Source organism: Notolepis coatsorum, assembly GCF_963971535.1.
Source record: "Notolepis coatsorum genome assembly, chromosome: 4".
Lineage (NCBI taxonomy): Eukaryota > Metazoa > Chordata > Actinopteri > Aulopiformes > Paralepididae > Notolepis > Notolepis coatsorum.
In genome coordinates this window covers 178,921,219-179,167,815 of record NC_140168.1, presented here as the reverse complement: position 1 = coordinate 179,167,815, position 246,597 = coordinate 178,921,219, and the positions used below count along the sequence as shown (strand labels likewise).

At 45.1% G+C, this 246,597-nt stretch overlaps 4 protein-coding genes across 6 annotated transcripts; 2 read left to right on the top strand and 2 right to left on the bottom strand.

Moving 5' to 3' along the window:
- Positions 1-7,924: 7,924 nt before the first annotated feature.
- On the bottom strand, positions 7,925-13,689 carry nicol1 (NELL2 interacting cell ontogeny regulator 1). Of its 2 annotated transcripts, none has more exons than XM_084312978.1 (4): positions 13,635-13,689; positions 13,275-13,420; positions 11,277-11,365; positions 7,925-9,316 (listed from the first exon to the last, which is right to left on the bottom strand). In XM_084312978.1, the coding sequence occupies exons 2-4, from the start codon at positions 13,387-13,389 to the stop codon at positions 9,245-9,247; spliced, it is 276 nt and encodes a 91-aa protein (XP_084169104.1). In that variant the 5' UTR covers positions 13,390-13,420; positions 13,635-13,689; the 3' UTR covers positions 7,925-9,244. The 2 variants fall into 2 exon arrangements, with proteins under 2 accessions (XP_084169104.1, XP_084169105.1); XM_084312979.1 differs by having other exon boundaries at positions 13,275-13,409; positions 13,635-13,666.
- Positions 13,690-15,329: 1,640 nt separating this feature from the next.
- Positions 15,330-67,722, top strand: nelfa (negative elongation factor complex member A; the record flags this gene model as incomplete). The annotated part of the gene is made up of 11 exons (XM_084312420.1): positions 15,330-15,539; positions 16,614-16,785; positions 28,666-28,827; positions 32,469-32,558; positions 37,449-37,576; positions 37,683-37,752; positions 40,262-40,353; positions 55,394-55,505; positions 57,632-57,966; positions 58,981-59,080; positions 67,376-67,722. The coding sequence occupies 11 exons, from the start codon at positions 15,330-15,332 to the stop codon at positions 67,558-67,560; spliced, it is 1,656 nt and encodes a 551-aa protein (XP_084168546.1). The 3' UTR covers positions 67,561-67,722.
- Positions 67,723-71,881: 4,159 nt separating this feature from the next.
- On the bottom strand, positions 71,882-174,478 carry faah2b (fatty acid amide hydrolase 2b). Its single transcript, XM_084312234.1, has 11 exons — positions 174,173-174,478; positions 144,722-144,804; positions 143,781-143,917; positions 133,405-133,614; positions 129,471-129,590; positions 128,654-128,789; positions 123,514-123,631; positions 122,824-122,943; positions 110,751-110,862; positions 83,267-83,455; positions 71,882-73,362 (listed from the first exon to the last, which is right to left on the bottom strand). The coding sequence occupies exons 1-11, from the start codon at positions 174,356-174,358 to the stop codon at positions 73,187-73,189; spliced, it is 1,587 nt and encodes a 528-aa protein (XP_084168360.1). The 5' UTR covers positions 174,359-174,478; the 3' UTR covers positions 71,882-73,186.
- LOC311226824 (E3 SUMO-protein ligase ZBED1-like) lies at positions 75,635-77,616 on the top strand. 2 transcript variants are annotated; one of them, XR_014619550.1, is made up of 4 exons: positions 75,635-75,702; positions 75,852-75,991; positions 76,169-77,233; positions 77,341-77,616. XR_014619550.1 is itself a non-coding variant. In XM_084312235.1 (3 exons), exons 1-3 carry the CDS (start codon positions 75,645-75,647, stop codon positions 76,826-76,828), a joined length of 858 nt encoding a protein of 285 aa, XP_084168361.1. In that variant the 5' UTR covers positions 75,635-75,644; the 3' UTR covers positions 76,829-77,348. The 2 variants fall into 2 exon arrangements, 1 of the variants encoding a protein (XP_084168361.1); XM_084312235.1 differs by having other exon boundaries at positions 76,169-77,348.
- Positions 174,479-246,597: the final 72,119 nt, after the last annotated feature.

The window sequence follows — 246,597 nt, the reverse complement described above, 5'->3', positions numbered from 1 at the left end:
ATACATGTTCAACTTAAAACTAGTGCTGTCAGGCGATTAAAAAAATTAATCTAATTAATTACAGGATTTGTAATTAATTAATCTAATTAATCGCATTTTAATCGCATAACCATTTTATGCCTGATATTCTATATTCTATAATCATATTTAAAATTGCATGTGTCCGGATGGCAGAATTCAGTACTGTATCTACAAAATTATCTTCCATCTATTAATTTGCTTAGATTTTTCAGGTCTGGTCAATTTGAGCATGGTGTTATTCACAGTCAAAGATAAAAAAAAAATGTATTGATATTCTCATTTGGTCAAAATAAAATTTTCATTCAATCAATCACCGCGCAGATTGATTGATTGAATGAAAATGTTATTAACAGATTGCAGAATGGGTACAATACAGTACGGCACACAATTGTTAAGGGGATGCAGACCAGAGAAAGACTTTCGTCTTGTTTACATCAGGCCGGGTCCCCCATTTTTTATTCATAATGAATTGTAAGTAAGGGTGCCACTTGCTCCGTGCAATCCATTCTTTGTGGATCTAGCCCACAGTATTTCTGACACTGGGAATACATTCCCTGAGATTCATAGATGTCACTAGAATCAGATACCAAGAACATGCAAATGGACCATATTAAAAAAAAAAAAAACGTCTGTAAATGTGTATTCTACATTCTTATGGAATGAATGATACAAAAAAAAATTAAAAAAAAAAAAAAAAAAAAATTGTAATTAATTTTGAGTTAATTTTCATAACGCGATAATTTGCTGTGTAATTAATTAATCTAATTAACGCGATAAATTGACAGCCCTACTTAAAACACTTCACAACAATCTCAGAAACCTTGCCTGTCAGGGGACTGGCCATGTGCTCTGTGCAGTACAGGGGGGGGCGGGGGACAGGGGGGGCTTACTGCCAGCCAGGGCGGCTGAATGATACTGGAAATAGAATAGAATAGTTTATCCCGAGGGCACTACAGATCGCTCACAGTAAACATTTAGTCAAAAATCTAAAATCATGAATAAGAATAAAGTCAGGGATACATTATAAAATATATAGGCAAAATATACAGTAATATACAGTAAAGTGTACAGTAATAAGTGTAAGATTGTAAAGTGTCGATATAAAAAGTAAAAGTCCAGGAAGATTTGCCAGAGTTGTAAATAGAGGCGGTGGCTTGAGGACCGGATTCCCTGCCAACCCTCTGCAGGCAGCTGGGAAGTCAGCAGGCAGGGGAGCCAGTGTGGATCCATGGCTCTGCATCTACAGTGTCTGTCTATATATCTGCTGCCTCTGCAGAGAACCTGTTTTTACTGCCGTGAGAGAGCGGAGACTGCTGCATCGATGCGACATGGCCAGCGCCCAGCCTTGGCTAAGGGCTCCTCCCACTGGTGTAGACTGGAAGTGCACTTGTCCCCCCCCCTTCTGTATGCTGTAAGTAAGTGGTAAAGAAAAGGGTGTGGGGAGGAAGGGGTGGGGTCACCTCAGAACAGCAAGGCCTGACTACACCACTTCTCTGACTGAGAAGAAACACACACACGCACTCACGCAAGCACACATGCACGCAAACACACATGCACGCAAACACACACACACACACACACAACATCCCCTCCAAATTCCTCAGAGACTCAGCAGCCGCCATCACCCCAGTCATCACACACATAATAAACCTCTCTATAAAACAGGGACACGTCCCCAAGGACTTCAAAATTGCGAGAGTGACCCCTCTGCACAAAAAGGGCAGCAAATTAGACCCAGGCAACTACCGCCCTGTTTCTATTCTTACCTCCATCTCGAAAGTCATGGAAAAAATAGTCTACGAACAGGTCGAAAAGTACCTGGCGGAAAAAAATCTAATCTACGAATTCCAATTTGGCTTCAGAACGTCCCACTCCACTGACACATGCCTCCTCTATTTGAACGACCACATCAAACAAGAGGTGGACGCGGGCAAATACTGCGGCATGGTCATGCTGGACCTACAAAAGGCCTTCGACACTGTCAATCACTCCATTCTGATTGACAAGCTAAAAGCAATTGGTTTTGATAGTTTATCAGTGAGCTGGATGCAATCCTACCTGGAGGGGAGAGAACAGATGGTAGAGGTAAACGGTACTCTATCCCCCCCCCTCACAGTGAGCTGTGGTGTTCCACAAGGAAGCATACTAGGACCGCTACTCTTCCTAATTTATGCAAATGACATGTCGTCAGCCTGTGACTGCAACTTGTTCCTGTTTGCGGACGACTCAGCCCTGCTGGTCTCTGACAAAAACAAGTTGCAGGTTGAAAAAACCCTCAGCTCGGAACTAGGCAAAATCTGCATATGGCTCGCTGATAACAAACTATCATTACACATGGGCAAAACAGAGTCCATTCTCTTCGGTTCAAATAACAAACTCAGCAAGACCGACGGCTTCTCAGTTACAGTGGGTGACAATATTGTCACAAGGAAAGACGAAATTACCTACCTGGGTTCCATCCTAGAGGCAAATCTTTCCTGTGACAAAATGGCATCCAATGTAATAAAAAAAGTCAACCAACAAACTAGATTCTTGTACCGGATCTCCTCTCTGGTAAACAAGAATACCCTGAAGACTCTGGCAGGAGCACTCATTCAAGGGTACTACGACTACAGTATGCGTGCACCTCATGGTACCAAAGCACCTCAAAGGCGCTAAAAACAAGATTACAAACATCACAAAACAAACTGGTCAGACTACTACTTGACCTTACCCCCAGAACCCACCTCACCCCTGCCCACTTTGACAACCTAGGATGGCTTAGAGTAGACGACAGAGTACAGCAACTTGCAATGGGCCTGGTCTACAAGATACACTATACGACTAAGGTACCCATGTACATGTCAAAATACTTCCCAAAGGTCAGTGAATACCACAACCACTACACCAGAGGAAGCTCAACAAATCATGTTAAACCCAGATTCGGCTCAAACAAGGGACTAAACACGTTTCGCAATTATGCCACATCAATGTGGAACGCCCTACCCAAAGCTGTAAAGGAATGTGAATCCCTACCCACATTCAAAACCAGTCTTAAAGAGCACCTACGGGAGGCTGCAATTCGAAACTGGCCACCGTAAATGCCCCAAACCCCCACCACCTCCTAATAGACAGTCTCCTCCCCACCGCATGTATATATTCCCTCCCCGCCGTATGTATATTTCTCTCCCACCCACCCTAATTTACAGTCCCCTCCCCATCAAATGTATATACTCTGTCAGGATCTAGGGGTAACAGTACTGTATATTTGAATACCGTTTATGTCACAAATGTATCAGTACTAAATACCTATATGTCCCTATGCCATAAATGTCATGTATGTTGTGTATGTCATAAATGTCTATATGAATTGAAAATGGGGGACCCTGATGTAAACAAGACAAACGTCTTTCTCAGGTCTGCATCCCCTTAACAATTGTGTGTATTGAGCCGTACTGTATTGTACCCATTCTGCAATCTGTTCATCATTCATTCATTCATTCATTCATTCATACATATACATGCACGCAAACACACACGTCACAGACACGCATGCGCACATACACGCAAACACACACGTGCACAAAAACTCATCTGATTAACTTGCGGTTCTGGCTTGCAGGTGAGACTTCCAGTGCTTCTGACAAATGAGCAGAGAAGGTGTTATAGTGATCATTGAAGTAGTTTGATTTTGGCAACAATCCGGGTTGAAACAGCAAACAGAGGTGGAAACAAGGTGCCAGATAAGGACCAGTTGGCTTGATAAGTCTTTTCTTTTTTCATAATATTTTTTTTTGTAATCCAATCCTAAACATAGTCTCTTGTTGTCGTCTATGTTTTGTGACCATCGAGGAAGAGAAGTTGGTGACAGTGAATGAGTGAACGGGGCTCGTCCAGAGAACTGGTGACAGTGAATGAGTGAACGGGGCTCGTCCAGAGAACTGGTGACAGTGAATGAGTGAATGGGGCTCGTCCAGAGAACTGGTGACAGTGAATGAGTGAACGGGGCTCGTCCAGAGAACTGCTGACAGTGAATGAGTGAACGGGGCTTGTCCAGAGAACTGCTGACAGTGAATGAGTGAACGGGGCTCGTCCAGAGAACTGCTGACAGTGAATGAGTGAACGGGGCTCGTCCAGAGAACTGCTGACAGTGAATGAGTGAATGGGGCTCGTCCAGAGAACTGGTGACAGTGAATGAGTGAACGGGGCTCGTCCAGAGAACTGGTGACAGTGAATGAGTGAACGGGGCTCGTCCAGAGAACTGGTGACAGTGAATGAGTGAACGGGGCTCGTCCAGAGAACTGGTGACAGTGAATGAATGAACGGGGCTCGTCCAGAGAACTGCTTCTGACAAATGAGCAGAGAAGGTGTTATAGTGATCATTGAAGTAGTTTGATTTTGGCAACAATCCGGGTTGAAACAGCAAACAGAGGTGGAAACAAGGTGCCAGATAAGGACCAGTTGGCTTGATAAGTCTTTTCTTTTTTCATAATATTTTTTTTTGTAATCCAATCCTAAACATAGTCTCTTGTTGTCGTCTATGTTTTGTGACCATCGAGGAAGAGAAGTTGGTGACAGTGAATGAGTGAACGGGGCTCGTCCAGAGAACTGGTGACAGTGAATGAGTGAACGGGGCTCGTCCAGAGAACTGGTGACAGTGAATGAGTGAATGGGGCTCGTCCAGAGAACTGGTGACAGTGAATGAGTGAACGGGGCTCGTCCAGAGAACTGCTGACAGTGAATGAGTGAACGGGGCTCGTCCAGAGAACTGCTGACAGTGAATGAGTGAACGGGGCTCGTCCAGAGAACTGCTGACAGTGAATGAGTGAACGGGGCTCGTCCAGAGAACTGCTGACAGTGAATGAGTGAATGGGGCTCGTCCAGAGAACTGGTGACAGTGAATGAGTGAACGGGGCTCGTCCAGAGAACTGGTGACAGTGAATGAGTGAACGGGGCTCGTCCAGAGAACTGGTGACAGTGAATGAGTGAACGGGGCTCGTCCAGAGAACTGGTGACAGTGAATGAATGAACGGGGCTCGTCCAGAGAACTGCTGACAGTGAATGAGTGAACGGGGCTCGTCCAGAGAACTGGTGACAGTGAATGAGTGAACGGGGCTCGTCCAGAGAACTGGTGACAGTGAATGAATGAACGTCTCGTCCAGAGAACTGGTGACAGTGAATGAGTGAACGGGGCTCGTCCAGAGAACTGCTGACGTGACCAACGCACCTCTGCCATCAGAACTGATAGATGGGACTTGACGCCGACCACAATGAGTATCTCACACAGACATGCATGTACGCTTACCAGTGGTGGAAAGTAACTAGGTACTTTTACTCAAGTACTTAAGTACAATTTCGAGCTACTTGTACTTTACATGAGTATTTTCATTTTAATAATAATAACTTTATTTGTATAGCACCTTTCATACAGGGGATTGCAATTCAAAGTGCTTTACATCAGTAAGAAATAAGACATACAATCAGTGTAAAACAAGCAGCAAGAGCAAAGCATAAAGTGGTATACAATCATTTTAAGGAACTTTATACTTTTACTCCACTACAATTCAAAGGAAATATTGTACTTTTTACTCCACTACATTTATCTGAACCCACCAGTTACTAGTTACTTTGAAGAAAGATTTTGCATAGAAAATATGGCAGAAATGTATGAAGATTATGTACTTGCATGTACATTTCAAGAACTGGACCACATACCACTTTAACATAACCTTTAATCAGATCAGCATAACTTATAACCTTTAATCAGAGCAGCATAACTGGACCACATACCACTTTAACATAACCTTTAATCAGAGCAGCATAACTGGGCCACATACCACTTTAACATAACCTTTAATCAGAGCAGCATAACTGGACCACATACCACTTTAACATAACCTTTAATCAGAGCAGCATAACTGGACCACATACCACTTTAACATAACCTTTAATCAGAGCAGCATAACTGGACCACATACCACTTTAACATAACCTTTAATCAGAGCAGCATAACTGGACCACACACCATAACATTTAGAGGTCAATGGATCGAGGATTGAATGCTCCCAAGCACTGAAATAGAAAAACGTCATGTAGAATGCTGTGATTTACCTTACCTTGCTACCTCTCTATCTTTTTCATGCTCGCTTATGCCTGTATTTTTTTTACTGTTGTGAAGCACTTTGAACTGCAACTTCTGTATGAAAAGTGCTATACAAATAAAGTTATTATTATAATGCATACTTTTACTTTAGATACTAATGTACATTCAATAGAAAATACTTCTATACTTTTACTTAAGTAAAATTTGATTGGAGGACTTTTACCAGAGTACTCATTTATCTGGGTATTTCTACTTTTACTTAAGTAAAGGAACTGTGTACTTCTTCCACCACTGATGCTTACACACTCAATACACATGAAGCCAGTGTATGCATGCACACACACACACACACACACACACACAAATATTGGTGTTCAGAGTGCTTTCCCCTCTGTCTCGTCTCGTGTAATTATCTCTTGTTCTATAATCCGGGTGACATAAATACAATGACAAAAATGGATATAATAATTAAATATCCCAGAAAAATGTGTGTGTGTGTAGAGCATTCGTCTAGTAATCCAGCGGTTCCCGGTTTGATTCCCGCTCCTCCCGGGCAGCGTGTCAAATAGGGGTGGGAATCACCAGTTTCATCATGATACGATACGATATCGATTCTTTGGACAACGATACGATATTTGCCGATATCACAAAGTCTCTCACGATACAATACGATACGATTAGATTCAGGTGCCTGCGATCGATATGAGATGATATCATATGCCCATTTAACACAATCAGTAACATTTAGATCAACAAAAAAAAGTAATGAAAATATCATTTGACATTTGTATTTTTGAGCTCTTCCAGACATTTAAAGGAAAATCAATCTATTGTTTTTAATACAAATAGACCTCCTGTTCACTGTAAAGTGCCACGTTTTTATATATTGAGCTTTAAACTTTAAGCTACATTTTTTGGAACTCAAAACTCACAACCTCCCTCTCCCAAACCGTTCCTACAACAATTTGTTGATGTTGCATGATCATGTATAGGCCTACATTTATTATGTATTATATTGTTTATGTTTAAATAACATTTAAACATCAAACTCCTCTGACCTCATCTGGTCTTTCCAAAGACGCGCGCACACACACACACACAGAAAGGGAGAATGCTATGCTGTAACATCTACACACACGGAGCTACTGCTGTTGTTCTTGGGCGGATATGAGACTCGCCACAGGATTTTCAAAATAAGAGTATCGATATGAATCGATCTTATTACATCGCATCGATCCGATTCGATTGTTGATAATTACATCGATGTATCGATCTGGATCGATGTATCGTCCCACCCCTAGTGTCAAAGTGTCCTTGAGCGAGACACTTAACCCTTAATTGCTCCCGATAAGCAGGTCGGCACCTTGCATGGTCGCCTCCGCCGTCAGGGTGTGAATGTGTGAGTGAATGGGTAAAATGTGAGGAACCAATTGTAAAGCACTTTGGATAAAAGAGTTATTAAATACAGCCATTATATATATATAATTAAATATCCCAGAAAACTGGGGGGGGGGGGCGTTAATCTTGATGCTATTCTAGTGCATTAACATACAGGGACAATGGTACACAATGCATGAGAGGATCCTCCCTAACCCTGGCATAGACACATGAAGCCACTTTATGTGCATGCACACGCGCACGCACACACACACACTCATAATTCACATCAGTTACAGTAACAACAGAGATCATGATGTGATTCTCAGACGATAAATTCATCCCTCTGGCGTGAAGAAAACACACATACGCTCCTGGGTGCAATAAATCACGACCCCAAAACAATAAAGTGAGAGGAAACGACATCGCAGATGGAAGTTACAATGTATTTTAATAGCCGATAAAACATACAGGAAGTTCCTAAAGGCAGTTCTTGTGACATTATTTGTACAAAGGACGCTGTTCAAGCAACAACAGTAAAGCGAACAACATGTCTATATCCTCAGGCTATGCCTTCCTCTCCACCTCTCACTTCACCATCCTCCCTTCATCCTCTAAAACCCTTATAGTGCTAAATATGATCTCTCCATAATGTATTTCTAATCTTTAATACAGTTCTGTCAGACGGTAAAGACATAAGAGACGTAACTTTACATGGTCATATGTTACATACAGAATATAATTATTATGCATATAGCCTGTATTAAAGAGTAATAAAGTAATAAGTAAAAAAAGTGCTCTAAAGTCATGCTACATGGGCGTGCTAGATAGAGTCCAACAAGTACACGTATTCTAAGACACCACCCTCTCCATGCTGGCATAAAACATTGTTTTCATGGAAATTCTGGTCACACTTGAAATAATCTTACAATATAAGGCTGTAATGACAACAATTACATTTATTTTTTTTTTTTAATTTGGAGGGAGGGGGCTTTTTGTCCACACAATTGAGGGATTAGCTTGACATAGACTGGGGACTGTATTTAACTACATAAATGTACTCTAACCATTTCACAATTTAGGCCTATACTTGCAAATCGATCGATTAAGAGTGCTATTGCAAACAGATGCAATGTACTGGTGGCGCCAGGTGTACCATAATGACAGCAGTCACACAGGGAGCTTCACCTGCGTCGCCTGCCTATGCAGCAGCGATGGATCGCAGGGTTTTCTAAGCGTGATGCTACCGTCAGACGTGTGAAAGGGTCTTGAACATTCATCTCTTTAAACACATTCAAGAAAGAAAGTTGTTTGTGTATGAAATCTATCTATATCTGGGTGTTCTACACTAAAACATATGAGACAGATGAGAATGAATACCCCCCACCCCCACAAAAAAATATATATTAAATAAAAATAAATAAATAAATAAAAACAAGCAACCCAATAGAATTTACAGACAGGTGTTTCAGATCATAAAATACAGTGTTGTTTTAATATTCGCCCATGTCTAATAACGCAGGACGACAAAACGAAGCCCACGTCGACGGCGATACGTGAGCGAAAGAAAACTAAAGTGCCTGGTGTGTAAATAAAATTGACAAATAAATATTCTATACACGGAGCTAGATTTTTGGAAAAGGCTAGTTAACCGGGGGGGGGGGGGGGGGGAGACAATACGGTAGGTGAAGGTGTCCGTCAACGTACGACAGTGGTGGCTGTGTGTAAAATAGGAGGAGCGTGGGTGACGTACGCAGGGGGGACTCAGCGCAGGGAGCTGGGGGGCATGCAGTCACACAGAGCCCTCCTCTCTGCCCGCAGGACCAGGGTCTCCGTCTGGAAGAGGGGCAAACACCATAAGAATATATAAATAATATCATTATTATTATTATATATATACAGGTGCATCTCTGTTAACAGAATTCGGCTATAGGGCGACAATAATGTGGTCAAGAGGCATGGTTTCTATCTTGAGCCTTAACTGGCGTGGTTTATTTATTCACATGAAGAGCAGCAGTAACATACAGGTCTCCTCTCTCTGAGAGGCTTTGGGGGAGAGAAAGAAGTGGGAGGAGACATATCTATTTATACTCGCCACCTGGTAGTACTCCTGAGTGTCTCCGCCTAGAGCGCCCTCTAGTGGAAACAGCTATATATGCAGATAGACAGTTACTAGTGTAAACAGTTATATATATGCAGTTAGACAGTTACTAACAATCCTACACAGAACCTCTGCCTTCAACTATCTCAATCAATTATAATATCGAGGAAAAGTTCATTTATTTCAGTAAGTCAATTCAAAAAGTGAAAATCATATTATTATATACAGATTCATTACACACAGAGTGAAATATTTCAAGCCTTTATTTCTTTAAATTCTGATGATTATGGCTTACAGCTAATGAAAACCCAAAATTCTGTATCTGAGAACATTTGAATATTACATAAGACCAATAAAAAAAAGATATATATATTACATAAATGTCAGGGCTCATTTTGCATGAATCAATGCGGCGTGGCATGGAGGCAGCCAATATATTTCCTCAATATTCTAATTTATTGAGAGATGCACCTGTATTGGATAAAGCACCTCAAAGGCGCTAAAAACAAAATTACAAACATCTCAAAACAAACTGGTCAGACTACTGCTTGACCTTACTCCTAGAACCCACCTCACCCCTGCCCACTTTGACAACCTAGGATGGCTTAGAGTAGACGACAGAGTACAGCAACTTGCAATGGGCCTGGTCTACAAGATACACTACACGACCAAGGTACCCATGTACATGTCAAAATACTTCCCAAAGGTCAGTGAATACCACGATCACAACACCAGAGGGAGCTCCACAAATCATGTTAAACCCAGATTCGGCTCAAACAAGGGACTAAACACGTTTCGCAATTAGGCCACATCAATGTGGAACGCCCTACCCAAAGCTGTAAAGGAATGTGAATCACTACTGACTTTAAAAAACACTCTCAAAGAACACCTACGGGAGACTGCAATTCGAAACTGGCCCCTGTAAATGTCCTAACACAACCCCCTCCAATGTACAGTAAATTACCAAGTATGGTTTTGTCAATATTCCAATGTACAGTTTTGCTTGTACAGTTGTACAGTGTCCCCCACCCACCCACCCCTCCTACCCAACCCTCCACCCCCCCCCCCCACCCAACCACCTCCAATGTACAGTCCCCCCCACCCCCCAACCCCACCCCACCTACCCAACCTCCTCCAATGTACAGTTTCTACGTCAAATGTATATACTCTCTTTTCTGGACTCTTTTCGTATCACAAACAGTACTGTATTTGCAAATCTGGTATGTAATAAATGTATAGATGTAGCAGTACTGCATCTGTATGTCATGTATGTCATATATGTTATGATGAATTGAAAATGGGGGACCCTGATGTAAACAAGACGAAAGTATTTCTCTGGTCTGCATCCCCTTAACACCCTAACAATTGTATGTTTTGAGCTGTACTGTACTGCACCCATTCTGCAATCTGTTAATAAGTTTTCATCATCAATCAATCAATCAAGCGCTATATAAATGCAGTCCATTTCCCCCCCTGAATTTCCCCAAGGGGATCAATAAGGAATATTATTATCTTATCTTATTGTGAAAATAGAACATGTATTCTGAAGTTTGTTGAGAGTTTGCATCCCGACCGAGCATAATTAAGTTTTCCCCTATATGTCTCGTGCAATTAATCTTGGTGCTATTCTAGCACATTAAACATACAGGTACAGGGACAATGGTACACAATGCACAACGAGAGATCCTCGCTTACCCTGGCATCGAGGTTGAAAGCGGTCTTCTTTAGAGTCTGGAGTGCCCTCTGCATAAACTCAAATGCATGACAATCCACACATGGACGACCTGGGGGGGGGGGGGAATAAACAAGATAATTGAGCTCATCCAAATAGACTACATATAGCAAGAAGCAACTCAGGCGTGAATGAATGAATGAATGAAAACTTTATTTAACAGATTGCAGAATGGGTACAATACAGTACGGCTCAATACACACAATTGTTTTTTTTTATCCACTTTTTCTCCCATTTTTCTATTTTTTCTCCCATCCCAATTTCGTATCATCCAATTCAACCCTCCCCTGTCACGGACGCTGTTTCTTGCCTCCCACAAGCCGGCTGCAATGTGGACTAAGTCATACATAGCACAAGTCCCCTCCGGTACTTGAGGTAACAGCAGTCGCATCTTTTCACCTGCGCAGCTCGATCTCTCAGTGGCGAGGAGTAACGCGTGGGAGGCTCACGCTGCCCCCGACACTTCCTGATTCTACTGCGCAGGCGCACCAACCGACCTGTAGGAGTCGCTGTCCACAACGCCCGATCCCCACCCTTCAGTTTCCCTCCCCGTAATACGGCCAATGTGTATTACTGTGGACGACCAGCTAAACTGAAAGCAAATGTGGAGCGCTGGGCTCGAACTGACGAGCCCAGCGTCTCCAGCATTTCGTGGCGAGTGCCTTGCCCACTACGCCACGTAGCCACCCTAATACACACAATTGTTAAGGGGATGCAGACCTGAGAAAGACGTTTGTCTTGTTTACATCAGGGTCCCCCATTTTCAATTCATATAGACATTTATGACATACACAACATACATGACATTTATGGCATAGGGACATATAGGTATTTAGTACTGATACATTTGTGACATAAACGGTATTCAAATATACAGTACTGTTACCCCTAGATCCTGACAGAGTATATACATTATATACTGTACATTAATTTAGGAGGGGGTGGGTGGGTGGGAGAGAAATATACATACGGCGGGGAGGGAATATATACATGCGGTGGGGAGGAGACTGTCTATTAGCAGGTGGTGGGTTTTTTTGGGTATTTACGGTGGCCAGTTTCGAATTGCAGCCTCCCGTAGGTGCTCTTTAAGAGCGGTTTTGAATGTGGGTAGGGATTCACATTCCTTTACAGCTTTGGGTAGGGCGTTCCACATTGATGTGGCATAATTGCGAAATGTGTTTAGTCCCTTGTTTGAGTCGAATCTGGGTTTAACATGATTTGTTGAGCTTCCTCTGGTGTAGTGGTTGTGGTATTCACTGACCTTTGGGAAGTATTTTGACATGTACATGGGTACCTTAGTCGTGTAGTGTATCTTGTAGACCAGGCCCATTGCAAGTTGCTGTACTCTGTCGTCTACTCTAAGCCATCCTAGGTTGTCAAAGTGGGCAGGGGTGAGGTGGGTTCTGGGGGTAAGGTCAAGTAGTAGTCTGACCAGTTTGTTTTGTGATGTTTGTAATCTTGTTTTAAGCGCCTTTGAGGTGCTTTGGTACCATGAGGTGCACGCATAGTACCCTTGAATGAGTGCTCCTGCCAGAGTCTTCAGGGTATTCTTGTTTACCAGAGAGGAGATCCGGTACAAGAATCTAGTTCGTTGGTTGACATTTTTTTTATTACATTGGTCCATGCCATTTTGTCACAGGAAAGATTTGCCTCTAGGATGGAACCCAGGTAGGTAATTTCGTCTTTCCTTGTGACAATATTGTCACCCACTGTAACTGAGAAGCCGTCGGTCTTGCTGAGTTTGTTATTTGACCCGAAGAGAATGGACTCTGTTTTGCCCATGTGTAATGATAGTTTGTTATCAGCGAGCCATATGCAGATTTTGCCTAGTTCCGAGCTGAGGGTTTTTTCAACCTGCAACTTGTTCTTGTCAGAGACCAGAATTCACAATTAAGTGAGCACAAATACAAATGTAGGCCCACAGATAATACAATCCACATTCCATGTTTAAATCCACCTACTTTCGGCAGGGATGACGGTCCCCGTCTCCTGCTCAGCATCAGCTGCTCTGAGACAGAGAAGCTGGACCGCTAGAAGAAGCGCCACGGCTTGTAGCAGATATCCATTCGGTGCCATAGCGACGCAAATGCCGAGTGCTATAAATCACCTGGAATAAACATAGGCTATTAAACATTATCGTGGCCTACACGGTAAACAAGGAATGAAATGCGATCGTCAGCCACTGAAACAACAAAGCCTGATAAGGCCTAGCATTTTGCACAATGCACTGCAATATTACAAGTCTCACTCTCAATACAAGAGATGATCGTTTAAAAAACAAACGCTGCGCTGACAGTAGAATAAAATCTAAATATACTCACAGTCTCTAATGTTAAAGAAAATCGGTGTGAGATGCCCACCTCTGGAGATTTTTTTATTATGGAGGAGCGCAGAGTGCGCATGCGCGTTAGGTTGAAGCCCAATTATGTCGGAGACGGTGGCAAAAACATAATATTGCCCCATATATGCAGCTAATTTAATGTCCCTTTTGTTATACGAAATTCATTATATAGAAAGTCCCTTTCGAAAATTGTATTCAGGTAAAAAAATTAAGCATTTCTGTGAATGTTCTCTGAATGATTTGTAAAACAATGACCAAGCCAAAAAAGGTTGTTTTTCTTTGCTGTCTAATTCTAGCGAGAATCTAACATTTAGGGATGTTGTTCAAGCTTGTCAACCTCTTTGTCAGGATAATACTGTATGCTACTGGGATAATACAATTTTAATTTGACATGTCTTAGCCTAATTTGCCTACAGCCAAGCTCGAGAATGAATGAATGAAAACTGTATTTTAACAGATTGCAGAATGGGTACAATACAGTATGGCTCAATACACACAATTGTTAACAGACCAGATGCAGACCAGAGAAAGACTTTCGTCTTGTTTACATCAGTGTCCCCCATTTTCAATTCATCAGGACATATATGACATACATGACATACAGATAGACAGTACTGCTACATCTATACATTTATGACATACCAGATTTGCAAATACAGTACTGTTTGTGATACAAAGAGTCCAGAAAAGAGAGTATATACATTTGACGTAAAAACTGTACATTGGGGGAGGTTGGGGAGGTGGGGGGGGGGGCTGTACATTGGAGGTGGTTGGGTGGGTGGGGGGTTGGGTAGGATGGGTGGGGGGGGGGACACTACAACTGTACAAGCAAAACTGTACATTGGAATATTGACAAAACCATACTTGGTCATTTACTGTACATTGGAGGGGGTTGGGTTAGGGCATTTACAAGGGCCAGTTTCTAATTGCAGTCCCCCGTATATAGCTGTTCTTTGAGAGTGGTTTTGAAAGTGGGTAGTGATTCACATTCCTTTACAGCTTTGGGTAGGGCGTTCCACATTGACGTGGCATAATTGCGAAACGTGTTTAGTCCCTTGTTTGAGCTGAATCTGGGTTTAACATGATTTGTGGAGCTCCCTCTGGTGTTTGTCTTGTTTACATCAGGGTCCCCCATTTTCAATTCATAGTGACATTTATGACATACACAACATACATGACATCATGACATTTATTATGACATAGGGACATACATGCCATGATACATTTGTGACATATACGATATGCAAATATACAGAACAAATATACAGAACAAATGCATAGCATCTAAAGTAATACATAAATACATAAATAAAAAAGTTAAAAAAATTTGCCAAATGTTGTTCAGGCTTAATTTGTCAACCTCTTTGTCAGGATAATACTGTATGCTACTGGGATAATACACTTTTAATATCACATTTCATAGCCTAACTTGCATACAGCTAAGCTCGAGAACAAATGCATAGCATCTAAAGTAATACATAAACAATAAATAAATAAATAAATAAATAAAAAGGTAAAAAATGTTGCCCAAAATGGCTCTACGGACAGGTGTGATTGACAGGTGATATTGTCCCGCCCCCCCTCCCCCGACATGTGTGGGTGGGGTCCTGACTGAGGGTTTTCTTTTAGGTAGCCTTGTTAAAATGCCCGAACTCAAAACACTTCTTTTCCCAAGATGGCGTCGATGAAGGATAGCGACACCGGCCTGTGGCTTCATAATAAACTAGGATCCACGGACGAACTCTGGGCACCTTCTAGCATCGCTTCTCTCCTGACCGTGTCGGTGATCGACAACATACGGCTGTGTTTCTCGAGTTTGTCGCCTCCGGTGAAGCTCAAACTGCTGCTCGGGATGCTGCACCTCCCGAGGCGGACTGTTGATGAGGTGGGTCGCTATGACCGGCGCTGCTGCTGCTGCCTGAGCGCAACGTTACCACCGTGCTAATCCTGTTAGCTTAGCGTTAGCTAGTTGGCCGAACCTGTATCTCATGCATCTCGTCTCTAAAAACCTGCACGGGAATCGCTGTTAACGTTAACTGGGCTCCCGGAGAAGAAGGGTCTCTCAACTCGCCGACCATCACCTTAGTAAACAGGCTAGCTGGCGGGTTTAAATGCTAGTCCCGAGGAAGTGTAATGTTGGCGGTGGGTAATAACTTGTTAGCAGCAGGCTTGTTGTATTATGATGGTTTCCGCGATTGATTCTAGTCGCCTGCCTGCAAGTGGCTCAAATAGTATTTTTGCCGCCAGCCACATGTTTGCCATTACAGTTATCGTATGCAAGTAGACGTTAATCAGCTATTGTAAACACTAACAGCGTATATTATCCACTCATATGGAGTTACAATGGATAACATTAGCTAGCAGTTGGCTGCTAGTGCAATATGACTGGTACTGCTGGGCTTGTCAACCCCACCACCATGCTGAAATAGAGGGCGTTACCAGCTCTCTCACAGACTGTAACTGAGCTAACTAGTGGTGTACACTGTAGATGCCCCCATAGTTTTGTTTGTTTATTTCTCCATATCTGTACCAGGACCCTTGTTATGATCCCAGCTAACCTCACACTAAAGGCTTATTATTACCAATATTGTCATTCTCGATTAATTGAAAATGGAGGACCCTTATGTAAACAGGAGGACCCTTTATGTAAACAAGACGAAAGTCCATCCTATTTAACAGTTGTTAGTATTGAGCTGTACTACTGTATTGTACCCATTCTGCAATCTGTTAATAAAGTTTCCAATCAGTCAATCAGAGTAGCCTTTTGTCCACCACCAGTGAGGTTCACCAGAGCAACAAAGCTTAGTCCCCATCTGTATATAGGATCTGGTATTTGATCTGACATTTGATGCCAACAGCAACACTGATGTTTCGAGTAGTCTCTCTTGTAGTTTTCTATAAACCATCAGTGGGTTAAGCCAAACATTTACCTACCCCCCCCCCCCCCCCCCCCCCCCAGATGAAGGAGGCCCTCTCTGAGATCATCAGGCTGGCCACGGTGGACTCTGAGCCCTGGGTGCTGATGGTGGCCGACATCCTCAAGTCGTTCCCAGAGACGGGCTCCCTCAACCTGGACCTGGAGGAGCAGAATCCCAACGTACAGGACATCCTGGGGGAACTGCGGGAGAAAGGTATGCAATGGATCGGAATAGTTTTAGAATTGACGTGGTACACTTTGACCTTTTGGGCCACATTGCCCGCATCCAACCGCACTGATCTGATCAGAACTGCTGCAATGACTTTTGTGTACATGCCCCCTTTCTCTGTTTCTTGTCTGTCGTGTTTAAACAGGTCAGTATCTCATATTACTAAGTACAACAAGTCTTGCTACAGAGGCGTAATCTATAATGGCAAAAACAAGAAATAGGATGAATATGCCAATACATTAACACTGATAATTGGTCTTCTAAAGTGGGGATAATTTTTATTGCCGCTACCGGTGCTACAAGCACTTTAAAATGGGAAGATTTGTGGGCAGTATGGATGTCCGGTTTTGGATATGCATGTCTTTTCTTAACCCATTCCCCGCCAAAATCGCTGTTCAGCGTTATTGCCCGCCATGTGTTGTCTGCCAATATCGCTGTACAGCGTGTTTCAAGTTCATATTTCATATTTTCGTCATGGAATTCATATTTCACCCACGGAGCCTTGTCATATGCTGCGGGAGCCATCACAACTCTGCAACGCTTCAATACCGCCACCTGGTGGCTGATCGGTGAGTTGCAACCGGAAGTCGATCTCTTGGGTTCCCGGTGCGTCTCACTATTCCGTCCGGGGACTCGTTTATCGTCCCTGGACTCAAGACACACACCGTGGATATCGATCCGTTGCCATAACTCAATAATCCACATGATTTGGGCGTATATTAGTATTATACAAACCGGAACTGGATCGCATCGATCCACATCACATAACTGGGATCTGTTGGCTCCACTCTCATCGCCCATCGCTACGAGGAAGCTGCCGTGAGTTTCAGCGTTTTTCTTTATCATTTTCGATACAAACTGCTCTGATCTATATATCACCCATACTACATAAATCATTTAACGTCGGTCACGGAATTATAAACGACCCCCCTCCGTTCACCCGCGGATGATCAGTCATAACTAGGGATGCACCGAAAATTCGGCTATTGAAAATTATCGGCCGAAAATGGTTAAAAAGGCTCTTTCGGCTTTCGGCCGAAAGGGTTTTAGCACCGAAAATATATGACCGAAAGTCAAATAACGTGTTGTTGTTGTGATGACGTCATCAAAACGCGACTACAGACATACCGGTAGCATGCGCAACATGTAACGTGAGCAGCTTGGCAGCTCTTCCTGCATTCTACAGCCTGTGATAACTAACTCCTCTTGGGAGTAGGGATTCCCCCTGTAACTGAGGGGTACAATTCCCTGACTGTATTGATAAGTATGGTATCATTAAACCACTACTGAGTTATGTACTTTACTACTGGCCATACAGTACACAGGTATATGTGATGAACACCCACACAATAACACGGCTTAACAAAGAAAGTCCTGTTTGTAATATTTATTAGAAGAGCATCAATATTATATTACAGTATTGAGAATTAGAGTCGCGCTTGTAAGGCGAAGAATGTGCATGAATAGGTCAAGAGCGTAAGTCCATGAGCATATTACGATGGGGATAATTAATACCACCTGTAGCATAAGAATTATATAAGGTACACTCGTAGGTCAGCTGGAGATACTAGGGGGGGGTTCCCTCCGGTTGTAAGCCAGCAGGGGAGAAGAATTGTCGGGAGCAAAGGTCTGGATCAACGAGGAATAAAGAGACTCCAGGTACAGGAGACGGTGCAATAATCCCTTGATCCTTAGACAAAGCAACAGCTATACTCCGGTATGCACTGCAGCATGGATGAAAGCTAGCCAGCCTCTGAGTCCTAGAGGCGGGCTCGACGGGGCTCCTCACAGGGTAAATCCCACACGGTAGTGGGGGTAGACGGTTCTCTGCTCCAGCAGCCACAGGACCAAAGCAATATAATCTAGCCGAAAAGGGCTCTGCATTCGTCGGTGTAGGTTATCCAGTGTACATATCCACACGGTTCTCGTCTAGGGCTCCTCGGATGGCGGCACAAGGTTAGGCCGCCCAGCCTGGATAAGCACACTAACTCGGTACGATGAAACGTTGGTAATGCTGGTCACTGTAGAACGGTAGCCGCACGATACACTATACATAATAGACTATTACTTAATAATAGAATAGGTCTAACTCGACGATACAGCGTTAAACTCTGACACTTTAGCTATCAATTCGCACGCGGTCTCAAGGCTCTATTTCGGGGCAAAACGGGCCCACTTCACAGCACGTTGTATCGTGGTGAAAGCTTCAACTTGTTGGGGTAACTGCATCTGTATCCACCTGCGCCGTATTTATACGTAAGGTGAATAATCTAGTGCCAGCCTTATTTCTGTCTCGTATTACTGCGCAAACCTGGGCATGTTGAGACATGTCTTAGCGGTGACTTTGAACTAGACATTGGGGGTATGGCCGTGGCGCCTAGGGGGTCGCTGTCCAATAGGAGAACGAATATTATGGTCTGGCCTGTACTAGGTAAAGGGATATTCCGTGTATATGTACAAAGAATATACAAGGGATATCAGACGATATACAAATACTATACAATATATCTCAAGTAATAAATATATATATTCGGTTTAATCTGACCCTTTGTAACACCCCCCGAAACCCGGTTCTAAACTAAATTAGAAAAAACCGGAGTATTGATCAGCTCCGACGTTAACGGTACTGCTATCAGTAGTCTAGGAGCGGATTAGCTACGGAGCTAACAGTGTACCATCCATCTGCGACGCAACGGTGGCAGCAACAGTGGACACTGAGTAATGTTAACGTTATGACGAGTTCATACTACACTACACGTATGAACTCGACATAACGTTAACGTTACTCCGTTTAAATGAAGTGTTTAACTCTTTAAATGCCATGCCTGGTTTTCCATTTTACCGCTTGAATGCCACCATCCGCGCCAATGTTAACGTTAATATCGCCTAATCTATGTTTTAAATTATGGCTATGTGTCTAATCTGCCCATCGCATTATCAAAGACTATGTTCCAGACAGTGCTGTGAAGGCAGATTGTTTTTTTATCGCGTCGTTGCCGTTTCAGAGCAGTTAGAAAAGCCCCCGTTTTGATATAAAAAACAACTCATTCTGGAGCATTCTATGAAAATCGTCTTTTAGTGGAATATTCCACAACGTTGATATTCGTCGGCCTTTTTATGAATCGTTTTCAAATAAACGCTAGATGATCAATATTATACGTGCACGCACGCACATTACGGCCGCGCGCGGACAATCGCCTTGTTGATTTCCTCTCGGACTTTTACAGTGAAAACGAAAGAAGAGATTTCACAAAACAGCTTATAACTTCATCAAAATTACTCTGATTATCCTACCACTGATAACATAGAGTCCTTACCTGACATCAGATGGTATCCAACTGGTATATTCCAATTCCTGATCACCATTCGAAAAAATCGATACGTGTATGGATCCAACGCGACACAGTGGTTCTCCATGATCCGCGGAGATCTGAGGCTCCAGAATGAACTCTAGTAACCCCGGCTGGATCAGTGAACTGGAAAATGTGGAGTACCGGATTTTTTTGAGCTAACGTTAGCTACCAGACCCTGTTAGCTCAGAGCTCCTCTTTCAATCTTAACCCTTTATCTGCCAGGGATTATTCTGATTTTATACCCCTCTCTGCCACTACTGTAAGTCTATGGAGATGTTCCCCTTCTTTGCAGGGCTATAACTTTTTAAATTGTATTGCTAAATTGACATTACTATGGCCCATTCAACGTCAAGTATCTATCGTTTAGGATGTAGCAACGTTCTACTTTTCATTCACATATTCATACTAAAATACGGTCTAAAGTATAAATATGTTTTTATCATTTTCTGCAGCATTCTGCAGAATGTGATTTATAGCCCTAAATACATATATTAGTCATCAAATGTAGTTTGATACCGTTTGGCGTCGGATAAAAAATTTCAATTGTACAAGGTCCTAAGCGTCATGCATCATCTGCTGGTGACCGGAGGGGGGGGGGGGGGGGGGGGGTTATAAGTCCGTGGCCGACGTTAAATCAGTCATGTAGTATGGGCGATACATAGATCACAGCAGTTTATATGGATCATAATATTCAAACACGCTGAAACTTACCGCATCTTCCTCTGACCGTTGGGTGGTCAGCGTGTAGCAGAAAGTTTGCGATTATGGGATGTTGATATATGCGATCCATTTCCAGGTTGTATAATAATTAGTGCTGTCAGGCGATTAAAAAAATTAATCTAATTAATTACAGGATTTGTAATTAATTAATCGAATTAATCGCATTTTAATCTCATAACCATTTTAAGCCTGATATTCTATATTCTATAATCATATTTCAAATTGCATGTGTCCAGATGGCAGAATTCAGTACTGTATCTACAAAACCTTCTGTTTAATCATCTTCCATCTATTAATTTGCTTAGATTTTTCAGGTCTGGTCAATTTGAGCATGGTGTTATTCACAGTCAAAGATAAAAAAAAATGTATTGATATTCTCATTTGGTTCATTACAATTGACTCAAAATAAGATTTTCATTCAATCAATCACCACACAGATTGATTGATTGAATGAAAATGTTATTAACAGATTGCAGAATGGGTACAATACAGTAGGGCTAAATACACACATAAGGGCATGCAGACCAGAGAAAGACTTTCGTCTTGTTTACATCAGGGTCCCCCATTTTCAATTCATAATGAATTGTAAGTAAGGGTGCAACTTGCACCGTGCAATCCATTCTTTGTGGATCTAGCCCACAGTATTTCTGACACTGGGAATACATTCCCTGAGATTCATAGATGTCCCTAGAATCAGATACCAAGAACATGCAAATGGACCATTTAAAAAAAAAGTCTGTAAATGTGTATTCTACATTCTCATGGAATGAATGAGATACAAAAAAAAATTATAAAAAAAAAATTATATATAATAAAAAAAAAACGTTTTTTTGTAATTAATTTTGAGTTAATTTTCATAACGCGATAATTTGCTGTGTAATTAATTAATCTAATTAACGCGATAAACTGACAGCCCTAATAATAATATATACGTCCAAATCATGTTGTTTATCGAGTTATTGGCAACGGATCGCTATCCATTGTGTCGAGCTCGAGTCCCGCGAGCGGCCGGACCGAATATGGATGAGCACCACTTCCTGCCGCTCATTTCCTGTTTGGGCGATCCGCCGATCGGCCACCAGATGGCGCTTTTGAACCGTTGGAGAGTTGAGAGGAGATCAACAGGAGATCTCCAGTCTCCGTGGGTGAAATATGATTGCCATCACAGATTTTTGAAATATTGATCTCAAAGACGCCTTACGGCATCATTGGCAGATTACGCATGGCGAGCAATGACGTGGTAACACGTTCTTGTCGAGAAAAGGGTTAACAAGCATTAAACAAAATGGCCCAGTCATCTATTCACCTTTGTTTAATACATGAGGCGTTGTCTAATGTTATCTAGCTACTGATAGCTCCTGATATCATCAGTTTGGTGCTGGCTGGCTAACGAGCTAACGTTAGCTGCTAGCCACAATGCTATACTGTTATATAACGCGGTCTCAAGGCTCTATTTCGGGGCAAAACGGGCCCACTTCACAGCACGTTGTATCGTGGTGAAAGCTTCAACTTGTTGGGGTAACTGCATCTGTATCCACCTGCGCCGTATTTATACGTAAGGTGAATAATCTAGTGCCAGCCTTATTTCTGTCTCGTATTACTGCGCAAACCTGGGCATGTTGAGACATGTCTTAGCGGTTTTGTTTATTGCACTTTTATTGCACTTTCTTTGCTGAAAAATAAATGCTACATTGGCTAAATGGCTAACGCGAGGCATTTAAAGATGGTGGTTTGTTGATTTTTTTAGCAGGAAGTGTATTGGCACATCCAACTTCTGATTGGTTGAAAATTGCCTTCATGTTCGCCACCTACTGCCACCTACTGCTTTGGCATTGTACTACATCACTGTGCTCAGGAGGCAAAACCAATGTCTAACATGCCTGCCATTACGTTGCCTTGAAAATGAAACGAAAATACCCCTGTGTCTAACCGCAGGCAGCCTTAGTCTCTAAAAATGTAATCTACCTACCACAGTCATGAGAAAAAAATAAATAAATTCAAACTTCAAATAACTACACTTTCGACCGTTTTCGGCTTGCCATTGCCCCGACTGCTTTGTTGTTGAATCAAGTCAAATCCTAGGTAAGCGTATTGTAGAGGAGCCAAAGCTATTTAGGTTATTGTATTATATGTTTATTTTTATAACCTTACATTGAAACGGCATTAGGAATATTGATTGGATTTAGATAGTCATTGAACCGTATTATTTGTCATAATAGAACCTTCTAGAACATTTGTTGAGAGTCCTCTTAGGTGTTATAGGTGCCAGGAGTTTGGCCATATAGCTATTACGTGTAGGAAGGGGCAGAGGTGTGCTAGGTGTGGCGGGGAACATGAATATGGGAAGTGTGGTGAGGGAGTGCAGCTGAGGTGTTGTAGTTGTGGTCATGTGGTGGGGAGCATAGTGTAGCATTTAGGGGGTGTGAGGTGATGAAGAGGGAGGTCGCGGTTCAGAGAGTGAGAAGGGAGGGTAAGTTATCGTATGCTGAGGCGGCTAGCAGGGTAGGACAGGGAAGTCAAGATAGGGTGCAGGGGGTTGGAGAAGGGCTCTTGGCAGAGAGGGTAGAGCAGGAGGATAGAGAGAGGGTAAGGGAGGAGAAATTTGGTATTGTGGCCTTCGTGGCAGGGGTAGTTAATGGTATGGCAGAGGCTAAGGGTAGAACAGATGGGGTAAAGATGATTGTTAGGATAGCGTTCAACATTTGGGAATGGAAGGTCTGAAATGGGAGGAGGTGGTCAGGGAATTGGATGAGGGGGTTGAGAGGGACCAAGCAGTCCAGAATAAGATCGCAGGGGGCAAGGCGTGTCTCGCAGAGGGGGGCTCAGACAGGAAGTAGCAGCATTAGCTGCACTCCAATGGACAATGTAGGGGATGACGGATTCCAGTAGACTGCGGGAAAAGAAGAAGAGCTCATCAAAAGAACTGCGGAGGGTAGTAATACGCCACGATACACTGCCGGAAATTCAAAAGAAGAAGAAGAAGAGCTCATTGCCCTTCAGAGAGAATTGTTGAATATATTGTATGGGTCTAGGAGTGATAGGGTGAAGATGTGTAGATTGAGGCTGGGACACTGTGAGTTGAACAGTACCTTGTGCATTGTGGGAAAACATCCAGATGGGTGGTGTGAATGTGGAGAGACTGAAACTGTCTGGCATGTTTTCCTAGAATGTGAAAGGTATAGGAAAGAGAGGGAAATCTTTTATAAAAGTCTGATAGAGTTGGGAGTCTCTTCCTTCTCTCTTAAATCTTTCTTTGGCATGGATAATGAGAACCACCAGCTGATCACAGAGTCAGTGCTGACATTTCTGCACGTGTCAGAGTTGTATCAGAGGATATAGCGTTATTGTATTTATTAGTATTGGACAGGCAAGAGGAGCAGAGAAGAAGGAGATAGAGTCGATAGTAAGAAGAAGAGGGTAAACAATCAAAAGTTGATTTACCAGAGGCCTAACTATGGAAACCATACCACTAGCGTAGTGTAAGAACTGAGGAGGGCAGTAATACGCCTGCGGGAAATTCAAAAGAAGAAAGAAGAAGAGCTCATCAAAAGAACTGCGGAGGGCAGTAATACGTAGGGGTGGGACGATACATCGATCCAGATCGATACATCGATGTAATTATCAACAATCGAATCGGATCGATGCGATGTAATAAGATCGATTCATATCGATACTCTTATTTTGAAAATCCTGTGGCGAGTCTCATATCCGCCCAAGAACAACAGCAGTAGCTCCGTGTGTGTAGATGTTACAGCATAGCATTCTCCCTTTCTGTGTGTGTGTGTGTGCGCGCGTCTTTGGAAAGACCAGATGAGGTCAGAGGAGTTTGATGTTTAAATGTTATTTAAACATAAACAATATAATACATAATAAATGTAGGCCTATACATGATCATGCAACATCAACAAATTGTTGTAGGAACGGTTTGGGAGAGGGAGGTTGTGAGTTTTGAGTTCCAAAAATGTTTGCTTAAAGTTTAAAGCTCAATATATAAAAACGTGGCACTTTACAGTGAACAGGAGGTCTTACTCTATTTGTATTAAAAACAATAGATTGATTTTCCTTTAAATGTCTGGAAGACCTCAAAAATACAAATGTCAAATGATATTTTCATTACCTTTTTTTTGTTGATCTAAATGTTACTGATTGTGTTAAATGGGCATATGATATCATCTCATATCGATCGCAGGCACCTGAATCTAATTGTATCGTATTGTATCGTGAGAGACTTTGTGATATCGGCAAATATCGTATCGTTGTCCAAAGAATCGATATCGTATCGTATCATGATGAAACTGGTGATTCCCACCCTAATACGTCACGATGCGTCTACACTGCCGGAAATTCTAAAGAAGAAGAAGAAGAAGAAGAAGAGCTCATTGTGCATCTTGAAACAGTGCTGAGCAGTACTGAACAGATAGACTAAACAACATAGATTGAAGCCTGCATTTCTAGACCAGGGTGCCTTGCCTACCGTTTTGCTGTTTATTTTTACGGCTTTCAGGTGAGGAGGAATTTTCATGTGTCGAGTCGGCGGTGATTTTGGAGACTGGGAAAATACAGTTTTCTTACCTTGTAGTAGTGACGTGAATATTTAGGAAAATAGCTTTAGGATCACTTCTGTAAAGAAAGACTTCGCTGTGGAAGAGAAATAAACCATTTGGATATCTTTGTTTTACACCGGAGCGGCTGTGGACCTTATTTTTCTTTATCAACGAACGTACTACTCACGAGTATGCAACTTTAACCAGTAGAGTGGAACGTCGGCCCTGATATGTATAGAAAAGGTTAAAAAAATATATATATATTTACGGTATCTCACGTGAATCGATACTCCGTAGTACCGACGTGTTTCGGTAAGTACCTTTTAAAAGTACCGAATTCGGTACCCATCCCTAAACTATACGTTTTTCTCTCTTGTTAGAAGAGGGATAACTTCTTCAGTTAGATTTGATTTGATCTTTATTTATCTCGAACATTTTCAACCATAAACACACATTTGTAATAATAATAATAAAAAAAAAAACGAAATAAAATACAAATACATTTAAATATATCTTCCTATGGAGGGAATAATCAACATAGCTCAAGACAAATGGTTTTGTTCGAGAAGGGACAGAAAGAAGCAAAGCTTATCTGGTCCTGCCCCTTACAATATCATTAATATGTAATAAGTTATCTATCAATACATAGTTAACTAACGGAATAGATAGTTAACTAATCAAAGTATCAGAATGTTTATAGAAATTCCTGCGGCCTGTGGGCCATCTCCTCAGTCACGACTCGCGAGAGCACTCGCAAATTATGCTGCATGCATGCATATCATTGTCAAACGGTGCGCGTCTCGAGTCGTGCCACTGTCGGTCGCTTGGTTGACAGTGGCACGCACGAGACCACTGCACAAGACCTGCGAAAATATCAGAATGTTTCATAAAAATTCCCGCGGTGGCCATACTCTCAGTGCACGTCTCATGACTGCTGTCGGTGGCTATACCGGTCATCAACACCGTAATGACCAAACGACCAGGATGTTCTTCATAGCATTAACACATTTATTGACCCAGAAAATGTGTAGTTTGACACCCAAATTGATCTTCTATGTTCAACATTCTAACAACAAACCCTAACCCAATGTTCGACACATTTGTACCACATGCACAAACCTGCTTGATTATTGCCCCAAATAGCATGCAAGTTGGACAAAGTGGGTATGTCTGGAAAGAAGATGCGTGTGGTACTGGGTACCTATAAAACCAATGTGCACTCTGATATATTCATGTGAACAGCCAAGGGACCTTTTGGAAGATGAGCATGGCAGTTTTCTCTAGGTCGAAAATTTTACATAATTTTGAATCATTGCCTATTAAAACCCCCTTCCCAACAGTTGGGCTTAATGAAAATGGTACCATCTTGAAATCCATCATGATGACGTGGCCCCTACACCAAAATGAAAGCTATGGTGATGGGGAACATGTGGACAAAATTTGGTGCTTTTGTCCGGCGCGTCCAATTTTTTTTGCTAAGCCACCGTACTATTAGGACCATGTACAGTTAACATTTTTAATATAACGTTGATCGGTATCAAACAGCATTTGATAATCTAATATATGCATTTATGTCTATATCACGTTCTAGGAAATACTGCAGAAAACGATAAAAACATTTATACTCTAGACGGTATTTTCGTATGAATGTGTGAATGAAAAAGTAAAACGTTCCTACATCCTGAACGATAGCTAATCGATGTTGAATGGGCCATAGTAATGTCAATTTAGCAATACAATTTAAAAAGTTATAGCCCTGCAAAGAAGGTGAACATCTCCATAGACTTATAGTACTGGCAGAGAATGGTTTAGGATGATCAAAGTGGTGGCAGAGAATGGTGGTTCTCAAACTTTTTACACCAAGTACCACCTGAGAACGTAGCTGGCTCTCCAAGTACCACCATATGGCTGGCGTTAAAATACAGTCTATTCAGCTATGCACAGTTCACGCAGGAGGCAAATGTATTCCTAATACCATTATTTATTGTTAACTTTTGTCAGACACAGCCACAATGTACAAAGGGATAGCACTAGAACTAGCAAACGCTTCCACACAACTCATACAATGCAAGGGGTATTGAGAACATAATAACTAACATTCTCACATAGCAAGTGAGAAAATTAAGAACTGTATTTCAGCAAATGTACTTAATTCTCTCTCTATCTCTCTCTCTCTCACACAGCAAGCAATTGTCCATCATTCTCTCTCACACACACACACACACACACACACACACACACACACACACACACACACACACACACACACACACACACACACACACACACACACACACAATTATTTTGTTACAAAAACTTAATTTCCTGCATTCTGGTGCAGGACTTTTTGAATTTTTACCCTTTAAATGCCAGTGTTTGTGATGGGCATCACAAATTATTGTAAAAAAGAAAAGAAAACGCATATTCAATACATTTTTGAATTTTTACCCTTTAAATGCCAGTTTGTGTGATGGCATCACAAATTATTGTTAAAAAAAACACACAGTAAAATATTTTCAATATATCAAATGCAAAGTAAATTTTTCTGGGGGGATTATTACAGGCTAGGCTAGGCATGTGTCAATGAGTAGCAGCAACACAGATTTTGATGGATTTTTTGTAATGTCAGATTTATCACTAACTCTTTTCAGAAAAGTGGGAGTATTTCATTTTTTATCTGACATTACAAAAAAAAAGTTATGATCAGGGCTGAAGTTGAATTAAAGATTTATGACTGTTTAGACTGAATTACTCTCTGTCACAGTGATCTCCTGGTTGTTCCCCACTTAGGTTATCTAACTATCGCGCCGCCGCAACCAGAAACACTGGCCTGGCCTGCTTCTAAGTTCAGTGGCCTGACTGAAGAAAAAAAAAGTGTGCTTTTTTGTAAATGTTTTCAAGTACCACCAGCAGTACCACCAAGTACCACTAGTGTAAATTATTGAAAATAATTTCAATGGGTGGCGTTTGATTTTGAGACTACATCACCTCAGACTTGCTTGAAGCGATTCAGACAGAATATAGCTACATCATGCTATCAATGATGAATCTGATGGTCTTGAGTTCATACAGATGACTTGAGCACCTGTGTCCTGGAGTTTATCTCTACTATCTCTCCTATGAAATGGGACTGTATGCGTCTTATGTCATTTAGCTGAGATAGGAACTCCTTGTGTATTTGACCTACTGGATATCCTCAAACACCTGTCTCTTAGTAACCCCCTCCTCCGTCTCCTCCCCCTCACCAGTGAGCGAGTGCGAGGCGTCCGTCATGCTGCCGCTGGAGTGTCAGTACCTCAACAAGAGTGCTCTGACCACCTTGGTGGGACCGCTCACACCCCCCGTCAAGCACTTCCAGCTGAAGAGGAAGCCAAAGAGCGCCACCCTCAGGGCGGAGCTGCTACAGAAATGTAAGTTTCCAATATGATAAAGAAAATCTGGTACCAACACGGTCTCATTTGAAAACATAGATAAAGTACTAATCGACCACAGGAAAATGTATGTTATGTTATAGCCATAAGTAATATATTTACGTCTTGTATAAGTAATAATTATTACGTTTTGCCTCTGGGAAAAGTCCAAATCATTGTGTGAGTTCTACGATGATGGTTTGTTTTAAAGGGGACATGAATTGCTATTCCTTGCACTATTTGGGCAACTTTACACAATTCCTGTGAGTCTATGGGAGACATCTGTAAGGTTTTTTTCAAATACATTTATTGTTTCATATTTCTAATCAAGTACTCAAAAGCATCATTTTTCAGCCTCAGGATTTCAGGCTGTTATTGGATGGGCTCCGCCCATAAGCGCTTTGAGTGACAGTCACCCACACAGCGTGATACATACGAGAGAGAGAGAGAGAGAGAGACGCAGTCAAGTTTGTGTGTAAATGCGCTGACGAGGGAGAGGGATGGCGCAAACAAATTTTTATACACACTTCTGCACGTGGTCCCGCCGGTCTCTCTCGCTCGTTCTCTGCTTCTCTATCAAAACCCGTTTGAGGAAGTGTCGGGTTACACTACTATGCGCTACAACCATAGAGGGGGCGTTACTGCAAATCGGTGCTATATTCACGTCAGCAAAACTGTCAAATCAGAACAGCTTAGTTGAGTGAGGGAAGATCTCGTGAACTCGAGACTAGACTGATGAGTCAATATGATAATTAACGACACAGACAGGGGGCGAAATTAAAGCCCGCCGCCCGCCAGGGGCGCTCAGTTTTTACCTCTGGCGCTTGCCAATGAGAGCCCTGCCCGCCGTGTGGCGTGTGGACGTGTAGTTCATAACGATACTCTTATTTTGAAAATCTGTGCGGGTCTCATTTCCGGCCCAAGCGCAGCTAGAGTCATAATATCGATGGCTCCGGCAGTTAGCAGCATTCGGTTCGTATGATATTCTTATTTTGAAAAAAAACGTGGCAACGAGTCATATCCGCCCAGCCGGGCCAGCCCTGCAGCGGGATACTATTGGCTTCTGCTCGTATCAACACGAGCGGCCCGCAGCTCTAGTGCCACTGCTAACGTTAAGCTCTCAGAATGATAGCAGCTCGCCCACACCTCTAGTGCTAACATTAAGCTCTCAGAATGATAGCAGCTCGCCCGCAGCTCTAGTGCTAACGTTAAGCTCTCAGAATGATAGCAGCTCGCCCGCAGCTCTAGTGCTAACGTTAAGCTCTCAGAATGATAGCAGCTCGCCCGCAGCTCTAGTGCTAACGTTAAGCTCTCAGAATGATAGCAGCTCGCCCGCAGCTCTAGTGCCACTGCTAACGTTAAGCTCTCAGAATGGTAGCAGCTCGCCCGCAGCTCTAGTGCTAACGTTAAGCTCTCAGAATGGTAGCAGTCTGCTCTAGTCTAGATCGGACCTCCATGAGCTGCATAATACCTCCGTTCCCTCGTTAGCTAGCTCGCGTTAGCTAGCTCACGTTAGATCGATCTGTCCCAGTAAACTAAATTGTCTTAACGTTATCTACCGGGCTAGCAGTAGCTACAGATAGCTCCTGATATCAATGTCTTATAACATTGATTGAATGCGTATTCTAGCTGAGGGCATGTTGAATGTGAGTTGACAAAATAACCGTAATGTTATAAATAGGGTCCAGCTGCATCGCCGGAGAATCCTTGCATGCTGAATGTAGGGTCTAGCTGAATATAGGGTCTAGCTGCAGGGCCGGAGAATCCTTGCTGGAGCTGGAGGCTACTCAAGTATACACACAGACAGTGGAGCTGTTTGCAGATAGCAAGCATTTTGACTTATTGCGTGGTGGCGATGTCTCGCAGATAATACAACTACAAGTATGATTATATAATATATATTTTATTTAAAAACATTTTTTTTATATAAAATATATATATATTTTTTTTTAATCAAAAAAAGGCAGGTAAGAAATATGCTTGGCGGGTAGACTCTTCCCATCTACCCGCCACTGGCCGGTGAGTCAAAAAGTTAATTTCGCTCCCTGGACACAGACCACATTGATATAATCCCCAATTGCTAGGAAACAATGCTAAACACTGGAAAAGGCCATTTATAATGCATGGGACCTTTAATGTTATTGTTAAGATTTAGGGTTTGACGGTTATGGTTAGTTTAAGGTAACAGTGCGGTTATGGTTAGGGTTTGGGCAAGGCTGTGTCTCGGTAGTCTTGAGGTAAATGCACTTGCCTCCCATGTGAGTGCCCCGGGTTCGTTCCCAGCAGAGGAAAAAAAGTTTTCTGAAAAAAATGTAATATGTACTTATTTGTAATAACCTATTTGTACATTTTTGTAAATACTTCAATTTATTACTTGTGGCTATAACATAACGTACAATATGTACCTTTTTCTGTGGTTGATTAGTACTTTATTTACACCCCTGCCAGGCGGCAGCTTGGCAAGAATAGACAAAGCTAGAATCTTTTCTCGTTTTTGCTGACAGGATATCAGACTTTTGTATCTGACGGTAACCGTTAGGCCTGCCACGATAACACATTTTGCTGGGCGATTAATTGCCCCCGAAAATATCGCGATAAGAGATATTATTGCGACCGGTTAGAGAATTTTTTTTTGAGACATTTATTTCCCAAAACTTTTATTTTGAAGCCCACCGCTCCGTCTTTTCCGGTGTTTTAGACTTTTATTTTGAAGCCCACCGACCGGACCGGAAGTATTGTTGTGATTATCCTAGCAGAACCTATGAGCCGACAACTTGTCTCGTCCGGTTCTGTGTTTTTGAGCTAATGATAAAACAAATATTGAGATTGTTGGTGAACAACTAACTTTAGGTTAGTTTTAACGTTAGCTACTAACGTTAGATGCAGCTACTACAGGAAATCAACGATGAGGAGGAAGCGTCAAAGCAGTATATAATAGAATAGCTGTGGTGCGTAGGCACTGCAGCACGACTCGAAACTACCTACTACGTTATAATAAATGAATTCATGTTTAACTTGTCCCCGTGTCCAGTCCTTTGACTAGCCCCACCCGTTCATTGTAAACAATGATGCATGTAATTGTATTAACGTTATTCTGTGTTGTAGCTATGCTATACGTTGTATTTCGTTTGTTAGCTATTTAGCTAATGTTAGCATTGAATGAGAATCAACACTCGATCTTTCATCTTTATTTAGCAGTCCAGTTTCTACTTGGGTCTAAAAATAGCTAACGTTACACTATAAATAACGCTACTTGGTTAAAAGGAGCAACACTTGAGAAATGTAGTTAAGCTATGTGGCGTTGCCCCACGGAGCTCCTGTGCTGTGCTCTGTAGTAAAGCCAGCGGCCCGCCTCCCAACACGGACAGTGACTGACAAGGGGCACTGGTTCCGCCTCATTAAAACAAACGCGCAAATAGCAATTAATCGCGCCCGTCAAAATCATTGCATTAATTTTAATTATCGCGGCAATTAATCGATTTATTGCTTATCGCGGCAGGCCTAGTAACCGTCCACGTGTCTATGGAGTATGTTGCACGGGCCGCACACAGGGGAACCAAGGGCTTCGTTTACCACGTGTAGAAATGTAAATGACTACCCGTCTTCTCTGCTTGACTTCTTGTGCTCTTGTCCGTTTTCAGCCACAGAAACGGCTCAGCAGCTGAAAAAGACAGCCGGAGTGCCTTTCCACGCCAAAGGGAGAGGCCTGGTAAAAAAGATCGACACCACCAGTGAGTTTAACCCTGACACACACGCACACACACACACACGCATTAGGGCTGAGCTCGAACGTTCGGACCTTCGTTGGTTACGTTGGCATTCAAATCTTAATTAATGGGTTCGAACCTCCGCTTTTTAATAATTTTTTATTTAAAATCTTTGTTTTATTTTTTAAATTTTTTTTTACACGAAAAATATATATCAGAATTTGATATATCAGAATATCACAGTACTATGTTGTGTTTACAATAATTGGAAAGTCATGCGTGAACACAGGACAACACAGTCTAGTCGAGATGAGGAGGGGTCACGTCATACATTATCAGGAAATTAATCAATCATGCAAAAAAGAGAGTTGAGTGACTCACACTCACCCATCTTATTTCATAATAGAAGGTTTCCGAATGGACGTTTAAACCAAGTGTAATGCAGTGATGCTGAACTTTCCCAGCGGAACACAAGTTACTTAACGTTACACAGGTATGTTATGCACTAGGGGTGGGGGAAATATATGGAATATGACTGTAATACAAACAGTTCAGTTTGTCAGGTACATGCAACACAGATTACAGTGTTTACATCTGTCTGCTTGAGAAAATACCATGTTCTGCAATAAAAATGATTGAAGTGAGATGAACAGACTGAACTTTATTTTATTAGATAAAACATGTTGACAAAGTTTTACTTTGCAGTTGAAAAAAAGGTAATAAATTAAATGTGAAAAAAGAAAAAAAAATACTCGGCGTATCGCGATATATTTAGTATCGCGATACTATCGTATCGTGACGCAAGTATCACGATACTATCGTATCGTGAGGTCTCTGGCGATTCCCACCCCTATTATGCACGTTAATCAAGTCAGACTAACACGTTTAGCTTGCTAACGCTAAGGCCATGGTTACACTGGGGAATACAGCAACGTTTTTGTTGCTGAATGATTACGTTTGCTGTCCAAGTTAAAAAGAAACGCCGTTTTGGCAGGAAAACGCGTTGTCCTACTGGCAACGCTGAAAAGGTGTTTTCGTTTTGGATACTCGCCAAAACTCACCGACAATGGTGCCATGTAATCTGCGTGAGCCGAATACGGAGCCGTTGTTGCTCAACGCCCATGCGCAGTAGAGACCTGCACGGTTATTTCCAGTGTTTACAGCAGAGCTGTCCCAAGTAGCTGCGGCTACCATGTGTCGTCAAGTTATTGTTATAAGGAGCCCAGTCCAAGCTACAACAGTCTGCATTCCCTTAACAATTGTTTGTATTGAGCCATATTGTATTGTACCCATTCTGCAATCTGTTAAATAAAGTTTACATCCACATTCGGCTAGCATTAATGTTACCAAGCTGCTAGCCACAATGCTATACTGTTATAATGGCATATTCCAATCGCGTTAGCATGTAAGCTAACAAACTTTGCTTCTAGCCACAATGCTATACTGTTATACTGGCATATCCCAATCATGTTAGCACGTAAGCTAACAAAATCGCAGACGATCTTTTTGTGAGACTAAACTCCGTTCTTGGTGGTCAATTGTGTTGATGTTAGTTTTGTTTCATCAACAAATGAGAGGCAGAACACACAGTGAATGTATCCGTTTTGTTTATTGCACTTTTATTGCACTTTCTTTGCTGAAAAATAAATGCTACGTTGGCTAAATGGCTCACACGAGGCATTTAAAGATGGTGGATTGTTGATTTTTAGCAGGAAGTGTATTGGCACATTCAACTTTTCTGATTGGTTGAAAATGGCCTTCATGTTTGAACTACATCGCCACCTACTGCTTTGGCATTGTACTACATGTATATACATCACTGTGCTCAGGAGGCAAAAACAATGTCTAACTTGCCTGCCATTACGTAGCGTTCTGAAAAGCAAAACTGAAACTGAAAACTGAAACGAAAACCGGGCCTAGTGTAACCGCAGCCTAAGATAGCAGGAGCTGTCGGCCAACAAAGATGTTGTTTCAACAAATGGATTCACAAAATGGATTACCATCCAAACGTTATTGAAGCCTCCCGTGACCAGTAAGTAGGTACTACTACTATTAATAACCGCAGTAATATGCGCTACGTTATATGCATAAATGTGCGCTATGTGCCTAAAGTCAAGACTCGACAGTACTGATTTTAACCAGACATTTTTTTAGAAGCACATTTTTTGCATGATTAAAAACTATGGTTCGAATGTCCGTTCGAAAAACCCTGGCTAAGATCGAAACCCAAAAAACTCGGGGACAGCTCTAACATGCATACATTTCTCAAGGCTACAGCTCTCATTATCTCGATTTTGAATCGAGCAAAGATTAGACTAGTGCCTTGATTTCTGTACACGCCCATTCTTTATGTAAGTCGTTGATATATGTCAACTCTGTGTAGATGGTGTTCTATGTGTTCTGTGTGTCTTTTTAAATATGTTGATGATTACGGGAGTAATCAATGTCCCTGAATAATGGTATGTCAGACACCTTTGCCATCACAACAGGGGTGCAGCAGGGTTGTCTTCTTTCTCCTTTGATTTTCCTCATTGCCATTGACTGGATCATGAGAAGAACTGAAAATCAACGGACAGGAATCCAGTGGACCTTGTTTACCCAGCTCGAGGACCTGGATTTCGCAGACGACCATGCGCTAGTCTCTGAAAACCACACACACATGCAACAGAAGACAGATAGGTTACAGACTAACAGTGACCAGCTTGGACTCAAGATAAACACTGGAAAAACCAAGACCATGAGGTTAAATCCAAAGGGAGAGGCCATAGAGGACGTGGAGCACTTCACCTACCTAGGGAGTAACATCAGCAGGGATGGAGGAGCAGACAGGGACATAGAGACACGCATCAGCAAAGCACAGGTAGCATTCAGGATACTCGGGCCAATCTCGTTGTCCAAGCAACTCTCCAACAACACCAAGCTACGGATCTTCAATACCAATGTGAAGACTGTCCTGCTATACGGCTCTGAGATGTGGAAGACTACCTCAAGTCAAGAGTTTTATTTGTCACGGCATACAAGTATACAATGAAATGCGGGTGGTCTTGCCCGCAACGATGTGCAATACAGTGGTACAACATATACCGTAATTCCTCTAATAGTAACCGGGTCTCAAATACAAGCCGGGTCTCTATTAATGGCCGGGTGCGCTCTTGAGCTAAGCAATTATAAGCCGGCCTCCTAATACAAGCCGGGTTACTAATATACTGAGCTGCATACTGAGCTAGTTACTTGATTTCACTTTGAAAACGTTGAAATTACCAGTGACCACCTGTAATTGCACTGTTTACTATTTCATACAGTACTTGGTTTCAATAAATGAACCCAGTACATTTTACTGGGTTCAAACTGACACAAAATGTTGATTTATTCATTATGATCCGTTTGAAAATTTGAAATATAGGCCTCCCTCTTATACAGGCCTCCTCCTAATACAAGCCTGGTACCCACTACAGTTGAAACAAATACAAGCCGGGGTTACTATTAGAGGAATTACGGTAATAGAATCCAATAAAAACAACATTGTGCAATTAACAGGTAACATGGTGTGACATCTCGGTATCTGTACATAAAAAATATTTACAGAGCATATAGGACACAAGCAAGATCCAGGTGTTTGTCAACAAATGCCTGCGCTACATCCTCAAGCTGTGGTGGCCCATCAAAACCACAAATGAAGAGCTGTGGAGGATAACCAACCAGGACAGCATAGCTACCACCATCAAAAGGAGAAAGTGGAACTGAATAGGGCATACCCTTAGGAAGGACTCAAACAACATCACTAGACAGGCCTTGGACTACAACCCGCAGGGGAAGAGGAAAGCCGGTAGGCCGAGAAACACCTGGAGACGTTCCACACTCCAAGACCTAAAGAACGTTGGAGTGAGCTGGCAAGAAGCAAAGGCCCTGGCCCAGAAGAGAGTGAGATGGAGAGCTCTGGTGGACGCCCTATGCCCCCCAACGGGGTAAAGAGGATTAAGTCAAGTCTGAATAATAGTGCGGTCAACTAGGGCCCTATGGAATCCGCGATCGCGGAATCGCAGATGATTTAACGGAATTGAGATATTAACACGGAATTCTGAATGATTGTGGAATGGCGTGGGATTTGCTTAAATGATAAATATAAATCCATCTTCACTGTGACTTTAAAACGGTGACGCGGCATGGTCTACAGAGACATGCAGAAATGACAGCTACCATCCCGAGACGCACCCAGTAGCCTACTCTGTTGGCGGTGTGAAAATATGCAGAGAAACATTAATATATTTCGAACCGTTTGTGTTAAATTGTATCTGAATCTCTCCATCGCATAAAGGCCTGGCTGGCAGTGCGTGCTCCGCAAGTCAGACTGAGTCGCGCATAACGAGAGTCTCTCTCAAGTAGCCAAACGTTACACTATAAAAACTAACTGAATAGTTGATTTAACTTAATTAGCTGAAGTATCCTAAAATCATTAAGTCTGCCATTCTCCCTTTGTGTGTGTGTGTGTGTGCGTGCGCCCGTCCCATCTCTGGTCTTTGGAAAGACCAGATGATGCCAGTCTGACGTCAGAGGAGTTTGATAGTATTTACTTTACTGAGGATGGCCAGATAATGTTGATATTTAAACAAAAAATAATAATTATACAGAGACAAGCTTCAGCAAGTACAAAACGCTTCTGACTGACTGAGGAAAACACAAAGCGACTAACCATCATGTACCGTATATATTATATATTTCTGAAAGTACAAATTTATTCATGCTAATATATCTAAACATACTTGCTATCCATGCTGACATATCTATAATGACATGTCATTCATACTGATATTTCTGAAAGTACTTGTTACTCATGCTGATATTTCTGAAAGTACTTGTTACTCATGCTGATATTTCTGAAAGTACTTGTTACTCATGCTAGCATCTCTGTCGCAGCACCTCTCAAGGGGATTCCCAAGGCCCCCTTCCGCAGCCCCACCACCCCCAGTATGTTCAGTCCACCTAGTAACCGCACACCCATTCCCCCTGCACGGGCGCCCCAACGGAAGGAGAGAGGGGTCAAGGTAATGATATTATAAATAATGGCACGACTAAACCTATTGGACTACCGTTTGATTGACGTATGGAATCAAACACTTGTGTTTACTTAACAATTTGTTGTCATTTCAGTTGTTAGACATTAAAGAGCTGGGAATGGTCGGAGCCGGTCGAGAGGCGAAGAGGAGAAGAAAGACGTTGGGTAGATATTTGTTTTTGTGTCTTTTCTAGAGGGGATTGTCGGGAAAGAGATGGCTGTTTGAGGAAGCTCCCATTTATTAACATTTTTGTTTAAACAGGAACGATAGCCAGTTCGCAGCTCCGGGTACAGTAGGTAACAACGTTAGCTCTCATAACGTTAGCCAGTTAGCAGCTCCGGGTACAGTAGGTAGCAATGTTAGCTCTCATAAGGCCAAGCTGTGAGGAGCACCTGTCCCCTAGACCCCTACAGTAGGTAGCAACGTTAGCTCTCATAACGTTAGCCGGTTAGCAGCTCCCAGTTTGCAGCTCCGGGTACTGTAGGTAGCAACGTTAGCTCTCATAACGTTAGCCGGTTAGCAGCTCCCAGTTTGCAGCTCCGGGTACAGTAGGTAGCAACATTAGCTCTCATAACGTTAGCCAGTTAGCAGCGCCGGGTACAGTAGGTAGCAACGTTAGCTCTCATAACGTTAGCCAGTTAGCAGCGCCGGGTACAGTAGGTAGCAACGTTAGCTCTCATAACGTTAGCCAGTTAGCAGCGCCGGGTACAGTAGGTAGCAACGTTAGCTCTCATAACGTTAGCCAGTTAGCAGCGCCGGGTACAGTAGGTAGCAACGTTAGCTCTCATAACGTTAGCCGGTTAGCAGCTCCCAGTTTGCAGCTCCGGGTACAGTAGGTAGCAACGTTAGCTCTCATAACGTTAGCCAGTTAGCAGCGCCGGGTACAGTAGGTAGCAACGTTAGCTCTCATAACGTTAGCCGGTTAGCAGCTCCCAGTTTGCAGCTCCGGGTACAGTAGGTAGCAACGTTAGCTCTCATAACGTTAGCCAGTTAGCAGCGCCGGGTACAGTAGGTAGCAACGTTAGCTCTCATAACATTAGCCAGTTAGCAGCGCCGGGTACAGTAGGTAGCAACGTTAGCTCTCATAACGTTAGCCAGTTAGCAGCGCCGGGTACAGTAGGTAGCAACGTTAGCTCTCATAACGTTAGCCAGTTAGCAGCACCGGGTACAGTAGGTAGCAACGTTAGCTCTCATAACGTTAGCCAGTTAGCAGCGCCGGGTACAGTAGGTAGGCAGCATGTTGAAAGAGGAGCCATGAGCTGCTCATACACTAGACTCCTGCCTTAATGGTTTGTTGATGTGAGGGGGAGGAGGAGGGGCAAGGCGTGCACTGCTGCACCAGATTTAAGAGTCTGATCTGACGGTCACAGAGCTGAGGGAGTGCGCCCAGTTGGCTGTAAAAATCCATAGATTAGCCGCACCGTTATATAAGCCGCAGGGTCGAAAAATTGGGGGAAAAGCCGCGGCTTATAGTCCGAAAAGTACGGTACTTGTTATTCATGCTAATATATCTAAATGTACTTGTTATTAATGCTAATATAATAATAATAATAATAATAATAACTTTATTTGTATAGCACTTTTCATACAGAGGTTGCAGTTCAAAGTGCTTCACAGCAGTAAAAAATACAGGCATAAGCGGGCATAAAAAAGATACAGGTAGCAAGGTATGGCAAATCAGTGTTTCACATTAGGATCTAGCATCCCAATAGGCTCTCCGCTTACAGTTTTCAGTAATACAAATAATAAAAATAGTTTAAAATGATTCAGTTTAAAAAGTCTAAAAATTATAAAATAGAACGGACATAAAAAATACAGGCATGAGCGAGCATAGCAAGGTATGGTAAATCAGTGTTTCACATTAGGATCTAGCATCCTAATAGGCTCTCTCTATTCAGTAATACAAATAATCAGTGTTTCACATTTGGATCTAGCAAATAATAAAAATAGTTTAAAATGATTGAGTTTAAAAATAGTCATCAGTAAGAAGTAAAAAGTGCGATAACCGACACATGAATTTGATAGGTAGTGTATAAGAGTAGGCAGGGTAAGAATAGTGCAGGTAAGTACAAGTTGTCAGGATATCCCTGATGTTTCCTCTTGCCACTAGGTGGTAGCAGATATCTATCAGTGAAATGCCTGAGCAAAGAGAGTTTTAAGCTGTCTTTTAAAGATGTCTAGCGAGTTGGCTTCTCTCATGTTTTGGGGTAGTTTGTTCCATAGTTTTGGGGCATAGTTGATAAAGGCTGCATTACCGATCCTCTTTTGACTGCTTCTGGGAGCCTCTAGTAGTCCAGCAGCTGATGATCGCAGTGTTCTTGCTGGTGTGTAATTTATTAGTGTTGGCAATGTAGCTAGGTCCCTGTCCATTTAGAGCTTTGTATGTAAGGAGAAGGACCTTAAAGTCAATTCTAAATGTTACAGGAAGCCAGTGTAAAGCAGCTAAGACTGGACTAATGTGCTCTCTCCTTTTGGTTCTAGTTAGCAGTCGGGCTGCAGAGTTTTGGATTAGCTGAAGCCTCTCTGTGGTTTTCTTAGGGAGAATATATCTAAACATACTTGTTATTAATGGTAATATATCTAAAAGTACTTGTTATTCATGCTAATATTTCTGAATGTTTGTTTGTCCTAACAGTGTTGTCCTAATAAAGTTCATGTGTCCGTCTACCACAGAAACGGAGGCTGGAGAGAAGGCGGCTAAGGAAGAGGCTGCCGTGGTGGAGAACACCACCCCAGACTATGCTGCTGGCCTGGTCTCTACACAGGTACCTGCTGTCTCTCTGTCCTCACTTACATTCACCCAGACTATGCTGCTGGCCTGGTCTCTACACAGGTACCTGCTGTCCCTCTGTCCTCACTTAAGGTGCTCCCATAGTCGAGCAGACTGTACACAGAGCAGACTCCGCGGAGCTTTGATCTCAGCGGACAGCAGACCCACAGGTGCGAAGCTCCTATTTCCTGACGCGCGGACATCCGCGCCGCTGACTTGGTGTCACACAAAACACTGCTCGGCGTTTTGGTTGACATCGAACTGCATTAAATGTGACACTGCGCGAGCGATTGGTGGCGCGAGGAGAGAGATGAGCCCGTGAAGCGCGCGCTCTCTCTCTCTCTCCCTCTCCCTCTCTCTCTCTCCCTCTCTCTCTCTCCCGCTGATGTTCCCTCTGATCTGCCAGTACAGTAGAACAGACAGAATTGTGGGAAATGTAGTAAAACTGGTGCGAGAAATGTAGGAAATAGACCGCGGACGTCCGGTGAGATCTGCTCGACTATGAAAGCTCAAAGAGCCGCGCGGACCTCCGCGGAGTCTGCTCTGTGTACAGTCTGCTCGACTATGGGAGCGCCTTTACATTCACAATGAACTACACAAGTTCTACGGTCTTTTCCCAGTAGACTGTTTAGGATAGCCCGGCTCCAGTGTGGAGGAGTGTCTGCCGTACCTGGCGTGAACCTCGTGGCTACACACGCTCCTCGTGAACCTCGTGCCTGCACAGTACACGCTCCTCTACATCGTGAACCTCGTGGCTGCACATGCTCCTCGTGAACCTTGTGGCTGCACACGCTCCTCTACATCGTGAACCTCGTGCCTGCACAGTACACGCTGCTCTACATCGTGAACCTCATGGCTGCACATGCTCCTCGTGAACCTTGTGGCTGCACACGCTCCTCTACATCGTGAACCTCGTGGCTACACACGCTCCTCTACATCGTGAACCTCGTGGCTGCACACGCTCCTCTACATCGTGAACCTCGTGGCTGCACGCGCTCCTCTACATCGTGAACCTCGTGGCTACACACGCTCCTCTACATCGTGAACCTCGTGGCTGCACGCGCTCCTCTACATCGTGAACCTCGTGGCTGCACACGCCCCTCTACATCGTGAACCTCGTGGCTACACACGCTCCTCTACATCGTGAACCTCGTGGCTGCACGCTCCTCTACATCGTGAACCTCATGGCTGCACGCGCTCCTCTACATCGTGAACCTCGTGGCTGCACACGCTCCTCTACATCGTGAACCTCGTGGCTGCACACGCTCCTCTACATCGTGAACCTCGTGGCTGCACGCGCTCCTCTACATTGTGAACCTCGTGGCTGCACACGCCCCTCTACATCGTGAACCTCGTGGCTGCACACGCTCCTCTACATCGTGAACCTCGTGGCTGCACACGCTCCTCTACATCGTGAACCTCGTGGCTGCACACGCTCCTCTACATCGTGAACCTCGTGGCTGCACACGCTCCTCTACATCGTGAACCTCGTGGCTGCACACGCTCCTCTACATCGTGAACCTCGTGGCTGCACACGCTCCTCTACATCGTGAACCTCGTGGCTGCACACGCCCCTCTACATCGTGAACCTCGTGGCTGCACATGCTCCTCGTGAACCTCGTGGCTGCACACGCTCCTCTACATCGTGAACCTCGTGGCTGCACACGCTCCTCTACATCGTGAACCTCGTGGCTGCACACGCTCCTCTACATCGTGAACCTCGTGGCTGCACACGCTCCTCTACATCGTGAACCTCGTGGCTGCACACGCTCCTCTACATCGTGAACCTCGTGGCTGCTTTAAGTTTGTTCACCCCACTCCAATAATTTGTATTGCAGTAAAATGGGACTGTCGAGTCCAAAAAATATATATATATATTTTAATAAATATCGATACTTGGCGACACTGTATTGATATGAGGTGAAATTCCTGATTCACCTCATTAAATGTCCAAATCCGAGCCACATGAAGTCAAGTTTACATTTAATAATCAGAATCTTTGGCCTTAAAAAGTCTTTAAAAAGGTTTTTAATATGATTTTGATAAGTCATAAAAATTAATTTTTTTATCAAATATTAAAAAATCTATTGTATTAGAAAGTTACTTGTATGTTGCGATAACTCTATCTCATTTAAATGTGTTTGGTGGAAATGTTCGGGCTGCAAAGTAAGCAGTGTGGTGATAGTATCAGCCCAACAATTCTTATGGAATTAATTCTTTCATAGTCATTTTCCTTCATACTTTCTTGCCAGTATGGCCGTGAAATGGATATTCAAAGTCTTAAAAATGTATATTTAAAGGGTTTACATTTTAATTGTTGAAACCGGCAGGAACCCCGATAGCATAGCTCGACCTGACTCTGTTAACCTTATGCGTTATGTTAAGTGTAACAAGTTTGTTGTTCCACTGGGAAAGACTGCATACAACTTGGTTAATGCAAAAGTCAGTTCGGAAACTTTGTATTGAAAATAACTCGGCATTGGTCTTCACTCATCAAAACCAGAATAGTCGGGCAAATGTGGTCTTATGAGAATTAGTCTACTAATCATTGCACGTCATAACATCGCGCATTCATGTGAAACCATTACTATGGAATTACCGGCGTGAAGGTTGAAATTCACTAATGTTGGCCAACTAAAAATACACATTTGAATGGCAATTTTCAGTATTTATTTTTATTTTTGTATTCGAATGGTGAATTTCATTCCAACAGCCCTACTTTGTTGCAACCTAGTGAATCGTACAGTATCAAAATATTTACCACGCACACTGTAGCAAGATACACACATTACAGTGATGCAATAAATGAATGCTGTAATAATTACTAATAGTACAGGTTTGTTTTAGGGCTGGGCGATATGACGATATTATATAAATATCGGGTACAGTTCATTAACGATACACTTTTTAAACGTATCGTGGATATCGTGATGTTTTGACCAAGAGGCTTGTGTCGCGTCAATCTGGTCCACACGTTGACACTTTTGAACAGCGCCGCCCCACACACACACTACTGCATCAAAAGTTACTACTTATGATAACAAAGGCATTCGTTTTGTGTCATTAACGTTATATAGTTACACTTTCAATAACATCAGCGTATTTACATAGCAACGACCGAGGTCGACCTAGATATAGCAAGCGTTAGTCGTTCATATCTCAGCCCGTGCTGACTCAGTTGTGCCCATTCTGCGGTCTGTTAATAAAGTTTTCAATCAGACAGATGTATGTAAAGGCTTTTATTATAACATCCGTTGCAGTAAAATCATTATGCCTCCAGTCGTTTAGTCCTTCTGCGGAGCTAAAAGCTAAACGTCGGCCGCGGCGAGCTACCGCTGCCATTGTTATTGTTGTCATTGAGCTCTCCAATGGCGGAAGTAAAAAATGAATACGCGCTTGCCGATTGGTGCTAAGAACAGCAGGGCGGGTGCAAGCGATGTGACGTAATTGGCAGACGCGACTGTCAATCAAAATGATTCTGTTTGCCGACTGAATGAATGAGAACGTTATTAACAGATTGCAGCATGGGTACTGTAACTGAGGGGTACAATTCCCTGACTGTATTACTAGATATGATACTTACTACCACTACCTTTGTACTTAATATTCAGCCACCCAGTACACGGCATAAATATATTATGATGAACACTGTCACGTAGATGAAACGGATCCAACACAAATGTACGAATTAGAAATAGGTCTTTATTTCTACACAGCGATGGTGTGTAGAGCAAGCACTTAATCAAATCAATCACATTTATGAATGGGAATTAGTATGCACTTTTATGGCAAGAGTATTCGTCGGTATATCAATAGAGAATGTCCAATCTCTGAAGGCGCAGGTGGTACATATACGACCTGGAATAGTTAAGGAATAACAGCAATGATACTTTGGATTATAGACTGGATACACTAGGGGGGGTTAATCCGGTCGCTTGTAAGCCGACAGGAGTAGGAAGGGGGGGGGGGGTAGAATCCGGCTGCCTCATCCGGCCAAGGGTATCCCAGGTGAACCCACTGTAGTGCCGTTCAATGCGCCGGCGATCCTTGGACCACAGATGAAAGCAGGTGGACTCTTTGTGGGCCGGCGTCCTCCGGTCCACGGAGGAGAGACGTGAAGCGACCTCGTCTTGCAGAGCGTCTCCTCACCTTGCGTCCTCTCCAGGGGGGGGGGTTCCAACACACGGCAGTGTCGGGGGTCTTTATCCATGGAATAATCAACGTATACAAAGCATAATCCGTGCCTGGGAAGGCGGGCTGTCGTCGGTAGAATAATCCGGTATACAGGTCCACTCGCTCGTCGGCTCTGGGGCTCCTCGGGTGCAGCTTCACGTGGGGTCAACCACCCTGGATAAGCAGCCAGTTCTCTGCCCGAAACGATGGGGTACTGACTACGGTAGTATTCTCACCGCACGAAGCACTATATATTAACAGACTATTATTAGCTTAATAGACTACGTCCAACTCGACGATATAGTGCCAAATCTGACTATTCAAATATTAATATACACGATGTCTCAATACCGATGGTAGGCGAACTTGGCCTTACTCCCACACGTGGCGTCGCGGGGAGGCTTTACGTCTGTGACTCTATTGGAGGGTAAGAAACTGGACTGAAAAGGAAGTCCTACTTTAGTAGCGCAGTATATATACGCACTATGAACAAATAGTCCCATTAGTGGTGCGGTAGCCAGATTCCTACGCGGAACTAGGACTTGTTCGTACATGTTGAGCGGTACGTTTGAACTGGGTCTGAGGGGTATGGCAGCCTGGCACCAAGGTCTCGACCAATAGTAGAATGGAGACTATTATGGGATGTTCAGTAGGCTAGAATGGATATTCAATGTATATTGTACAAGGAATATACAAGGGATATCAGGGAATATTAGAGAATATACAAATACAATTAAATATATATATATAAATAAATATATATATTCGGTTTAATCTGGCCCTTCACAACAGCCACCCCCTGATTGGTCCCAGACCTAATCAGTTAAACAGAGACAGATTAATCGCGTTGTCTATTTACACATAAGGGTTTGCTGTAGGGGTCAGTCAACTTCACAAAGTCATAGGGTTATAGGGTCATGGTCATCATCGATTGTGTCTGGGAGTCGGGGCAGTTCTATGAGCCTCGCCACGGGACGGGTGTAAGTGCGACCCTGGACGAGCACTTCAGCTGCTCGGACCTTGCCGTCGGCACCGGTGATCACTTTGCTTACGCGGCCGGCCGGCCACATAGCTCTGGGCAGTGATTGATCAATAATCATGACGACTGTTCCTTCTGTCAAATTGTCTCTCTCCTTTACCCACTTCTGGCGGGTCTGTAGAGACGGTAGGTAGTGCAGTAGGAAACTGCTCCAAAACTTGTCGGCTAATACTTGGCTGTACCTCCACATTCGTCGGCCGTTCGCTTCTTCAGGCCGGTACATTGTCTGGGGTAATGCAGGATCTAGCCGCCCCATCAGGAGTGTGTTGGGGGTAACTGGGTCGATATCCGCCACATCACTGGAGACATATCCGAGGGGCTTCGAGTTAAGTACTCCCTCAATCTCCGTGAGGACTGTCATTAGGACTTCTTCCGCCACAGTCTGGGCCCCAAGTACTGCGTACAGGGCTGTCTTTATGGAGCGCACTTCTCGTTCCCAAGTGCCACCGAAGTGGGGTGCGTTTGGGGGGTTGAATTGGAAATCAACCTGTGCTGGAGCGAGGTGGGTCTTAAGTTCTGGGCCCATAGCTTGGAAGCTCTCTCTCAGCTCTCTTTCGCCGCCTTTGAAGTTTGTCCCATGATCGGACAATAGGGTAGACGGTCTTCCCTTCCGTGATGTGAATCTACGGAAGGCCATAAGGAATGAGTCTGTGCTCATGGTCGGGAGAAGCTCGATGTGTATCGCTCTGGTGGTCATGCATTTGAATACAATACCCCACCGCTTCTCGGTTCCTCTTCCTTTCTTTATGTGCAGCGGGCCAAAGCAGTCCATACCCGTTGAGTGGAATGGCTTGTTACCGATTCGGAGGCGACATGGAGGAAGGTCAGCTATCCTTGGTATGCTGGGCTGCGCGCGCCACTTGCGGCAGTCTAGACATGTTCGCTGGAAGCGTCGTACCGCCTCTCTTCCTTGTAGGATCCAGTAACGACGTCTGATTTCCGCGAAGACTCTTTCTGCTCCTGCGTGATGTACATCCTCATCGTATTTCTTTATAATCAGCTCTGTGACCTCGTGTCGGCTGTTCAATACGATCGGGTATTTAATGTCATCCGGTAGATTGGGGGCTCTGCGTAGGCGACCACCCACTCTGATGAGGGTATGAGCGTCGCTCTCGGGGGCCAGATGAATTAATCTGCTGTCGGATGGGACGGGCTTTCCTCCCTGTAGACAGGCCAATTCATCGGGGAACGAGTCTCTCTGGGCTCGCTGCAGTAGAAGCAATTCTGCTTCCTCGTAGTTAGCTGCTGACATATCAGCGGGGGACTTGCACTCCGGGTGGTACCGCAGGAATGTTCTTTGTTGTGCACTCTCTATGGACGTGCAATCGTCTATGTTAGGGTCGGTGGAGATAACGGTGCTCAATCCACAGAACACAGGCTTCTTATTCTCAGCCTCCTCCTGACTGGCTTCCCTCGGGATAGGCGTGGGCCACTCTCCTTCCGGGAGCTTTAGGAATGCTGGGCCGTCACTGTAGACATTGCGACGGGTGAGGTCATCCAGGGGCATCCCCCGGGTGATGACGTCAGCTGGGTTCTGTTTTGTATCAACGTAGCGCCACTCTGTTTCTCCGGTTAACTCTTCGGTTAAGTCTTGAATCTCGGTGACTCTGACTCCCACGAAGACTTTGTACTTGCATGAGTCCGATTTGATCCAGGCGAGTACTGTCGTGGAATCTGACCACAGGATTGTTCTAGACACCGGTATGGTGAGCTCACGTTGGATGAGCGTGGCTAGGTGCGCTCCGGCTAGGGCTGCGCAGAGCTCTAGACGTGGGATAGATTGTTGCTTGCGTGGGGCTATTCTCGAGCGGGCGAGGACAAATGCTGTGTAGATCTCTCCCCCCTTTTCTTGGGCCCGCAAGTAGGCTACTGATCCGTATGCGACCTCTGAGGCGTCACTGAAGACGTGTAAGTCCATTTTACATGTCTCTGGCCTCACCGTGGGTGGGAAGTAGCTTCGGCGCATATTAACGCCTGGGAGTGAGTGGAGCTCCATCTCCCACTCTCTCCAGGTGGATGCAAGATGTGCGGGAATGGGGTCGTCCCAGCCCTGGTCCTTGTCCCACAATGCTCGTACAATCATTTTTGCCCTGGTGGTGTACGGTAGAATACATCCTAGCGGGTCATATTGTCGGGCGAGTGTTGTGTACACACTCCGTCTGGTGGTCGGCGCCGCCGCCGGCCTTCCCTGCTCCGTAGTCAGGGGCTTGTGTCTGTAGTGAAGCGAATCTGTTTTGAATCGCCACACCAATCCCAGGGTCATCTCCTGGGCTTCTCCCGGGATTGTAGCCATCCAGGTCTCGCTGCTGGCTGCCTTGTCCTCGGAGGAGAGGCTGCGCAGTACTTGCGGATCGCTGCTGGCCCACTGCCTGAGATCAAAGCCGCCTTTGATCAATGAGGCGCGGAGTTTAATCAGGAGAGCCTCGGCTTCTTCCTGGGTTGAAAGGCTTTGTAGACAGTTGTCTACGTAGAAGCTGTTCTTTACGCTGTGTCGGACCTCTTCGTCCGCTGCTGGGTCCTCTGCTACATGTTTCTGTAGTGCAAATGTAGCACAGCAGGGGCTGCACGTCGTTCCGAAGGGGAGGACTTCCCATTGGTAGATGGCTGGGTGCTCATCTCCTGGCTTCTCTCTCCATAGGAACCGCAACAGGGGCTTGTCCTCCTCTACTAATCTCACCTGCAGGAACATTCCTTTAATGTCCCCGCTGATGGCCACCTTTTCCTGGCGGAAGCGGAGTAGAACGCCGAGTAGGGAGGGGCCGAGTGTGGGACCGGGCAGTAACTCTTTATTCAGATTTTGGGATCCGATCTGGTAGCTGCAGTTAAATACTATGCGGTCTTTACCGTTGTGATGGACCTTGTGGTGAGGCACGTACCACGATTCAGTGGTCTGGTCAGCCTCTTTAATGTCCATCTTTGTGACGTGTCCCGCTGTGATGAGCTTCTCAATCTCAGCGCGGTATACACTCTCTTGGGCGGGGTTCTTGGCTAAGCGCCGCTCCGTGTTCAGCAGGTACCGTTCTGTGGCGTCTGTCTTGGCGTGGAAAGTAGGCATTCCTTCTCGCCGCAGGAGTGGCGTGGCGTATCTCAACACGCCGTTGACCGGGACTCTCTTGGTCCCTGTCTCGAGGAGGTGAATGGCGTAAATGTCATCTTTAGAGCGAATGTCTTTCTTTCCGTTCTTAAAGGGCATTTGTTCCAAGGTCCATAGCCGCTCTACGTGTTGCAGGAGTGCGGTTTCTCCCTCTGTGACTCGGGAGTGGAGACATCTAGTGGCTGTACTTCGGTTGAGAGATTTGGCGAGCGGGCCTTGGAGAGTCCATCCCAAACGGGTCTCGACTGCTGCAGGACAGCCTCGGGGTCCGGTATGAACCCGGTCTATCGGGACAATGAGGTCTGCATGGTCGGAGCCTATCAACAGGGTCGGCATGGCATTGTCTATGAGCGGGATCGGTAACTTGCGCAGATGTGCATATTTCTCCATCAGCTTGGCGACGGGGTATGTGTACCGCGACAGTCCTATTTCTTGGCTGGTGAAAGCGTCTGTAATCTGGTACCGTCGCTCAGGCTGGCCGCTTGCTGCGATAGAGAATGAGACATTCTCGCCCTTTATCGTCTTCAAATCTCGTCTTATTGTCCGAATTGTCATTTGGGTTTCGCTTCCCCGCAGCCCTAGCTGGGCCGCAGCGGAGGCGAGCAGAAGGGTCTTCTCTGACCCGTCATCGAGGACGGCGTAAGTGTCCAGGACTTTATTCTGGTAGCTTAGTGTCACACTCACTACTTTTAGGAGTACTCGGGCTCCACTGCTGCTGGCGGGATCGATGTACATGACGCTCGCTTTGCTGCTGGATGGTGCGGGTGAAGGGCGCCGTCTGTTACTGTCGTGAAGTATGTCCAGATGGGCTCCATCGCACTTGGTGCACCTTTTCTTTAAGCGGCATTCGGCTGCCATGTGTGAGCGCGCACAGCGAAAACAGCGCTTGTTGGACTTTATCCATTGACTTGCTTCCTCCGCGTTCAGCTTGGGGAAGGAGTCACATTGCGCTAGCCAGTGTTCTTTCTCACAGTAGGGGCACACTATCTTCCACTTCTCCGTTCTGGAGGGGGTACTGTGGCTCCTGCTGCTCGGTACTGACTCCGATTGGTGCATCACAGTCACCGATCTTCTTCCATCATTTAGTCGTCTGGTTCCTTCTCTGGAGCCAGGGGTGCTCCGTCCGAATGTATCTAGCCGTAGGCTGCTGACTTCTCTCGCCAGGAAGTCTGCTAGATCGAGGAGGTTCGGTTCGGGGCCATTCGGGTCTCGGTGGTCCCTCTGTCGCCTAAAACGCTCCTGTCGAGCGGGCGGCAGCTTCTCCAAGATCCTTTCCACATTTGAGTTGGCGTAAAGTTCATGCCTCCCCTTCTCTCTCTGCGCTCCCAACATCCCTACCAGGGACTGCACTCTGATGGACAGGTCGTCCAGTGCTCGATTGTCTATTGCTGGGGGTAAGCGGTCGATGTGTCGGATCTCCTGGATCACGTAATCCCATATGCGCCCATACCTCTGGTCCAATGCTACCAGCGCTGCTGTGTATGGGGTGGTGGAAGTCGCGTAGGCGAGCGCTATATTATGTGCGCGGGGTACCTTTAAGTGCTTCAGTAGGATGGCGTATTTATGGCGTTCATCCAATACATCCACCAACATGGTCTCCAGACACATGCGGAGTTCTGTATACTGGGCCCGGTTCTCTTGGGTGAAGTCGGGTACCATAGGCGTGCCAATGTATGACGCTGACTGTGGATACATCGGCGAGCGTTGGGGGAGAGGCCTCCTAGGCGAGTCTCCTCCCGCTCCTTGGTATGGGCTGGTACCGGCAGTGTACCATGGCCCGCTTGTCCAGGTGCTGTTCCTCGGTGCGGGTCGTGCGTCGTGCTCACCCGTGTATAGAGTCGGGGGTCTGTAGCGCAGCTCCGCGGGAGTATAGCCTGGGCTGTACCGGACCTCCTGGTCCGGTAGAGTACTGTGCTGTCGTCGGGCGTGGTTCTCCTCCTCTTCCTCTTCGTCTTCAGTTAGGTCATCCAGTGCTTGTAGTCTCTGGTTTAGCCTCTCCACAGGATATGCTGCTCCTTCCCGGTTGCTAGGTCTCGCTTGGACCGGTGGGGGGAGGTGGTCTGTGGGGGGTATAGACCTCGTCTGTTGGTCAAGTTCAGGGTTGTTTACTCGGCTAGGGGATGCCGCCCTGGAGGTGTGTCTAGACGAGTTCCTGGAGCCTCTGGCGGAGGGAGAGGGTGTTGTCCGTCTGATCAGCTGTTCTATTAGTTGCGCTTGCTGTCTGTCGCGCTCTGCGTCCCGTAGAGCACCAGCAGCTGCTCGCTGGCTGTCTGCTCGGTCTCGGGCCACATTCTCTTCCCTCTGAATGCGTCTTATTTCTAGACGTATATGCTCTTCTTCGCTCCGCTGCTGGATCTGCAGTCGGTCGCGTTCAGCAGCGGCGTTCAGGCTGATGAGGAAGGCCTGCTGTAGGGTCCTCTCTGCCTCGCTGGGGGAAGGCGGTTGTATAGGGGAGCCTTCCCTCGGGGTACTCCTTGCGGAGCCTTGGAGCTCTATCTCCACGGTGCTCTCCCCGTCTTCTTCCGTGCCGAGTTCTCTCTCGGTAGCGTTGTATTCCTCCCGGGACTCATCGGGGACTACTTCTTCAGTACTGGCGGGGTGTGAAGTCATGTCTGGTTCCCACTGGTCCCCACCGTGAACTTGGTCAGTTACATTAGAACCCGTAGGGGCCTCTATGGTCGGGGTAGTCTGGGCGTTGGGGTTAGACATACTTTTACTTTCTAGTTTTACCGCGTTTACTGTTAGTAGAAGACTAGGTTGTTGACTGACAGCGTAAGCCTCTAAGTACTGAGGGAGCCGTCGTTCGCGCTGCGGGCGTTGGTTAGGAGGATCGTTTCGTGGAGTGTTCATCATAGGCCATTTCAATATTAATAACACTATTAATATTACACTAATTACCCTCCGGCTCGAAGGACCAAATTGTAACTGAGGGTTACAATTCCCTGACTGTATTACTAGATATGATACTTACTACCACTACCTTTGTACTTAATATTCGGCCACCCAGTACACGGCATAAATATATTATGATGAACACTGTCACGTAGATGAAACGGATCCAACACAAATGTACGAATTAGAAATAGGTCTTTATTTCTACACAGCGATGGTGTGTAGAGCAAGCACTTAATCAAATCAATCACATTTATGAATGGGAATTAGTATGCACTTTTATGGCAAGAGTATTCGTCGGTATATCAATACAGAATGTCCAATCTCTGAAGGCGCAGGTGGTACATATACGACCTGGAATAGTTAAGGAATAACAGCAATGATACTTTGGATTATAGACTGGATACACTAGGGGGGGTTAATCCGGTCGCTTGTAAGCCGACAGGAGTAGGAAGGGGGGGGGGGTAGAATCCGGCTGCCTCATCCGGCCAAGGGTATCCCAGGTGAACCCACTGTAGTGCCGTTCAATGCGCCGGCGATCCTTGGACCACAGATGAAAGCAGGTGGACTCTTTGTGGGCCGGCGTCCTCCGGTCCATGGAGGAGAGACGTGAAGCGACCTCGTCTTGCAGAGCGTCTCCTCACCTTGCGTCCTCTCCAGGGGGGGGGGTTCCAACACACGGCAGTGTCGGGGGTCTTTATCCATGGAATAATCAACGTATACAAAGCATAATCCGTGCCTGGGAAGGCGGGCTGTCGTCGGTAGAATAATCCGGTATACAGGTCCACTCGCTCGTCGGCTCTGGGGCTCCTCGGGTGCAGCTTCACGTGGGGTCAACCACCCTGGATAAGCAGCCAGTTCTCTGCCCGAAACGATGGGGTACTGACTACGGTAGTATTCTCACCGCACGAAGCACTATATATTAACAGACTATTATTAGCTTAATAGACTACGTCCAACTCGACGATATAGTGCCAAATCTGACTATTCAAATATTAATATACACGATGTCTCAATACCGATGGTAGGCGAACTTGGCCTTACTCCCACACGTGGCGTCGCGGGGAGGCTTTACGTCTGTGACTCTATTGGAGGGTAAGAAACTGGACTGAAAAGGAAGTCCTACTTTAGTAGCGCAGTATATATACGCACTATGAACAAATAGTCCCATTAGTGGTGCGGTAGCCAGATTCCTACGCGGAACTAGGACTTGTTCGTACATGTTGAGCGGTACGTTTGAACTGGGTCTGAGGGGTATGGCAGCCTGGCACCAAGGTCTCGACCAATAGTAGAATGGAGACTATTATGGGATGTTCAGTAGGCTAGAATGGATATTCAATGTATATTGTACAAGGAATATACAAGGGATATCAGGGAATATTAGAGAATATACAAATACAATTAAATATATATATATAAATAAATATATATATTCGGTTTAATCTGGCCCTTCACAACAGGTACAATACAGTACAGCTCAATACAACAACAGTTGGTGTAGACAGTGGCGCTGCTGGCTCTCCGGCTAGTGACGTCACTGGCGCGCCGGCTGTTGTGGAGGGGCAACCGCGAGGGGGGGGGGACGCTCTCTCGTTGTCGGAACACAGTGTGAGAAGAGCATTTATGCAGGTGAACACCAGGAAGGCTGCTGGCCCAGATGGCATAACAGGACGTATACTCAAGACCTGTGCCAACCAGCTGGCCCCTGTGTTCACCGTCATATTTAATCAATCACTGGCGGAGTCAGTGGTCCCTGCCTGCTTCAAGAGGTCTACCATCATCCCTGTGCCGAAGAAACCCTCCCCAGCATGTCCAAATGACTACAGACCGGTGGCACTCACCTCTGTGGTCATGAAATGTTTCGAGAGGCTGGTCAAGGACCACATTTGTGCCTCCCTCCCCAGTGATATGGACCCTATGCAATTTGCATACAGGACAAACAGGTCCACCGACGACGCGGTCTCCCAGGTACTGCACAGCACCCTCTCGCACCTTGACCGTCAGAAGGGGGGCTATGTGAGACTGTTGTTCATTGACTACAGCTCAGCGTTCAACACCATAGTCCCCACCAGACTGGTGGACAAGCTGATCGAGCTAGGTCTGAGCTCCGCCCTGAGCGCCTGGGTACTGGACTTTCTGAGCGAAAGACCCCAGGCGGTCAGGGTGGGGGGTCAGACCTCCAACACCATCACCCTGAGCATCGGGTCCCCCCAGGGCTGTGTTCTGAGCCCCCTGCTGTACTCACTCTACACACACGACTGTGTGGCCAAGTTCAGCTCCAACTCCATAGTGAAGTTCGCAGATGACACGGTGGTGGTGGGGCTGATCTCGGACAACGACGAGAAGGCCTACCGGGAGGAGGTGGAGGTACTGGAACGCTGGTGCCAGGACAACAGCCTGCTCCTGAACATTGGCAAAACCAAGGAACTGATCGTGGATTATAGGAGAGGACAGCAGGAGACACACACACCACTGATGATAAACGGGGCTACCGTGGACAGGGTGAGCAGCTTCAAGTACCTGGGGGTCCACATCTCAGAGGACCTGACATGGTCAACACACATAGGCACAGTAGTAAAGAAGGCGAAACAGCGTCTCTACCACCTGAGACAGTTAAGGAAGTTCAGAGTATCGGGGAAGATACTCCAGTCCTTCTACTCAGGAGCTGTAGAGAGCATCCTGACCGGAAACATCACTGCCTGGTATGGAAACAGCACGGCACAGGACAAGAAGGCCCTACAGAAAGTGGTGCGCTCAGCCGAGCGTACCACGGGTATTGCACTACCCCCCCTGCAGGTTCTATACAACAAGAGGTGCAAATCCAGAGCCTGCAGGATAATGAAAGACCCTCACCACCCCAATAACAGCCTGTTTCAGCTGCTGAGGTCAGGCAGACGCCTGCAAATCCCAGCTACTAGGACAGAGCGGCTTAGGCTCAGCTTCTTCCCCCAGGCCATCAGAGCCATGAACAATGTACATTGAGTGCTCAGAACATTGAACTGTCCACACACAAGCACACATGAACACACACACGACACGCACACTGTGCACGCTCACACACGAGCAGCCACTTAACACTTTAACATGAGCGGGCACACACTCATGTCGCACACACGCACACTTATGGCCAAAGGAAAGGACACTTTAAATTAGAATAACAGGAACAGTGTATTGCACTACCAAAGCTAACTAGCATGTCACACATGCGCTGTAAATAACTATGTACAGATACCGAGATGTCACTCCATGTTACCTGCTATCTGTTACTGCACAATGTTGTTTCTTCTTTTGATTCTATTATATGTACCACTGTATTGCACATCGTTGCGGGCAAGACCACCCGCATTTCATTGTATACCTGTATGCCGTGACAATTAAAACTCTTGACTTGACTTGACAGTCAACAGTGGACTGGAGGATGCAGACCAGAGAAAGACTTTCGTCTTGTTTACATCAGGGTCCCCCATTTTCAATTCATCATATTTCATATCTAAATCATATAATATCTCATTGCTAAATATATGCAATATATAATCTAATAATCCAATCTAAATCTAATATATAATATAAAAATGCTAAATGCATGGGTATTTTATTTTGTCTTTAATGTTAGCTTGCAAACTCAAATACTGTCTTGGTAAGCCTCATAATGAATTGTTTGGGGAAAAAAAGAAAAACATTGTGATGCGTATCGTGTATCGCCGAAAGGTCAGAAAATATCGTGATATCATATTTAGGCCATATCGCCCAGCCCTAGTTTGTTTTCTTTTTCTCAACTATCTCTCTCACTTGCATACTGGCTCATAAACGTGCTTACCAGTGCATTTTGTTCTTCAGAAACTGGGGGCGTTGAACAATGAGAGTGCCCTCCCGTCGACCAGCTACGTGCCGGCCACGCCCAGCATGGTGCCCTCCTCCTCCTACATTCCCAGCTCAGAGGCCCAGCCAGGTGAGACCAACACCAGATGCATTGAATGATTGATTGATTGATTTTTATTTATCTCGAACCAACACTTTTTATTTATCTCGAATAATTTCTTTTGAACTAAATATCGAAAAAACCAAGGAGTTGGTCATCAACTTCAGTAGCAAGAAGGTGAATGTTTCTCCTGTCATCATTAGGCGGCAGGAGGTTGAAATAGTCCAGTCCTATAAATATCTTGGCGTTCACCTGGACAGTAAGCTGGAAAAAACATATAAATAAAATCATTAAAAAAGCTGGCTCAGTAGGGCGGTTAGGTGGTCGAGCGGAGATTGCGTTCGTCACCAGCCCCGGAGCTGTGAGCTTGGTTCGCCTGTTCGAATCCAGCTCACAGCTCCGGGGCTGTCACCAGCTTGGCTGGCCGTCTGCACTGATACAATTGGCTGTATCAGAGGGTGGGAGAAGCTGGCGGGGTGGGTCCGGGTCGTTGTAAACAGCGACTCCTACAGTTCGGTCGGGGCGCCTGCTAAGCGCGGATTGGACGTGAGGGGGATAGTGTGGTCCTCCCACACGCTACGCCCTCTCAATGAGAATCCGCGCTGCCAGGTGAAAAGAAGCGGTGATTGGCTGGACGTGTGTCGGAGGAAGCACGTGGTAGCCTCCACTCTCCCAAAATGATCTGACTGTGGGGTTAAAGCGCAGCGACCAGGAAGGGACTGGGAATTGGCATACGACTAACATTGGGATGGGAGAAAATCGGAGGAAAATGGAGGGGGAAAAAGACCAATAAAAAAAAAAAAAAAAAAAAGCTGGCTCAGTGATCGGCCTCCCTCCTGATTCCTTTGAGATTCTTATTGCCAAGCGAACTAGAACTAAACTGAACACTATTTTATCTTTTGAAGGCCACTCACTGTTCAATATTTTTGATGCTCTGCTAAGCTCATTCAGTGATAGGTTGTTGATGCCTCGATGCTTGATGCCTGAGCGATTGAGAAGGTCCTTTGTTCCTGCTGCGGAATGTTTTCACGAACACCGTTAGCTCTGAGTTGAGATGCTCTCCTCTTCTTACTGTGTTGTGTATCTTGTATTGTATCATGTAATTGTTTCTTTCATGTTTATATATTTGTATTCGCTCTGGTGGCAACCCATGTTTCCCCTCAGGGATTAAGAAATAAACCATACCATACCAACACACATAATTATCACACCAAATTGATAAAAGCAAAAACAATATACATACATATATCTACATACACACACATACACACATACATACAAACACATATACGTATACACACATACACACAAACGCATTCACACACATACAAATAAAAATAAACCAAAACATAGAATTTGGTTCGAGAAGGGGCAGAAAGAAGCGGTGCTTATCTAGTCCTGCCCCTTCCTTGCATCACACAATTTACAGATTCTTGCTCTCTATCTATAATAAATTATACATTTATTTTTTTAAACTCCGAGAAGAAAATAAAGCAGTATTTGCAAGGAATAGAATGTCATAATCATAAGAAAACTCTAGATTTTCCTCTTTCATGTATTCACAGTTTAGTAATTTTAGCTGAACGCTTTTATCCAAAGCCACTCACAAGTCTGCAGGAAGGGTACAACTCTGGCAGCTAAGGGTAAATAAATAAATAAATAAATATAATAACTACAGTATTGGCCTGAAAATCTTGTTGCAATATAATTAGTGCATGGTGCAACACTAAGGGCAAGGTGCAATATGAAGCTTTTGAAATTTGTTTTCTTACTTATCAATTATGGTTGTATGTCTCTATGCATTATCATATTTGTCTGATGTCCTTTCTACTAACTATGAATGGTTGTATATATATTTTTTTTCTTTTAGCTTACACTGTTATCGCAGACCGACACTCTGGGACAATAAAATGTATTCTTATTCTTATATACCGTACGCAATTTACACCTGGAAAAAAAGAAGAGGTCATCTTATATTCTGGGTTTTCATTTGATAGCTCAACACACATGCAGCCAGATACCTTTTTAATAATGTTATTAATCTGACGACATTACTAATGATATAATATGCTAACATAATATGCTAATACTATGCTACTATTATGGAGAAAAATGAGTTGGTGTTGAGTGTTCCGTCACTTCCTCCCTCCCTCCAGCGAACGCCGGCGGTACAGGGCGGGATGCGCTGCAGGTGGCCCGCCAGCCGGAGGAGTCGGCCACCACCACGGCGGGCGGAGCGGCCGCCGCCACCGTGTTACCGGGCCAGTACAAGCAGAGGACGCCCATGTACAACGCCAGCACCACGGCAAGCCCCGCGGCTCCCGCCTCCCCCAGCACGCCGGCCTCCACCCCGGCCAGCAACGGCCCCCCCGCCGCCGCCACCGCCAGCCAGCCGGAGACGCCTGCGCAGCCCCCCGCCACGTCGCAGACCCCCGCCCCGACACCGACCCCCACGCCGCCACAGCCCGCCAAGAAGAACCTCTCGCTCACGGTGAGCTTTTCTCACAGAGACGGCGGTGTTCTCCTGCTATATAGCGCTTTGTGTCTGTCTGCTGCAATGGCCGTCTGTTTGTTTGATCGTTTTGATTGGTTTTATTGGGTAAAAGTACAGACATTAGTACATCCCAGAGGGTAACGCGTAAAAGCTACTCAAACACTTGTTTACAACATGCTCCGTGTTGGTGGACAAAACAAGAAATACTATTTGATTTTGTTTCTTGTGTGTTTAACACTGTACCTTATATGCAGGTAAAATTGCTTTGGTAATATACCGTAATTCCTCTAATAGTAACCGGGTCTCAAATACAAGCCGGGTCTCTATTAATGGCCGGGTGCGCTCTTGAGCTAAGCAATTATAAGCCGGCCTCCTAATACAAGCCGGGTTACTAATATACTGAGCTGCATACTGAGCTAGTTACTTGATTTCACTTTGAAAACGTTGAAATGACCAGTGACCACCTGTAATTGCACTGTTTACTATTTCATACAGTACTTGGTTTCAATAAATGAACCCAGTACATTTTACTGGGTTCAAACTGACACAAAATGTTGATTTATTCATTATGATCCGTTTGAAAATTTGAAATATAGGCCTCCCTCTTATACAGGCCTCCTCCTAATACAAGCCTGGTACCCGCTACAGTTGAAACAAATACAAGCCGGGGTTACTATTAGAGGAATTACGGTATGCTTGAAAAATAATAATATACCGGTATACCGGTATATATATGTGGATGCAGTGCTTATTAGTATGTAGTATTATATGGAAGTATTAGTAAGACTGAACCACAGTATCTATCCATATTATAAGATCATCAACGGTGGATTTGTACCTCGAACCCTTTAAAAGTAGTTTGTCTGACTTTGCTTTTTCACGCTACACTGACTCTGTATTGCGGACTGGAGTCAGATCTGCTACAGTGCCATCTGGTAACTGTGTTGAAGCGTGAAGCCTGTACCCTTCAGCCTGCTAAATGCTCTGCCATATGGCCTGTCCCCTCCCCAGAGAGACCAGATGTACGCCGCCCAGGAGATGTTCAAGACCGCCAACAAGGTCACCAGACCAGAGAAGGCCCTCATCCTGGGCTTCATGGCCGGATCTCGAGGTACAGCGCTCGTCCCACCAGCTGCCTGATCAGACCCATCTGATTTATGACTCCGCTGAGCTCTGTTGCTATGTAGCGCTAATAACGCTAAAAGATGTATCTTTTATAATGCATCTTACTATACGTTTTATAATACATCTTACTATAGGTTTTATATACATCTTTTATAATGCATCTTACTAGACGTTTTATATACATCTTTTATAATACATCTTACTATATGTTTTATATACATCTTTTATAATACATCTTACTATAGGTTTTATAATACATTTTACTATAGGTTTTATATACATCTTTTATAATACATCTTACTATAGGTTTTATATACATTTTACTATAGGTTTTATATACATATTTTATAATACATCTTATTATAGGTTTTATATACATCTTTTCTTTTTATCCACTTTTTCTCCCCATTTTCTATTTTTCTTCCATCCCAATTTCGTATTTCCAATAGACCTGTCTCAAACCCTGCCCCTTCTCTTGATCCTCCAATCACAGCTGTCGCTTACCTCTGACTTCCTCATACAAACAAAGTTTGTCAGAGGTAAGCGACAGCTGTGATTGGAGGATCAAGAAAAGAGGGCAGGGTTTTGAGACGGGTCCATTCTTCCCTCCCCTGTCTTGAACGTTGCTAGACTATGCCTCCCACTGGTCGGCTGTAGTGAGGATAGAAGCCTTGCATCACGTGTCCCCTCCGGTTGCAGCCTGTTGCATCTTTTCACCGCAACAGCTCGAACTCTCAGTGGCGAGGAGTAACGCGTGGGAGGCTCACGCTGCCCCCGCACCGGCGTCACCCAACCGACCTGTAGGAGTCGCTGTCCACAACGTCCAATCCCCACCCACCGGCTTTCCCACCCTCTAACACTGCTAATTGTGTTAGTATGACGGCCGGCCAAGCCGGTAGCAACACAGAGAGCTCGGCTCGATACCAGCATCTCCTGCGTTAGTGGCGAGCGCCTTGCCCACTGCGCCACTCAGCCGCCTTTATAATACATCTTACTATAGGTTTTATATACATCTTTTATAATACATCTCCCTACAGGTGTATATATATATATATTCCGCTGAGCTGTGTTACTATGCAGTGCGTCGTTATTTCACTGTCGATGCAGACGTCGTGGAATGTGTTTCTAGCGGTCACCGAGTTGGTCGCTCGCCAACACAAATATGGTTGCGTGTCCATTCAACATAGGAGAGATGGTATCCCTCCCGTCAACTCATGTGAATACTTCTCCCTAGGTTTTATATACATATTTTATAATATATCTCCCTAATAGGTTTTATATAGCTGCCCGACTCACTCTTCACTGGAATAGTGTGGAGGGAATGCATGCTAGACTGTCGTGGATGAGAGACTAGCATGCAGTTTAATTCGATTTTTAAAGAACATTTGTACATCGGAATAGGATCACATTACATATCATACGGACGGAAAACAAGGACTGTTTCAAAAAGAAACTTAAAGGAGCCAAACTTCTTCCGTTTACTTTTTCTTTTCTTTAAAGGTATGGTGAAATGGATTCACCTATGACCTTTTTGTTTCATTTTCTATTGATTATGTATGTGATATGACTGATTTATACTGAATGTTTCATATTTGTATGTGTATATCTATGAGGACCCCAGGAAGAATAGTCGTTGATGATGACTAATGGGGATCCTAATAAACATATACATCCTTTATAATATATCTCCCTAGGTTTTATATACATCTTTTATAATATATCTCCCTAGTTTTTATATACATATTTTATAATCTATTAGGGCTGACCTTCGAAGCTTTTTTTGGCAATCGAAGCTTCGGGGTCGAGCTTCGATTTGAATTCGAAGCTTCGAGATTTTTTATTTTTTTTTATATTATTATTATTTTTTTATCTTATGTTGTGGGACTTGTACAACACTTTGGTAAACTTTGTTGTTTTTAAATGTGCTCTATAAATAAAGTGGATTGGATTAATTAATTAAGTCGCCCCTTTCGTGACTGACGCAGCCAACAAGGTTTCACTCGGCTGCGCTGCCTGGGTGCAGTGGGCTCTCACAGCCAACGACATGACATTACATAATTATGTTGCAACCTTCGTCTATCAAGCAAACAATTATATAAATATTTATATGTAGTTGATAGAGACAAAGGCAGAATTCGACTTAATTAAGCACGTTTTATTAAGACATATTTTTATATGGGTCGGGACACTTTAAAAAAGCAGCACAATGAACACAAATCTGTCCGACATAGTCTTAAATAACAAACAGCATTGCTTCGCTTCTTCGTCGACATGTCTGCTGCACATGTCCTTGTTGTTGTCAACACAGATAATCTCCACGTGCTTGTTGTAGAGAGGTGGCGTCGAGGCGCCGCTTACTTTCGTTTCATTGGCATGGAGGCGGGAAGGCGCCGCTTACTTTCGTTTCATTGGAATGGAGGCGCAAGATTTTGGAGGCAAAAAAAATATAAAAAATAAATTTAACTTCGATATTTTTTTTTATGTTCGAAGCTTGTGCCATCGATCGAAGCTTCGAAGTATTTAAGACAGCCCTATAATATATCCCCCTATAGTTTTTATATACATCTTTTATAATATCTCTATAGGTTTTATAATACATATTTTACAAAACATCTTGCTATAGGTTTTATATACATATTTTATAATATATCTTACTATATGTTTTATAATACATCTCCCTATAGGTTTTATATACATATTTTGTAATATAACTCCCTATAGGTTTTATATACATATTTTATAATGCATCTTTCTATAGGTTTTATAATGCATCTTTTATAATCTTACTATAGGTTTTATAATGCATCTTACTATAGGTTTTATATACATCTTTTATAATACATCTCCCTACAAGTTTTATAAAAGCATTACACCACTTGCAGTCGTGATTTGTGAAAAATAAACCATGCCTAGGGGGGTCTAACGACCACCCCTAGGCATGGTTTATTTTTCACAAACCACTCCTGCGCGTGATGTAATGCTTAAATATATATATATACAACTGCCACATTCATCCAACCTTATTGCTATACAATAAACACACATTAATCGAAGATTTATTGAAAAAAAGAAAACGCCACAAAAAGTAGTTCCCACAACAACAAACAAGAGAAATTGCCTCCATGTGGAAGCAGCTCGGAAGTGCATCCAACCAACTAACACATCCAACTGTCTTTCAACTAAGACATCCAACCAACTAACACATCCTACTGTCTTGCAACTAAGACACCCAACCAACTAACACATCCAACTGTCTTTCAACTAAGACATCCAACCAACTAACACATCCAACTTTTCTTTAGTTTTTAATTATGAAGTTAGCGGTTGTTATTGGAATGATTGATTGATTGATTGATTGAAAATTGTATTACCAGATGCAGAATGGGTACAATACGGTACGGCTCAATAAACACAATTGTTAAGGGGATGCAGACCTACTTTCTATAGAACTTCATTCTTAGATGCTTCTATAGAAAGTAGGTAAAACAAATTACCGTAAAAAGTTTTCTTTGCCCTATAGGAAAAAAAAAAAGTTTTCGCCCTATTTTTTTATTTATTTTTTTAAACCTACTTTTTTTTTTAATTGCAAATAATCAATCCTCAATCCGCGATTTTTCTTTTGTTCCACAATGACTCATGACCCATAGATTACACAATCCAACATTGTGTAAGAGACTAAGACATTCGCCGTGACAGAATCGGTTTATATTTAGTCGTTATGACGCTATCAACATATCCATTTGTAAAGATTATTGTCCGCCATCTTGTTTTTCTTTTAAACTCGCACGCGGAGTGATGTAATTCGGTTGTGGGCGGGTCCTGGGACCAGGAGCGTGGAATTGTGAAGGATACATACGTGTAAATGGACTGTTTCAGCCAATCAGAATCGACAAATTTGCATGCCGTTGTATAATTTATAATACATCTTACTATATGTTTTTAGACTAAATGTGAGTAAAGTCCTTAAAAAAAAGAATCCCCTCTGGATGCACACACACCGCTCTGTAAACCTCAATAATGCCTAGGGACGGGTATCATGGAAATCATGAGGATCCATATGTACTCTACTGCAGTGGTTCTCAACTGGTCTAGCCTCGGGACCCAACATTTTCCTTAGTCATTAAGCCGCGACCCAAAATTTTGAACCACTATGATTTATGTAAAAAAAAAAAATTTGCAGTAATACGCAATATTTCAAAACATGAAATAAACACAAAAAAGTGCAACAAAAGTGCAACTATTGCTAAAAACCCAATGAAATAAAAGAATAATAAATAATATATGCTTCTTAGCAGATTTCTTAGCTTAACATAACAGACCTAAATTTGGGGGAACTAATGGGATAACTGAGTTTGCAACACAAGTGCAACTAGGGCTAAAACCCAATGAAATAAAATAATAATAAATAATATGCTTAGCAGATTTCTTAGCTTAACATAACAAACCTAAATTTGGGGGAACTAATGGGATAACTGGGGTTGCAACAAAAGTGCAACTAGGGCTAAAAACCCAATGAAATTAAATAATAATAATAAATAATTATGCTTCTTAGCAGACTTCTTAGCTTAACATAACAGACCTAAGTTTGGGGGAACTAATGGGATAACTGGGGTTGCAACAAAAGTGCAACTAAGGGCTAAAAACACAATGAAATAAAATAATAATAATAATAAATAATATATCCTTCTTAGCAGAATTCTTAGCTTAACATGCAGGGGACTAATGGGATAACTGGGGATGATGTTTGCTCCTGACAAGAGTCTCAAAGTCTGGGGTGATTGTAGACAAAGCAACTCTGAGGTCATGCTCAATGTCCAATCTGTTCCTCCGCTTTGTCTTCAGCTGGACCAGAGCTGAGAAGCCACTTTCACAAAGATAGGTAGTGAAAAAAAAAAAAAAAAAAAAATTTTTTTACACACACATCCGCGACCCACTCAAAATGGCCCCCGACCCACTTTTGGGTCGCGACCCACCAGTTGAGAAACACTGCTCTACTGTAACCAGCCTGATGCAGCCTTACGTTTGATCTGAGGTGATCCATGTACTCTACTGTATTGTTTTGTTTAATTGTGGATCCCCAGTCTACACCAAGGTGAGACTACTCTTCCTGGGGTCCAAACATTTAAAATACAAACGCCCAAAAAAATAAAATATATATATATATAAAACCACATTGAAGTACTCTCAAGAAAACATCACAACAAAAACAAACAAAACAAGTGAATCAAAGCTCACTCTATATTCATAAGTCAACAATTCTCCAACCATAGAATACATATTCCATAATCGGTCCATAAGAACAAAACAGATAAAATAGTTTATATGATTTTTACTTATAATATAGCATCAATTGTCTCCAGTTACCTATCACCTTTATATTTCCATACCAATTTCCATAAGTCAATGACCAAAATGTATCTCGTTATTCCTGAGCGCAATCTTTAACTTTTCTTTAAACATAAATTTGTTCCTTACCATAGTTATATTTCTCTGTATACTATTCCAATAAGCAACTGCTCTATTATATTACCGTCTTTTTCAGAACATTTGTTTTTCGGTAGAGGTAAAGTAAAGCATGAATCTAATGCTTGCCTTGTGGTATATCCATGTCTCATATTTGTTGGGTACAGTTGTGAGTGCAAACCCAGTATTCCAGATATTAAAAAAAAAAGTTACCAGGCTACATGCCATCCTCTGTTCCACTGTCATCCAGGTCAGCGCAGCATGCATCCCTCCAACACTACTCCTCACAGACGGTGATGGGCAAGCTACTTGGAAAATGTAGCAAGCTACACTACAAGTTACTCTCGATTAAATATAGCTCAACTACAATGGAAGCTATCCCCAGATAAATGTAGCAAGCTACACTACAAGAACATGGCAAAAATAGCTAGCTACATCGGCACTACTTTTTTTTTTTTTTTTTACTTCATGATCAAGTTTCCACCAAACAAATAGACAGGCAAAATAAATGCTCAGTTTGATTGTTTATTATAAAACTGAAACAAGCCCTCGGTCTGGCTTTTTGTGTCATCCTTTTAACATGAACTTGTATTATGTACAAAATCCAGGAAGGCAAGTTTAGCTGGGTGCAACCTCTACAAAAGAAAAGAAAGAGACCATTTGGTTTGATCAGTTTTTATAGTATAGTTTGTTGATTACTTTTGATGCAGTAATGGTCTTTTTCTTTTCTATTCTATCTTTATGTATTATTTATCCCTAAACTCTGCATCTTCTGGCTGCCTGATACCCTCTCCTAGCTGAAACCTGCCCACTTTATCAACCAAAAACACACTTCAATATCTGAATTTTAACTAATAACTGTCTTACTGCATTTTACTATTATGCTACCATGTCTATACTACCACCAACTATGCTAATATGTCTATACTAGTACAGTATGTACTCAAGAGTATAACACTCAAGCTCGACACTGCTAGACAAACAATACTACTTATCCTTGGCTGCTAGATATGTACCACTCCTGCTGACTTGTTGTACACAATTTGTAAGTTGCTTTGAATGAAAGCGTCAACTAAATGACCAAATGTATTTAAATATGTAACTCACAAAACATTCCATGGCCCCAAAATCATGTGGGGACCCCCCCTGGGGGTCCTGACCCACAGGTTGAGAACCACTGCTCTAGGTGATATTTTCCCTCTTAGTGTATGTACTATTTATGGTAGTTTGTTTTTTCTTTTCTCCACCCCCATAATATTGTTCATTTTCTGCCTACAGTGAAACATGTTAGTTAAATCTGTTTGACAAAAAGTGCACTGACTTGTGTGCTGTTTGGGAACAGTTGACAATGTTTATGTAAAGCTTTTCATCAGCTTACCTGAATATATGTGTTCTCAAGTTAGTTTCTTTTTCTGTTTCTCCGGATATGTAGCGTTTTGCTGACGCTACGTCACTACTTGATTCGAAAACTAGCTGCGCTACAGAGATCGCTACTTGATTCAAAAGTAGCGACGCTACCATTACGCTACTGAAAAATGTAGTTAAGCTATGTAGCGTCGCTACTTATAGCTAGCTACTGCCCATCACTGCTCACAGAGCAGAGCAGCGCAGAGCGAGGCGTGCCGCCCTGTTCTGAGCGAGCTGGAGTTTGTTCAGGTCAAGCCTAGAGGCGTTAGACCATATCGTAGGACAGTAGTCCAGCCGGGATAAGACCAAAGATTGTAGTACAAGCTTCTCTGTATATTATTATTAGTCAACAGATTTCTACACCTTCTGATCATTGAAGTACCACAGCTAACAACCATATTGTTAATGTGTTTCGACCAAGAAAGTGTTTAATCTATTACAACACCCAGCAATTTTGCCTCTCTGACCCATTCGATATCAGCACAGTTCAGAACGAGATTTAATTTAGGATTTGATCTAGATGCATATCTTGAGGCTATCATTATACTCTTGGTAACTTATTTTCACTTACCCAGTTGGAAACAAGCACTATCTCATCTTGCGATAACCTATTAACAGACTCAGATTTTTCTGCTGCTACGTACAACATGGTAGTGTCATCTGCAAAGCTCTCCATTGATGCATTATTAAGTACCAATGGTAAATCATTAATGAAGATCGCATACAATAATGGACCCAGGCAACTCCCTTGGGGGCACTCCAGCAGTGTGTAAGCAGTGTGATGCCGCCTTACGTTTGATCTGAGGTGATCCATGTACTCTACTGTAAGCAGCCTTATGTTTGTGAGATGCTGCTTTTCAGAGGCAGGTCAGAGGGAACAGCGAGAGCTACAGCTCTCTGATAGAACTTGAGATGCATTTCAAGTAGGGATGTCCGATATTATTGGCCTACCGATATTAGATTTTTCTTTTTCTTTTTACATTTCTATAACCTTTATTTACCCAGGCAAGCAAGTAAGAACAAATTCTGATTTTATTTATTGTCAAAAGTATGCATAATGTTGTGTTAATTCCACAACAAGAGATATGTAATGTTAATTACCTGAAATTATTACGTTTTCTGGGGGGGAAACCCTGCATATATCGGTATCGGTTGATTAAGAGTTGGACAATATCGGTATATCTGTATCGGTAAAAAAGCCAATATCGAGCATCCCTAATTTCAAGTGTAAATTGGTGATTCGGTGTATGCATTATTACTATTATTATTTTTAAAGAAGTATCAAGTTCGGCACAGTTTAGGAACCGGCATCGTTTTAGTATTAGTGGGGGTGGTTTTGGCACCACAATTGAAAATGATACTCGACCCTAATAGTGACCCCCTTATGCCCCCCCCCCCCCCCCCCCCACAGAGAACCCGTGTCCGGAGCAGGGCGACATCATCCAGATCAAGCTGAGCGAGCACACGGAGGTGCTGCCCAAGGCCGACGGCACCGGCAGCACCACCATGCTGGTGGACACGGTCTTCGAAATGAACTACTCCACAGGGCAGTGGACCCGCCTCAAGAAGTACAAACCCATCACCAACACCTCCTGAGGAGGAGGCGCAGGAGGCGGAGGCGGTCGGGGGGGGGACTGAGGACACCATGCCCACACACACTTTCACGCAACACATGTACATAGAAACGAAACCGACGTTTACATGCGCACACACACACATATATATACACACACACAGCATTTTACATACATGGGCCAAATGAAGCACTTTGAGGAGTGGCTTCTAGCGAAGCAGGGGGGTTCAGATTGGGGGGGGGGGGGCTGGGGGTGTCGAGGAGGAGTGGCGAGGTTCCTTCCCTCAAAGTTCCTGCATCGCCAAAAAAAACGCAGGACTGTTCAAGACTTTTTCTGTTGTTTTTCGTGTTGTTGATTTGTTTGTTTCCTCCCTTTTTATTATCGTTTGTCTTGTTTTTAAAAAGAAAGAAAAAGAGAAAAAAAGTCCTCAGATTCCTGAATGTGTCTTTGTGGCCAAGGTGAGGTAGGAGGGTTGTGTGAATGTCTTTTTGGGAGGAGAGAGAGAGAGGGGGGTATCTCTCCATACGACCGGCACCTTTCCAGAGATTTGCTCGTGCTCTCCGGGGTGTAGGCCTCGCGCTCTCCGGGGTGTAGGCCTCATGCTCTCCGGGGTGTAGGCCTCGTGCTCTCCGGGGTGTAGGCCTCATGCTCTCCGGGGTGTAGGCCTCATGCTCTCCGGGGTGTAGGCCTCGCGCTCTCCGGGGTGTAGGCCTCATGCTCTCCGGGGTGTAGGCCTCATGCTCTCCGGGGTGTAGGCCTCGCGCTCTCCGGGGTGTAGGCCTCATGCTCTCCGGGGTGTAGGCCTCATGCTCTCCGGGGTGTAGGCCTCGTGCTCTCCGGGGTGTAGGCCTCTTGCTCTCCGGGGTGTAGGCCTCGTGCTCTCCGGGGTGTAGGCCTCGTGCTCTCCGGGGTGTAGGCCCCGTGCTCTCCGGGGTGTAGGCCTCGTGCTCTCCGGGGTGTAGGCCTCATGCTCTCCGGGGTGTAGGCCTCGTGCTCTCCGGGGTGTAGACCTCGTGCTCTCCGGGGTGTAGGCCCCGTGCTCTCCGGGGTGTAGGCCTCGTGCTCTCCGGGGTGTAGGCCTCGTGCTCTCCGGGGTGTAGGCCTCGTGCTCTCCGAGGTGTAGGCCTCGTGCTCTCCGGGGTGTAGGCCTCGTGCTCTCCGGGGTGTAGGCCTCGTGCTCTCCGGGGTGTAGGCCTCGTGCTCTCCGGGGTGTAGGCCTCGTGCTCTCCGGGGTGTAGGCCTCGTGCTCTCCGGGGTGTAGGCCTCGTGCTCTCCGGGGTGTAGGCCTCGTGCTCTCCGGGGTGTAGGCCTCGTGCTCTCCGGGGTGTAGGCCTCGTGCTCTCCGGGGTGTAGGCCTCGTGCTCTCCGGGGTGTAGGCCTCTCGCTCTCCGGGGTGTAGGCCGCGCCACATGTCTACGCGAACGAAACAAACAAACGGAAGACTTAGCTGTTCCATGTTTTCTCTGTACGAATGTGACATTCACAGCTTCCGAACGTGTCTCTGAAAATAATGGTTTGTGACAAATATGATATACGCACATCACATAAAATGTGACAAAAAAAAAAGGATGATCAGTTTCACTGCATAGTTCTTGATTATGTTCTGGAACGTTTGTGGAAGATGTTACGTTTTTTTTCCCTCATCCTTTTTTAGAAAGAAGGGACGAAAATAAAGCGAGAACAGACTCCAGGGTGATGATTCACACTATTCTTTTATTTTTTCAAAAGGAAACAATTTTACTTAATTTTTTTCCTTTTTTCTTTTCTTATTGAGATTGTAAGAAGGCGGAGAGGGAGAGAAGGTTCTGGCGGGATTGAATCCCAGGTCAGCAGTGTGTATATGGTTCCAGAGGCAGGGGTCTGAAGTTGAACCACTACTACACCTTCTCTGAGCATTCGTATCTGTTCCCAAGTGCCTCTCTCTCTGCCGGCGCCTGTGGTATAGAAACTGAAAAACCCAAATATAATGAATTCCTTTGTGTTGTTTTTCTTCTACTGATGTTTTTAAGAGTTTTCACCCTTGCAGGGAGAGGTGTTTGCTTTAACCACAGATGTTAGTTATGCACCATTCCACCAGCGAATAGTGGAAGGTCTCTCTAGGGCAGGGGTTCTCAAACTTGTTCATACCATGACCCCATTTTATTTAGGATTCTGTTTGGAATTAAGGAATATCAAAATAAAAGCACACGTTGAACTTGATCATGCATATTTATTAGAACATTTTATTACAGCACTGTTATCAATGCACATTTATAAAACAAGGCATATTTAGCCAAAATATGTTGCCAGAACATTAAAAAAAATATTGATTATTTTCTTTTGCCAATGCAAGTCAAATGCGACCCCACTTTGGGTTGCGAGTACCCGTAGTTTGAGAACCGCTGCTCTAGGGTGATGATTTATAACGACTGAGGGATTTCCTTTATTTCTTTTCTACATGTAGAAGCGGGTAGAAGGATCCCACACACTGCCGGTGAGGAAAGGCATGTTGAAGACACGGCAACAGAAATATCTATTTTCAGGATGCTCGTTAAAAGTGCACATTGTTGTACAGCGCAAAGGCCTCATTTCACAGTGTTTGTTTAACGAGCGTCCTGGAAATGAATAATTTCTTAGTCTTCAGTGGGATTTTCTCCTTAGATCGATTTGCAGGGTCTTTCTTCTCGCTTCTTCGTGCACCATTTTATTTTTACTATATATTTATGCAGGTAGTGTTGTTGAGATGGAGAGACCTGTGTACAATAGACTATATGACCATACAGCAGTTCAACATCACACAAACATGGAGATCAAAGAAAACGTCTAAAATATCACAGGTAAATACTTTAACCCTTTCACTACCATTACAAAGTTAACTGTCTAGTGCGGTAGTGAAAGGTTAACCTTCTGTAGTGTGTTAGTGAAAGGCTTAAACTTTTTTTATCCACTTTTTCTCCTTATTTTTCTATTTTTTTCTCTCATCCCAATGTCGCCTCGCCAATTCTCCCCTCCCGTCTCGAACGTTGCTAGACTATGCCTCCCACTGGTCGGCTGCAGTGAGGACGAAGCCTTGCATCACGTGTCCCCTCCGGTACACGAGGAGGCAGCCGTTGCATCTTTTCACCAGACAGCTCAAACTCTCAGTGGCGAGGAGTAACGCGTGGGAGGCTCACGCTGCCCCCGTTACTTCCTGATTCTGCTGTACAGGCGCACCAACCGACCTGTAGGAGTCGCTGTCCACAACGTCCGATCCCCACCCACCAGCTTTCCCACCCCCTAACACTGCCAATTGTGTTAGTATGAACGACCAGCCAAGCTGGTAGCAATGCCGAGAGCTGGGCTCGAACCCAGCGTATCCTGCGTTAGTGGCGAGCGCCTTGCCCACTGCGCCACTTAGCCGCCCAAGGCTTAACCTTCTATAGTGTGGTAGTGAAAGGTTAACCTGTAGTGTGGTAGTGAAAGGTTAACCTTCTGTAGTGTAGTAGTGAAAGGTTAACGGTCTGTAGTGTTGTAGTGAAAGGGTTAACTGTCTGTTGTGTGGTAGTGAAATGTTCACCTGTAAGGGTTCACATTCTGTAGTGTGGTAGTGAAAGGGTTAAACTTATGTAGTGTAGTGAAAGGGTCAACCGTCTAGTGTGGTAGTGAAAGGTGATTCTGTAGTGGTGAAGGGGTTAACATGTAGTGAAATGTTCACCTGTAGTGTGGTAGTGAAGGGTTAACCTTCTGTAGTGGTAGTGAAAGGTTAACCTTCTGTAGTGTGGTAGTGAAAGGAAGGGTTCACCTGTAGTGTGGCAGTGAAAGGGTTAACCTGTAGTGTGGCAGTGAAGGGTTCACCTTCTGTAGTGTGGCAGTGAAGGGTTAAGCTTCTGTAGTGTGGCAGTGAAAGGGTTAACCTGTAGTTAAAGGGTTAACCGTCTGTAGTGGCAATGAAAGGGTTAACCGTATGTAGTGGTAGTGCAAGGGCTAACTTGTAGTGAAAGGGTTCACCTTCTGTAGTGAAAGGGTTAAAATGCCTTATATGGACTAAACCTGGGTCCAACAGGTCATTGTGCCTTTTTATACGAAACCATAACCCATCCTATGCAATAACTCTTAAGGAACATTATGGGAAATGCACTCACCATCTTCTCCAGAGTCGGACAAGAAGATGGATATCAAATTTCCTCTCTGTGCGTTCTGTAGAAAGCTATGCAGTCGGATAGCTTTCTAATGAACACGCACAGAGGGTAAACTGGTAATCTTCTCGTCGGACTCTGGAGAAGACGGTACGCGAATTTCCCATAATGAGGGTGCATGGCTTGAGAGAAGAAGCCGTTTTGGACCCGTAGTGCAGAGCAGAATATAGAACACGACACTCGACAGTATAGAGAAAAGGCTTTTAATAATTGAAGCAGAGAAACACCAGCATAAGACAGGCACCACAGTGGCTTTGCTATAGTTAAGGATAGACACAGTACCCCTCCCCCTCCCAGTGAAAGACAAAGCTTGTGCTTGTGGAGTATTCAGAACCCCCGTCACTTGACATGGGGGGGTAAATGATAAAACGAAGACAAAAAAACATTTATCTGCATCTGTTGGAATGGTTCTCTAGTCATTGACCATATTCACACGTGACGGAGGCCATTATGTCACGCTCGGGTTGGGATTCCTTTCCAACCCATCAACTGTACTAAACCTCCACCCCTTCCATGACACATTCGTTGTGTTGCTTTTAGTGCACTTATCACAAGGCAGAGAAACGGCAATCGGAATGAAACTAAACTTAAACGGGTGGGCCGGGGGAGTATTAAAAGCAGGGTTCCTCTGCACCTGCTGGAAAGTTCAGACAAGTACGGGATTTTTTTGTGTATGTATTATTTCAAAGTACTCCATTACAAGTATGGAAGAAGGGGAAAAAACATGTTCAGTCCTCCTAATACACTGACCTACCGGTAATTGTCGTTTGGTTTTATGAAGGATATTAAGAGCGCAGTCATGTGGTTCCTGCCACTATCAGCATTTGTCCTACTCTGACCACCATCTTAATAAACCCGGTCAAAAGTATGGAAATGGAGTATTTGAAAACGGGAAACTCATCAGTACCCCATTACTGACCGTTAAAGCATCATGAATGTGGGCAGGGCGGCTCTCGGACCTCCCCGCACAGGAAGAGGCTTCGTCCCAATCAGACCACTGAAACACTCTCCCCTCCCTTCACTTTTTGTGTGACTTTCAAATTAGATGGCTTGTTTCGCTATTGCAATGCCAGCTGGGACGGTGGAGCACAACCTTGAAGCCAATGCCCTGAGTGCCTTCATTTCAAGGGAGCGAAACAGCCACTCTGGAGTGAGCCAGATCGATGGAGGCACTATTTGAGTGCCTTCATTACAAGGGAGCGAAGCAGCCACTCTGGAGGGAGCCAGATCGATCGAGGCACTTTGAGTGCCTTAATTGGCTGTTTCGCTCCCTTGAAATTAAGGCACTCAAAGTGCCTTGATTGATCTGGCTCACTCCAGACTTGGGACGTGCTTAAATAGCGGCTTGTGCAAAATGCGCAACATTGAGTGAGAACGCTGAGTCTTTTAGCTGGTCTAATTGGGACGGAGCTTACAGTCCCGAGAGCTTCCCTGCCTATGTGTACGTCTGTGTGTGTGTATCAGCGTCTAATATATCTATCTAGTCTTGTGGTCTCAGTTGGCCCCTGGGTCCCTCCAGCCTCCGAAAGCCTTCTCCAGGTAGAGAGCCGTGGCCAGGGGCAGCCGGTCCTGGAGCTTCCCAGCCACCACCTGCAGCCCCAGGGGCAGACCCTCCTCGCTCAGCCCCAGCGGGCACTGGGTCACCGGCAGCCCCAGGATGTTGATGATACCTGGGGAAGACGAAGCAGGTTTTTAGTGCATCGTAAAACCATGACATCATGAGAGTTTTCTCGTATTTTTGCACGGTAAAAATAGTTTGTGCCGTGACTATAGATCTGTTCGCTGTATACGTCAGACTCAGTGTGCGTGCGCATCAAGGGGGATAAAAGGAACGTAATCCTGGTCAGAACAACAGGGAAGATTACAATATATTTGCATTTGTTAGCCATGCTAGCGATCTAAACAATCAATCCATGCCAAAGCTAGATATGTAAAAGGTGAAAGACTCACTCACAGCCGTGCTGATTTTGGCTAAATGACATTCAGCTGTTTTCGTTTGAAACTACTTTTAGTCAGGAGAGTGTCATGGTTTCTCCATAGAGCCCCGTCGTATTTCTTTTGCACAGCAGCTTGCACAGGTCCGGGGCAACTTGTCAAGTGACTCAGTTGGTATTGCTGATTGGCTCGAACGCGGTATGTTTGTATACAGGGAATGGATTGATTGTTTAGATCGCTAGCATGGCTAACAAATGCAAATATATCGTAGTCTGCCCTGTTGTTCTGATTGATTGAAAACTTTATTAACAGATTGCAGAATGGGTACAATACAGTACAGCTCAATACACACAATTGTTAACACTTTCAGTGCCACGAGGTGGCGCCAGAGTTGGCGCTTGAATGCCACCATCCACTTTAATGTTATCGTTAATTATGGCTATGTGTCTAATCTGCCCGTCGCTTATCAAAGAATCCTTTTCCAGTCAGTGCTGTCAAGGCAGATTGGTTTTTTATCGCTTCATTTCCGTTTGAGAGCATTTTGAAAAGCACCCGTTTTGAGGTAAATATTCTGGGCCATTCTATGATAGTCTTTTACTGGAATATTCCAGAACGTTGATATTTGTCGGCCTATTTATGAATAGTTTTCAAATAAACGCTAGATGATCAATATTATACGTGCGCGCAAGCACATTCGAGCCGCGCACGGATAATCGCCGTGTTCATTTCCTCTTGGATTTTTACAGTGAAACCGATAGAGGACATTTCACAAAACAGCTTATATCTTCATCAAAATGAGTCTGATTATCCTAACACTGATAACATAGATTCCTTACCTGACATCAGATGGTATCCAACTGGTATATTCCAATTCCTGATCACCATTCGAAAAAATCGATAAGTGTATAGATCCAACGTGATACAGTAGAACACATGATTCCGCGGGGCTCAGAGGCTCCAGAATGAACTCTGATAACTAGTGATGGCCCTATGAAACCAATGCTCCGATACAAGCGTCAAACTCGAAACTACATTTCCCCTAAAGCCTGCTTTGCTACGGCAAAAGTCACGTGACCTATGACGTCCGAACCAGTAAGTGTATCGTTCGCTCAGTGAATCATGTGACTGGTTTCGACACAGCGAGAATGTTTCGTAACGCGAGACTGTTTGCGCGGCATTCTACTCTACATAAACGCCCCAAACATTTCACTCCATCTGCGTTTTTGTTTTTGTAGTGTAGGAGTGGTAGTTGTTTTTGAGAGTTGTTTTTGAGAGTTGCTATTGAGAGTTGTTTTTTGATAATCATGGAGCCAGCTAAGAAGAGAAGCCGTTCTCAAATGTGGGAACACTTTGATCTGATCAGTCCTAGTAAGGTATGTGCATTGTACGTAAGGGATAATGTATAGCTACGAGGTCATTGTCGCAAAATAATTGACCGACACGGAGTTTAAAATACCGAGCCGCCTCGGCGAGTCAGGTGTTTTAAACGTCAGTGAAGGTCAATTATTTTGCGATGATGACAGAGTATAGCTATACATTATCCCGCTTATTACATGGCTAACTTACTAACAATATACCCAATTCATTTGACAAATCGCAGTTCTGTGGCTCTGTCAGCCCAAATAAAGTGATTATCGCGGGCAGCCCGGCAGGTGTCTGATTGGCTGCACTGAAACAGTGTGTGTCAGTGGGGCTTGATTGCTCCAGCTGCGAAAAACAATAATCACCGGTGGTTATCGAAAAATAATTCACCGGTCGGGGGCTATTGACCAATCACAAGCAAGCATTTCGGCGAATGTGAAAACGCCATGTAATAATCCTTAATAATGTGTAATTCTGAGAGTGTACAAATAAGAGTAGCATTCGATTTCTATATGATTAGATATGTGTTGTGTAGCCTATTTATTATGCTTTGTAGAGACCATCAAATAATTAGTTTGGATGCAATTTGATTTGTCTACAGGTCAAGTGCTTGCTGTGTCATCACGAATTGGCCTATAACAACAATACGTCCTCAATGTTGAGGCACTTCAGAGCCAAGCATGAGAAGGAGAACCAGCAGGACTCAGATCAAGGTAGGTTTTATTGACTGTACATACAAACATTACACACATTAACTCATTATCATTCATTAAACACACTATACAAATGCAATATGATATAATAGTATCGTTCATCATGCCTTGCCTTATTTAAAAAATTCTCATTCGTTTGTCTGTCTTAGTGGACCGGAAGCAAGTGCTGGATGAGGCCCTTGTCAACATGGTGGTGAAAGACTCCCAGCCTTTTTCCATCGTGGATGATAAGGGCTTCAAAGAGTTTGTGGGAAAGCTTGATCCCACATACATTCTGCCTTCTAGACAGGTAGCTTACACTGTATTGCACTATCGCAGGACCTTAGATTTAGTAAACTTTATGTACATTATACCTGTTATGTCTTATTCTTATTACTTGTATTATTGCACAATCGCTGCGGGCATGACTACCTGCATTTCACTGTATGATTGTATCCTGTGACAAATAAAACTCTTGACTTCACAGGTTCTGAAGAAAATGGTGGTGGATAAGTATGAGGAGGAGAAAACCAAGGCCAAGGCTCAACTGCAGGACATAGAGGGTGCGAGCCTGACTGCAGATATGTGGACCTCCATTAATATGGATGCTTATCTCGCAGTAACATGCCATTATGTCCACGAAGGTGACGCTGCAAAGATGGCCACTGTACTTTTGGGAGTGCTGCCATTCCCTCAAGTGCATACAGCTGAAAACCTTGCAGCTACTCTGAGGTCTCTCATGCAGGAGTGGGGCATTGCAACCAAGGTTGGATGCCTTGTGACGGATGCTGCATCAAACATGATTGCCACTGCCAGAAATCTGGAGGTTAGCCATGTTGTGTGCATTGCATATGCACTAAATCTAGTGGTAAAAAAATCCCTAGAGCAAACGCCTGGCCTAGAGGATCTACGCACAAGGGCACGGAAAATTGTGACGCTTTTCCGATCCAGCACTACTGCTAAAGAGAGGCTGACCAGTGTGCAGGTCCAAATGAGTCGTCCAGTGCTGAAGGTGATCCAAGAGGTGGACACTCGTTGGAACAGCACCTTCCTGATGCTGCAACGCCTGTATGATGAGAGGCAAGCAGTGGGGGCAGCACTTGCATCACTGAGAACGGATGTTAATCCTCTCTCTTCCGATGACTGACACAATAGCAGCATGCTTACAAGTGCTCTACCCATTTTACATGGCAACGGTGGAAATGTCCCAGGAGAAGAGTGTCAGGGTCGATGGTGATTCCACTGATAAAAATGCTAACATATTCAACACATGAAATTCTGGGGAAAACCACCAACGTGACAGCAATACAGCTGGGACAAAACATGCTTGGAACCCTCATACACAAGTTTGACACACATGAGACCTCAAAAAGTTTGACCCTGGCAACACTGCTTGACCCAAGGTTCAAAACCATCGGCTTCCACAGCAAAACCCAAGCGCATGTAGCAGTAACAAGACTGACAGGTGAATGTGCAGCACTGATGAAGCACACAGACACATCAGCTCAACCACAACACACTGCACCAAATGTAGAAAATCCACCCTCCACAGGTAATATTATAACTAGATTAGTATTGATGTACTGTACAGGACTAAATAAGTAAAAAATAATTGAAACCTTTAAGTACTAAATAAATACTGTTGTGTTTCTCTTTCAGCCTTTAACCTGTGGAAAACTATGGACCAAGATGCTGCGAGAAGGTCACGAAATGCCACAGCAGATGCCACTGTAGAGGTCCAGAGATACAACACTGATCCTCCCCTGGAAAGATCTGAAGATCCACTTTTGTACTGGCGCAACCACAAGCATGTGTACCCTCATTTGTTCAGACTGGCAAAACGCTATCTTTGTATTCCAGCCTCATCTGTTCCATGTGAACGGGTTTTCTCAAAAGCTGGAGAAGTGGTCAGCAAGAAAAGAAACCGTCTCAATCCAAAAATTGTTGAAAAAATTCTATTCCTCAATAAAAATCTTTGAATAACAAGTTTATCAACAGAAGTTTAATAAAAGATTGCAGAATGGGTACAGTACAGCTCAATACATACAATTGTGAAGGGGATGCAGACCAGAGAGACTTTCGTCTTGTTTACATCAGGGTCCCCCAGAGTCCCATAATCACACCCTGCCCTAGTTACACAAGCACAGCCATCATCATTATCCTGCACATCCCGTTTTCCAAGCACACCCTCTCTGTCCCAACTACATATATTTACACTATCAATCATACAATTAATCTCCATCCCCAGAAGGAAATAATTCAAAGTAAAAACCTGTGTAGGGAAGAGAAAGGTGTGTTGCATGCCAGCCTCTTTATACTCTGTTCCATTGGGAACACCTGTTATTGTTATGATCAGATCAATTAAGTGTGAGTGCGTAACAATATATAAATTATATTACAAAACAATCAATTCTAAACATTGCTTTTTTCAGTGCCATCTGCTGGCGAAATAGGAGACTGCAAAGCAAACCTGTTTTGCAGTCTCCTATTTCGCCGGCAGATGGCACTGAAACGAACATTTGAATGAATGAACCCATGTTCAATACATTTGGTGAAGTGGTTCAATACTGGTTCAGTGCTTCATTTGGCCATCACTACTGATAACCCCGGCTGCATCAGTGGACTGGAAAATGTGGAGTACAGGATTTTTTCCCCCATCAATTTTCATTGAGTCCATTCCAAAATCCCTTGTCATCTGGGAGACGATAGGGGGCGCTTTTTTCCACATCTGATCGCCGGCGGCACTCGGGTAGACTAGGGTAGGCTCGCGTGATGCAATATGATTTCAGATCGCTAAAAAAAAAAAAAATCCGAGAAATCTCGTGAGTGGCTTTCAACGAGATATTAATAATTCCGAGAAAACTCGAGTGGCATAGAAAGTGTTAAGGGGATGCAGACCAGAGAAAGACTTTCGTCTTGTTTACATCAGGGTCCCCCATTTTCAATTCATCAGGACATATGACATACATGACATACAGATAGACAGTACTGCTACATCTATACATTTATGACATACCAGATTTGCAAATACAGTACTGTTTGTGATACAAAAAGAGTCTAGAAAAGGGAGTGTTGTGAAGGGCCAGATTAAACCGAATATATATATTTATTTATATATATATATTTAATTGTATTTGTATATTCTCTAATATTCCCTGATATCCCTTGTATATTCCTTGTACAATATGCATTGAATATCCATTCTAGCCTACTGAACATCCCATAATAGTCTCCATTCTACTATTGGTCGAGACCTTGGTGCCAGGCTGCCATACCCCTCAGACCCAGTTCAAACGTACCGCTCCACATGTACGAACAAGTCCTAGTTCCGCGTAGGAATCTGGCTACCGCACCACTAATGGGACTATTTGTTCATAGTGCGTATATATACTGCGCTACTAAAGTAGGACTTTCTTTTCAGTCCAGTTTCTTACCCTCCAATAGAGTCACAGACGTAAAGCCTCCCCGCGACGCCACGTGTGGGAGTAAGGCCAAGTTCGCCTACCATCGGTATTGAGACATCGTGTATATTAATATTTGAATAGTCATATTTGGCACTATATCGTCGAGTTGGACGTAGTCTATTAAGCTAATAATAGTCTGTTAATATATAGTGCTTCGTGCGGTGAGAATACTACCGTAGTCAGTACCCCATCGTTTCGGGCAGAGAACTGGCTGCTTACCCAGGGTGGTTGACCCCATGTGAAGCTGCACCCGAGGAGCCCCAGAGCCGACGAGCGAGTGGACCTGTATACCGGATTATTCTACCGACGACAGCCCGCCTTCCCAGGCACGGATTATGCTTTGTATACTTTGATTATTCCATGGATAAAGACCCCCGACACTGCCGTGTGTTGGAACCCCCCCCCCTGGAGAGGACGCAAGGTGAGGAGACGCTCTGCAAGACGAGGTCGCTTCACGTCTCTCCCCCGTGGACCGGAGAGAGCCGGCCCACAAAGAGTCCACCTGCTTTCATCTGTGGTCCAAGGATCGCCGGCGCATTGAACGGCACTACAGTGGGTTCACCTGGGATACCCTTGGCCGGACGAGGCAGCCGGATTCTACCCCCCCCCCCTCCTACTCCTGTCGGCTTACAAGCGACCGGATTAACCCCCCCCTTAGTGTATCTAGTATATAATCATTAAAGTATCATTGCTGTTATTCCTTAACTATTCCAGGTCGTATATTTACCACCTGCGCCATCAGAGATTGGACATTCTCTATTGATATACCGACGAATACTCTTTGCCATAAAAGTGCATACTATTTCAATTCATAAATGTAATTAAGTGATTAAGTGCTTGCTCTACACACCATTGCTGTGTAGTAATAAACGCATACTTCGACTTCGTACATTTGTGTTGGATCCGTTTCATCTACGTGAGAGTGTTTATGATAATATATTTATGCCGTGTACTGGGTGGCCGAATATTAAGTACAAAGGTAGTGGTAGTAAGTATCATATCTAGTAATACAGTCAGGGAATTGTACCCCTCGGTTACAGGGAGTATATACATTTGATGTAAAAACTGTACATTGGGGGAGCTCCAGTAGCTCACCACGTACCGCGAGCGCTATTTCAGCGCCGTGGACAACCGTGCTCGTCACGGATCTGGGGCTTAGCGAGTTCGAATCCCGACTGCAGCCGTGCCTTTCCCAGAGTGTCTTCCCCCCCATCTGAACCCTTTCAGCCTGTTTCTGTCGGTCATCCTTGACCAGTATAAATGTGATAAACACATAAAAAAGAGCCAGGGGAATGGCCAAAGTAAAAAAAAAAAAAAACTGTACATTGGAGGAGGTTGGGTAGGGAGGGGTTGGGGGGGAAACACTACAACTGTACAAGCAAAACTGTACATTGGGATATTGACAACCATACTAGGTAATTTACATTGGAGGGCGTTGGGGGGGGGGGGGGACCACTGTACGAACAAGCAAAACTGTACATTGGAATATTGACATTACCATACTAGGTAAATTACTGTACATTGGAGGGGGTTGGGTTAGGACATTTAATGGGGCCAGTTTCGAATTGCAGTCTCCCGTAGGTGTTCCTTGAGAGTTGTTTTGAAAGTGGGTAGTGATTCAGATTCCTTTACAGCTTTGGGTAGGGCGTTCCACATTGATGTGGCATAATTGCGAAACGTGTTTAGTCCCTTGTTTGAGCCGAATCTGGGTTTAACATGATTTGTGGAGCTCCCTCTGGTGTTGTGATCGTGGTATTCACTGACCTTTGGGAAGTATTTTGACATGTACATGGGTACCTTGGTCATGTAGTGCAGTGGTTCTCAAACTTTTTACACCAAGTACCACCTGAGAACGTAGCTGGCTCTCCAAGTACCACCATATGACCGGTGTTAAAATACAGTCTATTCAGCTATGCACAGTTCATGCAGGAGGCAAATGTATTCCTGATACCATTATTTATTGTTAACTTTTGTCAGACACAGCCACAATGTACAAAGAGATAGCACTAGAACTACGCTTCCACACAACTCATCCAATGCAAGGGGCATTGAGAACATAATAACTAACATTCTCACATAGCAAGTGAGAAAATTAAGAACAACTGTATTTCAGCAAATGTACTTAATTCTCTCTCTCTCTCTCTCACTCTCTCTCTCTCACACAGCAAGCAATTGTCCGTCATTCTCTCTCTCACACACACACACACACACTTATTTTGTTACAAAAACTTAATTTCCTGCATTCTGGTGCAGGCATTTTTACCCTTTAAATGCCAGTGTTTGTGATGGGCATCACAAATTATTGTAAAAAAGAAGAAAACACATATTCAATACATTTTTGAATGTTTACCCTTTAAATGCCAGTTTGTGTGATGGCATCACAAATTATTGTTAAAAAAAAACACACAAAAAGTTAAATATTTTCAATATATCAAATGCAAAGTACATTTTTCTGGGGGAGATTATTACAGGCTAGGCATGTGTCAATGATTAGCAGCAACACATATTTTGATGGATTTTTTGTAATGTCAGATTTAACACCAACTCTTTTCAGAAAAGTGGGAGTATTTCATTTTTTATCTGACATTACAAGAAATCTAAAAATAAATTGTTATGATCAGGGCTGAAGTTTAATTAAAGATTTATGACTGTTTAGACTGCATTACTCTCTGTCACAGTGATCTCCTGGTTGTTCCCCACTTAGATTATCTAACTATCGCGCCGCCGCAACCAGAAACACTGGCCTGGCCTGCTTCTAAGTTCAGTGGCCTGACTGCACAAAAAAAATTTTTTTTTAGCTTTTTTGGAAATGTTTTCAAGTACCACCAGCAGTACCACCAAGTACCACTAGTGGTACGCGTACCACAGTTTGAGAACCACTGATGTAGTGTATCTTGTAGACCAGGCCCATTGCAAGTTGCTGTACTCTGTTGTCTACTCTAAGCCATCCTAGATTGTCAAAGTGGGCAGGGGTGAGGTGGGTTCTAGGAGTAAGGTCAAGCAGTGTAGTCTGATCAGTTTGTTTTGAGATGTTTGTAATTTTGTTTTTAGCGCCTTTGAGGTGCTTTAGTACCATGAGGTGCAAGCATAGTCGTAGTAACCAGGATTACGTCCCTTTTGCCCCACTGATGCATGCGCACACTGAGTCTGACGTATACAGCGAACAGGTTCTATAGCTCAGGGGTTCCCAAAGCCGCCGCGGGGGGGGGGGGGGTCGCCAGATGATAAATATATATATATATATTTTGTTATGCAGTCAGGCCACTGAACTTAGAAGCAGGCCAGGCCAGTGTTTCTACTTGCAGCAGTGCAATAGTTAGATAACCTAGGTGGGGAACAACCAGGAGATCACTGCAACTCACACAAGTTGGAGAACTATCTCTCTCTCTCTCTCTCTCTCTCACACACACACACAAAGGGAGCCGCATGTGATTGGTGGAGGCGGGACCCTTACAAAAAACTGCTAATCATTGACACATGCTAGCCTGTAATAATCCCCCCCAGAAAAATCTACTTTGCATTTGATATAATATATTTCATATATATGCCATATGATCACACACTGGCATTTAAAGGGTTAGAATTATAAAATGAATATGGTGTTATGATCAGGGCTGAAGTTGAATAAAAGATTCAGATTTCAATCTGACATTACAAAAAAACAGAAAATCCATCAAAATCAGTGTTGTTGCTAATCATACATATGCTAGCCTTTCTTTTAACAATAATTTGTGATGCCATCACAAACACTGGCATTTAAAGGGTACAAATAAAAAAAATCCTGCACCAGAATGCAGGAAATGAAGTCTTTGTAACAACATTTCCTGGTGGGGGACGCCCAGACCCCCTGCTTAAAAAGTGGCCTGACTGGGGCTATATTTAGCACTATATTTCCTGGCCCGACTAATTTCCCCAGTACGGCCCTGGTTAAAAGCCTCCAATGCTTATTAGTGTGTGTGCGTTTGAACGTTTGCATGTTTCAACCATACATTTCCATTTATAAAAAAAATAATATTTTAATTTTTTATTTTACCTCCTATAATAGTGGGGGTCGCGGCTCTCTGACACCGTTATTTGGGGGTCACGGCCTGAAAAGTTTGGGAACCCCGGCTATAGCTCACCCGTGTAGGCAAAGTCAAAGGGTCTGAAGAGCGGGTGGTGGTGCTTGGGCGCCAAGTTGGGGTGCGAGGGGTAGAGTAGCACTCCGTCCGTCCCCAGCAGCTCGTCCAGCTCCTTCTGCAGCTGCTCCTTCTGTTGCACCAGGAATGGAGACTGCTTGGACGAGTGGACCATCTCCACCAGGGCCAGCCCTGAGGACCACCAAGGTACACACATTTTTTATTTGATTTGATTTGTAATCTTTGTCGAACATGTCAATACAAACAATAAAACAAAAACAAATAATTAATTTCTAGCAAAAAAAACAAAAAAAAAACTCAATTTACATGTTCGAAAAGGAGTAGGAAGAAGTATACACTTATTTAATCTTTCCCCTTTTCCACTACTCAAAATGAATGTAATTCCTTAATCTAAAACCTTACAAAAAATGTCAAAGCTTTTCAAATGCTTTATTTACATCCACATACTGTAAATACAAAGTACATTAACACCCTTTCTCCGCCGATGACGTGTTTACACGTCATTCCTCGCCATGCGTAATCTGCCAATGACTGGTTACGGCGTCTTTGAGATCAATATTTCATATTTTCCTCATGGTATTCACATTGCACCCACGGAGTCTTTGCTGGTGTTGTAGGACTCCGCTCAACTCTGCAACGCTTCAATACCGCCACCTGGTGGCAGATCGGCGAGTTGCCAAAACCGGAAGTGGCCGGAAGTGCTTAGTCCGTCCCCTATTCCGTCCGGCCACTCGCTATCGCTCGCGGGACTCTATCCAGACACCGTGCATATCGATCCGTTGCCATAACTCAATAAACAACATGATTGGACGTATATTAGTATTATACAAACCGGAACTGGATCACCTAGATCAACATCCCATAATAGCGATCTTTTTGCTCCACGCTCATCACCCAACGGTAAGAGGAGACTGGGGTGAGTTTCAGCGTTTTTCTTTACCATTTTCGATACAAACTGCTCTGATCTATATATCACCCATACTACATAAATGATTTAACGTCGGCCACGGAATTAAAACGACCCCCCCCCCCCCCCCCCCCCCCCCTCCGGTCAACCGCAGATGATCAGTCAACACGTCTAGGATCATGTACAGTTGAAATTTTTAATCTGGCGTCGATCGGTATCAAACTGCATTTGATGATCTAATATATGCATTTATGGCTATATCTCACGTTCTATGAAATACTGCAGAAAACGATAAAAACATATTTATACTCTAGACCGTATTATTGTATGAATGTGTGAATGAAAAAGTAAAACGTTCCTACATCCTGAACGATAGATAATTGATGTTGAATGGGCCATAGTAATGTCAATTTAAAAAGTTATAGCCCTGCAAAGAAGGTGAACATCTCCATAGACAAATAGAGCTGGCAGAGAGGCTACAAGGATGGATATAAGCTCCGGCAGAGAATGGGTTAAGGACATAAACACTAACAGTGCAATCAGCTCATTGGGAGTCATTCAGTTATGTTTGTGACCATCGTCGTACACATACAGTACAATATTAAACAGGATGTTTCAAATGTGGGTTAACAGATACAATAGCATTACCGTAAAACTATACTACTCTATGGGTATAAAGAGCAACGCTGTCTCCAAATAGAGCGGCTACCAATAATGGCAGATGTAGAGCAATACCTTGCTGTTTAGCCTCTTGGAGATGTGGGCCATCTGAAGGCCCCTAACCACTAGCTTGTGAACATGACCCAGGCTGCCAAAATGAAAACTAAAAGTTGACACTTGTAGCCTAGTTGTGAGATGTTCAAACACACATCACAGTGGTACCCATTAACACAGCTAGGATAAAGAGGTTGAATTAAAGCCTTAAATACCTGATCTGATTTTGTCTATCAGTTAGGCCTTTCACACCAGCCGGGCTGTGCCGAGCGTAATCTCGAACCGGCCGGCGCGTTCACATCAGGAATAATGGGTTCGGAACATGACTGAGGCTTTAGTTCGGCCCTCTAAGAAAACACCGAGCACCGATTTTTCATGTTCCGAACCAATTATTCCCAGTGTGAACGCGCCGGCCGGTTCGAGATTACGTTCGGGAACCGGCTCCGGCCGGTGTGAAAGGCCTAAATGTGGGGTATATTCTAGGGCTGGGCGATAAAACGATAACGATAACTATCGCGATAAATTATTTCCTCGAAATAAACATGAAACGTGGTCGCAAAGTTTCGATATATCGATTTTCCAAGCTTGGTTTATGAGCACACGCACTAACAACCAATCAGTGAAGGAGATGGCCGACAGCGGAAGGCGACCCGGAAGGAGACGCGGAGGTAGGACTCAGTAAACAAGGCTGGCTAGGGCTAATTAGCTTGCACGGCGCTATTTTACAGGTTACCTGCCGAGTTGGTGTGTGTTTTGAATTCTGAGGATAACTGTTATAGTAGTGTGGGGTATACGTTGGACGTCGTTGCAATGTATTGGGGCGGAACAGAGTATGTTATGGTCATATTTAGTACATTGTCATGGAATACACCGCTCGGAAACGAGGCTGGCTAGGGCTAATTAGCTTGCACGGCGCTATTTTACAGGTTACCTGCCGAGTTGGTGTGTGTTTTGAATTCTGAGGGTAACTGTTATAGTAGTGTGGGGTATACGGTGGACGTCGTTGCAATGTATTGGGGCGGAACAGAGTATTTTAGGGTCATATTTAGTACATTGTCATGAGATACTCCGCTTGCTTTGGCTAACTGCTAACGTGCGCGGACTGATGACGACATCAACTCGACTCTCGAGACATTCGTAGCAGCAAAACAAGTCTATTAATAGCCCGTCCATCGGCGCCGGGCATAATAAGTTAATTAAACTTGACAGACATTATATCGACGATAATTATCGATATCGAGTTATATGAAAATAATTTTATCGCAATAACGTTTTTGGCCATATCGCCCAGCCCTAGTATATTCACATACATTCATGAAGGGTTTGAGCTGTAGATTTTCTTTTATAAATTTTTTATAAAACTATTTGGAACTATTATAACTACCGTTATAAATCGGAATATCTGTTTTACTCCAGTGTTAAGCAACATTACTGTAGATGGATTCATAATCAGATCTTATTGTCACATCTTCCATTACAACATAAAGGAGTGAAAGTATTTTGTTCTTACAGCATCAACACAATGTAGGACAAAAAAGAAAGCAATACGAATTGTGTAAAAAAAAGAAACCAGCATAAGCAATAATAAAAATAGCAGTAATTGACAATAAAATTATCACAGTGTGGTAGCGTGTGCAAAGCGGCAGTAGAACCGATGATAAAATAGCTCTAGACATGACTTCTGTTGCCAGGGGAACAGCTTTGGCCCCCGTTTATTTCCCGTCAGCAACTGTTAACAAACATTGCAACAGGAAACACAAAGGTGCCTATTTAGAATGTTTATGTTGTCGAGTTAGAAAAGCTCTATAAGGCCATATAAGCTTCCACCTTATATTTGCAACAATGCTAGATTGGGACTTTGGACCCGATCTAACCCGCTCAAACGACTGGCTTAGGTTTAAAGGCACAATGAGTAGCATTTGACTAAAAAACAATGTATAGATAGACTCATACAAAAAGAATCCCTCTCAATCATCACTTATGAGCCACTAGAAGTGTGTGGTGGTGTCTTTATGCGCCACTAGAAGTGTGGTGGTGTCTTTATGAGCCACTAGAAGTGTGGGCTTGTGTCTTTATGACCCACTAGAAGTGTGGTGGTGTCTTTATGAGCCACTAGAAGTGTGGGCTTGTGTCTTTATGACCCACTAGAAGTGTGATGCTGTCTTTATGAGCCACTAGAAGTGTGGTGGTGTCTTTATGAGCCACTAGAAGTGTGTAGTGGTGTCTTTATGACCACTAGAAGTGTGTGGTGTCTTTATGACCACTAGAAGTGTGGTGGTGTCTTTATGAGCCACTAGAAGTGTGGTGGTGTCTTTATGAGCCACTAGAAGTGTGTGGTGGTGTCTTTATGAGCAACTAGAAGTGTGTGGTGGTGTCTTTATGAGCAACTAGAAGTGTGTGGTGGTGTCTTTATGAGCCACTAGAAGTGTGTGGTGGTCTTTATGAGCAACTAGAAGTGTGTGGTGGTGTCTTTATGACCACTAGAAATGTGTGGTGGTGTCTTTATGACCACTAGAAGTGTGGTGGTGTCTTTATGAGCCACTGGAAGTGTGGTGATGTCTTTATGACCACTAGAAGTGTGTGGTGGTGTCTTTATGACCCACTAGAAGTGTGTGGTGGTGTCTTTATGACCACTAGAAGTGTGGTGGTGTCTTTATGAGCCACTGGAAGTGTGGTGATGTCTTTATGAGCCACTAGAAGTGTGGTGGTGTCTTTATGAGCCACTAGAAGTGTGTGGTGGTCTTTATGAGCAACTAGAAGTGTGTGGTGGTGTCTTTATGAGCCACTAGAAGTGTGTGGTGTCTTTATGAGCCACTAGAAGTGTGTGGTGGTGTCTTTATGAGCCACTAGAAGTGTGTGGTGGTGTCTTTATGGCCACTAGAAGTGTGTGGTGGTGTCTTTATGACCACTAGAAGTGTGGTGGTGTCTTTATGAGCCACTGGAAGTGTGGTGATGTCTTTATGAGCCACTAGAAGTGTGGTGGTGTCTTTATGACCCACTAGAAGTGTGTGGTGGTGTCTTTATGAGCCACTATAAGTGTGTGGTGGTGTCTTTATGAGCCACTAGAAGTGTGTAGTGGTGTCTTTATGAGCAACTAGAAGTGTGTGGTGGTGTCTTTATGACCACTAGAAGTGTGTGGTGGTGTCTTTATGACCCACTAGAAGTGTGTGGTGGTGTCTTTATGAGCCACTAGAAGTGTGTGGTGGTGTCTTTATGGCCACTAGAAGTGTGTGGTGGTGTCTTTATGACCACTAGAAGTGTGGTGGTGTCTTTATGAGCCACTGGAAGTGTGGTGATGTCTTTATGACCACTAGAAGTGTGTGGTGATGTCTTTATGAGCCACTAGAAGTGTGTAGTGGTGTCTTTATGAGCAACTAGAAGTGTGTGGTGGTGTCTTTATGAGCCAGTAGAAGTGTGTGGTGGTGTCTTTATGAGCCAGTAGAAGTGTGTGGTGGTGTCTTTATGAGCCAGTAGAAGTGTGTGGTGGTGTCTTTATGAGCCACTAGAAGTGTGTGGTGGTGTCTTTATGACCCACTAGAAGTGTGTGGTGGTGTCTTTATGAGCCACTATAAGTGTGTGGTGGTGTCTTTATGAGCCACTATAAGTGTGTGGTGGTGTCTTTATGAGCCACTAGAAGTGTGTAGTGGTGTCTTTATGACCACTAGAAGTGTGGTGGTGTCTTTATGAGCCACTGGAAGTGTGGTGATGTCTTTATGAGCCACTAGAAGTGTGGTGGTGTCTTTATGAGCCACTAGAAGTGTGTGGTGGTCTTTATGACCACTAGAAGTGTGTGGTGGTGTCTTTATGAGCCACTAGAAGTGTGTGGTGGTGTCTTTATGACCACTAGAAGTGTGTGGTGGTGTCTTTATGACCACTAGAAGTGTGGTGGTGTCTTTATGAGCCACTGGAAGTGTGGTGATGTCTTTATGACCACTAGAAGTGTGTGGTGGTGTCTTTATGACCCACTAGAAGTGTGTGGTGGTGTCTTTATGAGCCACTATAAGTGTGTGGTGGTGTCTTTATGAGCCACTAGAAGTGTGTAGTGGTGTCTTTATGACCACTAGAAGTGTGGTGGTGTCTTTATGAGCCACTAGAAGTGTGTGGTGGTGTCTTTATGACCACTAGAAGTGTGGTGGTGTCTTTATGAGCCACTAGAAATGTGTGGTGGTGTCTTTATGACCACTAGAAGTGTGGTGGTGTCTTTATGACCACTGGAAGTGTGGTGATGTCTTTATGACCACTAGAAGTGTGTGGTGGTGTCTTTATGACCCACTAGAAGTGTGTGGTGGTGTCTTTATGAGCCACTAGAAGTGTGTGGTGGTGTCTTTATGAGCCACTAGAAGTGTGTGGTGGTGTCTTTATGAGCCACTAGAAGTGTGTAGTGGTGTCTTTATGAGCAACTAGAAGTGTGTGGTGGTGTCTTTATGACAGCTAGAAGTGTGTGGTGGTGTCTTTATGAGCCAGTAGAAGTGTGTGGTGGTGTCTTTATGAGCCAGTAGAAGTGTGTGGTGGTGTCTTTATGAGCCACTAGAAGTGTGTGGTGGTGTCTTTATGAGCCACTATAAGTGTGTGGTGGTGTCTTTATGAGCCACTATAAGTGTGTGGTGGTGTCTTTATGAGCCACTAGAAGTGTGTAGTGGTGTCTTTATGAGCAACTAGAAGTGTGTGGTGGTGTCTTTATGACAGCTAGAAGTGTGTGGTGGTGTCTTTATGAGCAACTAGAAGTGTGTGGTGGTGTCTTTATGAGCCACTAGAAGTGTGTGGTGGTGTCTTTATGAGCCACTATAAGTGTGTGGTGGTGTCTTTATGAGCCACTATAAGTGTGTGGTGGTGTCTTTATGAGCCACTAGAAGTGTGTAGTGGTGTCTTTATGAGCAACTAGAAGTGTGTGGTGGTGTCTTTATGACAGCTAGAAGTGTGTGGTGGTGTCTTTATGAGCAACTAGAAGTGTGTGGTGGTGTCTTTATGACAGCTAGAAGTGTGTGGTGGTGTCTTTATGAGCCAGTAGAAGTGTGTGGTGGTGTCTTTATGAGCCAGTAGAAGTGTGTGGTGGTGTCTTTATGAGCCACTAGAAGTGTGTGGTGGTGTCTTTATCGATTCTCTTATTTTGTTATTTTGCTCTGGACGTTTCTGCGCATCAACCTTTGGGCAGCAGGTGCGCGTTATAAGTAATATATTTTTACGTATTGTATTGTACAATGTGTACAAAAGGCTGTCAAAGTTAACGCGGTATTAACGCGTTATCGCCGATTCTATTAACGCCACTATTTCTTTTTAACTCACGATTAACTTTGAAGATTTTAATTTTTTTTTTTTTACTAGACTTCACTCGGGTGTATTATGTTTGTTTCTGAAGTGTGTGTGTGTGTGTGTGCGTGTGTGTGTGTGTGTGTGTGAGAGATATATATAGAGAGAGAGGGGGGTGAGAGAGATGAGGAAGGGGCAAGAGAGAAGGAGAGCTGGGAGAGTGTGTGTGAGAGAGAGAGGGGGGGTGTGTGATTACTCAGCCCTTGTGTGGGTGAATGTAACAAGTTCCTAACGTTTTCTTTCCCCTATTATTTCATGCACACTTTATTCATTGTTTTAAATTATTATTTTCTTTTAAGTTATTTTGTGTATCACTCTGTTTTGAATTTGATGCAAATTTGCAATGCATGAGGGTCATCTGTTTGTGTTAAATGGCTGCATAAAGCAAGCATTTGTTGACTCATATAGATAAGAGTATTAAAACTTGGAACTTGAAAAAGATCTGTTTAAGGTATGTACTATTATATTATGGTACTATATTGTATTGTATATATCATGTACTATATATCTCACATCACATTATATATGTGCTGTATACACTATGTACTATATACTATTATATATACTATTATATACTGCAGGTATACTATACTGTAATGTGTACTGTAATGTGTACTATATGTCAGTGGCGAATCCTTATGGAAGCCAACGGAAGCCATGCCTCCCTATTAAAATATGAATTAATATCAAATACGAAATATGAAAAAAAAAATATATATATATATATAATTTTTTTTTAATAGTTTACATTCTTTTTCATCTGTGCATCTGTTTTTTTTTTTTTTTTTAATGTCTCCCTCTTCTCCTCACTCCCTCTAACACACTGTCAGACTCACTGTGCTCACTGCAGCTATAGAGGAGAGGAGGCAGGGGGTAGGTCTCTTTCTCCAGCCTCAACCATGCGATTCATGTATCTAGAGTCCAAATCCGATCCTAGCCAATCAGATTCGAGCTGACTGCCACACCCTAAAAGTTTAAAACGGGGCTGTGAGAAGAATCCTGAGTGTGGCCTCCCCTCTGCACACCTCCCCTCTGCACTCTGAACATTGTATTAACCCGTGACTGCTCCCACGGGCCGAATATTGCCCCGATCCTCGCGAGATTAAATCCACGGGTACCTCTCGGCGTTCCGAAGCTTTTCCTAAATCACTTCCATCATCGAAAACGAGGGGAAAAGGTTGCGTGATTTTAAAAACGCTGTATTAAGTGAGCCTATTATGGGATCCACGCGAGCTTTCTATCGTGGAAACATCTGGGCGTCCCGCAACTTTTACTCATTCACATGTAGCCCCGAAAATGCTTAGAAAAGGAAAACCGAAAGCGTGGAATAAACTCGCCGAAACGGAAAAGTGTCCCACGGGCGCGCCGTGATTCCGATCCGCGTGAAAATATTCACGGCCATAGAGGAGACCGTGGGACACCTTTTTGCAACCGAATATGTGTCTCGACTCCCACGCGGCGCGCAAAATCGTGCAAGGAAAGATCGGACCAAAAATGACCCTGATGTAAACAAGACAAACGTCTTTCTCTGGTCTGCATCCCCTTATACAATTGTGTGTATTGAGCCGTACTGTATTGTACCCATTCTGCAATCTGTTAAATAAATAAAAAGAAAGTTTGACTGGCCGCCGAGCCATACTGTAGTGTACATGGTGACTGCTTGACTTAAAAAATAATAATAATAATAATAATAAAAATATTTAATAATTTTTTTTTGGCTTCCCCTGTTATTTTACCCACGCGACGCCACTGCTATATGTATGTAAATGAAAAAAAGAAAAAAAAAATGAAACGTAAGTCTTCAGGGGTAGGGCCCGACAAGCCTAGTGCTTCTCCCTAGCCCTTTTCTGACAATTGGACAATGCTGCAATAGCAGCTGGTAAAACTTGTGATTTATGAAATTACCGTTATGTGAACTGAACTGAAGGTAGATAAAAAAAAAAAAAAAAAAAAAAAAAAAAGCTATTAATTTGCGATGAATCGCAAGTTAGCTATGGACAATCATGCGATTAATCACGATTAAATATTTTAATCGATTGACAGCACTAGCAAACGTTTACTTATCAACTTTCTCTTTTTCTACTGTGGTGGCATGTAGCCGAAGCTGAATAACTTAGTCAGTCAGTGGCGAATCTTCCTGGAAGCCAAGGGAAGCCATGCTTCCCAGAAAAATATGAACAGTAAAAAATTTAAATTAAAAATATATTTTTTTATATAGTTTACAATAATAATAAAAAATCATTATTTTTCATCTGTTATTTATTTTTTTGAATTTTCTCCCTCTTCTCCTTCTCACTCTCTCTAAGGTCACTTTCACACAGGGGCTGTTTGGTCCGGACTATCGAATTCTACTATCGGACCAGAATTCGATAGTCCGGTTTTTCGGGTTTGTGTGAATACTCGGTCCGCGGACCAAACACACAAACTCTGGTCCGACCAAAAACATAGGTCTCGGTTCGCTTCATCGGACCAAACGCGAACCAAATATAGGAAGTGCTTATTATTACCACTGCTCGCAGCATTCACTGCAAAACAAGCACACTGCATCTATCTCTCTATCTATATATCTAACTGTGCATCTTGGGAAGAAGGAAGAAAAAACGCGGCTTATTATATTATTACCGAGGCGCTCGGCATTCACTGCAAAACAAGCACACTGTACACATATGGGCAGAAGACCAAATAAAACAGCTACTTGTGGGCACTCATAAAAACAACGTGGTGTACAAGTTGTTTAGCGAGAGGATGGTGGTAATGGGCTTCAATAGAACAATGGATCAATGCCACGTCAAAACTCGCCTCCGCTGATCTGGAGGGCTCGCAGTCCACACACAGACCCACACACACATTTCCACTGTCCAATAGACGAGCGCCCTTTTCGACCGCGTGACATTGTTCAGAAAGTTCGGTGCGCCTGACAGATTGCTATGTGAACGCAGGCGAACCAAATGAAGAATGCAACAATGTTGCAACTTCACCACCAGAACCGCACCGAGTCCACCAAAACTATATGTGAAAGCGACCGACTGTCAGACTCACTGAGGCAGGCTGGCAGTCACTCTGTGCTCAGTGCTCAGGGGTGGGCGATATATCGAGTATACTCGATGTATCGCGGATTGTTCTACCCGAGATGTAGTACTGTACTATATCGCGAACATCGAGTATTAGTTTATATGGCGCCGCCCGCGGTGCTTTCCTCGAGAAGCGCTGCAGAGTGCAGACTGCTGCTTTCCTCTCACACACCCGCGGCCCGCCCTCTCTGTCACACACACACACACACACAGAGGCGGTGCCAAGTCAGCGGCCACATGTTGTTTGGAGGAGAGGGAATGAGGAAAGTTGAGAGCGTGAAAGAAGAGTTTAGCGAGTTATTTATTTTATTTATTCCGAAATTGCAATGGAAGATGGAGGTGCCACTAGTGCCGAGGCGGATGAACTGGTTCCAAAAAAGAACAGTACTGGATCCGTCGTCTGGCGGTGGTTTGGTTACCGCAAGGAAGATGTTGAACAAACAACGGTTACCTGCAAAATATGCAGAAAACCCGTTGCCACAAAAAGGTAGCAGTACCACCAATTTGTTCCACCATTTAAAAATACACCCACTACAAAATGAAGTGCGTGAAACTCCGCATGTCCACATCTGCTGGCCCCACACTAAAGTCAAAGCAACCAGCCCAGATGCAAATGACTCTGGCTTCTTCATTTTCAAAAGCGATCCCGTATGACAAAAAAGTAAACAATGGAGAGAAATCACGGCCGCAGTAACACACTACATCGCCAAAGACATGGCCCCAGTGAGTGTGGTAGAAAAACCCGGATTTCAAAGACTTATAAAAGACACTTGACGCACAGTATAACCTGCCTGGATTATAGATTTGTGGTCCAGCAGAACCTGTGAGCCATATCTCAGTTTAACGGTACATTACATTCACAACTGGGAGTTGAAGAGTGCATGCCTCCAAACGTGCTTTTTCCCGGAAGACCACACAGGCGAGATCATCGCGCAAGGTTTACAAGAGGCTCTCTTGTCATGGAATTTACGAGAAGCTCGTCAAGTGTGTATCACCACTGATAATGGCAGTAACATCATCAAAGCTGCAGGCCTCAATAAGTGGAAAAGAGTGCAATGTTTTGGCCATCGGCTGCACCTCGCGATTGGTGAGTTTGTCTCCTTTTTAAAATGATTTATCAGCAACGTTATAACGACCTGGTAAACATAACACTAAGAGAATACTTCATAATGTTTCATGCAATTAAAAAGTTTAACAAATATATTAATTGAATACACATGATGCACACACACTTTTACAGTGTTATGTTTACCAGTAGGATGTTATAACAAATTATTACATGGCGTTTTCACATTCGCCGAAATGCTTGCTTGTGATTGGTCAATAGCCCCCCGACTGCGGTCATTATTTTTCAATAATGACCGCAGATTTTTCAATAATGACCGCAGAGCGCAGCTGTTCGCAATCAAGCCCACTGACACACTGTTTCAGTGCAATTAGACACTGCCGTGCCGGCGATGACAGGGGGCGGAGCGACGAGCGGAGACCAGAACACAGCGGAGCCAGAACACAGAGGCTGCCCGCGATAATAATAATCACTTTATTTGGGCTGACAGAGCCACAGAACAACTGCGATTTGTCAAATGAATTAGGTATATTGTTAGTAAGTTAGCCATGTAATAAGCGGGATAATGTATAGCGCTGCACTGACAGCGGAGCCAGAGGCTGCCCGCGATAATAATAATCAATTTATTTGGGCTGACAGAGCCACAGAACAACTGCGATTTGTCAAATGAATTAGGTATATTGTTAGTAAGTTAGCCATGTAATAAGCGGGATAATGTATAGCCTACTCGGTCATTGTCGCAAAATAATTGACCTTCACTACTGTAACTGAGCACTGTACCCACGGTTCTCTCACGGGCCTCTCGCTTAATGTCAATAGCCTCTGCTGTATGGGGGAGAGGCCGGTGTCTTCTTCTGTGTGTAGGCAGCTAGTGGCTGCTGTTCGGTTGAGAGATTTAGCGAGGGGGCCTTGCAATGTCCATCCTAGGCGGGTCTCGACTGCTGCAGGACAGCCTCGGGTTCCGGTATGGACCCGGTCTATCGGGACGATGAGGTCTGCATGGTCGGAGCCTATCAGCAGGGTCGGGGTAGCGCCGTCTATGAGCGGGATAGGTAATTGGCGCAGGTGCACATATTTATCCATCAACTTGGTGACAGGGTAGGTGTACTGCGAGAGTCCTATTTCTTGGCTGGTGAAAGCATTTGTGATCTTGTACCGTCGCTCTGGGTGCCCGCTTGCTGCGATAGTGAAGGAGACATTCTCGCCCTTTATCGTCTTTAAATCTCTTCTTATTGTCCGAATCGTCATTTGGTTCTCGCTCCCCCGCAGTCCCAGCTGGGCCGCAGCGGACGCGAGCAGAAGGGTCTTCTCTGACCCGTCATCAAGGACGGCGTAAGTGTCCATGACTTTGTCCCCGTGGCTCAGGAGCACTCTGACCACTTTGAGGAGCACTCGGGGGGTCTCGCTGTGCTGGTCAATGTGGAGCACTCCTGCTGGTTGGTTGTCTTGGACCTTCTGGTGGGCTCCGCACCGTGCTGCGCGGTAAGCGGCGCCCGCCTGGGCCGCCTGGCGCCACTGGTTCACTTGGACGGGGTTCAGTGTCTTATATTCGGCGCACTGTGCCAGCCAGTGTCCGCCATCACAGTAGGTACAGTAGGGAGCGGTCTGGGGGCTCTTCGGTGCTGGTGCCACCGCCTCGGCATGGTACAGTACCGCGACGGGCCCACTCTGTTGTCCTGGGTGACGCTTGTTGATGTCGTGCAGGACCTCCAGGTGGGTGCCACCGCACCTGCTGCACTTTTTCTTCAGGTGGCACTCAGCTGCTAGGTGGCTGCGCGCGCAGCGGAAGCAGCGCCGGTGGTCCTTGACCCACTGGCTCACATCATCCGTGGTCAGCTTCTTGAAATCCTCGCACTGATGGAGCCGATGTTCTCCCTCACAGTACTGGCACTCGATCTTCCACTGGTCCTCTTTCGTCGAGGGGGTGTTGTGGTTGGAGTGCTGCGGTACTGACTCTGATTGGTGCATGACAGTCACCGATCTTCTTCCATCATTTATTCTCCTGGTTCCTTCTCTGGAGCCAGGGGTGCTCCGTCCGAATGTATCTAGCCGTAAGCTGCTGACTTCTCTCGCCAGGAAGTCGGCTAGATCGAGGAGGTTCGGTTCGGGGCCATTAGGGTCTCGGTGGTCTCTCTGCCGCCTAAAGCGCTCCTGTCGGGCGGGCGGTAGCTTCTCCAAGATCCTCTCTACATTTGAGTTGGCGTATAGTTCATGCCTACCCTTTTCCCTCTGCGCTCCCAGCATCCCTACCAGGGACTGCACTCTGATGGACAGGTCGTCCAGTGCTCGATTGTCTGTGGCTGGGGGTAGGCGGTCAATATGCCTTATCTCTTCTATCACGTAATCCCATATACGTCCATATCTCTGGTCCAGCGCTGCAAGGGCCGCTGTGTATGGTGTCGAAGAGGAGGCGTAGGCCAGCGCTATATTGTGCGCTCGCGGTACTTTCAGGTGCTTCAGTAATATTGCATACTTGTGGCGTTCATCAGCGACATCCACCATCATTGTCTCTAGGCACATCCGGAGCTCCGTGTACTGTGCTCGATTCTCATAGACGAAGTCTGGGATTGACGGCGTGGCAATGTATGACGCTGTGGGTGACTGATACATCGGTGAGCGTTGGGGGAGAGGCCTCCTAGGCGAGTCTCCTCTGGCGTGTCGTCTTGGGCTGGTACTTGGTGGGTACCGAAGGTCGGGTACCCAGGTGCTGTTCCTCGGGGCTGACGGTGCGTCAAACTCACCCGTGAGTTGAGTCGGGGGTTCGTAGCGCAGGGCCTCGGGGCTGACTTCTGGGCTGTACTGGACCTCCTGGTCCTGAGTACGTCGCTGCGGGTCGGGGCTGTACTGGGCCTCCTGGGCCAGAGCACGTTGCTGCTGGTCGGCTTGACGCTCCTCCTCCTCATCCTCCTTCCTCTGCTAGGACCTGGAGTCGTCTGTTCAGTCTCTCTGCGTGGTCCGGTTCCGTTACCCGGTTGCTAGGTCTCGTATGGACCGGCTGGGGAGGGGGTTCAGAGACGTGGGCAGGCTCCTCCTGTTGGCGGGGTCCCGGGTCGCTTCGTCGGGTAGGGGAATGTGTCCTAGACCCGTGTCTTGACGACCTCTGAGAGCTCCGTGCGGAGTGAGGGGGTGTCGCCATGGCAACCAGTTTGTCCATCAGCTCCGCCTGCAGCCGGTCGCGCTCTTCCTCGCGCCGGGCATGGGCTGCGTCGCGCGCTGCTTCGCGCTGGGCATTGGCGGCGTCGCGCTGCGCATTGGCGCTGGCCTGGGCAGCGTCGCGCTGTGCGTTGGCGACGTCGCGCTGGGCATTGGCGCTGGCATGGGCGGCGTGGAGCTGTGCATTTGCGACGTCGGCGCGGCTTCTCTCGATGTTCTCTTCTGTCTGGAGGCGTCTGGTCTCCAGCCTTATTCGGTCGTCCTCGCTCCTTTGTTGCGCCTGGAAGCGCTCTCGCTCACCTGCGTAATGTTCGCGCTCGCACGTCTGTTGCGCTTGAAGTCGATCGCGTTCGGTGGAGGCTGCCAGGGTGGCGATGAGTGCTTGCGCCAGCATCTTGTCCGCCTCGCTGGGGGAAGACGCCGTTCGGGGCGATCGGCTCCCGGCAGTACTGGTTGGAGATCCATTCTCCTGTTGCGTACCGAGGAGATCCGTCTCCTGGGTGCGCGTCTCTTTAGGGTTGTCTTCCTCCCGGGGGTGATGGGGGACTATTTCTTCGGTATTGTCTGGGGGTAAGGTCGTGTCAGTTCCCTCCTGGTCCCCACCGTGAGCTTGGTCAGTTACATTAGCACCCACTAGGGCCTCTGTGGTCGGGGTAACCTGGTTGTTAGGGTCAGACATAATTTTACTTTCTACTTTTTCCGCGTTTAACTTCCCTTTAAAGCTAGGTATTGGACTGACAGAGTATGCCTCTAGGTAGGGAGGTGGCTGTCGTCTGCGCTGCGGGCGATCTAGCTTAGGAGAACCGTTTGTGGAGTGTTCGTCATCGGCCATGCCAATATTAATATTATATTAATATTACGCTAATTATTATCTCGGCTATCGAAGGACCAATTGTAACTGAGGGGTACAATTCCCTGACTGTATTAATCAAGTACTGATATCATTGAATCACTACCGACTTGTACATTACTGGCCAACACCGTACAAAGGTATTCTAGATGACGACACTCGCACAATAACAGGTTTTCCACACAAAATACTCGGTTAGAATATTTATTACATAAAAGGGAGATATTAGATTACATCACTTTGGTCAATTGCGCTTATAAGGCAAATAGAATGTGCATAGGTAATCAATAGTAAATATTAAGGATGATCTCTAGTACTCTGGGATAGGGTGTACTACCGGTTGTAAGCCAGCAGAGGGAGGCAAAGCTCTATGCAAGTCAATTAGTCCACTGGTCCTCAGCGAGGCACCTGCAGGGGGAGCGGTCTTTACTAACGGGGAAAGCAGCTGCTGGTCCCAGGGTGCGCGCTACGCAGGTAACGCCGTGGGGTCTCTGCTCCGGCAGAGACGGACTCGAGTGGAGGTCCTCACGGTAGATGTGTAGTTTCCACAGCAGCAGCGGGCAGACGGCTCTGCTCCAGCCGCCACAGTCAAAGCACTGAAGAATAATCCTTGCCGGAAAGTGGCTCTGCTGGCGGGGTAAATCCTCCGTGTTGCGCGGTAGTGCGCGGTGGTTCAGAGTTGAACTTGACGTTGGTCTCTCCTATTTGCACGCGGCTATAAGTGCTCTGTATAGACGCACAATTACTCCCTTCACGTGGTCTTTGACTCGTAATGAAGGCTTTTACTAGTAAATAGCGAACGGTACCTTGAACAAAGGTATTAGGATAACACGATTCTATCTTGGGCGATACGAGCCCTGCTGTACCACACGTTGCGTAGTGGGTAAGGCTTTACTCGGTAACTGAACCAGACTGAACTGAAGGCGAACTGAAGCGGAACTGCAAGGCGGGTTCTGTATTCTTGCGCCTTATTTATATCCACGGCGGACAAATAGTGCCTATCTCATTTCTGTCGCCTCTCGGTCTCGTAGCCGTGGGCGAAAGCGGGCATGTTTGGGCGAGTCCCGGCGGCAGCTTTCAAGTCAGCTCGAGGGGGTAAGGCTTTACTCGGTACCTGGCGCCAGGGGATCGCTTCCATGGAGGGGAACGAAATATTATGGTCTGTCCTGTAGACTAAAGGGATATTCCGTGCATATTGTACAAAGAATATACAAGGGATATCAAACGATATGCAGATATTATACATGGGATCTCAGGCAATAAATATATATATTCGGTTTAATCTGACCCTTTGTAACAACTACGTTTAAAACACCTCGGCGCGGCGCCTCGGTATTTTAAACTCTGTGTCGGTCAATTATTTTGCGACAATGACCTCGTAGGCATACATTATCCCTTACTTATTATTATTTTCTCACAGTAGTGTGTATATGTGTGTGTGTATTTTTGGCTAAAGTGGATTTAAAATCGGACATATTTGAGACTGATTTGTAGAAAACACAGTACTGTACAAAAGTCTTACACCCAAGAGGTTTTATATAAATTGTCTTAAATGTTCATTCATCTTTTTCTGTATGTCAGTGAGTAGACTACTCTTAAGTACATCTTTTTGATTTTTAATTAATTTAATATTCTTTGAAAGCATCTTCATTCACTTAACTTTTTTTTCTTTTCTTTTACAATTACTGACTTTTGCACAGTGCTGCTGTATTTAAAAAAAAAATGCCAAAATGATTTTGTGTTAAGCTGAATTATTGGATTTCTTGTTTGTTTTTATATTCTCAGAGAGAAGCATGAGACCCCCGCATTGATCGTGCTGTTGGTGTTTGTAAGAAGGTTGTGAGCAGCTTCTCATTCAGTTGGAAGAAGAGGAGAGACCTGGCCACAGCGCAGCAAGAGCTGAACATACCTGCACACCAGCTGATCAGTGAGTCTCCTACCAGGTGGGGTTCCCGAGCCAAAATGATTGAGCGGGTGCTGGAGCAGCAGCAAGCTATTTCGCAAGTCTTGGCCTCAGACAAGAAAACAAGGCATCTTGTTCTGACCTGGCAAGACCTGGAAGTCCTGGAGTCAGTGCACAAGGCCCTAAACCCCCTCCTGGAATTCACTGATGCATTATCGGGTGAGGACTACGTCACAGTGTCCTGTGTGAAGCCGGTCCTTCATCTCTTCCACTCCAGCATCTTGGCAATTGAGGAGGATGACACTGCACTGACCCAGTCCATCAAAGTCTCCATCCTGGAGTACCTGAGTGACAAATATGATGACCCTGCCACCAACTACCTGCTGGACATGGCTGGCTTAGTGGATCCCAGGTTCAAAATGAGGTACGTAGCAGAAGCCAAGGTAGAGGAAATAAAGTGCAGAGCAGGGTTCGAAATTAACGGGGGCTGGGGGCATAATGCCCTTGAAAATGGACAAAATGCCCTCGAAAATCAGTTAAGGGGGGCACTTAATGCCCCCGACAGTTTACTAATTATATATATATATTTATCCGGTAATGGAGCGTCTGTGGGAGTACGGTTCAGATGACGCGCAAATAAAAAAAAAAATCATTTGGCGGAGCCGGTGTTCTGCACTGGCTGCAGGCAGCAGCAGCCAGCTGCCAGGTGCTAGTCAGTTTGTGTAAAAATGGCACGCACAATATAAATCAATCTTCATTACGACTTTAAAAACATAGCCATTAACATTACATATGCCTACACACATCTTGCCATAGCGTTAGGAGTTTGTAAACACAACGCATGTTTTAAGTATGGTAGCCCGACGCAGCCCGCAAGCTAATACTGTAGTCAATGAAATGTCACCGTAGCTACTAGCTACTGTAGCAGAGGAGGAAATGGGAGTCTGAGAGGCGGGGTGTTTAAAGACAATGATAGGCGTTTATTCAACATCCAAGAAGGCTAACATACAACTGTGTTTTACTAACTCCAACCGGGACTATTGCCGCTTTTCCACTGCATGTTGATGTTAGAACGTCTCCTCCTAACGTTACCGGAGCTGATAACATTGTCTGAGCTGGTGGTCCGTGACGCTAAAATGTCCGTGGGGACCCGGCGCCAACCCATAGATAGTTCCAACTCACCGAATTACGTAATCCACCACAGTTGCACTCAATATTTAAATAATGTTAGTCTAAATAAATGTAGACAGAAACATAATAATTTCAAGCAGAAAACGAATCTTTCCATTAAGAACTGACAATCAGGGAATTTAAACATGGTTGACATTGTTTTTGTGTGTTTATATTAAAGAAAGGAAAGTCTAGTGCTGGCTGAGCATATTGTTTGTTTGCACTAAGTTAATACTTTGACAAATGTAGCCTATATTTTTCAGTCAGTTCGGTCTTTGTGTGCCAAACATTATTTAAGGCTGTAAACACTGTAAACCTTTTATTTTATTTTTAATAAATGAGAAGCATGTTTAGATTTGAGTGTTAAATTTTTTTTTAATAAAAATTAACATATATCGAACTGAAAACCGTGACCCCAAAATCGTGATACGAACCAAACCATCCCATTTTGTGAACCGTCCCACCCCTACCGTTTATCATAAAAATGCAGTGCCCCCGAAATACAAAAAAAAGCCCCCGAAAATCAATTAAGGGGGGCAAAAAAAGCCCTTGAAAAAAAATGTTAATTTCTAACCCTGGTGCAGAGCCATATCAGAGATGGAGGCGATGCTGTCTGACCAGGCCACATCCGAGCCGTCTGCTTCACAAGCACCAACAGAGCCACCAAAGAAGAAAACCCTTGGAAGCTTCTTCAAAAGGGCAACGGCGCCCTCTGCTGCCAGTGCCACATCACAGAGAGAGCGGGTTGAAACAGAGTTGTCTGCCTACTTGCAGTCTGTCGATGCTGACAGTGAATCAGATCCCCTACAGTGGTGGAAGACCCATGAGGAAATGTTCCCATCCCTGAAGAATGTGGCAGAAAAATATCTGTGTATGCCCGCCACCAGTTCCCCATCGGAACGATTATTCAGTACCTGTGGGAACATAGTTGCATGCCACCGGGCAGCCCTCAAGCCAGATGCCGTTGATAGGCTTGTGTTTTTGGCACAAAACCTTTAGATACCTGTTTAGGTTTACTTTATTTGTTCAAGGGGGACAGTGTACATTAATAAAATGTACCATTAATAGATACCTATTGGTACTGACTGGTTGTCACAAACACACAGGACACAACCATGCACAAAATGCCCATGTATTCATTCCATTCTAAACATAACGTTAGTTTACAAAACATGACCTGTCTATATAACGTTGAGGAACAAATTATAAGTGTGTGGGTGTGTGTTTTGGTGAACATTGGACTGCAAACAGAAAATGCATCACAGTTACAGACAGTAGCTACTGTTAGCTGCACTCAGGCTGGCTGCACTCAGGCGGCGCGATCAGCCTGTTGGACAGGGAATGAAGATCTCCAGCGAACACTTCATTGCCTCGGATTATGTTGTTGGGGGTGGAAGGTTTGTCCAGAAGACCACTAATCAGCTGAAGCCTGATGCGGTTCCCTCGGTCTTCGACAGACAGACCGGCGCAGGCTCCCGGGAGCGATGGCTAGCTAGTTAGCACCAGCCGAGGACCGGCGTTAGCTTCCGGGAGCGATGGCTAGCTAGTTAGCACCAGCCAGGGACTTGGAGCGATGGCTAGCTAGTTAGCACCAGTCGGGGACCGGCGTTAGCTGCCGGGAGCGATGGCTAGCTAGTTAGCACCAGCCGGGGACCGGCGTGAGCTCCCGGGAGCGATGGCTAGCTAGTTAGCACCAGTCGGTTGGTCCCCGGCATCGTTTCACATATTTGATTTTCGAAACATGCAGTACCGGCCAGACCCGCTTAGGGGCGCCATCGCTCTACTGCAGTATCATGTGAATAAAAAATAAATAAAAAGTACAGTTCTGTGGGCGGATCATAGTTCCTTGATCCCAGCCGAACATCCTCCATCTTGGATCAGCTTGGCGAGCGTTTTTTTCAGCGTGGAATAATGGGATTTATGATTAGCCAATGTGCATATCGATCTACCAGAATCCGATGACTGGTGAGGAAATGCTGCCGGCGATCACATGGCCTGACGGTAGGATAATATTACCTCAAATTACAGCTGGATTGGACATTGTTTTATAACGTAACGTGATCGGTCAATGAAAATGCTATATTGAACGCACTGTATTGGTAATCAATAATAGTAATCGGCGTTCCCCGCCGCCCCCATTTCATCCATAGATGCTCTGTAATAGTCCGGATGCTACGCAGTTTGTTTTATTTCATTCGTATATATACAGCAGAAATGGCGTTTGATATAACGGCGCCAACGTTTAGCCTTTTATCTAGCTCCCGGGAAAAAAGACGAGACGAAAAGTGCGATAAACCTTATATTCACGATGCTATAAAATGACAACCAACCGATGGATTTTTATTTTCTTTAAGCCATTATGAAGGCACGGTTTATGCACTCAAGTGACAATGAGAATGGACAGATAGCAATACTATAAAGTATATATAAAGCTCTTAGAAGTACATCGGTTTGTTTACTTTCTGCTGTCCTCTGAGGCCTAAATCGCCGGGCCCCGCCGGTCGTCATAGTGTTAATGTCTAAACAAACAGCATTGTTTGAAATTCGGATTCCTCTCTCGGATTAATTCATTGAGGAGACCTGAAATTCGCTCAGCTGCAGAAAAGTTTAGGAGAATACCCACAGGACTTGGAGAACTTTGTGGACGTTGCTTTAATTTGGACCAAGGCGCGTCAGCTGCTACAATGGTGAGTACCTAATAACTTTTCATAAGTGATGCCTGTGTGTGTGTGGGGAGCCATACTGTATATTCTGCCGTGTCATATCATACTGTGTTATTGTGTTGATGGGGCGGCGCCGACTCGCCGAGTCATACATTGATGGGCCGAGCCACAGGCTACTGTATACATGTATGTTCTGCCATGTCAGCAATATCTTGCAAGACGCTGAGAAATGCTCCGACGGCGACATCAGGCCATCTCTCTCCCTCTCTCTGTGTGCGTGCGTGTGTATGGTGGAGCGTGTTGAGTGAGGTGCTGAGAGTTTGCGGTACGCGTGAGTTTTCTAACTTTTCTATTTATATGTTGTTTGTCAAATTGTTAATTAGACTGTGGTTTATTTGACTCGTTGTGTGTTGGTGGTGGGCTGGTAGCGTTGTCAGTGTTCGCTTAGACAGCTGTCTGCTGTCACAGTGACATGGATTTCGCAAAGCTGACCAGGAAGCATGGTTTTAAGGTCTCGCTGGCATTTCCCTGCTCAGTGGAAGACTGTAGTCTGGCTGCGAGGGTGGTGGGCGCTCCAAGCGTTAAATCTGCGGCAAGGATGAACGGCGGTGTCGTATTCTTTGTGGATGATTTGATTAAAGTAAATAAACTGATAACAGACGGGTTGGTCATAAATGAAACATTCGTATCGGTGATGCCGCTCACAACACCTGCGAAAAAGGTGACGTTGGCAAATGTTCCCCCGTTGATAGGCGATGAGCTTATATTGAGGGAACTTGCCAGATATGGGAAGATTGTATCTCCATTAAAGAAGATGTCTTCAGGGTGTAAAGCACCTGAATTACAGCATGTAGTTTCTCACAGAAGGCAGACGTTCATTATTATGAACAAACGTGAGGACGAGTTGGATCTTAATTTTAAAGTAATAATAGACGGGTTTGAGTATATTATTTTTGCGACAACACAGAATATGCTGTGTTTTGGATGTGGAAGGGAGGGGCATCTAAGAAAAGTGTGCCCTGGGGAGGGGCCAAGCAGGGGGGCAAATGATGGGAAGAGCGCAACGAAGAAAGGAAGAACAGCTTGGGGTGTGAATCAAGGTGTTGAGGGGGGGGGGGGGGGGACAGGGGTGGTGGGGAGACTTCTGAGAAGGTTATTGTACCAGATAGAAGTGATAAAAACATGGAAGGCGTAGGAAAGGCAGGAGACGCAGTACAAGGAAAAAATGGTGGGGATGAAAATGTGGGGGGGGGGGGTGTTAGAAGGGGCTTGTGTCAGCAAGGACACGATAAATAGCCAGGAGAAGAGTGGACCTGTTGATGGCATAGAGGCAAAGGCCACAGGTGGTGAGGTCGGAGTGGAGGAAGGAGTGGTAGAGGATATTGACATGGGGGGGGGGTGGTAGAAAAGAATAAAAAGGATGGAGGTGAAGATGGGGTGGAGGGTGAGGATGGAGTTGATTTGCAAGGACAGGGTGGAGGAGGGGCTGGTGTCTGCAAGGACACGATAAGTAGCCAGGAGAAAAGTTGACCCGTTGATGGCACAGAGGCAAAGGCCACAGGTGGTGAGGTCGGAGTGGAGGAAGGAGTGGTAGAGGATATTGACATGGGGGAGGAGGAAGACAAGCTGAAGGTGGTCAGGCAGAAGAGGAAGTCAGGAGTGGACGGGTTAAGCTCTCAGGCTAAGAAAGCGGGTGTGGGCACAGTGATCAGTAGTACGCAGGAAGATATAGGGGAGGACTCGGATGGAGGTGATGGGAATGAGTCTGATGATTGGGAGAGTGTGGCATCTGTAGATGCAAAAGCAGAACTTCCCTATAGTTTGTCCGAAATGAAATTGTTTTTAAGGGCAACAAAAAATAGGAAGGGTGTAAAAATAGGACAGTTTTTTCCGGATAAGGAGCAGTTCATTGTTTCCGCCAGAAGCAACATGAAGTGTAAAGGAGATGGTCGTTTTACTGATCAAGAAGAGTATAGGTTGAGGAAGTTGGTACAGAGGGTTAGGAAGGACCTCAACAAAGAAGATGATGATGGGGGGGAATCAGTGTAGTTTTGTTGTTTTGGTAGAGTGGACTTTTTTTTGTTTATTGTATGGGGCAAGGGACATGACGTTTTTTTTGCTCCCTGACCTCACTGACTTTCCTACCTCAGGTCCCAGGTTTAGGTATGTCTATTTATCGTGTCAGTGAGGCGCTGTCGGGCATCACCCAGGAAGCAGAATATGATTTTTTACAAATTGACGGGACTGGTGTGTTGTCACTTAGGTCTGAACATTACAAGGTGTCCCGCTACCGGGGCCAGGAGGCTGAAACTTTTTTGATCTTCAAGTATACTCATATACATTTGTGGAACTTTGTGAAGACTGGGCTTATGGAAGATTTTCGTTTTCTGGAGGGCGGGTCGGGACACAAGGTTGAGGTCCAGTTTCTGTGGGATGAAACCATGTCCAGCAGAGACAGGAGCGGAGCGTATCGGTTCATGCCCGATGGGAAGGCCACGCCATACTCCTTCAGCAAACCTCTCATCAGAGTCACCAGGGAGGATGTTTTCTCTGACATCAGTTTATGTTACCAGCACCTTTACCTTGTTCAAGGGTTGGAAGGTATGACTGTGGGGCTCAACACGTTCTACACGGTTTCCAGATCCAGCCTCGGAGGATGATGGCCAAGCTGCCTTTGCTGGCTGTTTTCTGCCCTATGTTCGGAATGGGTTACATCAGGGACTTGAGCTCTCGAATCAGTCTGCTTGATGGGAAGTCACTGGGGGCTGCCAGTCTCCGCACAGGGGAGCTGGAGGTGATATTGGAGCGGCGTCTGAACCAGGAAGACAAAGGAGGCCTCGGACAGGGTGGCACGGGTAACAGACTGTCTAATAAGGATGTCAGTCCAGAGAGCATCTCAGTCCCCCTGCTCTCTTTTCAGCCCCCGACATCATCGATGCCCTGTGATATACAACTGGTGACCTTTAGGAGCACACATGATAAGGCTGAAGGAGGAGGGTCATCTGATGAGGCGGGCCCTGTTTATCCACAGGAAAAGATTTGACTGGGGCCTGTCAAACACACACAAAGACCTGTTGTGTTGTACCACACAGGGAAAGGTGAAGCTAGGGACGCTCTTCTCAGAACTACAGTTTCTACAGTGCCTCTCCGGTGTCTCTCTCTCTGATGCACCCAGAACCTTAGATCACTTAAGAGTTTTTTTTCCATGGGGGAAAATTCAAATGACAATTTAGTTCGGTTTCAGCATCGTTGTCCCTAATTGATTTTTTTTTATTTTTATTTTTTTTAGTTGTAAAGTATTTATTTTGAATGGTTTGTTGCTTCATTTGTAGTTTTAGTAAAAAATAAAGTTTTTTATAAAATCAATCTCTCTCTCTCTCTCTCTCTCTCTCTCTCTCTCTCTCTCTCTCTCATAATCAAACCAGACCTCCTGCAGGCAACCACTGTGTGTATATATATATTTGTGTTGTGTGTGTAATATTCAGAAAGAGAGCGAGGGAGGGAGACATATATTATTTGGCTTAAATGTGAAAAAAAAGTATTAAAAATGTTTTAATAAAAAATTTGGCATCCTCTGTTATTTTACTCATGCGCCGCCACTGTAGTCAGTGGAGATCCGGTTAATACAATTTATTAACTCAGATTGAAAGTATCAATACAAAAATACTCAGAAAATGCCTGGATGACTCTCACATTAGGTGACTAGCCAAGAAACCCGGAAATGAGAGACATCCCCCCCCTCACTGAGGGACACTTTTATACAGACTGGAGGGGGTGGGGGTCAAGAAAGGACTGGACATCTGGGGAGGTGAAGGACTGGGGGTTGGGTAAGATGAAAGAGAGGAAGAAATGGGGGAAGGGTGAAGGAAAGATGTGAGAAATTAACACATCCACCGCCAAAAACGGCTTATGACGGGTTTCACGGTCATGCGAATTCCGCCATTCCACGGCGTACGACGTTATTGAGATCATATTTCATTTTTTAGCCATGGTATTCATAATTCCCTCACCCAGCCTCGGCTGAGACAGTGGGACTCGGCACAACCGTGCAACGCTTCAATACCGCCGCCTGGTGGATGATCGGGCGAGTTACAACCGGAAATGGATCTCTGGCGATCTCCGTGCATCTGGGAAATGCGTCCGGCAGGCACATATTGTTACATAAGTGGGATATTTTTCCTCCAGTCTCATCGACGAACGGTAAGAGGACAGTAACGTTACTTTCAGCGTGATTGTTTATTATTATTAATGCAAACTGCTCTGATCAATATATCACCCATACTACATAAAGCATTTACTGACGATCACGGAATTATAAACAACCCCCCCCCCCCCCCCCCCGTTTGAGTCTATATTAAAGGCAGCCCAAGAGTGCATCTGCGTTTCTCTGATTGGCCACGACGCCCATGTGACCGCGGCGCGCGGCAGAGCGGAAATAGGCTGCTGCTCCGGCGAAAGAAAGACAGGCATTCTATTGCCATGCTCTGCGACAAACTCTAACCTTAACCAACTCCGAAAGAATGCCTAAACTTAACCCTAACCTTAACCAACTCCAAAAGAATGCCTAAACTTAACCGGCGAAAGAAAGACAGGCATTCTATTGCCATGCTCTAAGACAAACTCTAACCTTAACCAACTCCGAAAGAATGCCTAAACTTAACCGGCGAAAGAACGTTTATATAGAGAGATGATAAATTAATTAAACGTTAATAATAATAAAAAAAAAAAAAAAAAAAATTGAAGTGATTTGAACTTGTCACAAACTGACCACAGGCTCGACAGCAAGCTGAGGAACGAGTTGAGCTAACCGTCGATGGCAAAACAGGGGGGATTACGAATGCATAATGCCGCGGCAACCTATGCGCCGCTACCGCTCTGCCGCGGGGCGTGTCACGTGGGCGTCATGGCCAATCAGAGAAACGCGGAAGCACTCTTGGGCTGCCTTTAAAGAAGAGGCCCCCCGTTCATCCGCGCATGATGAGTCATAATGTTTAGGATCGTATTCAGTTGGATTTTTTAATATAGCGTGTATCACGAATAAACTGCAATCGATAATCTATATTATGCGTTTAGGCCTATAACTAGCGTTCTAGGAATTACTACAGAAAACGATAAAAACATATTTATATTCTAGACGGTATTTTCGTATGAATCTATGAATGAAAAAGTATAACGTTCCTACATCCTGAACGATAGATAATCGATGTTGAATGGGCCATAGTAATGGCAATTTAGCAATACAATTTAAAAAGTTATAGCCCTGCAAAGAAGGTGAACATCTCCATAGGCAGAGTGGTGGCAGAGAGTGGTATGAGAGGGGCAGAAATAACAATCTCATAGGCGGTTAGGTGGTCGAGCGGAGATTGCGTTCGTCACCAGCCCCGGAGCTGTGAGCTTGGTTCGCCTGTTCGAATCCAGCTCACAGCTCCGGGGTTGTCACCAGCTTGGCTGGCCGTCTGCACTGATACAATTGGCTGTATCAGAGGGTGGGAGAAGCTGGCGGGGTGGGTCCGGGTCGTTGTAAACAGCGACTCCTACAGTTCGGTCGGGGCGCCTGCTAAGCGCGGATTGGACGTGAGGGGGATAGTGTGGTCCTCCCACACGCTACGCCCTCTCAATGAGAATCCGCGCTGCCAGGTGAAAAGAAGCGGTGATTGGCTGGACGTGTGTCGGAGGAAGCACGTGGTAGCCTCCACTCTCCCAAAATGATCTGACTGTGGGGGGTAAAGCGCAGCGACCAGGAAGGGACTGGGAATTGGCATACGACTAACATTGGGATGGGAGAAAATCGGAGGAAAATGGAGGGGGAAAAAGACAAAAAAAAAAATAAAAAAAAATAACAATCTCATAGTAATCCAGGAAATAACAATAACTAGATACTATAACCTAAAGGTTTAAACTTTAAACCTAGTTTTTAAATGGTATGTTTGATATGATATTGCTGGATCTTGAGTCATATTTGATCTGCAATGCTTAGACAGCTTGATCTGAACTACCCGTTTCATTTGTTTCAAGATATATATTTTTTCTTTTACAGACCTCACATTTTATATATAAAAAATTAATAAAAGTTAAAACACTTATTGATTAATGTGATCTGGCAGAGGTTAACCTTATGCCGTCTTAGATTGCTTGTAATTGAGATAAAGTTAACATGAATGAAAAAGTTTATGAACGTTTATTCTCCACCTTCCTCCAAACAAATCACAATATCATATCATATCATCAGCTATCATACTTTACTGTTTTAATAATGTTGTGGGTCGACCAGACCTGTGAACACTGGGTGAAAAACAGGAAGCCGGGACGCTTGTATGCTTTCTACAACGGAGTTCGGCGATTTCATTTCTGGTCATGTGACATGTACGCCCAATCGTGGGACCGCAAGTGTCTACACTGGTTAAGCGTAGGCGCTCCTTCGAAGTTGGAAGGTTAGAGTTTGTCTTAGAGCATGGCGATAGAACGCCAGGTGCTTTGCAGGCTGTTCGACGCGGAAATGGGCAAGTGGCCAATCAGATTCGCAAATCGCCGAACTCCGTTGTAGAAAGCATGGACGCAGCCGGGACACCACACCAGAGTTAACTGCTGCCTTACCTATGGCAGCCATGAACACTGGGTGAGGAACAGGAAGCCGGGATACCACACCAGAGTTAGCTGCTTACCTACGGCAGCCATGGTATGATCTGATCTGCCCATCATCCATTTCAGAAGCTCCCACAGGGGCCACACCGGACGGCCCGGTTCCCCCAGCAACTCTGCAAAGGCTTGAGGAGGCTGACACACACACACACACACACACACACACACACACACACACACACACACACACACACACACACACGAATGATTGACGGTTGCCTATACTCATACCTACCTACTGCTTTCACCGTCTACAACTGCCCTGTAATCATAGTAATCACAATAATCATAACTAACAACCTCATACTATAGTCTACCCATATAACTTTGTATGATAGCATGTACAACAGTGCTCTATATACAGCATATATACATTTATTTATTTATATTTATGTATATATATATATATATATATATATATATATTGTTTTATCCGTCTGAATATACCTGCATATAATCCCTCTATATACCTACGTATATGCCTGCATATAGCCCATGTAACTTTGTATGATAGCATGTACAATAATGCTGTATAATATACCATATACATTTAGTCATTTAGCTGATGCTTTTATCCAAAGCGACTTACATGTTCTGTACGACAAGTCAGCAGAAAGGGTATAACACTTTCAACTCTGTTAAGAATGATACATTTATATATGTATTTATAAATATATATTTTCTGAATATACCTGCATATAATCCCTCTATATACCTACTTATATGCCTGCATATAAACCATATAACTGTATGATAACATGTACAATAATTAAGCAATAATACACAAGAACCAGTGGAATATCAGGAATATTGCCACGGCTGTGATGCGCCCGCAGCCAGCGGGGTGGGGGGGTAACGAAAGGTTATCCTATAACCTAGTTATATGAATACTGGCAGAGCGTCTCGCTCCTTGCCATTATGAAATATCTCTTATCTCCTAGCACCTACTGTGCTCACGAACAAACAATTGCACTCACATGCACGTGACCAGGCCACGCCCCCGGGTCCTACTATATGACACCGGACATGGTCACACTACACATTGAAAACCCAACCAAGGGACCTCAGGGCGCTAAGAGCGAGACGCTCTGCCAGTATTCATATAACTAGGTTATAGGATAACCTTTCGTTATATTATCATTCTGGTCATCGCGTCTCGCTCTTTGCCATTATGAGATATAGGAAAGAGCAGACGTGTGACCCGACAACTGTACCCCCTGAGGGCCCGTAAGCCCCACTACCAGGGAGGAGGGGAGTCCCGTCCACCCGCCCATCCTAACGAAGGGGGGGAGGCAGTCAACTCCACCAAAGTGCGAAAAAGGGGGAACCAGAGACCCCTGAAAAATGCACAGCACAGGCGAGACCACGTGTGACACATCACCCCGTGGCACACACCTACACGCCCCTGCTAGCCCACCAAAGGCGGGACGCAGGAGAGGTCCCAGACCTCAGAACCGCCTGGGAGACAAAACCCCCAGTCATGTCCACGAGGGAAAACTTAACGAAGGGACCCGGGGAGGACCAGGAGGCCGCAGCACAGATGTCCTCCACCGAGGCCCCCCCTAACAGGGCAGCAGCCCGAGGGGGGACCTGTCCAGCCAACGTGCAGCAAAAGGCAACGCCCCCGCACAACCAATGTGACAGGTGCTGCTTGAACAGCGCCTCACCCGCGCAAGGGCCACTGTAACAAACGAACAGTTGAACGGAAGCCCTGAGAGCCAGAGTCCTGAGGTAAACCCCCAGTGCACGGACAGGACACGACAGGTGAAGGCCCGCCTCCAACTCACTAGCGTGAGGAGGCGGACGAACGCCTGAACCACAATATCCCTGGAGCAAAGAGCTCCGGATATTCTTTGGCACGAAGACTGGATTAGGCCTCAGAGTCGCACCGCTATCGGCCGAATAGACAGGCACTCAGGTTGCACCGAGAGAGCACACAGCTCACCCATGTGTTTAGCGGAGGTGATGGCCAAAAAGAACGCAGTCTTCAAGACAGCAGATCCAATGGCGCCTGCTCAAGAGGCTCAAACGGGGGGCGGTTAGGTGGTCGAGCGGAGATTGCGTTCGTCACCAGCCCCGGAGCTGTGAGCTTGGTTCGCCTGTTCGAATCCAGCTCACAGCTCCGGGGTTGTCACCAGCTTGGCTGGCCGTCTGCACTGATACAATTGGCTGTATCAGAGGGTGGGAGAAGCTGGCGGGGTGGGTCCGGGTCGTTGTAAACAGCGACTCCTACAGTTCGGTCGGGGCGCCTGCTAAGCGCGGATTGGACGTGAGGGGGATAGTGTGGTCCTCCCACACGCTACGCCCTCTCAATGAGAATCCGCGCTGCCAGGTGAAAAGAAGCGGTGATTGGCTGGACGTGTGTCGGAGGAAGCACGTGGTAGCCTCCACTCTCCCAAATGATCTGACTGTGGGGGGTAAAGCGCAGCGACCAGGAAGGGACTGGGAATTGGCATACGACTAACATTGGGATGGGAGAAAATCGGAGGAAAAATGGAGGGAAAAAAAAAAAAAAAAAAAAAAAAAAAAAAAAGAGGCTCAAACGGGGCCTCCGACAACCGGCACAAGACCAGTTGGAGGTCCCACTCGGAGACAGAGAACGTTCCACAGGCTTGAGACGCAGAGCGCCAAGCAGGAATGTTCCACGAGAGGGTGGCTGAACAATGTTTCCACCCCCACCCCCGACCATACGCCACTCCCCAGCGTAAGCCGCGGTAGAGGACGGCGCGTGCGTACCGGATAGCGTCAACCACAGAATAGTCAAGACGCATCCCCACCAGATTCACACTGTCAGCAGCCAAGCCAAGAGGCTGCCCCAGAACAGGAGGCAGAACAGAGTTCTGCATGCCTGAGAGAGGGCCCGCGGTGACCACGGAACAGGCCACGGCAGGGCCACCAAGAGCTGAATCAGGGCCGGGGACCACACCGCTGAGCCCCGGCGTGACCAGTACCAAGTCCCGCGCTCCAGACGCGTACAGAATCCCGGACGGCCACGGAATCGGTCCCAGACCTGCCCGACTATGTCTGGACGTAATCCCCACTCGTCAGGGTGAGGACCGCCCCGCGACATCACACCTGCACCTACATTCACCCTGCCGGGATGTGGAGAGCCCTCAGGCAGAGCAGATGGAGAACGCCCATAGCCAGACCGCCGCTCGGTGCAGACGGGGGGAGCACACTCCACCCTGTCTGACAATATACGACGCTGACGTCGTGTTGTCCGTCCTGACCAAAACATGCTTGCCCACCACAAGGTGGTCGAGCCGTTTGAGGACCAGAAGGACTGCCTTCAATTCCAACACATTGAATGTAGCGCAGACCGGGGCAGCATGGCAGCTGCCCCCTACTGCGTTGGCCCGACACGCCCCCCCCCCCCCCCCCCCCATCCCATGAGGGAGGCGTCGGTGAAGACCGTGACGTGACAGCCTGCTGCCCACGGGGACCCCGCAAGTGAGGGCACCAGACATGGGAACCTTCAGCCGCTTCCATATGTCTCACACCGGGTCCATTTCCATACTGGAAAAAACCACCTCTGCATCCTCCTCATGAAGAGGAGGCCAAGAGGGACCCCAGCAGCAGGCGCATCACGGACAGCGACGTAACCCAAGCGCGCCGAGAACCCAAAACACTCGCCGCCGCTCCGAGAGGGATGCCCATATAGACCTTGAGCTTAGAAAAAGCCCAAGTACTCCACCCGTTCCAGTCTACAGCAAAACCTAGGCTGGTGAGACACCACCTGCCTGGCATGAGACCTGGCGATCTACCCTGACCCCTGGCGATCTACCCTGACCGGCCAAGGACCAGAATGTCATCCAGGGCAGAATACAATTCGTAACCCCAGACGACGCAGAGGCCCCAGCGCGGTCTCCACGCACTTGGTGAAGATGCAGGGAGCCAGAGAGTAGGCGAATGGCAGCCTCTGGTACCCGTACTCTAAGCCCTGCAAAGGAAGCGTAGGTAAGCCCTAGGATGGAAGATCGGGATGCGAATACGCATCCTACAGGTCTATGGAGGTGAACCAGGCCCCCACCTGACAGCGTCTAATAGGTGGGAGACGGTCAACATTCTGAACCTTCCATGAGACAGGTCCAGTATGGGTACCAGAGAATACCGGGAGGAAACGCCACGCATCGCGTCCTCCTTTGGGCCCACGACGATGGCTTGCTTCGCCAACAGAGATTGTATCTCGTCAGCCAGAGCGGTCACTGCTGTTGACCCCGACAATAGGGTCTGTACCAAACCTGAAAACGGAGGGTGGGGTTGTGCAAACTGCAACACAAGTCCCCGCCTCAGCGTTCTCTCCATCCACCTCGACATATGGCACTGCTGTAGCCATATGTGATGATAATCCCAAGCGCACTCGCCGCCACTTGGCGCTGGTCCGCCAGGAACCGTAGATAGGCGGCCCGGTCCCACCCGCTGTGCGTTGCCAACCCTGGACTCGCCAACCGCGCGAGCAGGGCATCTCGTGGAGCTGAGATATCGCACCCTGACACTACCAACGAGGCAATCGCACCCAAGGGGGGACCCCGACAAAGGGCCGGCTTGATACGGGGGAAGCTGACATCACACTGGGTGACAAAAGCTCCCCCACTGAACACCTCCCCGGCATGGATTGCTGAGGAACTGTTCTACAGCTGGACATGCAAGGCGTGAGGTCCCCACACTGCCCGATAGGGTGGGTTCCTACACACCGTAGCCCTGCAGTGATATTACTACCACCCAAATCACGCGCGCCTGACTGACCACCGCCGGTCTTCCGGCCGTGGGAGGCACTAACGTGATACCCGGCCTGGCGAGGGCGGGGCTGGGGGAACTCGTGCTGCGACCCCCTGGGCCTCGAGTTCCCCCGCTGACAACCTTCGTCGTTGACAGACAACACCAGGCTCACCAAACACAGACGCAGAACGTGTGGCGTGGCAGCCGCTTGACAGCACAGCATTCTCACGGACAGACCCAGGCCTAGCCAGCAACTGGTTGTCAGCCCCTGTCCCCATGAGAAGCGAAACGTGGGGCCGCTCGTGCTTCACTGAAGGCACGCGGCCCGCAGCCAAAGGGAGCAAATCAGAGCCCGTATCCCGCTGGTGTTGGGGGGGGGAGTGACCGGAGAGCGAGCTAGACACAGCTAGACGGCAACGGTTTTTTAGGGCGTGCTCATCTAATGTAGCCGATCCCTCGGCCGCCAAGGCTGTCGGCCTTGTGATCACCTGTTGTCTTTGTGTCCAGGGTACCTCAGGTGGGGGAAACACGGCCGCTGGTTGGGGGCCTCGCCACAGCCGCTGGCGAGGCCGGGCCCTCACCTCTGGCTGCGCGGTGTGAGGCCTAGGTCAAATACCGCACGCGCTCCTGCGGAAATACCAAAGTCCCTCTGCAGAGAGGGGAGCCCTGAGGAGGGAAAAAACATCTCTCCTCCTCAAGGGGAGACTGATCCAAGCAAAGATGTCTGTAAACAAGCGTTGACAGCATCCTAGCCCTCCCTGCGGTTATAGCTTGCGGCTAGGTCAAAAGCTAATAACCTCAAAACCTTGCGCGATGTTTCGACGTCGGCTGGCCCTAAGGCCCCACCACCATTTGACAGAAAAAAAACAGAAATTCTAACAATGTTGCTAGTCGCTGCTAATTCTATACCGCGGCGGTATAGGCTTTAACAGCCCACCAGCCACCTGCCGGGCCGACTCGCCTCATGGCGTCGGCCGGGCGGGACACCGTTCCACCATGTCGGAGGCAAAGGACTGATGCCACCTGCTTCACAAGCACGGAGCACCAGTGGTGGCTGCAGACACTAGTAGGAATGCAGCAACCTCCACTGTGGTGTGCACCCATGAAGGGGTAAATGAATAAATGAACGAAAACTCCACTAACACACTGCAGAATGGGCTAGCCCATACACACAATTGTTAAGTGGATGCAGACCAGAGAAAAACACCAGTCCCGCACACAATTCATAGATTCACAAAAAGCCCATGAAAATGGTAAACAAGCCCCCGCTAAACCCCCAACATTCAAGTCAAGTCAAGAGTTTTATTTGTCACGGCATACAAGTATACAATGAAATGCGGGTGGTCTTGCCCGCAACGATGTGCAATACAGTAGTACAACATATAATAGAATCCAATAAAACAACATTGTGCAATAAACGGGTAACATAGTGGGGCATCTCGGGGTTAGACACCGATTGACCGTCAGCATGAATGGTTAAGAGGAGGGAAGACCTTTTAGTAAAGACGGCCCTCGGCGGGGAACAAAGAACGGAGACCCAGCATTGTAGCATTAACATTAGCCGCGCGCACTAGGATAGTTGGGAAAACACCCAAAACAGAGGCATGACGACCATGTTTTCCCAAATATCCTGCCCCTCGCGCCAATACATCACACGGCTGTCTCACGGGACAACGAGCAGTATTACTCATGCTAGTAACAATGCCTGACAACGCAGGCCTACCTGTGCGCGATGTAGCTCGACTGCTAACCGTCGCGCGATGTCCCTCAGTCCGCTGTTACGAGATGAGGAACCCCAGGACAGGCCCAATGCGCTGGTAGGATGTGCCGAGAAGATTCCAGGGGCTGGTGAACCTCCGGAGAAAACCCAACATTGTGTAATTTCTTCCTGCGTTTCATAACAACTAGTTAACAAAAAGATGAAGGTAGAGTGTGACCATGTCCGGTGTCATATAGTAGGACCCGGGGGCGTGGCCTGGTCACGTGCATGTGAGTGCAATTGTTTGTTCGTGAGCACAGTAGGTGCTAGCTAGGAGATAAGAGATATCTCATAATGGCAAAGAGCGAGACGCGATGACCAGTATGATAATATAACTGTACATTGGATTATCAACGAAACCTTACTTGGTCCCAAGAAGAGGGTCTCGTGTATTATTGGGTTAGGACATTTACTGTACATTGGAGGGGGTTGGGTTAGGACATTTACAGGGGCCAGTTTCGAATTGCAGTCTCCCGTAGGTGCTCTTTGAGAGTGGTTTTGAAAGTGGGTAGTGATTTACATTCCTTTACAGCTGTGGGTAGGGCGTTCCACATTGATGTGGCATAATTACGAAACGTGTTTAGTCCCTTGTTTGACAGAATCTTGTAGACCAGGCCCATTGCAAGTTGCTGTACTCTGTCGTCTACTCTAAGCCATCCTAGGTTGTCAAAGTGGGCAGGGGTGAGGTGGGTTTTAGGAGTAAGGTCAAGCAGTAGTCTGACCAGTTTGTTTTGTGATGTTTGTAATCTTGTTTTTAGTGCCTTTGAGGTGCTTTGGTACCATGAGGTGCACGCATAGTCGTAGTACCCTTGAATGAGTGCTCCTGTTAGAGTCTTCAAGGTATTCTTGTTTACCAGAGAGGAGATCCGGTACAGGAATCTAGTTCGTTGGTTGACTTAGTTTTATTACATTGGATCCCATTTTGTCACAGGAAAGATTTGCCTCTATAGGATGGAACCCAGGTAGGTAATTTCATCTTTCCTTATAAGATAAGATATTCCTTTATTGATCCCCTTGGGGAAATTCAGGCATCATAGCAGCATGGGGGGGGGGGTACAGGTAGTGAAAACAACACAAGCAGTGTAAACAAATAGGTCAATATAATTTACTATCTAACTAACTGAAATATATTTTCACAGTGTCACATAAGGTGCAGTATGCATAAGGTAGTGTTATAATTTACTATCTAACTAACTGAAATATACATTATTCATTATTCACAGTATCACAGTATCCACATAAGGTACAGTATGCATAAGGTAGTGTTATTGTCCTACTTGGGTTCCTATTAGTTCTAGGTCGATGTCTGGCAGCAGTCCCTGCCCACTGTTGTGGAGCCTGATGGCCACTGGTATGAAGGACTGTCCGAGGCGGTTAGTTGAGTGTCGGGGGGTATGAGTCTGTGGCTTCCTTGTCACCTTCACCTAATATGTTTTGATCTGGTCAGGTGCACTGTCACCTAATATGTTTTGATCTGATCAGGTGCGCTGTCACCTAATATGTTTTGATCTGGTCAGGTGCGCTGTCACCTAATATGATTTCATCTGGTCAGGTGCGCTGTCACCTAATATGATTTCATCTGGTCAGGTGCGCTGTCACCTAATATGTTTTCATCTGGTCAGGTCCGCTGTCACCTAATGTTAATATGTTTTCATCTGTGTCCACTGACCACTGACACACAGTGGGGGATGTTTTAAAAATATAATTTAATATATAATATAATATAATATAATATAATATAATATAATATAATATAATAATTTGGCTGAATTGCCAATGGCTGAATTGGAGTATTGCACTGTGCAATACTCCAATTCAGCCATTGGCAATTCAGCCGTTGGGTGGGGGGGCGCTGTTGAGCGGGCCTGTGACCAGACCTGAAAGCGCCCCTGGCTCTGCGGCTCTGCAGCTGCATGCTATTCGCAAATCCACTGCTGCAGCCGTCCTCCCGCTGCAGCCGTCGTTATCATAACACTACACACATATCATAATGTTTACAGCAAACTGTAGTTGATCACCAGGTATGTTTTATTAACGTTGAATAATTCATATAAGAAAAACGATAGGGAAATCTCTTACCTTTCTCCACTGGTTAAAAATGCCAGGAACTGAAATTGAAACTTGCTGTGCGCCGCAGTGATATGTGTTTATTATGAAATGACAATTGCGTGTTGACACGCCCACTGCGCGAAGCCTCCTAAATAACTTTTTCCAGTTTGCACATATCTATTATCTATGACTAATTTTATCTATTTTTAGGGGCAAATGCGATTGAAATAGTTGCGCTGTGGTTACATGACATCATTGCTATTTTAGAGCTGCTCTACCGGTTACACGGTATAGTCAAAATCCATACCGTAGAGCAAATTCATACCGTTTATACCGTATACCGTTTATACCGTCCACCCCTACGTGAGTGTATCATGAATATACTCATTGCTTAGAACCCTCTTGACCAATCATAATGCGTGATATGTATATATATTTATTATTACCGGGAGCTTGGTATGTCTGGCGAGAGCTTGTATGGATTGTGAAAGAATAAAAAAATTGTGCTTAAGTGCAGCTGCCAGTTCAGTGTCACTGTGTTTTTATTTTACCTAGCCTAGTTGTGAAATTGGTATTAAATGTAGCTCTAAGTGGTATTAAAAAGGTCTTAAGTTTAACAGTCAAGTCAATGAATGCATTTGGCTGCTGCCACCCGGGGGTTAATAATACAGTAGACATCACTGCACAATGCTCATGACCACACGTGGTGCTTCTAAACCGGCTTTGCAAACCATTGTTTCAACAGCCCTAATGCACCGGACCCATTTATGTGTGTTCTATTTAAGGCATTAAAGCGACAATCTGTGATTATCTACCACATCAATGTGGGGTTTATTCTCACACATGACGAGTCTGATCTACAGATGTTCAACAGGCTTTTTAGAACGTTCTTAACCAGAATATTCTGCAGACTCGTCTCACTCCAGCGTTAACAACATAAGTGAAGCACTTTGAGCTGCAGTCCATGTGTGAAAGGTGCTATATAGATATGAATTAATATTATTAGTATATTGTAAAAAAAGTTATGCATTGAAATGTCCAAGTCTCAACGACATTGAAAATGAGGGTGACCTCAATTATCCTTTTCGAGAATAAATAAAGGTTTGAATAAACAAACCTTTATTACAGCCAAATACAATAACAAACTCACACTGTATGCACCTAGTCTGGTGTTAGTCCTTGTATCGAGAGCTCAGTCGATCAACTAGAAGAATCTTGTTTCTTATTTCTGGTGGTGGGGCCACACATTATGTTTACAGTTGGATCGTTAACACATGTATTGGCCACTTCAACTCGGATCAAGAAATGGAATACGTTTGATTTATACTTTAGCACAAAATAATTATAATGGAACACTAAGCATCTCTCACATAGTCTTAACAGTAATGATATGTTCAAATGTGGCTACGGTGAGCTGTCATGCCTGCGTCTGTAGAACAATAGCTTTATGGACTTTGTGATCCACACATCTACTAGCAAGATCTAAACGAGGCTTTCCTGGTTGTTGAGTGGATTAGGGCACGATTTCATGCACTCAGTCGATGTGCTGTAACTTTGTAACTTGTAACTAGTTTAGCACAAATGAATAGAAGCACATAGTGACCGCTAGCCTAGCCGTGGGCCAAGAACACCTCTCCCGGGGTTTTAAGCTAGGTCAGTGGTCCGTATCCTCTTCCATTAATTTGTGCTACGATAGGCTATGGGCACAGAGAGGAAACTGGTATCCATCTTCTTGTCCAACTCTGGAGAAGAAGCGCATTTCCCATAATGTTGGAATAAACTACAGTCGACTCCCCTTGGCATTGTGTTAGCTAGTGTCATCTTAAAAAAGAAAGCTCCCATCTTTGGCTTCTGTCAAACGGGTCTCAGCCTCGCCTCTAATGGGACTCCAGAATAACAATGGCTCGACATATATATTTCAACCGGTTAATCAGGATGAGTACAAGTTATTTTGAAAATACTGTAAATGCGGGTTCCAACGTCATTCTTGCCTTGATACAAAAATCGAGGCGTGCTTCTTTGCCATAATCTTTTACAGTTACTGAGAAATTGTAGTTATTTTTTGCCGATTCATCACTGCCATAGGCTGCCATTGTATCTGAAAATGTATCTTAACACTATGCCGTCCATCCACGTATATACACGTGTTTTGAAAAAGCGCGATGTGGACCAGAGCCACGAGTATATACGTGACGAGTTGTTATTGTTTTATTCCATATTTATAACGGATCTTAGGTACCCGATCCACTACCAGCAACTTTTCACATATTTGATTTTCGAAACATGCAGTACCGGCCATACCCGCTTAGGGGCGCCATCGCTCCACTGCAGTATCAATGTGAATTTAAAAAAAATTAAAAAGTACAATTCTGTGGGCGGATCATAGTTCCTTGATCCCAGCCGAACATCCTCCATCTTGGATCAGTTTGGCGAGCGTTTTTTTCAGCGTGGAATAATGGGATTTATGATTAGCCAATGTGCATATCGATCTACCAGAATCCGATGACTGGTGAGGAAATGCTGCCGGCGATCACATGGCCTGACGGTAGGATAATATTACCCCAAATTACAGCTGGATTGGACATTGTTTTATAACGTAACGTGATCGGTCAATGAAAATGCTATATTGAACGCACACTGTATTGGTAATCAATAATAGTAATCGGCGTTCCCCGCAGCCCCCATTTCATCCATAGATGCTCTGTAATAGTCCGGATGCTACGCAGTTTGTTTTATTTCATTCGTATATATACAGCAGAAATGGCGTTTGATATAACGGCGCCAACGTTTAGCCTATTATCTAGCTCCCGGGAAAAAAGACGAGACGAAAAGTGGGATAAACCTTATATTCACGACGCTATAAAATGACAACCAACCGATGGATTTTTATTTTCTTTAAGCCATTATGAAGGCACGGTTTATGCACACAAGTGACAATGAGAATGGACAGATAGCAATACTATAAATGATATATAAAGCTCTTGGAAAGTACATTGGTTTGTTTACAATCCGCTGTCCTCTGAGGCCTAAATCCATAGGCCGCGCCGGTCGTCATAGTGTTAAACACCACATAAACCCACAAAAGTCACCACATCCTTAGTGCACCTACCCTGCCCTCCTACCCCGCCCTCCTACCCCGCCCTCCTACCCTGCCCTCCTACCCTGCCCACCTACCCTGCCCTCCTACCCTGCCCACCTACCCTGCCCACCTACCCTGCCCTCCTACCCTGCCCTCCTACCCTGCCCTCCTTAGTGCATCTACCCTGCCCACCTACCCTGCCCTCCTACCCTGCCCTCCTTAGTGCACCTACCCTGCCCTCCTTAGTGCACCTACCCTGCCCTCCTACCCTGTCCTCCTACCCTGCCCTCCTACCCTGCCCTCCTTAGTGCATCTACCCTGCCCTCCTACCCTGTCCTCCTACCCTACCCTCCTTAGTGCACCTACCCTGTCCTCCTACCCTGTCCTCCTACCCTGCCCTCCTACCCTGTCCTCCTACCCTACCCTCCTTAGTGCACCTACCCTGCCCTCCTACCCTGTCCTCCTACCCTGCCCTCCTTAGTGCACCTACCTTTCCCTCCTTGTCAGGGAGACCCATGTAGTAGTCCCAGATCTGGAAGCCATATTTAAGCCCAGGGAGAGACACCTGCTGGACCGTCACACCCAGGTCTGCCTCCAGACTCTCCACCACCTGGGAAACATTGATTGATTGATTGATTGAAAATGTAATTAACATATTGCAGAATGGGTACAGTACAGTACAACTCAATACACACAATTGTTAAGGGGATGCAGACCAGAGAAAGACTTCCGTCTTGTTTACATCAGGGTCCCCCATTTTCAATTCATAATGACATAAACATATGGGTATTCAGATATAAAGTTCTAATCATCTAATCTAATCATGGCATTTATGACATGCATGACATACAGATATACAGTACCGTTACATTTGTGACATACAAGATATGCAAATATACAGTACTGTTAAACAGAGATCCTAACAGTAAATATATACATAGGGGGGAGGGAAATGTACATGTACATCGCATCAGTACATCCTTCAACATGCGTGTGTGTGTGTGTGTGTGAATTCTATTTTGAGACGCATGTGTACATGCGAATACTTTTGTACAGAATGTGTGCGTTCTTGTTTTGTATGGGTGTGTGCGTGCCTGCATGTGTTTATTCAGACTGTGTCAGTATGTGTGTGTGTGTGTGTGTGCATATGTGCGTATGTATGTGTTTATCAACCACTCGCCTTCCTCTGGATCTGGATCAGCTGTGTGTTGACGGGGGAGGTCAGTGGGGAACCTCCATCATGAGAGATGGTGAAGAACCGCACCTTCTTGAGATCCACCTCCATGGATAAGGACAACCTGCGCACACACACAGTATCCGCTATTTATATTCTCATCCATATGTACAGTATTTGCATTTTAATTATGGCCCTATTAAACTCTGAATTATAACCCATATAACTGATGGCATGTACAATAATGCTGTATATATATTTATTCTCACCATATATACGTATATCTATCCACATCTGTCTGTACATGCCTGCATATAATTCTTTTTACATATCTGTAGATACTATATATCTATAGTCTATCTATCTATCTATCTATCTATCTATATATCTACACTCAGTAGTACCAATTTATATATTTGATATACAGTTTAATCACATGTAAATTGTATATTACTATTGCACTTTACTGTTACATTTGCACTCTAGTTGGATGCCAAACCTCTTTCCATTGTACTGTATTTGTGCTGTATGATGACAATAGATTTAAAATCTACTAATCTACTCTAACCTCATCTAATTTGTATGTGTAATGGAACATTAGCCTGATGGTGTTATGAATATTGAGTGGTGCACGTTAATAACCACCAGGCGGTAAGATGATAGTTATGGCCAGGTGCGTGTGTGCATGCGCTGAGGCTACTGCACAGGGTTGCTGAGCTAGAACTATATAAAACTCAAAGATAGCCTCCGGGCAATCAACTGCCACTGGGGACCCCAAGTCTGTGTGCGGATTAGGGATGCACAGATCCGATATTGATATCGGCCCCGATATGAATAAAATAGCTAGATCGGGTATCTGTGACAATAAATTTTTATATATATATATATATATTATTTTTTTTTGTTTTGTTTAATTTGAATAATAAATAACAATTCAGTACATTTATATCGGTGTTAATTTGTAAAATTTTGTTTCACTAAGTTAGGAAAGTAATGTTTTAAGTCATGCCTGATGTTGCCTTGCACAAAATAATGATCCCAGTCTCTTCCACACAGTCAGGCATACAGTTTATTAATTGAACAATGGGTATCGGATCGGTACTCGGTATTGGCCGATACACAAAGCCCAGGTATCGGGACTGAAAAAGTCAGATCGGACAAAAGGAAGGAGGAAGTGCAGTATTAGTTAGCCTAGATGCAGAAAAAGCCTTCGATAGTGCAAGCTGGTTATTTCTATATAAAGTATTAGAGAGATTTGGATTAGACAAAAACGCTATGAAAACAATTAGGGCATTATATCAAGAACCGACGGCTAGGATTAAGGTGAATGGTAGTCTGACGGACCGGATTAAACTAGAGAGAGCTACCAGACAGGGTTGTTGTCTTTCGCCGACGCTCTTCGATGTATTCATCGAACCACTGGCCCAACTAATTAGACAGACCAAAGACATCAAAGGGGTGGATAAGGGGGACGGAACATAAATTGGGATTATTCGCAGATGACGTGATAGTATATATGAGACAACCAGACACAAGCTTCCCGACACTGATGGATCTGCTGACAGAATATGGATATTACTCAGGGTATAGACTTAATGTGACGAAGACACAGACATTAGCACTGAACTACACACCAACGATAGAGATCAAAGAAAAATACAAAATCAAATGGGACATGGACAGGATCAAGTACCTAGGGGTGAACATCACAAGAGGGGGGGAGGGGCTATACGATGCAAACTATACACAGATAAATCAGAAAATCAAGAGAGATCTAGAAAGATGGACGGTGATGCCCCTAGATTTCAGTTCAAGGATCGAAATCATTAAGATGAACATATTACCAAGGTTACTATACCTATTTCAATCCCTACCTATATTAATACCACAAAAACAATTTAGGGGATGGGATAGACAGATATCAAGATTCATTTGGGGGGGGGGGAAAGGCCAAGGATCAGATATGTGACTCTACAATTACCAAAGGAGAAAGGAGGGATGGCAGTACCCAGTTTAGAAAGCTATTACTATGCAGCACAGCTTAGAACAGTAGCATGCTGGTGCAATGTGAACTATGAGGCCAAATGGAAAGATATAGAAACCAAAAGAGAGGGATTCAAAGTGCAGGCACTGATAGGAGATAGGGAGCTGTTCAGAAGACAGGAACAACTACTAGATCCAATTACCAGATTCACTATAAACATATGGAACACAATAGTAAAGAAATACAAGCTAGAAAAAGAATCTAAGATACTGAGATGGATAGCACACGACAACAAATTCAGACCAGGGATAGAAGATCATGGGTTCAAGAGGTGGGAACGGGGGGGTATAACAGCAATGTGCACGATGACAGAAGGAGGGGAGATGCAGACTCTACAAAAATTGAAAGAAAGATACGGACTAGAGAATAGAGACCACTTTAGATATTTACAGATTAGGGACTACTATAACAAGGAAATAAAGCAAGATAGAGACAAAGAACAGAATGGGGTAATTAAGATAATGGTAAAGTCATACGAAGGACGGAAGGGGAGGGTGATATCAGCACTATATCAGGCAATAATGGACAGTAAGGGAAATACAACATTGTATGTGAAAGAAAAGTGGGAAAGAGAGTTGGAAATAGAGATAACAGAGGAGGAATGGTATGACACATGTAAGACACAACAAACAACCACAGGATCAAGGATATGGAGGGAGTTTGGGTGGAAAAATATAATTAGATACTTTATAACACCAGAAATACAGGGCAATTACAGGGCAATATTTTATATATCATTGTAACGGTGTAGTGTAGCAATTACAAGAATGACGAGACTAACTTCTCACGTTGGGCATACAGGTAGCATGACACATTTATTTCACACTCTGCATACACAGACAACACACACACTCAATTCAATGGGCATGAGAAAACATGAGTTTACATTGCCAAAGCAAAAGTGGAACAATACAATCAAAACAAAAATTATATGTACAATTAAAAGGGAATAGGAATGATGTGTAAACAGAGCTGTCACATTGCAACTGACAACACACTAGTGTTGTCACGATACTGGAATTTCGAACTTCGATACGATACCTTGAAAAGTATCGATATTCAATACCATTTTCGATACCACAGGGAAAAATGTTAAATCTTAAAATGTAAAAAAAATTAAAAATAAAGATAAATATATATATATATTTAACTAAATTTTGCTTTTGTTGCTGGTCGATTCTCCTCAGCTTCTCTCTGGTACTATAAGAGAAGATAAATATAACACTTTTAAAACCCTTTGTTTATCTTTAGATCAGACATTTAAAAATAACTAAATGATCTAATCTTAGAAATTAAGTAAAGTTAATAGTACTGCATGTTAAGCATAACAGATTGATTGAACATTTTATTAACAGATTGCAGAATGGTACAATACAGTACGGCTCAATACACACAATTGTTAAGGGGAGGCAGACCAGAGAAAGACTTTCGTCTTGTTTACATCAGGGTCCCCCATTTTCAATTCATCATAACATTTGACATACAGATAAACAGTACTGTTACATCCAGCCATTTATGACATACAAGATATACAGTACTGTTTAAGAGACAGAGTTTCTAAAAGAGAGTATATACAGTTAATTTACTTCTGACCATTATAGGCAAAGTATTTTCCTATGAACTGAAACTCATAAGACCACATAAGGCTAGCATCATTCAGTTACAGCTATATTGGCCAACATTAGCCAGCTATCTAGCCAGCTACTGCACCACAAACTGCCAGCCAGCCAGCTGGCTACCTTAACCCACAATACAACAGCTATCCAGCCAGCTACTGCACTACGAACTGCCAGCTTGATTGATTGAAAAACTAGCCAGCTGGCCACCCCCAATCCAGCCAACCGTACAAATTACGGTCTCAGCCAATCACATCAATTTGTACAGTTAGTTAGCTAGCCATTCCATTGCGAATGAAAAGGTAGGCCAGTATTAGCTAGCTAGTAGCTAACGTTACCCAACTGAAAACGATAGCTAGCTAACCAACAGCTGCAAGCCTGCAAACAACAACGCTGTTGATGTAATGAGCTATCCGTAGTAGGGCTGACCAAATTTTTGGGGGGAATTCGAAGCTTTGGGGCAGAGATTCGATTTTAATTCGAAGCTTCGAGATACATTTTTTTTATTTAATTTTTTTTATAATATTTTTTTTTAATGTTGTGGGACTTGTACAGCACTTTGTTCAACTTTGTCAGTGCTGTAAAGTTTAAACCTTTTAAATCTTAGACAAACAAAACACTTTGCTTTCATGAAATATTGTAAGCCGTCATTTGAGGCTTTATAAAAGCAGCATAATGAACACAAATCTGTCAGTGCCGAGTCCGACCTCATCTTAAATAACAAACAGCATTGCTTGTTGTAGTTAACAAAGAGAGGCAGAGTTGATTTTGCAACAAAAAAAAGTTTTTTTAATTAAATTTTTTCATAATCTCATTTTATTAATCTACTTCAAATCAGCCCGCGATCTACCTTGGGCACCACTGGCCTAGGCAGTAATGAGTGGGTAGCCTAGGCATTGTCCAACTAACACCTCTCCCGAAGGCTACCCAGTCATGTCCGCTTCCATTCATTGTGCTAAGATAGGCTAACATGCAGTCAGAGAGCTTTTTACTCAACGCACAGAGAGGAGACTGGTATCTATCTTCTTGTCTCTCTCTGGAGAAGACGGTAAGCTAATTTCCCAAAATGTTGGAGTTTTCCTTTAACTACTACTAGCTACTTTATTACTTACAATTGTATGTACATCGGCCGATAATTGGATATCGGCTTTCCCCCTGCTCTACTATCGTTATATAAAAAATTTAAACTATCGTTATTATATCTGCCTTTAAAAATCCACCATCAGTCGACCTCTAGTTCAGCTCCATACAGTACTGCCTACCACCATAATAGCCAGTGTACTCTGGTCGCAGTGCACAATAGCACTGAAATAGAATGCAGAAACAAAAATTGAATCCTTCCATCTTTTCACGTCTCATCACTTTCCGGTTGTGTCGGCGCTAACAGAAAGCATAATTATCGCTATCGGTACATCCCTCCTCGACATGGCTTCGAGTGGATAAAGAGAACATTCACACACTGACTCGAAAAGGCAAACGATCTTACTTGTCAGCGTTGGGCCCCGCCATGATCCTCACCATGGGCAGCAGGTCCTCGGCGTAGCGACACATGGGCCCCGTGCTCAGGTAGTCCTCCTGGAGCCCCGAGGCGGGGGGGTACTGGTTGTCATTGGAGATCACACCTGGAACAGCACAGCGCAGACCACTTATAGGGAGCAGACTAGCCTTGCCTGGCAAGTATAGTAGAGTAGTCTCTGTCCAAGAGGGTGTTTCAAGATTAAAGAGTTATATTTGTCACCTAAAGACATGTGTAGTGAGATGTAGGTAAGTGGCCATGCCCGCCTAGATTGTGCAAAAAATACAAATAATAAAACAACAAATAAGACATGATAAAAAGAATAAGAATAATAAAATACAATGCTAAACATAAGAAGTAAAAATACAGTGGGTTCGGAATTTCAACACATGGTTGATTGGGATTTGTCTCGGTGCAATGCTCATTACATCATAAAACACTGGAAAAAACACAGTATAAAAACATACAATATACTAGCTTAGCACAATGAATGTTAGCGAACATGGCCGGTTAGCCTTCGGGAGATGTGTTAGTTGGACAATGCCTAGGCTAACCGGCCATGTCCGCTTCCATTCATTGTGCTAAGCTAGGCTAACGTGCAGCCAGATAGCTTTCTACTGAACGCATAGAGAGGAAACTGGTATCTATCTTCTTGTCTCTCTCTGGAGAAGACTGTAAGCTAATTTCCCAAAATGTTGGCGTGTTCCTTTAAGGCTTAGGCACCTGAATCTGTGGTTGTACACCGACTGCTGTGAGGGGAAATACTTTTACTGTACACAAACCTTACCTGGAGTGGTTTTATGGCCAAATATCCCATTGAAGAAACATGGCATCCGGATGCTGCCGCCGATGTCTGAACCCACTCCGATAACTGAGCCTGCTCCCGCCAGTATACTGCCCTCCCCACCTGGGCAAAGGGCATCGAGAGAGAGAGAGGGATGGAGAGAGGGATTGAGAGAGAGAGAGGGACGGAGAGATTAAGGAATGGAGAAAGTAATTTCAATGGTGTACTTTCATGAATCATGTGGGGAGTCGTCACAATGTAACACGCACAGATTCAGCTTTATTGTTGCATCTTCCTCATTGTCATATTCCTCATACAAAAAAGAGCTAAATTCTTGAGTCTTGCCCCCTCGACCTACAGCATGGCAATAAAATACACAATAGAACAATACAATACACAAAAACACAATAAAAACCAGCATAATAGTGATGTATGAAAAAGTGAGAGTGCTGAGAGTGGTTAATATAAAAAGTGCAATAGTAGAATAAAATCAACATAAAGTACTTAAAAATCCTTAAAATACTAAATACATAAATACACATTAAATCAGAATTATTAGATTAGTGTTCATGAGTCTGATGGCTTGATGGTAGTACGAGTCCTTGAGCCTGCTGGAGCTGGCTCTGAGCACAGTGCTCTCTTCCTTCATATCCAGAGAGTTCTAAAAAGGGCAGCGCGCTGTAATGTAAATGCCGTCGTGGCCAGCAGACTCAAGGACTCGTACTACCATCAAGCCCTCAGACTCATGAACACTAATCTAATAATTCAGATTTTATAGTATGGAATGTCTTTAGAGACATGGTGGCTGGAAATATTGCCCTTCCAGTGTCATCATTCCAAAGGCTTTGCTGTTGGTTCTCTTTTTTCATTTGTACACTCCTGCCAAATATCAGAGATATCAGAGTTCTCCACTCCCCCATGTGAACTATGAGTGGTTCTCGCACTGCAGGTATGGTGTGTTAAATTAGGGCCCTAAAGCAGAGGGATGTTTTTTTTTAAGATTATACGTTTGCATGTAATAGTCAGCTCAATATCATCATAAACAATCAAAACAAATATGTGTAAAATGTGGCATTTCTATATGTTTTATACAGTTAAAACAGCCTGGGGTCAAATTGACCCCAAGGAACACCGATGTGTACAAAGCGTGTACAGGACAATCAAAACACATCATCATGTTCATTTTATGTTTACCCATTTGTCCTCATTAAATTAGGAAAAGTAATAAGAGAACACAGCGCTCTCTTCCTTCATGTCCAGAGAGTTCTAAAAAGGGCAGCACGCTGTAATGTAAATGCCGCCGTGGCCGTTACCCTCCCGTCCGGGTAACACCATGCCGTTGCCCTGGCGTCTCAGGAGTTTGAGCGCGGAACACACGTATTTCGGCAAGAAGCAGAGGGAAACATACCAAGCTAGTTGCACTAACGTTAGCCGGTTACCGGGTGCCTTATTGACGTCCGTGTTTCATCAAAGACAGGAGGGGAATGGCTAGAGGCAGTGTTGTAGTCGAGTCACTAAATCTCAAGTCCAAGTCGAGTCTCGAGTCCCCAGTGTTCGAGTCAGAGTCCAAGTCACCAAAGAAGAGCCAGAGTCTGAGTCGAGTCCCTGTTACCCTAGTCAGAGTCGTCAAGGTTTAGTCCACTCCACTCTGGCAGTCAAAGAGCTGACATACAAATAAAAAAAGGTCTACATTAAACCTAAATGAGACAGAAATATAGAAAAAGATTTTGCATCATTTGAACAACTGTCCCGAGAAGTTCTCTCTTTCGAGGTCACATTTCTTTAGATACTTGCAAGTCCGCAGTTTTGTACGTAATATCAATCCACAGTTCCCCAATCTTCCAGAAGCCACTCATGTTGACACTTTATTAAAGCCTACACCTGTCACAAAGGGTATTATATCCGTTTTGTATGGTTTGATTTCCTCACTGCGCCCTACCTCATTAGAAAATATCAGGAGGAGATGGGAGGAGGACCTGGGTGAGGAAATTACAGAGGACCTGTGGGAGGATATTTTACACCGGGTCCACTCAATTTGTGCCAGGCATGGGCTGATCCAATGTAAATTTGTTCATCGTTCACATTTGACCAAAGTCAGGCTAGCCTAGATATATGGCAACATTGATCCCACCTGTGATAGATGCCATTGTACCCCTGCTACACATAGTCACATGTTTTGGTCCTGCCCTAGTGCCCTTCCCTATATAATTTTTGGTCTGAAATATTTTAAATTATTTAAAATAGTATTGAGATCCCAATCAGTCAGACTGCCATAACCGCTTGTTTTGGTGTTCCTCCTACTACATTGTCTCTGCTCTGCCACGATATAATGTTGACCTGGTGGCGTTTGTTACTCTCCTTTGTTACACTCCTGGCTAGACGTCTCATTTTACTACAATGGAAGTCACCCACTCCTCCATCTCACTCTATGTGGCTCAGGGATATTTTGCACATTCTTTTTTTGTATTTTATTTTTTTATTATTTTTTAAACAAACACATAAACAAACACGACAACACACGATAAGATATACAAGATAAAAATAAGATTGAGAAAATAAGGTGTGTCATAAGGGGTTCGACAGCTAGATTTTATAAAACATGGGGTAGTTTCTTTTTTTTTCAATTGACTGACACCCCATAAGCAATACTCACTTTTAACCTAGTATTATCTGGCTGGTTAATCTGTCTACATGTGGTCAGGTGTAACCCGATGTTTACCTTCTCATTTAAAAAACATTTTTATTCCTGTCTTTCTTCTGTACAATCCTTGTCTTGAGTCAATATCTGTCCAATTGGCTATATGTCCAAACTAATGATATATACAGTATATATATTTTTTGTGTGGTGTATTCGCTGTAGTTTATGTTCAATAGACTTATATTTTGACTACTTATATGTAGATATGTGCAATATGTCTAGCATATTATGTGTACAGTTTGACCTACTGCTCATTTTGTATTGCCAATAAACAAAGTTTAAAAAGAAAAAAGAAAAAAATTAAACGAACAAGCGAGCTAACTAACTAACTTGACTAGTCGCCCACGCTTAGGTCCAGCTCCTTCAGTCAGTCCTGTTTTGTAGTCAGAGCCACTCAGTTCTGGAACACCCTACCAACTGAAATAAGACACTGTGCTACCTACCACACCAGACCTTTACAAAAAAAACTCAATACCTGGTTATTAACCAATCAAACATGTAATCACTTGTAATCATTTCATTGTGTATTTTATTATTGCTTTTATTATTATGTTGGATTATGTTGTAAATACTGTGTTGTACCTTTTTATTTTATTTTTTGTATCCACTTTTTCTCCCATTTTCTATATATTTTCTCCCATCCCAATTTCGTATCATCCAATTCAACCCTCCCCTGTCACGAACGCTGTTTCTTGCCTCCCACAAGCCAGCTGCAATGTGGACTAAGTCATACATAGCACAAGTCCCCTCCGGTACTTGAGGTAACAGCAGTCGCATCTTTTCACCTGCGCAGCTCGATCTCTCAGTGGCGAGGAGTAACGCGTGGGAGGCTCACGCTGCCCCCGACACTTCCTGATTCTACTGCGCAGGCGCACCAACCGACCTGTAGGAGTCGCTGTCCACAACGCCCGATCCCCACCCATCAGTTTCCCACCCCCTAATACTGCCAATGTGTATTAGTACGGACGACCAGCTAAACTGAAAGCAATGTGGAGCGCTGGGATCGAACAGGCGATCCCAGCGTCTCCGCATTCGTGGCGAGCGCCTTGCCCACTACGCCACGTAGCCACCCTACTGTGTTGTACTTTTAATGTTTCTGTTCTAGGTGTATTGTCGGTCTCATAACATCTTGCCAAAAGGACTACAGTTGCGAATTAGCCAGCTGGCTAAAACTGACACATTTACAGAAATGTTTATCAATGTGTACTGTCCTCTTTTATTTTTTAAATAAACTGAAACCTGAGCTGCCTCCCGGTATCCTCTCCAGGTCGTATGCGTTGTTGGTGATTCCGTACAGGTGGTTGTGGGATTCCGACCACATGCAGAGCTCGCTGGAGTTGGTCACGCCCAGCGGGATGGCCCCCGCTCTCTTCAGCAGGGCCACTGGAGGGGCGTCCACGGTGGCCAACACCCCCCGCCTCGACACCAGGCCTGCCGTGTGGGGCATGCCTAGCAAGGATGGACAGCCATACAGAGGAAAGGCATCATTAGCTATTCTACTGACGACCGCCGTCAACTAAAAACACTAAAATATTCAAACAATTAAAATAAATTAAAAAAAAACGAACCTTCTTACTTAGGTACCTTACTACTATGCTACTATACTTATTATATCATGCTAATATGGCTACACTACTATGCACTCAGAGTGTAACACAAAATGTCAACACTATTTGACGAACAATGTACCCCTCCTGCCGACTTGTTGTACACAATTCGGCTCGATCAGCCAAACACACAATTAGAGGTGGGCTTCCCACTCTCCAGGACATTTACACCAGGTGTTGAAGGGCCAAGGCTACGAGAATAGCCAAAGACTCTAGTCACCCAAACAACTGCCTCTTTGCACTGCTGCGGTCAGGCAAGTGCTACCGGAGTCTCGTGGCCTACAGAGAGACTCAACAGGAGCTTCTATCCCCAGAACCATCAGGATGCTCAATGACTCTATGCAACACGTTAACATCCATTCTACACTCATTGCACACACATCCACATGCACACACTCACTTTAAACATTCACTTTAGACACTTTAAACTCTTTAACAGTACACCATATTTTATATATTTATTACTAAAGGATTTGCACTACCTCTCTACCCAATTGTTGCATTGTTTGCATTTATACTTTAGTTTTGTATATTGTATATTTTGTATAGTGTTTGGTCTTTATTCTTTTTACTGTATGAAGCACAATCTCTGGAGGGTCATACCGAAACAAGCATTTCACTGTAATGTACATGTACCTTATATGTGACAAATAAAACACAACTTGAAACCTGAACACTGGTGTGCTGTTCATGGGGTGTCCGGTTTCTGTAACCCTGTGATCTTTTGTCTCGTCTCATTATCTATAATTATTACAAAGACTCTTCTGGTCTTTGTGGCGCTTTTCCATTCCATCGGTAGCAGCTCAACTCACTTCCGATACCAGACCTGCACTTTCCACTGCAAATAGGGAGGTGTAGTGGTTACGTCATTGTTGTTTCCCGCTCGAAATCTCAATGTATTTCCAATGGACACATTTCTAAATCATCTCGTTTAAAACAAATAAAGCATGAACATTGGCATGGTGTACCTTTCTGTGTGTATTCATCCACAATCTATAGCTCAACATGAAGAAATTCGCAATTAACTCAATGGGTGCCAATAACGAGTAAACTCGTTTTTGGATCCATTGATCTTTTTCCTTTGATCCCCATTCTGAACATCCGGCCGGAGCCCCCTGGCACAACATTGGAATTGCAATTACGATCGAAATCCGCCAGGTGGCAGTATCGCCTACCTTATGAACATGGGCCAGCTATTACAGCCCCCAAAACAACTAGGTACTCTTTGCGAGCAGCAGTGAGCAGGACACGTTCGATCACCTAGAGCGAACTATTGGATATTATGAAAAAGACTAAATGGATTATATGGATGATGATTATGGATGATAAGGTGCGTTTGTTGGACTAAGCACTACTGGTAAAACGTAAAACAACTATAATCAAACCGACCGATGAGGAAACCTATTCGGCTCTGTGGTATAGTCTGGCCCGAGCACACAATAGTAACCTGGCTTCAATGCAATGGCGAGCGAACTATTGGATATTATGAAAAAAACTAAATTGATTATATGGATGATGATTATGGACGATAAGGTGTGTTTGTTGGACTAAGTGTAACCCAGGTTTCAGATTCATAACTATTTAGTTATAGGAACATAAATAGTTAATGCCATTGAATAAGAACATAAATAGTTAATGCTATTGTGTAAGAACATAAATAGTTAATGTTATTGGGTCATATGCATATTCATATGAGATTAGCAACGTTTTGACCAAATCTTTTGAATTGCCTCACTGCCCTTTAAATTACCTCATGACGCGAGACAGGTGTCACGACAGCCATGTCTTGCCTTACGGCAGGTGAGCCTTGCCATACGGCAGATGAGATTACAGATTGGCGGAGACTGACGCAGCTGAATGCTGCTGGATACTGAAATGAACTAGCACCACGAAATAGTTATCAAACAGTCATAAAAGATTCCCCCAGTTACAAAACCGAAGAAGTTGTTGCAGTTAAAGAGCATACCATTTCCGGAAGCGGTTTTGGCCAGGTTTTTCTAGCACCCCGTTCCACCCCCGGGAGCAGTTCCCAGGAGTCCCGACCGACCACCACTCATCACGTGTGCCCACGCAGGACGAGGCAGTGTGCCGGACCGACACAAGATGGCGAGCCAACCCACAACCTCAGATCTAGATCAAGCCTATGCCCGGCCTGATCGGATTACCCCCGTTGCCTCAACAGCGTGGTAGGATTGTGAAATTGCCTTCCTCATTCCCAGTGAGGAGGTGGATCAGGAATTAACGAACTAATTGAACTTGAGCCACAAGAACTTCCAAGGACCATCATATCCTTTTCTATGACACGAACTGATTGAACGAGAACACAAGGACTTCCAAGGGCTTCGACCCTGTTTCACCTTTTGTATTTTGATATTGTATTTTGTATTTGATTGCTGCACATTGTATATATGGGTACTGATATTTCTCCTATAAGAAGGGAGAGTTAAAGGGTAAATGCACCCAGTAAGATACTTGAACCACTGATGTTCTCCTGTAAAGAGGACGAGTTAAAGGGTCAATGTATCCAGTAAGATACTTGAATCTCACTGATAACATATTGATTATAGTTGAATCACTGCTGGTTCTCCTGTAAAGAAAGATGGTTTAAAGCAGTGGTGCCCAACCAGTCGATCGCGATCGACCGGTAGATCGCTCGCTGGTTTCAAGTAGACCGCGAGATTATTTTGGAAAATCATTTAATTTGATTTGATTTGGAGGAGAGGACAAAAAACGTTCGAGCAGTCCTGTGTATAAGGCAGTCAGGCAGCCTGAGCCAATCGATACCGTCTACATTCCGTACATTCCGGACAGCGAGCTTCACCCATAGGGATGCAAATTGGTGCCTTTGTTTTCATGGAGTGGCATGAGTGGGGGTCGGGCCCATCACCTGGCAGGTACAGTATAAACGTCACTCGAAACTGCAAGATGAATGGAACACCACCAGCAAAAAAGAGGTTCATTCAGAGAATCAGAGGATGCTACTTTTCAACAACGCCAGCAAGACCTCACTGCCGCCAGCCAGGACCCTCCGACGAGCTGCCGCCGCCGCCGCCGCCAGGGAGCAGCTCCAACGCCGCCTCCGACGAGCTGCCACCGCCGCCAGGGAGCAGCTCCAACGCTGCCTCCGACGAGATACCGGATAGCACCAGCGTCAGCGCCGCAAGCAGAACCGGAGCAGCCAAAAGACCAAAAACATATAATTTCCATGAAGAGTGGGAGGAGGCTTACTTTTTTGTTTATTTCAACGCAAAATCAGTTTGTCTGATTTGCAAACAAACCGTGGCTGTGCCGAAAAAGAGTAATTTGGAGCGGCATTATACAACGATGCACAAGAAACACTGCACGGATTTTCCTCCAAAAACAGTCGTACGAAGAACAGAACTCCAGCAGATGAAGTCTTCACTAGTGGGACAACAGTCCACTTTTAAGAAGCCCAACACCAAGGCAAAAGCTGCAACAATTGCATCTTATCGTGTCAGTCACATTCTCGCTAAAAAGAAAAAATCCTTCAAAGACGGCGACTGTGTAAAAGAGGCATTGACTGTGGCTGCCGCTTTCTCTCATATGAAGATCATCAAGTCCAAGTACAGAACCACATTGACAGATGACCATGTTGTGGACTGCCTGAGGCTTGCAACCAGCTCCTACAACCCAGACTTTGAAAAACTAGCTTCCTCTTCCCAGTGCCAGCGTTCTCACTAAGGTAGAGACATTTAATAAATACAAAAAAAAAACAGATAAAGGAGAACTATCAGTGACTGTTGACAGACCTTTTTGTGGAATTGTTTTTTGATTGTATTCCATTTTGCAATGTGACAGCTCTGTTTACACATCATTCCTATTCCCTTTTAATTGTACATATATTTTGTTTTGATTGTATTGTTCCACTTTTGCTTTGGCAATGTAAACATATGTTTTCTCATGCCCATTGAACTGAGTGTGTGTGTTGCCAGTGTGTATGCAGAGTGTGAAATAAACGTGAGAAGTTACAGTTACAGTCTTGTCATTCTTGTAATTCCTACACTACACTGTTACAATGATATATAAAATAGCATATTATATTATATACCCATTCAATATGCACATGACAGAAAATATTATATGCCATATAATATTTTCTGTCATGTGCATATTGAATGGGTAATAATATTACTACTGATTGATTGATTGAACACTTTATTAACAGATTGCAGAATGGGTACAGTACAGTACAGCTCAATACATACAATTGTTAAGGGGATGCAGACCAGAGAAAGACTTTCATCTTGTTTACATCAGGGTCCCCCATTTTCAATTCATCATATATACTAATACTAGCCGAGAGACACATTTGGGCTGATAGCTCTCGGCTAGGTGGCAAATAAAAAAGTAGATCTTGGTTCAAAAAAGGTTGGGCACCCCTGGTTTAAAGGGTCATTTCACCTGATAAGGTATTTGCATTCCTATAACCTTGAATATTTCTATTGGTACTTTGTGCGTATTACACCTGCAAATGAAGAGTTTAAAGGGTCATTTCTCCTAATAAGGTACTTGCATTCCCTGCACAATTAAAGGTTTAAATTAATATGTTTAACCACTTACCTATTGAAATGATAAACTGATATAGTTTACTGAACGATGAACTGATAGAGTTTACTGATCTGCAATTGCAGAAGAAAGATAATGAGTTACTCACGAAAAAGGGATACATCTAATGTCCAACTTTAAACCTAGCTTTTAGCTAGTGATAACCTCAGAGACGTCTGAACCGAACCAAATGTGTTGATCCAATCAACCTAGAACCTGATATCGAACTAACTCACTGTATGTATTGTAATTGTCTAGCTAGCGCGCTTGTTGTGAATAAACTACCGGTCACTGTTATAACCTTGTCTTTGGTCTACTACTCCTTTAACTGTGTATATTACTCCTCTCCTCATTCGAACCTAGAACTGGTCCGTGGCGAACAGCTGTTACTGTTAGTGACACAAGTGCTACATAAGCACTACTGGTAAAACGTAAAACAACTATAATCAAACCGACCGATGATGAAACCTATTCGGCTCCGTCTATAGTCTGGCCCGAGCAGATGAAGAAGACGGGCTACCTAACTCCTAGAAATGGAGTACCTAGTCTAAACCAAAGGTAACGTCTGTTTTACGTGTACTTTACCGAAACTCCATCATAAAACATGCGTTTGTGTGCACGCAGCATTGGATAAACGACCCCCTCCCTCCCCGGCTTTGTGAAAAAACAAGGTCATGCGTTTACCTTTGACCTGGCAATAATATAGGTTTCAAGCGAGCAGCCGCGAGATTTGCACATATGCTGCACAAAACACACTTCTCATGATCTAGGAAACCAGCCTGGATTTTAGTGAAACGGGGCAATGTTTAGCTTGGAATTGTGAACGAACGAAGGTATGTAGAAACAAACTATTTTTTACATGTTGGACTAGAAATAGTGTCTGTCAAATGAGCCATACTATTGTCTCCATAGCTATAATATAGAATATACAATAGCTCCGTAAAGATCGTGAAAATGGTCAAGAAAAGCTGGCTTCAGCCAGTGCAGATGGGGAAAGGGCGTGGCACTCAATGAGTTAATCGTAAAGGTAGCAAAATAACAACGTTTATGTTTTCGTTCACTGAGGAACTCAAGTTCAAATTTCTTTATTAGTTGTCGTATACAAATACAGGATACTTTTATATGAAATGCTTCTTTCCGTATTGCTCCCGAGTGTGCTATATAAAAGGATAAGTATAAAAAGTATAATATAAGTAAAGAATAGAAAGTCAAGTACGTACACAAGTGTAAACAAAACAAAAAATTTCAATATACATATATACAACAATATACAATATACAGTGCAGAGTATAGAAGGTAGCTGAGTTCCCATACAGTACAATACAGTACAATGTGATGAGGTACAACTTAGCTTAGCTTGTGTGAACTACACTTCTCTCTGGCAATGGCCGTGACATGTATTAGGAAACAGCACTGAACGACAGGCGTTCTACTGGGCCCTATTCCCCGTACCTGGTTCAACTAAGTCGATCAAAAGTCCCATTATCCAGATTCAATTAACCCGATGTTTGAATCCAGGCTTTCCCTGTTCCTCGAACACTGATTCAGTCTCGTTCATTCGAACCAGACTTGATACTCAGGATAATTGCGCGGCCGCCTCACCTGAAAAGACAGCAGGTGTCGATCGCAGAAATCCTGATTTTCTAACGGCATTGATTGATTGATTGAAAACTTTATTAACAGATTGCAGAATGGGTACAATACAGCAAGGCGCAATAGCCTTGCCGACAAGTTAAATACATAATCTATAGGCAAATTTTAAATCCCTCATTACCCCAATCAATCAGATTATATTTCTTTAAATGTGCCTGCTGGCAGTAGGCTTAATGGAATGAATAATCGAATGAGATCTTACTAGCGAAAATAATTAGTTCAACTCTTTCAGAATAAGTAGATAAAAACAAGCCCAAAGAGTATCCAATTTATACGAATTATATTATGAGGATATCTGTACTGTATGCGCTCGGCTTAGGTATCATGTACTATATAAATACATGGTTCCCAAAGTTTTCAAGGCGCGACCCCCGAAATAACATCAAATCCGTCAAACAGCGCGTCTCCTCATATATTTTAAACCCAGTTACAATATTACATCACAATAACGTGTGAGTGACAGTGATACAATTCAACAATCCACAGATTCAGATTCCTCGTAATTCATATCCACAATCCACGCACGCTTAAAGGAAAACTCCAACATTTTGGGAAATTAGCTTATTTAACATCTTCCCTGGAGTTAGACAAGAAGATACATACCTTTTTTGTCTCTGTGCGTGCATTTAGCTTTGGGAACAGTCGCTCCTTTAGCGTAGCTTAGCTTCATCACTGGAAGTGGGGGAGGACATGAGCCCGATGTTCCCTTACAGTGTATACAGTCACCAAATACAACTCCAAAACGTTCATGTAAACATGTTGTGACCTGTGTATTCACCACGTGGAGAAATAAAAAATAATTGAATTACGTTTTATAAGCAAATATACTCTGAACTATTTTTTGCCTAACCACTCGTCTCCACTCGTCTCAGTGATTTCAACGTGAAGCCGTGTTTGTTGATATTCTCATTCCTTCAAAGGATCCGAACCGATTGAAGTTTATGGATACCATGACTTAAAATCCTCTTACCTTGACGATTAAAAGCCTCCCCAATTTAGAAAACAGTAATCCAATGGCTGGTATTGATAATATAATACTAACTACTGCACGCTCGGAGCTAACCGGAGCTAACACAGAACAGGATGGTAAAGCAAATATAATGACTTCCTTTCTGGGGTTTTCAAAATAAAAGTGCGACGTTTATAGCAGCGGAAAACGTTTATTTTGTACATTATCTAACGTTAACACGAACCTAAACTAACTTTAGGTTAGTTGTAACGTTAGTTTAGGTTCGTGTTAACGTTAGATAATGTACAAAATAAACGTTTTCCGCTGCTATAAACGTCCCCCAATTTTGAAAACCCCAGAAAGGAAGTCATTATATTTGCTTTACCATCCTGTTCTGTGTTAGCTCCAGTTGGCTCCAAGCGAGCAGTAGTTAGTATTATATCATCAATACCAGCCATTGGATTACTGTTTTCTAAATTGGGGAGGCTTTTAATCGTCAAGGTAAGAGGATTTTAAGTCATGTCATGGTATCCATAAACTTCAATCGGTTCGGATCCTTTGAAGGAATGAGAATATCAACAAACACGGCTTCACGTTGAAATCACTGAGACGAGTGGAGACGAGTGGTTAGGCAAAAAATAGTTCAGAGTATATTTGCTTATAAAACGTAATTGTCTAATTCAATTCTTTTTTATTTCTCCATGTGGTGAATACACAGGTCACAACATGTTTACATGAACGTTTTGGAGTTGTATTTGGAGTGTATTTGGTGACTGTATACACTGTAAGGGAATGTCAGGCTCCTGTCCTCCCCCACTTCCAGTGATGAAGCTAAGCTATATATACTGTATATACTCCCTTTTCCTGACTCCTTCTGTATCACAAACAGTACTGTATTTGCAAATCTGGTATGTCATAAATGTATAGATGTAGCAGTACTGACTATCTGTATGTCATGTATGTCATATATGTCCTGATGAATTGAAAATGGGGGACCCTGATGTAAACAAGATGAAAGTCTTTCTCTGGTCTGCATCCCCTTAACAATTGTGTGTGTTGAGCTGTACTGTATTGTACCCATTCTGCAATCTGTTAATAAAGTTTTCAATCAATCAATCAATCAATTCAATCAATCAATCAATCTACGCTAACGGAGCGACTGTTCCCAAAGCTAAATGCATGCACAGAGACAAAAAAGGTATGTATCTTCTTGTCTAACTCCAGGGAAGATGTTAAATAAGCTAATTTCCCAAAATGTTGGAGTTTTCCTTTAAATTTATGCTTGAATGAAACACAATCCGGGCGCTCCGTTAAACAAATCCACAGCGAAGAATATGAAACGAATCAGAGCCAAACGCCCGATAGGTTTCATTCATTAAAAATATCCCTGCGGGATTCACATTTGCAATGCTCCTCGTTATTAAAATAACCACATAGTGTGTGTCGCGAGCGCGAGCGCCGTATAACTATGACGTGCATTATTTAGTACAAAGTAAATCCATAGGCTGAATATGATTTATTGTCAGAATTTTAGGTCTATTATTTTACATTTCAAAAGCCCCCTCTAGAAAAACGAAGCACAAAAACATAATTCAGAATGGTATAATTGATCTAGAGTGTGAGGATTATTTCAGGAAGAGATGGCATTTCTTTGCGAGGGCCTGGCCATGCAGGTTATCCAGCTCAGGGGTTCCCAAACTTTTCAGGCCGGGACCCAGAAAATAAGGCGTCAGAGAGCCGCGGCCCAATGCACATCGTCAGGCTTTTTTTTCTTCTTTTTTTTTGCCAGGCGACCGATTTATTAAGCCAAATATCACTTCAATCCTATTAAGTTAGTTCAAGTTAGTTATTCATTTATATGTGCTATTTATGAGAGGGCTAACTTGTTGCAAAATAATGATGATAATCATAATAGCCTCATTAAAATACTATTGTTGCTTCGGTTGTTTTCAGCGTTTTATGTGCATACTCTGTTATTTAGTTTGAAATGTTCGTTGAAATAAGTAGATTTTTCGTTTTTGTATATTTATTAAGTTAATATAAAACCATATAGTCACATTTTAGAATACAATAGAATATAATTTTAGAATACAACTAGAAACACTGTCCTGGCCTGCTTCTAAGTTCAGTGGCCTGACAATTTTTTTTAATTTTAAATTTTTTTAATCATCTCGCGGCCCTCCAGTGGCTGCTCGCGGCCCACCTTTGGGTCGCGACCCCGACTTTTGGAACCACTGATCCAGCTAACTGAACTTAACCCTGCGCTGGAGCAGGTTCAAACTTTTTGATCTGTTGCCATAGTGATTTAGACAATCGCGCTTCGAGGAACCGACAGGTCAGGCTTAAGTCAAGTTATCCTGAACTTGGCTAAGGTACGAGGAACAGGGCCCAGGTAAGTGTAGTTATTTTAACAACAAATTAAAACAACCTTATAACTAACTTTATTTAAACAAAAAATGCTTAAACAATAATGTTAGTGATAGAAGGGAACTCATTTTGTGCAAAAATGGAAAGCTTGCCAATGTTCATGAGGCAGAATTATTACAATAGCCGATAATACATTTTCCCAATGATAAATCCCTATACGGGTGGACCGCGCAGGAAACTAAAGTGACTACACCTCCCTATAGTACCGCCCTCACCAGGGGGGGGCGGGGTTTGCAGGTATAACCGTCACTGATTGGTCTAACACACACAGCGAAGCCGCTTTATTCGTTAAAAAAAAAACGAGGCGTGGCAATGAACATGGCGAGGAATATAGAAAGAGGTACGTAAGGACTCCAAAGAATAAAGATCCAACTAAAATAAATGATAGGAAATAAAGGAAGTCCAGTAGATACCCTGTAGGGAAAAGGCCTCCTTCACGGAGAGGGGGACTCCAAGTAAAGGGAGCCGGTCCTCGAGAACCTCCTCTCCTCCAGTCTCCTCCTCGATCAGCTTATCCACCTGAGACGCCTCCTGGAGAGCCGCAGCAAACCTGGAGCGAGGAGAGGAGGAGGAATGGAGGTGTGTGTGTGGTGAGGGGAGGGCAGGAGGGAGGGTAATAAAAGAGGGGGACAGCGGAGAGGAGGGGGAGGAGAGAGGAGAGGAAAGAAAGGAGGCGTGAAGGGAAAGGAAGAAAGAGAGGAAAAGAGATAGAAAAATACAAGGAGGTGAAAGGGGAGGGCAGGAGAGAGGGTAATAAAAGAGAGGAGGAGGAATGGAGGTGTGTGTGCGTGTGTGTTGAGGAGAGGGCAGGAGAGGGGGTAACAAAAGAGAGGAGGAGGAGGAATGGTGTGTGTGTGCGTGTGTGGTGAGGAGAAGGCAGGAGAGAGGGTAATAAAAGAGAGGAGAGGAGGAGGAGGTGGTGTGTGTGGTGAGGGGAGAGGAGAGGAGGTGGAGGTGTGTGTTGTGAGGGAAGGGGGGGGCAGAAGAGAGGGTAATAAAAGAGGAGAGGAGGAGGAATGGAGGTGTGTGTGGTGAGGGGGGGCAGGAGGGAGGGTAATAAAAGAGGAGGGGGACAGTGGAGAGGAGGGGGAGGAGAGAGAGGAGAGGAAAGAAAGGAGGCATGAAGGGAAAGGAAGAAAGATTGGAAAAGAGATAGAAAAATACAAAGAGGTGAAAGGAGAGCACATTGTAACCAGGAACGACGAGGAGTAAGGTGCAGGTAAAGAGTGTAGACGATAGGATGTATTCAGACATAATATCCAGCTCCGATAGCTACTTTGAGATTCAGGCAGCATGTGTGTGTGTGTGTGTGATGTATTCAGACATAATATCCAGCTCTGATAGGGTTACTTGCCTGTCTTTCACCATGGCATTGAGTAAAGGGTTGACCTCCTGAATTCGGTCAATATAGGCCTGCACTATCTCCACACTGGACACCTGGGGGGGGGGGGGGGGGAGATCAATACGAGAGTAAGTGTTTGACCCAGCCGACAACATCGTTAGGGTTAGATAATCACTCCATAGGTAATGTGAGGACAGCAATCCTAGTAAACGGTGACTCATTAACTATGGGGTCCCGGCCCTTTCTCAAGGGGCGGCTGAAGCTTCACAAAGGCCGAAACGCATTGGTTATACCGTAACCGTATAGTACATCAACAGACCATTTCTCTTTGCACATGAGAAACATTTTACTCCTAATTACCTAAATATCAAACAATAATCAATTCTGGAAAATGAATGCTAAATCCTTCCCATAAAATAAGGATTTCATGGCATTAGCCCAAAGATGACGATGCAAAATGTCCGATCAGACATTTTCACGAGTCAATTCCAAAGCCGGCACGTTTTACATTCATGTCTGCCGTTTGGAGGTTCCCATCCCATATCTCCACTAATGGCCAAAACTGAAGTATGTTTAGACTCCCAAAAAGGATTGAATAGCTATGTGATACACAGTGTTGCAGAAGCATAGTCAGACACAGGGCACACACATGCATCATAGAGTTGTGTATAAGTATAGAATCCTAGATTACCACATTGTTTACATTTGTTCAGTACAGATGCCAGTACAGATCCGTATCTTCATTGGGGAAAGGCTTGGAGTGTTGCATATTTGGATTTGATGGTGGTTTTTGTTTTTGATATTTTGTGATGTTTCTTGTACAGCCATGGGGGCTATTCCATGTGATCCCGGGCTATACAAATACATTTGATTTGAGTCGATTTGGTCCCAGTGCAGATCCCAGTACAGATCCCAGTGCAGATCCCAGTGCAGATCCCAGTACTCTACCCACTGACTGAGCTAGAACACTGACAGCTTCTTTACAGGCCATGTGCTCGTCCGACAACATGTGCGTCTATCCAGTGCAATAGCTTGTGCAATACTGAAATGTTGTGCAACAGGACAATGTACAATCTACAACTAACGTGCAATCTATTCCAGCACTTTACAATTTCAAGTGCAATGAAATGAGCACATTAGCATTCTGGCACAGGGACCAGTCACTTTAACAGTCTGTACCTAAAGCAAAACGTATAGTCTTCATATTTCCCCCTTTGTCTCGCCACATCGCACCTATTAATGCATTGTCATTGTCTGTTTTATTTATTGTCTGTTTTTTATGGTTATGACGTTTGTGTAGTTTAGTAAGTTGTACATGTACTGTCATCTGTTCTCGTGGTTATGAAGTTTGTGTAGTTTAGTAAGTTGTACAAAGTTTGTGTAGTTTAGTAAGTTGTACATGTACTGTCATCTGTTCTCGTGGTTATGAAGTTTGTGTAGTTTAGTAAGTTGTACAAAGTTTGTGTAGATTAGTAAGTTGTACATGTACTGTTATCTGTTCTTGTGGTTATGAAGTTTGTGTACATTTGTAATTTGTCTGTTCCATTGAAAGGGACTACAGATGGAAATTTGCCTCTGGCTATAATGTGACATTTACATGAAAATTACCATTAATATGTATTGTCCCCATTTAAAAAATAAATAAATTAAAGAATACAAAAAATGATTCATGAGATAGGAAGGAGGTGGGGCTTAAGCATGGGGACATGGCCAATGAAAGTAGTAGTCTGGGGCGGCTGGGTGGCGCAGCGGACTAAGCGCTCGTCACCAACGCAAGAGACACTGGTATCAAATCCGGCTGTCAGCGTTGCCTCCGGCTTGGCCGGCCATCATACTGGCTCGATTGGCAGAGTCAGCGGGAGGGAAGCCGGTGGGTGGGTCCGGGTCGTTGTAAAAAAAACAGCGACTCCTACAGTTCGGTTGGGGCGCCTGCACAGCGAGGGAAGCAGGGCACGAAATTAACTTTTTGACTCACTGGCCAGTGGCGGGTAGATGGGAAGAATCTACCCGCCAAGCATATTTCTTACCTGCCACATTCTTTTTTTTATTTTATATATATATTTTTTTTTTATAAAATATATATATTATTTAATCATATTTGTAGTTGTATTATCTGCGAGACATCGCCACCACGCAACAAGTCAAAATGCTCGCTATCTGCAAACAGCTCCACTGTCTGTGTGTATACCCGAGTAGTGGGTAGAGTGCGCAGCGACCAGGAAGGGGATTGGGAATTGGCATAACGACTAACATTGGGAGGGGAGAAAAATGGAAAAAGGGGAAAAAGATAATAAAAAAAAATATAAAAAAATAGAGTAGTAGTGTGGACGTTTGTGCCGAATTTGAAGAAATTATCTCAAGGCAGTCGTGAGATATTGTGTTCACGAGAGTGTAACAGAGTTATTAATGTCATAATGTATAATTAGTAATTACATAGAATCCGTTATTATGTCCGCAGTCGGCGGAGTCTATCCAAGGACATTATGCATTTAGGAGCATGTGTGTGTGTGTGTCTGTGTCTGTGTCTGTGCATGTAATATCTCACTATAGGGCCAATCAAAGCCTGTCTTTTGGTGCAGAAGGTTACAGAGGCACAAGGATTAGCAAGTAGGAATATGTTTCATATCCTGTGATGGGTGGGGTACTTACTTGAGTGTAACAATATGATTTCATGTTATAATTTCTTGTGAAATGTTGATGAAATAAAGAAATTACTATTTGATGGAATGCATCTATTGTACCCTTTTTAATAATACCAACAAAAAATATATAAGGCAACTCGAAGTATTTTGGGTGAATTCCTTTCCAGCATTCTCCATTGACTTTCATTTCACATTTGTGTAGTTATGGTACAACTTTTTACCGGCAGAGGGCAACAACAACAACGGCTTTAAATGCTGCCACCGAGACGAGAAGCATGCAGCTGCAGGACCGCAGAGCAATGCGACTCGAAGTATTTTGGGTGAATTCCTTTCCAGCATTCTCCATTGACTTTCATTTCACATTTGTGTAGTTATGGTACAACTTTTTACCGGCAGAGGGCAACAACAACAACGGCTTTAAATGCTGCCACCGAGACGAGAAGCATGCAGCTGCAGGACCGCAGAGCAATGCGACTCGAAGTATTTTGGGTGAATTCCTTTCCAGCATTCTCCATTGACTTTCATTTCACATTTGTGTAGTTATGGTACAACTTTTTACCGGCAGAGGGCAACAACAACAACGGCTTTAAATGCTGCCACCGAGACGAGAAGCATGCAGCTGCAGGACCGCAGAGCAATGCAACTCGAAGTATTTTGGGTGAATTCCTTTCCAGCATTCTCCATTGACTTTCATTTCACATTTGTGTAGTTATGGTACAACTTTTTACCGGCAGAGGGCAGCAACAACAACAACGGCTTTAAATGCTGCCACCGAGACGAGAAGCATGCAGCTGCAGGACCGCAGAGCAATGTGACTCGAAGTATTTTGGGTGAATTCCTTTCCAGCATTCTCCATTGACTTTCATTTCACATTTGTGTAGTTATGGTACAACTTTTTACCGGCAGAGGGCAACAACAACAACGGCTTTAAATGCTGCCACCGAGACGAGAAGCATGCAGCTGCAGGACCGCAGAGCAATGCGAGCGGCGCTCTCAGGGCCGGCGCTATCAGGACCGGCGCTCTGACGGCCCTGCTGTGAGGAGTGATCTTTTTCCGTAGCCCGCGTACAGCGAAGACCTAACCCTAACCATAACTCGAAGCATAACCCACTTCGAAAGAGGGCCAAAGCATAACCACTTCGAAGCAGAGAATATATATGTACAAGGCAGACAATTCTATCCCAGAGTATAGTTTCAAGTTTCTTTAATAGTTGTCATACAGAAGTACAGAATACTTTCATACAAAATGCTTCTTACTGTTACGCTCCAGAGACTGTGCTAGACAAGATAGTATCAAATAACATAGTATAGCATGTAATTTAGAAGTAGAAAATGAGGTCACAGTGTTCAGTATAGACATATGTACAATGTTCGATGCAGAATAGACGTAACTGAGTTACCATATAATATACAATACTATGCAGTGTACTAATGTACAGTACTATATAGTGCAAAGCAGAAATGGGATGAGGTACAATTTAGGTACAATTTACAGTAAGGTGTACGAGTTGTAGTGCAATCCTTCATCAATAAATATAAAGTGTGGGGAGTGGGTGCTACAGTGTGTTTGTTTAAAGTGGGTGTGTGCTATAAAGTGTGTGGAGTGGGTGCTACAGTGTGTTTGTTTAAAGTGAGTGTGTGCGTGTGGATGTGTGTGCTATGTGCGTTTGATGGTTGTTGTTGTGTAGTGTTCATTGTTCGTTTAGCAGCCTGATGGCCTGGGGATAGAAGCTTCTTCTGAGTCTTTCTGTGCTCGCCTTGAGACTCCGGTATCGCTTGCCTGACCGCAGCAGTTCAAAGAGGCAGTATTGTCTTTACTGTTATCGACTACATGCAACAGCCTCCTAAGATTATCTGCAGCCAGGCGCCCCGGGATAAAACCAGTCTGATCGCAGTGTACCAATACCGTCATAAATCTCTGCAGGCGGCGGGCCAGCACCTTGGCAAACACTTTTAGATCGGCCCCGAGAAGACTCAAGGGCCTATAGCTACCACAATCATTGGGATCTTTATCCTTTTTGAGAAGTAAAGAAATCAACGCCATGTTGACATCTCTTGAGAACTCCCCTTGTTCGATAGCGTAATTGATCATATCGAGCATCAATGGACCCAGTTGGTCCCAGAAAGCTAAATATACAGGTAAAACATCCATCTTAACTATTGATACTCGGGCCTGTACTGAGTTTTTAAGTTTTGACCACCTGTCAAAGTCATTTGTGATCCTATCTTGGACTCTTGTATAATTATACTTCACCGTTTGGCATATAGTAGGGAATATTTCAACTCCAAGACATCTAAAGTGTTCTACCATTGGTATATTTTCTGGAAGGAAGGTAGCCTTCGCAGAGACATTAAGTGGAAGGAAGGCCGACTTTGGCCAGTTTATCCTAAATCCCGATAGATTGATGATCAATCAGCTTGAGAAGATGAGGCAGTGAGGTGGTAGGGTTTTGCATGAACAATATTACGTCGTCCACATATAAACTAATATGATGCTGTGTGCCCTTAATTGAGATTGGCTCTATGGATTGGGATTGTCTTATATACTGTGCTAAAGGCTCTAAGGATAGAGCAAATAGTCCGGGACTAAGAGGACAACCCTGTCTGGACGGGCGCGACACAGGAAAGAGTGTGGAGGTGAATTTACCTGTTATAATCATGGCCGATGGGTCTTTGTATAGTACTTTTATCATATTAATGAATCCGTTTCCTATCCCCATCCTTCCGAGTACTGCCCATAAATAAGACCATTCCAACCAGCCATGTGAGCGGATCGGAGCGTGAGCGGCGCGGGGAGCGGGCGGTTTTGACGTGAGCGAGGAGTGGGTTTTAAAATGGGTCGGCGCGACGTCCGGAGCGAGAGTTCTCCTCCGCTCCAATCCACTCCAGGTCGCTCACAGTGGTTTAACACTGTTGATGTAATATACATGCAGTACAATGCCAAAGCAACAGATGGCGATGTACAAACATGAAGGCCATTTTCAACCAATGAGAAGGGTGAACCTGTGATATCCTGTTCAGGCTTTGTCACTGTAGAGACGCCCACACTCACTCCTGTTAGAAAAAGTATCGACGCCATTGTTGTTGACGTTAGCTTACATGCTAACATTAATGGCAGCGACCATAGCATTGTGGCTCGGCTAGCCTATCATCGCTTAATAGAGCTAGTGAATGGATAAACAACGTTATTTAACATTGCAGAATGGGTACAATTACAATGCGGCTCAATACAAACAATTGTTAAGGGGCCCAGGGGGTGTAGACTGTTGTAGTTTGAGCTAATTTACACCATGCTCCAAAAAAAATAAAAAATCTGCCGAGCGATCTGGCGCGGGGAGCGGGGAGCGCTCGATTCAAGGTGAGCGGGGAGCGAGCGGAGAGCGACTTGGGGGCGGGGTCAACATGATCGATTAGCGGAGCGGACCAAGCTTTAAAGAGCGAAGAGCGGATTTCACGGCCGCGCCGATCCGCTCACGTGGCCTGAACCTATCAAAGGCCTTCATCGCATCCAAGGATAATACAGCTGTAGGTGGCACAGCATCCTTGCTGGCGTCTAACACATGTACTAACCGTCTAATATTATCCGTGATCAGGCGGCCTTTTATGAAGCCAGTCTGATCAGGATGAACTAAAGATGTCATATGCTTTTGAAGTCCGATGGCTAGTATCTTAGCATACAGCTTGATATCGGTTCCGAGGAGGCTTAAGGGTCTATAACTACCACAATCGGTAGGGTCTTTGTCTTTTTTTTAAGGACAGATATGAGTGCAATATTGTCGTTCCTATGGAAATTCCCCTCTTCGATTGAGTATAAAATCATATCAAGTAATAGGGGTCCAATTACATCCCAACATGAGAGGTACAGTTCTGGAGGGATACCATCCCAACCAGGAGCCTTACCACTTTGCATTTCAGATATAGCCTCCCTAAGTTCCTCTAGTGTAATAGGTGTATCTAACTGTTTAGCGTCTTCCTCTGAAAGTTTAGGTAGGTTAATTTGATTTAGAAATGTATCCAGCTTATTATGATCGAAAACCACTTCTGATTTATACAAGTTGGAGTAAAACTCTCTGAAAGTCTCGTTAATTTGGGTCTGTAACAATTGGTCCTTAATAGTAGGGATATCTGCAAATTGTGCGTTGGATCGTATCTTCATAGCTAGTAGGTGACTTGGTTTAGAACCATGAAAGTAATAATGTTGTCTTGTGCTGCGTATTTGAAATTCAGATTGTTGTCTTAAAATAGAGTTAATCTCTTTTTTTAACACATTAATTTGAGACTCCAATCGAACCGAGTAGTTTCGATTCGAGAATAACGACGAGTAAAGCGTTTCCAGCTCTACCAATTTGGAACAACGATTCTTGCGAAGGTTGGAGGCAAAGACCGTAGTGTAATCCTTGATAAAACCCTTTACCGACATCCATAACATTCTGGGGTCCTGTACCGAACCCGCATTACTCCGCAGGAATTTAATGAGTTCAACTTTGAATTGTATAATGTATTCATTGTTTTTCAGCAGTGTCGAGTTAAATCGCCATCTTGGGGCTCGGGATGTCAGTCTACCAAATGAGCCCTTCAGGAGTAAATAGCTGTGATCTGATAAGTGCATTGGGTACCAATTCCACGTCATAGCTATCAAATAGTCTAGGGCAGGGGTCGGCAATTAGGTTTGGCCACGGGCCAGATTTCCCCTAAGCCATTGCTTGGCGGGCCAGGATAAAAAACAATGGCTAATTTAATATAGTGAAAAAAGACAAACGTTTTTCTCTGGTCTGCATCCCCTTAACAATTGTGTGTATTGCGCCGTACTGTATTGTACCCATTCTGCAATCTGTTAAATAAAGTTTTCATTCATTCATTCATTCAGCTGTTGCAGATCACCGCGGCGCGTGATGAACAGATCAGAAGACAGAATGCATGAAAACACGACTCACCATACCTTGTTTGTTGTTAAGTCCTCCAAAATCCCTGCTAATGTTTGAAACATGTCACATATCCACTCGCCGCCCTCCAATTCCAGATTGCCGTTGAATGCTTTATCTGAACTTTATATGCCAACTTGCCTCGCTGCTGTTGTTGTCGCCGCCACATATTATGCAGAGAGGACGTCGGCTCGGCACGCAAGAATCACCGACCTGTTGCGATAAACCCGTATTTTAAGTATGGCTCCCGTTTATTAAAAGAAGCGTTATATTTCCCCGTTGCAAAAGAAGTTTGTTTTGTTTTTTTAACACATTTTGTTACTCGCTCCATCTCGAACGCGGAAGTGAAAGTGCGTTAGGAAAATATACATGCGACCCGGTGGGACTATTCCATTGGTTCTCCCAGTCCACGTGACCATTTCTAGCATTTCATTTGGCTATAGTGACAGACATGCTTTTGATGACTGCCGGTAGATAGATACAGCTTCACAATAAAAGACACCCTGGCGTCCCGAGTGAATATTTCGTGCGCGTAAAATAAATATCATATTCTCAAAATAATCCGACGGGCCAGAAATTATTGCTGGCGGGCCAATGTCGGCCCGCGGGCCGCCTATTGCCGATCCCTGGTCTAGGGGATGCAAAAACATAATCTATTCTGGAAAATATCCTGTGTCTTGCAGAGCGAAAAGAGTACTCTCGGGCCGTTGGGTTGAGTAATCGCCATAGGTCATTTACACCTGTATTCTTGGCCCAATCCTTTAGTGCAAGGGTCGGCAATTAGGTTTGGCCACGGGCCAGATTTTCCCCAAGCCGTTGCTTGGCGGGCCAGGATCAAAAACAATGGCTAATTTAATATACCGATATTGAAAAAAGACAAACGTTTTTCTCTGGTCTGCATCCCCTTAACAATTGTGTGTATTGCGCCGTACTGTACCCATTCTGCAATCTGTTAAATAAAGTTTTCATTCATTCATTCATTCATGAACAGCAGATCAGCTGTTGCAGATCACCGCGGCGGGTGATGAACAGATCAGAATGCATGAAAACACGACTCACCATACCTTGTTTGTTGTTAAGTCCTCCAAAATCCCTGCTAATGTTTGAAACATGTCATATCCACTCGCCGCCCTCCAATTCCAGATTGGCGTTGAATGCAGCTACTTTATCTGCCAACTTGAACACAGTTGTCATCATTGCCTCGTTGTTGTTGTTGTTGCCACATATTATGCAGAGAGGACGTCGGCTCGGCACGCAAGAATCACTGACCTGTTGCGATAAACCCGTATTTTAAGTATGGCTCCTGTTTATTAAAAGCAGCGTTATATTTTCCTGTTGCTATCCAAAGATGTTTGTTTTGTTTTCTTCAACTCGCTCGCATCTCGAATGTGGAAGTGAAAGTGCGTTAGGGAAATATACACGGGGCCCGTGGGACTATTCCATTGGTTCTCCCAGTCCACGTGACCATTTCTAGCATTTCAATTGGCTATAGTGACAGACATGCTTTTGATGACTATAATTGTTGTGAAGGGCCAGATTAAACCGAATATATATATTTATTTATTTATATATATATATTTAATTGTATTTGTATATTCTCTAATATTCCCTGATATCCCTTGTATATTCCTTGTACAATATGCATTGAATATCCATTCTAGCCTACTGAACATCCCATAATAGTCTCCATTCTACTATTGGTCGAGACCTTGGTGCCAGGCTGCCATACCCCTCAGACCCAGTTCAAACGTACCGCTCGACATGTACGAACAAGTCCTAGTTCCGCGTAGGAATTTGGCTACCGCACCACTAATGGGACTATTTGTTCATAGTGCGTATATATACTGCGCTACTAAAGTAGGACTTTCTTTTCAGTCCAGTTTCTTACCCTCCAATAGAGTCACAAACGTAAAGCCTCTCCGCGACGCCACGTGTGGGAGTAAGGCCAAGTTCGCCTACCATCGGTATTGAGACATCGTGTATATTAATATTTGAATAGTCATATTTGGCACTATATCGTCGAGTTGGACGTAGTCTATTAAGCTAATAATAGTCTGTTAATATATAGTGCTTCGTGCGGTGAGAATACTACCGTAGTCAGTACCCCATCGTTTCGGGCAGAGAACTGGCTGCTTACCCAGGGTGGTTGACCCTATGTGAAGCTGCACCCGAGGAGCCCCAGAGCCGACGAGCGAGTGGACCTGTATACCGGATTATTCTACCGACAACAGCCCGCCTTCCCAGGCACGGATTATGCTTTGGATACTTTGATTATTCTATGGATAAAGACCCCCGACACTGCCGTGTGTTGGAACCCCCCCCCCTGGAGAGGACGCAAGGTGAGGAGACGCTCTGCAAGACGAGGTCGCTTCACGTCTCTCCCCCGTGGACCGGAGAGAGCCGGCCCACAAAGAGTCCACCTGCTTTCATCTGTGGTCCAAGGATCGCCAGCGCATTGAACGGCACTACAGTGGGTTCACCTGGGATACCCTTGGCCGGACGAGGCAGCCGGATTCTACCCCCCCCCCCCCTCCTACTCCTGTCGGCTTACAAGCGACCGGATTAACCCCCTCTAGTGTATCCAGCCTATAATCATTAAAGTATCATTGCTGTTATTCCTTAACTATTCCAGGTCGTATATTTACCACCTGCGCCTTCAGAGATTGGACATTTTCTATTGATATACCGACGAATACTCCTTGCCATAAAAGTGCATACTATTTCAATTCATAAATGTAATTAAGTGATTAAGTGCTTATTCTACACACCATCGCTGTGTAGGAAATAAAGACCTGTTTCTAATTCGTACATTTGTGTTGGATCCGTTTCATCTACGTGAGAGTGTTCATGATAATATATTTATGCCGTGTACTGGGTGGCCGAATATTAAGTACAAAGGTAGTGGTAGTAAGTATCATATCTAGTAATACAGTCAGGGAATTGTACCCCTCAGTTACAATTGGTCCTTCGAGCCGGAGGGTAATTAGTGTAATATTAATATAGTGTTATTAATATTGAAATGGCCTATTATGAACACTCCACGAAACGATCCTCCTAACCAACGCCCGCAGCGCGAACGACGGCTCCCTCAGTACTTAGAGGCTTACGCTGTCAGTCAACAACCTAGTCTTCTACTAACAGTAAACGCGGTAAAACTAGAAAGTAAAAGTATGTCTAACCCCAACGCCCAGACTACCCCGACCATAGAGGCCCCTACGGGCTCTAATGTAACTGACCAAGTTCACGGTGGGGACCAGTGGGAACCAGACATGACTTCACACCCCGCCAGTACTGAAGAAGTAGTCCCCGATGAGTCCCGGGAGGAATACAACGCTACCGAGAGAGAACTCGGCACGGAAGAAGACGGGGAGAGCACCGTGGAGATAGAGCTCCAAAGCTCCGCAAGGAGTACCCCGAGGGAAGGCTCCCCTATACAACCGCCTTCTCCCAGCGAGGCAGAGAGGACCCTACAGCAGGCATTCCTCGTCAGCCTGAAAGCCTCTACTGAACGCGATAGACTCCAGGGTGAACGCGATCGATTGCAGCTACAGCAACGGAGCGAAGAAGAGCACATACGCCTGGAAATAAGACGCATTCAGATGGAAGAGAATGTGGCCCGAGACCGAGCAGACAGCCAGCGAGCAGCTGCTGGTGCTCTACGGGACGCAGAGCGCGACAGACAGCAAGCGCAACTAATAGAACAGCTGATCAGACGGACAACACCCTCTCCCTCCGCCAGAGGCTCCAGGAACTCGTCTAGACACACCTCCAGGGCGGCATCCCCTAGCCGAGTAAACAACCCTGAACTTGACCAACAGACGAGGTCTATACCCCCCACAGACCACCTCCCCCCACCGGTCCAAGCGAGACCTAGCAACCGGGAAGGAGCAGCATATCCTGTGGAGAGGCTAAACCAGAGACTACAAGCACTGGATGACCTAACTGAAGACGAAGAGGAAGAGGAGGAGAACCACGCCCGAAGACAGCACAGTACTCTACCGGACCAGGAGGTCCGGTACAGCCCAGGCTATACTCCCGCGGAGCTGCGCTACAGACCCCCGACTCTATACACGGGTGAGCACGACGCACGACCCGCACCGAGGAACAGCACCTGGACAAGCGGGCCATGGTACACTGCCGGTACCAGCCCATACCAAGGAGCGGGAGGAGACTCGCCTAGGAGGCCTCTCCCCCAACGCTCGCCGATGTATCCACAGTCAGCGTCATACATTGGCACGCCTATGGTACCCGACTTCACCCAAGAGAACCGGGCCCAGTATACAGAACTCCGCATGTGTCTGGAGACCATGTTGGTGGATGTATTGGATGAACGCCACAAATACGCCATCCTACTGCAGCACTTAAAGGTGCCCCGCGCACATAATATAGCGCTCGCCTACGCGACTTCCACCACCCCATACACAGCAGCGCTGGTAGCATTGGACCAGAGGTATGGGCGCATATGGGATTACGTGATCCAGGAGATCCGACACATCGACCGCTTACCCCCAGCAATAGACAATCGAGCACTGGACGACCTGTCCATCAGAGTGCAGTCCCTGGTAGGGATGTTGGGAGCGCAAAGAGAGAAGGGGAAGTATGAACTTTACGCCAACTCAAATGTGGAAAGGATTCTGGAGAAGCTGCCGCCCGCTCGTCAGGAGCGCTTTAGGCGGCAGAGGGACCACAGAGACCCGAATGGCCCCGAACCGAACCTCCTCGATCTAGCAGACTTCCTGGCGAGAGAAGTCAGCAGCCTACGGCTAGATACATTCGGACGGAGCACCCCTGGCTCCAGAGAAGGAACCAGACGACTAAATGATGGAAGAAGATCGGTGACTGTGATGCACCAATCGGAGTCAGTACCGAGCAGCAGGAGCCACAGTACCCCCTCCAGAACGGAGAAGTGGAAGATAGTGTGCCCCTACTGTGAGAAAGAACACTGGCTAGCGCAATGTGACTCCTTCCCCAAGCTGAACGCGGAGGAAGCAGGTCAATGGATAAAGTCCAACAAGCGCTGTTTTCGCTGTGCGCGCTCACACATGGCAGCCGAATGCCGCTTAAAGAAAAGGTGCACCAAGTGCGATGGAGCCCATCTGGACATACTTCACGACAGTAACAGACGGCGCCCTTCACCTGCACCATCCAGCCGCAAAGCGAGCGTCATGTACATCGATCCCGCCAGCAGCAGTGGAGCCCGAGTACTCCTAAAAGTAGTGCGTGTGACACTAAGCTACCAGAATAAAGTCCTGGACACTTACGCCGTCCTCGATGACGGGTCAGAGAAGACCCTGCTGCTCGCCTCCGCTGCGGCCCAGCTAGGGCTGCGGGGAAGCGAAACCCAAATGACAATTCGGACAATAAGACGAGATTTGAAGACGATAAAGGGCGAGAATGTCTCATTCTCTATCGCAGCAAGCGGCCAGCCTGAGCGACGGTACCAGATTGCAGACGCTTTCACCAGCCAAGAAATAGGACTGTCGCGGTACACATACCCCGTCGCCAAGCTGATGGAGAAATATGCACATCTGCGCAAGCTACCGATCCCGCTCATAGACAATGCTATGCCGACCCTGTTGATAGGCTCCGACCATGCAGACCTCATTGTCCCGATAGACCGGGTTCATACCGGACCCCGAGGCTGTCCTGCAGCAGTCGAGACCCGTTTGGGATGGACTCTCCAAGGCCCGCTCGCCAAATCTCTCAACCGAAGTACAGCCACTAGATGTCTCCACTCCCGAGTCACAGAGGGAGAAACCGCACTCCTGCAACACGTAGAGCGGCTATGGACCCTGGAACAAATGCCCTTTAAGAACGGAAAGAAAGACATTCGCTCTAAAGATGACATTTACGCCATTCACCTCCTCGAGACAGGGACCAAGAGAGTCCCGGTCAACGGCGTGTTGAGATACGCCACGCCACTCCTGCGGCGAGAAGGAATGCCTACTTTCCACGCCAAGACAGACGCCACAGAACGGTACCTGCTGAACACGGAGCGGCGCTTAGCCAAGAACCCCGCCCAAGAGAGTGTATACCGCGCTGAGATTGAGAAGCTCATCACAGCGGGACACGTCACAAAGATGGACATTAAAGAGGCTGACCAGACCACTGAATCGTGGTACGTGCCCCACCACAAGGTCCATCACAACGGTAAAGACCGCATAGTATTTAACTGCAGCTACCAGATCGGATCCCAAAATCTGAATAAAGAGTTACTGCCCGGTCCCACACTCGGCCCCTCCCTACTCGGCGTTCTACTCCGCTTCCGCCAGGAAAAGGTGGCCATCAGCGGGGACATTAAAGGAATGTTCCTGCAGGTGAGATTAGTAGAGGCGGACAAGCCCCTGTTACGGTTCCTATGGAGAGAGAAGCCAGGAGATGAGCACCCAGCCATCTACCAATGGGAAGTCCTCCCCTTCGGAACGACGTGCAGCCCCTGCTGTGCGACATTTGCACTACAGAAACATGTAGCAGAGGACCCAGCAGCGGACGAAGAGGTCCGACACAGCGTAAAGAACAGCTTCTACGTAGACAACTGTCTACAAAGCCTTTCAACCCAGGAAGAAGCCGAGGCTCTCCTGATTAAACTCCGCGCCTCATTGATCAAAGGCGGCTTTGATCTCAGGCAGTGGGCCAGCAGCGATCCGCAAGTACTGCGCAGCCTCTCCTCCGAGGACAAGGCAGCCAGCAGCGAGACCTGGATGGCTACAATCCCGGGAGAAGCCCAGGAGATGACCCTGGGATTGGTGTGGCGATTCAAAACAGATTCGCTTCACTACAGACACAAGCCCCTGACTACGGAGCAGGGAAGGCCGGCGGCGGCGCCGACCACCAGACGGAGTGTGTACACAACACTCGCCCGACAATATGACCCGCTAGGATGTATTCTACCGTACACCACCAGGGCAAAAATGATTGTACGAGCATTGTGGGACAAGGACCAGGGCTGGGACGACCCCATTCCCGCACACCTTGCATCCACCTGGAGAGAGTGGGAGATGGAGCTCCACTCACTCCCAGGCGTTAATATGCGCCGAAGCTACTTCCCACCCACGGTGAGGCCAGAGACATGTAAAATGGACTTACACGTCTTCAGTGACGCCTCAGAGGTCGCATACGGATCAGTAGCCTACTTGCGGGCCCAAGACCAGGGGGGAGAGATCTACACAGCATTTGTCCTCGCCCGCTCGAGAATAGCCCCACGCAAGCAACAATCTATCCCACGTCTAGAGCTCTGCGCAGCCCTAGCCGGAGCGCACCTAGCCACGCTCATCCAACGTGAGCTCACCATACCGGTGTCTAGAACAATCCTGTGGTCAGATTCCACGACGGTACTCGCCTGGATCAAATCGGACTCATGCAAGTACAAAGTCTTCGTGGGAGTCAGAGTCACCGAGATTCAAGACTTAACCGAAGAGTTAACCGGAGAAACAGAGTGGCGCTACGTTGATACAAAACAGAACCCAGCTGACGTCATCACCCGGGGGATGCCCCTGGATGACCTCACCCGTCGCAATGTCTACAGTGACGGCCCCGCATTCCTAAGACTCCCGGAAGGACAGTGGCCCATGCCTATCCCGAGGGAAGCAAGTCCAGAGGAGGTGGAAATTAAGAAGTCTGTGTTCTGTGGATTGAGCACCGTAGCCTCCACCGACCCTAACATAGACGATTGCACGTCCATAGAGAGTGCACAACAAAGAACATTCCTGCGGTACCACCCGGAGTGCAAGTCCCCCGCTGATATGTCAGCAGCTAACTACGAGGAAGCAGAATTGCTTCTACTGCAGCGAGCCCAGAGAGACTCGTTCCCCGATGAATTGGCCTGTCTACAGGGAGGAAAGCCCGTCCCATCCGACAGCAGATTAATTCACCTGGCCCCCGAGAGCGACGCTCATACCCTCATCAGAGTGGGTGGTCGCCTACGCAGAGCCCCCAATCTACCGGATATCGACCCAGTTACCCCCAACACACTCCTGATGGGGCGGCTAGATCCTGCATTACCACAGACAATGTACCGGCCGGAAGAAGCGAACGGCCGACGAATGTGGAGGTACAGCCAAGTATTAGCCGACAAGTTTTGGAACAGTTTCCTACTGCACTACCTACCGTCTCTACAGACCCGCCAGAAGTGGGTAAAGGAGAGAGACAATTTGACAGAAGGAACAGTCGTCATGATTATTGATCAATCACTGCCCAGAGCTATGTGGCCGGCCGGCCGCGTAAGCAAAGTGATCACCGGTGCCGACGGCAAGGTCCGAGCAGCTGAAGTGCTCGTCCAGGGTCGCACTTACACCCGTCCCGTGGCAAGGCTCATAGAACTGCCTCGACTCCCAGACACAATCGATGATGACCATGACCCTACAACCCTATGACTTTGTGAAGTTGACTGACCCCTACAGCAAACCCTTATGTGTAAATAGACAACGCGATTAATCTGTCTCTGTTTAACTGATTAGGTCTGGGACCTATTCAGGGGGTGGCTGTTGTGAAGGGCCAGATTAAACCGAATATATATATTTATTTATATATATTTAATTGTATTTGTATATTCTCTAATATTCCCTGATATCCCTTGTATATTCCTTGTACAATATGCATTGAATATCCATTCTAGCCTACTGAACATCCCATAATAGTCTCCATTCTACTATTGGTCGAGACCTTGGTGCCAGGCTGCCATACCCCTCAGACCCAGTTCAAACGTACCGCTCGACATGTACGAACAAGTCCTAGTTCCGCGTAGGAATTTGGCTACCGCACCACTAATGGGACTATTTGTTCATAGTGCGTATATATACTGCGCTACTAAAGTAGGACTTTCTTTTCAGTCCAGTTTCTTACCCTCCAATAGAGTCACAGACGTAAAGCCTCTCCGCGACGCCACGTGTGGGAGTAAGGCCAAGTTCGCCTACCATCGGTATTGAGACATCGTGTATATTAATATTTGAATAGTCATATTTGGCACTATATCGTCGAGTTGGACGTAGTCTATTAAGCTAATAATAGTCTGTTAATATATAGTGCTTCGTGCGGTGAGAATACTACCGTAGTCAGTACCCCATCGTTTCGGGCAGAGAACTGGCTGCTTACCCAGGGTGGTTGACCCTATGTGAAGCTGCACCCGAGGAGCCCCAGAGCCGACGAGCGAGTGGACCTGTATACCGGATTATTCTACCGACGACAGCCCGCCTTCCCAGGCACGGATTATGCTTTGGATACTTTGATTATTCTATGGATAAAGACCCCCGACACTGCCGTGTGTTGGAACCCCCCCCCCTGGAGAGGACGCAAGGTGAGGAGACGCTCTGCAAGACGAGGTCGCTTCACGTCTCTCCCCCGTGGACCGGAGAGAGCCGGCCCACAAAGAGTCCACCTGCTTTCATCTGTGGTCCAAGGATCGCCAGCGCATTGAACGGCACTACAGTGGGTTCACCTGGGATACCCTTGGCCGGACGAGGCAGCCGGATTCTACCCCCCCCCCCCCTCCTACTCCTGTCGGCTTACAAGCGACCGGATTAACCCCCTCTAGTGTATCCAGCCTATAATCATTAAAGTATCATTGCTGTTATTCCTTAACTATTCCAGGTCGTATATTTACCACCTGCGCCTTCAGAGATTGGACATTTTCTATTGATATACCGACGAATACTCCTTGCCATAAAAGTGCATACTATTTCAATTCATAAATGTAATTAAGTGATTAAGTGCTTATTCTACACACCATCGCTGTGTAGGAAATAAAGACCTGTTTCTAATTCGTACATTTGTGTTGGATCCGTTTCATCTACGTGAGAGTGTTCATGATAATATATTTATGCCGTGTACTGGGTACAAAGGTAGTGGTAGTAAGTATCATATCTAGTAATACAGTCAGGGAATTGTACCCCTCAGTTACAATAATAATATAACTAAAATAATCTGACGGGCCAGAAATTATTGCTGGCGGGCCAATGTTGGCCCGCGGGCCGCCTATTGCCGATCCCTGCTTTAGTGCATTAGATGCATGTTTCTGATCATTGGAAATGGTGGGATTAGATTTATCAATCAAGGGATCCCAAATGGCATTAAAATCTGCGCCAATTATAAAAGAATATTCAGGAAGGTCCAACATTGCTCTAGTGAGTGTAGCGTAGAAGTTAGCGTCGTAAAGATTTGGGGCATAAGCCGCTACCAACGCGATTTTCCTGTTACTGTATTCTATTTTAGCAATGGTTACTCGACCATCTGCATCAGACCATACGTCCAACAATTTAATATTCAACTTCCGTTTCGCGACTATAGCTACCCCACGGGATCTCGTTCCAAAAGATGAGTAGCTAATGTTATGATATATTTTGTCCGCCAGCTTTACATTGTCAGCCACTAAAAAGTGCGTTTCGCTTAAAAGAGCCACATCAACCCGTTTGTTTTTCATCAGTGTAAGCACGCTTTTGCGTTTATGTTGTTTGTTTAGTCCCCCAGTATTCCAAATCATTATATTCAAACTAGCCATAATCTAAACATGTTGCTGTATTCTTGTGTGCTATTCATCTGGAGTACCAATTCACAATAGATATATATCCAATTATTGAGGTCCTGTTGATAGCCGAGCATGAGAATGATAATAAACATATAAAAAACCCATACATATAATCCCCTATTCCCCTTTCCCTCCCTCCCTTACACGACCAGTCAGCCCAGAATGAGCCATTTATCCTTAACTTTCCTATGCAAATTGCCATAGGATCTAAAACTCTTAATTCTACCTTAATAGACCGTCAACCGTGGCTTAGCCACTCTCCCGTTAAAATTAAAAAAGGAGATATGTAAAAAACATAAAAATATGCCTCAAATATCATAGTATATTCACTTAAACCTTATACGAACATGTATAAGTTAAAACACACCAAAGAATAAAATAGATGTATTGAACTAAATTAGAGAAACCTCAAAGAGTAGAGAACATTTGCTTAAATCTTAAAATAACTTTGCCAAGCTTAAACACCTAGATGAAAAGGAAGGTTTTAAATACGTGTATGCAGTTCGTCCCCCAATCAGGGGTGGGCAGTATTCCGCTGTAAAGGCTGTTGTTCTTCCGGATGTGATCCTTGTGTATGGTCACAAATTGTTGTTTATGTTCCAGGGCATTCTGTATGCCACAGAGCGTTATTATTCCAGAATATTCCAATATGACACAGAGCGTTGAAAAAGTCCAGAATATTCCAATATGTCAACAACATAGCTCCTCACATGACTTGCATAAAACCCATAAATGTAGCGGGCCCAAACAGCGAACCTTTACAAAAATACCATAACTAGCGTCACATATTAACCTATTTCTACATCAAGGTTATCAAAATTTATTTGACGCAGTTTTTGGAAGAATAAGACTTAGCCTCCTCCGTGTAGTGGGTTCATCATGTAATCCTCTGCGTCTTCAGGCGAGGAGAGCTGGACCCTCTTTCCATTTGTATCCATGATGGAAAGTTTCGCAGGGTAGCGTAGTGTGGGTTTGAATTTTTTCTCAAAAAGATGAGACATCACTGATTTGTAACGGGCTCCTCGCGGCAGTAATCCTCGTAGAAAAACACTGGTTTCTCGTTGTGTTGCAGAATACCCCTCTTCTTTCGTGCAGCCCGGATAATCGTATCTCTTATTCCAACTCGACGTAGGCTAGCAATAATCACCCTCGGTTTTTTGTTGTTGTCGTCTCGGGTGCCAATTCTGTAGCGCTGATCCACTATAGGTGGTGTAGAGAGGATATCTGGTCCTAGAATTTGAGCTAACACTGTCGCGAACGAGTCGTGTGTGCAGTTAACGGATTCATCCAGTCCCACTATACAGATATTAAATCTACGGGAATGATGTTCGATTTCGAATATCTTAGCCGTTAGCTTCTCGTTGTTGTCATCTATTTTATCCGCTAGCTTCTCGTTGACATCTTCAATCTTCTCCGTTAGATTCACGATGCAGTCATGTAAAGCCCCATCACCCCTAACGAATCTCAGTGTGTGTTCGACCAAGGTGGCTTCCACTACAATAGTGTGTTCGATATGCTCTGCAGCCGCTACCCTTAAATTTTAGATTTTGGATTCGATAGATTCTTTGATAGCGTCAACCTTAGCGTCAACCTGATCGACCTTATCGGTTAAGGTCTTTATTAGCTTAGCAAGAGAATCTATGGAGCGGGCAAGAGAATCAATATCGGTTGAGGTGGCGGGGACGGTGGAAGAGGTGGCAATCTCAGCTGTTTTTATCTCGATTTCTCTTGCTTTATCGCGTACAGAGCTCGTATCCACAGGCGGATCTTCTGTAGTTAGTTTGGCTCCGCGTTTTCTTTCCGTTTCTCTTCTTGTTGTTGCCATCTTGATTCTTTCTGTCGATATAGTTAGTTGAAGATCTTAGTTGATATATACGTCGAGGTTTAAACACATTGGTGGTGTAAAAAGTGGTTTTTGAAGCAAAAATAAAAATAACGGGAGAGGAGCTCTGACCAATGCGACCGCTACATGCTGATGCTAAACCGGATGTCGTCTCTTTCCATGTCATGGTGTGTTTAAACCCAGTTAGTTATTTTGTGTTTTAACCACGAGTCTGAGCGCTATTTGAAACCAGAAGATTTGACCACTTCTGGTTGGACAGTCAGAGTATCGGTTTGGAACACTGTTCGAAAAAATCGCCTATATTTTCTCAGTATCCATCCAAACAACTGAGCAATAAACGTATTTGACCATTGAAATCTGAGCTAATTGTACATCAGAAGCTTCTATCCCCAGGCCATCAGGATGCTCAACGAACAATAACGCAATGTAACAACCATCAAATGCACTCACAGCTAGAGCTGCCGCGATTACCGCATTACCGCGGTATCGCTGTTACATCACGCCCACCGCAGAGTTAGGCTGAATACCGCATCACCGCTGTTTTTTATAATAATAATAAAGTACCCTGCTCTCGTTGGGCTTGCGGCTCTGCAGATATACCCTACTCCTCTGTCGAGGTTCCAAGCGACCCTATTGGGTACCAGAACAGTCACGTGAAACACTGCAGACCACTGATTGGTCAGAAGAGAGACGCGTCACACGTTGGAGCGTCCTGCAGTGTGTTACCACCAATCGGCAAGCACGTATTCGTTTTTTACGTCCTGAATGTCAGCCATTGATCAGAGCTCACAACACGGCTAATAACGTTAGCTCCCCGCCGGAGTGGATTACCATCGCTCCTCAGGAGTACTAAACGAGGCATAATGATTTTACTGCAACGAATATTATAATAAAAGCCCTTCGTTCTATACACTTGTCTGATTGAAAACTTTATTAACAGACCGCAGAATGGGCACAACTCAGCACGCCCTGAGCAAAGAAAGGAACTGAGATATGAATTGAGTAATGCTTGCCTTGCTATGGTCCGGTAAATACGCTGATGTTATTGAACGTGTAACTATATAACGTTAATGCCACAAAACAAATGCCTTTGTTAATCATAAGTAGTAACTTTATAATAATAAGAAGAAGAAAGGGTCGGGGGGGGTAACCGCCGGGCACTACCACCCCTGCCCGTGACACCGAGTGAACGGCGCACGACCAGAGGGGAGACTTCGAATCCGTGTTTCACTTTCAATAACGAATGCGTGCTTGCCGAATCCCAAACAATATTCATGCTGCATAGTCATCCTCTAAAGATAGACATTTAGACTAGAGGCAGGCTATATGCTATAAAGAGTAGACTACTAAAAATAAAAAAAAATTATTCAAATTTTTTTTTTTTTGGGTAATAACCGCGGCGGTAGGAAATATTTCGCAAATTTGTGCGGTAAGGAAAACATCAATACCGCGGCAGCTCTACTCACAGCACACACATCCACACGCACACACTCACTTTAAACAAACAACTCACTGCAGCACCCACTTTAGAACACCTAAACACACTTTATATTTATTGGTAAAGAATATTAGAACACTACAACCCATACCTCATTACACCTTGCTGTAAATTGTACCTCATCCCATTTCTGCTTTGTACTGTATAGTATATTGTATTGTAACTCAGTTACTTCTACTCTGCATTGTACATTGTATATACTGAACACTTTTGTCTACGTACTTGACTTCTATTTTATACTCATCTATTTTTGTCTATTTTATACTAATCTATTTTTGTCTAGCACAGTCCCTGGAGCGTAACAGAAAGAAACATTTTGTATAAAAGTATTCTGTACGACAACTAATAAAGAAACTTGAACTTGAAACATCATGACCAGCTAGTGTTTCAGTCACTCAGTTGTGTTTTGAGAAATCATGCTTGAGACCTTTTATCCTTTATTTACCAGGATAATAAAAAAATTATTTCCATCTCTTTTTCAAGTGGGAACTGGCCAAGAAGGAAAATGTTCACATATTGAACAACATTAAAACAAACACAAATAAAAACAAGATAGTGAGAGCACACAAATACAAAAAAAATAACATTTATTTTTATTAGAAAATGTCTTCACAATTCAATGAAAAGACAATATTAAACACATGAGCAAACCATGGCAAGAAAGTGTTTAATTCTTTCTTTAAAATGATCAATTCCAATGAGGGACTCTGCTTCAAATCAAAAGACCATAAAAGATGACATAAACATGTGTACATGCCATATGTCCTTCATTCATTGGGGGGAACTATATGACCTATGACACTATACAGTAGCATGCCATGGATATATGTGCTCCAATGAGCACCCATTCTAGTTACATATGTATTACCTGACTAGTTAGTTCGATCCCCGGGACCGGCAGGAAAAATCTGCCGCTGAAGTGCTCTTGAGCAAGGCACTTAACCCCCAACTGCTCCAGTGGAGTTGCTCAGTGGCCAATGGTGTCAGACTGTGGTTGTACTAGTCTGGGCAGCTCCCAGGTATGAATGGAACTGTGTGAATGTGAAGCAGGGCGTAGCTGAAAAAGAGCATCCGTGCTCAGCGAACCTACCCTGGGTAAATAAAGGTTAGAGTTATAGTATAGCCTCCACTGATAACCCCATTGTAATGTGTGTTGTAAGAGCTCCACCTCCTATAGTCGCTCCTTCTTGTAGTCCATATAAACATTCTCTCCCTCTTGACCTCTAACCCTCCTTCCCCTAGCCCCCATAAACCCCCTAACCCTCATTCCCCTAGCCCCCATAAACCCCCTAACCCTCATTCCCCTAGCCCCCATAAACCCCCTAACCCTCCTTCTCCTACCCCCCCCCATAAACTTCCTCTCCCTCTTGACCTGTAACCTGTCGTGGAAAATATTATCATGTCATTATAGATCTGTGTTGAGCTTTGTACAGCTTGCTAGTATAATGAGCTCAGACACTGGCAGACACTATACTGTCCCTTTAATGTGGGGAGAGGATGCCTTTTGACTTAATCTTTTCCTCTCCTAGCAAGGTTGTTTAACATTCCAGTTAAGAACATCGTGAACATCACCGCCTAGCCAAGGTTGATTCTCCTAACTGGGAACCATTTTTATTATTTATTTATATCTGATGTATAATGTTACGTCTTGCAAGTGTGTATTAAACTATGTTCTGCCCAGACCTCTGGGTCACTTTATGGCCAGACGCTAGTGTGTGAACATGATGTATCGGTCTGTAAACTGTCCTTTCATTGTGGCCACGGTGAAATAAACTGTTTTCTATTATTAATAATGATTTATAAACCGGCTCATCGTTTTGTCCTTTAATATTTCCCATTACAAACCCTAACCCTCCTTCTCCTACCCCCCCATAAACCCCCGGCCTAACCCTCCTTCTCCTACCCCCCCATAAACGTCCTCTCCCTCTCTTGACCTGTAACCCCAACCCTCCTTCTCCTACCCCCCCATAAACCCCCTAACCCTCTTGACCCTCCTTCTCCTAGGCCCCCATAAACCCCCTAACCCTCCTTCTCCTAGCCCCCCATAAACCCCCTAACCCTCTTGACCCTCCTTGTCCTAGGCCCCCATAAACCCCCTAACCCTCCTTCTCCTAGCCCCACATAAACCTCCTCTCCCTCTTGACCTTTAACCCTAACCCCCCTTCTCCTAGCCCCCCATAAACATCCTCTCCCTCTTGACCCTCCTTCTCCTAGGCCCCCATAAACCCCCTAACCCTCTTTCTCCTAGCCCCACATAAACCTCCTCTCCCTCTTGACCTTTAACCCTAACCCCCCTTCTCCTAGCCCCCCATAAACATCCTCTCCCTCTTGACCCTCCTTCTCCTAGGCCCCCATAAACCCCCTAACCCTCCTTCTCCTAGCCCCACATAAACCTCCTCTCCCTCTTGATCTTTAACCCTATCCCCCCTTCTCCTAGCCCCACATAAACCTCCTCTCCCTCTTGATCTTTAACCCTATCCCCCCTTCTCCTAGCCCCCCATAAACCTCCTCTCCCTCTTGACCTTTAATCCTAACCCCCCTTCTCCTAGCCCCCCATAAACCTCCTCTCCCTCTTGGCCTTTAACCCTTACCCTCCTTCTCATAACCCCCCCCCCCATAAACCTCCTCTCACTCTTGGCCTCTTCCCTTTTGATACAATCTCATTGGTGTCATTTTCCTAGAGCCATATGAAATCCACCAATAAATGACCAATAAAAATGGAATAAACTGTAAAACGTGGAATATTGCAGCATTTGCCCTAATCTGCACTGAAATTCCGCTTTCGGGGGAAGATGGAACGGTTTGGTGCTAAGCAAACATGACCGGGGACGCTACAGCGTGTTACAACGCGTACGTCACTTCCACACTGCTTCACAACACACAGCAATGTCCAAGCGTCTGGCTGCTTCGGCGTTAACGTCGTCAAAAAAGCTAAGAAATTCCGCACTAAGCCCTAAATTCAGAGCAGAGCAGTATCCTAATGGCTTTTATGCCTTGGGCGATAAGGTGTTTTGCTAATAGACCCGTCGCTAAACCATGCCCCAAAATAGAATGTTTCCAATCATATCACAGCAAAATCCTCGCTGCACAAACCTCGGTCAACTAGGTTTGTAGGCTGTATCAAACCAGACGGCTTTGATCGAAACCACTGTCAAGAGTTCAGTTTTATGTTATTATCTACATAATATCCGATGGTGAAACGCTGTGCGTGGGGTACCTGTAATTCGGACACCAGGTACCCTGAAAGACTGGATGGAGGAGTATATTTCATACCTTTTCCGAAGCCCAAACGAAAACTAGAGAGTGCAAGCGGTGGATTCTACTGTGTCGTCGACCACATACACAAATTAATGTGAAGACCATTACCAAGGACACTTATGTTTGCTCAGAGGTGTGGGGCGGCGTGGCTCAGGGGTAGAGCGGGGCGTCCAATGATCGAAGGGTTGGTGGTTCGAATCCCGCTCAAGCCCATGTCCATCCCATTGCCGTTGTGTCCTTGGGCAAGACACTTAACCTACTTGCCTCGTATGAATGTGTATGCATGTGAATGAATGTTGGTGGTGGTCGGAGGGGCCGTAGACGTTGATTATTCGCCACGCTTCCGTGAGTCTGCCTCAGGGCAGCTCTGGCTGCAATTGTAGCTTACCACCACCGGTATGACTGTGTATGAACGAATAATGGACTCTGTGAAGCGCTCTGAGTCAGAGCAACAGTCAGTCAGAGAAGAGCGCTATATAAATCCAATCCATTATTATTATTATTATTAAGGTCAATTCATAAAGACATAATATTTGATGGCATGTATTAGAAACGTAGACCAAACTATTCGTTTGCTAACGTTTGACTTTGACTGCGAACTAGCTATTGTATATCCAGCCTAGTTAGCTAAAGTTAGCAGCTACCATTACCAAGGACACGTATACGTTTGCTCAAAGGTAAGGTCAATTCATAAAGACATAATATTTGACGGCATGTATTAGAAACGTAGACCAAACTATTAGTTTGCTAACGTTTGACTTTGACTGCGAACTAGCTATCGTATATCCAGCCCAGTTAGCTAACGTTAGCAGCTAGCTAACGTTAGCTGCCAACATGTAACGATACCGCAGATATTTCTGCATCATAAGGTTAGCTAGTTCTGCATCATAACGTTAGCTTATACTCTGGACTGGATTGATAGCAGGGCTAGTACTAGTAGAGCCAGCTAGTGGTAAATAAAGGTTATAAACAGAACCTAACCTGGTAAATAAAGGTTATACACAGAACCTACCCTGGTAAATAAAGGTTATATACAGAACCATAACCTAGCCCCAACCATAACCATAAGCTAACCCTGACCATACTCTAACGCTGACTGTAGCCACTAGGTTTATTCCAAAAGGCCACAGATGAGTGTGAGTGTATCAACCGGTTTGTAGGAATCAATAAAATCCACTTTGAGCTGCATTTTATGTATGAAAGATGCTCCATAAATGAACTATTATTATTATCTGTCTATGCTTAGCTAATACTCAAGCTTTTTGTGTTTTTTTCACAGAATGAGGTGTGCTGGAGATGTTACTGCCTCTCCCCCTGATCCCTCTCCCCTTATCCTGTGGAGCAGGTGGAAGGTGGACATTACTAGAAGGCTAAAGAATGCTTAAAATTTTATAGGAATGTTAGAGGTTCTAGAAGGTTCTACTATGACATCATCACCAACGTTCCAGAATGTTCGGGCGGCACTAATTTTCTAGAATGTTCCTAACAATAGGTCCGTGGGTGAATTATGTACCATTACAATCACTACAGTACTGTATTAAGTTTCAAAAGTAAAAGTACAGTACATATTCTATAGGCATCTACTACTTAATCTTCATCAACAGTTGCTGATATTGCAAATGTCAACAGACCAGGCTATTAATCCATAATGGAGGTACTAGAAGAAAAGGGTAACCAAAATCATGTTTCTCATTCCAAGGGTCATAATAATCACAGCAAATGTTGTGACTATGACTAACGGGTCAGGAGATTGACAATGTGCATCCAGCGATAACATTTTAATTCGATTTGTGAACTATGGGTCTGGGGTTGGGACAAAATAAATGTTAAGCCTCGTCACAGCAATCATTTGGCTACAAGAATATAATGGTAAATTACCATAGATGTATCACAACACATGATATTGTTCGCTATTCCAGTTTATATCGTACATCCATTTGTGTAACTGTAAATCCATGTATATTTATTGTATATATTAAAAATAGTGGCTATTTATGTACACTTTAGTTGTGGGTTTTCTTTTCTAATCAGAGTGATCTATCTTGAGAATGTGTTGTATATGCATTTATTTATATTTATATTAAATATAACGTATACTTAGTGTTATAAGAAAAGTTATAAGAAAAAGAAAATGTCCTGTACCCATATACTGTGATTTACAGGTATTTTGGTAAATGGTTGTATTTATATAGCGCTTTTATCCAAAGCGTTTTACAATTTGTTTCTCACATCTTACCCATTCACTCACACATTCACACACCGACGGTGGAGGCAACCATGCAAGGTGCCAACCTGCTCATCAGTGTCTTGCTCAAGGACACTTCGACACGCTGCCCGGGAGGAGCGAGAATCAAACCGGGAACCTCCGGATTACCAAACGACTGCTCTACTCCCAAGCCACTGTCGCCCCCTATTATTAGGTCTATTTTATTATTAGGTATTTTTACTTTGGTCTCTATCACTATACATTTATAGTTAGTGTAATCAATCATTTGACCTGATGTACACTAGAATGTGCAGCATACCATTCTCTGACGTCTCACCCCTTTATGGATGAGGATTGTTGGCAAGTGACAGCTCTCACTTTTTTCCTCATTCTAGTGACTAGTAGTGACACAACTGTCGGGTCTAGCTCGTATACTGCGTTGGCCCACTAGCCTTAAACTAAATGTATCAGCAATAGTAATAATCATGGATTATCGTCATAGTTCTTGTAATCTTCAATCAAGTCAACTGTAAGTAATGCGACGTTATCTATAGCTAATGGTTGCATCACCATGGAGGTCTAAGGTAAATGTGTATCTCATGAACGTACTTTTCCACTGCATATTGTAACCCTCTCTGTCTGCTTCTAGATGAAATATTTGTGTTATCTTTAAAAAACAGGTCTATTACCTGCTGTGATAAATCTCCCGCGGCATAGCCCCTTTCGTGACTGTGAAGCAAGGCTTGCATCACAGTCAGGAAAGGGGCTGCCTGCAGCCATCGTCAACGAGAGTCATCCACGGTCGGCTTAGCTTGACCGAGTTTTCAAAGGGGGCGTGGTTTAGCGACAGGTCTATTCTGTCAAGTGGAGTGTTTTGTTTACAGTTATTTCTCTTTTTTACTTGAAGCAGAGTGAAACGTTTGCTTAATAAAATGTGTTAAAAACTCAGAAGGGAATGTTTTGTTTATAGTTTGCAGCACTTAAAAACATTAAATGGACTGTTATATCTTATTAAATTGTGGACATGTATTCATTCCCACTTATTAGACACTATTTCTGATGGTAAAATTTGCGTAAAAAGCTAAATACAGAATTCTGAAATATTAAAACAGAAAAAACAGAATTTGGGAAAAGGTTTAATGGAATTTGGAAAGGAAATTAAGCTCTACATTTCCCCCGTATTTCACATCATAATCCATCTTGTAGTTAGTTGTCTTTTATCAAGTTGCAAAACACATGGGTCTGTACAGTATATATTGTCACGCATTGTCCCTTTAGAGAATGTTAACTTTACCATGTAAATTAAACTAGCAAGCTAATATCCCCCCTTTCCCTCTCTATTCATGTACTTGTACAGGAGCTGGTGTGTTGGGTATTTAAAGAATGTTAACTTTACCATGTAAATTAAGCTAGCGAGTAGCAAGCTAATATCCCCCCCCTTCCCTCTCGATCATGTACTTGTACAGGAGCTGGTGTGGTACGTTTGATATGGAGGATTGATTTGTTCTTTCTGACAGATATGTTTCTCTTTTATTTGGGTTTTCTAAAGGTTTCTGTAACACGGTCGTCATATTTTGTTAGCATGTGTTAACACTATAGCCTACAAAGTCATGCATGACAGCTGTATGTATAAAGCTAGTTTTGACACCCTTTTGATATAATCCCCCACCCGTTTGATTGGTTCCTTCTGTCAGAATGTAATAAATTGACCTCCTGCATCATCCCTGGGTTTGTCGTCTCTAGGCAACACAACGCAGTTCTGTCCGCTACAAGAGCATGGGACAGTGAGGCCACGGCGACCTTGACCTTTGAGTTTTGACCACCAAAATCAAATCAGTTCATCCTTGAGTCCGAGTGGATGTTTGTCCCACATTTGATGCAATTCCCTGGAGGTGTTCTTGAGATATCGCGTTCACGAGAGGATGGGATGGACATGAGGTCAGTGACCTTGATCTTTCACAACCTCTTGGTCTGAAACAGCAGCATCTAGCATCTGATTATCATTAAGATGACAACACTGGTTGATGAACGGTGGCATTGATTGTGCCTTATTGGTTGGTAAGACATGGCTTAGCATTATTGCAAATTATTACCATCATTTCTATAGGATTTTTCCCTGTGGGTCTGTATTGTACTGTACTGTATTTCCCATTCTGCAATCTGTTAAATAAAGTTCTCATTCATTCGCCCCCCAAAGGAACCCCATTTTCATATCAGGATACCCCTATTGTCCTGACCCCAAGGTTTGGAGCCTGCAGTGCAGAGACAGGTGCTCTGACCGAACGGGCGCAAACTGAGCGCAACACACCTAGTAAAGCCACGATGACCTGGTGAAAAGATGGATTGTTATTTTGCGTGTATCGACATGATGGGAGTCCACCACAGTGAATATCGCCTATAATAATCTGTTCAATAATTAATATGCAGGGGACTTCTGCAACCTGAACTATTGACGTTAGAATGACTGAGATGTTTTTGCTTTGAGAAAGTGAAGGATTATTATTAGGTACACACGCGCGCGCGCACAAACACACACACAGAGAGAAGGAACCAGAAAGGGAGCCTAAATAAATACCTCTCTCCGTCGAATCTTCTGGGCGAGCTGCGTCGCTGAAATAGAAAGCAGAGGGTTGCTGACAGGTGGGAGCTGCTTTCTGGATCCACTGGATCTCGGGGAGAGGATCCGAAACAGCGCAAAGAGGAACCCCATCAGCGCCTTGAGGAGCCACGCCTGGGCCCATTCTAGGCGACTCAGCGCCATGATGTCAGTCACTTCAGACGCCGGTGAAAGTCACTACTATCGCACTCTTAACCGGGATCACTCCCGTTGTGTGTTGACAACAAGGCGCACTCCTCTTCGTTGCGGAAGTGGTACACGCCTCCGGTGTCTGGTCACACCTAGCGGGCAGCGCATAGATATATATAGAACACTAGATAGCTTGCCCGCGCTGCCGGCCAATGGAGAGCGACGTCACTGAACCGCCGCCATCTTGCTCCAGTTAGCCTTGAGTGAGAGTGAGTGAGCTGCACAGACAAAAATACTCATAACTCGCTGAAATATTGACGGATTTACAAACGGTTTGGTTTATTACAAGCATTATTAACGTGGCTATGATTCAAGCGGTTTGTAAAAAAAAAACATCTTTAAATATTTTTTTTATAAGTATGCAGTATCATCTACATATTTGATGTTTATACAGATACAGCGCTCAAAACTCAAACCTCTACTGCTCCTCTACCACTCCTCCACCACTCCAATCCAAACTGATTGTGTGACTCCTATTGTTCTGGACCGGGCCAGATTTCACACCTCCACTTCCTCCCACAGCTTGGGGAGATTTTCATCTTAAATTTTTATTCGTCCCAAATGTCCCAGCCCCATCGGATTTCTTAGGTGTTTTCACTGTTTACTTATCATGCATTGCAACACTAATATATGGGCAGTAACCCCAAGTCAGACTGCCCATATACATTATCTTGGGGGTCTGAGGGCAGTAGCCCCCGACCCCCTCCCTGGGGAAGCACTTAAGTTAAGTACGCTCCCTTTGTTCACACAGCCACCAGACCCACCTGAGTGCTAGACTTAAGTGGCACACAAGCAGCAACAAGCAGCAGACAAGCAGCAGAATTGGTTAGATTTTTGAGCGCTGCGTCTGTAGCAAACCAACCCGTTTGTAAATCCGTCAATATTTCAGCGAGTTATGAGTATTTTTGTCTGTGCAGCTCACTCACTCTCACTCAAGGCTAACTGGAGCAAGATGGCGGCGGTTCAGTGACGCTGGTGACTCCGCCTTAAGCTATCTAGTGTTCTATAGATATCTATGGGGCAGCGCGCCAGATATTATATGAGAGCGACTCCCAGCATGCAACGGGTTGCACATCGGTGGTTCGCAAATATGAGAGCTCTGTCATTGAAGTGGGTGGTGGCAGCATTACTTACAGTAGCGATTTTTATTGTTTTGTCATGACCAAACATAATCCCAACATAGATAGGAGGTGTACTGTATGTCAAATGTCGGTCATGTGGTGGAAGAGTTTAGTACAGTCACGCCTCTGTGCAATAGGGGGTATCTGCAGAGCCGCAGAGCCAGGCTGGACGGGTTGGAGGCGGTCTGGACAAGTATTAGTGGTCTGGACAAGTATTTGCACTACTGCGCACCATTTTCAACTTCACTTTCGTCTCGTTTACATAGGTACATAGACAGTAATGTTACATCTAGACATTTATGACATGTAATAATAGAGTAAACTTGTAAATAGACAGTAATTGTTACAAAGGATCAGATTAAACCGAATATATATATTTATTTATGGATATATTGAATAGTATTTGTGTGTCGTTTGATATCCCTTGTATATTCTTTGTACATATACACTGAATATCCCTTTATTCTACTACAGCCCATAATAGTTAATTCTCTCATTGGACAAGAACCTGGCGCCAGCAGACAAGCCCCTTGAGTCAAGTTCAATAGTGCCGACGAACATGTCCCAACTAGCCCCGGTTCCGCGTAGGAATACGGCTACCGAAATACGAATGGTACTATTTGTTCACCGTGCATATAAATAGGGCGCAAGAAATGTAGAATTCCTCTTAGTCCCTTGTCCCGTTCAGTCTCGTTCAGTTCCAGTTATCCAAGCGACGTCTCTCACCCACTACGCAACGTGGGCAGAGTAGGGCTCGCATTGCCCCAAGATAGAGTCTCGTGTTATCCTAATACGTTTGTTTAACGTATCGTTCGCTATTTATTAGTAAAGGCCTTCATTACGAGTCAAAGACCACGTGAAGTGAGTAATTGTGCGTCTACATAGAGCACTTATTGCCGCGTGCTAATAGAGTAGTAACGTCAAGTTCAACCGTGGACTACCGTGCACCACGGAGGATACCTACACCGGTGATTGCAGAGCCACCTTCCGGCAGGATTATTGCTTTTGACTGTGGCTGCTGGAGCAGAGAACCGCCTACCCCGCTGCTGCTGTGAGATCTACACATGCCCGTGAGGACATCACTCGAGCCCGTCTCTGTCGGAGCAGAGACTCCACGGCTTCATCTGCGGCGCGCACCCTAGGATTACAGCTGCTGCTTTCCCCGCTGACACAGGGGTGATATCGCCTCCGTGGACCCTTGACTTTGTATAGAGCATTGCCTCCCCCTGCTGGCTTACAACCGGTAGTACCCCCCTTTCAGTATTTCCAGTATCTTCCCTGAGTACCAGAGATAATTACTAATATTCACTATTGATTTGCCTATGCACATTCGATTTGCCTTATAAGCGCATTCAAGTAATGTAATATCCCACCTTTGATGTAATAAATATTCTAAACGAGTATTTGTGTGGAAACCGTGTTATTGTGGAGAAGTTCTCATCATATACCTGTGTACGGTATTGGCCAGTAATGTACATAAGACGGTAGTAGTTTAATGATACTAATACTTGATTAATACAGTCAGGGAATTGTACCCCTCAGTTACAATTGGTCCTTCGAGCCGGAGATAATAATTAGCGTAATATTAATATAATATTAATATTGACATGGCCGATGACGAACACTCCACAAACGGTTCTCCTAAGCTAGATCGCCCGCAGCGCAGACGGCAGCCACATCCCTATCTAGAGGCATACGCTGTCAGTCCAATACCTAGCTTTAAAGGGAAATTAGATACGGATAAAATAACTAAAGCGGATAGTAAAATTATGTCCGACCCTACCAACCAGGCTACCCCGACCACAGAGGCCCTAGTGGGTTCTAATGTAACTGACCAAGCTCACGGTGGGGACCAGGAGGGAACTGACACGACTTTATCCCCAGACAACGCCGACGAGGTAGTCCCCGGAGCGCTCCAGGATAAAGAAAGCCCTCCCGGGATGGAACCCGACCCACCACAAGAAGAGACGCGCACCCAGGAGATGGATCTCCTCGGTACGCAACAGGAGAACGGATCTCCAACAAGTACTGCCGGGAGCCGATCGCCCCGAACGGCGTCTTCCCCCAGCGCGGCGGACAAGATGCTGGCGCAAGCACTCATCGCCACCCTGGCAGCCTCCACCGAACGCGATCGACTTCAAGCGCAACAGACGCGCGAGCGCGAACAGTTTGCAGGCGAGCGAGAGCGCTTCCAGGCGCAACAAAGGAGTGAAGACGACCGCATAAGACTGGAGACCAGACGCCTCCAGACAGAAGAGAACATTGAGAGAAGCCGCGCCGATGCACAGCACGCCGCCGCCAATGCACAGCGCGACGTCGCAAATGCACAGCTCCACGCCGCCCATGCCAGCGCCAATGCCCAGCGCGACGCCGCCAACGCACAGCGCGACGCCGCCCAGGCCACCGCCAATGTGCAGCGCGACGCCGCCAATGCCCAGCGCGAAGCAGCGCGCGACGCAGCCCATGCCCAGCGCGAGGCAGAGCGCGACCGGCTGCAGGCGGAGCTAATGGACAAACTGGTTGCCATGGCGACACCCCCTCACTCCGCACGGAGCTCTCAGAGATCGTCAAGACATGGGTCTAGGACACATTCCCCTACCCGACGAAGCGACCCGGGACTCCGCCAACAGGAGGATCCTGTCCACGTCTCCGAACCCCCTTCCCGGCCGGTCCATACGAGACCCAGCAACCGGGAAGAATCGGACCACGCCGAGAGACTGAACAGAAGACTCCAGGTCCTAGCAGAGGAAGAGGAGGAGGAAGAGGAGGAATGTCAAGCCGACCAGCAGCAACGTACTCTGGCCCAGGAGGCCCAGTACAGCCCCGACCAGCAGCAACGTACTCTGGACCAGGAGGTCCAGTACAGCCCAGAAGTCAGCCCCGAGGCCCTGCGCTACAAACCCCCGACTCAACTCACGGGTGAGTTTGACGCACCGCCAGCCCCGAGGGACAGCACCTGGGTACCCGACCTTCGGTACCCACCAAGTACCAGCCCAAGACGACACGCACGGGGAGACTCGCCTAGGAGGCCTCTTCCCCAGCGCTCACCGATGTGCCAGTCATCCATGGCATCGTACCTTGGCACACCGACGTTTCCAGACTTCACCCATGAGAACCGAGCACAGTACACGGAACTACGGATGTGCTTAGAGACCATGATGGTTGATGTAGCTGATGAACGCCACAAGTATGCTACCCTATTGAAGCACCTCAAGGTGCCCCGAGCACACAATATAGCGCTGGCCTATGCCAACTCTACTACCCCATACACAGCGGCTCTAGCAGCACTCGACCAACGGTATGGACGCGTATGGGACTACGTGATACAGGAGATAAGAGACATTGACCGTCTCCCCCCAGCCAGAGACAACAGAGCATTAGATGACCTGTCTATCAAGGTACAGTCCCTGGTAGGGATGCTGGGGTCCCAAAAGGAAAAGGGTATCTACGAACTGTACGCTAACTCTAACGTAGAGAGGATATTAGAGAAGCTCCCTCCCGCCCGACAAGAGCGCTTCAGGCGGCAGAGAGACTACCGCGACCCCAACGGTCCAGAGGCATCCCTCCTAGACCTATCTGAGTTCCTCGCCAGGGAGGTCAGTAGCCTACGACTCGACACGTTCGTATGGAGTGGACCAAGCCCAAGACTCGGACCTCGGGGACAAACGGATAACCGCCGGTTGGTGACCGTTATGCACCAAGCCGAATCAGTACCACACAAGAACCACAACACCCCCTCGACGAAAGAGGACCAGTGGAAGATTGAGTGCCAGTACTGTGAGGGAGAACATCGGCTGTATCAGTGCGAAGATTTCAAGAAGCTGACCACGGATGATGTGAGTCAGTGGGTCAAGGACCACCGCCGCTGCTTCCGCTGCGCGCGCAGCCACCTAGCAGCTGAGTGCCGCTTGAAGAAGAAGTGCAGCAGGTGCGGTGGCACCCACTTGGAGGTCCTGCATGACATCAACAGGCGTCAGTCAGGACAACAGAGTGGGCCCGTCGCGGTGATGTACCATGCCGAGGCGGTGGCACCAGTACCGAAGAGCCACCAGACCGCTCCCTACTGTACCTACTGCGACGGCGGACACTGGCTGGCACAGTGCGCCGAATATAAGACACTGAACCCCGTCCAAGTGGACCAGTGGCGTGAGGCGGCCCAGGCGGGCGCCGCTTACCACGCAGGGGCGGCCCAGGCGGGCGCCGCTTACCGCGCAGCACGGTGCGGAGCCCACCAGAAGGTCCAAGGCAACCAACCAACAGGAGTGCTCCACATTGACCAGCATAGCGGGACCCCCCGTGTGCTCCTCAAAGTGGTCAGGGTGCTCCTGAGCTACGAGGACAAGGTCCTGGACACTTACGCCGTCCTGGACGATGGGTCTGAAAAGACTCTCCTCCTCGCGTCCGCAGCAGCCCAGTTGGGCCTGCGAGGTGTCAAAGATACAATGACCATACGCACCATCAGAAGGGACCAGAAGACCATAAAGGGTGAAAAGGTCTCCTTCGAGATAGCAGCGGTGGACCAGCCCGAGAAGCAGTATAGTATAAGTAACGTCTTCACCAGCCACGACATAGGCCTGTCTCAGTACACCTACCCCATCCCACAGCTGATGGCTAAGTATGTGCACCTACGTCAACTACCTATACCGCTTATCGACGGCGCCACACCGACCCTGCTCATCGGCTCCGACCACGCGGACCTCATTCTCCCAATTGAGGCGGCCCACGTCGGACCCAAAGGATGCCCAGTCGCGGTTCAGACCCGACTGGGATGGACGCTCCAGGGCCCCCTCTACGGACTTGACAGTCAACCCACGTCCACACGCTGCCTACACACAGAGGCGAGCGACACCGGCCTCTCCCCCGTACAGCAGAGGCTATTGACATTAAGCGAGAGGCCCGTGAGAGAACCGTGGGTACCAGAGGGAGTTCGGAACTCCACCCCCCTCAGCTGCGCTCCAGACGTAGCTGACCTCGAACCCAGCACCCCAAGCGACTCCTTGACGGTGCGGCCGGGACCGGCCCCTCCTCAGATGGGGTACAGAGCAAACAAGAGAAACAGACGGAGGAGGAGAAAGCACAGCCAAGCACAGATCAAAGCAGTCTCAGGCCCGCTCCCTCCTAAGCCCCCCTTCATCCCGTCCAGTCGTCATGACCATAGCCCAGTCACTACCCCGAGCTGCGTGGCCGGCCGGCCGCGTAAGCAAAGTGACCACTGGTGCCGACGGAAAGGTCAGAGTGGCAGAAGTGCTCGGCCAAGGGCGGACCTACAACCGACCCGTGACGAGGCTGATAGAGTCGCCAAGGCTCCCACGACTCGCTTAATGACGACCATGACCCTGACTTTGTGACCTGCCTACCCTCACAACGGACATTGAGTAGTGGACAGTGCGGTTAATCTGTCTTTGCTTAGCTAATTAGGTGGGACTAATTAGGGGGCGGCTGTTACAAAGGATCAGATTAAACCGAATATATATATTTATTTATGGATATATATTGAATAGTATTTGTGTGTCGTTTGATATCCCTTGTATATTCTTTGTACATATACACTGAATATCCCTTTATTCTACTACAGCCCATAATAGTTCATTCTCTCATTGGACAAGAACCTGGCGCCAGCAGACAAGCCCCTTGAGTCAAGTTCAATAGTGCCGACGAACATGTCCCAACTAGCCCCGGTTCCGCGTAGGAATACGGCTACCGAAATACGAATGGTACTATTTGTTCACCGTGCATATAAATAGGGCGCAAGAAATGTAGAATTCCTCTTAGTCCCTTGTCCCGTTCAGTCTCGTTCAGTTCCAGTTATCCAAGCGACGTCTCTCACCCACTACGCAACGTGGGCAGAGTAGGGCTCGCATTGCCCCAAGATAGAGTCTTGTGTTATCCTAATACGTTTGTTTAACGTATCGTTCGCTATTTATTAGTAAAGGCCTTCATTACGAGTCAAAGACCACGTGAAGTGAGTAATTGTGCGTCTACATAGAGCACTTATTGCCGCGTGCTAATAGAGTAGTAACGTCAAGTTCAACCGTGGACTACCGTGCACCACGGAGGATACCTACACCGGTGATTGCAGAGCCACCTTCCGGCAGGATTATTGCTTTTGACTGTGGCTGCTGGAGCAGAGAACCGCCTACCCCGCTGCTGCTGTGAGATCTACACATGCCCGTGAGGACATCACTCGAGCCCGTCTCTGTCGGAGCAGAGACTCCACGGCTTCATCTGCGGCGCGCACCCTAGGATTACAGCTGCTGCTTTCCCCGCTGACACAGGGGTGATATCGCCTCCGTGGACCCTTGACTTTGTATAGAGCATTGCCTCCCCCTGCTGGCTTACAACCGGTAGTACCCCCCTTTCAGTATTTCCAGTATCTTCCCTGAGTACCAGAGATAATTACTAATATTCACTATTGATTTGCCTATGCACATTCGATTTGCCTTATAAGCGCATTCAAGTAATGTAATATCCCACCTTTGATGTAATAAATATTCTAAACAAGTATTTGTGTGGAAACCGTGTTATTGTGGAGAAGTTCTCATCATATACCTGTGTACGGTATTGGCCAGTAATGTACATAAGACGGTAGTAGTTTAATGATACTAATACTTGATTAATACAGTCAGGGAATTGTACCCCTCAGTTACAATAATGTTACATCTAGACATACCAGATCTAGTAATAATAGAGTAAACTTAACTTTCGTCTCAGTAACAATGTTCATAAAGTGTACACAAGTGTCCCACAAGGCTCTGTCCTTGGCCCTTTTCTATTTTCGATTTACATGCTACCCCTCGGCGATATCATACGCAAATTTGGCATAAACTTTCATTTTTACGCTGATGACACCCAATTATATATACCTATTAAGCCAAATGATTCCTCCCAACTACAAAACCTTGAGGCCTGCTTGCTTGCCGTCAAAAAATGGATGTCGCAAAACGTTCTACTCCTTAATGCAGATAAAACTGAGATGTTAATTGTTGGCCCCCCAAACCACAGAGGCCTGTTTCAGGACATCTCCCTCAACTTTGATACCTGTCATGTATCCCAGAGCTCCACCATAAAAAACCTCGGAGTCATTTTTTATTCCTCCCTCTCATTTAATGCACATATAAAAAATGTCACCAAAATTGCATTCTTCCATCTTCGTAATATCGCAAAAATACGCCCCATTTTAACTCTGGCTGATGCTGAAACCCTGATTCATGCTTTTGTCTCATCACGTCTGGACTACTGTAATGCACTTTTTTCAGGCCTACCTAATTCAAGCATCAAAAATCTTCAACTCGTGCAAAATGCGGCTGCACGGATACTAACTAGAACTAGAAAATTTGATCACATCACACCAGTTTTGTCCGCCCTACATTGGCTTCCTATCCAAGCCCGTTCTGACTTTAAAGTGCTACTCCTCACCTACAAAATGTTAAATGGGCTTGCACCGCTCTATATATCCGATCTCATCTCCCGATACTCGCCCGCTCGTGCTCTGCGCTCACAAAATGCGGGGCTTCTAGGGTTAAAAAGAAATCTGCCGGCCACAGAGCCTTTGTCTACCGCGCTCCCTACCTGTGGAACAAATTACCTGCCGTCATCAGGGGCGCCTGCTCTGTCGAAGCTTTTAAATCCCTGCTTAAGACTCATCTTTTCTCTCTCTCCTTCAACCTACCCTGATCTCACCTGGTCAGGGACTGACCTTTAGATTAATCTGTGTAGTTTAGTTTAGTTTAGTTATGGTACAGGGTACTACATGGTACCACTGGGTAGTTTACTATAGGGTAGTTTAGTTAGGGTACAGGGTACTACATGGCTCTACATGGCTCTACATGGCACTACATGGCACTACAGGGTACTACATGGCTCTACATGGCTCTACATGGCACTACATGGCACTACAGGGTACTACATGGTACCACAGGGCACTACAGGGTACTGCATGGCACTACAGGGTACTACAGGGTACTACGGGGTACTACATGGCACTACGGGGTACTATAGGGTACTACATGGCACTACAGGGTACTACATGGCCGAACACAAGTTGGTTGCCTTTAATATTCACGCGCAGCGGCCGTGTTGTTGTTGTTGTTGTTATGCAAATCTAGTTTGGCCCCCGAGGGCCGAGGTCAAGTTGAACCTAGTCCTAGATAAGATGAAGACATGAAGTATGTTGTGAACTTGTGAAACAAAGGTGACATGATGACACTGCAGTCAGCAGTTTGATTGATTGATTGATTGAAAAGTTTATTAACAGATTGCAGAATGGGTACAGTACAGTACAGCTCAATACATACAATTGTTAAGGGGATGCAGACCAGAGAAAGACTTTCGTCTTGTTTACATCAGGGTCCCCCATTTTCAATTCATCATAACATATATGACATACATGACATACAGATAGACAGTACTGCTACATCTATACATTTATGACATATCAGATTTGCAAATACAGTACTGTTTGTGATACAAAAGTGTCCAGAAAAAGAGTGTATATACATTTGACGTAGAAACTGTACATTGGAGGAGGTTGGGTGGGTGGGTTGGGGTTGGTTGGGTGGGTGGGGGCTGTACATTGGAGGTGGGGGGGGGGGTTTGGTTGGGTAGGGGGGACACACACATTTTACACTGTACATTGGAATACTGACAAAGCCTTACTTGACCATTTACCTACTCGAAAGCCAAGGATTCAAATTGGAGCACTATGGTCATTTAAATGTCACTATGAATTGAAAATGGGGGACCCTGATGTAAACAAGACAAACGTCTTTCTCCTCTGCATCCCCTTAACAATTGTGTGTATTGAGCTGTACTGTATTGTACCCCATTCTGCAATCTGTTAAATAAAGTTTTCATTCATCATTCATTCATTCATTCGTCCATTCATCCATTCATTCAACATTTCTGGAATTGTGTTGCTAGGGAACAGTTTGGACCTAAGTAAATGTATTTCCGGTCAGTTATTGCATTAGCAAACATTGCAACGGGAAATAAACGTGGGTCTGTTTAGAATCTCTATGTTGTCTAGATAAAACCATGTGTGCAGTAAACATTTAGATACGGTTAGGTGGGTCTAGCAGCTAATGTGACTGCAGGCTATATAGGCTGTTCAATATTAACCTCATTCAATCAAATGATGAAAAGGCTTTAAAGCTACATTTTATTCGTGAAACTCGCAGGATGAAAGGCAATCTGAAATACATGGAGGTACCAATACACTGCTTTGAAGATTATTGTCGTGATGTAGTGGAACTGCGTGCCAAGTTCAAGACGGTGATGTCTCAACTATACCTGGAGAAATACAGACCCCTACTAATATACCCTGCAATACTTCGCATTGTCGATAAACAAGGAGCAAGGGTTCTCCTCAACTCGCCTGAAGATGCAGCCAAATTCTTGTCTGAACAACACGCAGAATAGTGTATAAATGGCCTTTTAATCTCAGTTATGCAAGGTCACCATATAGTACAATCTTTAATAACCGAGGATTTGGGACAGAGAGACCTACGTGCTCAGAGTTTTTGAATGCTTTCCCCGACGTGTTTATATTATTGCGGACATATTGGATTCAAGATTGGAACACTCCAGAACATACTGGAACATTCAAACAATGTAAAAATGACATATTGGAATAATCTAGAACATCGAAGCATTCTTTGATATTTGGAACATTCTGGAATATCAGCAATACGTGGTCATTCACTCTACCAGAAGCCCCTCGGGGGAATAATCAACAGCTATCTAGATGCAGAACCACAGAGCCATCATAGCCGGCCGGCAGAAAGATCACTCTACACAACGATCATCGCCCACCCCGGTCAGGGGAAATGCTGCATATACGTATTTAAAAACTGTTTTTTATTAATGGGAAATAATTCCACTACTTCTCCAATTTATACATTAGATGTTTAAGCATAGCAATGCTCTTTTAAGATCTAAGTTAATGTTCTCTTTCTTTTACTTGTTTTTTTCTTTTTCATCCGCTCTCTCTGATTTATTGAGGCTCTCTCTTCAGTTCAATACCTTCATATTATTCATGGGTTACTATAAATTACACAAGTTCATATAAAATGTAAGTGATTAGGGCATGACAATTGAAGCTTATTTTTGGTCTTTATTTTTAGTTTTATCTCATTTAAATTTTTATTAATTTATTTTTTACGGGAAAGTGGCCAAGCCACAGTCGACATTCTACTTATGGTAGAATTTAGAGTGTTAGATCCTATGGTATACATAGGAATGTTGGATCATTCTGGGATATCCGGTGGTGCAAGGGAGGGAGTCATACGCAAAGGTTGTGTTCAAGGAACACAATCCTGTACGACTCTCGGTGGGAGGGAAGGGTAGGGGATTTTTATTTGTATATATGTATGTTTTTAAGCTCGGCTCTCAACGGGACCTCACTAGTGGGATGTATATCTATTATTGCCTCGCACTCTAGAAGCATTACCAAAAATTACAATGCAACATGTATAGACTATGGCTAGTTTGAATATAATGATATGGAACACCGGGGGAATAAATAACCAACTCAAACGCAAAAGCGTGCTCACACTGATGAAAAAAGAACATGTGGACATTGCTCTGCTAAGCGAAACGCACATTCTAGGGAAAGACATAGATAAATTAGCGGACAACATATACCATAATATCAGTCACTCCTCTATTGGTACGAGAACTCGGGGTGTAGCAATAGTCGTTAAACGTAAGTTGAATATTGTACTAAAGGGAGTATGGTCTGATGTAGAAGGTCGGATAACTATAGCTAAGATTGAACATAAGAACAGGAAAATAGCGTTGATAGCGGTATACGCCCCAAATTTGTACGAAGAGGATTTCTTCACTACACTAACCAATGCAATGTTAGACATTCCCGATTACTCATTTATAATAGGAGCGGATTTTAATGCCATCTGGAACCCAAGGATGGACAAATCTTACCTCGCCTTTTCCAGCGAACAAAAGAATTCATCGAAGGCATTAAAGGATTGGTAGAAGATTACAGGTGTAATTGACTTATGGCGGTTACTTAATCCCACGACCCGAAAGTACTCTTGTCGATCTGCGAGACATAATACACTATCCAGAATAGATTATGTCTTTGCATCACAGAGACTATTTGATAATTATGAAGTGGAAATGATACCCAACGCACTATCAGATCACTGTTATTTACTCCTTAAAGGTACATTTGGTATACTATCCTCCCGAGCCCCAAGATGGCGATTTAACTCGTTGCTGCTTAATAACAAGGAATTCATTACACAACTCAAAGAAGCTCTTATAGTATTCCAACGGGAGAATGCAAACTCGGTGCAAGACCCCAGAATAATATGGATGTCGGTAAAGGGAATGATCAAAGACTTCACGGATAGCTTTTCCTCCAAAATGCGCAAGAATCAGTGCACAAAACTGGCTGAGCTGGAAACGCTTTACTCAACGTTATTTAATTCTCTGAAATACAACAACTCAACTCGACTAGAAAATCAAGTTAACGTACTAAAAATAGAGATCAATGCCATATACAGACAACAATCGGAAATACAAATACGCAGCACAAGACAACAGCAGTACTCCCATGGTTCCAAACCCAGCCACCTATTAGCCATGCGATTAAGAATTAATGCAACATTTGCAGATATAACTACCATTAGAGCACAACAAGTACTTGTAACAGATCCTGTAAAAATAAACGATACATTCAAAGTATTCTACTCCGACTTATATAAATCAGAAATGACCTTCGATCAAAACAAAATGGACACATTTCTTAATCAAATTATTCTCCCTAAACTTTCATAGGATGAAGCTAAACAGTTAGAAACACCGATCACACTAGAGGAACTCAAGAAGGCCATAACCGCAATGAAAAGTGGTAAGGCTCCTGGAAGAGACGGTTTCCCATCAGAAATGTACCTTTCTTGTTGGGACATAATTGGCCCCTTATTACTAAATATGATCTTATACTCAGTCAAGGAGGGGAACTTCCATAAAAATGACAATATTGCACTCATAACAGTCCTCCTTAAAAAAGACAAAGACCCCAACGAGTGCGGTAGTTATAGACCTGTAAGCCTCCTCGGAACAGATATCAAACTGTACTCTAAGGTATTAGCCATCAGATTACAAAAGCATATGACGTCTTTAGTTCACCCGGACCAAACTGGCTTCATAGGAGGCCGCCTGATCACTGAGAACATAAGACGTATACTGCACGTACTTGATGCCGACAAGGAGGACACCATACCTAAGGCGATGCTGTCCCTGGATGCTATGAAGGCCTTTGACAGGCTGGAATGGTCGTATCTGTGGGCAGTGCTAGAAAGGATGGGGTTAGGAAAAGGATTCATCGATATGATTAAAGTATTATACAAAGACCCATCGGCCATGATTACAACAGGCACAATCATCTCCCAAATAATTCCGGTATCACGCTCTGCCAGACAGGGTTGTCCTCTTAGTCCCGGACTGTTCAATCTATCATTAGAGCCTTTAGCACAATATATAAGACAATCCCAATCCATAGAACCAATCGTAATCAAGGGCACACAACAAAAAATTTGTTTATATGCAGACGATGTAATATTGTTCATGCAAAACCCCAACACCACATTGCCTCATCTGCTCAAGTTGATTGAGAACTTTGGTGATTTATCGGGATTTAAGATAAATTGGCCGAAGTCGGCTTTCCTTCCACTTAACACCCCTGCAAAAAAAGACACAACCCTCCCAGGACAGATACCGATGGTAAAACATTTCAGATGCTTGGGAGTGGAAATATTACCTACCATAAGACAAACGGTGAAGCACAACTACACAAAAATCCAAAACAAAATCAAAGACGACCTTGATAGATGGGCAAAACTTAAAAACACAGTACAAGCACGGATATCAATAGTTAAGATGGATGTACTACCTAAAATCAACTTCTTCAGTTCAATGCTACCGTTACCCCCTCCAGAGGGTTACTGGAAAAGATTACACTCCTCCACATACAAATTTATTTGGAATAACAAACCACCACGTATAAAAAGATCCACCGCACAGAGAAATAAAGCAGATGGTGGCATGGCATTTCCAGATTTTTTCCTATATTTTAAGGCGTACACATTAAGTCCATTGACAACATGGTTTGACTCCCAAGCATTAGCATCCTGGAGAAAAATAGAAGAAAACATAGTAGCCCCACATAGACTGAAGGACATAGCATACACTAAACTACCAATCAAGCACTGTGAACGAAAATTTGGCCCCATAATTACTCATGCGATCCGGATATGGCGTGAATCACAAAAAAAAAATCCTAACCCACAAAAATGGCACAATCATACTCCCTTATTCAATAACAATGCACTCTTAATTGGAAAACGACCTATAAGATTCCCTATATGGGAAGAGCAAGGCATACACTCATTAGGGGATGTTTTTAACAAACAGGGTTTTTGTAGTGATAAAGAAATACGCAAAAAAATTTATCTCACCAAGTCCACATGGCTTTTTCACAAACAGTTAGAGCTTTGTTTGAAATCTCACGGTGTTCCATTAGACAGACCAATTGAACACCACAGATACCACAAATTCTTCTACGCAAGAGAGACATCGAGAGGTTTTGTTTCAGAATTTTATCATCAATTACTAACGTCCTCGTATGAAACCCTCCAACTTGACTCTGTCTGGAGGAGGGATATACCAGACCTGGAAAATGACTTTGATTGGCAAGGAGCCTGGGCAAATGTCCGACTTACATCAAGGAACCCGGATCATCAACAAATCAATCTTAACTATATTCACAGGACATACTTGACTCCTATAAGACTGTGCCGAATGGGGCTTAAACAAGATTCCAAATGCACCCAATGTGCAAATGGGGACGAAGGGACATTTATGCACATGTATTGGGACTTCTCACCAGTTAAGGCATTCTGGAAAGATGTGACCCAACAAATATCAAAACTCGTATCTTGGAATATACCTGTACACCCCTCGGTATTACTATTGAATGATGTTTTTGAGTTTGCAGTGAATCCACAGCTAAAGAGATTGGTTTTATCGGGTATCACAGTAGCCAAAAAGCTGATCGCATCACGCTGGTTTCAACCGGAAAAAATTTGCCGTAAAGTTTGGTTTCTTACATATCTCGATGTAATTTACCATGAAATATCTACAGCAAGAATTCTGGGTCTCAATGAATCCAAAATGTCAATGTGGTTAGAAGTGGTGGAGAGAAGGCGGTTAGGTGGCCGAGCGGAGATTGCGTTCGTCACCAGCCCCGGAGCTGAGCTGGATTTGCCTGTTCGAATCCAGCTCACAGCTCCGGGGTTGTCACCAGCTTGGCTGGCCGTCTGCACTGATACAATTGGCTGTATCAGAGGGTGGGAGAAGCTGGCGGGGTGGGTCCGGGTCGTTGTAAACAGCGACTCCTACAGTTCGGTCGGGCCGCCTGCTAAGCGCGGATTGGACGTGAGGGGGATAGTGTGGTCCTCCCACACGCTACGCCCTCTCAATGAGAATCCGCGCTGCCAGGTGAAAAGAAGCGGTGATTGGCTGGACGTGTGTCGGAGGAAGCACGTGGTAGCCTCCACTCTCCCAGATGATCTGACTGTGGGGGGTAAGTGCGCAGCGACCAGGAAGGGACTGGGAATTGGCATACGACTAACATTGGGATGGGAGAAAATCGGCGGAAAATGGAGGGGGAAAAAGACCAAAAAAAAAAATAAAAAGAAGTGGTGGAGAGAATAAAAGCTAGCTTATAATGGTAGTGTCTGGTTAGGTGCGAGGGATAGTGGAGGTACTTCTCAAGGTGGGGTCCGGGAGGGGGGGGTTCGAGCTGAGCATATGTGTGTAGGGTTTTTTAGATAACAGGTATTAGGGGTATATCTTATATAAGACAACTAACTCAAATGTGATCTCATTGGATGTGCCCTGACAATTAATGCTTGTATATCTTATCGTGTGTTGTCATGTTTGTTTATATGTTTGTTTAAAAAATAATAAAAAAATTAAATACAAAAAGCTACATTTTATTATAATAAAAACGATTGGAAAAATATGAACATAGTAAAAGTAGGCTACCGCTACCTTATACTAATATAAAATTAACTGTATAGTATCATTTGTATATACATATATATTGAAGACATTATGTTATCAGTGACCGATAGCGGGTATATCCAGAATTCTCAAATCCACTTTTTGCCCCTAATCTGGTTGAGTAGCTGTGTTGTCTTTAGATTCATGAAAATAGCGCCACTGTGAAGACAGAGGACTGAGACCTCCTTGCTATTGTAAGGCAAGTTTGGTGGAAAACAGTGCATTCACAAGTAACAAATTCCTGTTTACGGTTTACAGCGGTTATATGATTTTGGCCTATCAATTATCTAAATGGGGAGACAGTGGATCGGGAGGTAGAGCAGTCATCTGGTCATCAGTGGTGATTGAGAGCAGCTGAGTTGAGTGTGTGCAGTGAGAGAGAAGCAGTGTTTTTGAGAGTGGAGAGTTACACAGAAATTAAGTATCTAGTTATCCATGGTAAGTGAATTTATTGTTTTTTTCTACTTTATTAATTGTGTTCGTTTCCCCCCGGCAGCTTTGTGCTGTTTGGGGGAAATTAAATTGTTTGTGTGCCGAGAGGCTTTCTTTCGGTAAGTCAATTGTAAACGGACGGATATAATGGATGTTGACAGACTGAATGGCGGACGGCTTCCCAGGCAAACAGACACAAGAACGGAATTGATATATGAGAAAAAGCTCACTGTGGAGATAGATATAGAGGGTGATGAACGGGTAACAATGATGGAGATGTTGAGGGCGATAAAGAGCACAGTGTGGGGTGGTGATGGGCTGCAGGTATAAGACGCCAAAGAAGTATGAGATCACGTTAAAGAGTCTGGAAATAAAGACAAAAGTCATGGATGGAATAAAAGTAAAAAAACAACCGCTTAATGGCGCGTGAGATAGTAGATGATGAGATGATAGTGTCTTTTCTGTCACTACCAGTTTATATTACCGATGCTGAAATCATGGACAAATTGGTTCAGTGGGGAGTAAGGGCAATTTCGCAGATAAAAAGAAAAATGTGGCAAGGGACAGATGTGGCGGATGGAACGAGATACATGAAGGTGAAGTTTACAGACACTGTGAAATCATTGCCGTACTCAGTGAAGTTCGAGACGCTGCAGGGAACGGATCACTTCCGAGTAATACACGTTAAGCAGCTGCGCGTGTGTCGGTTGTGTGTTCGGCCAGGTCATGTGCTACGGGACTGTCCGGACTTTAGATGCTATAAGTGCAAAAAGCAGGGACATTATGCACGCAAATGTAAGGAAAGGGAGAAATGTTGCGTGTGTCCCGAGGATGGAGAATGCAGGTGCGGCTTCGCGAAAGGTGGCTGGGCGAGACGTGGAGAGGACGCTGAGACTGGTGGGACAGATGGAGCCACGGAGACGGAGAGAGGAGGGGCGGAGGATGAGAATGGAGAGAAGGAGAACGGAGAGAAGGAGAAGGAGAACGGAGAAAAAGAGGACAGCGATGCGGAGGAGCCAATGCAGACCACTGAGGGAGGTCGAGAGGAGGAGGGTGAGACGGAGTCGTTGGACGGGACGGGGGACAGTCGGGAGCTGACGGCGAAGCAGAGGGAGAGGGAGAGTGGAGAGGAGACCGCGTTCGACGTCTTCGATATCCTGGAGAGAGCGATCGCTGAGATCTCCACCCCGACAACAACTGGGCAGGGTGAGAGCGATGAGGAGGTGCCGGGAGGTGTGGAGAGGAGAGGAAGCGGCGTGGTGGTGGCAGACGGAGCGAGAGACGCGGCAGCAGCTGACGGGGCAGCAGAGCCGAGAGGAAGCGGCGTGGTGGTGGCAGACGGTGCGGGTGCGGCGGAGCAGAAGGAGAGCGGTGCGGCGGAGGCGGCGTGGAGAGGCATCGACGCAGAGCTGGCAGGGCTGGAGGAGAGACAGCAGAGGGGTGACGGCGAGCAGCGGGCAGAATGGCGGAGTGACGAGGGGAATTCAGACGCGAGTGGAGGAACAGCAGAATGGCAGACTGTTTTACCGGCGGGGCAGAAGAGAAGCGGGAGAGGCGGACGGGCGGCAGAGATGCGCGGAAGGAGCGTCGGCTGCGAGATCAATGACAGCCTTGATGGCTATGTATCGGGGGGGCAGAAGGGCACGGAGGGGAAACCTGGTTCGGGAGTGGCTCAGGGACTCGAGGGAAAAGAAAAAAGAGAAAAAAGGGCTGAGCCACGGGCGGACCAGGGGAATACCTCTGATGCACCTGGGGGCAGTGAAGAGAAGAGACCTACAGAGTTGGAGATTGAAGGAGAGAAACGGGTGATGGAGCTGGCGGCATCATCTGAAATCCCAGAAACAGATGATTCACTGTCGGGTGAGTCAAGCTGTGAAATGGATATAAGTAGGGAGGCAATAAACCTTTTGAAAAGAAAAACAAAAGAAGCACCTAAAGGGAGAAAAAGATGATAATGGTGTATATAATAAACCTCATCACATTTGCTGTCATGTGTTCTACAATTACAGTTACTTCTATTAATATAAATGGGTTAAGAAATGCAAAGAAAATAGATTTTCTTTTTCAAACATACAATACAGATATTGGATTTGAGTGTGTCAAATATAAACAGGCTAAAGAGAGCTCATCCGAGGACACAGGGTGGGCGCGGGCAAGAAAAGACGAGAAAAGGATGAAATAAATGAATGTGATCATTCTTATTACATTTTCTGTCATGTGTGCTACACTAAATATTGTTTCACTAAATGCAAATGGTTTGAGAAGAGTAGGGAAAATGGAGGAACTTTTTATGACCTATAAAGCAGAAATAATAGTTTTACAAGAAACATGGTGGACAGAAAATGTAATGAATGAAGTAAAAAAGAAATGGAATGATGAAATATATGTGAGTAATGGAGCAGAGAGATAGTGTGGGGTAGCTATATTATTGAAAAAAGGTGTTGTTAATAAGGTAAGGAAAATACATGAAGATACTGAGGGGAGAGTGTTGATAATTGATTTTGTGTTTAATGATATTACGTATAAATGATGTAGTATTTATGCTCCAAATACGGAAAAGGAGAGGAAAGTGTTTTTTGAGGGTTTGAGGGTGCACATGCAATTGCATAATGATTGGTGATTATAATACTATGTGCACAAGATTGGATACAACAAGTAGGGTGTTTAAATTTGACACATCTAGGAATGCACTATTTAAAATAATGGCAGAAACTGATATGGTGGATGTTTGGAGAGAAGAGAATGCAGGTAAAATTGGATACACTAGAAAGCAATTGGTGATGGGTGTACTGAGGCAGAGTAGAATAGACTTATGCCTTGCAAAAAGAAGTGTACAGAAGTACATTTTAAATATAGAGCACAAATTTAATTATTTAAGTGACCATGCAGCTATATGTTTGGAGTTGGGGTATTGTAACTGAGGGGTACAATTCCCTGACTGTATTGATAAGTATGGTATCATTAAACCACTACCGCTTTATGTACTTTAACTACTGGCCATACAGTACACAATATATGAATATGATGAACACTTCCCACAATGAAATCGGTTCCAGTCAAAGGTATTAATCAAGTATTTAATGGAGCAAAAGGTACATATGATACTTATATTACATTTGATTGCACTTGTAAGGCAAATGAGTATTCGTAGGCAAATCAACACTGAATGTCCATTCTCTGGTTACGCAGGAGGCAAGTATACAACCTGGCTCTTAGGGAATTATATCTATGGTACACTTAATGATATAGCGGGATATACTGGAAGGGGTCCTCCCGGTTGTAAGCCGGCAGGGGGGGTAGGAGAGCTGTCGGTAGTAGAACGTCTGGTCAACGATATCTAGGGAGACTTCGAGTACAGAAGACAGTGCGATAGACTCTTGATCCGCAGACGAATACAGCTTGGTTCTCTTGTAGGCTGTAGCTCCACAGTGAAGAAAGCTAGGCGGCCTCAGGCTCTCTGAGCGCCGACTCGACCTTGACTCCTCTCAGGGGTAAATCCAACACTCACAGGCGTCGGCGATTATCCGCTCCACAAATCACAGTACCAAAGCAAATATATATTCCAGCCGCACAGGGCTATGCAGACGTCGGGTAGGTAATCCAGTGTACATGTCCATTCGGTCCTCGCCTAGATCTCCTCGGATGAAAGCGCCATGTGGTCGGCCCAGCCTGGATAAGAATCTAGCTAACACGAGGAAGCGTTGGAGATGCTGGTCACTTTAGAACTCTAACCGCACGATGCACCATACACAATAGACTATTATTAACTTAATAGAAATACGTCGCACTCGACGGTACAGTGCCAAGCTCTGACAATTCAGTTATTAATTCGCACGCGGTCTCAATGCTATTCTGGGGCCAAACAGGCCATACTTCACCGTACGTCGTATCGTGGGTGAGGCTTCACGTTGGTTACTAAGTTTCTGACTAAGTGCCTCTGTATTCACTTGCGCCATATTTATATGCACGGTGAACAAATAGTGCCACTCTCATTTCTGTCGGCGTATCCCTGGGCAGGGCCGGGGCTAGTACAGACATGTCTTGTCGGTAACTTTGAACTTGACTCCGGGGGCTGGTCCCCTGGCGCCTGGTCCTTTGTCCAATAGGAGAATGAACTATTATGGGCTATAGTAGGCTAAAGGGATATTCCGTGTATATGTACAAGGAATATACAAGGGATATCAAACGATATACAAATACTATTCAATATATATCAACAAATAAATATATATACTCGGTTTAATCTGATCCTTCGTAACAGCCGCCCCCTAATTAGTCCCACCTAATTAGCTAAGCAGAGACAGATTAACCGCACTGTCCACTACTCAATGTCTGCTGTGAGGGTCAGTCAATTCACAAAGTCATGGGGTCATGGTCGTCATCGATGGTATCGGGGAGCCTTGGCAGTTCTATTAGCCTCGCCACGGGTCGGGTGTAGGTCCGCCCTTGGACGAGCACTTCAGCTGCTCGGACCTTTCCGTCGGCACCGGTGATCACTTTGCTTACGCGGCCAGCCGGCCACATAGCTCGGGGTAGTGACTGGTCGATAATCATGACGACTGTTCCTTCTGTCAAATTGTCTCTCTCTTTTACCCATTTCTGGCGGGTCTGTAGAGACGGTAGGTAGTGGAGTAGGAAGCTGTTCCAAAACTTGTCAGCCAATACTTGACTGTACCTCCACATTCTTCGGCCGTTCACTTCTTCAGGCCTGTACATTGTCTGGGGTAGCGCGGGGTCCAGCCGCCCCATCAAGAGTGTGTTGGGGGTGACTGGGTCGACATCTGCTACATCACTTGAGACGTAACCGAGGGGCTTTGAGTTCAATACTCCCTCGATCTCCGTGAGGACTGTCATTAAGACTTCTTCCGCCACGGTCTGGGCCCCAAGCACGGCGTACAGGGCTGTCTTTATGGAACGTACTTCTCGTTCCCAAGTTCCACCGAAGTGAGGTGCGTTCGGGGGATTAAACTGGAAGTCAATCTGGGATGGAGCGAGGTGGGTCTTAAGTTCTGGGCCCATAGCTTGGAAGCTCTCTCTCAGCTCTCTTTCTCCGCCTTTGAAGTTTGTCCCGTGATCAGACAATAATGTAGACGGTTTTCCTTTCCGTGATGTGAATCTTCGGAAGGCCATAAGGAATGAGTCTGTGCTCATGGTTGGAAGGAGTTCGATATGTATCGCTCGGGTGGTCATGCATTTGAATACAATACCCCACCGCTTCTCGGTTCCTCTTCCTTTCTTTATATACAGCGGGCCGAAACAGTCCATACCGGTGGAGTGAAAGGGCTTGTCGCCGAGTCGGAGGCGACAGGGAGGTAGGTCTGCCATCCGGGGTATACTGGGCTGTGCTCGCCACTTACGACAGTCTAGACAGGTTCGCTGGAAGCGCCGCACTGCTTCTCTCCCTTGCAGTATCCAATAACGACGTCTGATCTCCGCGAAGACTCTCTCTGCCCCTGCGTGGTGCACATCCTCGTCGTATTTCTTTATGATCAGCTCTGTGACCTTGTGTCGGCTGTTCAAGACTATCGGGTACTTGACGTCATCCGGTAAGTCTGGGGCTCTCCGCAGACGACCACCCACTCTGATGAGACTATGGGCGTCGCTCTCGGGTGCTAGGTGGAGCAGTCTGCTGTCTGATGGGACGGGCTTTGCTCCCTGTAGACAGTCTAGCTCGTCGGGGAACGAGTCTCTCTGGGCTCGTTGTAGTAGAAGAAGTTCTGCTTCTTCGTAGTCAGCTGCTGAAATGTCAGTAGTGGGCTGAACCTCTGGGTGGTGCCACAGAAATGTCTTTAGCTGCGCACTCTCTAGGGTGAGGCAATCGTCTATGTCGCGGTCTGTGGAGACGAGTGTGTTCAATCCACAGAACATAGATTTCTTGTTTTCGGCCTCCTCTTTACTCGCCTCCCGTGGGGTGGGTGTAGGCCACTCTTCTTCCGGGAGCTTGAGAAACTCTGGTCCGTCACTGTATAGGTTGTGACGGGTGAGGTCATCCAGGGACATTCCCCGGGTGATGACGTCAGCTGGGTTGTGTTTTGTGTCCACATACCTCCAGCTCGCTACTTCTGTTAACTCTTGAATCTCTGTGACTCTGACTCCCACGAAGACCTTGTATCTGCACGAATCAGACCGGATCCATGTGAGTACTGTCGTGGAGTCTGACCACAAGATTGTTCTTTGCACCGGAATGGTGAGTTCACGTTGGATTAACGTGGCGAGCTGCGCTCCTGCTAGGGCTGCGCAGAGCTCTAGACGCGGGATAGATTGTTGCTTTCGTGGGGCTATTCTTGAGCGAGCCAGGATGAAAGCAGTATGTATTTCTCCTCCCTCCTCTCGGGCACGCAAGTAAGCCACCGAACCGTAGGCTACTTCGGAGGCGTCGCTGAAGACGTGTAGATCCATCTTGCATGTCTCTGGCCTCACTGTGGGTGGGAAGTAGCTGCGGCGTATGTTAACACCTGGGAGTGAGCGGAGTTCCGTCTCCCACTCTCTCCATGTGGATGCAAGGTGTTCGGGTATGGGGTCGTCCCAGCCCTGGTCCTTGTCCCATAACGCTCTTACAATCATCTTTGCCCTGGTGGTGTAAGGTAGAATACATCCCAACGGGTCATATTGTCTGGCGAGTGTTCTGTATACACTCCGTCTGGTGGTCGGCAGTGCCGTCGACCTTCCCTGCTCCTTGGTCAGGGGTTTGTGTCTATAATGGAGCGAGTCTGTTTTGAAGCGCCAGACTAGTCCTAGTGTCATTTCTTGGGCTTCTCCTGGGATGGTCGCCATCCAGGTCTCGCTGCTCGCTGCCTTGTCCTCGGGGGAGAGGCTGCGCAATACTTGCGGGTCGCTGCTGGCCCACTGCCTGAGATCAAAGCCGCCTTTGATCAGGGAGGCGCGGAGCTTGAGTAGAAGAGCCTCGGCTTCTTCTGGCGTCGAGACGCTTTGCAAACAGTTGTCCACGTAGAAACTATTTCCTACACTTTGTCGGATCCTGCTGGGTCCTCTGCGACGTGTTTTTGCAGTGCAAACGTAGCACAGCATGGGCTGCATGTGGTTCCGAAAGGGAGGACTTCCCATTGATAGATGGCTGGTTGCTCATCCCCGATCCTCTCTCTCCATAGGAACCGCAGCAGGGGCTTGTCCTCCTCCACTAGTCTCACCTGCAGGAACATCCCTTTGATGTCGCCGCTGATGGCCACCTGGTCCTGGCGGAAACGTAGTAACACGCCTAGTAGAGAGGGGCCGAGTGTTGGGCCGGGCAAGAGCTCTTTATTCAGATTTTGTGATCCGATCTGGTAGCTGCAGTTGAACACAATACGATCCTTGCCGTTGTGGTGGACTTTGTGGTGCGGCACGTACCATGATTTGGTCGTCTGATCGGCCTCTTTAATGTCAATTTTCTTTATGTGTCCCGCTGTGATTAGCTTGTTAATCTCAGCGCGGTACACAGTCTCTTGAGCGGGGTCTCTGGCTAGGCGCCGCTCTGTGTTCAATAGATACCGCTCCGTCGCTTCTTTTGTGGCGTGAAAGGTAGGCATACCCTCTCGCCTCAGGAGTGGAGTTGCGTATCTCATCACTCCGTTGACGTTGACTCTCTTTGTCCCTTGCTCGAGGAGGGCTATAGCGTAAATGTCTTCCTTGGAACGAATGTCTTTCTTTTCGTTCTTAAAGGGCATTGTCTCTAGTGTCCATAGCCTCTCGACGTGCTGTAGGAGAGTGGTGTCTTCTTCTGTCACTCTGGAGTGGAGGCAGTTAGTGGCTGCTGTTCGGTTAAGAGACTTAGCGAGGGGGCCTTGTAATGTCCATCCTAGGCGGGTCTCGACTGCTGCAGGACAGCCTCTGGGTCCTGTGTGGACCCGGTCTATCGGGACTATGAGGTCTGCATGGTCGGAGCCTATCAGCAGGGTCGGGGTGGCACCGTCTATGAGCGGGATAGGTAGTTGGCGCAGGTGCACATATTTATCCATCAGCTTGGCGATGGGGTAGGTGTACTGTGATAGGCCTATTTCTTGGCTGGTGAAAGCATTAGTAATCCTATACCGTCTCTCTGGCTGCCCGCTTGCTGCGATAGTGAAGGAGACATTCTCGCCCTTTATCGTCTTTAGATCTCTTCTTATTGTCCGAATCGTCATCTGGTTTTCGCTCCCCCGCAGCCCCAGCTGGGCCGCAGCGGACGCGAGGAGAAGGGTCTTCTCTGACCCGTCGTCAAGGACGGCGTAAGTGTCCATGACCTTATCTTGGTAACTCAGTGTTACGCGGACCACCTTTAAGAGCACCTGGGCGCCCCCGCTGCTGGCGGGGTCAATGTACATAACACTTGCCTTTGTGCTGCTGGAAGGTGCAGTCTTTCTTCTGTTACTGTCGTGTAGGACATCTAGGTGGGCTCCGTCACACCGACTACACCTCTTCTTTAAGCGGCAATCGGCTGCCATGTGACTGCGCGCACATCGGTAACAGCGTCGGTTGGACTTTATCCATTGACTCACTTCTTCAGCGGTCATCTTCTTGAACATGTCACATTGTGACAACCAGTGTTCCTTTTCGCAGTACGGGCACACCATCTTCCACTTCTCTTTCATCGAGGGGGTACTGTGGTTCTTGCTGCTCGGTACTGATTCTGATTGGTGCATGACAGTCACCAATCTTCGGCCATCGTTTGCTCTCCTAGGTCCCTCTCTGGAGCTTGGTGTGCTCCGCACGAACGTATCCAATCGTAGGCTGCTGACTTCTCTCGCCAGGAAGTCGGCTAGGTCTAGGAGGGATGGCTCGGGACCGTTAGGATCACGGTGGTCTCTTTGCCGCCTGAAGCGCTCTTGTCGGGCGGGCGGCAGCTTCTCTAAAATCCTCTCGACATTAGAGTTTGCGTATAGTTCGTGCATACCCTTTTCTCGTTGCGCCCCCAGCATCCCTACCAGGGATTGTACTTTGATAGACAGGTCGTCTAGTGAGCGATTGTCTGTTGCTGGGGGTAGGCGGTCAATATGCCTTATCTCTTGTATTACGTAATCCCATATGCGTCCATATCTTTGGTTGAGCGCTGCTAGAGCCGCTGTGTATGGGGTAGTAGAGGTGGCATAGGCCAGCGCTATGTTGTGCGCTCGGGGCACCTTGAGGTGCTTCAATAGGATAGCATACTTGTGGCGTTCATCAGCTACGTCAACCATCATTGTCTCTAAGCACATCCGTAACTCCGTGTACTGTGCTCGGTTCTCATGGGTGAAGTCTGGAAACGTCGGTGTGCCAATGTATGATGCCGTAGATGGCTGGCACATCGGTGAGCGTTGGAAGAGAGGCCTCCTAGGCGAGTCTCCTCTTACGCCTCTCGGTGGGCTGGTACCGGCAGGGTACCATGGCCCGCGTATCCAGGTGCTATTCCTCGGGACTGGTCGTGCGTCATGCTCACCCGTGAATAGAGTCGGGGGTCTGTAGCGCAGAGCCGCGGGGGTAGAGCCTGGGCTGTACTGGACCTCCTGGTCCTGTGGAGTACTGTGCTGCTGTCGGGCTTGACTCTCCTCCTCTCCCTCTTCTTCTTCTGTCAGGTCATCTAGATCCTGTAGTCGTCTATTTAGCCTCTCCGCGGTGTACACCGTTCCTTCCTTGTAGCTGGGTCTCACTGGGACCGGTCGGGGAAGGGGTTCGGAGGGGGGTATAGGCTCTCTCTGGTGGTCGAGTTCAGGGTCGCTTGATCGGTTAGGGGAGGGTGCCCTTCACCCGTGTCTTGACGAGGCCCTGGAACCCTGTGCGGAGGGAGGGGGTGTTGCCTTGGCGATCAGCTGCTCCATTAGCTGCGCTTGTATTCTGTCGCGCTCTGCTTCTCTTTGGGCACCGGCAGCGGCGCGCTGGGTGTCGGCCCGGTCTCTTGCCATATTCTCTTCCGTCTGAAGGCGTCTAATCTCTAGACGTATACGATCTTCGTCGCTCCGTTGCTGCGCTTGAATGCGTTCTCTTTCCATGGAAGAATGTTCGCGCTCACTGAGCGTCTGTGCTTGGAGTCGATCGCGCTCTGTTGAGGCTGCTAGGCTGGCGAGGAACGCCTGTGCCAGCATCTTGTCCGCCTCGCTGGGGGAAGACGCTGGTTGAGGTGATCCGCTCCTGGCAGTACTCGTTGGAGATGCGTTCTCCTGCGGGGAGTCCTGGAGCTCTATCTCCGCGGCGCTCTCCTCATCTTGTACCGTGCAGAGTTCCATCTCTGGAGGGTTGTCTTCCTCCCTGAGCTCTCCGGGGACTACTTCTTCGGTCTTGGCGGGGGGTAAAGTCGTGTCGGTTCCCTCCTGGTCCGCACCGTGAGCTTGGTCAGTTACATTAGAACCCACTAGGGCCTCTGTGGTCGGGGTATCCTGGTTGATAGGGTCGGACATAATTCTACTTTCTACTTTTACCGCGTTTACCATCTGTAGAAGGCTAGGTAGTATACTGGCAGCGTAATCCTCTAAGTACTGAGGTGGCTGCCGTCTACGCTGCGGGCGATCTACTTTAGGAGGACCGTTTTGTGGAGTGTTCATCATAGGCCATTTCAATATTAATACCACTATATTAATATTACACTAGTTACCCTCCGGCTCGAAGGACCAATTGTAACTGAGGGGTACAATTCCCTGACTGTATTGATAAGTATGGTATCATTAAACCACTACCGCTTTATGTACTTTAACTACTGGCCATACAGTACACAATATATGAATATGATGAACACTTCCCACAATGAAATCGGTTCCAGTCAAAGGTATTAATCAAGTATTTAATGGAGCAAAAGGTACATATGATACTTATATTACATTTGATTGCACTTGTAAGGCAAATGAGTATTCGTAGGCAAATCAACACTGAATGTCCATTCTCTGGTTACGCAGGAGGCAAGTATACAACCTGGCTCTTAGGGAATTATATCTATGGTACACTTAATGATATAGCGGGATATACTGGAAGGGGTCCTCCCGGTTGTAAGCCGGCAGGGGGGGTAGGAGAGCTGTCGGTAGTAGAACGTCTGGTCAACGATATCTAGGGAGACTTCGAGTACAGAAGACAGTGCGATAGACTCTTGATCCGCAGACGAATACAGCTTGGTTCTCTTGTAGGCTGTAGCTCCACAGTGAAGAAAGCTAGGCGGCCTCAGGCTCTCTGAGCGCCGACTCGACCTTGACTCCTCTCGGGGGTAAATCCAACACTCACAGGCGTCGGCGATTATCCGCTCCACAAATCACAGTACCAAAGCAAATATATATTCCAGCCGCACAGGGGTATGCAGACGTCGGGTAGGTAATCCAGTGTACATGTCCATTCGGTCCTCGCCTAGATCTCCTCGGATGAAAGCGCCATGTGGTCGGCCCAGCCTGGATAAGAATCTAGCTAACACGAGGAAGCGTTGGAGATGCTGGTCACTTTAGAACTCTAACCGCACGATGCACCATACACAATAGACTATTATTAACTTAATAGAAATACGTCGCACTCGACGGTACAGTGCCAAGCTCTGACAATTCAGTTATTAATTCGCACGCGGTCTCAATGCTATTCTGGGGCCAAACAGGCCATACTTCACCGCACATCGTATCGTGGGTGAGGCTTCACGTTGGTTACTAAGTTTCTGACTAAGTGCCTCTGTATTCACTTGCGCCATATTTATATGCACGGTGAACAAATAGTGCCACTCTCATTTCTGTCGCCGTATCCCTGGGCAGGGCCGGGGCTAGTACAGACATGTCTTGTCGGTAACTTTGAACTTGACTCCGGGGGCTGGTCCCCTGGCGCCTGGTCCTTTGTCCAATAGGAGAATGAACTATTATGGGCTATAGTAGGCTAAAGGGATATTCCGTGTATATGTACAAGGAATATACAAGGGATATCAAACGATATACAAATACTATTCAATATATATCAACAAATAAATATATATACTCGGTTTAATCTGATCCTTCGTAACAGGTATGAAGTGCAGATGAGAGGAGGGGGGGTGTGGTGCTTGAATATAGGGGTGCTAAAAGAGGAAGAGTATCAGAGAAAGATAAAGAAATATATATGTGCAGATAAGGGAAACCAAATATATAAAGATAATGTGGGTGTGTGGTGGGGTAATGTGAAAGCTAATATAAAGAAAATAAGTATAAGATATACTAAAGCGCGGAATTATAAAAAGAAAAAAGAGGAATGGAAATTAAGAGAAATGTTGACAAGAGAGGAGGAGAAGATAAAAATAAATCCAGATCACAATATAGAGAAGTACCTTGAGCTTGAAGCTAGGTGGGAATCAAGTGAGAGGAAAAAATGTATGGGAGCAATTATAAGGAGCAAAGCTAAATATGCTTTTGAGGGAGAGAGGTGTACCTCTTTCTTTTTAAGATTGGAAAAAAATAAGCAAAGGAAAACATATAAATTGAAAATGAAGAAGGTGAAAAAATGAATGATCTTGTTGGTATTTTGGATACTGTAGAGTCTTTTTATAGGAAACTATACAAGAGTGAAGGGATTGATAATGAGTGTGTAAATATTGTGTTAAATACCATGAAAATGAGGCTGGAGGAAAGTGATAAGAATATGTGTGATGGAGAAATAACTGAGAAGGAGGTGAGAGAGGCAATTCATGGCCTGCAGATCAAAAAAAGTCCGGGGCTAGATGGATTGTCTGGAGAGTTTTATAAAACTTTTGTTGATCTGCTGGCACCAATATTATTGAATGTATATAAAGAAATGGAAAGAAACAGTGTGTGTGCGGAAGGAATGACTACTGGAGTTTTGACTTTGTTATTTAAAAATAAAGGCAGCAAAACTAGGTTAGAGAATTTCAGGCCAATAAGTTTGTTGAACGGAGATTATAAGGTGTTGACAAAGATCTTGGCTAATAGAATAAAAAGGGTGATTGGGAGCATAATAGCGCCGACGCAAGCCTACAGTATACCTAGAAGAGACATATCAGAAACTATCAGAACGATAAAAGATGTGATAAAATATGTAACAGGTAGGGATGAAGAATGTGCTTTGTTAAGTGTAGACCTAAACAAAGCTTTTGATTGTGTGGAACATGAGTTCTTATTGAAAACAATTAATATTTTTGGTTTTGGTGAAAGAATTATAAAATGGGTAAAACTTTTGTATACAGATGCAAAGAGTTGTGTAAAGTGCAATGGGTGCATCACAGATGTCTTTACTTTAGAACGGTCTGTGAGGCAGGGGTGTCCACTTTCAGCCTTGCTGTACACAATTTCTGCAGAGCCACTTGCAACTTATGTTAAAAGTATAAAGGAAATTGTAGGAATTAAAATACCAAATGGGGGGGTGAGTCTGTTGCATCAGTATGCGGATGATACTACCTTCACAGTAAGGAATATTGACAGTGTAAATAGAATAATGGAGTGTCTGCGGGTGTATGGTAGGGCATCAGGGGCTAAAATAAATGTGGATAAATCGGAATTATTATGTATAGGTAATTTGAATATAGATAAATGTGTTTTCCCTTTTAAAATGGCGGAGGAGCACATCAACATGTTGGGGATATGGATAGGGGTGAATGATAGTAGAGAGAGGGATTTAACGTGGACAGGTATAGTAAATAAAATAAGACAGATTGATTGATTGATTGAAAAGTTTATTAACAGATTGCAGAATGGGTACAGTACAGCTCAATACATACAATTGTTAAGAGGATGCAGACCTGAGAAAGACTTTCGTCTTGTTTCCATCAGGGTCCCCCATTTTCAATTCATCATAAATGCTTCAGTATTGGAAACAGAGGTGTTTGAAGCTAAAAGGCAAGGTAATTATAGTAAATAGCTTATTAATGTCAAAATTAATGTATGCTTTAAGTGTGTTGGACATGCCAGAGACAGTAGAAAATGCTGTGAATGGAGTAGTAAAAGATTTCCTGTGGGAAGGGAAGATGGCTAAAATAGCGCACAAGACTCTGATAGGTAAGTGCAGTGAAGGTGGTTTAAATTTGTTTGATTTTAAGGTAAGGAAAAAAACTGTAAGGATAAAGTGTGTACAGAAGTACTTGTGTGATAGCACAGAGTATGGCTGGAAGCTTTTTTTCAGAGAGTGTGTAGAGAAGGTAGGCAAGTGTGGGGACAATGGTCTGTTCATGGGGTTTAAACTGCCCATGACAGAGGGGATACCTGTTTTGTATAGGGAGGTACTGCAGGCGTGGGCCGAGTTCTTGCCCAATGTAGAGTACTTATGTACAGAGTTAGAAATGGTTTTTAACCAACCTGTATTTCTAAACCCTAAAGTAAGTATTAATGAGAGTGTTTTGTATAATAAAGTTTTTTGGAGAGCAGGAATAAGACCAGTGAAGGATTGTGTGTATGAGTTTGTACCGGGCTTCCTCCCGGTACAGGCTTTATATGACACAGTGATAGAATTGGAGGAGGAATACAGCTATGCATCAGTTTCTTCTGGTTTTGAAAAAATTAAAAGTGCGTTGCCAAGAGAGTGGAGAGAGAGAATAGATAATGAGTGTGGGACAAATAAAAGATGTGGACTGCCAGAGTTGAAGGTAGGGAGGGGAGAGAAGCAGAAAGATATAGGTAGTGTAAAAAGTAAAGAAATATATAGATTTTTTGTCTTGAAGGAAAAGAAGATAACAGCGTCAGAGCAGGTTTGGGAGAGGGTCTTTCCGGGGCTGGTGGGAGGGACTATTTGGGGCAATGTAGATATAAAGTTTAATAGTATAGAGTGTGAACATAATGATTTTATGTTGAAACACAATAGGATGTACACAAAAACGGTGTTAAGTCATATTGATAATAGCATAAGTAGAGTATGTGATGTGTGCAACGACAAAGATGAATCTTTTATGCATATGTTTATGGAATGCGATGGCCTGCAGATGTTTCATACAAGGCTGAAAGAGGGCCTGGGGGTGAACTGGGGAGAGGGGAGGGAGAATGGGGTGGATTGGAAAAAGAGGTTTTTGTTTGGTTTTTTTTATGGGAAAGAGGAGGAGAAAAACTTGATGAATTATGTATTGAGCCATGCTAGATATGCTATTGTGTACAGAAGAAGGATAGCTTTTTTGATCAAAAGAAAGTGGAGGTGTGGCCTTTGTTTAAAAGCATGATGAAAAAATATCTTAAACTGGCTGAAAAATATATGAGTAAAGAAATGTTTGAGAAATGGTTTATTGACAGCGGGAAATGTATAAGGATGGAGAGAGGTCAAGTAGAGTTTTGTTTTGGATAGTGTTTTTTTTTGTTTTGGATGGGGAAGGGAAGGATCTGGTTCTGAAATAATATTGTATGTATATAATTGAAATGCATAACATGTAAAATATGACTATTTTTGATAATTAAAAGTAAAAAAAATAAAGAGCAGTCGTCTGGCAATCCGGAGGTTCCCGGTTCGATTCCCGCTCCTCCCGGGCAGCGTGTCGAAGTGTCCTTGAGCAAGACACTTAACCCCTAACTGCTCCTGATGAGCAGGTTGGCACCTTGCCTCCGCCGTTTGTGTGTGAATGTGTGAGTGAATGGGTAAAATGTGAGGAACCAATTGTAAAGCGCTTTGGATAAAAGCTGTTATATAAATGCAGCCATTTACCATTTAAAGGTGACATGCATTATAAATGTCATTTTTCAGTCTCTAGCATTGTATTATAGTAATAGGAGTTAGTATCAATGTGTTTTTGTGTCTAAATACCATATTGGCGGATTGCTCTGATTCAGCTCAGATCATTTCCTGCTCCAGTAAATTAGGCCATCCTGATTTGAAGGCCTGAGTGACGTCACTCAGGCTCTGGGTAGCGGACAGTGATGTGATTGGCTCTGTGGTTGTAGCTAATGCCCGCCCACAATCTACCTAGACTGACTACACAGCGAGTGGAAACCACTTCCTCATACTGCGGCAGAGTGAAACCCACCTCTGCATGCACTCTGGAGGGAGAGAGAGAGAGAGAGGGAGAGACAGAGAGAGAGAGAGAGAGAGAGAGAGAGAGAGAAAAAAAGACAGGCCGTTATTGATAAGGCCCCTCTCTCCCTCCCTCCCTCCCTCTCTCTCTCTCCCTCTCTTCCTTTCTTTCTTTCACTCTCCCTCTCCCGTTTGGGGGTGTGTGCCGCGCGGCAGATCCCCCCCCCCCCCCATTCGGGAGCACAAGCTGCCGCGAGGGAGAGAGAAAGAAAGAAAGAAAAAAAGAAAGGGAGAGAGAGGGAGGAAGGGAGAGAGGGGGCCTTATCAATAACGGCCTGTCTTTTCTCTCTCTCTCTCTCTCTCTCTCTCTCTCTCTCTCTCTCTCTCTCTCTCTAACTCTCTCTCTCTCCCACCCCCTCTCTCTCTCTCTCTCTCTCTCTCTGTCTACCAGTCGCAGACTGTGTGGACTGACTATCACTCAAAGTGCTTATGGGCGGAGCCAGGCCATAACAGCCTGAAATCTGAAAAATGAAAAATTATGGTTTTGAGTACTTGATTAGAAATATAAAACAATGCAATTAAAAAAAAAATTTACAGATGTCTTCAATAGACTCACAGGAATTGTGTAAAGTTGCCCAAATAGTGCTAGGAATAGCAATGCATGTCCCCTTTAAATGACACGTTTGAAGATGCTAGTCCCCAGATTCATTCCACACGGAATGGCTATGGTGGAATAGGAAGAAAGGTGACGGTGGGAATTCCAATATGGCAGACTTCTTATGGCAAGGTTGTTGTGCATAAGTAGACACATGTCTGGATTCCAGTTTCATGACTGCAGTGTTGTAGTCGAGTCATGGCCGTAGCCAGCTATGAGGTCACCGAGGTCCGGACCTCGGTAACTATTTGTAACTATTAAAAAAAAAAAATATATATATATATATATATATATATATATATATATATATATATATATATATATATATATATATATATATATATATATATATATATATATATATATATATATATATATATATATATATAAAAATGTAGGTTTGGTCAACGACCGGCCCACTACTAGGCTGGGGCAGTGGCCCATTGGTACTGACTTGACACTGGGCTGGCCCAATCACATCTCTTACTAAGCACCCCCCCGCCAGTCGTGCAGGGTACATGACTGAGAGGGGGGCTGGTACATGACTGAGATGGGGGCTGGTACATGACTGAGATGGGGCTGTGGTACATGACTGAGAGGGGGCTGTGGTACATGACTGAGAGGAGGCTGGTACATGACTGAGAGGGGGCTGTGGTACATGACTGAGAGGGGGCTGTGGTACATGACTGAGAGGAGGCTGGTACATGACTGAGAGGGGGCTGTGGTACATGACTGAGAGGGGGCTGGTACATGACTGAGAGGGGGCTGGTATACATGACTGAGAGTGGGCTGGTACATGACTGAGAGAGGGCTGGTACATGACTGAGAGGGGGCTAGCTGGTATACATGACTGAGAGGGGGGCTGGTACATGACTGAGATGGGGCTGTGGTACATGGAGGGGGCTGGTACATGACTGAGAGGAGGCTGGTACATGACTGAGAGGGGGCTGTGGTATATGACTGAGAGGGGGCTGGTACATGACTCAGATGGGGCTGTGGTACATGACTGAGAGGGGGCTGTGGTACATGACTGAGAGGGGGCTGGTAGATGACTGAGAGGCGGCTGGTATACATGACTGAGAGGGGCCTGGTACATGACTGAGAGGGGGCTGGCTGGTACATAACTGAAAGGGGGCTGGTACCATGTATTGTGCATCATTGTAGGTCAAACCATTAAAAAGTAAATTTCCACGACAGCCATTTTGGATTTTGGTCTCTCACAAATTTCCCCCGCCTTTTTCAAAAATACACCCCGGCTAAATTAGTTTATCAACTCTCCTAGATGACAAATCCATTGAGAAACGAAGTGCCACAGATGACCCAACTACTAGGTCCATATCGTATCATCATAATATTATTTTTTAAATCATTAAGATAAGGGTTCCCTTGATAAAGATGCATGAAAAGGCTGTATAATATAGTTTCAAGTTTCTTTAATAGTTGTCATACAGAAGTACAGAATACTTTCATACAAAATGCTTCTTACTGTTACGCTCCAGAGACTGTGCTAGACAAGATAGTATCAAATAACATAGTATAGCATGTAATTTAGAAGTAGAAAATGAGGTCACAGTGTTCAGTATAGACATATGTACAATGTTCGCTGCAGAATAGACGTAACTGAGTTACCATATAATATACAATACTATGCAGTGTACTAATGTACAATACTATATAGTGCAAAGCAGAAATGGGATGAGGTACAATTTAGGTACAATTTACAGTAAGGTGTACGAGTTGCAGTGCAATCCTTCATCAATAAATATAAAGTGTGGGGAGTGGGTGCTACAGTGTGTTTGTTTAAAGTGAGTGTGTGCTATAAAGTGTGTGGAGTGGGTGCTACAGTGTGTTTGTTTAAAGTTAGTGTGTGCGTGTGGATGTGTGTGCTATGTGCGTTTGATGGTTGTTGTTGTGTAGTGTTCATTGTTCGTTTAGCAGCCTGATGGCCTGGGGATAGAAGCTTCTTCTGAGTCTTTCTGTGCTCGCCTTGAGACTCCGGTATCGCTTGCCTGACCGCAGCAGTTCAAAGAGGCAGTTGTTCGGGTGACTGGAGTCTTTAATGATTCTCTTAGCCTTGCCCCTGCACCGCTTGTTGTAAATGTTCTGGAGGGTGGGGAGCCCCCCTCCAATTGTGCGTTCGGCTGAACGTGTCACTCTTTGTAGTCTGCTTCGGTCTTGTGCAGTGCTATTCCCAAACCAGGAGGTGATGTTGCCAGTCAGGATGCTCTCTATTGTACATGAGTAGAAGTTCTTAAGGATCTTCTGACTGACTTGGAACTTCCTTAGGCGCCTGAGGAAGTAGAGGCGTTGTCGTGCCTTCTTCACAACACTGTCAATGTGTGTGGTCCATGTCAAGTCCTCGGATATGTAGGCTCTGAGGTACTTAAAGCTGTTGACTCTCTCAACCGGTGCCCCGTCGATGCTGAGGGGGCTGTAGTCCTTGACCCCCGACCTCCTGAAGTCCACAATCATCTCCTTTGTTTTGCTGACGTTCAGGGAGAGGCTGTTTTCCTGGCACCATCCCGCCAGGACCTTGACCTCTTCCAGGTAGGCCCTCTCGTCGTTGGCAGAGATCAGGCCCACCACCACTGTGTCGTCAGCAAATTTGATGATTGTATTGCTACTCCGCTGAGCCACACAGTCGTGTGTGTACAGGGAGTAGAGGAGGGGACTCAGAACACAGCCCTGGGGGGCCCCTATGTTGAGGGTGATGGATGAGGAGGTGCAGTTGCCTGCTCTCACCACCTGGGGTCTGCCCGTCAGGAAGTCCAAGACCCACTGGCAGAGGTCATAGTTCAAGCCCAGGTCCCTGAGCTTGGCTATGAGTATGGAGGGGACTATGGTATTGAATGCCGAGCTGTAGTCGATGAATAGCATTCTCACATAGTTCCCCTGCCTCTTGTCCAGGTGTGATGCTGCTGTGTGCAGCACATGGGCTATGGCGTCCTCCGTGGACCTGTTGGGGCGGTATGCAAATTGCAGGGGGTCCATGTTGATGGGGAGGGAGGAGCAGATGTAGCCCTTTACTAGCTTCTCAAAGCACTTCATGGCTATGGAGGTGAGAGCTACAGGGCGGTAGTCGTTGAGGCAAGCAGGCTTGGATTTTTTGGGTACAGGGATAATAGTGGACTTCTTCAGGCAGGTGGGGATGACAGCCTGTTCTAAGGACAGGTTAAATATGTCAGTGAATACCGGGGCCAGTTGGTCGGCACAGACTTTTAGGACGCGGCCGGGGATGCCGTCCGGTCCTGCTGCCTTCCTGATATTCACTTTTTTAAAGGTCCGCCTCACCTATATACAACATCTGTAGCTCAACTGCAAAAACTGCTTTTTTTATTTGATTAGATTTATTTGGAAATTAAAAACACATCATAAAAACAAATGATCTTGACCAATTTGTATTCCTGAGGATATCACCTAAAAGCATTCATTAAAACACTTATTTCCAAGGTGGTCCTCGATGTAAGACATAAAAACACAGCACATATAGCCTACTCAACTGCTAATTCTTCCTTAAAGGGGAACTATTTTACTATTTCTTTCACTATTTGGGCACTTTTACACAATTCCTGTGAGTCTATGGAACACCTCTGTAATATATATATTTTTTTTATTCATTGTTTTGTATTTCTAATCAAGTCCTCAAAAACAGCATTTTTCTACCTCAAGATCTTAAGCCGTTTTGAGCCTGGGCTCCAACCACAATGGTAATGGTTCTGGTTCGCCTGAACATTAACATGCAGCGGTGTCTCTCTGACATCACAAATCGCGCACATTTTCAAATGACTCAGTTCAGTGAGGGTGAATATTGTGAGAGGAGAATTGGAAGAATGCGCCAATATGAGAATTTTGAGACATAGATCATATTAATATAAGTTCACATAGCTAGGAAACAATGCTAAACACTCAAAAAGGCCATTTATAAGATAGTTCCCCTCTGCAAAAATGTATACCTACTTAAAACACATTCACAACAGGCAGCAAAGTTTATTTTCAGCCAAGTATGGTAATAAGGTAACTATTAGGATATATATGGTATGGATTACTTACTCTTAATAACTTATTACTATCTGTGGTAGCTCTAGTCTCCACCTACACAAATTGTTTTTGTGCTGTCCATTGATCATGCACCTTCACGTGGTAGGCACATTAACTGTAGGTCAAACTCCCCAAACAAACACACCATTGATTTAATTGCCATATAAATCACATACAAAGATCTAACTATTACTCCTCTCTGAACATGAATATAAAACAAGAAGGTGATCTATTAACTGTGTAAACCTTATGCAATATTCATCATTGATATTTGAATACTTGAAATCTGTATGAACCGAGTAGTTAGTATCAAATGAAATAAGATGGAACAGCTCATGCATTCATTGAATAAACAACTATTTGCTCATTACCACTATGGTATTGTTTAAATTGTACAGCTTTTTGCACATCTTTGTCAGGGAATTCCAACAATAGGTACGCATATTTAAGGGGTCCGCAAGGATGGTGTACTGGTGGGTGGTGTCCGACCGATTATAGTGGGCCGGTCTGGGCCAAAAAAATAAATGGACTCCCTAATTTCTAAACCCTGGCTACGGCCCTGAGTCGAGTCACTAAATCTTGAGGTTCGAGTCCAAGTCAGAGTCACCAAAGAAGAGCCTGAGTCGAGTCCCCATTAACCTAGTCAGAGTCCAAGTCATGAAGGTTGAGTCCACTCCACTCTGGCAGTCAAAGAGCTGACATACAAAAAAAAAAAAGTCTACATTAAATATAAATGACACAGCGGTCACCATTTCAAATGGAGTTTATTTACTTTGTGACACAATAGCCAAACAAATGCATTAGCCATCAATATCTTATGCAAAATGATTAGGGCCTATTACAAAATGAAAAAAACTGTATTTGTCCTCATCTGCACCTTCCGAGTCCGAATGCAGTCAATGCTCGAGTCCGAGTCATCAGTGCTCAAGTCCAAGTCGAGTCACGAGTCCTGGGACTGCAATGGAAATAAGTCTAAGGACTTTCTTGCTCTATCCTGATATATATTTTTTATACTGTATGCACCTGTGTATTGTATTTTATTATGTCAAATAAAATCAATCAATCAACAGATCAGATGATAAACTAATCAGAAAATTGGAAATTCTGCCTGATGGTGGCGCTAGAGGAAAGGTCACAGGGTCACCGAAATCAATAAGCCTATTCCTCTATGGGGCTATGCATATGCACAGCAAATTAGAAAAGATTCAAAAACATCCGTGCTACATGAATTCGAATAGTGAAAGTTGGCCTGATGGTGGCGCTAGAGGAAAGGTCATGGGATCGCCAAAAATCATAGAGTTCATCCTCTCTGGGTCATGAATGTGTACCGTAAATTTGAATAGATTCAAATGAAAGCTCTTAGAGTTATCGCGTTCACAATCAAAAATCGAACGCTTGGTCTGATGGTGACATTGGAGGAAAGGTCATGGGTTCACCAAAAACAATAGGGTTCATCCTCGAGGGGTCATAATTGTGCAAGGATTCAATTGAAAGCTATTAGAGTCTGCTGTGGTGGCAGCAGTTGGGGGTAAATCCATAATAACCCTGTTCAGGGTTTTTTAATGACCAGGCAAGATTGTTTTTGTTGCATAATATCGTAAATAAAGATGTTATTTCCTTGATATTCCACATATTCCTCCAATAACTTGTCTGTGACCCCCATCAATTTCCCGTTCATCTCTCACTTGAGAATGTGACTTTTCTTTTTATCACCACCCAAAGCTTTCATCGGTCAAAATGACACGCATCATTTACTGGGTATTTCAGCCACACTCCTACACAGAGCTGCCTATACACCTGTACACAGCCTGCACCCTAGTGTTTCATATGCTGAACATCTCAATACAGTAAAGTTGCCTCTTGGATGGATCATCTTATGGATACGTTTCTTTATATTACTTATATCCAACCTATAGTTCATTCATAGTTAGTCTCATGCACTTATTGTGTTCATAACCCTGTCTACACTGGCTATATCTTCTATAATGTATTCAGATTTAATACCACTGTCTGTATTACAGTGTTTATACCCTAGCTTTTCTTGTCTTCCATATATTTCATATACTCATATCTAACTATAAAGGACTATACCGCAGGTCTCCACAACGCTATATAAATATATAATATATATACTAAATAAATACCATATAATATACATCATTTCTTCTATTTTTTATTTACATCTTACACTGACAACACACTTCCTCTTCCAGAAACCCAACACTTTCAGTGCCACTCACGAGATTTCTCGTTTTTTTTTTATAGGTGGTTGCATGCCACTCACGAGATTTCTCTGAATTTTTTTATTTTTTATTTTTTGCGATCTGAAAAATTATTGCATCACCCGAGCCTACCCGAGTATAGCCGAGGGGCGCCGGCGATCACTGTGGAAAAAAGCGCCCCCTGTCGTCTCCTAGATGACATAAGTGATTTTGGAATGGACTCAATGAAAATGAATGGGGGAAAAAATCCGGTACTCCACATTTTCCAGTTCACTGATCCAGCCGGGGTTACTAGAGTTCATTCTGGAGCCTCAGATCCCCGCGGATCATGGAGTTCTACTGTATCGCGTTGGATCCATACACGTATAGATTTTTTCGAATGGTGATCAGGAATTGGAATATACCAGTTGGATACCATCTGATGTCAGGTAAGGACTCTATGTTATCAGTGGTAGGATAATCAGAGTAAGTTTGATGAAGTTATAAGCTGTGAAATGTCTTCTTTCGGTTTCACTGTAAAAGTCCGTGAGGAAATCAACGGAGCGATTATCAGTGCGCGGCCGTAATGTGCGTGCGTGCACGTATAATATTGATCATCTAGCGTTTATTTGAAAACGATTCATAAAAAGGCCGACGAATATCAACGTTGTGGAATATTCCACTAAAAGACGATTTTCATAGAATGCTCCAGAATGAGCTGTTTTTTATATCAAAACGGGGGCTTTTCTAACTGCTCTGAAACGGCAACGACGCGATAAAAAAACAATCTGCCTTCACAGCACTGACTGGAAAATAGTCTTTGATAATGCGATGGGCAGATTAGACACATAATTTAAAACATAGATTAGGCGATATTAACGTTAACATTGGCGCCGATGGTGGCATTCAAGCGGTAAAACGGAAAACCAGGCGTGGCGCTGAAAGTGAAAGATTTTTTGTGTACATCTTTTTAAACTGATTTATGTTTGTACTCTGTTTTAACTCCAGACTGTTCCACAGGTCCACCCCACAGATTTATATGCACATACTTTTCATTTTGGTTCTGACATTGAGTTTTTTTTTTTATTTAGCTCTCCTCTCAGATTATATCATCCATAGAGTATTCATATTTATACTACTGCCTATAGTGTCAATAGTGACTCATTCTGTTAATACTATACTGTAGTATAGCATATACTCCAAAGTATTTTCATATTTAGTTCATAGGCCTATATATATTTCATTTATACACATTTCATTTATACACATTATATACATATGTACATTACAATGCACTTTACTGCTCCTTTGCACTGTGGTTCGATGCTAACTAGATGTATGTTGTACTCTGTACCCTGTGCAATAACAATAAAGTTTAATCTAATCTAATCTAAGTATAAATCTTTGAGATGTGTTCTACCCCCCTCCAATGTACAGTCACCCCCCCCCCCCCACCCAACCAACTCCAATGTACAGTTTCCCCCCCACCCGCCTATCCCCCCCCCCCCACCCCACCTACCCAACCTCCTCCAATGTAGTTTCTTCCCCCTCAAATGTATATATTCTCTTTTTTAGACCCTTTTTGTATCACAAACAGTACTGTATTTGTAGATCTGGTATGTCAAATAATGTCATAAATGTCTAGATGTAGCAGTACTGTCTATCTGTATGTCATGTATGTCATTATTATGTTATGATGAATTGAAAATGGGGGACCCTGATGTAAACAAGACGAAAGTCTTTCTCTGGTCTGCATCTCCTTAACAATTTATATTATTATTATTATATTATTGTGTGTATTGAGCTGTACTGTATTGTACCCATTCTGCAATCTGTCAATACAATTTTCAATCAATTCAGTCATTTCTGGTTAGGGAAGTAATTAAATGTCGCCACATGGTGGCAGCATTGCTGTACGTAACAGCACCACTGCAGTCATACACGCAGAGCACGTTGTGAGGGGGGATGGAGGGGCGCTGCAATGCAGGTCAGTGGGTTAGCGGAAGATCCATAGCCTACGTCTGTTCTTCTCGCTGAGCCATCTTGCTGTCGGGGTACATTGTCGTCACCATGGACGGTGGACCAGATTATTTAGCTGCTGGCTTTTTTTAGGTGGCACAATAGAGGTCTTGGCACAAGATAGTTATATTTTCACAGTCTCCTCCCCACCGCATGTATATATTCCCTCCCCGCCGTATGTATATTTCCCTCCCACCCACCCACCCCCTCCTAATGTACAGTCCCCTCCCCATCATATGTATATACTCTGTCAGGATCTAGGGGTAACAGTACTGTATATTTGAATACCGCCTATGTCACAAATGTATCAGTACTAAATACCTATATGTCCCTATGCCATAAATGTCATGTATGTTGTGTATGTCATAAATGTCTATATGAATTGAAAATGGGGGACCCTGATGGAAACAAGACAAACGTCTTTCTCAGGTCTGCATCCCCTTAACAATTGTATGTATTGAGCCGTACTGTATTGTACCCATTCTGCAATCTGTTAAATAAAGTTTTCATTCATTCATTCATTCTTCCAGTATGGCTGCCTGTGATCATTGGTAACCAACCAGTGCCACTTTCAAAAGAAAATGGCTCGTTTCTGTGCAATGGAGTAGGTAAAACACTGGGAAATCATGGTGTTACTATTCTATTGTGACCTGTTTACAGGTTCCAGTAATAAGGCACCAAAGTATTATGTTTTTGTTGATATATTTGTCATATCAACACATAACATGTACAATATATCGTCCATTTCCAATTACAAAACAATGGTTGCTATGTTACAGGCAGCCAGCCAGCCACGCTGGAAGACAGAGAACTACAGACATTCCGTGCCTCTGTTGGAAAAAGACACATTGAACCTAAAGTATGGAAGTAGCTTAGGCTACATTAGTACATTCATTGAGTAAATGTTTAGGTCAAGCTAGTGTTTGAGTGCTAAAAGCCTGTAGCCTACTATAGTATTATTATACATTTAAGTTTTTTCTACTTTACTTGAGTAGGCTAAGTATTGTTGGTCATAACAGTACTGTACAATGATATCTGTAAATATACAGGAAACACATCATCTGGACATTGTTGGTATGATTCAAATGGGACTATCTCCAAACCTGTGACTGATCAATATGGTTTTACTAAAGTAACAGTAGGCCTACACTTCTGACTGAGTAATGTATTTCAGAATCTTTTCATCTCTTGTTTTTAATGTAGTTGTCAAGCCAGGGTAGTTGAAAAGTAGTAGTTTAATAATATATAATATGATAATAATAATTTCAGAATGGCTTACCCTGAAACAGTTTAGGTGATCAATATTTAATCAATAGTTCGTCTGAAGAGCACTAGCTGCCATGTATTTATTGGATGTTTAGCCTTGATTATGTGTCTCAAGATTTGGATTATCATTTAATGTGGCTTTATTACATTTAAACAGATAATTGGTCTAATAACGAGGTTATGCTAATGTTTGAATACATGAGTAAAGTCATGTGAAGCCAATCAATAACCCCCCCCCCCCCAAAAAAACAGCAGGCAGACCAAATACCTATTGATCCTTTTTTTATTCAGGAGGGACCCAATTTCACACCCAGATCTTTTGACAAAGAGGCCTATTTGAACAGCACATCCGCTCGACACTATTTACAGACTGCTATCCAAATATATATGCAATCATATCACACAAGCCCAACCCAGTGAAGGGGGGGGGGGGGGGGGGAATACAAACAGATCTTGGCTTGTTCTTGTAAAGTGAAACCTGCCCACACCAGAGGAAGCCATGGCGGGGCATGTACAGACAGGACCGGGAACCTGTGAAAACAGACGACTGGGAGTGTTTGCGTCCCCTGTATGTTGTGCAAAAAGACCACCATGGCTTTCCGCCACACTGCATACAGGACTGGAGTTTGTTTTCGGTAAAAGTCAGAACCTTGGAGATCGTACTGTATACATTTGTCTTTTTTGTTGTTGTGGTCAGTGTGTCATATGCTGTGTCATGATTAATGGGCGTCTTGATGTCCTGGTGGCCATGAAGTCCTGAGGGTAATATGATATGGGTCAGTGACACACACACACACACACACACACACACACACACACACACACACACACACACACACACACGACAATAGAGGATGGCTTGAGGGCCCTTTGGCATTGATTTCCTTCTGTTTGCTCTTGTCATGAGATAGACCCCATTAGGCAACCGAGAGCTACGCTGTGAGTCTTATCTTGCACGGTCACAGCAGAAAACACCTCCCATGGCTCCACCTGTGCGAGAGAGGGAAGTTCAAACTATCACAGCCTTTATAAAACTATCACACAGCCTTATAAATTAGCGCTTATCACTCAGACCGTGTAATCTCTCCTCCGAGCGACAATCACTAGAATTAATTTGATTTGTTTATAATCTGAGGTGTCCCGTGCTGGTTTTGCTGGAGTAGCCGGAGACCTGGAAAGGTGTCCCGTGCCGCTTTCAGGGCCCCCCTAAGTGAGCATTGATTTGGGGGAACCCCCCCTCCCCCTTTTCGCCACCCAACCCCCATGATGCCTCGTGATTTTTACCCCACCTGGGTACCAGGGGCGTTTTTAGGGTTAGAAAACATTGGGGGCTTCAGCCCAATGTTAAGCACAGAAATACGCAATTTTAGATTAATTAGAGATGAATACTGAATAACTAGAATCATTAGAGGTTCTCAAAGTGAGGTCCAGGTCCATGAGAGGGATATGGGCAGTCCCTAGAAAATTCAAAGTTAACAGGACCAAATCATCAGTTTCTTATTTATTTATTTATTTAGCCAGATAAAACATTGATCTGGTCCAAGAAGCCCCAACAGGAGTACAAATATACATATATACACATATACATATAATATATATACATATACTGTACATACATACACATATACACCAATAACAAAATAAAAACACAGTTAATTGTAGATACACAATCAGGTTTAAGCACTATAAAAATGCAGCAGGTGAGTTCACCTGTCTTCAACCAAAATGGAAGGAGAGTGAAGTACTGTACACAGAGAATGTGAAAATATACAATACATTCACCAAACACTACACAAGACAACCAATGATGCAGACTGATGAAAATATACATTTTCTCCCATTTTCCCAAATCAGTCAACATGGAGAATCACAATAAAAATTATCTTGCCAGATCCAGCTAGGCAAATAGATAATGTCTAGTATTTTCTGTTTAAATTTTTTCAAAAAAAAATTGTGTTACTGTAATTTTAACCTGTACTGGATACAGTATTTTATGTTTGTCTGATATTTGCTGAGCTTACAGTGTTATGCACATAGTAGCATGAAAACTGGGACATGTATTGTTGTGATTCTCCATGTTGAAATGTTGACTGATTTGGTTATATGGAGAGAAAATGTTATTTTTTTCATCAGTCTGCATCATTGATTTGGGTATATGTAGATAAATAAATTATATTTCCATCAGTCTACAGCATTGGTCTTGTGTAGTGTTTGGTGAATTTATTGTATATTTGCACATTATCTGCGTACTTCACTTACAGTACTCTAATCACTGAGAAGTAGAATTGCTAAATGTGTTTTAGGTTAAGCACAGCAGTGTGTGTAACTGGTTCAAACAGAATTAAGTCATTATGTAACGTGTGTTTCATATGGTAACAAAATTAGTGTATGGTTTTGACAAGTGTTTAATTTAGCAAAGGATCTGAGGTGTTCTGATAATTGTGTGTGTGGTTGTGCTAATTGTGTGTTTTGAAACACCGGGCCCCGTTTTCAAAATCATGCTTAGGCAATCGAAAAAAAACTATTGTGTGTTTCATTATATACATATGTTTCAGTCTTCTCATTAAAAAAAGATTCGATTTTTGGGTCTTTTCCTGCCTTTGGTCCGCTTTGCATTCACATCTCAAATGAACCGCAGCAGGGTTCACTTGCAAGAGTGAATGAGCTTTCACACCACCCCAAACCAACCGGACTATCCGAGGTTCGATTAAAGCTTATTATAGGACACTGGACATGGGTATGGATGGCTGCTGCTGCGTTAAAGTGCACATCTTCAATATCTGTTGATTGATTGATTGATTGAAAACTTTATTAACAGATTGCAGAATGGGTACAATACAGTACAGCTCAATACACACAATTGTTAAGGGGATGCAGACCAGAGAAAGACTTTCGTCTTGTTTACATCAGGGTCCCCCATTTTCAATTCATCAGGACATATATGACATACATGACATACAGATAGTCAGTACTGCTACATCTATACATTTATGACATACCAGATTTTCAAATACAGTACTGTTTGTGATACAGAAGGAGTCAAGAAAAGGGAGTATATACATTTGACGTAGAAACTGTACATTGGAGGAGGTTGGGTGGGGGGGGGTTGGGTACACTGGGATATTGACAACCATACTGGGTAATTTACATTGTAGGTGGTTGGGGGGGGGGGGGGGGGCACACTGTATAAACAAGCAAAACTGTACATTGAGGGGGGGGGGGGGAGACTCTGTACAAACAAACAAAATTGTACATTGGACTATTGACAACCATACTAGGTAAATGACTGTACATTGGAGGGGGTTGGGTTAGGATATTTACAGGGGCCAGTGTTGAATTGCAGTCTCCCGTAGGTGTCTCTTGAGAGAGGTTTTGAAAGTGGGTAGTGATCCACATTCCTTTACAGCTTTGGGTAGGGCGTTCCACATTGATGTGGCATAATTGCGAAACGTGTTTAGTCCCTTATTTGAGCCGAATCTGGGTTTAACATGATTTGTGGAGCTCCCTCTGGTGTTGTGATCGTGGTATTCACTGACCTTTGGGAAGTATTTTGCCATGTACATGGGTACCTTGGTCGTGTAGTGTATCTTGTAGACCAGGCCCATTGCAAGTTGCTGTACTCTGTCATGTACTCTAAGCCATCCTAGGTTGTCAAAGTGGGCAGGGGTGAGGTGGGTTCTAGGAGTAAGGTCAAGCAGTAGTCTGACCAGTTTGTTTTGAGATGTTTGTAATTTTGTTTTTAGCGCCTTTGAGGTGCTTTGGTACCATGAGGTGCAAGCATAGTCGTAGTACCCCTGAATGAGTGCTCCTGCCAGAGTCTTCAGGGTATTCTTGTTTACCAGAGAGGAGATCCGGTACAAGAATCGAGTTCGTTGGTTGACTTTTTTTATTACATTGGATGCCATTTTGTCACAGGAGAGATTAGCCTCTAGGATGGAACCCAGGTAGGTAATTTCATCTTTCCTTGTGACAATATTGTCACCCACTGTAACTGAGAAGCCGTCGGTCTTGCTGAGTTTGTTATTTGAACCGAAGAGAATGGACTCTGTTTTGCCCATGTGTAATGATAGTTTGTTATCAGCGAGCCATATGCAGATTCTGCCTAGTTCCGAGCTGAGGGTTTTTTCAACCTGTAACTTGTTCTTGTCAGAGACCAGCAGGGCTGAGTCGTCCGCAAACAGGAACAAGTTGCAGTCACAAGCTGACGACATGTCATTTGCATAAATTAGGAACAGTAGCGGTCCTAGTATGCTTCCTTGTGGAACACCACAGCTCACTGTGAGAGGGGGGGATAGGGTACCGTTTACCTCCACCATCTGTTCCCTCCCCTCAAGGTAGGATTGCAAAACTATTTAAAAGCACAGTGCAGGACACACTCAAAGGTTATCGCACATCAGAGATGGCAGTGGACATGTATGACAGGACAAAGGCCATATGTAATGGCCTTTGGATTGAGGAACATACTACCAGCCAAAGGAGGAAGCAGAAAAGGATGGACGAGTATGTAGTTGAGTCATCTTGTGGCACAAGCTCAGACCTCAGCTAAGGAGATCAGCTGAGACAGAGACTGTTCTATCCAGTCGTCGACAGAATGCTGCAAGAGCTTGAGAGCAGGTTCTCATGAGTTGGATAACAATTTATGAGAGGCATACAGGCATGTTATCCAGCCTCAGACCAGTTTATCTCAGTGGAATTGCTGCAACCCCTCGCCACACATTACAATATCCAACTATTGCCAGAGGAGATCACAGTTGCAAAGTGTTTCCTGGTCAGGACAGGCAGAGATGCAGTCCCTACTATCCAAAGTGTCTTTTCCCTCCTGGATGATAATAATAATAATAATGCATTTGATTTATAAGGCGCCTTTCAGGACACTAAAAAAAAAGTCCACAAATCGGTGAATGAAAGAATTATAGGATCAAATGAAAACTACTTACTAAAAATGTTTAAAAGTACTAAAAACCAACAAAAAATACCAAACACTAACAAACATTCAGCACAGACAATGGGGATGCTGACATAAAAAAAAAAAAAAAAAGTAAAAAAAAAAAAAAAAAAAAAAATGTAAACAATTTTTTTTTTTTTTTTTTTTTTTAGATCCGGGGCTAGGAGAAAAACATCCGGGGCTAAAGCCCCGGAAGCCCAGGGCTAACGACGCCACTGCTGGGTACCTGACAACGCGGAAACCTGGTCCCCAAGCGGGAACCCTGGACCTTCTTGCTGTGAGGCGACAGTGTTAACCACTACAGTGACTACACCACCATGCCTCCTCACTACAGGCGGTTAACCGTCTGTAGTGTGGTAGTGAAAGGTTAACCTTCTGTAGTGTGGTAGTGAAAGGGTTAAAGTGTGTGCGTTACCAATACCATATAGATTTTGGTTAGGTATTCACCTACTTTCTTGAAAAGGTTGATTTGTAAATGGTAATGAGCACCGTGGAAGTTTCAAATCTAAAAGACACAGTAGGTCTGTTTTTTTGCATCAACATTACCAATTTAAACAAACAGCCACGAAATACAGCAAATACAAATTAGAAACTCATATGTATCCATTGTCTGGCATTAGTGCTCGCATCGATGGCTCAATCGATCAGCTAGAGAATGAAAATACGTCTCTGCTTCTTTTCTATTTGCGGTGCTTTGATGCCACTCCTTTGTTCACGCCTGTGTTACAAACCAGGCCTGTTTGTGAACAGATAAAGACAATGCAAGGTTTAATTATTATCCATGTATCCATTTTTCATTCCATGTTTCTCCTTTTCTCGTGGGGGAGGGGGGGGGGGGGGCTAGTGGGAGGGGCTGGGTATCAAGGCAGCAGAGGGCTTGGTTTGTTTAGAGCAGTGGTTCTCAAACTTTGTCATAAATGGTAAATGGCTGCATTTATATAGCAGCTTTTATCCGAAGCGCTTTACAATTTGTTCCTCACATTTGACCCATTCCCTCACACTTTCACACACCGACAGCGGAGGCAACCATGTAAGGTGCCAACCTGCTTATCGGGAGCAATTAGGGGTTAAGTGTCTTGCTCAAGGACATTTCGACACTGCCCGGGAGGAGCGGGAATCAAACCGGGAACCTCCCGATTACCAGACGACTGCTCTACCTCCCGAGCCATTGCCCCACCTGTCATGTCAAGGACCCCCAAATTGATAGGCGACAGGCCACGGACTCCCATCTCATAAGGGCTTTGTCCCCTTCTGAGAAGACATTTGTTGTTATATGATTCAGTTGAGAATTCCACAGCCGTCTGCGGCTGGGTGGCGCAGTGGACATAGCACTCGTCACCAACGCAAGAGACACCGGGTTCGAATCCGGCTGTCGGCGTTGCCTCCGGCTTGGGCCGTCATACTAACTCAATTGGCAGAGTTAGCGGGTGGGAAGTTAAAGGGTGGTAGTCTGGTCGTTGTGAACAGCGACTCCTACAGGTCGGTTGGGGCGCCTGCACAGCAAAGTCAGGAAAAATGGCGGGGGCAGTGTGAGCCTCCTACACGTTACTCCTCGCCAAATGAGAGCCCGCGCTGGCAGGTGAAAAGATGTGACAGGCTGCCTCCACATGTATCGGAGGGGACATGTGATGCAAGTGTAGCAGGGTGGATTATCCCTGCTTTATGGGAGTGGTTGTACACGGCCACCTGGTAGCGAGAACGCAGCAGAGCTGAGTCCAGCTGGGTCCCCGACTGTAGGCCAGGAATGTTAAAGTGGAGGTCGAGCAGCAGGAGTGGATGGGGCCTAGGATTCACTGACCTAGGGATGGTACTCTGGTCCTTCTTGCCCTCCAGGGCGATCAGCAGTAGCTCCCCACACACCCACACTTCCCCCAATACTTCCTGAGCCCTCCCACACCCGATGGCAGTAAGATGGATGATATATTCGCTCCCCAAAGCAGTACTCTTCCTTAATGATGAGTGGAGACCTTTCACAATGAACTATAGGCAGGGGGTGGGAAAAGGGTTAAACAATAATGAGCATTACCCGGAGAGAAAAGGGTTAGACAAAATGCACATTAAAGACACACACACAGTGCTCCCATTTACGTCTCCTTTACTGAAGCTTATACACGTTATCGCATACCTATCAAGGCTACTTCCACACTGGGCACCTAGTGCTCTCGCTCTATATTACAGACACAGTAATGACCTCTTCCCTTTAAGGGTTATCTACTGCTCCACTTCGCTGTAGGTGGGGAACAGGGTAGGGAGTAAAGGAGTTCAATGGGAATTTTGATAAAGAACCACACGTTATTAGTACACTCAAAAGAAATTGACAGGGGCGCCCCAGTGACGAACCACATAGCGCGCTCAGCCGCGACACGGCCGACCCGGGTTCGACTCCCGAACCCGTCGTTATTTGCCGAATGTCTTCCCCCCACTCTGTCTCCCATTCCTCCTCTGTCTCTCCCTACTGGACTGCCCAGTAGAAATAAAGCGATAAAACGCCAAAAAATAAATATAAAAAAAAGAAAAAAAATTTACAGTGGGCTCACGTTAGCAAATACAAGTCCTATCTACAGCCGGCTTTTCCCCAAAACAATAAATGGTCGGGGCGCCCCTAGACACTGCTGCCAGCATTAGTTCAAAGCACCGTTTATCTTCGCCCTTAGAGAGCCTGTGCCACACAGTGGAAATGTCTACCGATAAAGTTTCAGCACTCGGAGCACCGCTGTACTTATCCAAGATGGCGGGCCTGCTCTCACCACCAACCGTCCGTGTGGTAAGATGGCCGTCGGGAGATCCCGCGATAACAGGCAGCGGGGCTGGGTAGATGCTGGGCAGGTGACTGCTGGGGTAACGGCTTGGAGGGGCTGGAGGAGCGTGCAGTGTGCGTGTAGCTTTATGCCAAGCAAGCAGTGCAAAAATTTACCGTAGTGGCATGCAGTAATGCGCCTTTCATTTTCCGCCGCCCAGCGCCCAGGTCGCGCGGAAATAGGCTGTCTATTGCCATTCTCTTTGACAAACTCTAACCTTAACCAGCTCCTTAACAACGCCTAAACTTAACCGTTCTAACCTTAACCAACTCCGAAACAATGCCTAACCTTAACCTTAACCTTAACCATGCCTAACCTTAACCATAGAAATTATATTGCCATTCTCTTTGACAAACTCTAACCTTAACCAGCTCCTTAACAGCGCCTAAACTTAACCGTTCTAACCTTAACCAACTCCGAAACAATGCCTAACCTTAACCTTAACCTTAACCTTAACCATGCCTAACCTTAACCGGCGAAAGAATACACGTTAAAAAAAAATCACGTTAAAAAATATTTTCGATGGGATTCGAACTCGCCAGCAAACGAGCCATAGGATCCACAGCCATGTGGCCTTGCCAATTGAGCTATTGCTAGAAACTGAATAAGGGGCGGTGACTTATATATATTGAGCTCCGCTCGTGTCGAACCAAGGCGGGATCTCATGCGCATGCGCGGGCACCTCGCGCGAGCACGCCGGCGCACGCACGCACCTGAGCGAGCACGCCGCCGCCGGTGCACGCACGGTAGCATTTGTCTGAAAAGAAGGGCGCTTTACCGCACTGGCGTGCGGTGACGAATGCGGAAGCATTTTTGCACTGCTTGCTTGGCATTAAGGAAAACGCGTGCAGTGTAGTGACGTCCACTGCTGGGCTGAAGAGGTGGCCGACACGCGGGCTAAACTGTGGTGCTAGCCAATAACTGAAGCTAAGCTGTGGGTCGTGGTGAACCCCCTGTCATGACGCCTATACACAGATAACGCAAGGTGGACAATATCTACCACCTGGTCTTCGGCAGTCGCTCGTCTGCTGGTTCATTCACAATGTCTCTTCCGCATTAACCAAACGCTAAACTATCGCATACTTCTTTTTATTTTTATTTTAAATTTTCTTCCCCCCTCCTTTTTCCTCCGATTTTTCTCCCATCCCAATGTTAGTCGTTATGCCAATTCCCAATCCCCTTCCTGGTTGCTGCGCACTTACCCTCCACAGTCGGTCTGGGAGAGTGGAGGCTATCACATGCTTCCTCCGACTCACGTCTAGCCAATCAACCGCTTCTTTTCACCTGGCAGCGCGGACTCTCACTGAGAGGGTGTAACGTGTGGAAGGATCACACTACCCCCCCTAGATCCTATCCGCGCTGAGCAGGCGCCCGACCGAACTGTAGGAGTCGCTGTTTACAACGACCCGGACCCACCCCGCCAGCTTTCCCACCCTCTAATACTGCCAATTGTATTAGTGTGAACGGCCAGCCAAGCTGGTGACAACGCCGGGAGCTGGATTCGAACAGGCGAATCCAGCGTCGCTGGCGTTGGTGACGAACGCAATCTCCGCTACGCCACCTGACCGCTACTATCGCATACTTCTATAATAACCCGCTTTGTAACTGAGTTTATCTCTCGCGTGCTGAATCTCCGGAGCTCCCGTTCCGTGCGTCCTCCTCCCTCTGTGGAAAACGATGAAGAGGAAGCCCCTCCCTCGGCACCGCGCTCTGAATCCATCCTTCTTCACCTGTGTCTCCCTGCCCAACGTGACCACCAGCGCCCCTGGCGGCACCTGTATCCTGTCCCACTATGAAGTGTCAATGTTAGGATAGGGAGAATCAAAGAGATCAGCCAGTTAAGTGTCAATGTCAGGATAGGGATGATCAAGAGCGGTCGGCCGGTTACACAACGTCCTCGCGAACACAGGGAATGCAAAGAATTAGCGTTAGACACATTGAATAATAGTCAGTCATTTTCAGGTGTCTACATTTCCCCCTACTTTAAACTTGCAAAGTCCTCATGCAAGTTACACAAGTGAAACACACACATGTATACGGTCCTTAGACCAACAGTTTCACACAAACATTCAAGAATTGCAAACACTCAATTATCAGAATTTTTATTTCTGACCATACCTGTACTGCCTTCTGTATTGTTGTAACTGAGGGGTTACAAAACCCTGACTGTATTAAAGATTGTGATAGATTAAACCACTGCTAGTTATGTACTTTAATTACTGGCCAGACAGTACATCAAATATAGATGGTGAACACCCACAAGAATACGGCATTGACAAAGAAATAGTATTTGAGGGTAATTTATTATTATTAGGCAACGTTAGGTTACAGAATGAGAATTAGGGTCGCGCTTGTATGGCGAAGAATATACGTAAAGTCAGTCAAGAGCATGAGTCACTAAGAATAGCAGGAATCCTACGATGGGTCTAAGTTGACACCACCTGTCGTATAGTAGCAACTATATAGGGCAACACTGGTACCGACTGGAGACAATGGGTTCCCTCCGGGGGTGTATGGCCTGGAGGGTAGAGGAATGTTCGGGTACTCCGTCTGATTCAATGAGGAATAAAGAGACTCCAGGTACAGGAGTCGGTCCTTGTAAACTCCCTTGATCAGCAGCAAAGTAATAATTGTAATCCAGATGCTCGACAGCATTGATGACAGCTAGCCAGCCCCGTCCACGAGGCCGGCCCGAGTTGTAATCCTCACGAGGTTGAATCCCAAACGATAGTGGAAATCAACAATGCTCTTCTCCGGGTACCACGTTCCAAATCAATATAATCCAACCAGTAATGGTTCTGCAATCGCCGACGCCGATTCTCCTGTGTACATGTCCAACGGTTCTCCGCCTAGGACTCCTCGGGTGTGGGCGACGTATTTAGGCCACACAGCCTGGTTAAGTACACTAGCTAAAGACACGACGAACCGCTGGGTAATGCTACACACGAAAGAACTATGGCCGCACGATATACAAGAAATGAACGACTATTTACTTCACATTAGATTAAGTCGAACTCAACGTTACTTCATTAAACTCTGACACTTTTACCATTCTATTCGCACGCGGTTCTCAATGCTCTGTTAGACGCAACGTTGCTCACTTCACTGCACGTTGACTCGTGGTGAAGGTGGGTAAGGTACTGAACGTAACTGAATTGAACTAAGCTGAATTACTGGTGTGCGCACCTTGCGCTGTATTTATACTTAAGTGAATATCTAGTCCCAACCTCAGTCCTTGTCTGGTATCACTACGCTGACTCCGGGCATGTTCCGACATGCCTGCAGTTGTCTTTGAACTTGCCGTTGGGGGCTTGCGCGCTGGCGCCTGGGGGCGCTGTCCAATAGGAGAGCGAATATTACTCTGGTCTGAACGCAGGTAAAGGGATATTCCGTGTATATATATAAATAATATACAAAGTATATCAAACAATAAAGGTAGATTCTCAGTTTAATCTGGCCCTTCACAACAATTGTTGTTGAATGATGTTTCTCAGTTATCAACCTCTGTACATGTAAAGAGACTAATTTTGTCCGGTCTTACGGCTGCCAAAAAGCTGATAGCATCACGCTGGATTCAACCGGATAAAATGTGTCGGAAGGTATGGGTTCTTACCTATCTCGATGTGATTTATCTAGAGATATCTACCGCATGAATTTTAGGTGTTAATGAAGCCAGCATAGCAATCTGGTTAGATGTGGTGGAGAAGATAAAGGATAGCATATGAACTTGTAATCCCTGGTGTTAAACGGAATAATGGATGGATAGTCCAAGAGGGGGTCCTGAGGGGGGGGGGGGGTGGGGGGGAAGGGAAGGAGAAGGAAAGAGTGAGGAAGAGCAAGCAAGAGCATATGTATTGTATTGTATTTATTATGTGTATGTCTTTTAATCTACATTTATTTTGATTTAAGTACTGGACTGTCATTATTGTTATTATTATGTCGGTCATTGTCCTGTGATTTATCGTGGATTTCTACTGTTAATGTATTGTGTGTCTAGTTTTATGTTAAAGGGAAAATAAAAAACATTTGTTAAAAAAAAATAAAAATTGCAAACACTTCGACAAACTCACTTTTTAGCACGTAGTCTTGGCGATACCGGGCGGGTAGCCGACCTCTGGTGCTCCTCTGTGGCCGGATTGGTCCGACTCCTCCCATTTCCGACTCCGTGTCGGACTCGTCTGTTCCCGCCGACAGGTCGTTGGCCGCGGCCTCGTCTCCCTGAGCCACAGGTTGGTCGCCCGCATCGCCCTCCTCGCCCCTGTTTTCGCCGTCCTCTCCTGATGGTTCCGACTCCACCTCTCCTCCCGCGTCGGGCACGACCTCAGCGATGACCCGAGGGGACCTGGGTGGGTTACACGCCCTGGGACACGGTTCCCGAGGACGATAGACGGCGGGCTCCACGTCTGTCTCGGACGAGCTCCGCGAGCGCGTAGGAGTCCTCCGGGGGACCCGCGCACGCCCTTCCCGGTCGGAATTTGGAAAGGTACAGGGCTTTAGCTGGTCCCGATGGACCTCTCCGGGCCCCCTTCTTCAGGCCGGACAGTGAAAACAGGCGTCCCTTCGTGGCTCTGTGCAACCACCAGATAGGGCGTAGGTTCCCATTTATCCTGGATCTTATTACAACCCCTGGGTCGGTGATTTCTCAACAGGACCCGGTCTCCGGCCCTTACGAGCACGCCTCTGGACATGCGCTCATATATCCGTTTGCGTCTATGAGACGTATGCTTAGCTGTGGCTCCCGCGGCCTCCGCGGCAGCCTTCAGTTGCTTGTGGTGCCTTTGGACCCCCTCGTCTAAGTCCTCTTCTTCCGTGTGCACAACCTCTGGTCCTGGCCGCATCGGGATGCGCGACAGGGCACCAGCGCTTCCGTCAGGCCGGCCGCATTGGTAGCGAATCCTACGGCACGCCATCACACCTCCCTCCTCAGCCCATCGTCCGGCGGTCGCCAGGTCGGACCACCCACCGGCTGCTGTGTGGGTGGCGCCCTGTACTTGCGGGAGAGGAACCTCACAGCCCGGTGCTTCCGTCAGGCGTGGTTCTCCCATCGCGTATGGGCACTCACGGCTGATATGGCCGGGCTGTTGACAGGCGGGGTAGAGGGCATGTCTCCCCTCAGTCGGCTTCCGGCGAAGCTTCTTTGGGGCACGTCCCGCTCTTGCTGCAGGGACCGGAGAAACTGTTCTTGGCCTGCGACCAGCTGTCGGATGAGCTCCTGTAGTGCGGACACGCTAAGGGGGGTTTTGCATCCCTCCGCGACGGCGGCGTGTATCGTGCCCCGGGCGGACCTCTTAGCGGTGGACAGGGCCTCCTCCTCTTCGGACCAGTCGACCGCTGCCAGCATTAATTCGGGGAACATCAGCGTCCCTTTCTCCCTGGAAAATTGTTTCATCTCCCGTCGCAGTGCGTCGTCCCTTAGGCCTAGAACGAATTGCTCCTGTAGCAGGGTGGCGGTGTCTGAGACCTGTGTGGGCGCCCGCCTCTGTAGACGCCGAAGCATCTCCTGTAAGTCATACGGAAATTGTCTTACGGTCTCGCCGGCTGCCTGCTTGCGGTCGTAGAACTCCCTCAGACGGACACCGACAGGGGCTTTGTCCCCGTAGGTCGCTTCTAGTACCCTGAACAGGGCGTCTGTGTCCGGGAAGGGCTCTTCCATCATGAACCGCACCGTTTGCTTAGCCTCGCCCTTCAGGTGGAGTTGTAATACCTCCCCCTGGTCTTCGGCTGGCACCTTGCTTGCTCTGAAGTGAGCCTTCATCTCACAGATCCAATCCTCGACCGACGGCTCTCCCCTCTTTCCCCCCCCCCGAACTCGCTGCACTTTCGGTCCCGTTGGACATACACAATCGAGGGGGTCGCTTGAGGGGCGTTGGTGCTCCTCTCGAGGACGGCCTGGACCAAGGAGAGGGCTTCCCTCTATTCAATCCGGGCCTGCTCCATGAGCGCCGTCAGTCGGTCCAGTTGGCCTATCTGGTCGTGGTACCTGGCCTTCAGATATTGCACCTGGTCGGTCAATTCTCTCGTCGCCTCGGTTTGTTGCTCCAGTAGCGCCGCCTGGGCCTGGCACTCCTCCTGAAGCTCCCCATACTTCGCAGCCATTTCCTGCGTGGTGCGGGTCTGTTCTTCGGACATCGTGGGTCTCTCTCTCTCGGTCAATCAAGGAAGTAAGTTAGGATGTTGATCCTGTTCGTGACGCCAAATGTAGCAGGGTGGATTATCCCTGCTTTATAGGAGTGGTTGTACACGGCCACCTGGTAGCGAGAACGCAGCAGAGCTGAGTCCAGCTGGGTCCCCGACTGTAGGCCAGGAATGTTAAAGTGGAGGTCGAGCAGCAGGAGTGGATGGGGCCTAGGATTCACTGACCTAGGGATGGTACTCTGGTCCTTCTTGCCCTCCAGGGCGATCAGCAGTAGCTCCCCACACACCCACACTTCCTGTTGGCGCAGCAGCCATTACCAGCAAAGGTCTAGATAGCCTTGGACTACTACAGAGGAATAAAAGACGCCACACACTTGCATTGTAGTTCACATAACACTGACCGAATCTCACAAGTGAGCCAGCAATGATCCCTTTATTAGCACCAGCTGTGTAATTGACAGACTGACAGATATGACGTCAGCATAAGAGCATTCAATAATCGTTCACGACAGTTTAACACCCCCACTTGATCTTATTCTGACAAAACCTTTGACATACATTTACACTTTTTTTTTCATTTTAACCTTCAACACCAAAAATGAAATACACAAACTTTTCAATCATGACCTTTGTTACAGGTTTGGTTAACATATCAGCTACCATTTCTGTTGTTGGACAGTATTCAATAATAATGTTTCCATCACTAACTGCAGATCGAACAAAATGATATTTGCGACACACAGGATTCTTTGAGAGTGCAATTGCCCCTTGGTTGTCCTCAAAGATTGTCACTGGTGCATAATCATTTCCACTATCCATTCCTTTTAATAACTGCACAAGATAAAAACTTTCCTGTGTAGCAGCTGTCAATGCCATATATTCTGCTTCACATGTGGATAAAGCAACTGTAGGCTGTTTCTTAGATTTCCAGGAAATAACAGGTCCTGTCTGACATAGACTAAAACAGTACCCAGTTGTGCTCCGTCTGTCATTTTGATCTGCTGCCCAATCAGCATCACAATATGCAACAAGTTTTAGTTTTGAATCACTTCTCTTGTAACACAACTCCTGGTCTACAGTTCCCTTCAAGTATCTTAATACATGTTTTGCTGTTACCATATGCTGTTCTTTTAGTTCGGATAAGTGTTGAGACAACTTACTGACAATAAAACTTAGATCAGGTCTAGTACATGTCATTACATAAATCAAGCTGCCTACCACTTCACGATACCTCTTTTGATCAACAGATTCACCTTCATTGTCAAATTGTTGTTTATACTCACATGGAGTCGATCTTGCCTTGCAGTCAGACATGTCAAACCTTTGCAATATTTTCATGATGTACCTTTTCTGGTTCATCTTTATTTCACCATCTGTCTGTGTGAAATCAATGCCTAGGAAGTTCTTAAGTTTGCCAAGATCTTTCATCTTAAATTTGGCTCCCAAAATGTCTTTTACATTTTGGATTGTTTGACTGTTGCTTCCTGCAATAAGATCGTCAACCCAGATTATCAAAATAATCCTTTCACCTTTAGATGTTAGTTTATTGTAAACACAATGGTCAGCCTGGTTTTGAATAAAACCATTTTCACTTAGATAATCATGGAGCATTTTATTCCAATTCCGTCCTGATTGTTTCAGACCATACAGTGATTTGTTAAGTTTACAGACCAGTTTCTCCCCCTTCTCTGACTTAACCTCAAATCATTCAGGTTGTTCCATAAACAACTCACAGTCTATAGGAGCATGTAAATATGCTGTTTTAACATCCATTTGATGCAACTCTAAATCATGTTGTACTGCAATTTGCATTAGACTACGTACAGATGTCATATTTGCAGTTGGAGAAAAGGTTTCCTTAATCAATATCAGACACTTGACTATAGCCTTTTGCTACATACCTGGCTTTGCATGTTTTAACTGGGTTCTCTTTCACTGTGTAAACCCATCTGCCCCCCACTGCATGTTTACCTTTTGGCAGTGTGGTCAGGGTAAATGTGTCATTTTCCCTCAGTGAATCCATTTCCTCTTCCATAGCTTTAGCCCATAATTGAGAATTTGGTGATGTCATAGCCTCCTTCAATGTTTGGGGCACATCACAAATAACTCTATAACAGTAATCAAGGGTTAGTTCTTCTTGGTCATCAGATTCGACTTTACACTCATAATCCTTTAAATATTGAGGAGGTTTTCTTTCCCTTTGTGGATAAGATGTACTCTGGCTACTTTGGCCTTCACCTGTCTCAATGTTATCACAAATCTCAGTCTCATTTTCCTGTGACTCTTTTGTGATTACATTTGCCTTTTCGGTTTTTGGTAGATGGTTTACAGCTCTCCTCATACTGAAATCTTCATCACCCGTTTTCCTGCTCTGTTTGAGTCTGACTCTCAATGACATTCTTGGTGATGAATTTGACCAACCTATTTTTAAGTACTTCTCCTGTGTCAGGATAAAACACCAAATAAGCAGGGCTGTTCTTATCATAGCCTACAAAAATACCCTTTTCACATCTTGAACATTTTTCTTGTTTTGCTTGTAAGCATAGCATGGTGACCCAAATGTTCTCATTTTTGAAAGGTTAGGCTTCTTTCCTGTCAACATGTAGTATGGAGTCTGTCCTACACGTTTGTTGTAACACCTATTTCGAATGACAGCAGCAGTCATAACGTTAGGTTATGACTATAACCAAGTTCTGTTAGTTAGGGGCGATGCTTGGCATCGCCTTCTGCACTATCTCGCGTACGTGCACGCGTACTGAATAAACCACAAATGTACCTCTAATACCAGTATTAGTCTGACCACACCCCTCATCAGCTTACCTTCATAAGCAGGTGTGTGGTCACCTGCTCTCCTCCTTCCCAAGCTTTCACCACAAGGTGAGGACAAGGGCTGCAGCGGCGTCCGATGCCAAGCATCGCCCCTAACTAACAGAACTTGGTTATAGTCATAACCTAACGTTCTGTATCGTTAGTGGCTTAGCTTGGCATCGCCTTCTGCACAAGGGAGGCCAAGCGGAGCCACTTGGCTGACAAATACACCCCGCTGACAGCCCCCCAAAACCATCAGAACAGGGAGGGCCGAGCCCCCCCGACCCCCCCTAATGGAGGGTAGCCCCCCTATTAGGGACGTCACGGGAGGGCGACGGACCCGACCGTGCGAAGAGGCACTCAAGCAACTCAACGCACAGGGTGAGCAGACCGTGGCTTGACCCACGACTACACACACGCACAACCCGCATGCCACCCGGGAACGAACGGAGGAACAACCTCGTTACTGCCCCCAGAATCACGGGGTCAAGGGCAAACCCAACCCCGTGGCAAGGCCGTAGCAGCGGAGCACGAAGGAAGACCCAGACCCACCAAAAGGACTGGACTCCCTGGAATGGGGGCCCGGAGAAGTCCATGATGCCAGCATCAAGACCCCACCAGGTGGGCACGTAGTGCCCCGCCCCCCACATCGCCAGCGTATTCGGACAAAGGCCCCTCAGTTACTGCACCTGGTATTCCCAGGCGGAACCAACCAGGCCAGTAAGCCGAGCGGGCCCCGTCCCCCAATAGTACACCGCCTGGCACACTGACCCTGCAGAATAGGCAGTCAGCATGGCCGTAAGCACACAAAAAAGGTTAACCAACGGAAGCAGGCAGCGCACCGGGGAAAAACCAGGCAACAGGCTGTTAACCCTAGCCTGGAGACTGCGGACGAGACAGGCGCCAGAGGGGACAGCTGAACACAGCCGCCCCGGCGGAAGGAGCGTAAGCTGGCGGTGTTGCATGACCAAGCCTCCATTTAACAACCCCCACCCAGAGGGGTCGAGGCAGAGAAGGCTGACACGATTGGCAGACGTCATGAACGTGCAGGGGCACCCTCAACCGGTGAACCCGGGAGTTGACACTGCTCCAACACACCAGGGAATCAACCACCTCGGTGTTACCCAATGCGGTGGTTGTTCCTATAACCCCTCAAGAAAAAACTCCAAAACACACCTGCGGGTATACACCGGCTATACCGCAGTACAAGCGTTTCAGTTTCCAAAAAGGGTTAACCCAGGCCTACGGGTCGCAAACATCACTTCGGACCGGGCCTGGCGGTACGGGAAGCACAGGGTCACCAGAGGAGGTCAAAAAACCACCCCCACAGGCCCCTCTTCGCCATGCGTGAGAGAGGAGCGAAAAACAATGGAGAACCAGCCCCTAAGCACACCGTACCTGGTATTCCCCGGCGGTCTCCCAACCAAGTACTAACCAGGACCAACCTGTGTAGCGGCCGAGATCCGACGAGATCGAGCGCGTACAGAATGGCATGGCTGTAAGCCATGACGACAGTGCTGAGTAAAAACATACCCAACCAGGGTCTCCATAGCGCTTAACCCTGTGACACCCAGACCGACCTGGCATTTTTCCCCCTGAAAAAAGCCCAAGTCCCTCAGGGTACCAGAACAGCAGATCTGCATCCCCGGCGGACAACGGGTTCAACTGATCTGGACCAGCGTGACCAGAACCAGTCCCGTGCCCTAACCACGCCGACATGCCTACTCCAGGAGAAGGGCAGATATGCGTGTTGATCTTAACATGAAAAGAAGGCGCCACCCAGACGTCGGGACGAACCGCGCCTGGTGGCCCACCCCAAGGGGCGTGAGACCCCACTACATATGTTCAGATCCATCCCGTCATCATCCCCCAGACATGAACGAGGATCCGTCGACAACCCACCCAGGTCATGGGATGTGGTCGCCGGAAGAGGAAAAACCCCCATCTCAGTTGCTTTATAAAAACGCTGTTTCAACCACAAGCAACTAAGGCGTGCCAGTCAATCGCCTGTTTACAGCGAGCTAGCACTATACGTGCGTCGGGACACACCCCCATCAATGAACAGGCTATTTAGACCTGTCATTGAATCCCCAAGGCGCCCAGGGGAACGACAAGAGGGGTGTGACACTCCCTAACTCCAACACTTCTGGAATAGAAAGAAGGAAGCATCAACAGTATGTATCCCAGTCTACACAGCCGGGGTAAAAAATGTTCACATTTTTACATCCCACCACCCTCCCATAGGAAAGAGACGGGGATCCCCAGAGAGACTTCCCACGCGAGCTGTACAGATTGAAAAGAATATATTGCACCTTGAGCCATGTAAAAAACTGGTTTTAGGGCCTCCGGGGAAGAGGCACCGAACCCATACACACTCAATAAACGAATTGAATCGAATATACATACAATAGAAAAAGGACCCTTCTAGAGGGTCCACTCACTTTGACAATCTGAGGAGGAAGGCTCTGTACTCTGATGGAGGCTTCCTCACATGGATCACATGGAAGAAGGAGTCCGAACTCACAGAAGGCCTGAGTAGGCGCTTGGTGAGGAGGAGCCCTGACCACCCCCCCTGAAAACAGATCCATCACATGGACCTGAACAGCACACGGAAGTCCTACCAACAGAGACGCGCACGGTGACGTACTCTATGGCGGGGGAATTCCTGCGGTGCACACGCCCAATATACCAGGCCGTGGGACCAGGAACTCCCTCCCCCCCCCCCCCCCCCCCCCCCGTAACGTGCCGAACCGCCACGTGACGGGAACCTTGAAGGACAGGGGGTGTACCCCTGACCGACAGAACAATGGGGAGAGGAAAGGTTACCAGTTCACCCCTTTACGACCCCACACCCATGATACGACGTAACGACAAAAAGAGAATATGACACAGTCATAGTCAGCTCTATGAAGCGTTTCACAGCTCCACACAGCGCACGAGCTAACCTGCTATCTGATTTTAACTAAGGAAAAACACAGAATAGAGAGGGCTCTAAGAACCCCGGTCCAACATACACATGTGCTTCTGTGGCCAGTACAACCCAGTTGTAGGTCACATGACACACACAACCCATCATCATCACAATGAGAGAATACATCATTCTTGATTAGTATCGACCACAGGCCTTGCTAAGCACACATGACAGCAACCAAACCAATTTCCCTTTAGGAAATAAGTTTCTCCAGCAGATTTAGCACAACCTCAGCAATCAAGCTGAGAGTTACATCGTATCCCTACCACACAAAAGACACAATTAATGCACAACATGTCTGATAGGAGGTGATAAAGTCCCCAGGGAACCGGGGGGGGAAAAACACAATCCTCCTATTTTACCCTCAATACGGCCAGTTAAAACAGGAAAACCTGTTAATGTGTGAACTCACTGTCCATTGTCATTACAGTCTGAGAAAGAACATTCTTTTACTCACTCGTCACCAAGCATAGCTTCATAGGTTAGTTGCCTTAGTAGTGAGTACACGGTACACATAAACACCATGATGTTTCTCACACAACAACCAGATCAATACATCACGACCTGCACGGAGAAGCTACTGCCAGTGACAAAAACAGCTCACACACAACCCGCAACGTATCTCAAATGCATTGCAACAACACACGTTTTGGGAAAAAACACCGTCATTCACAATACATTTAGCAAGGTAAAACCAGAAGACGTGTTATGAGGGTCTGGCCAACCCCGTACCTGCCCGGAACGCAGATCAGCGAAGTGCAGTCATAAGCCACCGTAGAACACAGCCCTCTTTGTTGACGCAATCCCCGTCTAGGCTCAGGCAGGGTTGACGAACATCCCCTGTCAAGGATGACGTCGTGGTCAAGAGTGTAAAACATGTTAAAAATCAAAGCACGTTCAACAGAATAGCATCAAGCTAACGGCTGCTCCAACCGTTCGGGTGCTATCGCTTCCGCTCGCGAGACGCCGATCTACGACGCACGCGATCAGGAGCGAGCTCCCGGCGGCGCGCGAGAAGCCAAACTACCCCGCGCCAGGCCACCGACCGGCTAACCGTAAGCTATGAACATGTAAACAATGACATAACACTCACCCAGACAGGCCGCCGTTCTGAACCCTCCTCACTTTTTAAGAGAAAAGAGAAAACAAGACGTCAACACCGCTTCACAACGGTGACATTAACACGTCCGGCGGAATCAGCACAGTACCAACTGGCCTGTATAGCTGACTTTGAACATGAATCTGCCGCTATCGCACATTACATGCACATATCCCCTCGTGAAGGAATACTCTCATTTGGATATGAAAGATGGGGTCTTAACACGGTGACAGAGAGAATCCACTCGTCCAGAACACACAGGGATCACCAGTGTCAATGGTCGCGGCCCACTAGTTAAAACTATAATGGTCGCCAGACCAAGGCCTTCTGTCGCCTAGACGGCTAAACAAAGGACCCTAGCCTGGGGCCGGTTTCCATAAACTTTGTCTAGTAGCCCCCATAGCACTAACAGACAAGTGGAGCCCGCCAGCAAACACTACTCACCCAACCTGGAACGCACCGCTCCTCACAACAGCGGCATGTCCGACAGTTCAGCTGTGGCCTGACAGGTTTCACCCCAACAAACACAGCAAGGAACTGCAGTTGAGAAGCATGCAGCGGCGTGCTCCCAATACGAAAACCGGTGGAGGGTTTGTAGAATGATCATCATCTTCTAGACACTCCAGTACGAAGACAATATCGCCGTATTTTCTCGAAAATAGTGAGAGAGAAAATAAAGATATGATGTCAACGTATCCTTGTTTCCCAAGCTGTTCCTAATCCAATTTCTTCCATCATGGTGTCAAGTGTGGGGATCTACCGAGGCACCTCTTCCTTGTGGTGAAAGCGAGAAGGAGGAGAGCAGGTGACCACACACCTGCTTATGAAGGTAAGCTGATGAGGGGTGTGGTCAGACTAATACTGGTATTAGAGGTACATTTGTGGTTTATTCAGTACGCGTGCACGTACGCGAGATAGTGCAGAAGGCGATGCCAAGCTAAGCCACTAACGATACAGAACTGCATATGTCCACAACTCTTTTGGTAGGTCACTCTCAATTAGCATGCATCTTGCCATTTCAAACAATGTTCTCCAATTTCTCTCAGCTGTCCCATTTTGATGGGGTGAATAAGGAGCTGAGGTCTCATGTCTGATGGCATTTCTACTTAGCAATGACTGAAATTGACCAGAAGTATACTCTGTACCATTATCAGATCGAATGCATTTGATTTTTCCATAAGGTGAAACGTCAGCAATGTACTTCTCAGTAGCCTTGACTGTGTCACTCTTCGATTTCAAAAAATAAACTAAAACTGCTCGTGAATAGTCATCAGTAAATGCTAATGTGTATCTGAACCCATCTTTAGCTGTAGGATCTATAGGTCCAGACAAATCTGTGTGTACAAGCTGCAGTGGAGCCTTTGCCCTTTCATCTGGCTCTCTGCTCCTGCTCTGAGCAAATTTACCTTTTGTGCACACTTCACATGTCAAATTAGATGTATCAGTTTTGCCTTAATTGTCATATCCTCTGTGACTTTTTGCAATTTCAACACATCTGCATAGTTACAGTGCCCTAGAATTTCGTGCCATGTTTTGATATCATAACACCCATGACATTCATCAACATTTTCATCATTAACTGTGTTTAGATAAAACAATCTATCATACACCTTAATATCAAATGTCGTACCGTTCTCATGAATGAGCTTGTTCTGTCCTTCTTTGAATACGACCGTGGCTCCATTGGTTGTCGCTGCTTTGACCGAGAAAATGTCTTGGGGAAAGGATGGGACATACAGCGCCCCCGTCAGCATCGTCTCCACCTCTCGACCCGTATTGTCTTTCAGCCAAACTTTGGCTGCACCTCTCTTCAGCGCTATGCCAGAGGCCCTCACTCCATCAGCCAACTCCAGGACATGTTTTCGTGGCTCGAAACTCTCGTCAAAGTCTTTGAATTTGTTCATGTCAGTCACTATGTGCAATGTAGCACCGGTGTCGACCATAAGCCCTCTTTGCTTCAGTCCATTGCCTGGGTCGCTGTCCACCTTACGTTCGCGGGCCTTGAAGGCGAATGTGTGGTGGTGGTCGTGGTCCTCTTCATCCACGGCCTGTTTTACGTTGTCTCTCCGTTTGCAGTTTGCATCTCTGTGCGTGGAACTCCTGCAAAAACGTCACCACTGTCTCTGTTGTTCCCCGTGACCAGCAGCCTTGCACTCGCGGGCCATATGGCCCTTTTGGCCGCAAGTATAACAGGTCAGCAGCTTCACATCAAAGTCTTTGCCTCTTACTTTCATCACGCTGTCATCAACTGAGCTCCCACTGAACTTCTCAGTGCTCTTGTAGCTCCTCAGCTTGGTCTTGAACTCGGCGAAGGTGATCTTGAATGAATGAATGAATGAAAACTTTATTTAACAGATTGCAGAATGGGTACAATACAGTACGGCTCAATACATACAATTGTTAAGGGGATGCAGACCTGAGAAAGACGTTTGTCTTGTTTCCATCAGGGTCCATCAGTGATCTTCTCATCACTTTGTGTAGTGTGGATAGAAAACGGCTTAAATGACGCTGGCAGCAACTTCAGAATCATAGCTATCAATAAACCGTCACTTAAAATCTCTTCTGCATTCCTCAGTGCTGTGATAGCAGTCTCTGCTCGTATAATATAGTCTGTGATGCTTTCATTAGCATATTTCTGGAGAGACGTAAGCTCTGTATTAGGGCTGTCTTAAATACTTCGAAGCTTCGAAGCTTCGTTCGATGGCACAAGCTTCGAACATTAAAAAAAAAATCGAAGTTAAAAAAAAAATTCAAACATTTTCTTTTTTCAATTTTTCTTTTTTTACTTCGATTTTTGTGTGTGTGTGCGTGTGCGTGTGTGTGTGTGTGTGTGTGAGAACTACCCATCCCAGTTAGGACAGCCGAATCCCGTCCAATCTTTCGCCGTCGACTAAAGACTCACTTCTTCAACCATTATCTGAAATGATTTAAAAAAAAATCTAACCGTGACTAACCTTACTGTCATGCACTTTTCCTAATAAACTAACCTACACTGTAACACGCAACACTTTGATAAACATTGTTACTCAGCTGATAGAGTTGTACCCTTCTTGCTGTCTTGTCGTACAGAACTTGTAAGTCGCTTTGGATAAAAGCGTCAGCTAAATGACTAAATGTAAGTGTGTGTGTGTGTGTGTGTGTGTGTGTGTGTGTGTGTGTGTGTGTGTGTGTGTGTGTGTGTGTGTGTGTGTGTGTGTGTGTGTGTGTGTGTGTGTGTGTGTGTGTGTGTGTGTGTGTGTGTGTGTGTGTGTGTGTGTGTGTGTGTGTGTGTGTGTGTGTGTGTGTGTATTCTGAGGGATCACTACGCAAGTACAGGAAAACCGCGTGTGATCAGCTTGTATACAGAGTAGGGCTGACCTTCGAAGCTTTTTTTGGCAATCGAAGCTTCGGGGCTGAGCTTCGATTTTAATTCGAAGCTTAAAAAAAAAATCTTTTTTTTGTATCTTATGTTGTGGGACTTGTACAGCACTTTCATAAACGTTGTTGTTTTTAAATGTGCTCTATAAATTAAGTGGGTTGGATTAATTAATTAAGTAGCCCCTTTCGTGACTGAGCCAACAAGGTTTCACTCGGCTGTGTGATTTAATTCAAGGTGGATCGCTGTTGTCGTTTGAACAACTTCAGATTTCATGGGAACTACCAATCCCCCAAATCAAGAATGTTTAAGATGAATGAAGTAAGATTTTGATTATTTGAAATATGGCCTGTGTAGACTAAACTATGCACAGAATTATGTCAGTCTACAAGGTCCGGATTCTACATGGTCCGGCAATGTAGACCTTGTAGACTCCACTACAGACCAATTATCAGTGAATGTTCATGCATTTTTAAGAAGGGCAACTTCCACAAAAAAACAAAGAACTCACCAAAACATCTCAGTAGCACCTTATCTAAATTTTATTTCCTATTTTGTTTATTCATCCCAGTATCTTTCTTTCTTATGTGTGGAATTCTACAAGGCATGTAGGTGTATATGTATTTGAGGATGATATCCTTCAAACAGGCAATAGTGATGATATAATTTGGGCAGTGCTGAGCTAGGTTCCTTTCCTCCAGTGTATTTGTCCCCCGGACACGGACGGACGGACGGACGGACGGACGGACGGACGCACGCACGCACGCACGCACGCACGCACGCACCGTCCGTCCGTCCGTCCGTCCGTCCGTGTCCGGGGGACAAATACACTGGAGGAAAGGAACCCAGCTCAGCACTGCCTTATTTCAAATAATCAAAATCTTACTTCATTCATCTTAAACATTCTTGATTTGGGGGATTGGTAGTTCCCATGAAATCTGAAGTTGTTCAAACGACAACCGCGATCCACCTTGAATTAAATCACACAGCCGAGTGAAACCTTGTTGGCTCAGTCACGAAAGGGGCTACTTAATTAATTAATCCAACCCACTTTATTTATAGAGTACATTTAAAAACAACAAAGTTTATGAAAGTGCTGTACAAGTCCCACAACATAAGATAATTTTTTTTTTTTTTTTTTTTTTTAAGCTTCGAATTAAAATCGAAGCTCAGCCACGAAGCTTCGATTGCCAAAAAAAGCTTCGAAGGTCAGCCCTACTCTGTATACAAGCTGATCACACGCGGTTTTCCTGTACTTGCGTAGTGATCCCTCAGAATCTTCAACGCCTTTCTCCCATCGTCCGCTGCATCTCTCATGACCAGAGACAAACTTGTATCGTCCAACAATTGAATAAGTTCAGCGTAGACTTCTTCATTTTTATCAGCGTCTTCTGCGGCTCTTACCGCGGCTACTTCTGCGTCCTCTTCATCCCCGTCACTGTCAGGCTCTTTCAATATGGTGCTTTTCAGCCCTTGTAGACGCAGGTGGCCAAGAAACTTTGTTTTCCCACAACTCATAGTTTTTCTCATCTCCGTCAAAGCACAAACGATTCCATCGGCTTCCAAGATCCTTTCTGGGCCCATAACCTGTTGGCGCAGCAGCCATTACCAGCAAAGGTCTAGATAGCCTTGGGCTACTACAGAGGAATAAAAGACGCCACACACTTGCATTGTAGTTCACATAACACTGACCGAATCTCACAAGTGAGCCAGCAATGATCCCTTTATTAGCACCAGCTGTGTAATTGACAGACTGACAGATATGACGTTAGCATAAGAGCATTCAAGAATCGTTCACGACAGTTTAACACTTCCCCCAATACTTCCTGAGCCCTCCCACACCCGATGGCAGTAAGATGGATGATATATTCGCTCCCCAAAGCAGTACTCTGTAACGTTCGGGAGACTATCCCCCTTAGGATAGTATCCTACTGTCTACCTGGGTCACTCCTGTTGTTATGGGTTCACCTTCTATGTCACCACTGATTGCTGTCATCACTAATTGTCTGTCACACCTGGGTGCTGTCATTGGTTGACAGACTGCTGTCACTCATTGACAGCGTGGAATGTTTAGTATGTGCCTATTTAACGTTTGCTCTATCCTTTGTCCTTTGCTAGAGCTTCACCTAACCTACGGACAAGATACAGCTGGAACAAGCACAGACATATTGTCTTTATCCCTGTACTTGCATTATACTCTTATCCCTGATAATAAACAGTACAGCTGTTTTGGAAGAGTAAACATATCTCTGTCTCGTTCTTCTTTCTCGACAACTTGGAAGTCACTTACCCCGTTCGTAACAGTACTCTTCCTTAATGATGAGTGGAGACCTTTCACAATGAACTATAGGCAGGGGGTGGGAAAAGGGTTAAACAATAATGAGCATTACCCGGAGAGAAAAGGGTTAGACAAAATGGTCGGGGCGCCCCTAGACACTGCTGCCAGCGTTAGTTCAAAGCACAGTTTATCTTCGCCCTTAGAGAGCCTGTGCCACACAGTGGAAATGTCTACCGATAAAGTTTCAGCACTCGGAGCGCCGCTGTACTTATCCAAGATGGCGGGCCTGCTCTCACCACCAACCACCAAGTAAGATGGCCGTCGGGAGATCCCGTGATAACAGGCAGCGGGGCGGGGTAGACGCTGGGCAGGTGACTGCTGGGGTAACGGCTTGGAGGGGCTGGAGGAGCGTGCAGTGTAGTGACATCTGCTGCTGGGCTGAAGAGGTGGCCGACACGCGGGCTAAACTGTGGTGCTAGCCTATAACTGAAGCTAAGCTGTGGGTCGTGGTGAACCCCCTGTCATGACGCCTATACACAGCTAACGCAAGGTGGACAATATCTACCACCTGGTCTTCGGCAGTCGCTCGTCTGCTGGTTCATTCACAATGTCTCTTCCGCATTAACCAAACGCTAAACTATCGCATACTTCTATAATAACCCGCTTTGTAACTGAGTTTATCTCTCGCGTGCTGAATCTCCGGAGCTCCCGTTCCGTGCGTCCTCCTCCCTCTGTGGAAAACGATGAAGAGGAAGCCCCTCCCTCGGCACCTTGCTCTGAACCCATCCTTCTTCACCTGTGTCTCCCTGCCCAACGTGACCACCAGCGCCCCTGGCGGCACCTGTATCCTGTCCCACTATGAAGTGTCAATGTTAGGATAGGGAGAATCAAAGAGATCAGCCAGTTAAGTGTCAATGTCAGGATAGGGATGATCAAGAGCGGTCGGCCGGTTACACAACGTCCTCGCGAACACAGGGAATGCAAAGAATTAGCGTTAGACACATTGAATAATAGTCAGTCATTTTCAGGTGTCTACACAAGGCTTCTATCCTCCCTACAACCGGCCAGTGGGGGGCATATGCGAGCAACGATCAGGATAGGGGAGGGAGAATTGGCACGAGAGGTAAATTGGGATGGGGAGAAAAATCACAGAAATCACAGAGAAAAATCCACAACCGTCTGTAGGTGTGGCGATAACGGAGCTGAGTGGAGCCTTTCAGAACAGTCATTTGTATCAGACTGCCTTCTTTCATTGTGCTAACTTCTAGCAAAGATATTCTTAGTGAAATTAAATGTCCCCGTTTTTTCCTGTGGACCCCCTGGAGACCCCGCTTTGAGAACCGGTGGTTCACGGGACACGTTGGGACTCTGCTTATAATACATTATACAGGGATTTAACTTCTCCTTCTGGGTAAAGTCATCTCTAAATGGACAGTAACTGACTTTACTATATTCCCTTTGGCTGGAGCTGGACTGCCTTTTGATCCCCTCTGCTAATCCGCTCCCTGGCGACCCACCTAGGAGGGGGGGGGGGGGGGGGCTCTCTCCTGGGGGTGGCACGTGTGTGTCTGTGTGTTGAACCTGGGGAATCATTCAGAATGTGTGTGTGCATGTCCATGTATGTATATTTTGTGTGTGTGCGCTCGCCACGGCAAAATGGTTAGGAAAACGAATGGCTGCATCTGTACGTGTGTAGCCTGCTGCACATGCAGCCTGTATGTGTGTAGGTTGGCCGCCCCACCAATACCATCTCCTGTGATCTATTTGGCTGCAGGCCTACATCCAGGATGAGGAGGGAGAGAGGGGGGTGAGGGGGGGCGCCATGTGTCCCATCATCCCCCCTCACCCCCATCCTTCTCCCCAAGCAGGCGCGTGAAACAGCTGGTCGGTTCCAAAAACCAATTACTGCTCCCCCCCCCCCCTCCCCTGGCCCCCTACATTGCTGGCTGGGACGGCCTGTTAAGGAGGTGCAGGGGGGGGGGGGTCGGTCAGGATGGAGAGTGTGATCGTTAGCACTGCTGGATGACTGTAATGAGGGTCCAGCCAGTCAGACGGGAGTAGCCAGTATAGATTCTCCAGGCTTTAGGTATATAGTCAGTTAGAATGACATTTTGGAGGTGGGGGACGTTTTTTATTTTATTTAACCAGGAAGTCCCATTGAGATACAATATCTCTTTTGCAAGGGAGACCTGGCCAAGATGACAGCAATAACATTTGCAATACATCACACAGCAATAAAATGTGTGATACATCACACAAGAACATAATAAAAGTGCATGTATACAATATACAATACATCACATGTAAACACAAAAACACAAAGCAGAATAGTCTACACATGATAGTAAAAGTGTATGACAGTATAATACAGGGTAATACAATAATTTTGCAGTTGGGACCCGACTACAGAAAGCAGCGACATTCTTCTTGTAGGAAGTTATGTAATAGAAATTTAAATTCGCCAAGAGAGACCAGGGTGTCATGGATATGGTCCTGTAGTAGCCCATTCCAGTTACAGTGGGTGACAATATTGTCACAAGGAAAGAAGATATTACCTACCTGGGTTCCATCCTAGAGGCAAATCTTTCCTGTGACAAAATGGCATCCAATGTAATAAAAAAAGTCAACCAACGAACACGATTCTTGTACCGGATCTCCTCACTGGTAAACAAGAATACCCTGAAGACTCTAGCAGGAGCACTCATTCAAGGGTACTACGACTATGCTTGCACCTCATGGTACCAAAGCACCTCAAAGGCGCTAAAAACAAAATTACAAACATCTCAAAACAAACTGGTCAGACTACTGCTTGACCTTACTCCTAGAACCCACCTCACCCCTGCCCACTTTGACAACCTAGGATGGCTTAGAGTAGACGACAGAGTACAGCAACTTGCAATGGGCCTGGTCTACAAGATACACTACACGACCAAGGTACCCATGTACATGACAAAATACTTCCCAAAGGTCAGTGAATACCACGATCACAACACCAGAGGGAGCTCCACAAATCATGTTAAACCCAGATTCGGCTCAAACAAGGGACTAAACACGTTTCGCAATTATGCCACATCAATGTGGAACGCCCTACCCAAAGCTGTAAAGGAATGTGAATCACTACCCACTTTCAAAAACACTCTCAAAAAACACCTAAGGGAGACTGCAAC

What these genes read in the sequence shown, in the direction of transcription:
- faah2b (XM_084312234.1), bottom strand. Translation starts at nt 174,358, where the DNA reads ATGGCGCTGAGTCGCCTAGAATGGGCCCAGGCGTGGCTCCTCAAGGCG. An exon ending in GGAGGCCTTTTCCCTACAGG is followed by an intron (nt 133,615 to 143,780) that starts GTATCTACTGGA and finishes CATCCTTGCTAG; the next exon opens with GCATGCCCCACACGGCAGGC. An exon ending in TGATCCAGATCCAGAGGAAG is followed by an intron (nt 122,944 to 123,513) that starts GCGAGTGGTTGA and finishes AATGTTTCCCAG; the next exon opens with GTGGTGGAGAGTCTGGAGGC.
- LOC311226824 (XM_084312235.1), top strand. Translation starts at nt 75,645, where the DNA reads ATGTTGAGGCACTTCAGAGCCAAGCATGAGAAGGAGAACCAGCAGGAC. An exon ending in CCAGCAGGACTCAGATCAAG is followed by an intron (nt 75,703 to 75,851) that starts GTAGGTTTTATT and finishes TGTCTGTCTTAG; the next exon opens with TGGACCGGAAGCAAGTGCTG. An exon ending in ACATTCTGCCTTCTAGACAG is followed by an intron (nt 75,992 to 76,168) that starts GTAGCTTACACT and finishes TTGACTTCACAG; the next exon opens with GTTCTGAAGAAAATGGTGGT.
- nicol1 (XM_084312978.1), bottom strand. Translation starts at nt 13,389, where the DNA reads ATGGCACCGAATGGATATCTGCTACAAGCCGTGGCGCTTCTTCTAGCG. An exon ending in GACCGTCATCCCTGCCGAAA is followed by an intron (nt 11,366 to 13,274) that starts GTAGGTGGATTT and finishes CCCCCCCCCCAG; the next exon opens with GTCGTCCATGTGTGGATTGT. An exon ending in CTTTCAACCTCGATGCCAGG is followed by an intron (nt 9,317 to 11,276) that starts GTAAGCGAGGAT and finishes CCCCTCTTCCAG; the next exon opens with ACGGAGACCCTGGTCCTGCG.